Source organism: Syngnathus typhle, linkage group LG2 (genome assembly GCF_033458585.1).
Source record: "Syngnathus typhle isolate RoL2023-S1 ecotype Sweden linkage group LG2, RoL_Styp_1.0, whole genome shotgun sequence".
Taxonomy (NCBI): Eukaryota; Metazoa; Chordata; class Actinopteri; order Syngnathiformes; family Syngnathidae; genus Syngnathus; species Syngnathus typhle.
In genome coordinates this window covers 16,921,818-17,135,294 of record NC_083739.1, presented here as the reverse complement: position 1 = coordinate 17,135,294, position 213,477 = coordinate 16,921,818, and the positions used below count along the sequence as shown (strand labels likewise).

Below are 213,477 nucleotides of genomic sequence, written 5' to 3'. Positions count from 1 at the left end.
TATGGTGGGAGATTATGCAGCACTTAAATTCTGGAGACTTGGATAATGCCTTGAGCACAAACAAGAATGCTTAAGGCTACAAATGGCTGGTCAGTTCCAGTCCAGTACTCTGTAACACCAAAGCAGAAACCAGTGGATGAAATTATGCTGGACTTTGAAGTCTTAAGTGAAAGACTGAAGGAGTGGAGATTTAGGAACTTTGTCTTCGAACATCTGACTGCTGGCGCAAAGCTCTATTATGACCGCTTCTTCACCAGCATGCGTATTTGGGAGAAAAAGAGGAAAAACACCTCAATAAACCATGTGTGTTGCGTTAAATGCAGAAATACAATAATTAACTATATGTAATAAAAGTGAAACCACCGCAATAAACCATTAGAGTCAGTGCGTGTTGCGTTAAATGCAGAAATACAATATTTACTATATGTAATAAAAGTGAAACGTGAGCTAGCGAGATAAACCACTTCTCAGGAAGTTGCATTGTGCTGCCCACGTTTTCCCGATATCCCAATAAGAGAAATATTGACTCAAGATAATTTCCCCTTCCTTGTCTGGACGGATGCGGCAACTAGTGTTGGCTCGTGAGTGAACGATTGGTTCAAAAGAACGAATTTCTTTCAGTGAACGAGAGTGAACGAATCACTTCCAAAAGTGATTCGTTCGTTTTTCAGTTCATATGAGTTCAACCAGTAGGTGTCGGTAATGGGCATTGAAGCTGTTGCCACCTCGCCATAAAACGAAACGAAGAAGAATATGACGTCACTTCCAGTTCACGAACGAGTCGTGAATTGCATTTCCCGGTCACCAACTGAAGGGATGTGAGTGAACGAGTCAGTGAGTGATTTGGATTTCCAGTTCATCGCGAAAACGGATCAGCGAGGGAACGAATCCTGACTTTCCCGTTAATGGGTGAACTGCCTTCCTTCCCGTGCATCAACGGATCAGTCAGTCAACGTGTTGCGTCTCCCTCCTGGCGTGAACGATGTAAACCAGAATGTACATTTACCATTTGCCAAGGAAATAAAGAACCACTCAGTGAAACATCACTTCTTTTATGCGCGTTTTCTCCAAGCCAACGGCTAACTTAATTGCATGAAGTGATGCGCTGTTATGAAACAACGGGGAGATTATGCTTCTCTTTGGGTAATCTTGATTTTAGAACAGTTATAATAGTTTTTAGATAACGTTTATGTATATATACGCCTAAATATTGTTATCCAATATATCTACTGCAATTTCACATTAGGTTGCTGGTTTAAAATGTACGTTTATTATTATTGTTGTTATTATTATTTCAATAAACATTAAAACCTGTCTGGTGTTTTATTCCTTGTTTTTATTTTTTTGGGCATGAAAACAAAAATCTGACATTTCGTTAACTGCTTTATATGACAATATGTATATGTGTTTTACGTTGTGTAATATGCGTTGGTGTCCCCCAAAATAAAGAGCAAGTAGTCAAATACACATTCTTGACACGTACAAAAAATGCATAAAGTTATCAGGTACACTTGAAAATGGTGGTGTACCTAATGGAGTGTCCGTGTGACATCACATATCAAACAGCCAATCAGAAAGTGGGGGTGAGGGCGGGTGTGGCACTTTTCACTTTCAGTTAAGCCAGTGCTTCTCAATTATTTTCTGTTACGCCCCCCCCCTAGCAAGAAGAAAACTATTCGCGCCCCCCCTCCCCACCGTGACTATCCTAACTTGTCTTGTAAGTCGTAAAATGTTGCACTGTCGCAAACGTGACAGAAGTAACAATGAGAGCGCCACTGCCCCCTGCTGTAGTAAACGCGCAATTACACTTTATTCTAGTACTGCCAAAAAAAAAGCCTGTTCCCCAGGGTCACACGCGCCCCCCCAGGAATAGCACCGCGCCCCACTATTTGGGAAGCACTGGCCTAGGTGTCTGATTCACAATTTGGTTTTGTCTGATATCAGAGATTAAATAAAGAAAACCAACTGGCTGATTGATTTGTTTTAATTGAGAGGAAAAAAAAACAGCAAAAGCATTTCACTAGCTGACCAGGAGATGGCGACAGCGTGGCATCTGAAGACCATGGATTGTTTGTTCTGCTATAGCCTAGGTGACTGATTCACAATTTGGTTTTGTCTGATATCAGATATTAAATATAGAAAACCAACTGGCTGATTGATTTGTTTTAATTGAGAGGGAAAAAAAACAGCAAAAGCATTTCACTAGCTGACCAGGAGATGGCGACAGCGTGGCATCTGAAGACCATGGATTGTTTGTTCTGCTATAGCCTAGGTGACTGATTCACAATTTGGTTTTGTCTGATATAGATATTAAATAAAGAAAACCAACTGGCTAATTGATTTGTTTTAATTGAGAGAAAAAAAAACATCAGCAAAAGCATTTCACTAACTGACCAGGAGATGGCGACAGCGCGGCATCTGAAGACCATGGATCGTTCTGCTATGCCGGTTTAAAAAAAAAAAAAACACGTAATTAGCTAGGGGTCAAAGGTCAAAGTTTACGGTTCAAAGTTCACCCAGGGGTCAAAGGTCGGTTCAAAGTTCACGGGGTCATGTGCACATTTTCGATTTTTAACTAGAGTTGAAAGTTCAGGGTTCAAAGGTCACCCAGGGGTCACCACGGGGTCACCACGGGGTCACCGCGGGGTCACCGCGGGTTCAAAGTTCAGGGTTCACTTTTTTTTTTTTTTTTTTTTTTTTTTTAGGTTAACCTTTATTTAACCCAGTGCTTCTCAATTATTTTCTGTTACGCCCCCCCCTAGCAAGAAGAAAACTATTCGCGCCCCCCCTCCCCACCGTGACTATCCTAACTTGTCTTGTAAGTCGTAAAATGTTGCACTGTCGCAAACGTGACAGAAGTAACAATGAGAGCGCCAATGCCCCCTGCTGTAGTAAACGCGCAATTACACTTTATTCTAGTACTGCCAAAAAAAAGCCTGTTCCCCAGGGTCACACGCGCCCCCCCAGGAATAGCACCGCGCCCCCCAAGGGGGGCGCGCCCCACTATTTGAGAAGCACTGAGTTAAGCTTTGGCCATGATTTTTCCCTAATAAACTGGCTCGTTATTAGGTACACTTGAAAATGGCGGTGTACCTAATGGAGTGTCCAAGTGACGTCACAGATCAACCAGCCAATCAGAAAGTGGGGGTGAGGGCGGGTGTGGCACTTTTCACTTTCAGTTAAGCTTTGGCCATGATTTTTCCCTAATAAACTGGCTCGTTATTAGGTACACTTGAAAATGGCGGTGTACCTAATGGAGTGTCCAAGTGACGTCACAGATCAACCAGCCAATCAGAAAGTGGGGGTGAGGGCGGGTGTGGCACTTTTCACTTAAACCAGGGCTGAAGACCTCCAGTCCTCGAGGGGCCGCGTTCCAATATGTTTTCCAAGTTACCTTCGTTAAACACACCTGCGTGAAAAGTTTTAGCTCTTTTCACGTTCTGCAGGAGCTAAAAGTTTTCACGCAGGTGCACTTAACGAGGGCATCACACAGACACTCCATTAGGTACACCGCCATTTTCAAGTGTACCTAATAACAGGCCACTTTATTAGGGAAATATCATTGATCTGTGACGTCACTTGGATTAATTTCACTGAACTGGAATGCACATCACTAGTACAAAACAGTACAGATGACCATATGCTGACAGGTCGAAATAGCCGACTGGTTAGTACCATTGACTCCTGCTCGGAAAGAGCTTGGCTCGATCCCAGGTGTGAGATTGTATTATAGTGTGCTTTTATTGTGCAATTTACCCTTTATTTATTCATTCTTTTTTTTTTTTTTACCTAGCGTAGTGTTCCTATTGAAGTGTCCATGAGGTGTACCTACACATATTGTCATATAAAGCAGTGAACCAAATGTCTGATTTTTATGTTTTAATTGGCAAATATAAAAACAAGGAATAAAACACCAGACAAGTTTTAACATAAATGTTTATTAAAAATAATATTAAAAGTAAATTTCAAACCAGCAATCCAATGTGAAATTGCAGTAAATTGGATATAAATATTTAGGCGTATATATGCATACACGTTATTTAAAAACTACTATAAGTGTTCTAAAATCAAGATTACCCAAAGAGAAGCATAATCTCCCCGTTGTTGCATAACGGCGCATCCCTTCATGCAATAAAATTAGCCGTTAACTTGGAGAAAACGCGCATAAAAGAAATGGTGTTTCACTGAGTGGTTCTTCCTTTCCTTGGCAAATGGTAAATGTACATTCTGGTTTACATCGTTCACGCCAGGAGGGAGACGCAACACGTTCACTGACTAATCCAGTGCTTCTCAATTATTTTCTGTTACGCCCCCCCCCCTAGCAAGAAGAAAACTATTCGCGCCCCCCCTCCCCACTCTGACTATCCTAACTTGTCTTGTAAGTCGTAAAATGTTGCACTGTCGCAAACGTGACAGAAGTAACAATGAGAGCGCCACTGCCCCCTGCTGTAGTAAATTCGCAATTACACTTTATTCTAGTACTGCCCAAAAAAAAGCCTGTTCCCCAGGGTCACACGCGCCCCCCAAGGTATAGCACTGCGCCCCCCAAGGGGGGCGCGCCCCACTATTTGAGAAGCACTGGACTAATCCGTTGATGCACGGGGGGAAGGAAGGCAGTTCACTCGCTGACTCGTTCGCGGACGGGAAAGTCAGGATTCGTTCCCTCACTGATCCGTTTTTGCGATGAACTGAAAATACAAATCACTCACTGACTCGTTCACTCACATCCCTTCAGTTGGTGAACGGGAAATGCAATTCACGACTCGTTCGTGAACGGGAAATTACGTCATTTTCTTCTTCGTACCAGCTTCAATGCCCATAACTGACACCTACTGGTTGAAGTCATATGAACTGAAAAAATAACGAATCCCTTCACTCTGGTTCACTGAAAAAAAGTGTTCTTTTGAACGAATTGTTCCCCCCCCAAAAAAGGATCGGTGTGTGTGTTTGTGGGTGGGGGATTCGTTGAACGATTCGTTTGAACAAATCTTTTGAGTGAACTGATTCAAAAGATTCAGTTCACTTAAAAGAACTGGAATGCACATCACTAGTGGTAACCGGTGAGTCAAAGTTTATTTGGTAGAAAATGTGTCTTGTATTGTGAGTCATAAAGATAATTCGATGACCTAAAACCGATCTTCAGTAAACGGCACACTCCAGCCTTGATAGCTCGGAAACTTGTCCTCTATTTGGATATTTGTTTGGACCAAACAGTTTATAGTTTTGTATGAGTGATTATAATTACTATAAGTGTTTAGGCCACATTTGTCTGTTGACAGTTGGATGTGTGCGCAAAAACAAAAAAAGTCATACTGTGTTGATGATTTGTTTTGTCACGCTTATGAGGGTTAAAAGACACCTTTCTTTATTTCTTCAGACTCTGATTGGATCAGATAAAATCAGAGGATATTGAAAAATATTATAGAAATAATACAGAATACTAAAGAATACTTTTAATTTTAACGCTGCCATCTCTAAGACGTCAGTATGGTTGCTGCTTTCCAGTTCTTGCAGTTGCTGTGTGTTCCTTCCATTCATTTTCTAGCCTTTGTCCTCATTAGGATCCTCCTGGGCAAGTTGGAGCCAGCCAGAAAGATGCTACTAGATGACGTGGAGATTTTACAGTCCAGACTATCACGTGCATCCCATTAAAAAGAAAGCTTATCAGTATGGTCAGGATGAAACATGTCATTCATCCAAGCTTGTGGTGTTCCAGGAAGAGGAACTCAGGATATTTTTTCAACTTGTTCCTGAAAGCAGTTGTGATGCAGCAAAACTAAAACTGCTCTGCTGATATGACACAGCATTATTTGAGATCGGGTTAATAAATAACCCAGCCGTAGTATTAAACAAATATGCTATCGCCATTAGTGGTTACCATAAAGTAAGGTCAGGAATGTTTTTAGGTAAAGGCTTTTAGTAGTGAGTCACTGATGGTGTAGGACAGGGGTCTTCAATCCTGGTCCTCAGAGGAACTTATTGTAGGAACATTAATGGCGATTCGAACTCACACAAAGGTTGACTCAGTCTTGTTACCCATCCCCAGTTTTGTTTTCATACACCTACAGATGGATGTCTGGCATCTTGAAGTGGTGTAAATAACTTCTCCACTAGGTAGCACAACTACACTCCTCTGTTAAGAATGGAAGAGAATACAACAAATGTGTTTCAAATTTGATCAATTGATTTATTTAGTTATTTTATTGGGTTATGGAAAAAAAACCACGCAGTGTGAATAAACTTCCTTCTAAGTAGCACCCAGGGGTGGGGCATGTACGGTTGAATTGATTGTGGGAAACAATTGTTGATTCATGTTAAACCGTCCTCGCTTACTGCCTCAAGGACGGGACACACTTGGAAGCATTTGCATAAAGAGATAAAAGGGGGGAGTTGTCAGGGAGAACAAGGTGGTAACGACGAACAAACACACGCGGGAGGAAGGACGACACACCCGCACGCACGTTCGCACCTCCACAGGCCCGATCTGGGAACCAAACTCAGAAAGACTACACACTGGTGGCACAACAAATATTCTTCTTCAGTTTCCCTCAAGGAAAAGGACACCAGTGGACACTTTACTTCCAGGTAAAATATTTTTGATCACATCTTGATTGGAATTACCTCGTTCCGTTTTTTTCCTAACTTTAATTCTGATTTCTAAATTTATCACAAATGTTTAAATATGCAACTGCGTATGCTGAGAGTTACAATATAGGCCTAACCTCCAAAGTCGAATGCCTCAAAAGTGGTGCAATCTCCAGTTCAACTAAAGGTCTCAGTAAACATTTACCACATACATACTACATACAGTAAGTCAAACCCAAACCAACCTTGGCATTTGTCACATACAAGGGCAGCACATTTTGTGAGACCTCAGCTTAGTGAGCATCAAAAGGACAAACTCCGTGTTGTTGTTTTGAGATGCCACCACAGGGCACTAGTGAAAGCAGAGGAAAAGTGTGATTATAACCATAGAATAAGAACTAGAACATAATTATTTAAAAAGGGCACACATGCATGCGTTTGTAGTGTGGGAGGAAGCCAAAGTATACCTGGATACATCAAGCAAACATTTGAATCCCCGAATCACAAGTTCACTACAAGCATGCTATAGTACGTTGAGTGATCTAAAAAGTAATTGGGCTTAAGATCATCACAACATCTCACGATGTCATCGTCCACCATTTTGGATGCTACAGCGAATGTAAACAAAGGCTCGATGTCTTGCTGCTTATGGGCTGTGTGTTTGTCATATATCTTTGCAACACTTCCAGATTATGCAGCCGGCAAACAAACAATCATACATTTATAAACATGATGTACATTTGCACTGTTCCTGCAATTTTGTGCTTGCCTGCCAGTCATAAATTGTACACATTAATCATATGCACTCATTAAATAGGGGTCGCCACACATCTGCCACAATTTAAAGTGCCTCTAATTAACCCCAAATACTTATAAAAACATAGCATAAACATAATAATAAATTAGAGCAATGAAAGTAATGTTCGCAGTAATAAAAACAGTAGAGCCGACGACCTATTTCAACTTTTTAAGCAGAATGGTTGACTCACATTGCCGTACAAATAACGTTTTTATTTTCGCTCCCTAACATGTCTGTGTTTAAGCGGCCTAAAGTTGCACTTCCACGACCCATTTGTATTGATGTCACAATTTGAAAGATTTTTCTGCCCACTCAACCAGTATGCTCAGCTCCACTGACTGCTTTGTGTTGATTTAATGCACACTGTGCAAACCTAGCTCCCATTTTTTTTTTGTCTTCCTCCGGTAGTCCTTAAATTGAGGTTCTTTAAACAATCGGGCGGATCAGGTTTCAACAGCCCTGAAAACTGGCCGGTTGAGCGCCTTCACCTCACAACGGTAATCCTCACGTTTGGCAGTTGAACTGACAGTTGACTCAGATAACAAATGTAAAAAAAAAAAACCTGATTAAAAATGTGTGTCTGTAGGTCAGTGGCACAAGGAAAACAGACAACAGGATGTGCAGGTGATAAGACAAAACATTACTCAAAGGGATTAAACTCTTGAGAGTTAATATTTGACTGCTGTGTACCCTTCAGCAGTTTGGCCCAAGTAAAAACATAGTCTTTTTTTTTTTTTTTTTGTCTTCATTGCTATTCTTAAAGCAACCATCTCCCCCTTTAGAAAATGCGATGACACATTTGCGACCCGAATTGATTTGCATGCCCACAGCTTGGAGGGCTTTTGATAGTGAACAAGTAGGTCCGTTTTTTTGCATGTGTACAAAAGCTTTGCCAGCCACGCGGACTCCACTGGAACACATCAGTTAAAATACGACAAGCATTTGTGAACGTTCGCACCGGAGTGCAAAAGAAGCCTCGGCTGGCAGGCAACGATAACAGCCAGAAGATATTTTTTGATACCTGTGATTAATTCTACTCGGTTGCCTGACCAAAATAGAGCTATTCCAATTTCTACCCATTAGATCCAATAGAAGCATATGCAAACTGATTTACAAGATAACACAATCTTCAAAGGTGCCATTTATAAACGTTTGAACAAGTGATTGTGCGAGCCTCCATTACCGTGACCAGAAGATTGGATCTTTTCATCCAGCATTAGGAGGAACTCATACACAGCCCCCTCCAAAACTATTTGGGCTTCAAATCAAAGGATGAATATGACATAAAAGTGGAGAATTCCAACTTGTGTCATGTGCTGCCAGGGATACCTTATTGTTTATCCAAGTAAGCTGTGTTAATCGAATGGCATCAAAGGTCAGACTGCGTTGCTATCACAACTGCTTTCACTTCGCTAGCTTGGGACAACACAAGCCAGTGTTGTTTTTTATTTAGTGAGCACTGTACAGTGAGAGTACGGTTTGTAAAAAGACGCCCCAAATCTCATATCTTCTCTTTGTCAAATGCTGCTTGCAATTGTTTGAATTCTAACCAAACTTAATTAGGAAAGCACCAGCCCAAGTTGAAGTTGCAAAGCCAGCTATGACAATTATTTCACCAAATCTTTTTAAAGAGAGGTATTTTGTTCAGAAACACTCGTCAATTAAAAAAAAAACACTTGCACTAACTGCTTGCCCACCTGAACCTTCCATCCTTTTGTGAGAGTCTCAATGGGCTCACAGGTATTTCAGTGATGTTCCATTCATTTATGGGCTTTCTGTGTGTTCACAGTCGTCGTCATTATGATTTGTCTTTCTTAACTAGGTTAGATGTATTTTTCAATGCTACCCAGCGGCTCGCGCAAGAATCAGAAGCCGCCGGTTAAATGTTTGCCTGACACACTTTGATAACTCATCCTTCCCTTTTGCATTTGGTGAAGGAGGCCAACCGTCATGAGATATCTCGAAGGGAAGAAAAAAAGAAAGAGAGGGCAGAGCGGGAATTCCAAGGGTAGATGGAGCGATTGCGAGTGAGAACAAGCGCAGACTTTGTTGCGGGGACGAGTGTCCCGAAAGGAAGAAAGGCTTGCTGGAAGCAACAGAAACATGGCTGTAACTCCAGATGGAGTCTGCTGGGTGGAATACAAAAAAACATAAGGGAAGGGGGGAAAAAATAACACCCCCAGACTAGGGTTCACTAAACGGCATGGATTTGGAAAAAGTGACCTCAGCAAATATTTTATACACAACGGACAGACTAGCACATGTGGATGTGGGTGCGTTGGCCAATTTGTTTCCCTTTCACGTCCCCAACTTTAGCACGGGTGAACCAAACGGTAACCCTAAAGCCAAGTCCTACCCTACCATGATTTATGGCGACTCGTCGCACCCTATTTTCACCGATCCCCCGCGGGCAGCTAACTATGTCACACCCAGTTGCATAACAATGGCCTAAAAGGATTCATCCTGATAAGTCGAACCTCTAATTTTGTTGTCTCAAACCGAGATCCACTCCATTTTAATGACTCACAAACGGAAAGAACACAAGAACACGTTCAACTGGGCACGACCCAGAATGATGTGTAATCAAAAGAATGTGTACTACTCAACTAACAACTGCCACTTTCTTTGTTGCCTTCAGGGTCCCTGAGGCGACAAGAAGAGGAGGAGGAGGAGGAAGTGCAAATCGCAACAGTTTGGAGGGAATTCCTGAAGATGGAACAATCCGTGCAGATTTGGCACATGCAGGCGGAGCACCATGAGGCAGCCAGTGAGCCCCAAAAGAGGATGTCTGTGGCGAACCAGCTGGAGTGCCCTATCTGCTACAGCACCTACGACAACGTCTTCAAGACGCCAAAGTTGTTAGAGTGCACCCACACTTTCTGCCTGGAGTGTCTCTCCCGCCTCATGGCGATCTCGCCGGGTGAGCAAGAAGGCGCCGATCGGGGGACATTGCAGCTCTTTTGCCCTTTCTGCCGCCAAAACACAGATTTGCCTGAGGGGGGACCCCCGTCTCTGCCCAGCAACCATGAAATGCTGCACAATTTGCCGGGCCACCAGCAGCGGGAGGAGCCCGTGTGGCTGGACGGGGAAAAGTTGTGTTACAAAAGCAACAGGCCGGCATCCGATAGCCTCTCGGCCTTGTGCATCTGCATTGATATTGGTGCCGACAAGGGGGGCAGTGCCCCCGCTCAGACCCCGCCTCAGAATTTAGGCCGGCTGGACCGGCTGGCAGACTGGAAGCGGATGATGCTCTTTGTGATGCTCATGGTGTTGCTGATCATTGTGGTGCTGTGGCCACTACAGTGTGTTTTCAGCACCGGAAACATGCGATGTATGAACCGCCCCAACCTCACCGCCAGCACCGCGACGACGCGCCCCAGTTTTGAGGCACTCAGTGTGACTGCACGTCTGTCAAATTAGACACCAACATGGCTGATTGGACTTGATTGTGTACAGTTTGTGGATCACATCAGTGATCTACTGAAGGAAACACTTTGTAAATAATTTCACGTGTGATGTACACAGTACATTCAATTTACAGTCATGCAGCACATACCCACAGAAAGCGGCTGTTGAAAAGACTTTTTCTTTATAAAAAAAAAACAAAAAAAACATGTCTCCTTGTGAAAGAATGAAAATACTTTTTCTGCATATTGTTGCTCTTCAATGAAAGGCAAATTTTTCCAAAATTTTCAAAGAATTAGTTATGTACATATCCTTTATTAATCCCATGAAGGAAATTAATGTAGCAATAATTTTCAGTTGCTCTCTTGTAGAATTTAAAGAGCACAGCATGTACACATTTTATGCAAAGATATTTAATGAAAGGGACAATGTGAATATCTTTTGCCATCTAGTGGTGAACTAATAGAATGAAGTTTGCAATCCATGTGAGAGAATTAGAGATTGCCAATGTCACCATAAAAAATTACGAGACCTACAATATTAAAAGATGTACATTGATGTGGTTTTTTTTGCACATTATCGAAAGCGGGTGTTTTAGTGAATAAACACTGAAAGATCAAAGAAAAATCTACACACTGTCTCTTTAAGAAATTCAAAAAGCTATAAGACATGCTTTTCATTGTAAAGCAACAATTTGAAGATTTTGCATTGTTTCATATTTTGACTTTATTAAATAAGTCTGGTGCACATAAACTTGCTTTTTATTGCATTCTTTCTAAAATGCCAACACGCACACATGCGCGCGCACGCACACCAGAGATTCGAATTCTAATATTTTTCCTTTTAAAAGGTAAAAAGATAAAGTTGTTCACAACCTTACAAGCCTTAAAAGTCAATTGTGGTGATAGTGAGATTAAACTTCCAACGGTCACGGTAGCAGAGTCAACAGAGTGTGACGTGAGCAACCATGTGATGTGAATATGATCATGGAAAAGTTCTCATTGTAAAACAGTCATTAACTAAAACACCCTCCCAAAATGAACCTTGGACTCTTGGACGAAACACAACAAAGGCCTTGTCGGGAAGTAGCCAGAGCGTGTTCCTCTATGAAGCAAAAAGGGATTTTTTGTGCAGCTCGTCATGATGACAGGCGGCTGATAAGATTTTCTAAAACAAGTCATTAGGTAATAAAAGTACAACTTCCTGATAGATCCAGAAAAGACAACAGCGCTACACCAAAACAATATCACACGGCACGTAAAACAGTCACCACGGTAACAGAGGCAATGTGCTCCTAACCAGTACAGGTATGTGGTATGTTAGATTATTTGAAAGTGCTTTTATTCTTTTGCTTTATAATGTTTAAGTTAAAATGGCTTTCATTTAAGACTTTCCCCGTCAAATCTGACCAGTGTCACCATCAAAAAAGCCACAGTCGGGGTAACATTTCCACTAGGTTTATTGTAACAAACCAGATTGTTGCCACTAATGGCAACTTTTTGGATCCGCAGGTAGCGGCCTGTACTGTACAGCATTTCGAAGGCATCTGAGCAGAAGCCAGTTGGAAGAGCGACACGCTCGACTCTCTTCAAGTAAACACACGATGAGAGAACAAGCAGAAAGTAAGCCTCCTTGTACACAAGAATAAGAACATCACATCCACAATCAAAAACATTAAAAAGAAAAACAGACAAATGTCCAAGATTCAGCAGTTTTGTACTTTCAAGTATTGATGTTACAACATATCATATAGAGGCAAAGTGGAAGAAAAATCAAACACGTCAAAAAGATGAATAGTATGACAAAGTTCATAAATACAGAAACAAAAAATTTCCGGAAACATGAGCCGCAGTTTCAAAGGGAAAAGGAGAGAGACTTTGTTCTAACACACAGTGCGAAGCAATGTCATGAAGGTTATAAACATTTAAAAAGAAGTTAAATTTGACAAGGTGAGTGTGAACGCAGCACTCACTAGCAACTGGACCATTTTTTAATGCAAGGCTCGCGGCAACAACAGCGTTATTGGACTGAGCCTCCGGGTCAAGTAGTAGTCCCCCCCCCATCCCCATTTCAGTTGAGCACACAAATTTGGCCTGATTTACTAAAGGTTTGCATGTGCAAAAACACATAGGCAAACTTTATTGTACACACAAAAAGATGTAAAAGCTGATCCACTAAGGAGAAAGTCTGCCAAAGGGGCAAAGGAAAAAAAATGGGGGCTGATTCTTTTTTTTTGCACTTCTACCTGAAGACATCAAATATTGCGAGGCGTTCGTTTAAAAAGCGCAGCGTGATTTGTCGAACCTGAGACGAATTGTGCTGGTTGCTTTTACCATTTACCATACACTGCCTGTAAACGCGCACTGCTTTGCATAACGATAACTGTGGTTAATGTGGCGAGGAGGCATAGGCAAAACAAGAAGACAATCTTTTCTGTTTGTGTAATTAATTTTGATGGGCCAGAAACAAAAATGAAGGAAACAATTTATTGAAGTCATTTGGGAATTTCTGAATGTTTACATTCAACTCCTGGCAGCTACAGCAATCCAATTAAGAGACTGCCGCGGCAAGATTTTTAAACTGTCACGGAAGACAACTGGACGATTGTTTAAGACCATCTAGCCTAGTGCCTAGCGTGGGACTTTGCATTTTTACACAACGCATGCTGATCCAAATTTGCTGAACCTCATTCTCGTTAGCTTGACCCATATCCGAGACGGGTTACATTCCATTAACATGGTTGCAATTGTTTTTGACGCAGATATTTTGCCCCAACGGCCTTCCTTATTGCATCGGTGACGTACGTGCTTTGCACGCTCAGATATCATCAAGCTTGGATTACGGCCGTGGTCTAAATTACTTTTTAGAGACAAATCTATTCTTCAATCTCTGGCAGATAGCCATCTGGCACGTCGTAATCGCCATCCCTTTTGCCTTGTGACCCTCTCCGAAGGCAGATGTTGAGGCGCATCAGACTTGATGATTAACAAGGACAGCAAGTCAAAAGAAATCCGGAGATAGTTACTTTCTCATTCAGGAATTGTCTCTTCCCTTCTTCAAAAATAGGAATTGTACAGTCAAAGGCGGAGTTAACAGTTTTCAAACGGCTAACAAAATGTGAACGTACTATTGCCTTACATCTTTCTTCCTTCACTTTAGCTTCTCTGATCAAAACGGATGACCCGGCTTGATAATTAGTCTACTGTCATGTGATGTATTATTTTCTTTTCCTTTTTGCAAACCCCAATCTCTACTTTGAAGTCAAACTTGACACTCATGTTCTTTTTACCGCAGGTCAGGTATGCATAATCATATTGCGGCTTCTTCATCGCTAATCATTTTCATGTAAAATATTTTTTCCACAATAATATTGTACTTTTAATACTTTATCCTTGTAATATTACACCCCTAGTTACACAAACATACCTTTCTGGAAAGTTGGATTTTTTTCTTATTAAGACATTTTTCTTGTCAAAGTAGAGCATTTGTTTTTTTAATAATGTACTTTTATCAATGCAAATTTTCAGTCTAATTTTTACATAATTATGCCTATTTCATAGAATTATAACTGACTAATCACACATTATTCAACTACTTGCACAATGTCTTTCTCATAATACAAGGACTTATAATGTCACAATAATATTGTTTTGAAATTATTCTTTTTTTTTTTCCCCTTACAGCTTTTTCCTCCTAATTTTACAGTACAGGACTTAAAATACAGGACATTTTCTCAGATCAGGACATCTTTTACATGCTTTTTTCCCCCCGTGTAACATTACACATATTACAATTGACCTTATACTCATAAATTACAACTTTATTCTCCTAAACCAATGATTTTCCAATAATGTTTATGTGTTGACGCAATCTTTTTTGGGGTGGCCCTAACAATCCTTTGAAAATTACAGGGTATTGAATCACATATTGTTATATTTCGCCAGGTACCATTTAAGGCCCGTGCTTAGATCTTAAGTGATGATAAAAACAATTAATTTGTGAACTAGTTCCAAATAAAACTCTGCCAATGAGAAACAACAATGCAAGAGCAGATGTTGATGACTTCTTCATAAAACAAAAATAAAAAAATAAACCAGAGATTAGTGCCCTCTTTCCTGTTTAATGAGATGGCAAAACAAGTAGCACCCTCAGTTACGATGTCTGTGGGGTGGAGCTTGCTTTGATCTTTCCTAAGCACCAATTCAATATATCGGTGGCGGCACAACTCCTGGTTAGAGCAGAGATGTAACAGCTTGATTATAGACAACAAGGCACTTTCATTGATTAAGAGAGGGATAGGCTTTTGGAGGCAGCAGTGGAGCGAGCGAGTGAGCGAGCCGTCGGAAAGAGCTCGAGGGCCGGCAGCGCAAAGTGTGACAAGTCCCCCTTGTTCATGGAGATTTAACTCCAGAAGCCGAGGTCCAGCTTAAGCGGGTTCCCTCATCACAGGCAGGTTGCGCTCTCACGGGGTTTAGGCAGTACAGCGTGCTTCCGCCTCCCCCACTGGGGGGATTTGGAGCCGCCGATGAGACCTCTGCTGACACTGAAGGGAACAGACAAGAGTGGTGTTCAAGGCCGCTGTCTCTCTATATTAAGAAGATGCAAAACCTCTTGATGAGGTGAAGACATACACAGCATCCTAGGATGAAGAGCTTGATGGCTCAAAGTCCATACAAATGATAAGCATACAATGTTGCTTTGTTTTTTTTTGCTTTCAGCATTACCAGTCAGCTACAAATATTCTACTCGATTTGTACGTAGGTCATTGTTGATGAATTAAAATAATTATAACAAAGTCAAAGCTAGCTGTGTAGGCAGCTCTGTGCTGCTTTACTAACTGTAAAATACTGCAGCGTTGCACATTTCAGTCTATTAAAACCCTAAGTTTAAAAAAAACAAGACAGACAAAATAGTAAAATAAGTATTCAAATAATATACTCTTATATATGAAAAAATTACAATTAATTTACCAGTACTAAAATTACAAAACGTTAAATCTACAGTACATATAAAATGATGTGTTTTAAATATTTATATAATTTATTGTTAATGAACTATCTACTTAAGCTCACGTGTGAGTTGAAGCCTATCCCAGCTGACTTTGGCCGAGAGGCGGAGTACTCCCTGGAAGTGCCAAAAATTTACACTATCATGTTTTTGAATTTTGACTTTTAAGGTCTGCATAACAAATGCTCTCAAAATTCTTCCTCTTCTTTAATTAAAGAGCCCGAGCAAGCAGAGCAGGTTTTCATAATGTCAAGATGCGGTCGGACACAATCCAAATTGCAAATGATACTCACAGCGAGGCTCGCAGAAACAAGTGGCAGGCCGCAGCACCGATTTTACCTCCTGGTGTTACTGCTGAAGGACGTCTGCGGACTTTTAAAGTTGATGTTCTCATACACACTTGAAGAATCGTCGTTTGTCATTCTACAATTCCACAGATGGACAAAATATTGCCACTAGTATTTCTATGCCTAATTTAGAGATTTGTTTCAACTGTTTGTATACAATTGCTCTCTTTACATGTACGACTTTCAAGTGACCCACCTTCACCGAAACTTTAAATTTACTGAACACACGAGACAATCCGCAAGTGCGTGCGTTTGACACATAAGTAGGTAAACAACAACATATTGGTACCCGAACAACAAATTCTAGCAGTTTAGTGGCTTTCACAATATCTTAAATATTATTATTTCCAGTAACTGGCACAGGGTGGGCATAGTTTTTTCAGTTGTTGGTAATTTTAGACATTTGTAGAAAAATAAGGTGGCTCATGACAACAAAGAGGGTTAATGAGGCTCTATGATTGACAGCCACATCCACAGCCTCTTAGCAGCTTTTCATTGCTAGCAGTCGCCAAAGACATTCTGAACACGTCAAGAGTCACTTCAACACAAAGGACTGAGTTATACTTACACGGACGACGAGCGTGACGATGCCATGTTAAGTTTGGACCTTGAATTGGCCATCGGCGGATATTTGATGTTGGAATACTCTCGCTCCTTCGTCTTACTCCTCTGCAAAGGGACAACATTATTACCATGCAGCTTGACTTCATCCTCACTAACTAATTTGAATAAGACCGAAAAGTTCCACAATGAAAACAAGAGTTGATCACTTGAGAGACCTTCCGGGATATTTGCCAAGGTTCAGTTCACTAATCTAGCATAACATGTACTGGCCCCTTGTGAATATTTTCAACTTTAGGATTATGTGTTTAGGAGTACCTGCTCTTCCTCCAGTCTCTTCTGGGCGGTGTCTATGTACTGCTGCACGGCCATGTAGATGAACTTGTACTGAGCCTCTGTCTGCACCATGCCGGACCTCTGCTGCCGTACTCTCTGGATGGTCTTCGGGATGTCAATATCACAATCAAGGCCTGAGGAGAATAGCACTTGGGTTCTTTCTTGATGGAAAGATGCGCTCTCACTTTTCCAAATTAGTTCCAGCAAGAGTCACTGACATCTTGTCCGGCTAAAGATCCGATTAGCCATTAAGATTAATGAATGTGATACAAATACAAAAATCAAGCACCTCTGAAATTATGTTCCAGTAGCATTGATTTGTGACAAGTGCATAAAGCAAAACAAATATTTTAGTCCTGAGAAAGGTGATCCCACCTTGGCGGTTGATAATATCAATGAGGATGTCAATGACAATAATGGTGCCAGTCCTGCCGATTCCAGCGCTGTGGGGACAGCAAGAGCGAAAGGTCAAACTATGCATGAGAAAGACAGCTGCATCAACTCAGTCTGAAAAACACATTTGATTGATTTCGGAATCTCAGATAGATTTTGACTTGGAGTTTGTAGACTATGACAATCTTAAACTCAGGCTCATGAGTTCAGACGTGGCTAAGGCCTGCAACTTGCCCATGGATGCTCTAAACTGTGCACCTTGCGGGTACCTGCAGTGGACGACAATGGGCCCAGATTCTGGAATGGTCCTCTGGGTCCGGTTGATCTCCTCAAGAAACCAAAGGACCCCTCCGGGCTCATTGGGAACTCCGTGGTCCGGCCAGCTCAGGTACTGGTAGTGCCAGATGTATCTCAGAGGTTCTCTCTGCGAGGAACAAAGTAACAAAAAATAAAGAAAAGGAAAGCTATCAGCACATTTGATCCTACCCGGTCTTTCAGTATTCATATTAGAATATGAACTTTGCAGGAAGTCCACAATCTGGCTCACAAATTCTAACTAACTTTGACATAGCTTCTATATTAAATTGAACAAGTGATACAATTCAGCAAGAAATGCTAAGTCACATCCTTCCTTTATCCACAAATTTGTAGTTGGAAGTTCCAAAGGACTGTCCCGTCTTTCAAAATGTTGACAAGTGGCTCATTAAAACCAGGCAAGCCCGTCAGCCAGTAACGCGTTGATATGCTTATGTGTTGAAGGCTTTGCTCGCATTATGTTTGCTGGATCCTTGAGAGCAAGCAGAGCAAACTCCCCATCAGCACGAGCACATGCTGAGGATTTTGTGTTAGATAATCTGACCTTAGGTCAGTGTGTCAGCACTGATTGAGGGCAGAGCTTTCCCTACCCGGTCCAGACGGGTCACCTCCAACTTCCTCAGGATGTAATCCTGAGCCTCTCGCTCGTCCATGTTTCTCACCAGCACCTGTCCAAACTTCATTGTGGCGTGAAGGATGGGCCAGTAAGGGACGCATTTGTTCTACGCCGACGGGATAAGAGAGAGGTGTAGAGATACGGGAGTTAGTGGTTGGGTTGCAGGATGTTTGAAGGAATTAGGACACCTAAAGAACTAGATCCACTCAAGCGGCTTTTGCAATCAGCTTAGTTGTCATAGTATCCTTGTTAAATGTCTAACCCTCCACCCCCCCCCCCCACACACACACTACAAGTAGTAGTATGTACAAAATGAACTGATGTGATAATAATGTGGTTAACGTATTATTATAATAATTTTTCTTTTTTTACAATTGAATTGCAGAGAATGCACCAGCTTCTTGTAGCATTTTCTACTGAGTTCTATAACAGCACAGAAAAATAGCAGGTATACCCACCCGTCCTCTCTCTCTTTCCTTTGTGGTCATGACAATGACGTGTGTGTTCTCTTGATGTACCATCTTCCAGAAGTCACAAACTGTATTTTGTAGGCACCCTTGGGTGGCAATGAAGAATTTCTCCTCCTCCACCTGGCGGCCTTCTTCATGCGAGCCCTGCATGAAAGAAAAAGGACCTGTACTCATGCATCATGAACTAGATTGACAAAAAAAGTGTGAAGAGCACAGTACACCTTATACCAATAGGGGGCAGTACATAATCAGCACTATATTGTATCAAGCATGACGTGTTGCAGAAAGCAACAGGTCCGCGACGGACATTACGCCACTTTCTTGCCTCAAGCGGACTCACTCGAATGTAGTTGGCGTTAATGTAGTCTGAACCGGGAACATCTGGATCTACATCTCGAATTACAACTCGTGTCGTGTCAACTGGAAGGAACAAAAGTAAAACATTATTATTAATCCCCAGTGCAGCTCTCTGTGACCTCACTGATGTTCTGTCTGCAAGTTATCGCAGCCACATCAGAGGCCTTGTGTGCTTTGTCTATTTGTGTCACGCTTTCTTTCCACAGGAAGCCGGTGAGGCAGGAAACAGCAGCATGCTCTGCGACTCACAGGGGAGGATATTCTTGTATCTGTTTTTACTCTTGTTTTCTGCTTTCATGCCCTCCTTCCGGGGATACAGCAGTTTGCACTCTTGTTGTTGAAGTACCTGCGGGGATCAGAGTAAGAGAGATTGTCTTTTTTTCCGTCTGATGACGTGGTATGTACAGGATTAAATGTGACTATGTGTCATATCGACAAAATATGTCACCTGTGCCACACACATACAGTAAACAAGATGAAAATGCAAAGTCCACCCTTGCTTCAAAACTGATCCCCCCCCAAAATTGAGCACGGAATGCCTTGCTTCCATTTTGATGGAAAGCGGAATTTTCTGCAATTCCGGTGATCAAAGCAACATTTCTGAATGATTGTGTCATTTTCCCCCATTGTGTTACATGAAACCGGTCCGCCATGCAAAAGTGTCCTAATAGGATAAAGAATGAAGACTCAGGGGGGAATTACAGTCCTTATACTTGTATTACTATAATGTATTCGTGTAACTTTCTGCGCAGTGGCCGGAAGACATTACATGGTGCGCCTGTCTTTCTAACTTCAGTTCAAATTTCTAGAATGGTTAAATTAACGGCTACCTTTATTATGGCTGTGAGGAAAATTAATTAATTTCCTTAATTTTCTTTCCTCACTATTATGTGTCCTTCTATTTTGATTCCATTCTGCCACTGTAAGGACAATTAATTCATTTCCTTAATTTTGATTCCATTCTGCCCCTGGGATTTGATATTTGGTAATAGTGCACATTCATTAGCAAAATTAAAAACCCCATCCAAAATCAAGGAGGGGTATTATATATGGGAAATTGAAAGATTTGTGAGTCGTTATACATTTGCAGGTACTCGTGGTTGCAAAAAAGTTGCAATGTCATTCCAATAGGATGCATCATGTAGAATGTTCCAAATCGACAAGTATGTTCAGCAAAGCGTTCTGGAACAACACCTCTTACAAATTGAAGATCGAGCTGTGGACAGCTGATATTGTTAGCAAGCTAAGAAAACGCTTTGCAAAAAAAAATATGTCTGAATGTGGTAAAAGAAAATCCCAATATATGGGGACAATACTTTGATTTTTGAGAATGGATTCCAGCAAATCTGGGGTTTGTGTGAGTGAATCTTGAGAAGTGACGTTATTTCCTTCGACTAAGTATGACTCATGTAATTAGACGCTCATCTGAAGTCAGATCTAATAAAACTGAACAAAGTACTGAGATGATGAAAAAGTTCCAAGTCAAGCTGTTGTAGCTTTAAAGTGTACAAACTTGATTCCTAGAGTCCGCAGAGAGATTCGCAGAGTTATTATAAAATGTTCATCAGCTCGACTTCTAAGCCAACATACCTCAAACTCCTCCCAAAATCCTTGTTTGGGTTTCTCTGAATTGTCTGCTACCTTGTTGAGCTCTCGTACTCGATTCTCAATGCTGGCTGCGTTTATCCTCGTGGCATTAAAGGGCTGTTAGGACAAAGAGATGTACAGATATTAAACCAGAAAAACAAGTTGTGGTATAGCCCGCATCTTGTCAGCTGAGATGCCCCGTAGCCCAAAACATGTTCAGCAGTAGAAAATGGAGGAATAAAAGCTTATCTATTTGCTGTTTTATTTGGTTATTTATTTATTGTATTGCATTAAACAACTCATCTTTCTGCAGTATGTTTTGCTTTCATCAAAGTGTTGAAGGAATTGAATAAATCCAGGAAAAAGTAACATTAAAAACGCAAATGAGCTTCTGTTAATCGAACCTGCTTGAGGTGCACTACGATGCCGCTCTTCTCCACCATAGGATTCTTTTTGTAGTGATCCACCAGGTCTGCCAGGGTGTCGAACCTCTCGCCACCACCTACGTCGTATTTACCATCCTGCTGGGGAACCCCAATCAGAATTGAAGAATGATTATGACTTCATGATCACCATGATCGCCGTCAAGCTGAAGTACCTGGGACCGGATCATCACATGGGTGACCTTGGTCTTGCGGTCGATGTTCTCGTGCTTCTCCTCGTGGGTGAGGACCGAGAGGACAAAGTCGCCTGGTTTGCTCTGGCTCTCTCGAACCAGGAAGCTGCCGGCCTTGCCTTTTTCGGTGAGCAGTTTCTCAGCGTCTCGGCCAGAAAGGTGGCCGTGGTACCATCTGGAGGACGGAGAAGTCAAACACAAACACAAACGACAACACTCAATACAAAGCAACTTTTATTTATGGTGCAGTAAGACAGCATTTTATTCACATTATCCCTTACTTTAACTTAAAGCCAAGTTTTATTATTGCGCACATCTTTTTCAAGGTGAATTTGCCGAGTGTAGAACAAGAAAGAAAATCGAAACAGCTCAGCCTGGGGCGAGAAGGTGTTTTTGTGGGGAAGACAAATGATCAAGACAAGCGAGAGGATCTGAGATGAGGAAGGCTTAACAATGTTCTTCCTTCCTGCGGGGGAAACTGCTTCATAATGTTGCTGCAGTGTGAAACCAGTCGAGCATGCCGACTCCTACTTGATTATTAAGGCAACGTCCACACGAAAACAGAACCGATCCATTCCTCAAAAAGAAAATGTTAACAATGAATGGAATCATGAAGAATTGTCCAAGACACTGAAAGGCTGTAATGTATAGTAGCTGCAATGAGTAATTCTGATTTGAGTCATCACACAATTATCGGCTGTTGTCACGCGAGGATTGGAGTGACACGTGAAACTGCGAGAACTTCTCTTCATTTTAGGAAACGTGTATGAAACACAGGGCAGCGTTTTGAACTCCATCCACTCTTATAAAAGCGGCCGTATTTAGGCTCTTAAACGCCACCTGCCAAATCTTCATTTTATCAAAAAACATCTTGAGCTTTACAGGATGGGTTTAGTGCGGAACAAACCCCATCTAATTCATTTAGGATGAACAAAAATGGTGAGCCAGCAGGGCTTCAGATCCAATATGAGTGACCTCTGACCTCGCAACTATTTGTTCGTTTGGTCTAATAGACAATAATATCAAGGACAAATCCGTTGACAGTTTTAGAAATATATGTGATCCTGAATTTAATGTACAATATTTCATTTGGGGGGCAAGAAATACTTTATATCCAATTTATCTTCCAACTCTGTGGAAATGAAGAGCTTGTCTAGGGTTAAAGTGCATCACAAGTTTCAATTGGGCAATAAAAGGAAAGTGCGCTAAAAGCTTCACTAATAACACCTCTTGGATGGCTTAACTGCCTCTTCAACTCTAAAAGCAAGCCTGTAAAATCAGTGGAGTGAAAAATTCAACCTAATAGCTATAAAACCTTTCTGCAGACAGAAAGAAACTTCCACGTAGGTTTATGTAAAGTAGCGCCGCCTTCTGCTGACCTTACAGAGTATACAATTTGTGGATTGCTCGATGCAAATAGGATCCTATTTATTGGTGTGGGCATGAAGCGGGCACCTCTCGGACGTGGGGTCTTTGCAGTTGAGCGGATACTTGAGCTCGATGACATGACCGTTCGTCTCGCGTAGCAGGTCCTGTTGTTCGGTGTAGTACTGCACCAGCTCGGCCAGCGTGGCAAACTTCTCGCCCCCGTACAGGTCATAGTAGTCTCCGGAGTTCTGGATCTTGATGTGGGTCACCTCATCGTTGCGCCTAGGTGGGCAGAGGGACAGGTCTTTTATTTCCGAGGTACGCTTATGCCCTGCAGGCGTGTGAAAATGACTCCCGCACGCTGGGAGTAAAATACAGATCACGCCAGCACCCACTCGCACAATACAACAGTAGGAGCTTATCAAGCCACCTGCTGCTTTTCAAGGCTCGAATTGACAAACTCTATTTGAGAAGTGGTTCAATTGTACACTCAGACATTTATAAAGGTGTATACTTTTATGGATGTCTGACTGTACAAAATACTGAGTGTACAAAATACACAGCTGAACCAGAAAGTGTTCAAAACAAGGCTGTCATTATCATTTTTTAGAAGCTATTATTTTGTGTAAACACAACTTCTTTTATTGTGGTTGAGTTGGTTTTGTTTAGTAGGAAACAAGAATAAAACAACAATTAAGCAATATTATTGAGGTGTTCCTTTTGTACTCACCAACCTTTTTGAAATGGATTCAGTTACTGGTGCTGTCATTTATTTTCCCCAAAGTAAAAGCAGATATTATCAAATGTCTTCAACACAAATGGTAAAATGTCAGTTTTTACAAAAGACTGCAGAAATCAGAGATTAATTATATTTGAGAAATCAGATGATGAATCAGATGAAACAACTACCTGATTAAAATAATTGTCGATTGATGTGATTATCGATTTGTTGTTGAAAAATCCATTACTTGACACCACACCACCTGTTTTACTGTAAATGAGGCAGGGTCAACTACGGTAATGTCAAGCTACAGAAAGTAGAAGCCAGAGTTGAAGACTTAACTTGGTTTAGCGTAATTGGCAGGTGAAACAAGGCTGGTTTATAAAAAGAAAACGTAGTTATGTGCTTCACTCTAGTTTGTCCTGATTTTTGAACTGGTATAGTTCTTATGTGAACGTAGTTATGCCAGTGTTTGCTGACCGCAGATGGTCTGACTGCAGAATTTCTTATTTAAAGTGATCACATTGTAAATCACAATTGCATACAGTCTGCATTGTAACACGCAGAAAACAACGCAACTGAATATTTCTGAATATATTCTACACAGACGTATGCCCACGCACAAAACTGTCTTGGTAAGAGGAAGGAAGAACATTCTGGAGGGAGCAATTTAGCAGTCTAAGCCAACCTCCTATTGATTGATTGGTATCAAGATGTGTCTCTCAATACTTCCGTTTTGCATCCCGTGCATGTTTCTTTATCCTTTCGTGCCATGAGCTGTTGCCTTTCTCTCTTTGTGTTTCCCGGTAATTGCTTAATAGCTTTAGTATTGGCTGTTGGCATGGTGCCAGAGATCCATAGTCCTGTTTAAGCCCCATTTCAACGCACAGGCCTTAGACTGCTTTTCTCTCACAGTTAAACACTGTTATCGATGGAAAAAAAAAAACATACGCTGTGACATTTTATTTACTATCTTAATTACTTTTCGATATACGTATATTACAATGCAAATTACAGAATGGGCACAGTGCTATTTCCAATACAATATGCTAAATACTGCATTCCCATGTAAAAATGGGTGTATGGACTCGATGACTCTCAGGAAACGCACCATGAAATAAGGTGAACATCATGGCATCAATAAAGACGCAACCTATCATCAGCCCTAAGCACAAAAGTGGAGAAAAAAGGGAAGTGGAAATCATCACACACACTATGCAAACTCAATTAGAGCGAGCCTGGAATTTTGGTTTACCGTTACCATGACAACAACCTGAGGTTGACTGAAATTTAACTGTTGGCATGTTAATGCTGTGTTTAGAGCCTGAAATGATGCCATGATTAAAATTCAGGAAAAGAATGATCCCACAATTTTCCTTTGGGCAACGTGAATTATACAATTCACAACAAAAATATGCGATCTGAGATGCTTTCGCACCTAGTTTGCTTTCTCTGGCCGCAATCAATATCTGGGTTTTTCAACAATGTGTCTGGTCTCAAGATAAACATTTCAAGTGTATCACAATGTGCCACTGCAAACCACGTGGTTTGCTTTTCTGATTGCTCTCAAGAATGTAAACCGAAAGACGCAAGTCAATGGTCTAATCTTTTGACATTCTACATGTGTTTAGGTCAGTGCTGTGCTTTTCAAATGTCTGATTCACTCATACGTTTACACATTTCCAATTGTGGTGGGAACATCATATTTTTGTCAATAGGCTGTTGTTGCAGAAGAGGACCCGGCGTCGAAGTTGCAAGCAAAACTTGACACGCACATACTGCTGAAGTGGGATGGCTTTTACATTACATGCAAACCACATTACAGTGCATTTGGTTTATCTAGTCTGCTCCAGACTGCCGTTTTCACACGCGTTCAAATGAGTCGTGAACTAGAATTTCATCAAAACTTAATAAAGACTGCTCGTGAGAAAGCACCCTTCGCTGCCATTCGAACATACATAAACTTTCTACTTCACCACAAATTTCTTCAAGCATAAATAATCATTTCAGCATTTTATATGAGCTATATATTTTCAACATCATGAGCTGAACTATCCATAAGTCAGTAATAGAAAAAGAAAAATGTTTAAACACTTTAGCTCTGCCTCGATTTGAGCCAGGGAAAGGCTGATACTGAAATACACATAAAAAAAAAATGTCTGTGGTATAACATTATGAGAAAAAACTTAGCATGTTTGTAGAAATACACGTCCGTATACAATTGTAGAGATAAGAGCAAGAGAGGGAAAACAAGGAGAAGACAAGAAGACAGCGAGGACACCAACCTCCCACAGTGACTATTACCATCTGAACTATCACTCATGCCGGATAATGACTAATTAGCTCATTTAGCTCTCCACTGCTCTGAGAACAAACTGGATGTACGTGCGTGTGTGTTTAGAGACGGTATGCTGTAGTGTGGTACACTGAAATGTGAGTCAAGAAGAGCTTATGTTGATATAGGATTAATAAAATAGTATATAAATTCTCTGGAAATATAAACTGTAAATAGGACATCTCCAAAAGGCCACTTGGGGCTCTACTGCAATGCTAAGCAAATGGCACATAGGTGGACTTCTCTTTCTTCTGGTATTTTCCTCGACTTTGCACGGGCAGGAATGGGCATTGGCGCCATTGTGACCCGTTATGCGATGGGATGTAGCTGCCTCTTGGGCATTGGATCCCCTCATTTGCTTTAAAATGATCTAGGGCCCTTTAAGCGCACGCAGAGCTTGACATTGCGAAAGCAGAAATAGATTCATTGGGGTCCACGCATGAGATTGGGGCGTTAAATGAGTTTATACAGGCAAACCGAAAGATGTTTTGCAGGTGATGCCGTCGGCCTGTGCTAACATTTAGATATGCTTTTAGGCTACGTTTTCTCTCCGAATGCCAAGTGCGCTGAGGAAGTATAAGAGAAAACGCTTTTGCTCGACACAATAAACTAGACTTGTTATGGCACAAAAATGGAGATGCGCCCCATTTTACGCCAAGCAGGAGTAAGGTTTGTAACTTAAAATACTCACAATACTATTTTCAGTGGCTTTGTCTTGGGTAAACTAGTCCCTCAGCCAGAGAGAACTGAGGTTTGTTTGCTCTCACAACTGAACTTTGTACCATTTGAGAACAGTGAGGCAGAATAAAGGCTCGTGATCAATGAGAAAACAGATGAAGAGGAAACAGGGGAAGAACATAAATACCTGACTGAAAGGGTGAAATCCCCTGGATTGCTCTTGCTGGGCCGGGCCAGGAAACTGCCGTGGACACCCCGGGTCAACAGGAGCTGCTCTGCTTCAAATCCGGTGACGTTGGGGTGGAACCACCTGAAAACAACAATCAGAACAGAGCTGCTGTCATGCATGACGTCTGAAGTGTATTTTGCCTGATGAAATAACAAAAGTAAAATTGCAAATGTTGGAAAGGCCAATGCTAATGTCTTTTATGATAGGTTAGCAAATCTGTCATTATCAGGTCCTGTCATCTTTGCTATTAAAACCAGACAACATACTTAGATTGCAAATGTTATCTTCGGGGATGCCTCGTTAATTTCATTGTTTGGTCAGAGTAGACGAGGCTAACAACATTAACAGCTCATTTGTGATGAGAAAAAAGCTGAGTTCAAATTGAGAGGTAAACCTCATTATTTCCACATGTGAGATATGCATACATCTGGGGGGTAAAAAAAAAAAAAAAAAAAAAGAACACTCATAAATTCAAGTGTAGAACTTATTAGTCAGCACACACTAAAAAGAAAATGCCTCTCAATATACAGTATAAAACAAACAAAAAACCCAGCAATTTTAGCAAACCTAATTGACAGAAAATACTTACCGTAATTTTCGGACTATAAATCGCGTTTTTTTTTCATAGTTTGGGTGGGGGGGGCGACTTATACTCAGGAGCGATTTATATACACATATATGTTTTTTTTTCACTTTTTGGGGCATTTTATGGCTGGGGCGACTTATAGTTCGAAAATTACGGTAGTTTGGCATGACAAATCAAGCGTCGAATTTTATTTCAAGGAGCAGCAACCAATATAATTTAAATTAATCTTGAAGCACAGTAACTATGTTAATGTGAGATTATAAAATCATTCAGTCACAGGACTTTTTTTCTTTTACAAGTGACAATAGTTGTGTTATCCTGATAATTTACAGAAAATGTACTCTGCTGAGGAACCACTGAGAGGGCATGCATGTCAGATGGTGAACAGATTATTCATTGTCTTGTTTTTAATCCTTTACAGATATATACAGAGAAACAATAACTGTGGGGGCAAATAAAAAAATGTGGTCTGTCACTAATCTATATTTAATCCTTCCATCCCAGAACTGCTGTCACTGGATAAATCATCACAACAATGGGGATTGCTGGAAGCTGCAACAGTAGGATTCAACTACAAGAAATGTTACTCTGACACAATTGGACATAGCTAGAAATGAAGGTCAAACAGATTGAACATTTTGAGGAACATATGGTTCAACTCCAGACAGCAAACAAAAGTAAAAACCCTGAAAAAAAATCTACTATGAGTCTATCTCATCTGATGTGAATTGTGAACACTGGCTGGGGATTGATCACACTAAACAAGCAATTCACACAGAGGACAGTACAACAAAAAATTAGATGGCAAAACTTTGAGCATTGCTCTGGTTTTAGTTAGTAGTGTTTTAGATGAGAGGTCAAAATGACCTTTGGAAGTGATTCGGTTCCAGGGATGACCTCTCAACACTTGTACGCTTCTGTTAAATTAATCAAAGTAAATGCATTGTCTGTGAAAGAAGGAACATGAGGAAGGTTGGTGGGGATGATTTCTGCCTACCTCACCATTCTCGGTCGAACCCCTTCCTTCTCAGATTTTAATAATCCAGAACAGTTACGCAAGTGAAGGCAGGAGGAAGTCAGGACAATAGAGACAAATAGAGGGTTTGGGGGACGGGGTCAGGGGTGTTCGCTGCTCTGTGTTACGGGTGTTGCTAGAATGAGACGGCGAGAGAAACGTGCTGCTTTGCGCATATGTACGAAAGCGAGGGAGTGCGCAGGGGAGAGCGAGGGGCGGGGGTCTTGTAATCTGGGATTTGGATGAACGTGAGCGAGCTTGATAGCACAACCCGTTGCCACTATCAGCCCCCGCCCCCCTTTCTCCACCTTAGGCAAATGTGACAAGCTTAGGCCGCCTGGTCTGACCGCCTTCCTCCTGAACGGTCGACAGGAAACAAAGCCCAGCCTGTAATCCCCAAACCAAAAGAGCTTTCGCTGGCCGTGACACAGACCAGACCATGCCAGACCGGATCAGGGTGCCAGCTCTCCCAGAACTGCAAGGTCCTGGCTCGGTCTTGTCGGAGGAGCAAACACAACAGCTGTCGCCCGTGCCCGGAGATTACATCTAATCGTGTGTGGGGTAGTTACACGGGATCATGGTCAGCTCTGGCCAAACTAACCCCCGGGCAATCCAGCCAATTCAGCAGTATGCCATTAGGCTATTCATTTTTCAGCCATGGGATGAACGTGCACTTAAACACAGCAAGAGGTATCGGACTATACAAACTCAACATGACTTTGCTGTGACCCTTGGATTAAGTACTTAAATGCATTGTTCAATGTACAGTTGTATTAATACACGCATTTACTTGAGTTGATGTCGGACAACATATTGAAATGTTAGCGAGTGAGAGCAAGAGTGAGACAGAGAGAAAGAATAAGAGAAAGAGAGAGCGAGAGTGAAACGGGGGCCAAAGGGAGAATTCCACAAACAAAATGTGTCCCTTGCCAATGCGTATTGTAGCAAGGCCATTAGTCCGGCTTAACAGTGATCACTGAAACAGGTGAAACTGAACATGGTGGAACTGAAAGAAGAAATTTACGATGATTAGGTTGAATTTGATCTTCCACACCAAACTCATTCAAGAATGTCTTTTGATTGAGTCGGGCACTGACTGCGGCAGTCATGCTGCAACAGAAAAGGCCCTTCCCTAAACTTACCACAAAGAAGGGAGCATAAAATTGTCCAATATGTCTTGCATTAGAGTGCATACTGTTATTTTTGTACAAATCTTGTTGACCGCGTTTGAAATTTTGTCAGACTGTGTTCCGTTGGACCAAGGGTGGTGTTTTTTTTTTTTGTATGACACGCCCCCCAGTGCACCTGACAATTTAATGAGAGTAGCCATGAATTTTGACCAGCTAAAAGCCGGTTTAAGTTGTGGCGCAGGTGGTATCATACAATTTTGGTGGATTTGTTCAGGCAGCTAGCTATGGCTCTGTGGATATGTATGGTGGGTGCTATTGTATTTCATTCATAAATTAAAGTGTGGACGAAACCCTCTGAATCATTGTAGAAATCAATTAATTAAACAACTTACCATTATCATCATCCTAAAAATATTTTTGAACCTACCACCCTGACGACTGCATACGTAACTCTGGGTTAGGTGGGATGGGGTTGGTCACACAGAAGCAGGGGTAGGAGGCACTCTCCAAGTTTAGACTCAACAGCCAACTTTACATTGTCTCTAAGTAGAGATCATCTTGGAGTTTGTTTCAAATGTACTTTGCACTCACCGACCTCATGCATCGTCGGCACACCATGTAGCCTATCTCTGCCCTGCATATAAAGAGAATGAGGGGAGCCGCGTTGCCAGCCACCTCTGATATGCTGCATGCCATCACTTATCAAAGTTGAGGTATTGTTTTTATGGATTTGTAGTATGTTTTTATTTTATTGTTTTGATGTCTGAAATGTTACAAATGCAATATGAAAACAACCAAGTAAATGGTTACATAGTTTCATTATCATAGCACCCATGAGGAACGCAACGTTAACCGGTACTGCAGGTTATGTTTGACCATTGAATGTCCATTATAGTTCCAGTCTCACACTCTCACTCCCTTCTCCTCAGATCATGACTTCAGGACCCGAGTGAGTCAGGGCTTTCCAAGAATAGGATTTCCTTTGACGGCCATCATGCGACCCAGTTCCCTGCAAAAGCCTCGAGCGGCGAACCAGACAAACACAAATGAGTGGATGAGATTCTAAATAAGCTTGCTCGGCCTGATAAGGTGACAACAGAACACAGTTAGAAACCAAAACAAACAACATAATGTGTCATGGGACAGACATGGGCAGCTGGGAGCTTCAGGTTAGGCCTCAAGCTGGTTGAAGGAAAAAAGGGGCCCACTGTGCATCCAGCAGTCGCATAGCCTCTTACGTAATGTCTCAAGTTCAATAAAGCCTCGGTCATCTATTTACGGCGTGCCTGTCTAGGCCCGCCGACGAAAAGGTGGTATACTTAGCGGACCCGGCATGGCATCAAAGGGCTATATTCGTCGCAGACGGGTCTCGGGTGTGGATTTTCGTAACGTTGTCTGTATTTTTAGCCCAGCTGATGAGCTGCTGTATTTACATGCGCTGCTTAACTCACACATTCCCCATGCCATGCCTGGATGCTTCCCACTCTAAATCCACATATGGCATAATTAACTAAATTACTCATTTGAAATGGGAATCTGGCTCCCAATCTTTTAATCCTTTGGAATTACATCATCTATTTCTGTCTATGCAAAAGGGGAAGATTTAGAACTGGTAAAAAACTGTTTCTTTGAATGTGAAAAATGAATGTGTTTATTCTACTTTTCTTTTTTTTATATTGTCAAATAACTCCTCAATTTGAGATTTCAAATGGTGTATTAGAACAGAAAAGTGGGCCTTAGACATTGTTGGGGATAGAACAGTGAAAGACAAAAAAAAAAGAACATTTTGAAGATTTATATTTAAAATACATTAAATAAAAATGTAGAAACTGTTGAATATGAATTGTGTTTGTTACTATCAGCGAACTTCAAGGTTAAAAAATAATGGCTATAGTTGGAAAAGTTTGGATTCATAAACAATTTCAAATACAAAAATTGTGCTGTGGTTTTTGGGGAAAAACATTTTTTGTTGGGGAAGTGACTTCTTTGACAAAAGGATGGTAAAAGATACTTTACAGACTTAATTTAACTCATTTAAAGTGAGTCTGATAAACATCAAATAATGCACATTTTGCACCCGGGAACAAAATATTCTGCACCTAAATATTTTACATCATCACTTTCTCAATGCTTTGTAATAGTGGTATTTTTATGTTTATCTGGCTCACAGAATGAAAAACAATTACAGATTATTTTTTTTTTTTAAATCAAATCACTATATATTCAAATTGAGTAGTTTTCAAATGTAAAGTCAGAAAATTGGATTGTATGTATTTCTTTATGCACCTTTGAGACTCCTGCTTTACTCTACACTGCATGAAATGCATAAAAAAGGAAAGCATGAAACGGAGAGCTGTCCTGGAAATGTTGCCAGCGTTATCTTATTCCCCCACACGGGCTGTTGTTTTCCTGTGGCCCGACACAGAAAACTGACTCACTCTTCTCAAATGTGTCTCAGTGACAGATGCGGTCTGCTCCATTAACAAAGGGGGCTTTGGGGGGCTATATCGGTGCTTTCATAATGAACACAGAGCAGAGACATGACGTCATTTGAGATAGCTGCAGAAGCGTAGGTAACTGTACGAGTAGATCAAAAGAACGATTTAAATGTGGTCCAACAGAGCGAGAAAAACACTTTCATTAGAATTGAGCTACACATCTTGGCTCGTTACTGTGAGATTTGAGATCAGAAAGTGCAAAGAGAGCCTCATAGCAACACTCAATTTCGCTCTTTTTGCGTGCATGTGCGTGCGTCCGTGCATGTGTGTGCTATAATTGGTTGAATTGATTGTGACCCTTAGCTCCGACATTCTGCAATAAAAACAAGGTAGTTGCTGTACCACTATTAAAGTTTAATATCAAGTAGCAGGCTGCCAAATATCATCCTGTGGGGCATAAATAGCCCCAGGGTCATGGGTTTGAGTCCAGTGATCAACATTAATGGTTAAACTATAAATACACCACAAACTATGATCCAAAAACATTTAAATATGACTTCAAATTGCATCTCATAACATTACCCTTAATAAGCAGCTAACAGAAGTTTTGATTTTGAGAAAAATGCGCAAGAAGAATGTGAGTGTGCATGTGATTCTTTGAAACTTTCCGGTAAGTATTATTCTAATTTCCAGAGTGTAAGTGACTACTTTTTCCCCTTGTTTTGAACCCTGCGGCTTTAAATAGGACGTAGTGTACTTATGTATTTTTACTAATGAGCTTCGTGCATATTTCAGGCAATTAAAAGTTTCTGAGATTCCATCTGCATGACCTGTTTCTTTGGAAATATCCCATGCCACATGTAGAATCGCGGCTAATAAAGCAAAGCAGCCAATGTATAGAACCTACTTATTTATTTTTTATGTTGCGGCTTTGGCACCATATTATGCAATCTTTTAATGTTAGTAAAAGAACACAAAAATATGCAGAGAGCCAAAAACAGGTCAATTTTTCATCAAACGAGATGACAATTTGCTTCACAGAAAAAACATGACTAGACAAATTCATGGACAGCAAACGGCAAATATCAGCAGGTGCCCACCGTCCATTATTTTAAAAACATTTACGATACTGAGAGGAGCCCGAAGGTTGCACAACGTGGGATTATACTAAAATCCAGGGTAAAAATACACCTTTGAAATAACTCAGAACATTGTTCAACTCACTTTCATGCATGTTTCATATCGTTTGTCTTTTTGTACTTGTAAAACCAATTAATAATGGTTTTGTGATTGTCGAAGCCTGAAACAGACGATTTTGGTTTTAAATTGGACATATCCAGCGTTCCAGAATGAATTATGGACTGTTTTACTGTCCTTTCCATTTTATTTAACTTTATAGACCTTCAAGAAGATGTAGGAACTTTCAGAAGACTGAAAATCATTAAAGAAACCATTTTCAATGACTACATTCAACTAACAGGTATGTTACACAGACCTGTTTACCACCCGTACAGTGTTTGCTTTTTGTGCAAACTACCAACTCCAGGAGTGCAAAGAAAGCAATTTCTGACGAGCGTGACGCACAGAATTGTCTCCAGAGCAGCCAGCTGCTGGAGTCAACATTTCCCAGGTCACCTTTGCAGCAGGACAGAATGCTGATGATGCACGTGGACAAACACTTAGTTCAGAGATAAAGAGCAATTGCTGAACGCTTGCGTCTACAAATGACCTTGGACACACAAAGTCCGTAAGCATCATATGTTCCTGTTTCATTTAACATGTAAACATGCGCACTGGACTTTCCAATGTATATAGAGAAAACAAATAAATAAAATATGCATGTAAAACTGATCCAATCAACTTTGCAATTTGAAAAGTGCATTGTACTACATTGCTACTTCTGGCAAACCAAGTAATCATATCTATGCACTGTCTTACCTTTATAATGAGAGCAAATACAACAGATGATCCACATTTAACTTCATGCCTATTTGAAAATTCAACTGCTTCAACTGACCTCGGCCACTCCACCAAGTCCAGGGGAGGCGCTCTCTATCTCCCAGTCTCCGTAATTTACCGAGGCTCGACTCCGTGCAAAGTCAAACAGGTGTAAAACAGTTTGGCCGTGACAGGTGACACTTTCAACAAACACGAGATGAACTCCACTTTACCTGCGAGATGTCATCGCAGTCTCTCCGAGCTGTCAGGAGTCCTCAGATGTGCTCTTGTCCCCGTGCAAGATTGACTTTATGGCGGCGGACACTGGCTGTCAGTGAGCTCCAGCTCGGGGCTATTTGGCGAACTCTCAGATCAAACTAAACATACTCCAAGTATGGCGCGTGAGTTCCGGCTCTGACCTTCAAAACAAAGCCCTAGCAGCTTGTGATTTTGGGAGCGGTACTGCAATAAAATTATTGTACGCAACAGAGATGGAAGCTTCAACATCAAACTTTTTATTTTATGCACTGATCGGTTGGCACTTTTAAATTTCGTTGTACATGACAATAAAGATCTATTCTAAACACCACAAATACATTTTGCATCTGTATTATGGCCTTCCATAAATAAAGATCCAAAGAAGTAAATAAATAAATAAATAAATAAATAAATAAATAAATAAATAAATAAATAAATAAATAAATAAATAAATAAATAAATAAATAAATAAATAAATAAATAAATAAATAAATAAATGTGATATGGATAGACATAAATTTATATTTAATCATTTTAATACTTTATTTAATAATATTACATTTAATACATTATTCAATCCCGTGAAGGTGATTACTCGAAAGTAGGAGCCCTAAACTTTATTTAACCCGATGCCTGACCTGTTGACTGTTATAACAGTAAACAGACAATGCAGAGAACAGAGTATGTCACACTGTAATTTTGAATTCACCTCTTGTAGCTTGTTGACTGTTAAATGAATAAAGACTTCATTCTGCGCTATTGTAAAAATGCCATATCATGTCAAGAGCAAACTTGCAGATTGCACCTCTGTTCTGGAGGACGGCGCTTGCATCCACAGGCTGCATTGACATCAGCGGTCTCTCACTACAGCTTAATCTACTGGGGGATGGACAGGCTTATGCAATTGTCTATGGATTTATTTGCCTCCCCATAGTTTGACCCCGTGTGCCGCCGCTATGGCTCACACACAAGCGTTGACAGGACAGAGAGATGGAACATCTCCTCTCCTTGGAATTGTTCCTCAGCTCAGTGCAACGTGCTCCGGGCTGAAAGGATCTGCTCCCACTGAGTATTTATTATGTGGGTCTGGCGAGCAGTTAAAAACGATGCTGGTGCACAATGGGATGACGTTACTGTCTGATCAATACATGATGGAAATAGATGTGGGAAGAGAATAGCACCGGCTGCATATTTGTTTTCTAACACTAAATGTGATGAATGCAAAGTCATCAGCTAGCATCAGGGGATTTCAATCCATACTGCAGGTCTCACGTTGCTTTCAAGAGGCTTTGTTGCACCTGCGTAGGCAAATATAGCATCAGATATTTCTGTGTGTGTGTGTGTGCCAGATGACAATCTAATTCCTGAATCCAGCCACTGAAACAGCTGATAGTTGATAGTGTATCAACTTCCTTATTTTCACTTGACATTTCCACATTCAATTTATTTCCCTTTTATCGATATGCCAATTCTTTAAAGGTTTAGGAGCAGAAGCTCTGAACTGAATCAACACTCTGTGGATAACTGCCTTGATGAGAAGAAAAAAAAAAGTTAGGAAAGATTGACCTAGACGCACACAACATTAAGTACAGTAAAGCCATTTCATGCAAATGACCGTACTTGTATGCCAATGATTAAATACTATTGCGTTCCGGAGGCAGGAGGTAGCATGAACTACACTTCACTATTGAATTATGAATTATTTGTGAAACTTCTCAAATGAAAGCTCACTTTTACATTTTGCTCACATCTTAATTGATTTGTTTTAAATCTTTCATCATCGTGCATTATAAAAATGACAATTTGTTGAAATCAGCATTTTGGCACCATCAAATTCTGAAATACTGTATTATTAAACCAAAATATTTAAAGCCCACCCCTCAAAAAATAAAATAAACAATGACAAGAATGAACTCCATTTTGGTTGACATTTTATTTCATGATGGTAAGAACACAAGACAAAGGTCATAAAGTTAGTAATGTTCAGGTCATGCCACTTTTACTCAATGCACTGCCGTTTTAAGAAGTTTGTGATCAGACAGTCGCTTACACCCACTTTTAGATATAAATAAGGAACAGAAGAGAGGATCTGAACATTCCTCTTGTCGTGTTTTTTTTAACTATCACTATCTGTCATTATTATTCCTATTATATGGGGATGGAGTTTATCAATCGGCTAAAATAAGGACGATGCTTAGAGTCAAGGTGACTGGTGGCTTTAAAGGCAATTCCGAGTTGACATTAAATCATGTGGCATTATTGTCTGGTGTCACATACCAATATACATGTATGTATATTTTTTTAAGGTGTCGCCACCTCAATGGATCCAAACCAAAGAACAGGGTGGCCAAAATAAGATATAGAGAGCGAGTGTTGGAATTGCAATGTGGCTTGATACACCAGAAAAGGGCTTCCTGATTTCACCTGATATTATGCACGACAGTTATATTATAGCTTTAGTGACATCCCTCCCCCATGTACATTTATCAAAGTGTGGAAGAAGAGACATGGCTCCAGTGTATATTACTAAAACAAACAAACAGACCTCCACAGATAACACATTTAGCTAAATTTACACTTAAAACAGGTGGCCTGTACATAAAAAAAAAAAATGGTTGCCAGATTATTTCAGAGGGGGAACATTAAGAAAGTAAACCAACAAGACCGTTTGCTACCCAACCACAAAACAGATTTTGTTATAGAATATATTGCCAAAGATCTCATATCAAAAGAAGATATCAGTCATCACAGCTTATTGTGGTTCAGCAGTTCCTCGTTGCGTCGCTGAATGTTACAAACCCATGCGCTACTACAGTATGTTAGTTAACATTGATTTGTGGCTGTTATGGCTTCAACAAGAGTCGCAGTCTCTCTCAACAGCCGCATCGGATTCTTCCAGCAATGTGGAATATAAAAAAAAGGGAACTCAAGTCTTTTGTTGATTGTTGATTTGTCGGGCAAAATACATGCCAGAATAATCGTCTCTTTTTCCTTGCGTTGCTCTTTTTTCCATCCTCCCGGAGAACAACTTTCCCCCTTTTGCACCATTCAAGATTCTTGTGTAATACCTGGAAAAAGCTTTGGACAATGAACCGATACCTTTGCTATTGTAGAGGGAAGAAAGGTTGTTTTTTTTTCCATGTGTTTCTTTTGCGGGATTAAAGACAAAACAATTGACACTGCATACGTCCATGCATTAATAGTGGTCATCATGAGTGATAATTTGATGAAAAAAAAATACATGCCTCTCTCTGAGGAGAAGCCACCTCTAATATTCACAGTCTCTGGTATTATTTATAAACTCTATAATTATTCATAAGACTTTGTTCCAGATGTTAGATGTGTTAGAGTCTGACAGGCTTCAGTTCCAGTAAATATCGGTATCAGTTTCAAATTAATAAATTTTTGGTGCTGTGAAGAGCGATGGGAGTGGATTTTTTTTTTTTTTTTGTACTTTGTCACCGTAGCAGCTTGACTGATCTCAAAGAGTTCCATTAGAGAAATACAATGAGTTGGGAGGTGGTGAGGGAATGTAGTATTATATAACATGTATATAGTATATATATTATTGTATGTTAAAAGAATTTGGGGGAATAGAAATGACGATATGGTACCACAACAAGGGATTAAGTAACAATCAACACCAGAATTCAAGTCATGAGTAAAGTCAATAAGCAACCTTTTTGGTTACCTTGGCAACAGACTTAACAGCAAAACTATTACACCGAAAATGTTTTAAACGTTGATTTAAAAAAAAGGCAATGGACATGTGAATGTAGGTGCAGATTAAAGGAAATTGTGAAAAAAAAACCAACAAGAAATTTGAAAACATTTTCTCCCCGCACCAAAAATAATTGATGAACAGTATACAAAAATAGAAAACAATTACAGCAGGAGACATGGGTGCTATGGATTGAGTGGAAAAGACGAGGAGGATTTCTTGCGTATTGACTGATTTGCTTTTTCATTTCGCAGTGTTTTTTCCGTGCCTGCTTATTTGGCCGCCGGACAATGTAATATTTGGGGGCTATTCAGGGCGTCTTCCACCAGGTGAAGCTCCACGCCATCCACCAGCACGTCCTTGATGCAGCCCACAAAGCCCGTGCTGTAGGCCTTGGGCAGCCGACGTGCCACCGCCACTTCTTCCAGACCGCCTGAGGACGACAGCAGACAAGATGCTCGAACCATGACAAATCAAACAAATTTCAGAAGCAGATGCAATACACTAAAAGTACAACAATTAGAATATTGTAAAATGAACATCTCACAGTGCCAATCCAAACTGAGCATTATTATCTTGGTAAAGGCAAAATTTTAGATTTTGATATCTAAATTGGAAAGTAACCTTTTTGAGGGCTGTCAATGTGATTTAATCTCAGCATGAACAGACTGGAATGGTTATTGTCTAATATGAACTTCACAGTTTTGGAGTTCAAAAGGATTGATTCAGTCCATTCTGCTTTCTATTTTAGCACCTTTTCCATTTAAATCCAATTTTAAATGGATTTTCATATGCTTTGAAGAGACACGGTGACCTAGATGGCTCGTGTTGGACGGCTCCTATTCTCTTACAATATGTTTGATTTTGAGTTACACTTGTGCTCAGTCAAACTAGTCTTCTTTCTCAACTTATTAGCAACTTTTTCTTAAAATAGTCACAATGTCCTATTGGATCAGGGCTCGTACATTCTCCTCATCAGTGATGTCCCCCCGACTTATCCGCTGGGCTCAGAGTTCACTTTCCTGTCAAAAGCTCTTTACCTCTTCAGTCCCGGACATCTTAATCGGATTGGGCCCCTTAGAAACCGGGGATCGACAGGCCTAATTTCACGCGCATTACCGTCGAATTAATGACGGATGGTGAAAAGGGGATTTGAAAAGAAGGGCCCTCGATGGAAGGATTAGAGGATCATATCTCCTTGCTGCAGGGCTCAGTTGTTGCAATTGACTTGATGTTGTCACCTGAATGCAAGAACACACCTCCATTGGCTCTAGTAAGATGAAAGATTTGGTTCAGCTTGGTACACATGATAATGCCTTTCGACTGTAAAAAGCCCCAAAATACAAAAGTTGACCAGAACCACCACATTTTTTGGTATGCCTTTGTTGCAATAGCATTTAAGTCCTAAATCTTCGCTAAATCCATTTAATGGCTTTTAATGCTATTTTAAAGACGTACAAAAACATTAATTCCGTGCATTTGCACGGGCCCACAGATGAGAAAACCACTGGAACCGGCTCAGCTGGAGCAAAGACTTCTCTTGATGGAGCGAATTTTAGTAGACATCCTCAGGAGCAAATGCTATATTTCTCCATTTCTCTATTCAAGTGTGGCCGCCTACCCAGCCAAAGCGCTCCGTCCGTGTCCAGCTGAGTTGCCGCCAAAGGCGACGATCCTGTCACTGCTGCCTCATTGCCGACTTGTAGCGATCCATCTCGTAGCGCTCTGCGGAGGACAGGGTTGTTGTTTAGAAGCAAGTGTGTCATACTCAATAGCTGTAAAACGTTTTTTAATTTAATCTGAAGCATCATGACTCCACAGCTCCGCTGGCAGCACACTAAGCACCCCCATAAACGCCTTTGCCAAGCAGCGTTCTAAATGGGCCCGCCTAGCAGCAAACAGATGCCGCAGGAGTAGCGTTCATACAAGGTGGCTGGGAGCGCACGCTCAGGGATTGTGACGACGGGGATAATTTGAACCCACTAAAGTGTCATTCCAACTGAGGGGGCATCATTAAAACGGCAAGCAACACAGATTGTGGCACTATAACTACACATGCTGTGATTTACACCGCCGTCAACATTCAAATTATCTCGTGTGCCTCTAAGCGTGCCAGGGATGAGACAGACATGAACTGTTTCTTTGCTTGGTATGGATGTTGAGTGATCAATTATCGCCGCTTTCTTACACAACGGAAGCAATGTAATTATCCCCCGTACTTAAATCGACAGCCACGTTGAAAGCTAATTAATGTCCAGCAGGCTGAAGGTGATAAATGGGTCACGCTCAAATTTCCAGCAGTTAATTTGTTTCTAATGACAGAATCCTTTAATGTGATATTGCCATGCACAACAATCACTGCACGCTGCCTTTCTATAGTAAAGCCCCGGGCTATATGAGCTGCATCTTTGGCTTTGCCAAGGAGGTTATATGCATTTTTTTTGAATGATGAATTGTGAAGAGAATTATCCACAAATTAACATGTTATGTCTAATCCAGATGAATTGAATATTTGAGAATCAAAGATGGAGCCTTAAGGCTGGCAGTTAAAATCAGGTCTTTTATTTTCACTTTTCCACCCTTTTTGTCATTTAATGTGGATTGTGTGTTGTGTAAACCCGTTGTGGATTGTTTTCAGCGCTTTTGGCTGTGACTTTCATCGGAGGAGGCGTAAACGTATATCTATCTGCGCCTGTTGTTTGCGCCTTCACGCCTTGCTTTTTGTTGATTGAAAAATGTCGGCTCTGATTGCAATGGAGCTGCAAGAAGAGTGTTTTCCAGAAGGAGACATCAAGAGGATCCGAGTCGATGTTAAAAAGTACAGCGAAGTGAGAGAGACAACTAAATGAGACAGGAACTGAACCAATCATTCTGTATGTGTTACTCGCCGATGGACTAACTGCCAGCTGTTGGAAAACTACAGCTGCTTGTTTACTTTCATAAAAGCTCGTAGCAAACTTGAGCGACTGTGATCATGACAACAACGGTCAATGGAGACGTCAATCTTGCTCCTCTCTCATCTTCTAACGGCTTCGAACAACATGTGCAACTAGAGCAGGGGTGTCAAGCTCTTTTTTTTCGCGGGCCGCATTGTCGTCATAGTTTCCTTCAAAGGGCCATAATATCTGTGAATGCCTTATATTATATACAGTATAGGCGACACAACAAATTGATGAATTGCTAGTTTTGAAATCAGAGACGAGTAAAAACTGTGAATATTTTAAAAAGATGAATGTAGTAAAAATCGCTAGCAATATCTCTATTTATTTTAAGTGAAGACAATTTGTAGTCGATGTACAATTTGTCTTTGCGGGCCACATAAACTGATGTGACGAGCCGTATCTGGCCCCTGGGCCTTGAGTTTGACACTTAAGAACTACAGGAAACACGACTCTTGGTGGATTAGATTGAAAATGATCCAATATCGGATGTGTGTGCAGGACTTTGTAATGACAAATAATTTCTGATTCAGATTTCAGTTAAAAGCAGTTGATGCTTAACATTGACAATCTAACGTTTTCATTACTTTATCACCCCCGAAAGCACACCATTTTTTATCTCCTGAGATTACTGCAGGGCAGGGGTCACTAACCTTTTTGAAAATGAGAGCTACTTTGGTACTAATTAGTGAGAAGGAAGGACTACCAATTTGATACAAGTTTGCATTGCCCCATTTAATCAAAATGCTCTTAAGAATATTAGTATTTGTTATTAATGTTAAATAATTTCATTTTTACACAGTGATCGTGTTAATGATGTCTTACAATAATTAGAAAATGGATAAATATATGCCACACCACTTTTTTCATGGATCTCTGACAGTATTGTTTGCATTTTTAAACAATCCTTTCTACAACGATGCCTTATCACCGGTGAGCTATTTCTAGAACAGCTCCGCAGGTTACTCATGTGGTCATGAGGGGCACAATGTTGATGACCCCTGCAGTAGGGGATACTACTGTTTTTCTTTTTAATCATTAACACTATATAGGGCTGCATGGAGGAGCACTGGTTAGCACGTGCGCTTCGCAGTTCAGAGGTCACGGGTTCGATTCCACCTTCTGGCCCTCCTTGTGTGGAGTTTGCATGCTCTTCCCGTGCCTGCGTGAGTTTTCTCTGGGTGCTCCGGTTTCCTCCCACATTGGCCACTCCAAATTGCCCGTCGGTGGGAGTGAGAGTTCCGCTGGTTGTTTGTCTCTGTGTGTCCTGCGATTGTCTGGCGACCAGTTAAGGGTGTCCCCCCCCTACTGCCTGAAGTCAGCTCCAGCACACCCGCGACCCTCATGAGGATAAGCGGTTCGGATGAATGAATGAATAAATCTACCATATAATGTTTTGTTACATTATTTACAATCATAAGATTGTAAAGTATTGTACATTTGATCGATCAGTTGGTATGAGGTAGTATGTGCCATAGTAGAGGCCTGTGCTCTTTGTGTGCTCTGATGTTTTCATATATATACATCAGAGTATATATATATACTGTATACGCAAGTGGTACAGTCAAATGAACACTATTTTCCCGCAAAACTTGATTACCCAAAGGGGAAGGCGCAGAGCTCACTGAGAGGGTATAAAAAGCTCCAGGTTTGCCCCGCTCTCATCTAATTTGTGGTAATCTGATTAATTGCAAATGTAATTTTGAACTAAATTCCCAAAGTGTGGCATCAGCTGTCACGCTAGGAGCGTGATCTTCAAGATACATCTGTGTGTGTTGGGATTCGGCTTCATGCAATTTTAATGACATTATTATTTAATTTTCCCATGTGGAGCCTAAGTGCTGCTGCATGTTCTTCCTTCCTCACCATTCATTAATGCATCTGTAGAACTGGTTCTGCAATGCGCATCGCGCTCAAGCATGACCAGGCGTGGAAATAACCTTAATCTGAGACTAATCTGTCAACTCGCAGCGCATCAGAGGATTGATGCAAGGGATCGCAGCGACAGGAATAGAATATGGATGAAGTGTAATCCCATCAAAGTGAGAAAGCCTTTGCTCGCTGCTACAGCACAACTCACCTGCTAGCCTTGATGCGTATCCAGCGGTTGGTGTCGACGCGCACTGAAGAGCGCAACACCACTGGCTTGGAGCCCAGGTCGTACATCATCTGAACACGACCGTCCACGACGGCCAGAGCGATGTAGTCGGAACGCTCCACCCCCTTCCCGCTCCACAACACGAGGCCTTGGGTCGCCTCCGTGCGAATGCTCAGCTCAAATTTGTTCACCAGCAGAGCCTTTTCGCTAGGGGCAGAACAACGGAAGCGTGAATGACATGTTGATATTGTTTCAGTTGCTGAAGAGTTCAAATAGGAGAGCAACCTAGTCCAAACATAGGTTGGTGAGTAGCAAGGTAGCTTGATAGTAAAAGTACGGAATATTATTCATTTCCAGGGAGGACGATTGGTTGAATGTTGCAAAACACAGTGGAACCTCTAAAGTGAAAAGGCACAATTCGGAATTGGACTTGCCAAAGACCTCTGTGAAGCAAGCATCATTGCTTTTTCGTTGGCGTTTTCATACTATCCAATAGGATGTCTTTGGAAGATTCACAAAACTATGAGCACCATCTCAAGTCCTTTATCCACATTGCGTATTGGGGAGCATTCGGAATGCAGACTGTGTTTAAGTGTAGCAGGGGGTTGTTTGTCTACTGAGCGGGAGTGGTTCGCACCCTCTCTTCTTGTGTCTGTCTTCAGTGGCATGTTTGATCTTCAGACTCTTGCCCGCTAACAATCTGGGAGAGTGAAGATAAGATGCTATCCCCGAAGTGGCACTGCACGGAACGGCCAAGGATGCACTTACAATCACCATACTAGCATATTAAAAAAACAAACAAAAAACAAAACAAAAACAGCTTGTGTTCTTGATGTTTTCTCGGTCGGGTGACAACGGACACCCCATCTATTAAAAATCCGACCATTTGCTGGCGTGTGTGTTCGTATGTACAATTTTGTGTGCACACCATCAATCGGTATCCGTGTAATTGTTAGTACATCTGGAACACGGCTATAATCCACCTCCCTCAAAGGGTATTTAAACACAAAGACAAGGTGAGGACAACAAACAACCAGTGGCACATGGATGGAAAAAAACAACACCAAGACCTGGGTAAAAAAGATTAGACGAGACAGATGACATGGCGCAGGAGTCAGCGTGGAAAAAACAGAGGCTCGTGGGAGTGCTTTTCGATGTGCAGAAATAAAGAGGTACACTATGAAGAGAGATGAGGCAATATTTATCAGCTCGTCAAGGAACAACAATAATGTGGTTCACCTCAGCAGAAACAAAATGACTGTTTTATTGTATATTTCTTATATACAAACAAAGTTGACCCCCATGTCTCTATTTTAAAAATATATCCCGGATTTAAAGCTTATTCATGATCTGAATCTGCTGAGGTTACAAGAAAAACCAACAAAAATGGAATGATTTAAAAGTATCGTATTTTTCCCCATAAAGAAAGAGGAAAAAAAAAACTAAAACAAATAAAGCTCAGCGAATCCTCTTCTGGCAAAACCTCAAAGAGCTTACAGGGACCAATAAATCTCCATCCGAGCAGCTTGTCAGTGATAAGTTCAAGGTTATTAAGTGAGCTGAATATATCATGAATAAAACAACGGCGTGCATGCGAGGTTTGGAAATCTCATATACGCCGCTGACTTCCGAGACTGCTACTGTGTCGTTGCCTCTGTTTTTATAAATGGTTGGATTTTATCTACTACTAACACGTGTTCAAATTCTCTGAAAGCACTATGCTCAATGGGTCTCTACTCCAAGTTTGACTCTAGGTGGCAGCAGAGTGTAAAATACAGTCAAGAGCGCACTGGCGGGAGTGTCTCGGAGACTCTGGATCCAGTGCCGCTATCAGAGCCTTGAATTTGGATGAAGTCAAGTGCGTGGAGAGGTTCAGTGCGACTCATCGTTGTAATTTGCCGTGATTAAAACGATGCTGCATCCACGGAGGGAGATTTAGCCCGCTGAGCAAATGGGGAGGGTTTGTCTAAGAAGAAGATGGGAGATGAGAAATGAGAGACCGCAAGTCTTAAAGCTCCGAGAGACTCACCTCTGGTCAGATGGGGTTTCCACAGACTCGGGACTTCAGGCAAAGGGGGGAGGGGAGAAAGTCAACGGCATGCAAGGTAAGCGGAGAGGCCAGAAGGACAAAGGGAAGGAGGGTTGTTGTGATCTAAAGCTGAGAAAAGCTAAAGTGCTCCACTACAATATCCACCATGGCGACTGTCGCTATCCTCCGTTGTAATCATAGGTGTGCCACTCGGAATGGCCATTTTAAAACAACCGATTGCTTGTTGACCCCCCAAATTTTTGTTGACCATGCGGAATTTTACGTCACACAAAAATGGCTCCCACAATTAATCTATCCATTTTTTATGCCGCTTACCCTGTTCAATGGTCTAAATTATTGATGTATTTTATTCTCAGATATGGTTTCTTAACCCAATTCATTTTTTCCAGGAAATCTTTTGTAGTCCCAGTATTTTGCAATGTCCTTTCTGCATCAACTGTTTCACTGAAACTTTATCTCAAACAATCATCCAAGGGTGCCAAAAGAAATACAGTTGGTTGTCAAGTTTGCTGACAGTCAAATTGTCGAGTCCCAACAAAACAGGTTTTAGATTATTACCGTTGTCAGCCATGTGGCACTAGTGCAAGAAAACCACGGCAGATAAAAGCTACTATGGTAAATCAGTGGTCCTCGAAAGCCGCTACCCTCCACGTTTTAGATTTTAGGGACTAGAGTGAGGTTGGCAGCATGCAGGCACTGGATTTAACTTGACTCCAACTCCACTGCATTTGCCTTAAAATTAACTCTTATGTCACAAGAAACAATAGGATCCACTTACAATTTTATTACAGTTGATTTGTGCAACTGAATGCAAAGACAATTAGTTCAGTCTCGCGGGTCTCTTTGTTTTGCTTTGAGCACAGCTTTTTAACACATTTAATTGGTGAAATATAATTACTTCTTGGAAAAGGATTTTACTGTAAGATTGCAAGCTGTTATGTACCACATTACTGCAACCTATAATCACTGCGCCGGTTTTTGTTTTCCCGATTCAGCAATCAAGACAATTCCCCCGAATATCCATCGTGTAGTGCCTCATTCACACAGCGACCATGAACGCAAGCTCTCTAGGGCAGCGCTATTGGATCAAGGTGGCTAATGTGCCACAATGCCCCGGAAACAAGCATCTTTTAATGGACATGTAAAGTGTATTCATGATCAGGATCTCCACCTAGCATAACCTCATTCAGCCAGCAGCCAATTTTCTGAACAGGGAAGTATGCCACAGAGTAGCATCAATTAACTTGAGTGGTGAATAAGACACACTAGTCAAAAAATGGGGTCAAGTGCCATAGCGGCTGGGAGTCATTGCCACATATGATTTGTCATTGAAATAATGGGCCTCGAGCCAAATCGACCTACGCTTTTTAGACACGGGCAAAGCCAGCTCAAAGGATGCTCCGAGTGGTAGTACCATTAACCCGAGGTGAACATTTGACTTTGCGCCCTCGAAAAGGCACTTAATGGCCTCTGTGAGAAATGTATTCATTTCCATGACAAAATCAAATCAAGCTGAATTGATCCGTGCACCTGCGGAGCGCTGCGCCCCAGCTCCGCTTACTTAGACTCCAATTCATTGTGGCTTTTTACCAAATGTGACATCCATTCAACTTTTGACAGTCTGGCTCCGAGGAGCCGCTGTCCCGCCTCCTGTTAAGTGGGATTGATACCTGTGGATACACACTGCAAGAGCTCGCAACTGGAGGTCTTCTCTACAAGGGTGGGGGGGTGGAGGCTTACATCTGTGATTAATATGTTGGTGCCTTTATCCAGGGCCTGTAGGGAATTTAATTATTCCTCATAATAGATTTTGGGGAGAAAAAAAACAGATAAAAAACCTTGGTCTGGAATCTAGTAAGCTTTTTCTACATTGGGGTTACAGTACTTACCAGGCTAATGATCAAATAATAAACTGTACAAGCACAAGAAACTAGGTCAGTATATTCTTGCTGTTTTTCAAGAGGGGGGGGGGTCTCTTCTACTTCATGTTCCACATTCCAGCTAACAGCATTTAGTGCAAAAATGCATGGCAGTTCATCTTGTATATGAACCATGCATAAAATATTGCACGTTTTCGATAAAGCATTTGAATTTCTCTAGGGTACAGGCGCAATGCTTATCATGCACACATTCATGCTTGTCTTTGCATTGGAGGAGGACGAGAGGAACAGAAAGGATCTAATGACACTGCAAAATGTCTTGAAAAGAAAGAAATCGCTCAAACTGAAATATGGAGGTGAACTGAATGGAGTTGGGATGGTTATTGTCTGCATATAAATGACAATATGACCGGAAAGGTTTTGGATTTTTTAGTGTCTTGGGTTTTGTTAATTATTAAAAAAATGGACAGTTTTGTTGCTGTTAGTTTGGCTTGATTTGAAGCTGGGCAATTTCTTAATAGACATTTTGTCTACTTACTCTGGGATCTCATTGGTCAGTTGGCTATGGTGGGAGAGGAAAGACAGTGAGGGACATTTGATGTGAGAACAGACACACAAAGACAGAAGAGGTCAAGACTAATACTGGACGAAGCAAACAACGCACAAAGACAGACAGTGTGTTTTCTCTGTTTAGATATTGTTTCTAATAACCCCTGCGGCAATCTTCACTCTGAAGGCGTAGAAATGTCAAACCGGCGGCCTAGCGAGACATAAGCTTGTGTTTTCTTGGGTAGTTCCCCAAAGCGCTTTTACATTGATGCCATCAGCTTTATCTTCTTGTAAAATGTCAGATAACGCGAGTCTCACAACTGTCATTATGCAAAACAACAACATAGTTTACTCAGGGCAACACTTTGATTGTCTAATGTCTTGGTACTTTGTGAAACAGTGTTAAAAGAAAGCCCATTAGCTCGCTGCTAGTCCCCTTGAAGCGTCTGAGCTGATGATATCATCAAGCTTGTCATCACAGCTTAGTGAGGGAGGGGCGAGACACATAGTTTATTCAGTTAATATGGCAATTAGGATGCATTAGGCTCAAATGGGGACATGCTCTTGTCCTCTTCCTTACCTCCTTGTGACGGCGTTGTGGTATTCGATGAATGTCCGGCCGTCAAAGGCAACGGCCTCCGTGTCAGTCCCGGCAGACTTCTCGTAAATGGCTGTGAAGGAAGGGGCAGGATGGGAGAGCGGGGGATTGTTGAGGAGATGAGCTCACACCGATCAATAAGGAGGAAGATACGGTCATCAGAGCCGACGCGGGAGTGCCGCTACATATTTAATTAACGTGAAAAGGACAGACGACCACGTGCGCAAGGTTAATGGTAGAGGCGGGGGATGTTATTCTAAGATGCATCGAGCCACGGTTCATTTAAAGTTCTCAGGCAGGTATGATATAAAGTACATGGAGTCGCCTGTTGCTGAAGTGCTCGTTGATTCACTTCATAATTTTCCAGAGTGCTACTTTAGTTTAAGGATTAAAGAACTATAATATTGGTTTAACTATGTAATATTGCTAAAATAAAATGTGGCGCACGAGATCCCATCTGTCCATTTTCAATAGGTTAAGTCATTTCTTTTAAGATGTCCAAAAGCATGAGAAAAAAAAAGATGAGCCAAGTTACTTACTGTTCTGACAGTGTCCCCCGGAGTAGCCACTGAGGCACACACACTCATAAGTGTCCAGCTGGGGGTTGCAACGCCCGCCATTGTGGCAGGGTTCCCGGGAACATGCGTGCTCCTGGAACATGGCCAGATTCTGGGAGCGCAGGGCGTTTTCTTCTCGGAGGATGGGCGTGCCCATCAAAATGATCTATTGCAAAAGCACAATCAAGTCAGTGAGTCAAATCAATCCATGCCACGTAAAGGGGAGCGCTACATAACATTTGAATGTATTTATGTACCGGATGGTTTTAGACGATGAGGCATACTTCACAATTGGAGGCGGGGCCACGGAGCAAAAATACATCAACATTATTTCTTACTGTTGCTTTAATCTGCATGTTTTGGGAAAACCGCATATCATCTACACTTTGCTTTAGTAGGAGAAGAGCAAAATCACATACAATCCTGAAGGAGCAAGATGTCGGCATCTCATATTATAACTGGCGCTCATGTAATACAAAGTGTATGTTCCACTCGACATCATACTGAGAACTCAACACCTTTTAGAGATAATTAACTTCTCTCCAGTGGCCACGTAAGACAAACACCACACTTAGCTTATGGTTTTCTCCAAAGTGTCAAGGGAAACTTTGTAGAAGAGAACTAATGACAAGTTTATGCAAACAGTAACATCCTGCCTTTGTTCTGCTGGGCTATTTTTGTCATTTTACTGGAGAGCGAGAGAAGGGAATGATTAAAAAAAGATGCTGTTAGTGGAAAGATCTAAGGCAAACAAAAAGAGACTTGAGCATTCTATTAATAATTGCGTGGCATGCTAATCCAAATGAGCAGTGCCACTTTGATCTTGGAATGTAAAAAAGAACATTAATACGACAGTGGATAAAGTGACAACTTGACGACTAATATAGAATTGCTTGACATTTGTATGGGCCAAAAGAATAAGTCATTATATAGTACAGAGGAAGCTACACATTTGAATATGCTGATCAATTTGTAATTTGTTTGCCTTAACAACCACTTTGTTTTCATTGGATATAATAGAAATTGAATTCAAACCTAATGTAAATAATAAAACCTTTGTTGACTGTGGATGGAATTTTAAGAATATTAAAACATGGAGGGATGTCACATAATATTTTTACAAAGACATAGTGAAAACAAAGAAAAACACTGATGCTAAAAACAATTACTTTGATGGTGAACGTGATTCAATATAATATCGGGAAGGACTGCTTAACTAGCTTTAAGAAGATATGCACTAGTTGCGCTAGTTCTAGCTTAACTGCGGAAGAGTTAATGAATATGCAGAGGAAAACTTTACAGCGCACATTGCGTTCTTGTTTTTATTGATGACCTTTAGTCAAGTTTGCCATGTTTTACTGAAGTCAGCAAATACTTTGTTGCCATAATTGTCACAAAAACTCAAACAAGAAAAACACAATAAAATCCGTTTTATCTAATGTCATGGGAAAGTATGTGACAGCAAGCAAGACAGTAGTTCAAACTATGAATTTTTAATCAACTTTAGAGGCTCCACCGTAAAAACGCCGCAGGCAGAGGAAATGTCACAACAGTCCTTCAGGAAATAAATGCTTGCAAACATTTACCTTTTGGATCGTTCCCTTGAAGCCTTCTGTGAGGGCGGCACTTCGTGCAAGTCGACTATAGTCAGGAGCCCCACCAACAAAGAGAGACTCTTTCAGGTTTAGGTCCACGTGGAGGTTCTGATGAGACAGGATAACAAATTGGTATCAACTGGGGAAACTACAACAAATTCATGAGGGAAAAAAAATGCTCCTAAGATTGCTTTAAAAAGTAATCTGTTTTTGCAGTGCTTTTCCATTCAGGCCACGATGGTTTATGGAGTCATACGTTTTGTGTCCTGTGAGCCTGAAATAAGTTGCATCCTTTTAGTTGATATATATATAAAGTGGGAGATTAATGTAGCACATTTGCACATACGCCATTGTAACAAATAGATTCTGGCATTAAAATGATCCATATTCGTTTTGGAGCCCGCCGAGGCTATAACCGCACTTCCTCGCCCTCAACACACATCAGCGCAGTTGATGTATTACAACGTAATTAATTTCTATGTCTGCTGAGAGGGTGGTCAATTATCTTCTAGATGTGAGGCATTAAAAGCAAGTACAAAAGAGAATTGCTCTGCGGTATGAATTTCTTTTCAAGACATTCCAAATGTGAACAGCACTATGTGGACCGCAGACCTCCACCAAGGCAGAACAATCCTCATATGCATCTACACTGTAAACAATTGTAAACCTTCATAATGCCAAAGTTGGTCATTTCGATGCATCCATCATTCAGTGAATGAAAATTTAAAAAAATATTTTGTTCAACGTTAACACAAATTCCAAACAATCCCACCCAATCCTGTTCCCACTAAAAACGGGTAAGACACCTGTATTATTTTGTAAAATATATTTAACGCAAAACGGCTTGGCACACAAGTAAGGAAAGACATTTTATTTTTATCCTAAGTGGGCCACTAATTGCCAGTGGAAAAACATGGACTTAATTGCTGGAAAAATGATGGAAGAGGACAAATAAACAGGCTTTGTGTAGGTGAGCTGGAGAGGGATTTGGAATGCGCGAGGCAGAGAGGCTTGGCTAAAGCTGAGATTGTGTTACTGCATCCAACGGAGACCTATTGGGGGCTTAGGCCAAGGTGGCTGGACCCAGATGTGAGTGCATTCGCTCTGCTTCACCAATGCTGTCATCTGCTGCAGGACGGCAATGGCGCAGAGCCCCAAATTGTGTTGCTACATGCACAAGTAGAGATACTTTATAAATGGGAATATTACATCATGATTCATCTTTTTATTGTGCGATGTTCAAATTCTTAAAGTGTGACTTGAAAATGTGTTTTGGTGTTATTTTGCTAGTAGGAAATCACTCTGTGTAGTGTTCAGTATGAATGAGTAAACTGCTTCTCATAAATTAAGACCTTTCCATCATCAATGTTTAGTACAATTTGCTGCAGTTAGAAAAGTAAAATCAATGTTTAATTAACCAAACAATATTTATTTTATTATATATATGTGTATAGCGATTCTTACACTTAGAGAATACAATAAAAATATAGGGGTGATTAAAAACATTGTTATTTTCATGTCATATTTTGACATTAATTGAAACTTTTTTTAAACGAGTTTGTAATTTTTGTTATATTGTCAGATTATGATTGTATTTCATGATATTTCATGATATTTTTCTCCACTGATTTGGAAATCCTCCCTTCCTGCATCCACCTATTTGAAAAAGGAATTAAACCCTTCTTGGAGGAGGTACTAAATAAGATGTGCGGAAAATAGAAAATAATTGAGAAGCACTGCACTAAAGTGGGATATCATACGATGAAATAGTGACGCGCTTGTGGATACAGCTGACTTCATCAAGCTTTCTGAAACTCCCTGTGCATCTGGGGTACTGTGGTCTAGAGCAAGTAGGGGAAGGGGGACTTGCTTACAAAACAAGTGAAAGCAGACTACAAAAGAACAACATGGATTTGCTCCTCAGTTCCTCCATGGCGTTTGCGGAGACATTTTTCACTGTCATTTTCATTGTCACAGCCAACAGCTGCGCGGCTTGACTTGGTATCCCCACCTACGCCGGGCTAATGAAGACATTTGCTGCCGCTTAAAAACAATGGCGGGCACAAAGATGGCAGCCTTCGCTTCTTTCTTCCCTTCCACCTTCACACCCCATCCGCCCCCGCAGCAGATGGACTGAGGTGAAAGCCAAAGTGTGTTTTTATAGAGCTCCCTGCCGGAGTGCAGTGAGTACGTACGTACAGGCTTATGAAATTCCACAAAGCTGCCTATCGGTCCACAGATTTTTATTTTTTTTATTATTACACAAAGAGAGGTGGGAGTGAGAAAACACAGTGAATTGCTCAAAATGAAACATGGGCAAAGGTGTGACTTGTCTCATTACCTTGCGTGATTTCTTATATCCAGACAGCACATTATAGAGAAAGAAAACAACAAATAAGGAGGAATAGAGTTATTGGAAGACCGGTAAGGGTGCACAGTGAGGCATGCCGAAACCTGCAGCAACATGCACACATTAAGCGCCTTCATGCACACAGGCCAAACATATGACCAAAGTTTAGTTTGAATTTTTTTTTTAATGAGCAGCCTGCAGCTCACAGTGATGAAGATTGTGATTCCCCAGGAATGTCGCAGAAGTGATCATTTGAAAATGTAAACACTTGAAGAAAACTATCGAAATAAAGCAAAGCGTTTTGATGACTAGCATTAATTGAAAAAAAACGTTAACGTTGATTTACATTATAACGTTAATTGAATCCAATTTTGGTTGGTGACACCTGGTCTATGCTTTTTGTTTCTTGCGTCCACATATGGCTATTTGTCATTGATTATGTTTTGGAGAAACAACAATGAAAAATAAAAGTTAATTTTGATTGTGTTTTTTTTTTTATTATCTAATTTTGTGAGATGATTGCACTTTGATTCAGTTTTTGTCATGCAATGATCTGTCCATACGTGTACTTTGTCTCTTTAAATTGCTGTCTTCACTCTACTGTTCCTCAATTATTGCCGGGTACTAAAAAAAAAAAACAGAACCAAAAATAACCGCCTCCTCCCCCGTGGGAAAGATAACAGGTGGTACGTCAAGGGGGCTGTAATTACCTTTACTACGGCGTGTGATACCACCATGTGTCATAGTTAACAACGACAGATGTGGCATCTGTAAAGCTGAAGCTTACTGTCATGTTGACAAGGTCACGATGTAAACAGCGCACAGCAACAGCTGATAAACATTTCAACAATTACCTGAAAATAGATTGGAAAAAACAATGTCCGCAAATAGGGAGCTAGCACTACAAAACAATATACTGCATATTCTATTACAAATTACTTCTTATTATTCAATTTTCACTTAGCATTCACTTGACAACCTGTTCTGACTTTTTTGGAAAGCATCATTGTTTGAGACAGATTTTTTAAAAATGTACTGTAATAAAATGTAAAATGTAACATGAACTAATGGGAAACAGCACGTTTACACAAATTAACATACTAATTTTGTAGAGGAATGGAGGAAAACAATTACATTTCAATTAACAACTCAATATGTTTCATTACTTTTGGATAACGTTCTGGATAAGAGTGCCTTGTTTTTTTAATTTTAACTATATTTTTTTTATAGTGTGAGTCAATATGACACCATTGGGATTGTCCAACCATCGGAATCATTTTGACATCACCCGTCTGTTCTCCATCCTCCATTATTAAGATGGCAGCATGCTAACTGTCCCAAATGCAAAACTCTACAATATGAATTGTTTTCGCCTGTATTCGCAGCCCAGACTTGTTGGAGGTCTGGAATTTTTGTGACAATCTAGTTTTTATGACCATTATGGCCAAAACAACAAACATTATGGTGGCCCGAGGCTTTTGCACAGTACTGTTTATTTCAAAATAGATCTTTAAATACAGAAGGACTGAAGCCTGAGCTGTGATAATACAGTATGTGAGACGGCAGGCAGTGCAGCATGCACGAGTCATTGTATAACTGCTTGACATGCACATATAAAAACTAAAAAAAAAAACGTATTGAAAGCTCATGCAGGAAGAATTTCATTGGGAAGATGAAAACGGAGCGCTGTGAAAGTGGCCCTCAATAAGCCTCATTTAAGGACGTGCAGCCATGATGTGAGAGTTGAACCAAAAATGTTATTTCTTCAGTCTGCGCCTTTGAAAGTATGTGCTTCATCATGCTGCCAGCCCGAGCTGTCCTTGGCATGATGAACAATCCCAGCATGCAATATATCGTGGATATAAATATATCTAAGTCCATTCCAGCGTGTGCGTACATTTTATTTGAAGAGTGGCGTCACTCGGATCGAAAGCTTTTTAACTAGCTTCACCTCATCTCTTACAGTCCCAACAGACCATTGCCATCCTCCACTGCCTTCTTTGCTTATTTTATTAAAATATTCCGCTTTCATTGGAGGAGTGAGACACAATTACCATATGGATGATGAAAGAAGGTAGCGGCAGGGAAGCAGCCAAGAGGAAAATTTGCTGTGTTGATTGTGAGGAGATGCCGGGAGTTAACAAAATGCGTGTTTCTAATCGCAAATTACACCGCTTAATGTAATTGGACGGCTCATGGCGGCTCATCGGGTGAAGGGCTCACCACCGTTTGAAAGTTTGCACCTGCTCAGTTGCACTAAAGAGTTTAGTGATGCCGCTATATGCCTATTAACAGTCTGACTTCATATACCGTAATTTTCGGACTATAAGTCGCATCGGAGTATAAGTACCAGCCATAAAATGCCCCAAAAAAGTGAATAAAAACATATATATGTATATAAATCGCTCCTGAGTATAAGTCGCCCCCCCACCCAAACTATGAAAAAAAAACGCGAGTTATAGTCCAAAAATTACGGTAAGTAAAGGTGCATTCCTGAAACTATTTTTCTTCGGGGTGTCTAAGCGAAATGAAAAGCTGACAAAAAAGGGGAATTGACAGGATTTCCTGACAGCTTGTCAAGAGTATCCCCCGATATCCGCAGCTATACCTCAAACTTTGATGAATGTCAGACTGGGATTTTTTTGCAAAAAGCCAAAGGGGCTGGTTCTAATCGTGGATTCCGAAAAAAAAAAAATTGGTGCTGAATTACCATAAATATTATGCTGGGTCAATCCACATCTTGCCTTTTTTTGTTGTGGTGTAACTGACTGACTAGCGAACACTAAACAAGCTGAATGCGAGCATTTGGCCACCTGTTGTGGCAGAGTTGAACATCGCTAAAAAAAAATACAAGCACATGAACAATAACAGTTGATGGAGGTTTTTGTAATGATGCAGTCGATGGAATAACAGGAAGTACGCGCACGGCAAAGCATACCAGATAGGCCCAAAAGCTACACATGCTAAAAGCAAGACAACATTTGCAGGATCTGGTTAGCGGGCTGCTTACCGGTGCCTCTCCTCGAACGGCGTCTTTCTTGTTCACCATGATCTCTCCTTTGCGATTGGAGCGCTCCAAATTGACCGTGTACCACATGTTGAGCCTGATTGGTTCTTTACTCCTGGATTACAAACACACATCGGTCTGTTCACACCATCAGGAAACGTACAATAAAGCCAAATAAAGTTAAGTCAATGAAAATATCACATCCGCTCAAGAAGGTCTAGCTGTGGTGTAAGAAAGCCTACGTCTGATTAAAATGTACGTTTAGCACAAAAACAGTAGCAGATGTTGTGACAAAAGTGGAACAAGCCTCATTACGAGCGTCAGTTTATGCCTACCTGATGGTAGCAGGGCCTTTGCCGAGGTCATAGCGGAACTCCAGGATCCCCTCATTGAGGGACAAAGAGATGAAGTCTCCCTTTCCGTCAGATTTTTGCCCGTTGTAGAAGATCAGGCCGTTGGAATCATTGGCCATGAGAACCACTGTCATGCTGACTTTTTGGCTGTACGCAAAGCAGAAAGGTCATACTTGCGTATGGACGACAGTTTGCTTGTTGGGTTTCAAATCAAGACCACACATTGATGAACACAAATATCTGGATGCAGGGGAATAGGAACTCACCGCAGATCATGTCCGTAAAGATGAAGTCCCTTGAGCTCCAGGTATGAGTCTCCATTGAAGAGTGGCATGTATGCCCCTCGCCTCTCAGCAACTGGAAGCACAAAAAGGGTGACCTCTTTAAAGTGGAGGCAATATAATAGAATAAGAATCTAAGCGAACAAGCGATAACCTGAATAATGTTGACTCAGATTTCCATTGCTTTTAATCAAATAACGGCAACTCAACAATGTCGATTGGAAACTTATTTTGACATTTACGTAAGTTAAAACATGCTTAAAGAGTGGTTAGCCAACTCTTTTGTTTTGAAAACAGATTTTTTTTTGTTGTGAAATATTGTTATATTTGATTCCACAAATTGTATTCTTACTACACGCAATTTCCCATCATAACATCCTTGAACAGTAAAACAAGTAAATAAATATAAGAAATGGTAGACATTTTGCAGGAAACATGAAAATCTAGGGTGAGGTAAACATACAGTAACTTCCTTAGCGGAGTTAACAAACCCCCAAAACAAACAAAAGAAGACATAGCAACCTGCCATGGTGTCACAGTCTAACAAACAACCTCTAAGGGTGTGTGGAGTGCCAGAGGACAGAATGCCACCATTGTATTATCTGTCTTTCTTTTTTCTCTTTTTAAAAAATGCATAACACGGTGTCTGCAGGATGTTCTGTTCCTGGCAAGAATTTGAAGTGACTTGACATTAGCTAAGCAATAGAGTGCAACTAGAGGGTATCGTGTTTTTGTTTGTGTTGTGGGGGATGTTTCTTCATGCCTTTCCTGATGCATTCCAAGTGTGGAAAGGAGCCACGCACACCTACTGCCTGATTCGTAATGGTCTGAAATTAGTAACTGTGTTGGGTAAGGCATACCGAGAGAACGCAAATGAGAAAGATCTTGGTGATGCACACCAGTTGGAAATTTACAGACAGCCCTCATATATGGGACTCATCTCTATTAATAGAAAACGGAGCTACTTGGAACACAATTTCTGACAGGACAGAGAAGAGACTTTTAAGTTATTATTATTTTTTGTATGTGAGAAAAATATGGGATGTCATAAAGAACAGAGTGACCATGAATGACAACCAGACCACATACGGATAACGAAGAGCATGTTTCCTTGCTTAAACCATCATCCACCATAATAGTTTGAGGATGGCAGTTTGGACTCTGGAACAAATTACTCTGCTTCCTTCAGAGTGACCTGGCCTGACCTATTTTTGACACGAGATGTTTTATTATTATTATTCCACTATTACCTATGAGAAAACAATTCTAAATTCAAACAATGAGTTAGTCAACAAATCAATTTTAGCTGGGCAACAATAACTCATCTAAAAAGTCATTTCAGTGGTGATCATTATTTCTAGTGATAGTTCCATTTCAGGTATTTATTTCGAGTGTTCATTATTCGTTCTTAAAGACAAATCCAATCAAACAAATCCCAAATTGCAATGGGTGACCATACTCGCAGCAATTGTAATAAATATTTGCACTTAGCGCATCGGCGGAATCAAATTACACAAATTAACTTTTATTTACTTAAAATCCGCCCATCTTTTTAACTGTTGTCAATACACTTTTCAAGGGTTTTGTCCAGCAAGCTGCTGCTTTATCTGCAAGCGCCCGTCAGGGGCTGACTGACATGCCCATTAATCACAACAGTCGGGGAGGGTTGGGGGGGTGGGGTGGGATTATTCATTTCATTGATTCCTGTGTAAAAATAAATAAATAAAAATCACCTTTTGGGTTGGGAGACACTCTCAGTGGGATGGCATTGATTTTGCTTCAAATCCAGCTATTTGATTTGATTCACCTGCTAACAGGGACTCACCCTATTCCTGGTTGGCTTTTGTGGATTCCCAAATGGTTTGGGGGGCCAGGGTTCATGCTTCTGTTTGGATAATAATGTGCACGCTACGATGTTATTTTTTAAAAGGCACCAGTGATTGCAGAGGTAAACAAGCTTTTAGCTTTAGTAACACTGACAATAACCATGACAGAAAGAATGAAATACATGTGAAAATTAGTCTTTGACTTGCATTCTTTTTCCGACACGTGGTGGAGAAATGTTGCTTTTCACTAACAACCATTGCAGAGTCGATACGGCAGTCGGCCCAATGGGGCCAATCATCTGCAGTCGGCCTTCCTCGGTTTCAACTCATGGTAGCGCTGATGCTCACCAACCCTGAGGGCTCAGACCATTTCCCCTTTTGGCTCTCTGTAATTGAGGTTCCTTTTTGATTCAAAAAGGATGGAAATGTCACAGGTTGGGACGACCACGAGGCACAACTGAGGGAGGATGCGGAACAAAAGCTTGCATCTCTTGAGAATTGTTGAGTGCCAAGGCATTTGCCGCCAATCAGTCCAGCGCAATTGGGAAATAGGTTTGCATCGTGGGGTGTGCAGGCAGGACGATGATAACTGTGTCAGTTATGCAAACGAAATCAAAGCATGGAAACGTGTTTGTGAGCCTACGGTGAATTTGAAGCAGCCAACAAAGAACACGGGGGGAAAAGAAAACAGGTTTGGCTTGTGGTTTTTGCTACCTTTTAAAAACTTGCCATTGACAGTCCAATTGAAGAATGCTAAAATCCCGATAAAATGGGGGCCGATCTGTTATTAAAAACCAATTAGCTTTTTGAAAAAATATTCCAGACCATACTGTATTGAACAAAATATATTGCTTAGTGGAAAAAGTGTGATGTGAATGAGTTGAAAGACAATTTGCCTTAAACATTACCTATCTCGCAGTGCCTCCCTTCACGTCCCATAGGACATTCACACTTGTAGCCTCCCTCGGGAAGTGCCTGGCACTGGGAGGACGGATGGCATCTGCTGGGCTCGCACGGGTCATGGACGTCTGCGCACGTTGGACCTGGAGAGGCAAACAAATCTATCATGAGAAGATTGCCATTGGAAGCAAAATATGGGGCGTACCAGTGTAGGGTTTTGGGTAGTCTCTGTAATGGAGGTCATGATCTAAAAGTTTTGGAAATATGCATCCAAGAGTAGAGGTCATCCCTGATTATGGGTCAGTGTCAAATGGCTGTCGGATGATGTTTTTGCCCTCAAATCCATTTGCAGTCACCTTCCGTGTATCAAAGACTATAAAGGGGAGCGCTTTATGATCCCCATCCTCACTGAAACCACAAGGTCCAGCTATTTTTCCTCTATGCTGTTTTTTGTTGAATGTTTCTTCCAGCTCTTCTACAATACAAATGTTTGTTTGAAGCAAAATATCTCGAGGAATTTTCTATGTGAAGTAGTTCCAAGGCCAGACTTCTTACAACAACAGGTTTAAAAAAAAAAAAACTGCATGAGCAAGGACTCATGATGAAGGCTTGTAAACAAACCTTGATGCACTACAATTGGAAAATGAAAACATCACATCTGACCCTACAGTAAGCAGGATAGATGGATTTGTTTGAAAAGCAATTGTAAGAGAAAGAAAACAGACCATTTTTAGAATTCATCAACGGATTCGGACCAGAGAAAGGGCTATAGCACCCTACGTCCATTATTCTGGCCCCTTGATAATTCTTGTATTAAAGTAGACAGTCATTGTTTTTGTGGACATTTATTTCTCAACCCACAGGACATGTCCGTTGCGGGTATAAATCACTGCAAGATTAAGGCACAAAAGTTTAGCCCAACAATTAAGTTGGCAAAAACTTTCTGCTAGCAGCGAAAGACACGCATGATTAGGCTGCACTGCTGTCTGCTGCTAACTGTGTTTGCTCTGAGTTGCTTGTTAGTTGGCCTCAGCTGCAGGGAGGCAAACAACAAGAAGGGATGTTGAAGCAGAGATAGGCCAAAGGCCAATTACGGAGAATTTGGTGGACGTTTTCCCCTTTCTGCCCAGCCTCAACATCTAATCTCCTATGTCTGTGTTGGCACCCCCCCAACACTCCCTTGACTTGATCGTCTTCACAAACAGACCTCCGGGCCAACAGGACTGTAGGCATTTTCAAGCTCATGGGATTTGGCAGCGTGACATGATCATAGCGAAACCTTTAAGTCAAAGAAAATTGTCAACGTGTTCAAGACAAGAACGTAGCAGCAATTCTTCGAAAAAGTTAAGAAATATATTACTACATTCTATTTGTCAACACCGCGACTGACCCTCTTTTAAAGATCCTACAAAATTGTTGATAGAACAGGCTGAGTAAAAAAATCCATTTCATTTCTTCAAATGGAAGGAAAATTATTATTTTACATATTCATTGAAATTGCCTGCCGCTCAACTGAGTTTAACTCACCCCAGTTGATGGATGAAATAAACTCCATGTGCAATTTTTTTCAGTGTCATCAACTCACCCCAGAATCCTTTGCTGCATTGGCAGTGGAACATCTCAGCTTCTTTAACCTGGCAAGTGGCCCCATTCTTGCAGGGATTTGGCAGGCATGGGTTATTGCCACATTCGCCCACACCACTGCCATAGAGATTATCAACGCCATCCTCTTGTAGGTTGAGCACTCGGTTGTTGACATCAAGCAGGCGGATGCAGCCCACAAGACCTGAGGCTACACCCGTCCTCTCCTTTACACTGCGCAAAACAACAAGAGGACGAAAAGTCATCCCACGCAAATATTAAAATTTCATGACCCCTTGGATGCCAATCAACTTGAAAGGGATGATTTGATTTTGATGGTCACTTAAGGTGACATATATGGCTGCTAGTAATCCGAAAAAATGTCACGGTTTAAGTCGTTGATGGTGTAGCGGTGTACTCGCTTGACTGTGGTGCAGCAAGCATGGATTCAAAAAGTGTGGCTGTGAGTGCCAATGGTTGTTCGTCTCTACATATGCCTTTTAAATTTCCTGGGGTCCAGGAAGTCTGTGCCCTTTGCCAAAAGTCAGCTGACATGGGCTTTGAGTCTCTGTAAGCCCCAATGGGATAAGTGTTAGAACAAATTGGACATTTTTGTTCAAAAAATGTTCATATTTGCGTGTTTGATACTAAAAGAGACCTTAACGTGAGTCAAAACTGATGTCACAGTTAATCTAAACAAATGTAACTGCAACTCACCATTTCCCTACTCGGTACAACATCTTTTATTGTTCAGCATATTAAAATGAGCGGGGAAATCTAGAAGCTGTCCGCTGGGATGCATTGTGTTTGTTTACAACTGATACATTTCCAGTTTAAATATTAACATCCTGATATTGCTTGTCTAGCATGATTACTAGCCTGACAGAGAGAGGCTTCTTGTCACAGGCTACTTCATGATGCAAATATCAAAATTGATTTTCTTTTCACAATGTTATCATATATTCCCCAATTATTGCCCACGACTTTCGAATTAAGACATGGTTGAAAACTCCATGTTAGATTAAAATGTCAGAATTCATTAGCGAAATTGACAACACCAGGAAAATTGGATCTGATGAGTGCCGTTTGGAAAACGACGTCACGATGTGCAGTTCAATAGCAAAAACTCCCAAGTGAAAGGTTCCTTTTAATCCCAGTTGCATTGAAGAGATTATTTGTGTCGTTTAAATCGTATTCAGAATGTTGTCAAAGGAATTAATGTAAAGACTTACTCCTGCTTCATTTCTTCAGGCACCCCTCCAATGAACAGATTGGTGTCCAGGTTGAGGCCGTCAGTTCCGCGTGGGCTTTCGCCCTCGACGTGCGGCTCATTGTCCACACTGAGCATGGCGAGACGCCGATTGCGGGTCACCACCAGCTGATGCCAGCGACCCTGAGTGATTTCAATGTTGCTGACCACGATGCCTGTACCCGAACCTGTGTTGAACCTGACAACGACACATGCAGCCTGTTAAATGGTCTGCCAGTTACATTTTTCCAATGATTTACAAGGACATAGTAATTTCAAACATAATTTAAGTTGAAAGGAACAATTTAATATATTCTTCAAAATGATTATGAAGTCATAAATGGTCAGTAGTAATGAGGCAACTACTCATTGATACAGTACATTTTTCACAGCCTCTTTTTGATACAACCTTTCATCTAATGAGGTTTTGTAAAAGGAAAAAAAGGCACACGGCACTAGATCTGTCATGCACACATTAGGTAACTTCATAATTATTTGCCAAAAATAATTTGTTCATCTCCCCACGACTTGGATTCCTAGAGCGGTGAGTGCTGATCTCACTGCTACATTTCTAGAATTGAGCTCCATTTTGATATCACAAGTGACTTAATCTGAGTTTTATTACTTTTTCTATAGATAGATAGATAGATAGATAGATAGATAGATAGATAGATAGATAGATAGATAGATAGATAGATAGATAGATAGATAGATAGATAGATAGATAGATAGATAGATAGATAGATAGATAGATAGATAGATAGATAGATAGATAGATAGATAGATAGATCGATCGATCGATCGATCGATCGATCGATCGATCGATCGATCGATCGATAGATAGATAGATAGATAGATAGATAGATAGATAGATAGATAGATAGATAGATCGATAGATAGATAGATAGAACCTTCTAAACCACTGCAAACTTCACAATATTTACCAAAAAGAAGTTTTGACACAGCTGTTGTATTTAAACATTTGAATGCACAAGTGTACTTTATGCCTTTGTTGAGGGCGATTCCACTGACTTGTGTAGTCGTGCATTTATGAATCATAATGCGACCTCCTGCACATACAGTATGGCATAATGCTTGTTTATCTAACCAAACATGATTATGACCAGCTTTGCTTCCACAGCTTTAACCTGCAAATCCGCCAATAACCTTCTTTGCCAACATTTACATTCCCGCCAATGTTGTTTGCGCCTTGCCTCATCAACACCACTGTCTTGTATTTGTTCTTATTCTTAGTTTGATTGAAAGCCAAAGCCATTGTGACGACCCACGTTCCTTCGCTAGGATTTTTAAGCCTTTTAAATTTCTTAAGCCTTTTTTCCCATTGGAAATAAATTATAACTGTAGTTGTTCATTTAATGTTAAATGAGACACTATGCAGTTTTTGAAAATTTAAGAAAGTCCCCAAGTGCTTTGTCATGTCTGGGACATGCTTGAGTCCCAAAATCATTATGGGCCTATTTTTCGAGCATCCAGTATCCCTAACCCTACTCCCCCCCGACACACACATACACACACTTCCCTCACCACTATAACAACTACAAAAACTAACAAAGTAGTAGAAGTTATGTAGTTTTAGACAGATCTTCAGAAATGATTTAGAAGTAAAATACTTTCAACCTCAAATTACTGTAAAAATTATCATTTTACTCCAGACTGCTCTTGTTTTGCTTCTGAACTTAACTTTTAACTTTAACTTCTGAATGCGAAAATGTGCTAAACTAATTTCCTATAAACTGTGATGTTTTTGAAAAGAACTATAGCTTGATAGTGATATACAATTGCTTGATGGAATGTTTTCACGTGTTTAATGAATTAAACTGAAAGAATATCCAAGTGAGGACCACTTCGACATTCGTGCATTTGAATTCATTCATGACACGAACCCCTCAGAGGAAAACCCTTGGACAGCCCTTGTTCAGGATTTGAAAATGTCAGTCGAACGCAGTAATGAATGAACACTGGGATATTACACAAGCCCTTGATCTCCGCACCGCTGGTTACCTGAGTTCTACTTTTCCATTCACCACAGCCAGCGAGATAAAGTCCTTCTTGTTCTCCTGGCCATTGTAGAGCAGGATGCCCGTCATCTCTGATGCCCTGAAATCCATGGCGATGCGGACTGTGTGGTATGCGCTCATGGTTTGGAAGGCCAAGTAGGAGTGGCCTCCGAATGACGGGATGAAGTACTTGATCACTGCAGGGGAACAAAGTCAATGCTGTCAGCTGCCATGTGATGCACTTCCTTCTGCTGTAACAGGTGCTTAATGTGCATCATCGGGGGAGGGCGACGGTGGGTCTTGATGACAGCTAATCAGTTTATTCTTAGGAAAGATGATTGTTCTGGTTTATCAAAGTGCGGTTGATGACGAGAAAAAGGAGGAGCGGAGTCTTTCATTTGGACACTTACACGCAAGCATGAGACTCTTTTGTTTTTCCGACTCTTGACAATTATGATTATTCTCATTATCCAATTTCTCACTGGGCTCCTTATCTCTCCATCCAGCTGTCCTGACTGTGTACGAAGGCAGCGGGTGAGATCACTAAATAATTGATTGATCAAATGAATGCACGTGTGTTGGACTTCAGTTAAATGTGTAAAATCAAACTTTTCTAAGGGGAAATTCCCCATTAAGGCCATTCAGTTAAATTACTGACACACAAAATGGACATACGCATTGGGAATTGGGGCATGTGGCTATTAAACTGACAGAATGTGAAAACAGAAGAAACGGGGATGACCATCTGTCATGTAATTCATCCGAAAGGCGTTTGAGAGGCCGGTGGTCACGGTCCAGTGCAAGTTCCTCAACACAAAACTGATACAAGCATGAATTTAGGACTTTGTGTACTGCCACAATACGGGAGCAGGACAAATGCTTGCTCGCCAAGCTGAGAGAAAGCAACTCTCCCAAATGTCTTAAGTGTTGGCTATTGAGATTTACCTGTTTTTTAAGTCTTGTGAGAAATCATTAACATGATCAGTTTCTTCACTTTAACAATATTATTGATTATTAATAAGAAGACATTATATATCAACATTTAAACTCTTGAATCTTGAATATCAACATTATTCATGGTAATTTGGGCAAATGTGTTATTTTCAAAAGTGTGTATCAAACAGGTATCATTGCATGAATCAGCAGCCAATAAGTAACTTTCTTTTGCTAGCCTTGGCAGCCCTGTTCCATACCATTGTGGAAAAAAAAGATGGTCTTGATGCAATGCGGGTGGACACGATGGAGAGATGCGACAGGCTGTGATTGCCGTGGGTATCTGACTTCAATAAAACCAAAACGTCACCTTTTTCGCACACAGAGCCTCCTCTCCCGGCGGGGCACTTGCAGCTGAAGTCATTGCCCTCCTCCTCGCAGGTTCCTCCGTGGAGGCAAGGGTGGGAATCGCAGGGTCTCTGGTGCTTGTGTAGTCTTTCGTGGACGTGGGCTACAGTGGTGGTGGGCGGGATTGCCGTCGTAGTGATGATCGGTTGCACCGTGGTGGTGATGGGGATTGGGGTGCTGACGGGTCCGGATGTCGTGGTGGTCCGTCTGCCAGTGCTAGGCCTCCGGGTCGTGCCCGGGGGCCGGCGGGTGATATAGCGGGAGGTTACCATACGTCTGGTGGCGGTGGTGGGAGCATCAGTGGTGACTGATGCAGTGGTGGTAGTAAAGAAGGGCATGGAGGAAAGGCCTGTCAATGCAAATGCGGATGTGTCGTCAACCACAAAGCCAATTGATGACTGTATACGTATTTATGTATCATACATGATGTTCAAATGACACTGGTAATGATACTCTTTAAATGGCTTTTCTTAAAATTTACAATGAGGCTCTTTTTTGGTACTGTAGTGTTGAAGCACCCACATAGCCAACACCGATGACTAAAAGCATTTTAAATGATTTCAACCAGTGTATTAATGACCTACAGTCTCGCAAAGTTATCTGTAAGCTATTTGTAAACTATTTATGAACCAATTTACCCTTTTTAATCACAACCTTATTGTTATGTGGCAGCTCCCCCCCACAAAGGAACATCACCTCATGAATAACTACACTATTCATTATCTCCTACACACTCCTCGGTCAATTACCATAGTTGTTGAAGCGAATATTTTCATCCACTGGCTTCTTCACTGTGATGCTTGTTTCCTTGGAGACCTTCAGCTGTTTAAGCAGGGCTCCCTCGATGTCCTCTACAGTGTATCTTGTATCTATGATAAACAACAGGCACATCCACTTAGGGCAAGACCTCAGAGGAGCACTACAGGATAAACACACAGGACTTGTGGTTCTTTAGCGTGGCAGTGGCGAGACCAGAACAATCCTGCCTGTGACATCAGGAGGGTCTCCGGGGACCACTTGTCCTCCACCTGCATGTCGGATAATTTTTTTTTCATGTTCCAGATGAAATGGTTTCATAATGTTTGACACAGATGTTCTCTTTACTGGCCATAGAGGACAGTCGCTTTAACGATGCCCATTAGTGCGTGTGACGGGGATGAAGGACGCTAAACGCAGTTCATAAAGAAGTAAAATAAATAAAGGATAGTAGACGGCGACAAGGATGGGGTTTTGCAGTATTCAGTCTACAACACTGTGAAAATCAGGACTTTTAACTCTTCTTACATGATAATATTACAAGCATGACAAAAAAATGTAGTATCTGTGAGAATTTTGTGAGGAAAACTTTACTATAGATTATTATGGATTTCATAACAAATTTCACTGCCATAACAGGATGCCAGAAAATTTCATAACAGAGACTAAAAAAGAAGGCAGCAAGGTTTCGGGCTGATGCATTAGTAGCTATACGATAAAAACACTTCCACGATATGCAACTCAGAGCTGGAATGTGAGAGAAGTGAGGGAGGTTTATATTTCTTTGTGGATAATTTCACACTCTTAAACATCCCTCATGCTTATTTTGTCTTTGTCAGCTCAATTGACATCTCACCTGGTTTGAAATTTGCCTCCACAAAGACCAGGATGGAGTTGCTAGGTGCCAGGTTGCGGACACTTACGCTCATGAAGTCTCTCCGTACCTCCGACTTCCTGAACAGGTCATTGAGCTAAATGAAAGAAGGGAGGATTGAGAGCGTGAGATAGGGAAAATGGACATGGGCAAAAGAAAAAGAGGATAATAAATGAGGCTAGCAACATGTGCCAACCAATTACTAAACCAATTTTATTTCTCAACAACTGTACTCTATTTGCTTGGTAGAAAGTGTGTGTGTGTGTGCGCGTGTGTGCGTGTGTGTTTGAAAAATCTGACATTTTAGCTAAACCCATGACAGGGGTAAAGCTTGAAGATAAATGTTGTGCTCCTGATTAGTTTTGCCCCAATATGTGGAAGAAAAATTCAAGAAGCTTCAAAGCCCCAAGTTTATTTAAGGCCACAATACTTCCAGTTCTGAATGCTTCTTCTCAGCCGACAAAAAGAATCTAGGAAAACGTTTAGCTTCGAAAATGTCAGGGTACAAAATAAAAAAGTGAACATTTGAAAGTGCTACTTCATTCTTCCCCTCCCCAATATGCATTGCACTGATTTAACTGAGGCATATTAATGAATGATAAAGTCCATTGATTGATGCTTTCAAAGAAAACTCATGTGCAACATAATGTGTTTTAATCAAGCAAATTGTGTGCATCAAACTGGTAGACCTTCACATAAACCACTAACCAAAAAGTAGCTCAAAGGGTGGTTTGGTTTAAAATTCAGAATTTTTGGAATGCAAACTGAGTGGCACGGTGTCGCACTGGTTAGCATGTCGACTGGGTTCGATTCTGACTGCGTGTCCGCACAGGCAAGGGCTTATTTCATCGACTCCAGGGAGGATAATTGCAAGGGCCGATGATGACAGAGACAACACGCTGGACATATTCAAGTAGCTTGATTGCATGTCTAAGGACATCAGTGGCAAACTGCAACTGGTATTTTGAACACCACTTTTTCAAATAACTTTACTGATCATGTTCACATACTTTTTGCTCCAGTTTTGAAAGCAATCGACATTTCCAGTTTGTTTTAGATTTTCACAATTCAATCTCACAGCCATGTTGCAGTGAGCTGTGCCTTTTTAAAAGGTCCAGAAGGCATTTATCTTGGACTCAGCATGCCAACACTACAATAACTCTCGCGTGAAGCGTATTGAATTAAAACCGTAAGGAGCAAAGCCTCTGTTTGACACTTGTGAGAATCTCTTTGTACCAATCCATTTTAAAGAACCCACAAAAACACTCAATAGAAATGAACAATTAACATGGGTTTGTGATGTTTCTTTTTCAAATCCGACTACAAACAACAGTTACTCGGACCGTTTATTTTTGCAAGTAAATTATTTCTTAAATAAACAATTGCTGTTTATTAAAGTAATTAATTAATTGTAAATTAATTTTCTATCAATGCTGCAGTCACGTCGGGAAAAATTATACCAAAGCAAAATTCTGTCACTTTTTCATACAACATTCTACTTCCTTGTTTGATGTTAGTGACTCTGAAAATAACACCCCACCACTGCCTCATACTTCTGTGAGATTTTCAAAATATTTACCAATACACCTTTGATAAAACATCACATACCAAGCAGGTGCTTTGGGAAAATTGTGATATGAATTCATACTCCACTCAGGCTACCAGCAAACATGTTCTACTCCACTCTCCATCATGCCGGTCCACCTGAATACCATTTAGCAACCTCAGCAGTGTCAACACCTGCAATGAAACCACCCCGAGTGGACCTGAAGGAGCTGGAGGAATTGGATTAGTCCGGCTCTAACTGGACATTTATCAAATGATGCTTTCAAAGATGAGTTTGGCTCTTTCCAACTAAGAAGTTCTATTTAGGAAAACTTTGAAGAGAATTGGTGTAGTCGCGAAATGGAGGGAAAGGGTTCACATGTCAGCATTTTTCAACATCAATTTGGGCCGCAAATGTTCTCGAGATACTTTAAAGCACCAATTTTTTTCCCACCACTTGAATCAGCAGTTAGACAAGCTCCAAACACAACTCGAGATGATGATACTATCAAGTTTTATGCTGGTGAAACCGCTTGCAAATGATTCTCACTTTCAACGGCACTTCAGCACTGTTTTTTTTTTTAAATTTTGACATACTTGATGCCATCCAATATTTGGCATATTTTCAATAGTATTTTGTATCGTACAAAAACAGCTTGGTCTGAATGTGTGACTTGTTATGCTGCCAAGTTTATCATTCAAGCTATACACAGTAAATGCTCAGCACTTACGGCACTCTCGATACTGCGGGCCGTCTCTCCAAAAAGCTCAGATTTTGGATCCTCCATCTCGGGGGTGTAGACTATTTCTTGTCCCTCCACCTGGTCCAAGTGCAGGAAACCACTGAACTTCATGGTGGCTGGATGGAGAGAAGATGAGATGCTGAAACATTTGCATTTGTCTTGAGCGCACTCCCTATTGCCTTCACACACTGTTCATTTTCAGCGAGAGTGCCATTTGTGGGTTAGTGATGGATTGTGTGTTGGTGTGTGTCTGACAAAGGCAAGTTAGTGTGTACTGCTGATTGGGTTTTTCACAAGACTGGAAGTAAAAGTGGGGGAAGGATATTTGGTGGTGAATGGTGTGAATGTGGAAGAGGTGGACAGTGAAATGGAGAGGCAAGAAAGTGGAAATTTAGGCCATTTTCTATTCTTTTACCAGTCAGCGATTCATCCAAAAAGTTGGCTGAGGCATGGAAGGCTAGGTAAAAAGACAACATGTTATAGACATACACAACACATGAGGGGAAAAAGACCACACCATGCTACACACACAAGTTTAAAGTTCTCCACACTTGGACACTAAAGACGATGTCAAAATTGTGAAAAAGTTGTGAAGATAAATGTTTTTTCTCGGTTGAATCCATTCTGTTGCTGATCTGGATGCATGTTTGGTGTGCTTTTGTTTCGTGAACTAGAGCAATTGCCATTCAAAATCATTCTGGTGAGCAATTAAGAAAAAAAAATCAGTCAAATTAGATTTGAATTCCGGTTCAAACGGAAATTGCTATGCTGATTGCATAATTGCAGTCATTTTTCCCTAGCATGTCATTTTTTCTCAACAGCTTACCATATAAACTAAATTTCACTGATTAGCCGTAGTTAAGGCTTGCCATCTTATTACAATTGCACTCATCTACTCATCACAATTGAGAGGTGTGTGCAGCTCCCAATCGATCAGTACGATCAATATCTCCAAAAAGAAAGCTAGTATAGTAGGATTAAGAGGAATAGGGCTGGATTTTCTCCCAACTGATCATACTGTTGCAAGGCTATTTCATTTTGTGCTGTTTTTTTTCTATAGTTTTCAAAGCTTGTAACAATTCCATTTTAGTGTTTACATTTATACAAATTTTAATAGTTTGGGGAAAACAGGGATCACATAGCTAAAAAAAAGAACATGATAGAAAAAAACTGAGATACATTTTGGATTTTGCACCCAGAAATTAGTTAAAAACAGCTGTCAGTGTTCCCTATTGTTGTCAATGATCATGTGTCTACAAAAAGTATCATCCTCAGCAAGGATATGATTCTCGGAATACAACGGTGGAGGGTTCGTCGCACAACATCAATCAGCCCTCTGCACAGTTTTATTCCTCAGTCGAGGGCTTCAAAGTGAGCGCGGATGTGTGAGATTCCGAGCTTCCATGCTGCTCGTAATCAACACAACAAATTGCCCAAATCAATCACGGTTGCCCCTGTCTGAGCTTTAGCTAGGGGAAAATGGGAGGAGCACTTGTATGATTATCGTGAAAGATAGTCTTAATTGTCTGTTAAGAGCAGCGGGACTGTGACTGATGCAATAAAAAAGGACAGGAGATACTGCACCCTTCCTTCTGCAGTACTTTTACAGGTGGTGACTCATTGACTCACATCTTACGGAGTCCATAAAACAGAAGCAAAAGTTTGGCTGGTAAAATGAGCAGGGAGGAAAATGCACTGCGCTTGAGAGAGTTTAAATATGCGAAGAACACAAACATCACAGAGGGTGATGTAGCGGGCTGTTACTATGACGAACAGTGGAGGTAAAAGAGGAGGGACGGAGTCGTTTGAACATCAGTGTCTACTGAACTGTGAAACGTAATGGATCTCCAATGTCCAGCAGCGTATGGAAGAGTTTAAGGGGAGCTAGAACTTAGCGCATCATTAATGCTCACGCCAGCTATTGCTGCCCGTTGTCTCGGATGTCATATTTGGTGTTACTGTCTTGTTCGAAAGTGGTGAGATCAATGATGTTTCCCAAGAGGGAAACCAATAAAAGTATTCCCACGTCAGACCGGCTTTTCGTTAATTAGGTACAGCGATAGTCTTCTTCACAATTTAATGTGATAATAGAGTGGTGCAATTAGGAAAGTGGAGACAAGATAGGCTGGATTCAAACAGCAGTTCTTAGCACCCCTCGATTTAACATCTAGTGTCCCATTTATTCACACTACAATGATTCACTAACTAATTTATTTACTAGCGGCAGACATTAGAAACCATCCAGAATCACGAATCACTTTCATCAGTGAGCTACAAACAGTTTGGTAATTTCGAACAGCAATGAAACATTTCAAAGTGAGTTTACCTTGTGCCATTTTATTTTTACCTTTTGAATTTGAGCTGGCTCACTAGGCTTCTCAATCACAAAATAATCAACCGTAAGATTTAAACACAAACATTAGGAGTAGTATAGGAATTTTGAAAATGACCAACCTTGGTTGTCGCGTTAATATATTTATTAAGAACTGCATTTCTTTGGTCCAGTTTTTTTTTGGTCCAGTCATGGTGTTTGTCAAAGCTTTTTGGGCTTCTGAAAGCTCCCACGCATTACTTTTTCTGTTTAGAATCATGATAGAAACTGAAACCTTCCCCCAAGAGGACGATAAACTAAACTGGTCATCAGTTAATCATAGGTAAATTGGGAACAGGCACTAGAGTGGGATTGATCTCGCGTCAGTTGATGTAAGATCCGGTCTATTGATCTACCCACAGCGTTCCTCTTCATTTAGTGGCAGATTGAGCACTGCAGTGATGTCACTCAATTTGCATAGCTGACAGGGCTGTCAACATTCTCCCTACACCCTTGGGTAACCACCTCATGGTTTACTGTGCGGCGACAAACAAAACTGAACTGTAATTTTGCCTGGAAATGTGATCTAGAAAATGAACAGCCACACATCCTTATGCTGAGCTAAACAATCATGTTGGCATAGGACTTTGAAGCACTGGGAGGAATATATTTCAACAGAGAGTGCCAACACCAAAGCAGGCAAATAGAATCTTGAAAGCATGGTGTGGAACGTGGGGCAGAGAATCCTCCTGGTTTGACTGACTTCGTACTTTGGGATACCACAAAGCGGAGATTTTACTCCCAGTTACAGTCTATTAACAGTGGTGGAACACATAAAAAACACATCTCAACTCAAGGGATGGAGGAGGCACAAGCCATTTATCTCTTTGAAGCAAGTCTATCAGCGAGCACTGATTGGACTGAAAGCCCTTCAGAAGCCGATCTACTCGCTTTCCCTGACCGGGTCCGCTGAGAAATAGTGTTACAAAGCGGGATTGACACTGACCCGGTTCATCTGGAGAGAAAAGTGAGATGTCGCACGCCAGGGAGATACTGAAGAGTGTAACTGACTAATAAGACGTGGTGAAAAGTGTGCCCGATATTAAAACTGGAGAAGAAAATGTGAAGGAAGATCAAGAATGACCACAAATAGATACAACGACAGTTACTTCAAACCATAGCAGTCTTAAAATAAATCCACTTGGGGATCAGTGCTTTAAATGAACATTACAGTCCATAAATATGTTGTCAGACTGAGGCCATGTGACTTTTTCTCTCAAGTGCGGGCAATACACGCATCAAGAGTAGACTAACTCAATAATTACAAATAATTATTTAGCTGTTTAAAATATTAACAATCATGAATACAATGTAGTATGTATACCAGGCCAGTAGTTGCCAATGTCACTTTGTCAGAAACATTTTGTACCTGTGCACCACATTTCCGTGTCCTCCAGGGTCTTGTACAAATATTGAATTTCAAATAAAGTGTACAACTGGATTTAGGATCCGACATATGGAAGTTATGTGACTCAAAAGGTCCCAGCAACAAACTATTGAAAATAAACTTGCAGAAAAAGTGTAACTGAATGATTCTTTTCAGATATAAGGAACGCAATTTTCAAAAATCTACACTGTGAAACCATCTTTAGTTATGGCGAGACAAAAGGCCATTGCAACACAAAAGAAAGGCCAAACAACATTGATTGGAATTTTCAGTTAAAAATGAATCTCTATTCAATGTAATTCATTGTAACATAAGTTTTTATAAAACTGATTTCAAATCTCGACAAGCGAGAGCGACAACATTTTCTTTGGATTTCTTTCCTTGTAAGGAAATGAGACATTCTGGCTTTTGTAGGTCCTACAATCCATTCTCTGAACAGATCCGTTTTATGAAAGGATCATGGATGCAGTCAAGACAAACTTTGGTCATATTTTCCCACGTGAGATTTGTTTACTTCCTATCCATCTGCCTACATTGGAGGGAGGTGATTCATGAAAGCAGAGAAGAAAGCAGCTGTTCATCTGTTTGTTTACTGCAGATGGCAGAATATTAGTAACCTCAAAATAAACACTGGAAATGAACATAACATCTCTTGAATATATTAATTACATAAATGAGAGGAAAAAAAACTTGTGGGCAGATAGGCAGTAGATAAATGATGTCTGCAGTCAATCCGAATCTCATAGATGTAAACAATGTTTTTTTTGTGTGTTAATGCAGTGTGACTGTGAAATTTTAGACACATTATTTTTTGCAGAACAAGTCAAACTTTCTGGAATTGAAAGTTGATTATAATTGTGTTATCTTACTTAATGTTTTAAAGGACAGGGCAAACAAGAAGGCAACTCTGAGAACTTTAGCGTCGAAGAAAAAGAAAAATCTGGTTTCTTCCAAAATTTAATTTAACTTACGTGGACAGTTGGCTCCATCTGGGCTGCTGGCCGGAGTCTCACTGTCAGGGCAGCATCCAAATTCTGTGTTGTCACATGGCGACCTGTGGTCAGCGATGGGTATAGCAGGGTTTTCCAGTGTGGGTCCTGGATGGCGGGGCGCAAATATTAGAAACACCATTGTAAACTCCATCCAAGACAATACAGATCTTGTTAAATGAATACCAACTGTGAAATTTGATAATGAGTCGGATCAATTATTTGTTGTCTAATTGGAATAGGAAAAAGCCCAGGCAGACTGTAAATTAGAGGACTGTTATATTCAGCATACCTGATGTCAGTGGTGTTTCCACACAAAGAGATCTGAGTGATGGCATCAGTAATATTCCTCCTCTCATGAGGAGAAACAATATGCATGTAGTATCCTTCGTGTATAAGCGGCTGTCTTAGAAGATAAAAAAATCACAAAGTGTGTGGTCTCGCTCCCTGACCAACTGTGTAATACACTGCGCAAGCAGTGAACCTCCATCTTCTCTAATGATGGTGTCGGCGGCAGGGGCGTCTCGGCCGAAGCGCCGCGGTTTATGGCCGCACGGCGATCAGAAATAATCATGGAAGCAAACAGCTAACGGCTAAACAAGTCGTAAAGACGTCAAGAGACGGGGGGACATTCTGCTCAAGGACTCGCGGTCAAAGGAAGGATGGAGGAGAAAAATGAGGGGCTTATAGGGCATCTGTTGGAGTGTGCTCTGGAGATTTATGAATGCTGGGCTGAATAGGAGAGGAGGCGTAGGGAGGGGAGAGGGCAATGTGAAGTGGCAAGGAGACTAGACCGCAACTCCATGGGGAGCCATATCAATAACTGTCACATAAACATGCCCTAACACATACACACAGACATTGTGGATTTCAATAAAGTGTCACTAGACATGAATGAAGTATGCACACACCCCGCCACCTGCTTGACTGATAGATTGCGCTGTCCTGTCGGCTGGCTATAAAAACACTGACGACCCATTTAGTCGTGTAGCAATTAAGGAGTTTTGTATTATAAAAAGTTGGCTTCCAGGCTATTTTGATTCCCATTCCTATGAAAGCTCAGGGAGAACATGCAAACAGCACACACTGCTGTGCTGCTGTCCACGTTTAACAGGCTATTTGATACTGTACATTCCCAACAGTGCCACACCGTGTTGTTAAAATTTGCACTTCAATAAACCTAAGGACTAAAATGTAAAGGAAAAAAAAACACACCACACTCAGGCACGGTTGGCTACACTTTCCTTCACACAGAGGCACAAGACAGCAGGTCTCCTCGGTAGACAGGCGACATGGTTCTTGCGTCACCGAGCATTGGTCAGCATCTGACAGGAAAATAAATCTAAGACGCTGCCAGAACCAGGAGGAGGAAGAAGAAGACCACATCGGGGGTCAACCTGTTCCAAGCATCCTATACGTTGGTTGCGAGCTGACAACTGAGGCGGCAGGACGGAGGGAAAAGGAGACAGAATCTGATGGGAAGGCGCCAGTCATCCCCAGGCAGCGGGGCATGTCGGGACAGATTTGGGACAACTCGTCGTGTGACCGCGACCGATTGAAGGCAGCCTGCACGCGCACGCTCACACCTCAAACCGCCCAGTCATATCATCCTCTCAATTCAGGTTCCAAAGAGACCCGGATACGGGCCAACGATTTCATCTGGCCAGCTCAATGTATATTCTTTTGCAAGCTATTTGAGGGCTGGAAGAATGACAGCATGGCTGGTGGGCAGTGACAATGAAGCATGCAGATTGCTTTCTTACTCAAATTGAGATGTGCGATACAGCCACAGGCCACAAAATTGGGTACACCTAGAAAATATTCCCAAAGTCCCGTCCTCTAACTGTGGTTCTGATCAACACTGTCAGACAGGAATTCGTTTAACGATGACTTTGTGACAAAAAAATCATGTTAGGGTTAACAAATTATCCTGATTGTATGATTATGTTGGAATTTAGACTAGAATTATTAACTTTGTTAAAACCTTTCATCTTTGCTTGACTCTGGAAAGTTTCTACATTCAGTTGTTAAAACTTTCCAATTGATGTGGAAACATTCTTGCTTAGTTAGTTATCTAAAATGCTCCACTAGTTTCTGTTTCCACAACCAAGAGCTAAGAAGCAGTTGCTGAGGTGACCACCAAACTTGTCCACTCTCACCCCACCCTGTTTTCTCTCAATAAATATGCCCTTGCAAGAGGTCTACGTAAGTCAAGCACCTCTGTACCACACAGAGCGCTGATGGCATCTCCGCTTGCAAGCGTAAAATGGCCAAACTGTCTCACGTGTGGTTCCTTCAAAGAAGTTAGAGTGAGCAACACTCTAACATTTAAAACTGTGGACTCCCCATAATTCGTTGAGAAAACTGAACTTTTCTTATCAGTGATACCTATCGAAAGGCATTGGGGAAAAATAGGCCATCTGCGGGTTCTGAACCACTGAACAATGATTTGCAAATCATTTTCAAACTATATTGATTTGAATACAGTACACAACAAAGGGAATATATCCAATGCCTATTATTTAAAAGCATATACTTGCTCATTTTAAATTTGATGCCTGTAATATGTTGCGAAAAAACTGGGACAGGGACAAGGTGGATGTTTCCAGCCCCACTCAAATGACTTAGATCAATGAAACAGTGGGACAAAAGGAAAGGAAATTGCTGTTGTCCTGAATATCAGATTAGCCTCTATTGAATTTTAGCAATGCTTTTATGACTTCCACCAAGCCCAAATCTTGTCAAAATCGTTTGTGCTGGCATGCTTTTGTAAAAAAAAGAAGTTATCAGTGAAATAAAAAATATATCATCGATTATAAGATGTAGATATGGAATTTTGTATCAACACAGCAAAACCCGAGACCGATTAAAGCCTCTTTGGCCCTTATAAACATTCAAAATGTTGAGGACGTATCACCAACTCCTTGCTATAATTTGGAGTGCAGCTTCCCATTGTGAGTTTCTAATATTCTGACCTTCTCTTTTTGCTGTCGTGTTTATCGTGCAGATTGAAAGCTGCTGTACAATTATTTACACTACTCATTTTCACCAGGTGAAATTTTAGGAGCTTCAATGTTTCAGTACTTTTGGGGTGACTTGCTGTCCCCTAACAAAAAACTGCACAGATAATTTGCAACTCATGAATACATCTCATACAATGCCCTTCAAAGCTGAACATTACCTTTGATTTTTTTTACATCACTGGATCTTAAATTGTGTAGGTGTGGTCATTGGTCAACGACAATCTTCATACAACATATACTTGACCTGATTGTATTTGATTGGAGTTTTTGATTTGATTGCATTTGGTGACATGAATATGTTATGGTATGACATCAAATATAATAGTCACAAAATGCATAGCTGCAAAAGCATTATGGGTGTGATAATGAAAAAGCAAGGATTTACCAAAAGGCTCCTCCGCCCCACTGGCCTCTGTCGGGACGCCGCTACCCGCTTCCTCTTCCTGATCCTCCTCCTCCTCAGCTTGGTCATCTCCACTCGACTGCCCACTGCCCGAACCCTCGAAAGAATTCTCAGCAGCGGAGGAGGCGGGGCTACCTCCAGAGGTGGTAGCGGTAGGGGCAGGGGTTGACCACGGCGACTGAGGTTGGATGTGGATGGAGTGGTGGTGGTGGTTTATTTGCGCACGGTGGTGGGTGAGGGTGGGTGAGGGCGTGGTGGCAGGGTGCCGCACCGCAGTCTCGACCGTTCTCGGAGGCGGGATGGCCCACACCTTATGATCTAAGGGGGCTGGCGCTGAGATGGTGGTGGCGGCGAGAGGGGTTGGAGTGGGTTGCTCAGCACGCTCGGAGATGGTTTCTGGTGGAGGGAAGGGCAGGAAGCAAGGAATGGATGAATGATTGAGCCAGGATGGAAATGTTTGTGACAATTACCCTCATAGCAAAGCATTTTCTTCCTTACTGATGAATAAAAATGTAAAGCTCCCTTCACAGCGATTGTTAGTATCGTCAAAATGAACACACACGTTAAAAAACTTGGACATTGAAACTTTGGGAAAATCTTGCATTGGATGATAATACAGTCGATGGGACTTTGACCAAGGAATTATACCAACTACGCCACTAAAGTCATTTTTTTGTCGGCTTCATGCTTGTGTGGGACAATTAAAACATTGTAAACATAGGCATAAAAGATTGTTTTGATGCTTCACTGCAAACAGCATACACTTTTAGGACGCGATCATTTTGCCTTCACAGGCATTTAAGACTTGATGGTTGTTGGCCTACACTAAAAAAAAAATGGTGTGTTGAATTTATTCAATTTTATTTTCATCGAACCCGATACATTTCATAAGAGGCTGCTATACTAAATTTGTTTTTATTTGAATCCAGGTGCCTCTATTTCATGCAACCACTTGATGAAATGAAATTGAGTGAATTCAACAGATTTACTTTCAATGTATAAAAAAACAATCTATTTTTCAAATGTAATTCTAAATTTGAAGATTATTTTGCTCTTGTAAGCCATTAAAATACAATTGCTTTAAAAAAAATGTATGATCAAAATCTGCATCTAAACTATTGACATGCTGTTGGCAAACCCTGGCCAAGTCCAAGGAAAAAATTGTTTTTCATAAAAACAATGTTTAATGCTACGCCCTACAAGACCTAAATAAAAACAAACAGGTCTCACGCCTCACAGATGACAGTTTACAAAATCATGTGACAGAATAAAGGTAATGTCTAGCGACGACAAAGCTCAGGAGGGGAAAGAAAATTACATTACCCGCGGTAAAATGGTTATTATTTTCCAAATGTATGTTTTCTATTGTGAAGTTAAATAGTCCTTTTTAATTCAAGTTGACAACTGTCTGCACAATCCACAGGCAATAAATGATGACAGAACTTTTTTTTTTTGGTATAATACAGATGCAGTCGGTAATTTAAGTTTTCCATTCCATGAATACGAGGACTCAAATAGACTTTCACTTGAGAGTAAACTTTTTTTCAGCGTTCCAAATTTTTGTTGCATGTGCTGTGCTGCATTTCATTTCATGAATGCAACACGCAAGTTTGTTTTTAGATGAGACAATGCGTTATGTCCTGTTATGTGTTCTCTCCGTGGTAGACGTCCAATAAAGTAATGAGGAATACGAATGGTGCCAACGGATAACAAAGCTATATGCACTCATCCGCACATTGTTCACACAGCATTGCAATCAATGCATGATTATAGTGTCTCTTTTCTGCCTATTTGCGCACTTACGCTTCATGTTTGTGTAGAGCACGTATGCCGTGCCAGTGCCTTTGAATTTGCTATCCATATTCACGTGCTGCCTTGCAGGAGTAAAGCTTTAATCACCAACAGCCAGTGCCGCCGGTGATGAATGATTGATGGAAATAGGCCATGAGAAAAAAAACGAGCTGCTTTAACTTGGGGCTTCAAAGGCGCCGCTCCGCTCGATGGCGCCAACGCCGTCAACGCCACCACAAACAGATGCACCGCATACAAGCGCTCGCTCGGCAAAGAATCACCCAGAATACGGAGGAGAAAGGAGGATTGCTGCAAAGAGACCATCATTACCCGTGGGAGAAAAAGGACACAACTGTGTGATGAAAAGAACGATAAATAGGACAAAAATTTTCCCCCTGAAGAAAAGTGAGTACCAGTAAATAAGGAGATGCCACTTAAGCCATTAAACTGAGACGAGCAGGCTTTCTTTGCTTCTTCGTTGCCCGTGGGAATAAATGCTTGTGGGTGACATAAACACAATCCTCATTAGGATTCGCCCAACATTATGTGTACACGCCTAATCACACTGCTATAATCACCTCCTTGACTGACAGTTCTTCACTGAGGTGTGAAACGTGATACCACCTGGGACGGCGGAGGACCAGGGAAAGGTGTCAGCTTAGAGCTCAGACTGATTTTCTTTATAGGGACGGATTTGGAGTGGGTCGCAAAGGAAGTGGAGATGGTATCGTCGACAATGTGGCGGCATGCATTGCTGTTCCCCTTGGCTACACCTGTCACTCTGTATGCAGGCTTAGTGTCAGGTGGCGGGATGGCTGTGCAGATAATGACAGAGGCTAAGGTAATGGGAGGGGGGCTACACTGCAGTTACAAAAGTCGTGGAACTCCTGCATGAATTGGAAATGGGACCATATATATTTTCACTTGCAGAAACTTCCGCTCTCTTGGGGAAACTTTCAAGAAGATTTTGGAGCGTGTGCGGGAATTTTTGGCCATTCATCCAGAAATTCTGAGAACTTTCATGTTGGACCCATGGGAGGCTCTACTGGCTGTACTCCGATATCTGCACAGCCCAAAGGTGTATCAGTTGATTTGTACGCATCTAAGTCGTCCAAGCATGTCTTGATAGAGACATGTAAGGACAGAAATGATCTTCTAAAAAAAGCTTTCTATCAAATTAAAAGCATATAATTGTTTGAAATGTATTGGTAAGATTAGGAGTGATCAGAGTGATTAATTTATATTCCTAATCCTGGTCTAATGCGAGGTAGAAGACTAAGGGGGGTGGCTGAGGTGGCCCACAAAACGTCTCGAGCACGAGATGTTACAAACACAAATTAGATATTAAATGTTCATTAAATTGTCTAATAATTCATAGCCAATTATGTTTCTACTTCACATCCGGGTCAAAAAATGCCCAGTATGAACAGATGAACCACGTAGGCCGACTCGCGCGTAGCTACACCAAAGATGCTGTCACGTTGACCGACAGGCAACCACCCGTGAGAAAAAGACGTTAATAATTGTGCTGCCACTCACACACTTTGACCACCTTCTAACAGCAAAAACAAGCTACTCACATTAACGGTGGGTCACCTTTCTGTGTTACGTACAGTGTTTTTGTCTTTACTGTGGCAGTTGTACTACACTTGATGACCAAACACTTTTTCTGTCATAAGGATGACATCTACCAAAGTGTCGGTGAAGTCAAATATTTGGACACGTCTGAATTGAATCGTTTCCTCATATATGTTTATTTACAGGGGTGCAAATAAGCAGGTGTGCGCACAAATTGAATAATGTGTTCTGGTCACGGCACTTTTGCGCACTAGAATTCTGCAGCTTAGTCAGTCAGCTAGACTGCGGTTAGGCCATGCAGCCTCAAGTCATCCGCCACAACTATTGCCTCCGAAGGCTATCTTCAAAATCAAGGCATAGATTTCCATGTACAGTCCTACTTGTATTGCTTTTATTATGAAGTTGATCCTTGCAGCCCGTTGCTTAACATATGAACAAGCGTTGTTGTGGCGACTAGGCTAGCTCCGGGACCATATAGAACATATGTAAATGCCGAAGGACATGCAGCCTAGCTTGTTTTCATTTTATGTTTCCCTTTATCAGATTTAACATTGCAGTTGCATTCATTTTCCTATTTTTTTTCTCTTGGCTTGCCAGTGAACAGTTATGTCACCAGAGAGAGAGAAGAAAATAAATTATCGTCACGATGGTTTGTCTCAAACCATGTACTTATTGTTGAAACATGATTATTAGGATTGTTTGAAGTGCCAGCCATGTTCAGTTGTAAGGAGAATGAAGGGAATAGACAGTGGCCAGAAGAAGAAGGGCGACAGAGTGACAAAGTAAACACGTTAACAAAGGGAGCAGTGGGAGAGAGGATGGCAGAGCAAACAATAGAGGACGGATGAGGGATTGAATAATGAGAAGTAAAACCTCTGAACACAAGCTGGTGAAGGCAGCAGGAGCCTGACTAACACACAGGCTGACAATGCCATATGCTTGCATTATTTGCCAGTTTGCTCCAAACCTGCAGGTGATAACACCATATGGGAGGAGGCCATGTCATTGCCAAGTCACTGGCCACGTCCAACCAGGGGAAGGATGGCTAACATTGAATGTTTTTTCAGATTTCTCAAACATATTGCTTTATACTTTGAATTAAAATGCTGTTTGCCTACCCGGAGAACTTTCAAATTAGCCTTCATTTATATTGCACCACAGTCAAAATGTACACATGAAATTCAAGAACTTAATCATGACGGATTTATAAGGTAAACAGTTTGACCCCAAAACATTTGTAGTATTTCCTAACGGAGAAGTTTTGTGAACTGATTGTGTAGGACTTTGGACCCTCCAATGCAGCTCAAATCCATAAGCCCGTGGTTTGTTGCATTGGTGACAAATGCAACACCGTGAGCAAGAACGTTCACAAATCCGCCGCGTCTGCAAACTCTGCATGTACACAGCAGGGGGTGGGGATTCATGGGCTGGGCTGAAACGCAGCAAGAGGAAGGAGGCAGAGCTAATGCTAATTCACACCCAGCCACACGTGAAATGAGCTCCAGATCGAACCCCTGAAGCCTACAGTAGTGGCAGAGATGCTTCCCGCCACGCAACTGCATCCGAGGGGGAAAGAATTAAAAGATCCTCCGCCAGGGTGCCTGTCTGTTCCTTCCCCGAGGGCTTGATAGAATGAGTCGGAAAGAAAAAAAAGAATCTGCTTGGAGGCGTCTTCTGGCCTTCCTTCCATGCACGGCAACACTCGGCGAGGGATTACACACGAGTCACATCGCAACTGCCAGGCAACAGAAGCATGAAAGAAAAAATGGAATGAATTTTGGCAGCCTCTTTTTACTGGTAACGCATCTCAGAGCGTGACTGGCCTGGTGACCTGTTCCCGGCACATCTTTGCTTTGATCGAAAATTTGACCCTGAAATTTAAAGATCAACTGCATGGCTCTTGAGAATGAGGACAAAAGAGTCTGGCAAGGAGTGACAAATGGTGGATGAATGAGTTATCCTGGTGGCAGGTGTACAAAGGAATCGGTCACCCGGCCTGAAAGATGTGGTGAAGGCACCATTTTGCAGCCAAGCATGCAAGACATCTGGGGGTGGCTCATGTCCAGAGCCATACAGCTGGCCCTCCACATTCCCATACCCTCCCAATGTGGCAAAAGATGGCTGTCACTGTCACAACATTAGCAGACATGAAAGTCACGACCTTGGCTCTCATACCGATTACTTAAATCACAGATCCAATCAGTGTCAATTGGCATCTGGACCAAATTGACCAGGAGCTACGCTTTTCTCAAAACACACATGCACATGGAATTTGAATTGACCCACTCTAAAGATGGGGTCACAATCACGGGAGCGGGTGAGTGAAATAGACAGCCAGTCACTGCTTTTTTTTCATTTTCAGATTTTCATTACCAAAAACCCTTGGCAAATTTTTCTTTAGTGACGCACGTCAGCTTGCTTCCACTTAGCTTATATTCAAAATATTAGAAATGTCTATGAGAAGGATCTTCAATTTCTATACCGCTTTGCTTGCTCAGGGTCACCAACTATCCCAGCTGACTTAGAGTGAAAAGTGAACTACACAAGTCATTCAATTGCAGGGCATTGAGAAGCACGGAGTGCCAACTGACTCCACCCACTGATGCACCAAAGTCAGCTATGTGAAACATTGCACTACCGATAATATCTACCAGATCAAAAACTAATGCAATTATTCTAATTCCAAATTTGAAGGCCATGGAAGATTGGCATGAGGTTGAGGGTGCATATAAGAGGTCCAGGGAGCTTGTCATGTGACTGTGGGCAGGTGAAACATTTGCCCATCTGTATGATGTGGGTGATGCATGGAGGCTTCAAGAGGGCTCACCTGTGCACTGTCCCAAGTGTAGCACTGTGACATCCTTGTCCTGCCTACAGGCAATAGTCCTCAGCTGGCACTGGTCTGCATACGTCACCCCATCAGAACCGCACACCTGCTCCACAGTGACAGAGATGGGCAAGACTTCTTTATTCCCCCTGGTTGGACCACGTTAACAAGCCCTCTCATTTAAACCTGTCCTCTTATTCACCCCAGACCAGCACTTTGAAAGACGCACCTTTGTTTTGTTCCGCTCGTCACAGTCTGGTGAGGGGCACTCGCAATGGGCCTGACCATTCACCTCAGTACAAGATGCTCCAAAACTACAAACTAACTCATCACATGAATTTGGAGCCTCTGGACCTGAAAGGGAAATTAATTGATATCATTAGTGGATATTTTTTGGTTGTAGAAAGCATGCAGTTTCCGAAAACAATAAGAAGAATGTAACCATATGCAACCAAATTTGGAGACCTTAAAATCTCCTGACATTGAGTCCACGTTGTAAAGAGTAATTGCTTTGCCCTTATGTGTAAACTTCAATACATCAGCATAATCAAAGCATAAACATAAAAGATATGTGGAATTGTACAGGAATGAGGAAGAACTCTTTTAAGGTAGTAGTAGTTTAGTATCTACAAAGAGAAGAACTGAATTATTGATTGGCGCGTTATTTATAAACTTATATAACCCGAGTCGTTGATATATTAATATAGTCACAAAGGAATGTATTTACCTGTCAGATACATTAATGAATAATTCAGAGTTTACCCATAGTACACTATTTCATCCAAGCAGCCTCAGTGGATAAAAAAAACAACAACAACGTACCGCACTCTGGAATATTTGGGATCCACTTTTTTCATGTTTATGTTCAATAGCGCTTTTTATATTTAAGAAGCATATGCAGCCTAGGTGTTAACCGCAGCACGAGCTGAAGGAGCCCCGCGTGTACCCACCAGGCCACAAGTGAAAAGGCCTTTGCATCATAGCAGCTTAAAGTACCCCCCGTCCTTGGCTCTTGCTTTCATGCGCCTCCACCTCCCAGTGTCTTGTCTTTTCATCTGACATGGTGAGCAGGGAGGGGAGCCCCACCAGTGCGCCCTGTTGCTAACTTGATTAAGCTTTTGACTTCCAGTCAATAGTTGATAGAGCATCTTAATCAAGGAGATGCGCGCCCCTCCCACAGCAGGAGCTAACCTTTCTATCAACCTACTTAAACCCAGCCTGTTTTCATTATTCATCTGAGGAATCAATAGTCCTTATGCAGAAAAACAAATAAAGCCTCTCTAAGTAGGAGTAATATTTTAGGGGAGAAACATTTGGAAACAAAGCACGGTCAAGGCTTATAAATTAACATAGAATACAATAATACATAATATATTGAATGAATCAATGAATCAATAAATGAATAGAGGATTTTTTTATAAGCTTTTGCTTTGTATGTGAGCTATACAGCGCAAGAACATTTTAATTTCTGAGAATAAATTTACATGGATAAAGTGGCAAAATTATAATAAGAGGAGTTGTACTGGAAACAAGTCAGAATTTTCCCAAAATAATGACATTAACAAACAAGAAGCAACAACAAGGGTGCATTTCCATTTGAATTTGTCGTTTGGCTTCTGTCTTACCTTTGTCACAGCCATTCATGCCCATCTTGCTTCCATCTGGACACATATTACACTTCATGCCCTTCACCCCGGCCTTACAAGAGCACAGACCGGACATCTGCTCGCAGTCGTCACGCACGGACCCGCTGGCGTCGCAGTTGCACGCTGTCCATAGGAAGGAGAGAAGAAAAGACTGATAAAAGGGCTGGATCAATTAGCAGTGAGGAAATTTACTGCCCTGTAACTCAGCCATTCTGAGGGACCACAGAGAAAGACAAGTGTATAACAAAAAGCCAAAGACAATCACCCGAAGGGTGCAACAATGATCCTGTCGTGTTCCAGAAATCAACGGTGTGTGCTTTTCGTTGTCTTTGGGGATCGAATATTGGCGTACATCCATCTGCCATGCTTGCTGTAGGCAAACCTTGTTAAGGGAGCCTGAGGAACATCTCAGCTTGTTGACTAGAAATGATCTGCGGCTAAGGGAGCATCCGAACTTTGTCACCTCAGCCGCAGGAAACTGCTTGACGAGGGACAGCAGCAGACTACTTGAATACAAATGCTGCTTTATTTGATTCACTTTGGTGAGAAAAAGTGGAAGGAGCCTGATTGTGATTAATGGGAATGTGAACATGAACTAAAATACAACATTTATCATAAAGTTAACAAAAAGATGGACACTATTTTGCCATTGTCAAAAGAATTGAGGGATCAAATAATGAATGAATAATGAACACTTTTAAGATCGTGTTTTGCCTAGCTGAAATTTGAATATTTTGAGGAAGCAATCCTGTCGCTGGCAAATGAAGGAGCTCATTCGCTGTGGCGTTCACTGCTCGCATCTAGAGCAAGGTCATGCTAAATGTATTTTAGTTACCATGCCAACCAGCATGGAGTGAGGAGATCGGGATTAAGTCAAGTCAGCCTACCTCGCATGTCACAGGCGGAAAAATGTGGTGTGACAGTGATGTGTATATTAGATAAATCATCCCTATATTCATCAGTAAAATCAGCTACATAGTTTCAAAATAGGCATGTAACAAAAGACATACTTTTGGAATTTCTCATTTGATGGATGGCCCTTAATGGAAGACTCGACAGACCAAATAATTCGTACAAATGATTAAAACAAAAATGTTTCATAATGTGCGTTTTACTTGGCCATTCAAAATGGTAGATGCAAAACAATAACTTAAATGCTTACGTGTGCAGCCGCTCATGTTCTCCGTCACAATACCGCGGAAGTTCCAGAAGCCCGGCTCGCAGCGGTCACACTTCTGTCCCCCGACACCTGGCTTGCAAGAGCACTGACCAGTGACTGGGTCACATGTACCCTTGTAGGAGCCATAACCATTACATTGGCAGGTGCCTGAGGTCAACATAACAACAACAACAAGGGCAAGATTAATTTCTCAACATTATTGTTTATTCCTGCTTCTCCCACAATGAAACTTTAAAAGGAGAGTTTGTGGATTTAGCAAAGCTCAGTGTTCCACAAATAGATGGCGGAGCGTGTGAGCTAAAGCTCAACTAAAGCCATCTTGATCCCTATTTCAAATTGTGTTTTTTAGCCACACTCGACACTCAAGTCAAAAAACTCAGTGCCCTATTTTGCTAATTTAATGGGAAAAATGACATCGAGAATTTTTGCTTTTCAAAGACAAGCAGATTGCAACTCCAGTGTGCCACAACTGTATGTTTAGCTCCAGCTCTGTTTTGAATTTGAGCACATTTGCCATGATGTCTCTATGTGTTCACATGCAGACTAGAAGTACTTTCATTGAATGCAAAAGGGCTCCAGGAATAATTGTTTTATTGTACTGGCTGCTCATAACTTCTCGACATTGGTCCAAATGAGAGCTGATGTTGGTGGCATAAATGTAACGTACCCTCACCATTTACTTCCCACATTTCTACGCGGTATGTTTTTAAATGCAGAGTTGCACTCTCATGGTCTCGATAGGAAAGTGTTAACACAACCAAATTAGAAGTAGCTATCTTTTTGTAAGCAACAAGGGAATGGATTGAAGAACGCAAGTACAGGTAATCGTGCATTTAAAGATTTTTTGAGGATTTTTGTGTGACTTGAACCTTCCTGTGAATACAAGTCAGTTGAGTGCAGACCTTTCTAAGTCCAGAAGTAACAAAAGGTTAACAAATGTTAGCTAAAGTGACAAACGTTCTGGATGAACAGCAAATGAATGGGAGCTTCCATAGCTAATGGAATCAACCCCTAGAGCAAGGAATAGGTCAAGAGTCTTTAGTTTAATTCTGCTGACTCGCATGGAGACATCATTTGATCTGATGACCATGATATTTATTTCATGATGTGAACACAACAAAAGCCAAAGGGTCATAAGATGGCATAGAGGAGGACTCACTCGGACAGCCAGCCAGCCCGACTCCCAAGGCGGCTGTGGAGTTGTCGGCACAGCAGCCGTACACAGACAAAGAGCAGTGCTTGGGCTCGGCGGGCTTCGGCAGCGATGTGGCTGAAATCACAGATGAGGTAGGGAACAAAAGGGAAAAAGAGGATGAGGGATGTCACTGCAAGCTGAAGAAGAAAAATAATTTGCGCCATCACTTGTGGGGAAGCAACGGCACCGTGACACAATCACTATAATAACTTCTTTGAGATCGGCTCAAGTGACAGATATAAAGTGTGTGTGTCTGTAGTGGGGGGTGCTACTCGTAGGTTTTTAAATAAAAAAATTCGATTCGGGATTTCCTCAACAATGGCTTCGAATCAAGGGGAAAAAGATGCTATTACCGTCAGTGAAAACAAACAACGGTGCAGCTGACATTTTCTGCCTACATGGAGGCATGTTCTCTTCATTTGTTCCCGTCAGATGTAACAGGATTGGAAATACTGCCCTTCAGCCATCCCCACATCCTCCAAAAGACAGACGTGCTGCATAATATGCCAGTTTGCCAGACAGCCACCTTCTATGATCAGTTAGTGAAGCACTTCTTCGTCTCACCATGCGGTAGCCTTCAACTGACCAACCAGCAGACGATAATAAAGCGTAAACGTGAGAGGAAAATGGAAAGTGCCCCCACCAGAATCTTTCATTTTTCTACTGTGTTTTCTATTCAATACAGAGTGGCGATTCAATTGTAAAACGTTCTTCTTCTCAATATACAGGTAATGTAATTTCCCGTCATGTGTCTCCTGATCCTGCACAGTGCTGTCAGCACCTCGTTTGACATTTAAGCCTTGTGGGAATGAATGGCAATTTTAGCCTGAGGGGGAGTTCTGCCTCAGTGCTCAGAAGTCTGCTCCTTGCTGGATTATTTTCATCATATCAATACAACATTTAGGAATATTTCTTTGATGTCTGTATGAGATATAGTTGTTCAACTCTGCCTAGCAACAGGTGCCTGTACAGAAGAATCAAAGTAATGATGTTGACGGATGCATTCTATTTTATGCTGGAAGGTAGAAGGTAAAAATTGTATTGCAACAATCTGATAATAAATCTTTTTTTTCCCTTCAGTTCGTATGATTGATAGTAGAGCATTTCTATTAGAAGATGAATTGCCATTTGAGAAGCACATCAGAGAGTAGAGGAGAGTTTTCCTTGTACGCAGTTTACCTAAGTCTTCGGCACCCAACCCATTTGTTCTCAGCCAAAGGGAAAAATATCAATCAAAATATTCATGCCAAGTTTTTGGGAGCAAAAATGAAATGGCTTAGACAGAACACAGAGATCACTTTTTCTTCGCTGCTCATTTGCCGTCAGCGGGGATGAAGATACAGGGGTTATAAATCACACTGGTTACTGGTGTGAATATGAGCCTCGGTCGAATGGTGGAGACTGAGCTGGCTCCTTTTCTAGTGCTTTCCAGCTCCAGGGACGGGCAGTGGTCACGGTTCATTTCACTTGCCACTTTATGCAGCTCATTTCAGCTATCGCTACTGAGCCTATTAGGTCGAGTAGAACTTTTAAGTTCATATGTTCTTACTGCCCTTCAAGGCATTTCATTCTTCACTTGCCATTGTCTGGGCCAACTGAGTTTGCCCCATGACGCGCTGTGTTACTGTAGCTAGCTTGTCATTATCACTGAGACATAACCCCTTGAGTAGAAACATTTGAAATGGAACACGATTGATTTGGGGAGCATTTTTTTTAACTGCAATTCAAGTGTAAAAATAAGCTAACCTGTGGTAATACTGAAATGTAAAAACAATAACGTGCAAAGATGCACTGCAGATGCCTCCCAGGTCTTTTGCTTTACATTTTTATTTTATATGTAAAAAGGGACCATTTATCAAACATAAAATAATACAAATAAAATATTTGAGTTGAAATAAGAGGCAAATGCAGCTCATTCTGTGCATAAAATGGTTCTTTGGAACACACCTAAAAACCAGCTCGGCTTTCAATGCTCTGCTCAGCATGTTTTGACGCTTCTTTGGGAGTTGAGGTCAAACGAAGTTTTTCTCAACCTCGCTAATGCGAAGGCCAGTGAAATTCCCCCACATCTGAGCTTCGTACCATTGGCCAATGGGAGAGTTGAGCCGGCCGCTCAAGTGCCCGTAGAGGGTTCTTTGGAAAAGAGATTGATTATCCATGGATAGAAGAGAAGCGTGACAGTCGGAGCCCAAAGAAGCCAACTTAGGAAGCAGAACAATCTCCTGAGATGGGTGTGAAAACACCGGCAATTTTCCCTCTCTCCCCATCTTACTCTCTTTTATTCCCATGGGGAATCAAACAGGCTGAAATGATCACAAGAAATCCCTTAAGTGGCTTTTTCTCTGCTTCCAGTCACACGCTAAACGGTGCACTCAATTTAACTTTGGGAGAAAGACGACGGCGGCGTATGCGGTTTAGCGGCCAATCTGACTCGTCAAACACATGAATTCAGTTGTACGCTACGAGAGGATGTCTCAAATACCATTGATCTCAAAAACTAAAATGACACTTTCACACTCAGCAACGAAAATACATTTAGAAACACATAATGCCATCTTTTGTTGTTTAGCAGGGTGATTAATCGGCATTAAAATTTGGATTATTTATCTGTTGTACCAATTTATGTTGCATTTCCCCCCCAATAGTATTTGAGCAATATGTATAAAATTCCAGTGAATTATTGTAAATTTGGTTGCCAATGCTGGGCAAGCCCCCAGTTAGACGACATCCCAAATACAACATAGACATGACCTAATTCTGCCCCATCAATGGATGACATGAGAGAGCAAGAGATGTGGGATGTAAATGGCAATGAATGTTGGATATGCATACAGGATGAACAAACCTGTACACAATCCCAGGTGCTGAACTGTCAACTGCTCTTGTTTCTCACATCTGGCCTTCTTCAGCTCACACTCGTTGCTGTAAGTTTTCCCATCTGAACCACAAACCTGCACGTAAAATACAGACACATACATGGTTTATAATGAATCACAATTTTTTTTTTTTATATCTGTGTTCATTGTGGTAGGATGTTACAAAAAAACAAATCAAATGGCATTAATTAGTTTTCATTTGGTAAATATACATAATTTGAGTTTATATTACTAAGCAAATGAGTAATATATTTACATAAAGCTAAACAAATGGAAACGATCATTACCTCGATGTGAGGCACAGTGTGGCATATGAAATCGCACACACATCTGTCTTCTTCGGCATCTTCGTCGTACGAGCCTCCGTACATGCGACAGCGGTCTTGTTCGCAGCTCTCCGCACCAGAGCCGGACCCTCCTGAGCCACAATCTGCAAAACGATTTAGACATAGTGCTAATTTCCAAGGGAACACACAGTTGAGCTACCAAAAAGTTTTTTATGAGTTATCATGGGGCGAAGACCAAATAATGAAGGTAAGGTTCAATACTCGACAACTTGTCTAACTTTTAACACTTAGGTGTTACAGTCATTACAAGTTTTCTCACAGCCTAAATTCAAACCCTGGAGCGGATTAATACTTGTTCTTTAGCGAGGGAATTAATTTGAAACTAATCAAGCCCCCTGTCTCTGATTTCAGAGAGCCAGAGAGTCCACAGAAACAAGCCTGACCTCCAACTGTGCTGGAAACAAAAACAATAGTGGGGAGGCGTGCTTTATGCCTGCCTGCTTTCAGATATAAGAATTTAACTAAGTACAATACTGAGGTATTTGAGGTCTAAATTTCAAATAAATTCTTCCAAGACCCTGAAGAAAGTTGTCCCAGTAGATCCCTGACAGTGACCTTGGAAGAAATTTTATTGGTTCACTTCTATAAGTCAATGAGGTGCTCAGGTTGGCCATATGTTGAACAACGCCCCATAATTCAGACCATGACTGCGACCGGTGGGATCGCAAAACTGCTGTTGCAGCTGCTGTATAAACTTTAGCACACAGCGATAAATCCAAGTCTTAAAAACAGCGACGAAGAGGGAAGAAAGAGAAGTCGTGGGATTGTTTGGGGACTCGTTTCGGAGAAACAACAAACCTCGAGTAAAACTCCCAAGGGAGAATACGTGAAAGCGTGCAAAGGCAGCGAATGAAAGCAGCCATCTTGGACAAGAGATGCACCCAAGGGAGAAAGAGAAAGTTCATTTGAAACAAATTTGTTGTTCAAAAAAAGAAAAGGGGAACATCCAACCAAAAATTCAAAACAGCAAATGGAGTGATCGAGGCATGCAATTGTAGAGTGAAGTTTATTTTGATGAGAAGTCCTTTGGTAAATCGCAGACTACATACTGTTAGACTGCACCAATGATACCAACGTGATTGTCAGGAAACCAGAAGGGGTGGGCCATGGTCAATGAAGAACCCATGGAATACTGAAAATCCACAGAAATCTCTAGAGATGCATTCCAAAATCATGTCAGGTTAAGCTTGGGCAACCTTAACGTACGCTTACTTGCATATAGCAAACCCTCATTTCAGTCCGACCTTGTAATTTGTGACATTCTCAAGCCAAACAACATTCTTCCGGGTACATTCCATAACGAGTCCAAAGAGCAGGAAGAGAATAGAAATAGCAGCTGAGGCATTCCAGGGTTGGCTACTTGCTCCGGCGCCGGTGCGCAAGCTCAGCACTACATAGTAAAAGAGAAATGCAGACCAAGCCAATTGGTATTCTGCTCAGGCCGAGACAAATAAATAGAAGCGATAAGACACAGGAATGGAATATAGAAAAGTGAAAGGCAAACGGGGGAGTCCTAATTAGCTTTTGCTCTCTAATGTGCCCACCATGCAGCTGGAAAACCTTTCAATTAATGCGTGCTCGGCCAAGATGACTACATCAGCTTTCTGCATTGCCCATCCAGTCGAAACCCCTCCGTCTATTTAGCAAACAGACCTCTATTAAGATTCAACGGTGAGGAGAGGGAGAGCAAATAAATAGCATACAAAATAGACAGAGGGGAGAGAAAAAAAAATCTATTTGAGCATTTGACAACGTCAATAATGGAGGAGGACGTTTTTGTCCGAAATGTCTCCAAAGAGTGTCGATGTGATAGGTAAGGAAATAATAGCCAATGTCAGTGCGGAAATCTCAGCTCGACCACATTATTCAGGCCATTCGTGTCAGCTGAGGGCCAAAAGACATTGTCATGTGTCAAAGCCAAGATAAACTCGGACCATGTGCTTTATTTACCACTGCAATGTGGATGCCTCTAATTGTTTGTTGGTGCTCAAATAAATTCAATGCAGATTTACCAGTGAACCGAAGAACTACTAGAGAGGAATATTAAAGGTAGGATATACGTATGTAGTACGTATATACATTTGGCCATGTACTGTGCTCAGAAATTCTAAAAATGTGCAAAACTCCCATTTGGGTATCAATCCCAATCTTTCACATGGGTCGTAATATTGTCAACTAATAAATAATATTTGATATCTTAGTATTATTATTTTGTAATGTGACATTAAGAACATTGTCTTTTAATGTCTTCTGTTGGCATTTTACATGACAATAACCTTTTACCCCACACTAAGGGTAACGTACTGCTCTCACAAGCTACTTTTCCCAAGTGGTAAAAAGACGCTAAAGCCAGGCCAATCCGAGTGTGAAATTAAACAGGTGATAAATTCCACTGTAAGGTGGTGGGACAAGGGGGACAGTCATTTTTCATTACTGCTAAATTAAAGCTGAGCGAAAACAAGGGCCGATTTATGCTTACCGCATTTGGTTCTGTCAAGCAAAACTAAAGAGTTCTTTTCCCCTTTTTTTGCAAGAACATCTTCCTGGACTTATTCTAGATTTGTAGTATAAAAAGTGGGTACATTTGTCTTAGAAGAGTTGTGCTTTTGACAGCAGCAGGGTGAGCAAATACAGCTCTGGGCTTTTATTTTGTGATCGATTGCAAAGGAAATGGACAGTGAGACGGATCCAGTAGTGAAATTATTTAAAGATGTTTTCAACTATGATGGGACTTAGACCTGTACCAAGTATGTGGTGTTTATACTTGCGTAAGTAAGCATGCAAGGGACCCGACTGTCCTCTTAGGGAGCGGCTTCAATCTGACTCAAACACGAGAGTATTGTTGGGTTTGGTTTGGTTTTATTTACGGTCATTTCTATGTTCCTCACCCTGGTCTGTTTTGGAATAAATCCACTCAAGGGCCGTCATAATTCTTGGTGAACAGCAAGAATTATGACCTCTTAGCAAGGTTAGAGAAATTCTACTTGCACCAAAAAATAAATGTCCTAACACATGAAATCCCATGTCATAGTGCTAAGGCGTTCAGCTTGTCTTCATTCATTCATTCATTCATTCATTCATTCATTCATTCATTCATTCATTCATTCATTCGTTCGTTCGTTTGTTTATTCATTCATTCATTCGTTCATTCATTCATTCATTCATTCATTCATTCATTCATTCATTCATTCATTCATTCATACACACAGACACACGCACATTCATTCATTCATTCATTCATTCATTTTAGAAGTATTAAGTATTCATTTTTTCCTCTTAACTGTGTGTTTGTTATCTGTGCCAGTAATTGGTGTTCATCAAATGCTATTTTTCCCTATTTTCCACTGTGAACTGCATGACCGATGATAACTTCCAAGGGTTGTAAATTACTTCGATTCAAAATTGGTTGGACAAGAATCAGACTCAAAACAAATTTAATCTGCATAGTGTTCACCCATCTTAATTAACTGACCTGAGTGACCGACGACGATGTGATTCTGATGACTAACAATCATACCGCACGTCATATACTAGATTTGTTTGAAAGACCAAACAAGAAAAGCAGGCTTTGTGCTTCTCCTTGTAGAAGCTTATCGATCACAGCCAATTCAAGCGCCGTCTGTACCATCTTTCTTCCCAAGGGGCTAGATTTTTTATTTTTTTTATATAAAGAAATGAGTGCAAAATGAAGAGAGACTAGCGTGGGCGACAAGGCAAGCAGCGACGGTGAGCAGACACAAAAAAGAGACAAGATTCTATTGTGTTGGTCTCTGAATGAAAATGAGCTGGTGATGGAAAGTGGCGGACACTCAGGGACAGTATGAACTAGGCGTAGAAGGAAATGGAAAAACTAAACCATCAAGCAGCACGACCAAGTGTTGGGGGCCCTCGGGGTAGCCGAAGGTTTGTCTGCTCGACGCGGGGCCACTAGCAGACAATGTGGATGAAGCGGGAGATGAATGCCAAAGTGTGACGCGGGGGGGGAACACACGCATTTCTTCACGCTCTACATACAAAAAAGGTCACTCTCTCTGTCAATGAAATGATGTTAAATCTACCACAAGGGGCTTTGCCATCGCGAGTCGCCTCTCAGGCCCCCGGCCAATATGGTAGACAATGGCAATGAGGGAACCGAGGGTGTCTGAGAAAAAGCAAAGAAAAGAAACACCCGTGGCAAGCTGTAGAAATGGAAAAGGATTCATCTCATGTCTATTTGCACCATCCTCCACCTGGCCCCTCTTCTCTACCACCCAGCCCACCTGCTGGCAGCAGTAATCTGCTCCCCTTCGCACGTTGTCTAGTTGCTGTGATCACCCACAAGCCACGAGGGGAACGGCGCGCCACCATCTGTATGACAGCCAGAGGACAGCAACCCCGCCCCCCGCCGAGTCGAGCTCCAGAATGTAATATAGCCGCCTGGCTCTTCCAGCGCTGAACCCGATATGATTTGCTCACTGAATTACATCAAATTCATTGAAAATACAACACTGCACGATAACAACTGACCGAGTGAGCGATAGGCCTACGAACTCTGTAAAGAGAAACTGGGTCGTGCTTCTAAAATGACGGTTATCTACCAAAAGACCAAGAGTGAAATTGTGCAGCAAATCAAAGAACAGCAGTTAACAGATAAAGCCACTGAAAATATTAGGTTCAGTTTTAATATTTGTAAGCTAGCAATAAACTGTTACGTATTTGTTTATAATACGGCATTTTTATACACCACATACCACAAAAGTTGGAAAATGGGTCTTCCCATGCTCATTTGATTGCTTTACTCTGTTTTTGCATAAAGAGTAGGCCAAAGAGGCACTGCATCCATTTTTAAAATCAGGTCTGAGGTGGAAAGTAGGTAAGGCAAGAAAGGTGAGCAGGTTTATGTGGTGGAAGGAACATGGAAAGATGCCTGAATACAAAGCAGACTGAGGTAAGGAAGGAAGGTGTTGGCCTCCTATTGAATAACGTTTCAACATTTCTTTATGCAAAGCAGCATGATGCCTGAATCCACACAATAAAAGAAGCAAAGAAAATTATTTCCAAATGTCCAACTGCCCTGCCTTTAATCAACCTGAATTAATTGCCATTCCCCATGATGAGCTTTATTTATGGACACAGTTCTAGCTCATTCTCTCCACTCCAGTTCATCAGCATGCGGCGGGTGGCAAGTGAAGCCATTAGCAAAAAACGGCACAGATGACTGTAGACTGTACGTCAGGTCAGACGATTAAGATGATTACAGAACTTCAACGGCCGGTTGCTTAACATAATTACACTATTTCAAAGTCCATTTCCTACCTTCATCGCAGCTGCCTGCCTTGGCCACCTCGATTCTCTTCTTCCGCACGCACGAGGACAGGCGGAGTTCACACTCGTTTTCGTAGGTGGTGCCATCACTTCCGCACACCGGGGAGAACGCTTCAACCGAGCACGCCGGGCACTCGCACTTACTTTGGACACAGCGGGCGCCCCAGGCACACATAGTGTTGCCACAAGTTTCTGAAAAAAAGTTCACACACACACTCAGAGTTTTCCAGGGTACGCACAAAACCTTTGTAATCATTTTTGATAATAAACCTGAGAATGTATACATAATCAGCTCTGGGCTTAGGACAGCGAGTACAAGAATGAACTACTTACTGCACTCCCCTTGGCTGACCACGTAGAGTTCCATCTGTTTTTTGCAGGCCCGCACATGCAGCTCGCACTCACTGGTGTAGGTGGTGCCATCGCTCCCGCATACGGGTTGGTGGGACTCCACGCACTCGGTTGCACAAATGCACTGTCCACTTTGGGCCTCGCAGATTGCCCCGAAAGAGCAGTTGGCACAGGCCTCGTCTACAAGGAAAATAAGGTCAGATTTAGCCTGTGGCTGATCATTTTTAAGGGCATGTTCTTGATTCAGTAAATAAGCAAAGAACTCTGAACAGAGAAATGCAGATTTTGCACATTGATAGTAACACAGAAGCAGAATCTACCTGAGGCAAGTTGTAGAATAAAACAAGTCAGAAGGAAAATCACAGATATCTCTATTGAGATTCAGATCTGAGGACAAGGATGGGGAACAAAAAAATAAGACAAATCCTTGAAATTCCCAAGAGCTGGTTGAGAATAAGTGAAGACATTTGCAACCAGCTCGGCTCCATATTAAGCTCAAACTGAAGAGGTACATTTTGAATTTTTCAGCAACAAGAGACATTCCATGAATCAGATTGAATAGATTGGTTCCACAGGCGGGGCTTTCGATGATAGCCTGACACAGCTAATCAAATATCATGATGGATAGATAGCTGGCAACTATCGTCACTCGCTCTGGGCAGCTGAAAAGGTCTGAACATGATGAGCAAGGCGTACGTGGGTTCTATGTTAAATTTCACGAATGATAGAGCTGTCAATGTTTTGTCATAACAACAGCATGGCAATGATTAAAGGGTGATATAAACCCTGCATTGATCAGAGGTTAACTGTATTATGTTCAAAAATTGTAGTGTTCAGATTAAGGCTGGCTATCGTTAGGGTTGCTCTCAGGTCAGTGTAGCCATAAATCAGAAAATGATAGTGGTGAGCGTTGTCCGTTATCAGGTGAGTATCCCGATAACAGACTTGCCTTTTTATCAGGCAGGCGCTGTGACCCTTAGCTGCTTCTCCACGAGGGCTGATTCTCAATACAAAATGCATCACAGACGCATCAGATTGAAGGGCAGCCTTGTTTGACAGGAAGAGCAGTTAGTGAATATTTTATTGTAATTGATACTATTTGAGGTTGCTGTTTACGATAATTTAGGAGGATTTGTCCAGAGCACATAAAAGTAAAAGGTAAGCAACAATACAAAAGCAACAGTTGAAACACCCTTTTACTTTAAACATAAAAAAATCAACCCCTACAGACAAGTAACAATTATTACAGATCTGACCCATTTTTTATGCCTGTATATTTGAAAATAATAATTTATTGTTAGTGGTTATGTATGTATGTAGTTGTATTTCTTGTCTGAGCAATTTTGGCTATCTTTATGGGCTCGGCTCTTCCAGTCCCAGGGGCCGTAAAGTAAAGTGCATTCAAGGCACATCATCAACGAACATTTTGATATTTGTGCGTCTATGTCCGCGAGCAGAAATACGAGCAACTTGAGTTTGGATTTGAACATGTAACTGCTGTGTGACGATTTAAATTGGCTTCCTAATACAACAAAGATGCTGGGTTTAATGACACAAAAAGAACCCACGATAGCATCTGTAATTTTCATGCTGCATTTAACACAGGTGGTCTCACAATACTCATTTCCTTTATTACACTCTAGAGTTCATAAGGGTGCCCTTGAAAGTCCCTGCATGGGCCTCGACGGGAAACTTCTGATGTTATTTATCTCACTCAGATTGATTCCTTTCTTCTGTTTTGGTGCCCTTGAATGCAGCACAGATTGAACCCCATTAGAGAAAGTAAGGCAAATATGCTTTTAGACTGTAAATTATATTAATACTGGAATAAAAGACTTCTGCCACAGGTTAAACCATTTGTTTCTTTCCATGTACGTTACTATGTGACAGACAAAAGATAAGATTATTACTGAGTCAGGGCCAAGAAGAATGGTTCTATTCACTCAAAGAAACTGAGCAACACCAATCGCCAAAACTGTTTGTATTCTTCCTTAGTACATCAGCCACACCACTTTGCAAAGTTCAAAAGGTACAGTGCTTTCAAAAAATCTTTAGTCCATCATTACTTGACAGACTGTTCAAGCTAAATATTGGAGTTTGGATTCTTTTTTTCTTACACACTGAAGAAAAAAAAAAGGTTAATTGTGGTTCACACCAGAGGACTGAATTGTGTGGAAGTGCAAAAGCAAGAACAACTACGAAGACAAAACCATCAACGCCTTGCCTCACCCATGCCAATTAGCGCTTTCTTTATAAATCTTTATGGTTTGCTCCTCTTCATTATTTTTCCGTCAACCTATTTCCCCTTTCTTGTGCGACTTATATGTCACCCTCTCCTGCGTCTACCATTTCAAAAAACAGTGGGAGAGAGAAAAATCTGGTGTGGTGCAGGTTATTTTTTTTTCCTTTTGTCACATCCTTCCGACAGCTCAGCTCTATCTGTTTGGCTAAAGCCATACCAACGACCTCGTTCCTCTGGTGAATGTTACATCCAGCTGAGGCGTCTATTAACCAAGCACCACTGAGACAAGGTGGCGAGGTCACGCAACACTAAAAATGCCAGAGGGGACTGGATTTAAGCGGGCGGGTGGGACTGGGGAGTTGAGATCTTAAGAACAATAACGACTGTCACTCATATTGCTATAAGGTTGCACCTGAGTCATACAGATAAACGATATTTTTTTAACAGCCCTCAAGGATGGAAATACAATCATATTGGAGTCTAACGTGCGCACACATAAGCACACAGGAGACCACATAAAAACTTATTGGGAAGGTGGATGGGGATCGCTACTCTGGATTAGTAGCTGATGAATGACATACACGAAATGTATCACCTAAAACAATGGCCAATATTCTAAAATGGCCAGCAGCATCAACTACTTGAATGAATAAATGCTGCATATCAAATGAATGCTTCTTATGATAGCTGTTATAATTTATCATTTCATGTATTGAAAATGGAACACAACAAAGTATTTAGTGATTCATTTTGCTATACGTATATTTGGACCAAATGTAACTGGACCAAAAATGACCTGAAATTAAGTTGGTTATTGTTTCACACAGGTCCCACATTGTTTTTTGCTTGGTGTAAATCTGCTAGCATATTTTTCTCATCTCCTGTATATACAAACTGAAAATTATTCAATCATGACTAAAATGGCAGTTTCTTATTTTTTCATCTAATTCTTTCAACAGGATCAAATCCTCTGTAGAGTGTTAAATTGGTCCACAAATTTAACCTTTGCAAGCCAAGGTAATGCTTCTCATTGAAAGGAACAGAAATGCAATCAACAAGTTCCAGGGACAGAACCTCATTTTAATCACTGTGTGGTAAGAAACCCCCCCCAAAACAAATACAATCCAATATTACAAAGTTAATTCTGAAGAAAGAACTGTATTTGCAATGAAATCGCTGTGCAAAATAATTATGCTTTGGGAACTCTATTGCTATGCGGGATATGGCAGCTATTTCGTTAAATGGTATCCATGGAGAATGTAAACAAAGCTGGGTGAGAGGGAACATTAAAATGCAAGAAAGGTAAAGTGAAAGATTAAATCACAAAACCTCAGTATGCACTGTTTTTTTTCTTGTTTTTCCTTGCCCGCTGGGGGGGGGGGGGGGGTTAAGATCAGGGGATGTCGTTAATATTTGTGAACTGTGGGCATGAGAAGTCCCTGTGATTGGGGGCAGTATAGATAAACTTGACTTGACACTATCACTTGCAAGCAATAATATCATGGCCAAAGGTATAACATGGGTAAATTTCTCTTCGCTTCCTTCTTAAACCTGCTAATTAGCTGTCACTGGGCTGCTCATCACTAGACTCTTTTCCTTCCACTCCAGCTGCATCCGCCAAAGCTTACGTTTTTTTTTTAAATCTTTCTTTGTGTATGTGCAGCTATGTAAAGCATAATTGGGTGCCGAGAAAAGCACTATAAATTAATTATTAATCTTTTATTGCTATAGTACAGATGGGAGATGACAGACTGTGCAACAAGATCACATACATAAGCACGTTACCATGTTTAACTATCATCTCTTTTTTTAAATTAAATTATTGACAAAACTCTGATCAGGTAAACCAAGATGGACAAAAGGTAAATCAAGCTAGCCGTCACGCCACTACACGGGCCAAATTGCGAAATGAAATAATCTAAGGCTATTGCATTGGCATCAATGGATTAGCTGGTGTTTTTTACGGTATGTGTAGAGTATGTGTTGCAAAAAAAGCACAATTGAGCCTTCCGTGGCTCTGCCAAAACAATTCCATGCATCCATCCATTTCCTATACCGCTTGTCCCCATGGGGGTTGTGGGCGGGGTACACCCTGAACTGGTTGCCAGCCAATCGCAGGGCACAAAGAGACGAACAATCATCCGCCCTCACACTTGTGCTCAATCGGCCTACCAAGCATGTTTTTGCGAAAACAATTCATGAACTGAAAATAGTGTGAACAAAGGTAATTTTACACAATTATGTTCAGAAATTGAACTGTTCTGCAACAGGGCTGTTTGTAAACTGATGTACAACTCTGTATTTTATTCCGCTTCTCCCTTTCTGACTCATAAACACTGTTAGGAGAGGAAATAGCCAGTAATAATCAGCAGGGATTACAGGGAACCATTTGTGATTGGGCTGAATGAAGTCATGCAAACATCCCAAAAATAACTCACATGATCATGATCAATTCCAGGCAAACCATTGGCTCGGCATTTGTTACGGTTATACTGCCAAAAAAAACAAAAACAAAAAACCCCAACAACCACCCACTGGGCTGGATTTCTCTCTAGACTGTTGCTAGGTCCAATTTGTTCATTTGAGTACAGCTGCATGGCGTTTACCTGTGGGGTGGCTGGCGCCATTTGTGTCAACACATCAGTGAAAAGTAGTTTCATTTCTTGTTGCCATGATACCAGAAACAGTTTAAATTTATAGTATATTAAATTTATGAGTTATCCTCTTCATGGGCAGGCATAAAGGGAGTAATCCGTGTTAGTCCAAACCAAGCGTTCTCGCAATCACACTGTTTCCAAATTTAAGATGAATGCGATACCACACCTGGAAAGTGAGAATAATTCGCCTGTATTGATCACTCCGGATGGCCCGCTGCAGCCATATTCTTTTAAAAATATGCAGAGCAAAAATCCATCCTCGTAAAATGCTGTGAAGGGGATATTGAGTGAGGGAGGTCTGGGGAAGGCGGCGTGGCGCACCATTACTGCCGTACTTTAGCTGCATGCATGTGTGGTTGTGTGTGAAGTGAGAAGACAAAAAAGAAAATACTCAATCGCCAATGGAGCCGGTGGGATAATTGGGCTGCCAAGATGGCATCGAGAGTATTCACTGAGTGGCTGTAACAAGCTGTAAATCTCTTCTTGGGACCATGTGTCTGCAAAGTGGATCCGTAGATATTTGTTCAACTTGAAACTCCATTGTCCCCTGTGTTCTAATGATTAGCTGATGCGCCGACACATCCGGATAATGCCAAGTGACTCATGTAGCCAATTACACACAAGTATTCTCTGTGTTCTCTTTGATTGGGACTAAAGTGCAACACGACACTTAAAGGTCTGACAAAGAATTAAGTCGACAGAAAAGCCGAAAATCAAGAGTTTGACCTGTGTTAGAGAACAGTGGTTTTTGTATGCCATTGATTCCGTAACCTGCGAAACAATAACATGGTCGGACAGCAGAGGAATAGGAAATCATTTACGCCTCTGCGTCAGTAAGCACGCAGTGGCAATTATATATTCATGGGGATCTCTTTCCATTCTGTTGTTTCAAACTGAGACTCTTATTCTTCTTGTCTATTTATATAGTGTAAGTGGCAATGTATACGTTCTGTCACTAAGCAATTTTGGGGCATGGAGTGTGAATTGAGTGTGAATTGATTCCCATCAGCTTCATAGAAAGTCAGCTGTGAGAACCACTAGACTACAAATAGCCCTTTGTCATTATAAAATGTCTAAATACTGTACCGGTAATGCGTTAGCTAATTTTAATGCACTGAATTGTTATGTACATTTTAGACAAAGTAACACAACTTCTGCCAAAAATAGTACAGTATATCAATCGACCAAGTCTAGTCCGTCTTTGTTCAAAATTATCTGAGCATATTGTTGTTAGTTTAACATGCAACTACTCACCACAAGGTCCTTTATGCTGGATGTGGATGGTTTTCTGTAGAGCACAGCCCATTGCTCGCATCTCACAGGGGCTGCCGTAACTGCTGCCGTCAGAACCGCACACCGGGTCTGACGTTTGAGGGCAGGCTTCCGGGCATTCACACACGGGCTCATCGTTTTTGACCACGCACACTGCGCCGTGATGGCACACCTTATCCAAGCAGGGGCTCGGCGTGTGGAGATCTGAAAGCCAACAACCCAAAGGACAGAACGTTATAATGGAACAGTGATGGGGAGTGATGATTTCAACCAGAGGTTGGAGAATAGTCTTGGGTTAGAATGGGCAAAAGGTGACAATTTGGAGTACAGCTACACTGAGAACTGTTCAAAATGAATGAAAAGGCAGGGAAAAAAAATACAATTATGCAATACCACACTGTTTCTGTGATGCCTTTTCCTCATTTCCTTTCCTATGTGCCTGCTCTGGTGTATCCTGAATCTTTGAGGACTTCTCATACTGGTGGCACGGAGACAAACCAAGACAAAAAAATGCTGCCCCGTGGCACAACAGAGATTAAAAAGCCTACGAACAATGGTTGCGCTCCGGAAAAAACGTCAGGATTAATTGACATTCCCACTGTGCCCCTTCAAAGGCTGCCATTTGCATTTCAGCAAGAGCCAAGGATTCAGCCAAAGCAAGTAAAACATATACTAGAGAACAGAAAGAAATAATGAAAAAAAATAATAAAGAAAAGAAAGGAGAAAGAGGTCTCTGGTTAATAATTTAAAAACGGCAAGCTACTGGGCAGAAGCAGATATGAAATGTGAACATCACAGGAAAGTGTCCGCTCCAGTGTCTCCGCTTACACTCCAGCACAGCTTCATTAAAACCAAGGCTGGATTCTGCTCAGTTTTCGGAAGACGGGCGTAGGCGGGGCAGACACGACCTGAGTTGATCAGGAGAGGAGAAAATTCGAACAGTCGTTTGATCGGAGCCCGTCGCCCTGACTCAATCAATTCTTAAAAACCTTACGAGGCAATGGAACTATTAGATTGAGGTCTGACGGCAGGGCGGTGTGCACTTTTGCATCCAAAGTATGCGAGAGGCGACTTTCATCAGAGCTTTCAGCCATGAAGGATGGCCCTCCCTGCCAAATATGGTGCGTCTCCAGGTCAGAGCAACAAATAAATCTTAATGAAAAATTGCCTGTGAAGCTTCAGGGCGACTGAAGTCTTCATTTGAAGACTATTTATACTTGTTGCTTTTGTTGGAAGCTGTGGAGGTAAGGCTTTCCGTAGTCCAACCTTTGTACGACTATTAAGGACTTCCTTTAGCATGGTTGGGGTCTTATGTCTGATTGATTAGAGCTACCCTGAGCGAAGTGTCAACTTGCATGCTACAACATTAGAACTTTATACAGGTCTGATCAGCTGGATTGGATTAGCAGATATTTTGCATTTTTCTGCAAAATTGGTGAAGTTGTAATGTTATAATTTGCCAATCAGTGAAGTCACCAATCAGATCTGTAAATTGAGACCACGTACAGCGCACACATTCTGTGCTGCCATTGTCGATAATCCAAAGTAAAAAATAATTTAAAAAGTAACCAGAAGTTCAAATCTCCCCTCAATATTAAAATTGCAAATTGTAGCTATTTTATTTACAGTAAATAACCAAGTTGTTTAAATAGATTCCGTCCATCTTTTGATTGGATCGTTGATCGATTATCTATTTTTTACCTTGTTGACCGGCCCCAAAATCTTGATTGTGTAAAGCCTAGCCACATTATATTAATATCTGATAGACACAATGAGCATGCAAGTCCCTGTTTGATGAAAACAATATGAAATAATCGTCAATGACCTGAAACAATCTATTCTCAAAGGAATTCCGCGAAAAATACTTGAATTGTATAGAAAATGTTTTTGGGTTAAACTGGGGTAAAAATGTATACAATTTGCAGATTGGGTATACCCTGTAAGTGAGTAATAAACGGATAACATTAAACATTACTCTTCTGTAGTGCTTCGATTGGACATTATGACGTTATGAAAGATCTTCTATACAGTAGGTGGTCTTCTGCTGCTACATCATGAGAGAACACTAGAGGTGCACATAAAGACCTAAGATGTTTAGCACAAGATGAATTCAGGCTAGCCTTTAGAAAAGCAAAGACTCTTTCGCAACATCCTTTTCAAAGCGTGCCATCTTAAGCTTAATTTCTGCCCGTGCAAAAGTTCACCAGACAAAGTCACAAGCAACTGCAGCCTCCGATAGTTCCTTTGTCTCCCATATAAAAAAGATCAAAGTATTTCCATCCCAAACTGTTTTTATCACACTACCATTTCCTAGGAGCAAAGTTTCCGCTTGATTTATTAATGGGAGAGCGTGTCAGGAACAAAAAAAAACAGACGACTCTCCCTAAGTGTAAAAATTGGTGCTACACAATAAGAAATTGAAGATTTATTTGATTTTATCTCAGATGGAAGAAGAGGCTTTAGAGTGCTCTCAACATAGTCCTGTGGGATGGTAATATTTTCCCTTTCCCAAACCCTTAAATGCAACACATCATGCATGTATCTGTGTTTCTGTTGCAGAATGAACCAAAACGGCAAGTTATTTATTCATGAAAGTGACGGCTGAATGGGAACATCTGCACAGCCATATACTTTGGCAGTTCAGCCAAGGCATTGTTGATGTCGCTCCACAGGCTGAATCATCGGCCCAATGTGACGGTGATGGAAAATGAGGAAGAATTCTGCTGCACAACTTAAGGACTTTACATTCTATATCGCATCAATGTGAATCCGGAAAGGCTAAGGTCCAAAATGGATTACAATGCAACCTCAGAATTTAGATGCTATGGTTATACATTTCAAAGACAGCTCGAGGTGAAACTTACTGCAATGGAGGTAAGGGATAATATATTTAAAGAAAAGACAATAGATGCCATTATCCCAAAGTTAAGATCCGTACGTTCCAGGCAGATGCACTAATTCTAAGCTCATTCTAAGTCGTAGACTTCAGGGTGAGTACAAAATTTGACATTTTTCCATTTTTCTCTCTTTACACTTTTGTTTTAGTTTTACTACAGAGCTGTTAACTTGGAACAGCACTTGGGAAATTCCACTGCAGGCCTAAGTCCTAAATAATTATAAAGCGACAACCCTAAAATCCAAGTTCTAACACATGCAAAGCAGGCAAGTGGGGATAATGCAGTCCCATTAAACTCCTGTAACATGCTGCCAAATTGCTAGGGGAATATTTAGGTAAGTGCTGCTCAATTCATGCATAGGTAATTGAAGTCCAACCTCTGCAGTTTGTGGGATTGACGCATTCCAGGTGACACTTGCGGCGGCCAACTGGCCGAGGGAAAGACCTTACATGCCCATTACTAGCCGGCGTTCCAGCGGGACGCAGCCGATGCAGAACTTGTCTTTTTTTTTTTTTTTTTTAACTTGCCATCCTTTGATCAAAATCCCTTGTCACCCTTTTCCATTAAGATGTTCGTGTATGATATCCGGGAAGGAAAAATCTCTATTAACATAAAGGAGAAGACATACCCTGTGGGCTGTGTCTGTCTACTACTTGTGAATAATTATGAGGGGCAAGGTGGCCTCTCAGCAAAGACCATAGTGCATTTTAAATGTAATACAGAGTACATTTTGACTGTCCATTGGGGCACTTTTGATTTAGCCATGTGAATTCTGCCTAGAATCAGCTGACCAGGAAAACGCAATGCTTCTCTTCTAAAGTAAAATTCTATACTTCCAAGAACGTCTACATTTTACTTTTCAGATGTGAAATCTTATATATTTGCAATTGATGTCATTAATTGCACTGCCAATCAAAGCCAAGAGAGAGCATTCCGAGAGTAATCAAATCAAATTATACCCAATTTGCAAACGTGGAGCTTTGCTTGATTTCATCAGAGCCCAGCGGCATGAAGCAACCTCAAGTCACTTTTGACACCCTGCTGACCCAAATAAGCTCGACATTTTCTGCTTGCGGGTAATCGCCTGAAGCGCACGTTACTTGGACTGGCCGTCTGCCTGCTGTCAATCTGCTTCCCACCGCACTTCCTCAAATTAACTTGATTAGCAGAAACTGCTCTTAGGCTGAAGTAAGCCCTCAAAACTCAGCATGTCAAAGTTGGAGTCAAAACCTCAAGAGGTGACTCAGATACAAATGAACACAAGTTATGATTCACCATAGGTCACCTTCGAGAGGCTGTGGCATACTGGCATAGCATTAGTTGCTAGTATGTCACCTTAAAATGGCAAGCTTGCATGTACAATAACATTTCCTAGAACAATTGGGAATCAATACGATTCTTGAAAAAGAATAGTAATATATGGAATTTGGGTTAGACTGTGGTATCTGTCCGTTTGTGATGTAATCAGTATTTCTAAATATATCGAAATGATTTAACTTTGCTTTGAAAGGTAAATGACAGGTTTGAGTTGGCTAATTCTTGTGCAATTCTGAAAATGATCAAACCTTTTTGATATGACTTTACTTGTCATGACACATGCGCCCAAAGGAATTTAACAAAATAAAGAATTGTCCGAGTGCTCTATGTTTGAATCAAACTATCTGTAAAGACTGGGCCAGTAATAGTAATAGTAAAAAACAAAACATGTATAATAGACAACTATCGAAAAGGAGAAGAAACCCTCCAGATCTTTTGATAATCCTTCAATATGCAATTTGTGAGTAGCTACATACATTTGAACGAAGAAGAACTGAAGACCACATATGTTAGCGTGCTTAAAAAGATCCTCCGAGGTAGAAAAAAGGTTCACATTACCCCCCCAAATTCTAATTAGTTCAAACCCTAATTAGTTTCTAACCCTTTGGAGTAGTTTTATTCTTTTGCACCGTGAATGTATCCACCATGCATTAGTAAGACGGGAGGCAGCAGCAGCGGCAATAAATGGCATGTCTTTGACGCACTGTGACATGCTGCAGATCCAAATATCCTTTTACCAAGCTGCGGGCGGTACAGACAAGAGCCAAAAAAAGCACATTAGGCAGAGTACATTGCGCACAGGTACAATGACACGTGGGGGACTCACTGAGCCATTTTGATTGTTAATGCCCAGCGCGCTCCAGGGACATGGCCCACTTACTGGCTCTTTCCTGCCAAATTCAGGCAAGTCCTCTTCCATATTATTGACACGCTGATGTTGAAACATATTGTTTATGATTGTTCGTAATTAAATAAAAGACGATGTTTTGCATGTGATGAAGAAGAGATACATGGGGAAACCTTGCCGACAGGCGTGAACTCATCCATAAACCTCACGCAGTTCAAGTATTGCAACCCTTTATGGAGCATTTATAAATTATTTGGGGATTTATTGCAAAACATAAGGTGTATTGCAGCATGTAACTTGGAGTGACAGCCCAGTGGAATAATGGTTAGCAAGCCTGACTTACAATCGAGAGGTTTTCAAAATCTTATGGATAAACTTACACAATCTATATTATTTGTATATACTGGTACTTCCTCATTAAACCGCACCATAGAAAGCATTTGAAACACCAAACAAAGTGGCTTCTTGGGATAAACAAACAAACAAACAAACAAACAAACAAACAAACAATAAAATACTACCCATAATTGCCATTTAAAAACATATTACTTTAATTTTATGTATCCCAAATCCTATTCAAACTTTGCAAGAACACTTTGAAATCAAATCTGTTTCAAACTAAATCTGTTAGAAATGTTCTGCCTTTCTGACATGATGTAGTGAGGGGCCGAAGAAAAAATAGGTCCCCAGAATATATCTCGACAAATAATTCCCCATCTAAGAACAGCTGAACAATTGTCACAATCCATCATTGTCTACTTTCTCAAACCAAGCTGTGGGGGAAAAAAACAACAACATTTTACTACCAAATTACTACTAAAATTCATCTCTGTGCATCGCATAGGGAAATGACTAACAAAGCCATCTGTGAGGATTTACAATCTCTGGTCCATAAATTAACCACAATAGATATGTCTCCCCTTCTAATGTGACAAACTGAGATGGAGGTTTTGGGACGCTTTAATCAATTGTGCTTGGCTTGGTGTATTATTGAACTACAGTATGGCCTAAACTCAACATAGAAGGTAATCATTTCTACATGACAAATCATCACAAGCAGTCAAAGCAGATAAAACTAAACGACTTTCAAAAGCTCAAATGAATCGTCCAACAAGCCGTTGTTTGAAGACTAAAGGAGATCGGGTACATTAAAAAAATTACTGGAAGGGATGTGGGCTTCAAGAATAAAAACTGTGAAATAGGAAATTCAGTATAGTTCTCGTCAACAATCAAATCTAAAATCTGAAATGTATCTAAGTGTAATAAAAATTGCCCTTTCAACCAAACTGCAACATCTGTTGCGCAATTCATTGCTGACTCAATCCATCTCAGGTTTCAGTGGTCCTTTATAGGTAGTGGACCAAATAACAATATAATTTAAATATTTGTTATCAGTTGTTGCTTTTGCTGGAATTGCAATAAACTATTTTGGACATTTTCCTGAAATACATGGAGCTAAATGACGACTTGATAAAATGATGGTATATGTACGTATTTTAGTACTGAATCAACCGTCATTTAACATGTGCTGTAAATTGAATAGTGTCTGACTACAACCCTGACTGACATGCATCCATCACCAAGAGCAAATGCAGCAAGTATGCAAGGCAAACAGAACCAAACGCAACTTCTTCCACATGAAACCCAAGCCTGGAGGCACTGATTGTGTTTGCGCACCGGGCTGACATTTTCTGCCGCTGCTGCTGAAGCGTCAAGATGCAAGCATCACGGAGGAAACCTCACACCACGTCATGTTGCCACAGCTTTTTTGCCTTATTGATTGATCGCACGAGCACTGAAGGAGCTCTGGTCATTTCCAATTATGCTAATCTCTATAGTATTTTTAAAGACAGTGACTAACCTAATCTGATGTCAGTAAGACGGGGGAAAAAAAGTGCAAATGTATATTGCATGCAACAGTCTGACGAAGCTCACTGTCTCGGCGGGCTCCTATATTTTTTTCTCTTTTGATGTTTAATTAAAAAAACAAACTCAAGCTTTGACATTTGTGGTGTTCTCCTTTGAACAATATGCAAATGTCAATACAAATGCATTAAAACACACGCGCAAACACAGAGATGAGGCGCATGATGCACTAGGGAGGAGGAGATATTGAGAAGGAAGTCGAATAACAGGACAAAAATGTGGGTGGAGTTGTTGGAAGGCACGACAACAAAACACATTGCCATTGTCATTCCACTTTGGCATTCAGCTCTGCTCTGGCGCCAAATAGAAAGTATCGTGATGTGTTAAGCAGATAATCTGCTAAAGTGTGCATTCGGTCCCATCGTCTCGCTCAGGAAAAAGGTCATGTGACAACTTGGAGTTGGAATGGTTGGCAGAAAAGATGTCAACGTACCTTTTTAAGAAGGAAACCCTCAAATACTGTGCTTCCTTGCCTGAAAACTCATTTTGCCATTTTATTCATGGGTAAACTCGGTTTTATTAAATTCTGTGCTGCACTTGTATCGCCTCGGAGTGAAAAGGGAATCTACTGGTTTGAATTTAAAAGAGCATTCTTCCACCCAAAAAAACATGCGGCAGTAAAATCGGCCGTGATGGCTTTCGTACTCAAAAGACTGCAGCTGCAAGGGTTTTTAATCAATATTTTAGAAAATGGTGAACCGGCCAATTTGGGTAATTTTGAGTTTAGGGGCTGGCGTGCGCTGCAGCATGCAGAACAAAAGGAAAAACTTGGCTGGGTAGCTCTGGGAAAATAATGGAACAAGTAGGCAGACTTCTCCAACCTCATTGATCATATCTGTGCATTAAGAGTGATAAAAGGGAGACAGGAAGAAGAGCAGCGGTACAAGACCCCTCCTGTTCCGTTGGCTCGGAGCAAAGGGGAAGGAAGGCTTCACCCCCCAGCATCCATCTGATGAGGTCGCCCATTGGCTGACCCCACTTTCCACCTGCGGCCAGACAGCCAGGGAGACACAGCCAACATGGACAAAGACAGACAGACAGACGGACTGACTGACGCACTGCAACAAGAAAGAACAGCTTTTCTTTTAGACAACACACAAGACAGTGAGACAAAGATCGAGGCGGATGTGGATGAAGGGATCATGCAAGTGTCGTTGGAGATGGAGGGATGAGCTTCAAAGATGAATGAGTGAAGTGAAGGCACAGGCTTGATTGACCCTCCCCTTTTCGAAAAGCATCATTGAACCATTTAAGACATGTGGTACTAAACTTTACGACAAGAAGAAGAGAAAAGAAAGAGGGAAGCGGGTAAAAGGACACCTTGTCCTCCTCGCTTTGGTCCACTCACCACAGGGTCCCGCATGCTTAACGGGGATGAGAGTCTTGGCCAGGCACTCGGCCTTGCGACGCGCGCACTCGTTGGTGTATGTGCGGCCGTTCTTGCCGCACACGGGCTTGTAGGTCCCGTCGCACTCGATAGGATCACAAGAGCAGCGAGCATTCAGCTGCTCGACCACACACACGGCGTTGAAGCGACACTCCTCCGTACATTCGTCTGCAACATGGAAACGGGAATCCAGGGATGATTGGTTCAAATTTGATCGTGTGCAGAACTTTTATTTGACATAAGCAGTGTTTGTTTGAAAACATAACATTACATCCTAAAAATAAGGTGTTGATTTCTTTAACTTTGAGTCGAAATATACTCAAAAGATGAAAACACTGCCAATTCTGAGACTGACTGTTTTATTGAAAAACAGAAAAGAACAATGGTTAGTCAGTTGAAATAAAAGTGTTCTTTACAATAATTAGTTGTGTGAGCGCCCCCACTAGTCTAAAGACGCCATTCTGATTAATATTGCGTCACCCCGTTTTTATTCATCACAGGGTGTGGCCATTTTGCCACTTCCTGTGGAGTGAAAATTATCTCAGTTGCTCAAGTCTCAGGTCACAACCAATCATGGCTCACCAGAAGCTGAAGTTGAGTCGTGATTAGTTTAAGAACCTATATTTTTATATGCACACCTCTGCAAGCATGACATTGTATCTTTACATTAAAGAAAACAAAAAAGTTATCTAAATCTGCTGAATAACTTTATAGACACTCTGACAATGAGAGTGCCACTGTCATCTATTTTAGTGGTTGTGGAATTACACTTTACTTTCTATTTTGGCAAAAATGGAAGAAAAACATGTTCCCATTTGGTCACGTGCCCCTCCCCAAACACCCCCACTCCACCCCACTATTTCAGAAGGGCCATTTACATCCATTCTCAAGGTTTGAGTGATTGTAGTGTTGTCGTAATTGACGCTCTAATGATGTAATGGAAAGCTTAGCATTAAACTTTACACTCCCACCACAAAAAGTCTTATAGGACTGTCCTCTAAAATTATTTTTTTACAGCCAGGTCTAAACTATTACATTCTTTACTTTTCAACTCACCAAGCAAAAATTCTCTTGGAAAATGAAGAAAAGATTAACTGGTTGTGTATACGGCAAATTTAGCGGCAAAGTGAGAAAATCCAATTTGAGGTCTCTGTTCTTGCAGCAATCTCAAGGCCTCGAAATTATTTCATTACTGATCGGTGGATCATATTTGTACAGCAATCCAATTCCTTTCCCCGCTTTCTTTAAAAGCATGTCATGTCACACTTAATTACATTGCTGCTCAATCTGATTGAGGGGGCCACAAGGATGTGCAACAGCATGTCGAAACGGTCATTTAGATTAGTTACCAACTTGTAATTTGCTAAGGGATATGATTTCATGGATTGGTTTCTTAAATTGGATTGTTCTTTAATTTAAAATTGGCATAACAGAAAAGGCTAGGAGAGAGGCACAAGCGAGCACACACATACACACACGTACGTGGAACTTTTGCTACCAAGTGTGTTTCAGTCAACACTGACAAAAATGTTAATAAGAGAAACAAAATTAATATTTCAGAAAAAAAAATCACAAAAACAACTACACTTTTTGTACCATTTCCTTCTACAGAGTGAATGAAAGAATGAATATTGCGGTTTTTCAGTTTGTAGTCTCAAAGCGTTTCTCATCCTTTGACACTGACAACTCTAAAAAAGAAGACGGATATTCTTGTCTGTCCACGCTGCTGCCCTAAACCTTCGCCGCTATTCCACAACACAGCAGGGAAACTGGTCTTCAGAGGCCTATCAGGCAAACGTTTCAAGCTGGCAACTATTTGTTAACAATGTTTTTTTTTTCCCCTCCTGTCCTACTTATACAGTTTGAAGGCTCTTATCAGGCTGGAGGAGGCTAATGTTTGAATGGGACTGACCCTAAGGCCTCAAAACTATTTATCTCAATAGCACTGAGAGGAGTTAAATTGGGGTGAGGTCTTAATGCCAGCTCATCAAATATTAAGCAGAAATGTCTGTGAATGGTTGTATGCATGACACTGTTTTGAAGGGTAACGGCATCTAGGAGTGGATTGGAGGAACAAAAAGTGTGCAAGGTTAAGTGGACGCTTACCCTGCTCTCTGCATCGCCCCCCGTGGATCTTCCTGAGTTTGATGCCTTTCTGCAAGCCCGTTGCTCTCATGGCACACTCGCTGGGGTAGTCTTCACCGTCGCTGGCGCATAACGGCTCGCTAGGCGGAGGGCACGACCCGGGCAAGCTGTAGACGAGCGGCTGGCGGGTGAGGGCCTCGACCCGGCACAATGTGTTGAGACTATTCTCATTGTCTTTACAAGGGTCTGTGGGGACACACACATGCCTGAATGTTAATTGACTGGTGCAACATGGCAGGAAGAAGATAAAGTATTTTCCACAGAGGCGAGGAGAAATGTTACCCGTACAACCAATGAATACGGCCACCTGATATCATGTTTTGATTACAATTTCTGGGTGGAGATGAGAGGACCGTTTAATGTACCAGGTGAAATAGAGATGACTGTCAGCGTAGAAGAGTGGAGGTTAGCCTAAGAAAGTGGCCAATGGAGGAATACTCTTCCATTATTGCTTCGCTACACATATATTACAAAGTAGATTATCTTTAGCCTAGCGACTGAGAGCACCTCCGAGTGTGCTCTTGATCCTAAAGCAGACAAGGAATGAGATAGAGGCAGTCAGTTGGATTCGCTCCTCGTTGCTGTTCCTTCGGTGCAGGCTATCCTGTTTGGCCTTATCATCCCTGGATCATAATGGGATTGGTTTGTGGATGAGCAAGAGAACGTTGTGACGCATCGCAACAAGACTCTGGGCTTTATCCTGCTCGACACATTTTTAGAATGAGGCAAGACAAAGGATTTATGTTGCGGTGTGGCATTAAAACGCAGCCACGCTTCGCCCAAGACATACCAAGTATTCTGAGCTGTGTAACTCAAGAGATAAAATGTGAATGTCATAACTAAGAGCTTCCTGTTATGGATATGCAGAACCAATCTAAAGACCTGAAATAAGCTTACAGTGTCAATAGTTGGTGATATCTGAAGAAAAACTGCTCAGGATCTTCAGAGTGTGTGTTTAAAGCAAAAATACACAACATAGTTTTGTCATTGAGACATGTAGGTGCACTTAGACAGATGTTATCTCAATTTTAACAGACTGCAGCTTTTAGCTTTTAAAAATGAATTGGGTGATTTTTAGTTTTACTTTTCAAAACTGATTTTTGAATACTCTTGTATGTTTACATATGTGGGTTTAAGTTCCAAGTTTAAGTTCCAAGCAAACACACAGTGCTGCAGTCTTATATGGATGTCTGGGTTTTGAGTGCTGCTATCAAATGATTCCACTTTGAGACCTGACCTTGAAATGAGACAATTCTTTCAAATGGTGCTGTATATACTAAGAATGGAATGAAAAAAAACATAATCTATCTCCAATTCAATAGTCAAGTCATTTCAAAATCTATTATTTTTGAACACTTTTGTTGTCAATTTTAGATGGAGTAAACCACAAATGAAGATTTGTTTTATCCAGACACAGTAGATCCATATTTTCAACCAACAATTAACTTATAAGGTTTTAATTTATTAATTACAATAATCTATCAATACATCATTTACCTTTAAATTAATTATTATTACTTTTGTAGAGCCCAAAATCGTAAAAAGGCTAAATGGTTTCTAAATGATCATTGGCAGCGATACAAATAGCAGCAATGCGAAGGACAGTGGGTCTGTCATCTGAGAGTCTGAGGATTCTTTTCCAGCAGCGCAATGCAGAAGCTTGAGAAGATAAGCAAAGCGGTCTTTGGTGGCATTGCACATGGCGCATTGCACGTGGCACCTCTGCATAACGCAGCGCCTCGGTGCCAGCCAGACCAATACTTGAGAGCAAGACCATTACCTCCCATTAAGTGAGAAGAACAGCTTCCAAGATCCCCTGCTCTCCTCCAGCCGAGCAAGGAGGGTAATTATAAAAAGAATGGCCTGTTTGCGGCAGAAACTAGCAGCCCGGATAAATCGGGGAAGCACCACTCCCCATGGGCCGACTCGGGCTGGATTTATGCGAGCAACCTTCTGTCTGCAGACCCGCATATCCATCTCCCGTTGCCCACCACCAGGCTCTGTCTCTAAGAGAGAGAAACTACTGTGCTCTCCCTCCATCTGGCTCTCCACAACAAAAGAGGGGGAAAAAGAATCGCCTTGGGAGTAAACAACCATTGCTAGATGAAAACAGGTTTGTGTGGGGGTGGGTGGGCGGTGTGGGCGCCCCATGTGAAAATGACAAGTGCTACTTAAGAGGAACAACAGTTTACGCTACAGGAGTGCCGGTGTGAGGCAAAAAAACCAACAAAAATGGACTGAACAATGAGAATTAGCAGGGGTGCATTGTAAGTAAGTGGAGTATGTGAAGGAGAAATAATAGCCAGAGGTAGTAGATAAAGCAGATGAGAGAAACAACAAGCAGTTTCAGCTTACAAGAAAATACTATCATTAGTTTGGAGCGTGTCAGAATAGAAATGTACGTTTTTTCTTTGTGTTTTCTATTTGTTTGTTTGCTGCACAAATAACTTCACACTGCTTTCATAGTTTTATGTTTTGTTCAATTCACAAGCAATTCATATGTTTGGCCTTGCTTGCAGGAATGCTTGTGTTGGCGAAAAAAAAAGCTCATGAATGTGCGTAATTTCCCAAGAATAAGACGACCCTCCAAATATCACCCTTAAAGAGCTTTTTTTTTTCCTCTGTACATATTTTAGTGATCTACTTTTGTATATCTTTACTTTAATATATTTAACTCCATTTTTACAGGTGCTTACAAATGTTGCAATTTTAATTTTGGGAAGCACATCGAGTTACCATATATATGGAATGCGCTATATAAATAAAGGTGTGACTGCCTTGCCGACAGATCGGCTGTGGAGCTGTGAGTCATTAAATTCTATAAAAACCTTAAAACAGTGAGTGTGATGACACTATCTAGTGGGTGTAAAAATTAATTGAACTTATTGACGTCATTTCACTATATTGTTGGCACTGCACATGGAACACCTAAAAAACTTATGTTAGAAAAAAAATTACATTATATAATATTATAACATTAGCTATTAAACATCATATTGGCACATAAGTACACCTTTTTTACAACCTATACGTACTGGTAAACATGAATGAGAAGAATATCCATAATTTTTATGAACCCCTGTACAATAAGGGAGGTAAATTTGGCGTATTAATCATGGGAAAGCTGGCAAAATAAATTTGTGTGATAGGGAAAAAGTGTTGGAAACAATCCAGAGGAGGGTGGCTTGTGTTGCGTATAATGTGAAAAAGTCCAAAATCTTACCGCATGGTCCTTGATGTTGCACCCTGATGTTCTTGTGGTGCTTGCAGGCATACTGATGCAGCTCACACTCGTTGCGGTAGTCCTTCCCATCGCTGCCGCACACCGTCTGCTCTGGTCTGCCCTCGCAGCCCAGCGGGCACATGCATTTAGCCGACAAGCCGTCAGTGGACTGGACACAGGTGCTGCCGTAGCTGCAGGTTACCTCAGTGCAAGGATCTTTGAGAACTGAAAGCAAAGGGATTTTTTTTTTTTTTAAATTGAACGCAGTGTGATTTAAAACTCACTCGCACTGCTGCCAACCAGTTGCACTTAAGGGCACTCGCTGTTACTGTAACAATGGAGTGTTTTGTTGGATACAGTCCATTTTATTTAAGTGGCGGCTAGTGCTCTTTGGAAGGCCCATTGCAGTCATTCGCAATGTCAAGAAGCACTTGACAACCCTCGGAGGCGACGCACTGTCACAGCTTTGTGTTTCATACAGATTTAGGAGCTTTGAATTCCAAACATGTTTTTCCGCCATGCTCCAGTGAGTTTTAATCGCTCCGGCCGAGAAGGGACCATATATACCTTGCCTCAAATGAGTCCGAGAGCAAGAAGAGAAAAATGGAAAAGGTATTTTCCCAGTGGACTTTGTTTTGGGCCTAATTAAACAACGCGTCACTAGTCATCAAGCGACTCACCGGCGCAACTTATAATTCTGCAATTTTTACTTCTAATGGGACACAATGGTCATCACACTGAGCAATCAATTCATATTCATGAATGGGATCTATGGCTGTATGTACTCTCTCTTTAGAATAAGTCTAATGTCGAAAACATCCCCAATTCCAAAACCTTAAAAATTATGTTTAATCCATGCCCAGTAAAAGTTTTCTTGTTGCAACAAATTCATACACAGTATTGTGAATTCACACACACGGACACGCACTTCCTCAAATAGCGGCCTCCACTCTAATAGAGAGCTTGCCCTAATTAATTGGTTTGGTCATCCACTTGAACAAATAGATGGGGGATAAGGTGCCTGTAAATTGCTGTAATTACCATCATGGATTGCGGGACAAATCTTTACCACAACATAGATAACATTTGTAAAGTTGAAGTTTAGGTTGGATTAATAATAACATTTAACTTTGATGCCAAGTCATAGTATATCGGATAATATCTTGTTTATAGGTAGCATACCTCTAATTAGACATATTCATAGTATATCGGATAATATCTTGTTTATAGGTAGCATACCTCTAATTGGACATTCTCTCTGTATACTCTGTTGTTGTGTACATAAATACCCGCCACTTCTACAAGATGAGAAAGGATGAGTAGTATCGTCCCTCCTGCTTCTTTTGGAAAACATGATCTCCTGCCTCTTGCCTTCGGGATGAAATGACACCAGTCTCTTTTTAATAAGAGCCAGAGATGTGAGCGGAGATACTTTATGGATGTGTAAGAAGAAAGAGCTGCTATGAAGACTGCTCTTAATCAAAGCAATCCCCACTTTCTCCCTCCTCATACTCAAGACACATTTCCCTCCCTTTTATTTTTTGCTCCTGTCAAGTCCTTTGGAGGTTTAGAGAGCACTAAGACTTGCTAACGAAGACTTTTTCCCCATTTTCTTTTCTTGAAATATATTCCCGGAGTATTTCAAAAGGAACTCTAGACCTAATTTGAAACCATTCAAAAGCAGCTTTCAAATCAAGCATTAAATAGCAGCTCTCACTTCACAGCTCTCTCGTCAGACTGACGAAAATCATATAGTCATTGTGAGTCATCAGCAGCGGCCGCTTGATGGCAGCCACCGTGACGCTCTAATTGGGTCGGAACAATGAAACACTGATGATCCCCGGGTCCTGAAGAAATGACCTCACTGAGGCTAGCAGAGCAGCTCAAAGGTCATGGTAAGACTCAACAGTAAACAATATTGTACATAAACAACAATGCTAGACAAAAGCAGCAAAACCATTTTAGGGTAGGCACAGAAAACATCTTGGTTTAAGGAAGGTTATGGAAGAAAATATAGAGGGATGACTCATGAGGATAAGGGGAATATGAATGAACGAATGAATGAATGAATGAATGAATGAATGAATGAATGAATGAATGAATGAATGCATGCATGCATGCATGCATGCATGCATGCATGCATGCATGAATGAATGAATGAATGAATGCACGAATGCATGAATGCATGAATGAACTACAGGGACAATTTTAAAGCAGCAAAATTAGATGATGCCTGCTGCCATTTAAAGGAGCCACTATCGCCTGAGAAAATCTCAGTGCGTTTTACATTGCAAAAGTAATGACAAAACTGAAGATAGGGAGACTGACAGAGCGATTGATAAGATAAAGATGCAAAGCAATGGCATTTGTGCACAATTGAAGTGAGACAGCATCTAATTGGGGTGAGGTCTTAGGATGAAAGCCTTTGTGTGCGGTTTAAGAGGTTGGTGGGTCTTAGGACTGAAACGTTTTTAATGCCTTCCTAAGGAGGCAGCTCTTTTTTTGTTAACATTGTAAATAAAATGACAGATCGTATGTTTTCTTAGTATCTCAGTAAATAATGAATTGTGATGATATTAACTTTATCATTTTTTATAGGTTCTTCTTTAATGGAGATCTGTGATCTACTGAATGAATACAAACAGCCTTCATCATCTATTCAATAACGTTTGAACGATTCCTACAATCAATGACAAATGGAATGACGTTGATTTTTTTATTTGATTAACACTTTTTCTAAAGATCATCTGATGGCATGATTGCAATCATTTTCATGGAAATAAGACAGTTTAAATCACTGCAATCAGAGAGCCCGCATTTTCAGTCAGTGGCATCAATAATGATTATGTGCTGAGATAATTGTGTCATCCCAAAGAAAAAAAACACCTGATTGTTATAGTTTCAATATTTCTGTGCTTCCAATTAAACATGATGTTCATCAAGTGTAACAGCAGTATGACCATAAGATCCAACAAATGTCAGTACATTACTTTTATTAGTTTGACCTTTTAAAATATCTTAAAGAGGAAGTCAACTCCAAAAGAAAATTCCTTATAATTAAGGCTGCAACAAACAAATCTATTGGGAATCAATATCCTATCGATGATTCAATCAATTAATCAGGGAATGACCCTCCATCCACCCCTAATTGGTTGGTAACTATGCCGTGTTGTCATTTTCAGTCAAGTGGCAAAATGGCTGGCCCCTGAGATGGATACAATTGTGTGAATTTTGCTGCTTCATTCACATCCACTTCATGAATGATATATTCATCACAAAAGCATGTTTAGACTAGTGGAGCCACATAGAACATAATATTATAAAGAAAATGTTTGAGTTGACTTCCCCCGGAATGTTAACCCCAAAATGATATGGCGTCACGCGTTAAAGTTAAGACCGGGTCTTTTACGGTCTCTATCGTTTGTGGTTAATTTCATCTAACTCATTATATTTACGAAACTAAAATGTCCCTTAAAACATTTACTGCAGACTCATCACAATACCATCCTAATATCGTAATATGATGCTGTTATGATGCTGTGACATTAAATCTTTATAGTAATGTTAAGGTGAAGTGGAAATTGCTTCCAAATCGGAACAAATTGGAGCCGTGTTCTGGAACAGATTGGGCCCTACCTTATAAATTGTATTTGGATGAGATATATCGCTGCTACTTTATGGCAAGTTCCAAAGTACTGTATCCTCAAGTTTTCAAATAGTATTGTGGATGAGGTGAAAACATGCCCTTCAAAGCTCCTCACGGTGATATCTTACGAGACTTAGCTACAGGCTGACTGACAAGTGAGAAGAACCAAGAGCAAGGAGAGGAGGATAATGTCTTTCTCTAAAGTGGGGCAGAAGAGCTTTGGAATAGGGGGGCGATTACTGTGATCCTCTACCCTCTCATCCAAACCCCAGGCAGGTGGGTTGGGGTATTAGGGTGGGCTCAGCTCTGCTCTCTGATCCACTGTTTGCCACTGCAAGTTTATTAATGCTTCATTAGGGACAGGAAGTTGTCAGCAACATGCTGGTGAGAGCTGGCTCCCTGCTGACACGGCATCAACGTCAGCCTGAGTGTGTGTGTGTGTGTGTCCGTGCGTGTGTAGTCTATATGAGGACCGAGTTGCATTTCATGTGTGGGTGCACGTTGGCATTGCGCACAAACGTGTTTTTGTGCATGTGTGCGTATGAGCGGGCTGCTTCCTGTAGTGCAGGCAGTGATGACGATCAGGGAGGAGGGGGTGACTGGAGGGGGGCTGGAGCTAATCAAATGCAATGATGCGATGTGGGAGAACTTGGCAGTGTGAGTTTTAATCAAGAACCCCCAACCTCCCAACAGCAGGAGAAGAAGAGAGGAAGAGTGCCAACAAAGGTGACAGGGACATCAAAGAGAGGAAGTTACTTGAGAAACATGGTTGGAAAGAAATTCACAGACTCTCACATTTTGGGGGGCTGGGAGGCATAAAGAAAAACATTATGTCTGTTTTGCGACATGAAACTGAATTACAATTAATTTATGTTTGTCCATTTTCAGGGAATTGAAATGAAATAATATGATGAATCATCAAAATAAACCAGTTAAGCGTTTAGAATTAATTGTGAAAAAGTACTTTTCCCTTCAGGCTGAACTTTTTCTGTTAACTCTTTGTTCTTGCCAATCATCTAATCAATCAATCAAACGAGTGTCGAGTGCGCTTCATGGACAGTTGCGACTGATTATTATTGTATAGTAGAACATCTAATTTGTGTTTTTCTATAAATGTATTTATGATGTGTTTTATTAATTTCGTCATCAAAACGTATATTCGAAAGTGGCGTGACAATAACAACGACAAAAAAAAAAGGAAACTCATTTAAATGCAAAGGCGTGATTCACATTAAAGCAGTTGAGAATACATCCAATGAAAGCATTCTTTTTTGGAGCCTGAACACAACCAGTTTTCAATTATTAAATTCAATCGATTTTAAATGAACAAAACCAGAACAAACGAAAATAAAAGAATGTCAAAGCTTGGGCTGAAGCAGTGGAAGTAAATGTTGAGGCTGAAGGAGAAAATGCAGCGAAAGGATGTTGAGCAATGCAAGTGGTAATAAGGCTGAAAGGTGCTAAAGTGAGATAAGGGAGAGGGGTCAGAGTGGTGTTGAAGAGTACAAACTCTGAAGAAATAAACAAAATTAACGTGGAAAAAGTAAATACAGATGATGACATGACTCCAAAGGAGAGTATGGGAAGTAGGCTGAAGCGACGAGAAGGCCAAAGGTATAAGATTGCTTCATCCTGCTCAACACAAGGTCCACTAGAGGATAAATCTCTGTGTTTGATGTCCTTCTTCAAACAGTGCCACTGAACCGACAAGCACTTTTTTGACTCACTTTGCTGAATTGCTCTTGAGAATGTGTGTATATATTTATTCTGTGAGTGTGTTCCCACAGGCATACAGTACAGTATCCATACCATACATACAGTATCTGCACACAAATACACGCATGCACACTGTTGGTCTGCCCATGATCCGGTTATGAATACCAATCAAAATTCTACCCCCTCGGGAAATGAGAGCAGTGAAATAGAGTTATATAGCATGATCTCGTGCCCTTTTTGTGTTAGTGTGAGCGTGTATAAATGTGTTAATTAATCCCCCATGAGAAATTTGATGAGTCTGTGTTTGTGTATATCTGTGCATGCTCATGACAGCAGCAGAAAGACATGAGGAGATGCTATCTTTCAAAAGCAAATGAGGAGTGAAGAAAGTGGAGCAGACGTTTGAGCACTAATCTGCATGGCTAATTTCTGCTATCAAGATTTTTCTGTTTTGCTCAGGATGATAGTGACTGACCTTTTAAAGACCTTTCACCAGGCTGGAGATTTTAAAGGATGAGCTTCATCTTGTCTTGTTGACTATGTAACAAGACTTTTTGTTTTCTTTTTGGGGGAACTTCTAACACTACATTGTCTTACTATAAGGAAGGGGAAGCCTTTCGGTCATTGCCATTGACTTACTACCTTACGTGGAAGTAGTGACAGCGACTTTCCGTGGGATTCGCATTCCAGTCCCCACTGTGTTTTATGCATTCATTTTTAATATTTTTTATTTGACATTTCTCTGCATATTAACCATCTTGTTGACTCCAGTAGGAGTTTACACAAATATTTGTTAAATAAATCTGCAGTATATAAAATTCCTTTTTTCTTTTTTAAATGCATTATTATGAAAAATTGCTGCAATTTGCTATACAAACCCAGCAACTGTGCAGAAATACAATATACGCAACAAGATGTTACAAAACAAACTGTGGGAACATTTATCGTCATTATGCAGTTAGTAGAAGAGCACATGCTTGTATTTTTTTTTTTTTTTTTTTATTGGTTGTCTTTGACATTTTCCTAACCTCAATTTCTCTGTATCTGCACCATGCAGTGACAATGACAGCTTTATATTTGTATTCACGCTCTCTGAACAGCACATTGTTACAGTTCTGGATGATTTTGCGGTCTATAAACCATTTTAAGTTGAGCATCTCAAAAAAAGCCGTGCAGGTTTACCGTCTGTTCACATCGACCTGCATACAATGGAACTCCTTCCATCATTTTGTCGAGCAGGTAAAACGTCAATTACGTGAACTTGACTTCATTCCAGTAGAACGCAAGAAAATTTCAAAGTTAGATGCTGTCATTGTTATTTCTATATGCTTTGGTCTAGCGACTTGAACTGAGTACGTCGAAGAACCCCCAACGCGGAAAGTCCATTTTATACAAAAGGCAAGCCAAAGCCAATATTACGTTTTCCAAAATTCGAGGAATGAAAATAATAATGGGCAAAATGAAAGACATCAAACGTGAGAGAAGGAGAATGGATGACTCGGAAGAAAGATGGACGACGTAAGACAAATGAGGGACAAAGAAAAGGGGATAATAGTAAATACGGGACATACTGTACAGGAGAAAGGAAAATAACACAATCGAGTGCATCTTCACCAGCTAGCAGAGGGTGTTACCAAACCAATATCACAAGTCGGGAGAAGGAAATGAAAAAGAAAGAAACTATGTAGGATACAAGCCTCAGAGATACTTTTGTTTGGACGTTTCTTGACCTTTGCGCTCTTTTCCATAGCCAGGTCAGAAAGGGAGTAGAAGGGGATAAATCTGAGCTTTCTACAGCCCAGTCAAAAAAATAAAACACAACTAAAACATAAAAACTAGACAAGCAGTCGAGGTAACAACTGCCTGATTTAAGGGACCTTCACTTTACAAGTTCAAGACAAAAATTTTTGTATTCCATTCTGTCTTTGAGGGATTACAATATAAAGTGTTTTTTTTTTTCATTGTTTGGCCACCAGGTAGTGACGGTTGTGTTGTTCCCAAAATCTTCTATCTGTATGCTCTCTGTAAGCAGCGTTCACGTTTTTGCAACTAATTTTAATGAGTGCCACACCGTAAGAAATTTTTGTCGCCTACGATTTATAATCACACACAATTCCAATGCCATTTTCAGTCAATTCATCTGCAGCCTTATACTCCATATTTCCACAGGGGAAATGGTTCATTGTTACTTTTCTTCCTTTTTTAAAATTTTGTTTCCTACACTATTCTCATTCATTAGCGTTATCAAGCACTCACTTTAGACGTGGCCTCTCCTTTTAATTTTGATCATATCTGAGCCCATTATCTTTTTACTCTATGACCGTCAAGAAATGGAGACCAGATGATTTTGAATCATCCATTAAGAACAAAATAAAGATAATGAAGAAGCCTGCTCGAGCTGGCCAAATCCATTAAGAAGCAGGTGATATTACTTGGAGAAGTGAGGGCAAACGGAAGCCCTCACCTCAACACGATGACTAACACTATCATCAGGACACATTAGTAAATGTTCTAATTGCCTCCTTGGTGGGGATGAGTGAGATGCTCAGTAATAGTGATGATTTGTTCACTTTCCACCTTAAGGGTCGGGGCGCAGTCAGAGCAGCTTTGTTGTTTGTCGTGACAGGTACAAAGCAAGCAAGTTGTTGCATTAAAGCAGCCTTAAAAGCATCTGAGCGAGGTCTTCGTAAGGGGAACAGAAGCTAACTGCAGATTTGTTTTTTTGTAGAACATGATTGGGTAAAACCATTTTGCCTAAAATGTGTAGAATTTGCATATTGTAATTCATTCCGAGACTTTTCTTGTTTTCTTCCTCATTTGATAATATTTTAATATCAGTCATTATTTAACTTGCAGATTATTCTTAATTCAATATAAATAAATAACAACAGAAGATCTTTTAGGAGTTATGACCACACAGATGAAAATGGCACAACAATGTAAAACAACAGCAGTGACCACAGACGTGTGAGGCGACGCGTGTAAACATGTGTTGGTATTGATTTTGCCCCTTCTGTCAGTTAAGTAGTGATCCCTTCAGACCAAGAAAACAAAATCACAAGCAGAAGAGTTGGACAATATTAAATCAAACAAGGTCTTTTGATGATTTGTGATCAAATATTTATTAATCCACTTGGTAACTAACTAGTTGTTGATTAAACCACTAATAGCCTACAGAGATATATTAAAGGCACCCTACAGATGCACTGCTTCTACATGGAAAGATGATGTGAGAGAAAATACGCATCTTCTTTGGTGACTGCACTGCAGGGAAGACTGCTTCGTTGATTTGAATCAGACATGACAGCTTCTCAAGAATCCTGCCAGTTCATTTACCTCCATGAAAACCTGCCAATCACTTTCAAAGCGGAGAATGAGGACATTTGCTGGAGAATCCAACTGACAGGATACTTGGAATACTGTACACCTCAGTCCGCCAGACGGTTCACCTTTTGCATGCGCTGACATGGCCAGAAACGCTATAATCTTCTACAGAATGACCCGCCCAGACCTGTTGATGCTGCTTGAATTTAGAAAGAAAATAGGAAACGCTCGTCTTTACATGACCTCCAAGTGTCACTTATTTTACTCTCTTACACAAATAAACACCTACACTAGGCCTATTGTTGAATTGAAGGGAAATTATACCGGGCGCCAACTGATCAGCAAAGAAAGGAGACCTATTTGAGTCAAGTTCCAGGAGGTCATTTTTCAGTACTCAAATCAATTACCCTTTCAGAAGGCATTTAAATGGAATATGTAAATTCCATGTTGTCTGTGTTCACATCACTGAGACGTGCAAGAAATAGTTATTGTGAACTAGACTAAATAACTAAGTAAACTAGTAAATACACAAATACGTACACGATTTATGACTGCCACAATTTACAAGTTTTTTAAATTACAAACCGCCCTTTGGTCATTTTGTGTGTGTGCGTAACAAGGCAAGTTAACCAAGATTTGATTTATAATTCTCAAACACATGATGGCTCTAGTGAAGTGATAAAAGAAAAAATCGACTCAGTAAATTGTTTAATCTACATTTTTTTAACGGTACAAAAAAAAAAAGAAACACACGCTGGCGGCTAAATTACACTTGATTAATAAATTAATTGATTAATTACAATTGATTAATTTGCATTCATTTGCATTCCCATTGTACTATTATGGTTTTGTACAATACAGTGCTATTTCCCTTTATTAGAAACATAACAATACACGGTTGCACTTTTTGGGGAGCTGAGGCGGATTAAAATAATAGAATAAATTAATAGATTAATGAATATAATTCTAATCCAATTTAATTATGAAAAGTAGGCTTTTTGCTACGTATAAATGGGAAACAAGCGCGATTGACTCCATGATTGCCTTCTACTGTGCTTCTATTTTGTCATACAGAAAAGAATATAAAAACAATTCTGCTCATGTTATTTGTTTCCTTCGGGAAATTAATGTCACCAGACTCGTTTTAAGCCAGTGGAACATTTTGAAAAGTGATTCAATAAAGCCAAACCAAATTGTTCATCTGGCAACACTGACTGCATTTGTAACACAGCCATGCTGTTAATGCAAGCAGTCCACATAAGCGGGGAGGCGCTTTAAACTGGTACAGAGGCCACTAAAATAGTATATTAAAAAAGAAAAAGAGACAAAATTTGCCAGAGACAAATAAAGTCAAATTAACCAATAAAACTTAATAATGCCACAGTTGTTTAATGATCTTGAAAAATGAGCGACTCGTGGTGGATTACCCAATTGACACTGAACACTAAAATATCGACAGACACAGAACCTCATAGTATCTGTCCACAAATAATAAATTCACTGTCAATTTTAAGGTCACCTGCCTCATAACTTGATTGAATGGAAATATGTAATCCAAAGTAGAAGTAAATATTCACATTTTGTCTTAAAAGGCCCCCTTGAGTACTGTGAGGGACTTTAAATTTTTTGATGCTGACTGTTTTCTCCACAGTCCCATTGTGACCTTTCCAAAACAAGCATTTCAATCCCTAAGTGAAATTTAGCGAAACAACCATCATTATGACCATCATTCGGATCGTTGTGCTTCTTTATGTTGTTTTGGCAGTGACCACATGCTGCTGTTGTTGCCTGCAGTAGTTGAGTTGCTTCTCAGCGGACACGCGCAGATTTGCTCCCCGAATCCTTTTTTTCTTGGTGGTTCCTCAATCATCTCCATCTAAAGTGAATGTTTCAGCTCATGCTTGTTTCAGCGTTATTGCTCTCCTTCTTCTCAAGTGGCCCCGCCTCTCTTGCCCACCCGTTTTTACCCTTTTTATTTCCAACGTTTCTTCTGCGCCTGCGGTGAGCACTGAGCAATTTTATTATTGGTTGCGAAAGCCAACCGGCAATGTAATCTGCCTTTCGGAAATGCAATGGAACCACACTGGCTGGACTACATGAGGCTGATAAATTATTGCAATGGTAGTCTTGGTATTTCAAGGTACATGTGGGGTTTAAGCTGTGGTGTGTTAGGAAAGTGTGCAAGAGGAATTCAATTCATTCATGTAAATAAAAAACTATTTCAGAGACCTGTGGTGAGGAGGAAATTACAATGTCGCCAACATCAGTTCTAAAATAAAAACCGTTGCCAACATATTATTTTTACTCGCTGGTGTAATGTGGTATTTCATTTGATCATCTAAAATTCAATGTGGCAAATTGTTTAGCGCTAACATTTTCCCATATACGAGATATCCACAAAATTTAGCTTGTTTCACAGTATGTAGCGCGTTCAAATTGTACAGCGCAAAGGCCAAATTCTTGGATCTCTTTAGATATGCACGTGCACCTAATTTTGTGGCCTCTGAGAGGTTATATGGAAATAAATGAAAGCCGTACATGGCTTGCAATAACAAGAATAGCACTTCTGTTGTCTTTTCATTTAAAATATTGCTGGACCTCCCATGTTGCATAAGTGTTTGCACGAGAAGCAACAAAATGACTTTGTCTATAGTTGACCCGATACTGGTGGTACTTACAGCATGGACCCTTACGTAGCACCTTGATGCGCCTCTGAGTGTGGCACTGGGCTTTCTCCAGCTCACACTCGTTGGTGTAGGTGGACGAATCGGACCCGCATACTGGCGCCACCAAGGATGGACATTCACCTCTCTTGCACACGCACTCTGCGTTGGCCGGGTCGTTTGGGTCTCGCTCGCACACTGCGCCAAAACCGCACAGCTTCCCTCGGCAACCTGAATAGGAGACAGTTAAGTTACATTCAACACACGTTATAGAAAAACGTATCAGTTGAAAATATTTTGCCTGGGTGAGCTTGGTTGTATTGTACACCAGAAGGAGCGCGGTTACTGACAAATCCTTACACCTGAACAAACCAGCGGTGACAAACATGCCCTTGGCGGACATAATAAAGCGATTCACACATGAAACAATGACAGCCGTGAAAACACCAATGCAGCACTTCTGATGTTTTCCTTCCCTTCAGGTCCACAGTGACACACTGTTGCCAGCATAAACCAAACAGGGCAGAATAAAACACATACATGTGCTTATGTTTCCAAGTTGTAAGAACATAAAACACCAAGTTAGAAACTAATTGACCCTTGTCGTGGCAATCCCAGCTGGTGCTTCGCCGCACTCACTTGGAGGGCCACTTGGCAGCCAGCTGGCAATGTGTCCTTAGCGAAAAAAATCAAAAACAAAAATACTCTCAAAGGTACCCTACCCAATTATAACTCAGCGGACAAATTCACACTCACGAGAGTCTTCAAAGCCTTGTGTGCTGATGAGAAACATCACATTAGCATGCACTTGCACACAGATAGCCACTTCTTATCACTGGCTCCCAGGCCGAGACTTTAAGCAGTCCAGCATGTCCGCTTGGATCGGCTGCTGGGTTTTGCTGAAGTAGATGGACAGTTTGATACACATTGTGCCCACATCCACAAGAGAGTGTGTGTGTGTGCAACCAGTCCAACTTCTCCCCTAGCCATCTTCTTGTATCCTAAGAGTGAGAGTCCCGTGTGTATGTGTGTGTGTGTGCGTGCGTGCGTGTGTTGAGTTGTCCACTATTCCCAGTGGGAGAATGCCTGACAGCTACCTGAGCTCTCACAATTTTGTACCTAGGGAAACCATGTCTGTTTGTGTATTCGTGCATGTGTGCACGCGTCCATGTGTGTCAAAGTGTGTACGTGTGATATGTAGGTGTGTGTTTGTGTTTCATTCACACACTCACACAGACCGAGGGTGATAGAAAGACTGGCGAAACAAACAAGTCTGCAGCTGACTTCACTTTTCACCACATATACAGTATGTGCTTGTGTGTCCAAAGTGCTAAAGTGTTAACTCAAACTCTGACAGGTTCAGGTGAGAGAATATAAAGGCAGGGTAAAGGTTTAAAAATAAAAACTGAATGTATGTAACCATAGTGGTGAAGTGCTTGTTGTGGTGCAAAGTGTATCTAATAAAAGACACTGTTCAAGAGTTTCTTTCCAAACGAAAACAGAGAAGTGACTAATGAAGAGCACCATACTGTTTGCGTGTATGCACTGGTGACATGCAATCGGTTGGGGCTTTCAATCAATTCCCTCCTCCCTTCTGGTAAGACAGCCTCTCGTCCAACGCCCCCCATCTTTCTCTTTCTCTTTCTCTTTCTCTGTCTCTGTCTCTGTCTCTGTCTCTGTCTCTGTCTCTGTCTCTGTCTCTGTCTCTGTCTCTGTCTCTGTCTCTGTCTCTGTCTCTCTCTGTCTCTGTCTCTGTCTCTCTCTGTCTCTCTCTGTCTCTCTCTGTCTCTCTCTGTCTCTCTGTCTCTGGCTCTGTCTCTGTCTCTCTCTGTCTCTCTGTCTCTCTCTGTCTCTCTCTCTGTCTCTCTCTGTCTCTCTCTCTCTCTCTCTCTCTCTCTCTCTCTCGCTCTCCCTCTCTCTCTTGTGCTATTTTTTTAGGAAATTGCATCTCTTATCCTCATCTTCCGTGTGTAACTGCTCACAGAGAAGGAAGGAGGGAAAAAAAAGGAATTGGAGGCAATTAATTTCAAAGAGGCTGCTCGTTTATTCAACTTTGCGAGGGGCTAATAATATTGTGCCCTGCTTAGACATCCCCTCCGAAAAAAAAAACGAAGAGCTCATTACTCGTGGCAGCCAGTATTAGGAGTTATTGAAACTTTGACTTTTTAAAACCAGGTTAACCATCAAAATAGTAACCCCGCCATGCCTATTACAACCACGCAACTTTGAACCTAATCACCGTAGAAGAAGAAAAAGAAAAACTCTGCGGTGGATGGACGACGAATCCAAAGAGCCAAACATCAATCCTCATATTACGTGATGAAAGGCTAAGAAAAGAAGGACTGTTTTCCCTTGACAGTCGACACACCACCTGGAGCGGAAAAAAAAGACAGCCGTATCTTTTCTGCAATGTTTTTCTCCGAATCCTGACTGTAGCCTCAAGCTGAGCCGAGTCAAGAAAGACTGACATTGAAGCTGCAGGCGCGGTCAAAGCCAAGGCGCCGTATCAGGTGCATACAATGGACTGAATGTACAAACGGCATACTTATGTGCTTCTCTCCTGGGGCAGACTATGTTCTTGATGATTGTGTTTCCTTCAGATCCATAAACACACACACGATACTTAAGAAGAACACTGCAGCTAAACAACAACTCTCTCCCAAACTTTGTCAACAATAAATAAAAAATGTGTTGCAGCTGGCTGGGACGCACTTTGATTGACAGGTGCATCTTTGGGATTTTGGAAATAATGGGAACAAAATGAATGAGGTGGATTGGTCCAGGAGGAAGAAAAGTATCACTTTACAAAATCCATTCAGCCATGTATTATCTCATATGTATGCCAACTGACTTTAGCTGAGAAGTGGAGTAAATGTGACTCAAAGAGAAAACACGCAATGTCAAGTTTGTTGTTTTTCATTCAAAAAAAATTAACAATATAGTGCTAATAACTTGGACAATCTTCCAGCACTCAACACTGATCTTTCAAATGTGTAAAAAAAAAATGTAAGCAATATGATGTGTGAAGTTGTTTGGTCATCGTTTTACAAAATAAAAGCAAATGTTTGCCAATAGATGAACACTGTGCTTTCAGGAAGGACTAAAGCAATCAGAAAGTAATTACTGTTGAGAGGTTAAAATCAGAGGATGTGTACCTTAGGTATTCGATTAATTTAGACACCTATAATTATTACCATAAAATCATGTGGGGTGTTTGGGGGGTTTGGATGGTCTGAATTACACACGGCAAGCCCTACTTGCCACAAGTAGATAGTGATATTCATATTCATTAATATGAATAATAATGTCTTTGAGGAAAAAAAGGTACAATTCTGTCTGTTATTACCTTTTTGCAATGTATGACTGAGCAGATGATGCAACTAAATTTTTATGTGAACAGGCTTGAGAAGAATGGAGACTTACTCAAACAACATGCATAATTTATAAAAACTCTATCTACAGCATTTTCCACTTCTACAACAAATCTACTTGATTGACGTTTAGAGTCCCCAAAGTCTAAAAAGCCTGTCCATTCAACTAACCAAAATCACAAGATCTTGAATTTCAACTTTAAAGTTCCTTGCAGGATGAATGCAGTCACGACAAGATGGACAAATATAATTCTGAAGGAAGAACAATGGCAGTATATGGCATGAAGACGATGCACTTTTTCTTTCTTGTAGGTGCCGAACGCTATCTTTCAAGTAAGCATGTATAAGATAAGGCGGAAAAAGTAATTGGATACCGCATACTTCCGGACTATAAGCCTCTACTTTTTGCACAAGCTTTGGACTCTGCGGCTAATAGTCCAGTGTGGCTATCGTTTTTTTACGATTATGATAATATTGTATAATTTGCGCATCTTCTCTTACGTATATAACTACACTAATAGTCCAGTGCGACTTGTATATTACCAAATAAAGATTTTCCCCGAATTTTAGCTGGTGAAGTTTATAATCCAAAAACTACCTTTAACCCCGGTTGGTCAAGTGCTAGGTATCGTGTTCCTTCTACCTTGTAATGGTTGCACATGCACAGGCAGGCAAAAACGCACAAATTCAAATCATCAAAATACATGTAAAGTTGACAGTGTGAGCTGTGCTTGCATTTTAAACATGTTTAGTGAGCGTGTGTGTGTCTGCTGTGAAGAATGTTGACTGGACGGTGTTGCTAGGTTTACACTTTGATCACTATTAATTAATAATACAAACTGCTGCCATTTCCAGTGTGACTACAAGCTTTGCAATTCTGTGTCCAAAGGTCTTACAGAGTGAAAATGAGTGTGCACATGCTTGTTTGCTCTTCCATGCACTCACAGAGTGTAAGGTAATCTCCCTTGAGCCCTGCAGCATTACAAGCTTCACTTCCATGCTGCTATTTTTTCTTTCTTTTCTATTGGAGGCTAAGGAAAAAATCCCATTGCAGAGAAAGACATGTTCAGGTTGTACTTGTTAGAGGAAACATCTTTTACAGGTATCTCTTCATCCATGTTGGGGCTCGTCCATTAAATATGATGCTTCGACAGCGCCTTGAGTAACGACAGAATAACTCATGAAAGGGAAAGGGTGGGACTGTTGTGTTTGACACACGACACACAAGTTACTTTAACGTCATAGCTATAGACACTGCTGATGTTCGTCATTTCCCCGCTCAGATGGCTTCACACAATATTGATGTAAAAGCTTGGCCCATAAATATCTTAATGCACATGGGGCATGCCGAGTATTTAAAAGATTCCATATACTTTTATGGACTTCAAACTGAATCAGAAAAGCATTAGAGAAGACCAAAAGGAAACAAGTGAAGATGGTCATGAATATTTAAAAGTCATGAACTGACGCAGGACTAGAGCCAAATATCTAAGAAGCAAATGGGCAGCCAAGGCACAAATGTGTCAAATCACCCGTTGGTGTGAAGTCCCAGATTTGATCAGTGACACAAACATCAGCTAACAACCTGGAATGAAAGTGGTAGGTGCCTCAGAGGGCGACACGGCTCAGTGGCATCAAAGTGACATCGCATCAATGTTGAATAAGTGTAAATTCATTACACTCCAGCACTCCTGAGGGACATCTTCCACTCACTTCCCAATAAATGGAGACACTCTTTTTTACCCCAGATGATGCTAAGTAATACAAGGGGACTCTTTTACCGCTTCTCTGTCTTGGGCCCTTCTATTTATAAGCAGTGCGCCTATTAGTTGCAGTGCTTGAAAACTTGAGGCAGTGAGGGGAAAGGTTGTCATGACAACAGGCGCTGATGCAATTAGAGGGGCTTGCATCATACAGTAAGGGAGTCAGAACTTTCCATCGCGCACACAGGTGGCTCAGATCACAAAACCAGCAGTCAAGTTCAACTCCCTCTGCATCTTCAAGGCGATGCGCACGGTTCATTTGCAACCATAGTCAAATCTCGTCTTGATAAATTGCTTTGGCTCACTTCTTGGGTGTAAAGTTATTTAAAATGTATTTTATTTATTTATTTTATTTAAATTTAATAAGGGTTTTAAGAGCAAATTCAGGAATAGAGGTTCTAAAATTAATTGAAAGCGATACCTTTACCCCTGCATACTTTTTCACTATTCATAACAGGGCTCGGCATTCATAATGGTTCCACTTAAACAATTTCAAACTGCGTACCTGACTACAACACCCTCTCTCACACATGAGCCATCTGTTTCTCACTCAGCTCATGTGCAGGATGAACACATTAGCCAAACAATAGACCTTATATTGAGCACCCATAGGCTGGAGCGGGCCACTGCAGTTTGTTGGGCAATTTAGGAAAATGAGAAGTAATTTTGGAGACGGCGGGGACTGAAGAGAGGACATTAACTTCATTAGCGGAATGAAGACAATACTATATGTTGGAAATATGGCTGACAAAAAGCGTGTCCGTTGTTGGCGTAAACTTTGAAAAACAGATTGTCGCTGATGTTCACTATATATATATACATTGCTGCATCAAAACCAATAGGTCGTTTCTAGAATACATATTCTGCTGGTCAGGATATTGTGTGTCTTTTAAAACAAACCGAGATCTGTCATTCCCCCATGCTGACGTTGTTTTCTATTGTTACTTCTGCTCTGGGATCAGTTATTGCTATTTGTAGACTCCCTTGGCTAATGCTTCTTGGTTTCTTTTAATTATGTCCCACTGGCATGGAGTGCAGCTGAACACGGCAGACAAAGAAGCAAGACACATATGAAAATCTGTGGTGCATAATTATGTGTAAAGCCAAACACATGACACGAAATATTGACATTATAGCTATACCTAGTGTTGAGTGCTTTGGATTCTAAACACGTTATAATCCCTCTTAAGTCAACATACAATCCCACCCCCCACCCCCCCTTGACACACTAGATGAGAATTCGACCGCCTTCCATTGCATCAGTTATACAGTGCAATTGTAACATGCAGTTAGCCAGCTAGGATTTGGAAAGATTCACACATGGAGTTGATCTAACTTCTGTCGAAAGTTTATTCCATATGCATGTGCCCTGCAGCATAAAAACTACTGGTAAATGCCGCTTGAGGCAAAACTTAAGACGACATTGCCTCTAGAGCAGTGGTTCTTAACCTTGTTGGACCCTTGGAAACCAAAACTTGCCCCTCGTCGTGACTCGGAGCCGCAACAATGTTTCGGATTTGTGTAGGGTACATTGTGACAGACAGCAAACGAGCAGGTGATCGAGCAAGCGTCTGATACGAGAGCATTGCGGTCGCATGGAGCGTGTTTGAAGTGAACAGCAGAGAAGAAACCCTACACAAATCCGAAACATTTGTTGCGGCTCCGAGTCACGACGAGGGGCAAGTTTTGGTTTCCAAGGGTGTTTTTATTCCTCTTCAACGTCTCTCCCATACAGAGCCGCCTTTTTCACGTCCGCACGCCTCTTTCCCGTGCGCGCACGGAGCGCGGTGGTGCGTTTACGGGCAGTCGGAGAAATCAACGCCAACAAAAAAAATTACATCCAGCCTAGTTAAGACCATACCAAAGACTATAAAAATGGGACCCATTGCCTCCCTGCGTGTGTGACGATCATTGGGACTTAAAAAAAATAAAATAAAATAAAATAAAAAATCTTTTGTACCCATGTATAATGCGCACCCCAGATTTTAGGACAATAAATTAGTTAAATTTTGCGCACTATACACGGAAAAAAACGGTAACAACAAATGACATACCTGCAAATCAATGTGACTTCTGCTGTTGCATTTGCTAGACCAGTTCAGATATGCGTCATCACAAATTTACACGACATTCAGGTGTGTTCGGACCTCCGCAGTGGAGGCTCTGCAGAACCCCTCAGACCGACTCACCGAACCCCTAGGGTTCAATCGAACCCAGGTTAAGAACCACTGCTCTAAAGCTATTCAAGGTTTTGTAATGGAGCCAGCTTGCCGAATTTCATTTCTATTTCCTGACTTTGTTTTCAAATCAAACGTCAACAGACATCTTGAAATGGATTCTTGCTCAAATAAATGAGAGAAATAATTCATAGCCTAGCAGTGGCACCCTGCAGAAATCAGGAGGAATACAAGTTACATAAGCAAAAGTCCAGCAGCTACATCGATCGCTTCTCTCATTTATTGTTCTTTTAGTCTTGGAAGCAAGCAAGTGATTCAGAAATCAACTGTGAAATATGACAGTTGTTGAGAGCAAAGAACATCTGCCTACTCATCCTTGTTATGGAAGGGGGAAAAAATGTTTGATGGGTATGACAATTTTTATGTCGACAGTGAGCAACAGTGAATGACAACTGCTTAAAGTCATAGCAATCTTGTCCACGAGGACAGTGTGTCTGTCCTTTGCTTAATAAATCCTCGAGTATGACACTGAATTAGATCATCACTATGATTTACATTATATACTGACATATACAATATTACAATACTTGACATGTATGAGTCATCTGTTTAACTGGAATAATAAACATACGGTATTCGTACCCTAACCCGTGCTCGGGAATATGATCTGATGAGAATGGAACAGAATCAGCTGGGAAAAAAAAACTGTATTGTCTGCCTGCTCGACAGTGTCTTTTTTTGTTCAGGTTATCAATAATGTAGCCATGAATGACAGAGCCCGATTCTGTCACCTCCTATCTCCTGCCCCAACTCAGCAGCAGTTACCCACAGAACTGATTTCTACGGGTGTGCAATATGCATGAAGGAAGCAGCCAGCATTGCTGCCGGCACACTGTTGGCTTCAATTATTCAGCCAAGCCCGTATTATGAGGAGAAAGAGTCCCGCTTTGTTCACATCCCTGAGTGTGACATCACTTCACAAAGATCTCTGATGCACTTTCGCGAGAAAATATTTCTCTCTCGCCTTGGGTTTTATATTTGTCTACTCTTTACGATTACGAGCAGGCATTGTGAGAAACGTCTTTTAATGCGCAACAACACTCTGAGACATGCAGCGAAAAGACGCAAAGATAATGATACAGAGGACATACTGACAAGACCAAAATTCCAGAAACAAACCAACTTTGGAACTCTGTAACTTGGAGACTGTGGCTGTATGGTATGAACTACTTTTTAAATATTCAAACAACTTTGAGTCGAGCTTTGGAAGAGTTCCCTCAAGTGACTCTTGTCCAGTTGACGCTTGGCAGAGGGAAGCCATGCCATCAAAACAGAACTGTCCTTGAAAAAAGTAGTTGGACAGAAATGTAGCGTCGCAAGCCGGCTCCCGTATTCGGGCACTCTTTGTATATTATCTATTTATTTATTTATTTATTTATTTATTTATTTATTTCCCTGGAATTTTGGAGGAAGCCCAAATCAATAGCAGATGGCAGCAGGATGCATCTCACAGGCAACCCGGGGAGGGCTTGGATGGCGAGCCAGGAAGCGTCCGTGTTCCTAGATGAGAGAGGCAAGCCTCCTCCATATGGTCCTCACCGACATGCCTCAGCACAACAAAGTGCACACGGACTCATTAACACAGGGTAGCTGGGAGAGGAAATGGGTCTAACTTGTGCCTTAGTGCCACCATATGGGAAAAGAAGACAGGGCTCTCCTTCTGATGGCTTTATTGCGAGGTAAATTTGAGATCCTGCAGGTAATCCACCAGCTGACGCAAGGTAAAACCTCACAGATGTCCAGACACTGTCTTTGGGCAAATAAGGGTGCCACAAGCGATGTGCCAATTGTCATTACTCAATTCGACTTAATTGCTCTTGAAGTTATTATACCTGTACTATAAATAATGTATTTGTTGATAGCCACAATTTTTGGAGCATGTATAAAACAGCCACTATCCTACGCCTGCCGGCTATAAAACTTTTACAATAGAAAAGCACACTCTGACCAAATGAATCAAAGAAAGCTACTTGGGAGTAAGCAGGACTAAATATGGACACATAAAGCTCCTTTGGTTTGTATCGAGCCTCCATCTAGGAGGATGTGACGAAAACGATTGTTAGGACCATCAGCCCGGTCTGGATGACCTGTGGCTGGCCTAGTTGTGGAGGCACCTCCAATGAGAGCCATAATTCACCTACCCTCTGTGCACCTCCTCATTCAATTGCTTTGGGTCTCTGATCAATAGCCACAGCCAGTGTGGCTACAAATCACTTCATTTTGTTCGCCTCCTCCCATTCTCTTTCACCAGCTTCTCTGCAGGGAAAATAAAACGAGCGACCAGGGGATCGCAGAGGTGGAAAATTGACCTCTTCTTTAAAACCAGTTCAACTAAAGATCTCCAAAGAGGCCAATCGGGAGTACTTGAAGTGATTTTCATAGGAGCAAAGCCTCATTGTCACTGTTTGCAAAGTTTTATCTTCGACTCTCTCTGTATTAATAGCCCTGAAAGTTGAATGTAGCATATAATTGCATTCCCCTAAAATCAAAATGCGACATCGCCTGCATATCCATCACATTGAACATATTCTCCCAGGTACCTTGAGGGCCTTCAGCTCACTTCATTTTCACAATCACATACATTTGGAGAGGTTGGGTAACCGTAAGGGAAAGAGAATGGGTGGATTTAAATTTATTGGCAGTAGACGGCACACGCACTGCTGGCTTTAACCGTGTTATTGGAGTGATGTGAGACGCCACAAGCAGCCACTGCCGAATTAATTGAGGATGACACAAAAGTAAAACATGCTTTTGTGCTTTTCTTTAGCATGCTTGTTGTTATTTTCTCTGTGAGAAGAGAAAATGAAAAAATAAAAAACGATACAACTTGGGTTAGCGTTTAGTTTGGCGCTGAATGGGAGAGTGCTTAGCACCATGACTCAGATCATTTGTCTTCATCTCCTCTATTATGAGCACTTAGCTCATCCTGACCCACAGCATTATGCCACCGCTAAGTTAACAGCTGTGTGCGGGCAGCTGCACTTTCACTCGTGCACACACACACACTTACAAGGATTTACAACATGAGCAATCAGATTCAACAAATAGGTAACTAATCACAATGTGAGCCTTGGGTCATCCTTCGCTCGGCACTGTATATTGGTGTAACACATCAGAGTGGATCGCTGGCTTATAACCAGGACAGCTCCACTCACGGGCGACAGCATTAACCATGTAATGAGATTCAACCGAGGAGAAAACTTATGTCAAAACAAAGTTAATAATGCAGCATTTTCACACACTTTCAGAAAGTTATGAAGTCAATTAAATCTTTATATATTGTTTGGACGTCCATGGTGTACAGATGGAGTGTATTGTACTGAATATACACAACCAACCATTAACGATACGGCTTGTCATCATTAGACTGTTGGATAACTGAGGCCAAATCCAAATAAATAAATAAAAATTAAATAAATAAATAAATAAATCTAGCCCTGTTTTTCAGATCCAGATTATGAAATAATGATCATCCCTCCTTTATATTGAAGCTACAACTAATACGTTTCCAACAAATACATAAGACACAAAAACAGTCCTTGTCTGTTTTGTTCCTACCATAAAAAGCACTGGTAACAGTAGAATATTAAACACTACAAGCAGTTATTTTCAACTCATTTCTCTTTGCTTAACCTCCCGCTAAAACTGCTCCTTTCACCAAGCCCTTCTGGAAATAATACAAAAATAAGAGACAAAATGCTCTTTACTCGCGCACAGAAACTCATTTTCAACAGTGCCAATCAAAAAAGATTGTCTTTCACAAGTGCCATTCTGTTACCCTAGGCAACAAGCTCTATTTTCTTTCCTTTTTTTTTTTGCAAGCATAGGCATTAGGCACTGCCATTTGTCTTTGAATGTGCCTCAGTCTGTGGTTGTGCTTGTTAATTATCCACTCCCAATATGTCCCCCATACTAAGGAATGCCTCAACACATGGCTCTTCTTCTGTTTTAAAATAATTCAACAAACATATTCTCCATCAGAGCTTTTTTAGTCTCAGGACATCAGTGGATAAGGTAAACTGATTTTGTCCACTCTTTCTTATCACATTTTGACCAATACTGATGTTATATACAAACTGATATCCATAAATATTTAGGTTTTTGTCTAGCAATTATAATATTCAAACTATCTAGATTATTTATTTATATTTGCTATGTCCTTTTAAAATGTTCTAATCATTCTAAAATCTTGTAGACACACGGTAGTAGATAAAGTTTCGTAGACCTGCTTTCTGTGCAATTCTGCTAACATACTGTGCATGACCTACTTGGCATAAACAAAAGTTGCTTTAAATTTTAACTTCCCGGTCCATTAAAATGTACAAATAAACATAGCAGCGTGAAATAGAGACTGGCTCATTTAGCGGGTGCCTCCGTTTTTGCTTCAGAGCTTATCTATCACACCTTACGTTGAGCAATTTATATGGAAAATACTTTTAACATGCAGCAAAGTAGCACATCGCCTGCAAACGAGACATCCGTTTCAAATACATGTCAGCAATGTTTCATCTATTAGAGGCTTTTTGGCTGACTGATTCTGCAACCTCCCGATGTTTAACATATGGCGCTGCAGATAAATGTTGCTCATTGTCTCTCCGGCACCACGCTCACTCTATAGCTGCATAAAGGCAATTTTGTAGAAAAGGAAGGAAGTCATTTTTCGATTATCACGGACTATATGCACTCACGATCCTTAGCACCAATGACACATCCTTGAGGCTGATTACAACGCTGCATCCTCTCAACACTCCGAGAGGGATCATCTCAGGCTGAATTTGTTCACCTGTAGCTTCAACAGATATAGAGAGAGGCCTCGTGAGACATTTTGTACTCTGCATGAACTTTACCGTGCATGATCTAATTCCAAAGCTCACGTTTTGTTTGGGAATCCTAAAAACGTAACGCCACCCCTACCTCTGCGTGAACCTTTTGTTTCTTTCATACATACACAGCTGCCAGCACGTCTTAAGCTTCACCTTCCGAGTTCAAATGGTGAGCATAGCTGACTTGTTTTGTTTTGAATAGAGCAGCTAAATGGATGTGGCACACAACAAACGGCACTTATGAAAGTGGGCAAGCTGAGAGCTGCAACATCTCGACAGGGACAATGTGCTTGTGGTACTCAGCAAGAATACAAATGCTCTGTTGTTTTGTCGTCCACTTTTCATAAATCAAAGTAAAAGGCACACTATAGGTTTCTTTCAAATCACCATAGTAATGAGTGCTATAGTAATTAGCAATCCATTGATAAATGCTCTTTTAGGTTTACAATGTTTAAGGTATTTTATCTAATGTTTATCAAATATAAGAAAAACCTGAAAACTCTGGGTGGATTTATGTGAAAACAAAACTCGAGAGTTTAGACGGCGATCATACTCATCTCACAAGAAGTCAGCTTACAGCAATGGGTGCTAAGTGAAAGCGTGAGTGGAAAAAAAGAGAAATATGTGCAGGATGTTTTTAGAAATGATCTTGCTCTATCAAATCTGACTGCAGTACCACCATACATAACACACACATATTTGATTTTGTATTGCATTATACTTTAAAGGGTCATGAACTTATTTTCACATAATTAAGCATCTGTGCAGTACATTTGAGGCCTGACCCGTAACACCTTTTTCATTCGCTTTAGGTGAACTTATTTGGACACTTTTATGACTACTAAGAACACATGAAAAGAAATAAGAATGAATACATTTTCTATTTCTTTCTATGTGCAAACTTGTTTTAAAACTGAGGTTATACTGTGTATAACCCAAAAATATATTCTGTATAAAGACCAAGGACATACGCACTTGTTTTGCAAAACAGTTTTGATCTGATTAAAAATAGGTAATTTTATATTATGAGTGGACCTATTTCATCTGGTCATGATGCTGCCTCCAAAAAGCCCTTGGAGGTAAAATAAGAGGGCAGCAATAAGTGGTTTACTAATGCTTGTGTGTTGAGTGTTTGTCATCGTACAGCTCAGCAGAGTGGCCTTGAAACAACGATTGTATCAAATTTGCTTTCTGTTTAATGGAGTGCCAGAATGCATTAAGTAGAATGATTTATGTACTAAATATAGGCCAATTCATACGGTCAAATGTGTGGACTGTGTTTGTATGAATGTCTGTGTCATAAAGAAATGAGCGCTAGTAAAAGCCTACACTACATAAATCAAATAATCCATTATTTCAGCAAAATAGTCATCCATCCACCCAAAGTCATGAATCCATCACATCAGTTCTGTCCATCATATCCATTAAATGAATCTTGTTATTTAATGTTACACATACAATCATCCAGCCATCATGCTTCCATCTATCCAATGATTGTGGGATTTCTGCAGTGATGCCGGCCAGTGGTGGAGATACCCAAGTATGGGGGAACAGAGAGGCAAAGCAGGATGAACCTCAAAAAAGGATTTATGGTCACAAAAAAACAAACAAAGGCGAAAAGGTTCCAAGGACAACTCAAAATACTAAATTACTGAAGTCTAAGAAATCAAAACTCAATGTATGAAGGAAACACAAGAGAACAAAAGCACTCACCACTAAAAGGATTCACGGTAACTGATGGCATCAACAATGAACCTGTAAAAGACTGAAAGTAACCAGGGAACTAATGTTGCATTAGAGGCGGGTGGAAACACGGACATTTATGATTTCTGACGAGAAAAGGTGCACTAGAATGCCCAGTGTGTGTGTGTGTGTGTGTGTGTGTGTGTCTGGGTATAATAGCGGCAGGGCCAGTGGAAAGGGCATCATGAATAGTGCATTAGGACGGGTGGGGTCAGACTCTTCAATGTCCGTAACAGAGATGATCTCCAGCTGGTTAGGGGGCGGGGGTTTGATTAGTCAGACATTGTGTGTCCATGTGTGTGTGTGAGTGTGTGTCTTTTTCTAAGAGCAACTCTTCCATATTCATGTTTCACCTATAACTGGAGTATTGACTGTCACATGAGGCCATTTACATCCTGGAAATTGGACTGGATATTATAGGAGGTGACACTGGAGGTGGGGGTCTGACCTTTGAACCTTTCCTTGTGTGTGAGAGTCAGTATAGAGGTTTTGTTCAATTTGTTTGAGTGTAAATTGAGGCTTCGCTCAATAACAGGAACGCTGACAAAAAATGTTTTAATAACGCCCTCCTGGATCGCAATTCAATCTTCAGTCCACTGATGAATGGACCAATGGATACATATCACACGCTTTTGTCCATCTGCTCTATGTATTTCTCTTGTAATATTATTGTGCCATACACTGAATAGTATTTAATAACAGTCCAGGCAGGTAGGTAAACAGCTTCGACCGATCTGTTCCTTCACAGAAATGAGACCAATCTGAAGCGGGTCAGGGTTGATGCCTTAGTCAGTAATGGGGAAAAAATAATTTCATACAATAATTTCAAAATTACCAAATGCAGCTCAGGCTGTTTCTATTGAGTGAATGCTGTGGAACAAGCAATTGCTTTTTTTATCGACATTTATGAAATGATCATGGATGGCAACCCTGAACCATCGTTGCTCACCTCTAAACATCCACAATCGGAATGTAGCAGAAGCATCAACCTCAGAAACGTGACCTCATCCAGATCCTCACCAAGTTCTCTACAAAGTTTCACAAAAATATTGGTTCATCTGCTTAAAGTCAAATATAGCTTAACTTTTTGTATGCAACGATACTCTCTCATGCATAAACACATCCAAGGAGTTCTATCTTCACTTTTCTTTAACACCTCAGTGTTTTATTATTAATCTTTACACAAATTCTCTCTGCACTCAGAACCCCTCCAGTTTCCATATCTAAACACACACACGCGCGCAATCACACACTCACTCTGGCTTCAATAATTGATACATTTTCCAGCTCTCTCACTAAAAATAGCCTGATCATCTTTGCTTTATTCAGGATGCTTTTCTCTCCAAATTCAGACTGCACAGGCTGAAATAATGCATAACCACATAGAGCAACAACACACCCACCCTCCCCCGCACACAATAATTCTTGCTGTGGTGGTGTAAGAGATACAAGTCCCGAGGACAGGAATACTAATAACAAAATGTTTCCCAAGTACACCGATCTCCTGTTGAGCCCTCAGGCAGGAGCACAAGAATGCAGCAACCCACCCAAACACTCACAAGCAGCCAATCAGAGGCAATTTTGGCTTATGCAACGCACGGGCAATCCTTCATAATCCATCACTATCCTTGAGTCTGTCCATCGAGGTTTCATAATTATTGGCAGAAAGACGGACTTGCATGTACAAAACACCAAGATGTATCCAGAATTTGTATTCAGCCGCTTCAGCTCAGGGGCCATGCTGAGAATCATTTGGGAATATTTTAGAGGACGCGCTTTTGTTTTCTAATTAGTGAAGGTGAGAGGTACTCTGTTCATAGCTGTTTGTTGGTTTGCTTAGTTAGAGAACAAGATCATGCCAAAAATATTAAAAAGGACAATTTATGCAGAATTTTGTGATGGAGTTGAACACATTCCACAAGACCTTTCAATTTGTGTCCAAATGTATGTAAAAGTCCAAATTAAATAATACATTTTAAGGAGCAATGGAATAGCTTCCACTCCTCTAAACTCCATAGTTACGAGTTCCATTCATCTTTAACCAAGGGCATCCTCCATGACCAAATAATAATAACTGCATAGCATTGCCAGTGTCTGTATACGGCTACTCGATTTTATTTCATCATGAGGTTGCACAAGTTTTTTTTCATCTGGGTCTGACATGTTTTTAATGTAGACTATGAAACAGCTGTATTCAACATGATTTCTTCAGTGTGACTTCAACTTGAGGCATGCCTCATGACTCCACCACGTGAAAATAGTAAGTGCATGGCCATAGTGTAATTGTGATTATTATTATTATAACTAAGGAGTAGTAGTGTTGTCTAGAATGGTAGCAACAGCAGTTACGGCAATTTAAAAGTTCATTGAAAAAAAAGCAAAAAGTATCGTACCATCATACAAAAAACATGCTGTGTTGTGTAAAAAAATGAAATGCTCAAAACACAGTGAGGTCAGTTATTAAGAATTTCAACTTGCAGAGGGAATCTATCTAAAGTGCAAGGGACTGCATTGTGCCAATCTGTGAATCCTTCCAAATCATTTTTATCTTCCCCAGTCTGTGCTCTTATCTCCAATGCGACCCATATTCATCCGATCGGATCTCAACTCTTTTCCATGCATTGGCACTTTCCCCAACAAATGTATCCTGCATGAGGTAACGCACAGTGCTTACAGTTCACTATATCTTGGAAAATAAACTCCTCTTCTCTTTTCTTCTGTCTGATGTGCACTTGGATGTAAACGTTCTCTTGAATGCAGAAACGTACTTGAATCTCCTCTCATGGACCTAATAGGCTGCATGTCGTCTTGCCAAGTGTCTCCCCTGACTTCTCTCCTGGCTCATTAAAACTCAACAGGCTAAAGCATTTCCTTAAAGAAAAAAAGAAAACAATGGCATTCTGACAATGGCTCTGACCCTTCCCATTGTGTCTTTTCACCATTTAGTACTAGATGGAGGAAATTTATAAAAAAATCAAGGACCTCTGGTCACGTCCAAAATATTGAGTATTAATCAGTTGTTTGTTTGTTTGAAAGGGGCAAATAATAAATTAAGTGTTTCCCCTTTGAATGACATATATATATGGGGTCAAATTCATTTGAAATTATTTAATTTACTTTCATTGAAATGAATTAATTTACTTTCAGATCACCGAGTGTTTTTAACATTCTCATTTTCTATCGGTCTGTGCAAGAATCGTGCTGATTCGAAATGACTACTGGTGCTTGAGGCAACGAGAGCAAAGGGTAGATCAGTATAAATTCTTCCTATTTGTATAGTGAGCAAGTGAATAAATTCACAGCTGCCATGGTCTTCGACTTGGGACCAGTATTGCTTGTGGGGTTGTAGAAAGATTAACTAAGTAGCATTTGTGGCATGTAGATATTTGCACTTTTGTGTAGAAATATTGTGCATAGTAAGGGATGAACAATTAATCAAATTCAAATCAACATGGGAAGGTAGTAGAATGCAATTTTCAAATCGCGAAGGATGCAGAAAAAAAGTAGCTTTTCTTTTTTATACACGCTTCATAGCTACGTGTATGTATATTTTATGTATTTATTAGGGTAACTGGATAAGTTCCAAATTATTGCATCCTAGGGAATAGTTGCTTTACATTTAGGCATTTATGTCTCAGCAAAGACTTGCAGAAATATGCAAAATGCCATTTTTTCGCATTACGTTTTCAAGCACCCAGCTACCCTAGGTGATTTAACCCAGATGTATTAAATTAATATCAAATCATTGCACTTATAACTTGCAATCAAATCCTCATCCCATCAGCAACCGACCAATAAAAGTGGGAGAGAAAAAAAAGCATGCGATGATTAAAATGAAATGTGGAAAAACTCAAAGTTTAACCGTCAAAATAAGAAACTTGTTATTGCAGTTACGCCAATGTGGTGACAGGAAGCAGCTGTGGCAAAATTGGAGTCTCCTGACACCAGTGGCTAATGTCACAGCTAATAAATCACAAGTGGAAGCGCTCACACTCATATTCTGCGAGTGTGTGCGTGCATGCGTGTATCAGCTGTCCAGGAAGTTGGAGCAACATAGTAATCTGGAAACGCCACCTGGTCAAACGCAGACCTCCGCCTTGGCTGGTCCAGCAATATTAAGACAACAAATGCATCTGATTCTGAACTGGGGTCACCATGGTGACAACAGAGATGCTGTGCTTTCTTATGACTAGCCCGGGCAGCATCAACACCATACCTAAGATGTTATTCCGCTGTCAAGTTTTTACCTACTGTATCTTTAAAGTCTATTTATAGTATTTGTCTGCTTTAAGGTAGTAGTGGCGCGCCACCAAAGATGTGCTCAGTCTTTATAACAAGCTTGGGCCAAATATCCATTTTCAGTAAATGGAGCTGCTTGCTCTTAGAAAGGGCACTAACTCCTAATTATGAAGACAGAGGGAGGAGGCTGAAACTGTAAGAGTTTAGCACTACCACCGCGCATGCCTGTTCACTTACTAGAGTGAGGGAGCTTTTTATTTCGCATGACTTGTGTTTACTCCTGTCACATTATGACCATGAGCAGCTAACTCTTCATGGAGTAAAGCACAGTTTACTGTAAATGAGTCTGTTGGTCTTAGAGCTATTTGTCAGAGAGTGTACATTGCAGCTCCATCAGTGGCAATGCTTTTATTATGTTTGGAGTGACTGCGGCTGCTTTTCCAATAATACTGGAGAAAGATTGCTGACATGGACTTCTGTTCCTTCTTCATTTGTTGGAACATTGGCAACCACTTTGTGCAAAATGTGCACTACAGTATTACAAATATCTCTGCACATTCATCGTCATCTAACCAATTCCGTTTCAAAAAACAAACCGCATGATACGTATGTGTGACACTCATGGAAAAGTGGCATGCGTCCATTTGAGTATAAAGGGAACATCATTTCTGAGCACAGGTTTGTAACACACATTAAGGCTCCATGAGTTACGTGCATGTTGCGTAAACAAGCTATGAAAGGCGTTTTAGGCAAGGACAGGCTGGTAAACAACATAATGTGTCTGAATCATCCACTCTGCTTCTGGCTGGCTGTCACGTGGCAGTAAACAATATGTCTTATTGCGTAGATAACAAATACATTGTTTGTTGCTGTACACTCAAAAATAAAATAAAATAAAAAAGAAATCTGGTCGAAACATTACCACAATAGCAATTTAGCACCCTACTTTCTTGGACTTCCTCTTGCTTTTTACTGTCATAAATATTATTTGAGAGGGCAACAAGCAGCATATAGCAGCGTATGTGTGTGTGTGTGTGTGTGTGTGTGTGTGTGTGTGTGTGTGTGTGTGTTTGTGTTGTGGACGGGTTGAAAAGAAATGGTGTCACTTGCACTTGTATTATAATGGTGTGAGGCAGAACACAAATTACTTGTCATGTCCGCCTCCTTGAAGGTAATGCAGTGGATCACACAAAAGGTATGAAAATGCTCACTGTGTTGCAAGCACATCATTCATTCATTCATTCATTCATTCATTCATTCATTCATTCATTCATTCATTCATTCATTCATTCATTCATTCATTCATTCATTCATTCATTCATGTGTTTATGAGCTGAATAAAACAAAACTCGTATTCTCGTATACAAGAAGCCAAATAAATGAGCATGGCAAATAATCATCAAGTACACTAGCAAATAACAATATCAGAGTAAGTTTATATACTGCTCAAAAAAGTTGTGGGAAGGTGAAAACTTATTAAAAACCATCCCATCTCGCATTTATAATAAAAATAATACATTTTATTTACGAGAGGCCTTTCAAGGCACTCAAGGTCGCCGTACAGATATAAAATAGCATAAGAAATAACCGGAAATGTTTCGCTTCCCTAATGGTAAAGTTACATTTATAAAAGGTCCTAATAATTTAAATAACAGATAGTAACAAGATTAGGAAATCTGAAATATATTACCGTAACGATCTAAATGATAGTTTGCATAATTCAGAGTACAGTAGACTCTGACAAGTATTACAAACCAAGTGATATCCATAAACATGCTAACAATAAGCTCATGCAAACAACAAAGCTATAATGGGCCACAAATCTTTGTTAATAACGCTGTGTCTTCATTGCAACCTAAGCTTGCAAGGCCCAAACATACTACAAGGCATTGTGTGTACGTGTGTGTGTGTGTGTGAGTGAGTGAGTGTGTGTGCATGGGTGCATGTGTGTGTGTGTTTTCCCCACCACTACTCTAATCACTTAAATAATTTCACACGGCCTCATTATGGAAGACAACGAATGTGATGGAGGGCTCAGTTAACAACAGGAAATCAGAGTACGATATTGTTCAGCAACACGTTGACATGGCAAGACATTTCGTTCAATCTAATTATCATATCTAAGCCTGATCAACATATTAACGATGACATTTCTCACTATGATTATCTTTCAGTGCGTGCCAGTGTGCGCGTGGGTGTGCTTTTTTTCTTTTTACCACCTCTGTCAACACCGCCCAACAATTTCATTAGCGCCAACACTACCTGAACACTTCTGATTTTGATATAATAAACTAATTATGATTATTAAGGAAGATCGTAAGACAAGGAGTCGACATCTCCACATGAATGAAGGAAACCATCTCCAGCATATTAGCACATGCTAATTTCCCGCAATATATGTCAAGGTGAAAAGGGTACTATCACCACCATTGAGAGAGGTAGAAATAATGATCCCACTCGTATTACTTGAATGTTATTCCATCTTTTTTTGCCGTCTTTAGCATGATTGGTATAGTGACTTGGAGCATCTGGAAAAATTTGCAGTTTAAATGTGATTGGTTCATTTTACTAAGAGAGTAAGCACAGATTATCTCACTTGTTTTTATTTTTAATGAAAAAAAAATTAATGACATTTTGATTTAATTTTGATGTTTTTAATAGTTTCATTTTTTAAATATTTATCACTTTATCACACAAGGTACGCTGATCTGTACAATGTCCAGAATCCTAAAATGAGCCACATGATTACTTACTAGAATAAATTCTATGCCATGATAGCCTACTAGGTCGTGTAAAAATGTTACGTATATTGGGCAAGCCGGTGAGTTTTTCATTTCTTACTGCACTTGCAGCAGTATTTTGGCAGTGGATCTTTGTGAAACTAAGGAGAAGGGAGGAAGAATGCATTCAAAACATTTGTGTTCCTGTGGTGATATGAGATTAATTCATTTGCAACTGACCACTCTTTCTCCTCTGGTAGGTAAACCTCAAACATGACGCACGTGACGGGGTCATGAAATGAAACAGAGCACCCCGACCAAGAGCTTTGTGTACTTTCGAAGGGCATTCAACTTTGTGTTGCTGGCGTCAAGGCCTCCACCGGGGTTCGGACGTGCAAACACGTCTGTGTACTTGGATTTCTGGGCAGGCAACTTGAACAGCATGGATTTGCCAACTTAATGTGAGACCTTCTCAGCCAGTAAACCCACCCCGCCTCTGAGATGCAGAAGATATTTTGTCTCTGTTGCGAGAAATCTATGATGTGAAAAGATTTAATTAAGATAGGCTGAGTCAAAATTATTTCCGCTCCTCTGTGAATCAGGTGTATTGCGAAGAACATAGGAGAGACTCGAGCAGATTAAATTGCATATTTATGTAGTATGTGTGTGTTCAAATGTACCACCCCCCCCCTCCCATCGTTGGTTTCTAATGATGTAAAGTGTTTTGGTTCCTGTATTATCCCTGAGCTGACAAAAGCTTATATTCATTTGGAGAAGGTGCTGTGTCCAAAGTGTAAGCAAGCATGAATCCACTTTTTTTGCAGGTGTCCCACTGCCTTTGATCAAATGTAATATCAGTCCTGCAAGGTGTACTTTGTCTGTCAGTGAGGAGTAACCTCTGGAGAACTAGAGAAGACAACAATATTGGCTGCTGTCAGGAGAGCTGTGTGCAAAAGATTGCAGCCATTTTGTCAGAACAAAATATTTGTCATCTGAGAAATCAAAGAGTGATTGACTGAAATTGCTTGTAAATTGTAATCTGAACATGATCGTAATTGATGGATGGATGGATGGATGGATGGATGGATGGATGGTTGGGTGGATGGGCGGATAGGCGGCTAGGCGGATAGGCGGATGAATTGCTTTTTTTAATCTCTATTTTTTTATGACCAGCAATGTGTCTAACTAAAATAAAATTGGGGAAAAAACTTTGAGCGAAACCCCATGCAAAAGGCGAATCCAGGTTCGACATGAAAACATGCAACTTGGAAGGAAAACACGCTAAAGCAGTGGTTCTTAACCTGGGTTCGATTGAACCCTAGGGGTTCGGTGAGTCGGTCTGAGGGGTTCTGCAGAGCCTCCACTGCGGAGGTCCGAACACACCTGAATGTCGTGTAAATTTGTGATGACGCATATCTGAACTGGTCTCGCAAAGGCAACAGCAGAAGTCACATTGATTTGCAGGTATGTCATTTGCTGTGAGTTCATGTGAGTTCGTGTTGGTTTCGTTCATTCAACAAGGTGATGTCCATGAACGGCTCAGTTTGTGCACCAGTCAAAAACATTTATGTCTTGAATTTGAAAAGAAAATATTTTGTTTTTCACTCAAGAGGGGTTCGGTGAATGCACATATGAAACTGGTGGGGTTCGGTACCTCCAACAAGGTTAAGAACCACTGCGCTAAAGGAATGAGAACAAATCTTTGCAGAAGACAACATAAACAATGGAGCTCTTCTCCTCAGAACCACTTGCACCAAAATTAAGAAGTTAGCTCATTTGTTGTCCTCCATAAAGAATTTCCCAAAGTACACTTGTAAGACCCCTAACTGCCTATTAGCAGAGCTTTCTAGCCTTTGCCAAACATCCAACAACTGTCTTATCATTAAAACACAACCGGCAGTAAAGAACGTGGCTGAGCTGAGCTAATTAAATGCTGTTTTGTGACTTTTATCATTGTTGGGACTGGTGATTATAAGTCATTCATCTGGCAGGGAGGGGGACTACACATTCATCTGTGGGATGAGTTTGGGTAATTTGTCCCCCAAGACCCAGGATTCTCTCGCTTTAATTTGCAAGAGAATTCCTTTACAATCTGTGAGCCGAAAAGTACGTCTCATCAACAGCACTTCTGAGGCAAACTGGGCTGTTAAAAAATGCACGCTCCTCTGTATCCTTGTCTGTGATTTCATGTAATTAAGAACCAAGGGGTGGAGTGTCCTTGACGCCGAGGACAGATTCTGTGGGAGCCCTGGTTGTGCTCTTTGGGCCAGATTTGACTAATGGCATAGTTATATTCGCTCTTGGATGCTGGGGAGCATCTTCTAAATCACCCCTCCACAACTACTAAACCTCCAAATAGTGTCCAGTTCTTCTATTGAGGTAGACTGTAATTGTCTCACTAATCTCCCCGGCGTTAAATGACCCGCAGAAACAGCGTCCCACCGGACGGGCTTAATCCACTGATTGGAGACTGGCCTTTTTGTTTTCCTTGGGACATTAAAAAAACATAGGAGGCTGATGGAAAGCCTACATAACTATTGGAAAGGTAATTAAGAGCGAGCAGCAGTTTTTAAATGCTTGACTTGTGCAGAAACAAACTGTGCCCCAAGACACGGAAAATACATGACGAGTCTTGGGCTCAGTCCATCAGCAGGATTTTATTTCTGTTGTGCGAGTAAAATTAGATCAGTACGTGGCAGACTTCCCAACAGGCAATTACATTCTGTCACGATATTTGCTTTTCAAACGTGTGTTACAGTTTGCCATTTGTCAAGTTCATTCAGTTTATATCATTAAAATGTAAATACATGACATGCTCTAAATTGTAGTGCTTGCACTAAGGTCTCAGATGCTTATTGGGTGGCCAACTTCCCAATAAGCAGATGGAGGCCGAAGGGAAAGTCAAGAAATGATCAATTAATCCCCTTTCAACAATCTCTCCAGACAGTGACCAGCCTATTAGCGCTAAAAGGACAACTACTCGCTGATGGACGACTAAAATCACTCAAATAAATTGGCCTATGTGAGGCAGAATGGAGCACTTGCACCAACAAGGTTTAAGTTCAAGACTTGATTAAATCATAGTTTGACTTTAATCCTGTTGCACTACAACTTTAAACTCCAGTTCAAACCGTGACTGAGTATTCATTTTAAAGTGACGCCTTGTGCATTTCAACTTTAACGATGGCAGCATTTTTGTTTAGATGTATAGAGCAAAACTTCTCGAAGAAAATGCCAGACAGGCTCAATACTCCTGAATTTTATGATGGAGCTAAACCGCAAGACTGGATTAACATACATGGCAGAGACAGGTTTTGAATGGTTTTTCCAGCAAGCTTTAATTGAGCAACATCATGTTTATTTTTCACTTTGGTCCAAATGTTCTAACTTCCAGTTGGCACTTACTGCCAAACAAAATCTTTCTTTTACACCATGTTTTTGTTTGCTTGTCTTCTATTTGCTCAATTGATTTGGTCAACAAGTTGTTGTCAAAGAAGAGCAAGTTTAAACTTCTCTGCTGAGCCATTATAACGTAGTTGATCAAGGTATCAAGTAACTTTAGGTTAACGTTTTTTGCTAGCGAAGGCCACATCTCACTGAGTGACAAAGTTCTGTATGTGTCTGCATGTGGCAAACACCGCCCTACCGTCAGGGCTCTCCAAATTTGACGTGTCTGGAAAACATCTTTGCAACCACGAATGAACTCTGACAAAAAAAAAAAAACAATCACTACGTGAGCACACAATATCCTCAACTATCCCTATAAATTAGTTTGAATTAATCTAAACCATGTTTTCTTCTTTTTACTGGAAATACTGAGCTCTACTTGATTTTAAACCTAGCTTTCTTTTACTAACCTCTAATTCGAGCTAATTTTAAAATTAAATTAAACCTAGTTGATGCAACCTAGCCTTAGTGTATCAAAGTAGGATTCAGCTGCCTCAACTGTCTGGATGGAATCATTCTACTCGTTGGCCCTTTAGGCAGCCAGCTTTGGTGCCTACCAACAAACAGGATGATCCATTACCTTAAGAGCTCGCAAAAGCCCAGCCCAAGGCTTTGAAAAACTCCATAGCTAAAATCTATCAAGCACTATCGCACTGTGCAACAGCTGATAAATATTCATGCTGAGCTTCGAAATAGAAATGTGTTAAGAAACTACAAGAAACATTTAATGAAACATGTGGATAATCCGGTCCTGAAAGTCCAATTTGCAAAGCAGAGCCAATCAGTTGAAGCAATCACCATGCCACTCATTGTCAGAAAACGTGACGTGATGGGATTCAAGATTAATCTGCAAATTAAAATTCACAAATGAATATTTATCTGAGGTATATTCAGAGACATCAAGGAAAATGTCCATAGGTCATTTCCATTTTCTCCACACATTTACATGTCCTGTGAATATATTTTACATCCATCTCCATGAAATGGCAACGTCAAGAAAAAGACAAGCACTGAAGACATTGAAGGTTCACATCAGGTAATGAACTATAGTCAATGTAGTGATGTCATCAATTTTCTGTGCATAGTCCCACTCTAGTTAACTGCAGTATCCCTAAAACAAAAGCAGTCAATAATAAAAGCACAGAAGACTTACCATCAGGAGGCTGAGCCGGTGTAAAGTGAGGAGGCTTGTCTGAAAGACATAAGAGCAAAATAAAAATAAGTTTGTGAAACCCTGCAGCAAATAAAGACACATTTTGTCAACAAATGTCATGTATAGTACTGACTTGACAGTTATCCAATATAACAGAGGCAATATGTTTTCATACCATATGCAATAGGGAACACATCATCATAACTTTGTCGCTTCAATCAAAACTCAAACTGTTTATCGGAATCGCCTAATTACAGAATTAGGAGAGAGGAGAGCAAATTTTGTGTCACACGTGAACTATCATACCCTTAAAAACCCACGTACAACTGCGACCCATGTTGTATCTATTACAAAAAGTTCACAAATAAGGAGCCCATCTGAAATACTTTTGATTCACACTTGTACTGTGCAACCAATAAATTGAGATGTCCCCCAACTTGTACATTTCGGACTTCAAGAAGAAGAATATCTGGAATCAATATGCCTCTACAGCAAGAAAATATTTCAGAGTACAGACTTAACACAAGATCACCATAACTTCAAGGATTTTTAACAACTAGCAAAGGTTTTATGTTGATGAGAGTTTGATGCAAAAAAAACAAAAAAAACATGAATACTAAATCCATTATTTTCTGTAAATTTGTGGAGGAATGTGAATCAATCTTTGGTCACCAGAATGAATTATGTTCAACCTTGGAGGCACAATGGTTCAAAGGCAAAAATCCTGATGCCAACACGGCACGGCCCTTCCTCAATGATGCATGGATCTCGGAGCAGCAGCTAGCTGGAGTGCAGAACTTCATCACACTCAAATGTCAGTCTCACTAAACAGAGCCCCCTGATGGTCCGAGCTGCTGTTGCAGCGCATTTCACACCTTGAAACCACTCTGCATGACTCTACACTGCGCGGGATAGTGAGAGCGATAAAGCACATCAATTAAAGCACCAATTTTTATGCCAGAATACGCAAGTCTTTCCCGAGATTTCCAAGAATCCCAACACGCAACCGACTTTTAAATCGAGACTGACAGAGAATTGCTTGTCAACAGCTGGGGGCTTGAGGGGAAGAAAGAGAGCGGGAACGAGAGGAGAGTGGAAAGACGAGGCCGGGGCTTCAAGTGAATAATGAAGTGTCTGCTGAAGCCGTGTCCCAGTCATTCATGACGGGAGCCTATTTTCATCGGGAAGACGCTTTCTATCGACAACGCTGTGAAATAATTTAAAGGGCATATGTCACGGGTCTGGTTAAATGTCATGGGACACACCTCTTTATTAAGTAAATACAAAGAACATCCCTTGAAGAGACGCACTCCGTATTCATTTCATCATTCTTTTCTCCCAGGGTTTTAAGTGTTTGTCAGTTGGACGGATACTCCTGAAATCACATGACCGTAGAAAATACAAGACACACAAATACTAAGAATGAAAGGTGACATACGGGAAGAAGCGAGCGATGGCGAGGAGAAACAATTCTTTCCATTTTCATGCGCATGATAAGGTCTTTTGAAAATCCTATTAGTACCCCCCCCCCCCCCCCCCTCCCATCTCAGTTTCTTGACACAGTGGCTGCCGGTGTGAATGTCACCACATGAACATCATTCAGCCAATATCTTTAGAGAATCAATAAGTGTCTCTGTGTGACATTTAGCTGTGTGTCGGAAGATGTATTTCTGTGTATGTCACTTTCCCCTTTTATCTATATGTAGTCAAACACCTTCACAGTGTTTGTGTGCGTGCGTACGTGCGTGCGTGAGTGTCTGCGCGTACATGCGTGTGTGTGTATGTATGGGAACATACAACAAGAAGGAGTACAACAATCGTTATTCTTGGATCACATGTTCATCCATCTCTCCATTCCACTTTTTCACATCATTTGAAAAGTGCCGTTTGGCCGACATTGTGTGTCATTCTGTCTGCCTTGAAATGAGGTTAGAAATGATCCTCCTTATCCCATTTTACTTGCCCACCCCCACAAAAACGCAACATGAGAAGCAAAAGCAAGTAAGGATTAAACAGCATAGAAGCAAACTTAAGAGTGACACAGCCAACTGCTTTTTTGACTGTGGACTTTTTCCAAACACGGAGAAATTGTACGAAAACATTATGTGATCATTGCAAATTGGACACGCCCCTTTTCTGCAACAAGAATTACAAAACCGAACTGTTCTGTAAGTACGTTTTTTTATCCTGCTTTTAAGATGCAACAGGTCCGGTGCATCTAGCCCGCTGACATGGACAAAATCACAACAATTAGGTGAATGCGGGATTCAGAAGTTATAAACCTACAGTTGTTGAGAAAGAGGAGCACGGCAAAGCCCAGCGTCGACGTGGCCAGCAGGATCAGGCAGATGTTGCAGGGGATCATAAAGTAGCGCACCACCAGAGACACTTTGTGCTGGTACCTCCGCTCCCGCTCCGGTGGCGTTGGAGAAGGATAATGGCACCCGGCCATGGTCCACTCCATCGACCCCCTTCCGTCCAGGGCGGCCGAGGAGATAACGGGGCGAGGAGGGCGTCGAGAGGCGCCCAAAGACCCGTTGGAGAAAATGATGGCGGTTGGGTAAACGACACCCAATGAAGAAAAAACAAAACAAAAAAAGCAACTGTAATGGTCCGGATTTTCAGCTGCGTTTCCAGATGTAGACTGTGATGGGAACACGCCGATTGTTTCCTGCTGAGAAGGGTTGCTGCAAACTTTCAGCCGTATCCAAGCAATGCATTTTTAAATACAATAACATCCACGTGGTGGGGAGAAGGCTGGACAGAGGGGGACTTGCTAGAGTCGGCCCACCACCTGTCCATACTAGCCTCTTACTACCTACATCCTGTCGTGGGCCCCTTGGGGAAACTCCAAATGGTCTTTTCAGAATGGAATATATGAGTGGCGGCAAGGTGTTAATACTTACTGTGAATCTAAAAGTATAAGTAGGTGGTGATAATATGTGTACGAGTGTTCCACTGCTATGCTTCCGACTTATCGGGGAAAAACTGCAGTTTAAAAAAGTAATGTATCCATGAGAAACTTCAATTCCAACAGGAATCCTCTTCTGTCCTTAAAGTGACCCTGATTGCTGATTCGTCGGGTGATGAGGGGATTCCCTCTTCCTAAAAGCCCTCTTCCCCCAAGTCAAATGTCCTTAGAAACCATGCCAAGGTCTGGTGCTCGCCAGCAAGGTGTCAAGCATCTTATTCCAAGCTCTCCACGGAACCTCAGTGCTCGCTGTTCTGATGAACAACAATTTGCTCCTCTAACTCCACACAGCTGTTTCTTTGTATTCCGCGGACAAGCTGGTCACAGTGGAGAGATATACAAGTGTGCCACATGAGAACCTGACACCGGCACTGGAGTATGTCTGCTGCGGCAGATTAGCAGCTGGATGCCTTAAAAAAATGAGCACATGCTCTTGGGTTTGTTATTCTACCTCTCGTACACCTCACGCCTTATGAAGTGTTAGAAAGGCAGAAAAGTTGAGGATTGCAATCCACGCAAGCTGTCAGAGTGGTTCCGTGAGGATGAGCAATACGAGGTTAACGCTTTGAAGAAAACAACTCAAAGAGGGTGAAAAATGAAGCGCAGCCAGAGGTGGAGATTTGTGGTGCTCTCTTGGAGCATATTACCACCAGAATTGAAAATCCCAATAGCAAAAATGAGAAGAAAGATCTCTCACTGCACCCTGATCCGATTTATCGTTATGTTCCGTTACGGGGTCCGTGCAGGAAACAACTTCTTCACTCTCTGCCAGCTTTCACCAGTTTATTGTCAGCTTTCCTTTACGCTTCCCTGAGCATCCATTCCTTTGGATTGCCTTGGTCCGTGCTCGGTGTCTTGGCCACGTGGGTTTATGTGTCCTTGACGTGGACCCTCGCAGCGGTCAGCAACCAAAGCGACAAAGCAGTCTCCGTGTATTCAAAGCACGCTTAATCCCCCGGCAGCAGGTAGTGGTCCCAGTGTCAACACCCTCAGCCGGCTGGGGCAGCCACGAGTGAGCCGCTCAGCCAAGTCAGCGCACAGATGTGGCAATAGAGAGAGCAGAGTGCCAGTGAGAGATTGGGGGTGGGAAGTAAACGATAGGGCAGGATGAGCGTTGCCCAAAAGCAAAAAGAAGCTCCTTACACTTTGGAATATTCTTTTTTTCCCCCAAGAAAAATAACAGCAGTGTGTTGTTTGTTTTCCAAGCACGCTCCTCTTGAGCGCACCAGCCCTGAGCTGGTAAAATGAATGAGTGCGAAGAGAGAGAGAGTGAGACAGAGCGAGAGAGAGGGAGAGAAAGCGAGAGAGAGAGAGAGATGGGGGGCGTTGGACGAGAGGCTGTCTTAACAAAAGGGAGAAGGGAGGAGGGGTTGGGAATCGAACGAGCAAGAATAAAGGCTTTGCAGAATTGTGCTGTCGTCCTCCAGGAGGGGAGGGTGACAACAGTGTAGCGGCTAAACAAAAGCTTCGAGGTCTTGGGAGATGTCAGCCAACCCCATTTGTTTTGGGTGTAATCAAAAGAATCTCTTGAACAAAAGTGTTTTTACAAACCATTAGAGAGGGGGTCTCCAACAGATTTTGATTAGCTCACTGACGGGTTAAAGCATCTGAGCATGAAGTCTCTTTTTTATATAAACATTCAACCCAGCAACCTTTTTCAATGACAGAATAGCACTGAAATCTTTGCATATGTTATAATGTCACTGCTAACCAAATTTATCAGACCATTTGCCATGATAAAGAATATTAAGATACTATCACGGAATTTCTAATTTGAGAGTATAGCATCAATATCAGGACAATATCATCCTTGTTTCAAAGAATCAAGTACTCATGGAGGCTACTGATACCAACCACCGATGCCTAATGCAAAACAATGGCATTCCATGAGTCCCATTCACTCCTAACAGGCTCTATACAGCTGTTATTTAACACACCAACAAATAGAAAGCATCAGGAAAAAAAAGAAAGGAATTTTTCAAGATACAAAACATATTAGTGGTATTGGTCTGAAAAGGTTTGATCAAACACCAATGCATAGTCCCGTATGCACATCAAATGAAAGAAAATAAGTCTGAGAAATTCCATGTATGTGAAAATAAGCAAGAGAAAAATATACTGCATTATTGCAGGGAATAATTAACATGAGTTGAATAATGCATTGGGAATTTGTGTAGAAAAATAAAGCACGAAACTCACTACATTACTTTCCATATGAGTAACCGCCACAAAAATATCGGTTGACATTTGAAATATTATATTTTAAATGCCATGTTGTTTTTATCATTGCAGAAGTTTGCGTGCGTCATCTTCCCGTTCCTGACACTATGTTTGACTTTGAGTTGAAACTAAATCAACAGCGCCTCTGCTGTTTGCAGCCGAGTACTGCACTCCATTTTGCCTCGTTGCAAATCGACAGCCAACATTCACGCCCGCCCAGACACCAACGTTACTAAATCCTCACACTCTCCCATTTGCGTCTCAAGCAAAACACAAGAATGTGGAGGCATTTGCATCTGTATCGTTAAATGTTTAAAAAGATATTTTTAAAAAGCCATTCCTCACTGCTCGCCTAATGCGATAATGAGGTCATGCTACGTTTCGGCTTGGAATAAACTCAACGACAGCAGGCGGCAGATGCGAGGCGGGATCCAGCATCAATTATTTATGTTTCTTCACTCTCTCATGTTCTGTCTTTTACAGCTACAACTCTGCCTCCATCTTCATCTCTGCCATTCGCAGCCGTGCCACGGAGCCCATACGTCCCTGGCTGTCTTCATCATCATCATCATCCTCACCCACACAGGGGTGTGTCCTTGTACCTAAACAACCCAAACAATCCATCTGCATATCAAAACCGGAGCAATGGTGTTGCCTGAAAAAGAAAAAGGTCAAGATCGTGGTCTGTTGATTGTCTTTGTCACTTTTACAACTGTTTGCGTGCGTGAAAAAGGTCGAGCAACCGCATCCGGTCAGTGAAATGCCGCATCCTTCCAGCAGAGGGTGACATGGATCTGGCGGGAGCTCTCGTCCACATCAAAGCCGAGCCGCTTTGATCCATTTTTAATGCCAACAGTACCGTACAAGGTTAACATCTCTTTCATGAAGCTTTTGAAATTACAAATATGATTAAAGGAGCTGCTCTGCCCTGTTTAATGATGAAGATGAATAGGATGATGAGAGGGTCTTGGACAAAAAAAAATCTGCTTCTTATAGAGAGACGTTTGTCGAGTTCAATAAGTGATTGGCAGTGATGGGTCAATAATGTGCATGGGTTTTCTCTGTGTGTGTGTCTCCAGGCTGCTGCTTTAAGATGCACACAACAGCTGGCCGTGCTACATGAAGATTTCTTCACGGAAATGCTGCAAGGTTTATCAGCAATAGAAGCAAATCTGGCCTTTAAAATGCACTTTAAACAACATAACGAGAGATGAGAGACGCCTTACGTCATTTTGATGCACAGTGGCTTCACAGAAGTTTAACGCCCCCGGTGCGAGTCATACATACATACGAGAGTTTCATCATCTTTTTTTTCCAGAGAATCAAAGTACAAACTCTGCCCGTGGATGCTTTTGACTTTTGCCATGACTCTAAGGGAAACTCGCCTTGATTTTTGAGGGCAACGCGAGGCGGAAATCCAAAAGAAGTGAATGTCATTCAATAAAATTATGTTCACGCACATTTAAATCTTAAAAGCACCAACGGTAGATGTTTAAACTTCTTCCATTTTATGAAAAGTTCTAAGGCAGTGTTCCTCACAGTCAAACACAATTTTGCCGGCTTTGCAAAGCTGTGCCCTGAAAACGAAAACCCAAAGTAGAAAACTAAGTCCATGAGGTTGACTAAGCACACGAGGGATGTATTTCTTAAGAAGCAGCATTTATTTTCTGCATTAGACCTGGTCAAAGCTCTTCCGAAAGTATGTAGTCAAACTTGTTTTGATGGATCTGCAGGCTTCATTGAGTCAGATTACATTTCTTTAGAGGTCCCCTTTTTGTTCTTAAGCTTGGGTATATTAGTCACAAAATGTGTGAGAGAAATGTCATAAACACAAAATAACACATCATCTATCATCTTTCAATTGGGGTTTGTGAATCCTTTGCTATGTATAAAGGCCACAAATGATGCTTTTGGGGTCATTAGTTTGACACGTGTTGAATCCCTCATGTGCAACGGGGCGTGCAGTTGAGTTTGCAGAGGAACAGCTCCCTGCAGGTGGGCAAATTGAGGTATTAATTCCAATTATCATTATTCTGCTTTGCAACGGCACATCCTCGGACGAATTACACTTTGTTTTAGCCTATTAAAATTCCCCTGGCAGATTATTTGTATTCTTTATTTCTTATGAGCAAAGTGTCGGTTACCAGGTTTCACTGGCAAGAAGTGTAATTATTCATCACAACATGTAAATTGCATGCACTATCCTCTACGGAGAATGTGGCGGACAATTACTATTCAATTTGGTTCAAACTAATAGTTAAGGCAGGACTTTGTCGAAATAATGGCCACACCTGCTTACAACAGAACTTTAGTCAAATAGTAGAACTCTGACAGTAGTAGAAAGACATTTGTTTAGTAAGCGTGGGTGGATGATAGATGTGGCCAGGGTTCGAGTATTTGTCAGGAAATAGAAAAGTAATTTCAAAAAGAGAAATAATATCTTTCGTAACAAATCAAGCTAATGTCAGAAAAGAACATAATTGGGAAGAGCTTAATTGCATATCAAATAAATGAATTAGAGAAACTGAATAACAAGGGTTTGAGAGAAAATGTGGGTGAAAGAACTCCCGAGGTTTGTCTGCAGCATGTCATAATAGTGGAGGATGATACTTGTGACTGACACGTGACCTCACGAAGCCTCCAGGTCTAATTGGGAAACTGAAAAGACTGGAAGGTCACCACTGGAAAAGGTAGCTAATGGATGATGCAGATTCTCACAAATCAGACGACCGAGATCTGGCACAGTCTTAGAATGCAGTGAGAAGCATGCCGACCAGTTATTAGAAAAGAGAAGCTGGCTTTCCAAAAATAAAGCAACCTCTATGGTATCATAGCAGAGTGAAGTGGTTGGATGTCTTTCTGAAGAAAAATAGATATCAGATGTTAAGTGCAATGTAGAATGTTCTATTCACAAGGAATTTGGGTCTTTTGAGGGTAGGAACGACTTCAATAGTAGGCAGCGTCTAGAACGCAATCCACAAGTGAAGGTGAACAAACCTGGTGACACTCAGACGAAGCACAAAACTGACAATTAGTAGACTGAAAGAGATGACTATAATGTCGTTTATTGACGGGAGAAAATAATAAGCAGATTTGATGTCTATATTCCAATTGATCACAATTACCACGTACCTCTTGTCAGCCAACACATGAAAACTGGTTGCACATAAAAAATATTTCCAAAACCTCAATTTTGACCTTAACCCAAATATCGACGGCATGTCAACGTAGTCATTGCAGTCTGACACCAACAGTGCACAGTCAAAGGTCCTCCTCCCCAACAACAATTAGTGACGAGTCAACTGAGCTTTCAACATCAATGTGGTTTGTTGGAAACGGTAAAGCTGACTTGTCGACTAGCATACTGCGTGTTACCTCTCCTGTTTGGCAGGGAAATATAGTTTCAATGCCAAAGCCACTCTGGCCAAAGAAGTGTGCTGCTATTCACAGAGGACGATGAGTACCGAAGCACAAAATGAACAATTCTTTCATGCACAGCTCCTGTTTTATTTTAATGAGCGTCACGCCTGGCAAAATATTCAGTTTTCCATTCCAATTCAATCAAAAGGCCTTATGTGCATTTTTTTTTTAAACGACATTTCCCTTGTTTTGCAGCTTCTTCATTGCGTACGTGCCTGGATCTTTGTCTAAACAGTGCAGAGCAGCATGCAAATGTAACACAAACACGCGGATCATCTTTGTCCTATTGAAAGTGACACGGAGAAGCGATTTTGTAGCAGTGGCCGTTCATTTGCATGTACAGAACACAGCTCGCTGCAGTTTTTTTCTCTGTCTCTGTCACTGGCTGCCTGTCGAATTGGTTTTTCCCTGATAGAGGGAGAGGGGCTATATTAATTGGCCGGCTACGTTTAGATTCAGCCTACGAAAGATATGGCCATAAATTTTACATGCATATGCTCACGTTGTTCTTTCAAAAGTAGTCACTCGCTGTAGTTTCCGCTATCTCTTTCTCCCTCATAGTTCTGGTTCTTTTTCAAAGTGGTGCAGTCTGACAGCATGCTGGAATTGTGCCAAAATAGGCTCATCACAATTATTGCAGCAGTAATCACACAGATGGGCAAATGAATGGCCTGTTTAGCGGCATTTATTAAAAGTTAACAAGCACTTTGGGAAGGTTTGTTAAAGCAAAAAAGACACTGTACAAAAGTAAATTCCATTGACCATTAGGAACTTGGTATGAAAATGCAAATAGATTTGAATAAACCATTTGTTTTTCTTCCATGTACAAATACATGCACACAATCAACGTCTTGCAGAAAATCAGTATTCTGCCAACAAAACAACTTATTTTGACATCATATAAAAATTAGTCATGGTTCACCAACAAAAAGACGTTTATTTTTTCCATGGTAGAGCTTATCCGCAGTTCATTGGGGGAGGCTTGGAATTATTCAAAAGCATTTGCAAAATTTGATTATAATTGCAGCGGAACCTCTGTTTTTGTTTTTCGTTTTGAATGTGAAGGCATGGAACTCTGCCAATAAAGAGTGACGTTGTTCATAAATGATACATCACAGCAAGTCAACAAATTTGATTTGTCGGTTCATATTGTTTGTGGTTCAATAAAACGTATGCACTGCTTGAAAATGTTCATAAGAACGCCAGAGGTCACTTTTGTTATTGTTGTTGTTGCAATGAGTTGGTAGGTGTACAAGGTATACACCTATAACTACTGTAATCTGGTTGTCCAGTTTCATTCCTCAAGATTAGTTGCATTGCTCAGCGTGCAGCTGTCTTGAAAGACTACAAGTACAAAGTATGACAAACTTAAAGACATGAACAAATGTTGTTCAAGATCCCAACATGACACTCCGACAAGCATAATCAGAACACATGCAGCACATGCAATTCTCTTCTCCCTCCCTCCCTCCCTCCCTCCCTCCCTCCCTCCCTCCCTCCCTCCCTCCCTCCCTCCCTCCCTCCCTCCCTCCCTCCCTCCCTCCCTCCCTCCCTCCCTACCTCCCTCCCTCCCTCCCCTTCCCACCAATGGTCAGCATGTACAGTATATTTCTACTAAGCTCAGAAATCAGCAGAACTACCGTTGCAATTGCAGTGGCCTGCAAATTTAAGAAAGCCATTGATGGGGAAAGAAGCCCCCATGCAGACAAAACACCCTCAGTCAACCTCAGCTTCTTCTGAACCTCCCACAACAAAACCCTCAAGAACTCGGAATTCACCAGAGAACAGAGAAACGTAAAAAACATGACCCCTTTTGATATTCCAAAGGTGCTACGAGGTACAAATTAAAAGGACTAAAGAGAAATGTTCTGGAAAAATACCAACAATGAGTATTGGCAGCTTTCAGGTTTTTAAAGTCAGTGAAAAGACGTGCAGAAACTCAAATATTCCTTTAATGTGGTTTTTGAATATCTAAATGACCCCTGGGTTACCTCTTTCTAACTGCCCAATCTCTTGCGACATTCGCGAGGAAGGGAATCTTGTTTTTTGTTGTAAAGGCACTACTTGTATGCGCATAAGGAGCAACACAAAAGTGTTGAATAAATAAAGGGGTGAAGCATACGTATGCCCCTCTCTGACACTAGCTTCACATGGATGATGACAAGAAGAAACAATTGCTATACAGTCTCCTCTCTTCATCCAGAGCACGACCGGCAAGACTCAACAAGAGCGAGAGCCTATACATCAACTCGTCTGTCATCCACAAGTGGCAAGGTGGAGTCAGAGCGAGGGGAGGGGGACTGGAGGGAGTCACCAGGCTTGATATCTTTTATTTTTTTACGAGCTAATGCATCACAGCAATGTGCTTGGTGTGTTGCCAGGGCCACAAGCCACCTCATCCATTATTCATCTGGCTAACAAACTCCTAAACGAGGTAAACCAAGAGGAACAACCACAGCGAAAAGTACGGCCAGTAAGCGAGACCAGTGACTGCGCACAGACATTTTGACTAATTGCACGGCTGAACACGTGTGACACTCAATAGATTGTAAGCGTCCAAGGACAGACAATCCTGAACATGTCCAGTTGCCTTTCTAGATTTCGAAAACCGGCCGCACGGGTGCAGTAGGTTCAGGTGCTGAATCCTATGAATGGCTTGTACCCAAAGCAGGTGAATAGAAACTGTAGGCCCGGAGGAGAAAAAAACTTAAAAACTAGTAAAAGAAAAGTCATTCTGTATTGCTGTATAATTGCCTGAAGATAATTTGGAGGTTTTGGATAATCCCCTTCACTATTAAACAAACTACAATGTCTTTCCTCATAACTCAAGAAAGACTGAAAAAAGATAATTTTACGCCTTCAAAGACAGCTGTGTATGTCTGAATTTTAAAACTGAAGGAAAAGTGAAGAAATAAGTAGAGGGAGGGGGGGGGGGGGCTGAAGGATTGTGGGGTTCCTGGATCTGTAAATTTATTCAACTCTGCACCAAAATGAAATGGTTTCTCTCTTGGCCCATGCCCTTGTCCTCATCAAAGTTTCATGGAATTCAGATAAGTCGTATTTTTTTGCATAATCCTGCAAAGTAATAAACCTTCGATAAAAAACATAACCTCCCTGGCAGACGGACCAACTTCCAGATTCTGCTAATGAAAAAAACACAAAACCGGGCCAGTTTCCCTTAAGTCAGCCTTTATTACGAGTATGCTTTTTACGCAAGTCTATTACCGTCATCTTGCATGCAGCCAGCACACATGACCCGTCACTTTGACCCCCTTCATCCTGTCCAAAATGCAAAATGAATCACTTTAACATCATCGCCAACCACATGTTATGGAGAGCAAGAACGATATTTCAGGCCAAAAGCATGCATCCATGATCTTTACAAGACAGCGGGGGGATGAATTATAGCTCGGTTGCCACAGCAACACCTCATATGGAGAAAACACCACACTGCCGCTTGAGAAATGGTGATTTGGGAGATTTCATTTTGAACACCATCCTGAAGATGGGAAGGCAAAAGGCGTAAGGGGGAAAAAAAAAGGAGTCGGTGAGAGGAGAGAGAAAAGGAGAAAAGTGCGAGCGACGGTCTGCTTGCAGCAATTTGCAGGAGTACGTTCCACAATTTGGCTCAATGTGTTTTTCTACAAGGCGAGCTGGAACACCTCTTGTGGCATTCATTTCATTTCCATTTCAGCACCTGCAAGCCATTCCTCCGCAAGCGGAATGATAAGGATGCCGTGCTGCAACACGAGAAACCCTGCATGCAAAACATGTCAGACTTTTCTTCATGTACCCCAATTATCCAGCTGGTCGTCCTCAGGTTTCCACTCAAACAACGCCCCCCAGGCTCCCCACCATTCACCCGTCACCTCTTGATCCAAACCAGATCTTTTCCATGTGACCCTTACAAGGCCCCCACAGTGCGCAGAGGTTCCCTGGGGACCTGAGGCACGATCCGTATGTCTTGACTTGCCACGGCAACAAACAAATAGCTCGCCTGATTGGTCCATCATGGGCAGTCATTCCGGACAGCAGACAGCCACTGCCGGGATTTGTTTTTGTTGCAATAGCGCAGGCAGAGGTGGAAGAGGAAACGCGTTTTAGCTTTAAATCACACTTCCATTCACTTAGAATGCTTTATGGCCTAAATTTACATGACAATGTAAGTGAGTTCTAATACAAAAAGAGAAGGTGCTTCTCATGACAAAGACCGACAACGGTTGTATGTTGGGCAAAATACCGTTCAAACTTGGGCAGATTTACAATCTGTGATTTACAATCTGAATATTTTTGGTTGCTTCTGCCTCAGTAGATTTTGACAAGAATCAATTTACTTGTATATAACCTTCTTTCCATAAACCTTCCTGTGATCTAACTATTTTTCCATTTATTTTGTCATTTGTTTGCATGCAAGAAACAACAGATTTCAATTGAGAGCGTTTCAGCACCACGGATAGCGCCTTTATTTGACCATCCATTTTCAATAGTATCTGTTATCATTGGCTCAGCTGAGCTGGAGCGTATCATAGCTGACTTTGGGCAGTAGGCTGGGTACATCCTGGACTAGTCGCCAACCAATCGCAGGGCACAGATAGACAAATAACACACTTTTAATCTTCAATGAAACTGACATAAGGGTTTGGAGAGGAAAGACTATGAAAACTTTCTGTGTAAAATAAAAAAAGCCCGCATCCCAGATGTGAACCCTGGACTTTAGAATTGTGAGGCCGATGACCTAACCCCGAAAGAAATGGATAAAGCCTGAACGGAAGCTGCTTAGACGCGTATAAGGTTTCTGCAATTAGCTTTAGATATGCTTGCAAGCTGTGTTAAGTTAAAAAAGATAAATAGAAGCCTGAAGCCAGCTAACGATGAATCACAAAGCCTATAATCACATTGCTGCATAATATTCTTACAAAATATTTGACTTAAGGCAGCAAAAATAAACACAGATAAATTTAGTAACGAATATTTCGTGTGACTCCAAAAGAAGCAGCTTTTCAGCCATACTATTATCAATCACTGCAGTACAAATCTACATTATTCTTATCATATTTAAAAGTATTTATTTTGTAGCATTTTGTTAATATGGACACATTTATGATTTTTGATTATTGGTGTCGTTTTTTGTAATGTTACTTTGTAAGTGTTAGGGAGGTATTATTATTTTTCTTTTACTGCAAAATGTGCCCAAATGTTGCATTCAAGATGTCCGTCCATGTTTGTTTTGTAGCGTAATCCTTTATTTGGGAGCAGCAAAGACTATCTAATTTGTATAATAATCAAATTTAATATAGTGCTTAAAAACACTCTTCCACGTTTCAATATGCACACCAAGTTCTAGTTCACTGCTGCCATGACCTCTATCTGAATCAAGCCACTTGGGAGCAAACAAAATCGTAATTATGTCACTTCAACCAAGTCGTGTAAATCCAGCCTATGAAATCCAAAGCCCTAGGTCTGACCTTGGCTTACGGCGCACAATGAAACCATTTAAGCCCAAATCGCCGGCCGGGAAAGCATCTTCCTCAGCAAAGTTTATCTTTCCTCGCTCCAATATTGGTCCCCAAGTCAATAATGTTGACTCATCGACCGTCTCTTTGCTTGCCGTCAATAAAGCACAACATAGCGTTTAAGCTACCGCTCTTCCTCTAAAGAACATGCAAAATGGATGACCTCCAAGTCCTGAACAAGAAGTTGACATCAATCCATTTGCAGGTGTGGACCTTCAAATAAAGGCGTTCCCCAATGGTGGTTGTGTTTTCTTTTCTCGCTCCAAAAGTTACAAGGTGCAGGTCATGAAAACCATGCATAATGATATCGCGATCGACAATTGTTGCTTGGAGCAATGGATTGACGTTACATCATATGTTGTGAGAAATTACACCTTGGAAAAACAATACGGGACAGATTGTGTTTGACAACGACGGTTCCACACTATAATCATTACATGTCCTTGCTCACCAGCTGTGGCAAATCGCAATATTCAGCGGCCTCGCAGTAAAGCATCAAATTGACAAGGATGCTTTTGACATAACAATCTAGTTTGTAAACGCAACTCAATAATGTTACAGCATCAAATGATTGTTATAACTAGCAAGTCAAGTGTGTCACTAAACAGTTTACTAACAATAGTAAGTTTGTCATTTGTCAAAAAGGAAAAAATCTAAACGCATTTGATACAGCATACCTTTGCAAATCGCATCTAAATAAAATTACATGTGCCCATGCTTGTACAGTGTGGAGTGAGAGGAAAACGGAAAACACAAAGAGAAGAGATGCTTGTGAGTGAAAGGAAGCTGTCAGCATTTGTAGGTCAGTGTAAATGTTTAATGCTTTATGCAAATGGGATGATGCTACGAGGACACAAACACTTTGGAAGCCTATTTTTCATTCAATATATATTCCCCGAGGTCCCTCCTCACCAATCAAGCACCTAAAAGGGCCAATTAGGCTAATGGACCTCTGCGACACAGAACCCCTCATACTTGCATTATTCTTTTTTTGTCAGTGCAAAATGTCTCATTCTTCTTAACCAGACCTTCACAGTTTCTTCAGTCAAGTCTGCTGACGTCACAAGCGTGTCCAAATAATCTAATTTGAAACAGTCAGATGTTCACATTTGGCTCCTGCTCTCGGCACTGAATTTTTTCTCCCCCGGTGTACGCAAAATGACTTAAGCAGGGTTCTGAAAAGGCCTTGTTAGGCGCACTCCATTAGGGAAGCCAGGGATGGATTAGTGTAATGTGACAAGGAGGAAAACACTGGAGGTAAACTCACAAGGCGCAATGAATAAATCCCATAATGGCCGTCTTATCTTATCAATTAGGGAACAATAATGTGTGTTTTTTTTCCTTCTTGTTTATGCTTTTAATGAGAAACTGCCAAGCTTTGCCAGCAGGTGCAATCATATCGTAAATTAATTTCATTTCTTTTGCCTGTTTGAGACAAGTAGACGACCCTGAAAAGAAGACCGTCATACTCGTTCCGAGTGACTGCCGATGATGCCGATGATATGTTGCGTGGTTTTGCAACCGCCTGTGTCACAAACAAGACTCCTTTTCACTGTGCGAAAGCCGGCGTGTGAAAATCCAAACTCCTCACTGCCAATGATGCTAAGAGGATGCTCTGCGGAACACGGCTGATATGAAAGGAATTGGACAGTACGTCAGAAAGGTCTTTGCTCACAATTACCTGGTATTGTGCAAATTGAATTGCTGGCCTTATTTTTATTCTTACATGACAGAATGAAAAAAGGGTTTCAATTCTGAACAAAGCACAAATTAACTCTCATAGTGTTTCTCCTTTAGAGGTTCCGGTCTAGCCTAAGCACGAACAGAATCACATGCTGGAATGTGTTAGCGTTTGTCGAAGCAAGTCCCCAACCCACAATCAGAGCAACAATGTTAAGAACTGGTTCTCTGCACTGGGTGTGGCCTGAATTCAAACAAAGCCAACCCCCTCCAGTGGGTCAACGCCTTGTGCATGGACTGTACGCACGAGCGAATTGGGGCCAGCAGAGAAGATCCAGGGCAAGTCTGCTTCGTGGATGGGGAGCCAGAGGAGGGAGTGCCATAAACGCCGCCAGATAGATGGGGGGAGGTGGGCTTGTAGATGTGGAGTATGTGGATTATCGTTCAATTAAGTGCAAATCTCTGGGCAGGAATAGGAGCAGTCATCAATGAATGTTTATCAGCTTCTTTTAAGGTTCTTATCAGTATCAGCATACACGGATTTTTAAATGTTACCCTTTAAACGATGATACATGCATCTTCAAAGCTCGAAGATGATATGCTATCTAGATATGGATGTTATTTTTGCTTTATTCTTAACTGTCTGCACCCTATACTTTTTTTTCAACCCCCCCACCACTGGCACCACTGCTTTTAAATCTCTTTTTTTCTACGAGGGGGGTTAGGCTGTTAATGGAGAGCTCACCCCGAGCCTGTCCCCTGAGCTTGTCCGTCCGAATCACAAAATGAGGATGACAGTTGGGGGGATTTGGTGAAGGAGTAAATGGGGGAGGGATGGTGCATATTCTGGGTCAGACATTGGCCTCCTAATCTGGGCCCTGGTCAACATGCGCACGCACAGCAGACGGGACACCCCAATTCTTATTTACCTTACCTTGCACAAGTCATTCTATTTATCACTACAGTCGATGCAATCATGGGTAAATGACATCATGTTGCTTTAGCCTAGATACTGTAACCCCTCCACATGGCTGACTGGGTTACAATGGGAGACAACGCCCTTGTCTATACAATAACCCCAGAGGTGCACCAGAGCGATGAAGATTCCACACTACGCGGCTCAAATGACTTATTAAATATGAATGTGCATGAACCACATCGCTCGCTCTCTTTGTATTGTGCCTCACCAATCGCTATCTTTTAATGATCCTGTGTGTGTATGTGAGATGTGCTAATAATGCCTTCAGTCAACTCCTTTAGAGCCTTCTTCTTGTGTTAGAAATTGATTGAGAATGAGCAATGGGACTTTCTGATATGCAACCACACAGGGCGGCATTGCCCCCACCCCCCCAAAATGTGACATGGAATAGATTTCTACTTTGTAAATCCAGGACCAGTTAATCACAGCCATTTATTTGGGAATTTGAAAAACCGGTGCGAGAGTTGCATGGTGACTCAGCTTCTCTCAATAATTGTGTGTGTGTGTGTGTGTGTGTGCGTGTGTGTTTGAAACTCAGGGCTGGCGCGACAGCAAAGACAAACTTTCATCCTTCAATTGACAATAGCTTCTCATGTACGGCAATAGGCATGAAGGGAAAGAAAGGAAAAGAAGGGAAAAAGGGAGATAAGGGAAAGAAGGGAAAGAAAAGAAAGAAGGAAAAGAAAAAAAGTTCTTTATTTTGTTCTCCTACTTCATTTTTATTGTATCTCTATGTATTTATTTGTCCACTGTGTGTGTGTCTGTGTGTGTGTGTCTGTGTGTGTACAAGGGGGTTGGTCGAGTTCAGAGTAGGCAGCAGGGTACTTTAAGCTTCGTGACGGAGCAATAGACTCCTCTAGTGGTTCAGTTTATGATTGCAAATGGACGTCCCAACAGTCAACTTTTTTTTTTTTTTCATACGCATTAGAAATGTTGTCATTATCTGAAGTAACAATCGACTTTGGAGGGTGAATCAAGCTTCAGTTTTTTGTGGTTACTCAAATTGCACCCTCTCAAAACAGAATATGAGTTGGCCAAGAATACAATAAGGTAATAAGGCTGTGAAATACTGTCGGAATGTCAATTTATTCATTTTAACTTCAAATGTATGTAATTATGCAACAAAAGAAAACACCAGGTATTCACATAAATGAATGTGAGTGTGACAAGTCCATCTCCGAGATTCTGTGGCAACTAGTCCAAAGTCAGCGAGATAAGCTTTGGCTCCCCGCAACAACTCAACAGCCATATTTAAAATGGATGAGGATAATTGACATTTTGAAATTCCCCCTGTTTTTAGAAGGAGGCAGGATTTGCTCACTAAATTTATAACCATACATAGCTGTAGCCAAGAGATGGCAGCAGTTGCAAAGAGAAGAAAACGTTGCTGAAACGTGTCAGGACTGTTGGGGAAAGGACTCCAACTTTCCCATTACACAAAGAGCTTTTAATCCTTTGAGAGACCTTCAATTTGATGCCTGAGTTTGCACAATTTACACAGCAAGACATAAAATGAAAGTAGATCATTTGAAGCGATGTGCTAGATTAAAGTGCTGAGCACTTCCAGGCTTTACGGTGCGGTAAAAAGAGAAACGCTGAAACATTACTGTACACACAAAGCACTTTTTTCAAATCAAATATTTCAAATGAGGTATCACGCTGAGTGGTTTCGGACATGCGGCGGGTCAAGGCTAGTCAGAGGCATGAGCAGACATTGCAGGAATATTTCAGCAAGTTTGATGAGACTTTGCAGATAAGAATGTCCGTGGAGGTTGGAATGAACACCTCATTGTTCTGCATGGTTCGATCTGGAAAGTTCTAGATCTCAAACCATAATGCCTTTCAATAGAAACACTAAACTAGCAGAGGCGTCTGGTCTCGACACAGCTCATCTGCTAGAAGACACTTTGAAATAAACACTGCGGCTCGGACAAGAGGAGCAGGAAATAAACAGTCCTACGTGCAATTGTCCATGGAAATAAACACTCATCGTCTTTTCCAAAGAAAGTCCTTAAACATACCAGCTTGCAAGAACTAACATGTTTATATTTCAAGGCCATGACACCACAAACAAGACAAAGATGAAATTGTTCATAACTGACAAAGATTTCTTGCAAAGGACTTGAAATAACAACCAAAGAAAAACAATGACTAAGCATGTGATTTTGAAGGAATTGTGACATTGAAGCCCTCGGGTGGGGTCAAACAATTTGGAAGTCATCCAACATCTTTAGGAAAATATGCGTACCACCATCGAATCACCATCGTGCATGACATCACTCGAGACCTTCACATACAGAGACACGCTCATCGTGTAGGTTTAACTTCACAACTATTTTAAGTTTATTTTTAGTTTCCGTTATTTTGGTGTGACATGCCGACAGAGGGGTACGAGTGAGAGCGGTGAGCAAATATTGTGAAGAATAGAAGAGTCCTTGAAAACTTTACTATGTGTGTCACTTTATTAGCCTCTTATCTGAACAGAGGCAGAAACCCAAGGTCAGGATGGCCCTGACTACTGGGGACGACTTTCCAGATACATGCGCAAGTGTCTCGTCCAAGGCTGGACATGCTGAGCAGGCTTTAATCTTAGCTCAAGCATAGAAGGAGGATGGGATGCCAAAAAGAAGAGATTTGAGTAAATATAAAGCATTGCAAAACTACATCATTGAAGGGCTGCTGAAAAGAAAAAGGACCACTGCAGGAGACAAAGGGAACAAGAAAATCTATTTTAGGCTGAGGAATTCACCAAAGATGTGCTTGCGCCTGTGTAACTTTTGAAACGGTCCCATCTACCTGTGCCTCCGTATATGGAGGGAAAATGTCTACTATGCTGGTAATACCGTCTTTCAAACTAAGCACCTGCAAGCTCAATGTGCTATTCACTGGCTTTATAAAGGAAATACATTCTTTGAGATAAAGTCATCCAGTGGTATCAAGTGAAGCACTACAGTTCGTAAATGGAAATAATGACAAAGGAGAAAGGCTGCATGTCAAAACCAGAGCAAAAGGTGTTCGGTAAGTACAGAAGAGCCAAGAATGGCCATCCCAAAGGTAATGCTGCCACCAAAGTCCACAAATGAGGCTAATTACAGTTTTAGCTGGGTGTGGAGACTTTTGGAAATGCATTGAGTTTGCATGTGACTCATAAGTAAGCGTGAAGATGGCAACAAAAAGCAGGTTGCTATCAGGCAGCTCCGTCGTCTGTTAATCTTAGATGCGATTGTTTGCCTTGCAGTTAATAAGGTCCCCAAGGAGGCCAATTCTTGGGCTTTTGCAATAACTAGAACCTTAACTACGCAGCCAGACATGATCTTTGACCTTGACCCCGCTCTTATCCTTGCCAGAAAGTCACGCGAGTGTTTAAAGCCTCACTTGAGGGGCGATACCACACACAAAGGCGTGTGCAGAAGGACGCAAAGAAGTTTGGCATTTTTAGGTTAGATGTGTCACTATAAAGCAACATAAAATGTAAAAAAAGGGAGAAATTCCAGTGAGCAACAACAGTGGTGCAAATGTCACATTTTTATATTGAATCTCTTTGACCACAAGCAACACTGGCTGAAACTGATAAGACGGTGAGGAACTAGCTTGGTAGAAGTTCTTACCTGCAACGAGATACTTGTGGGCTTCCGTAGGCAAAGAGAAAAGGAGAAACGGGAGTTATTGGAAGTTCTTCAAAAAACTACGACTGAGGGTGTACAGGATGAGAATGAGACAGGATGTCAATGTCGAATGAGGCCACGTCGAATGATTGTGTCACTTGCTTTAAACAATGAGGTCGAAATCGGTTTAACTTTTCCAAAGTGTTGGTGGTTTGGTTTTGATAGCTGCTGGCATATTGCACCTGGAGCTAAACTGTTCCATATGTTTCCACTCAAGTGTGCGACCACCTTCAACACTGGAAACACGAATGGAAGGCCATCAAGCACTGCTTTATTTCCTTCAAACTTGCTGGAAAAAGAATTGAGAAAGTATTTGATAACTGATCAAATATCTGTTCACAGAACACCATTCTGTGTTTCTCATTTGTCATCAACAGCAATAAACCAACAATAAAATACACTTGTCCTTATAAGGTCAAATTCAACTGAGGCTGTGCACTTGACCCAGCCACCGCCTTCCCAAACAAGAGTAGTTTTGCTGGAAGTTGTCCCAGGGTGGATATTAGCGCAATGTCCTCTGCTTCTCTGTTCACCCTCTTTACTTTCTCTCATTTTGCTTTCTCTGCTCTCTTCTTGATCCTCATTATTCCAAACCGTGGTCTCTGGGGGAGCAAACAGTCTATTATCCAAAGATGGAGCTTAAAACAACTTAAATCTCTGGAGGAGTGGCTATTTAGTCAAGTTGAAAGGGCCAAAGAGAAGCAGGGAGTGTGTGTCTGGCCTGGCGTTCCCATATCACTTAGGCCAGTGCTTCTCAAATAGTGGGGCGCGCCCCCCTTGGGGGGCGCGGTGCTATTCCTGGGGGGGCGCGTGTGACCCTGGGGAACAGGCTTTTTTTTTGGCAGTACTAGAATAAAGTGTAATTGCGCGTTTACTACAGCAGGGGGCAGTGGCGCTCTCATTGTTACTTCTGTCACGTTTGCGACAGTGCAACATTTTACGATTTACAAGACAAGTTAGGATAGTCACGGTGGGGAGGGGGGGGCGCGAATAGTTTTCTTCTTGCTAGGGGGGGGCGTAACAGAAAATAATTGAGAAGCACTGACTTAGGCTAATGTGATTAAGGGGGAGCGAGGAGTAATGCTGGAAGTGGGGGGTGGTCCATTTAGCTCAGAGTGTGTTGCTTCCAACTGATTCATGTCAGGGAGAGTTGTGGCTATAGATCGAGAGGTGGCTGAGCTCAGGACTTCCTTTAGCGCAATCAAACAAAATAAATAAGCTCTGGGAAACAGTGAAGCTCATCAAATAACGGTCGTGCCGCCCTTCAACAATGTTAGCATTTTCAGTGAGCTCATTTTATATATGAATCTGATGGCAAGACTGCATTAGGATACTGAAGGTAATATGGACAAAAGCTGGATTTGAAAACAAAAATCCATCCTTTAGCTTTATTGGTTGGGCAAAAGGCCAAGAAGATGGGATAAATAAACAATGATGGAACACTAACACAAACTACCCCAACTGCTGATTTGTTTCCATTTAGAAAACATTGCACCCATAATGAAAACTGGAACGAGGAATAATCTGTTCCAAGGTCAAACATCTGACAATTTAAAAACTTTATAAACTGGACAGGCAAACTTTTGAGTTGAGCATTCAGTATTCTTAGCTTTCAAAAATGATGAGTTAACCAGTGTCTTGACTGCCATAGCAAATCGCAATGTGCAAAACATGTTGAAAGAAGGGAACTAACATAAACAGAAACTTGACCGCTAAATTAAAACTTTTCCTTTCCATATTCACCTGAAATGTTTTCTATTGAGGCTCACTCTTCAAAAGAAAAACCACACACATGTTCAAACTGAAATTTGAAAGAGCTTCCAGTCTTAACCCTTGTCCTATTTTGTTAATTTCACAACAAATTGAGAGGATCAAGAGTGAGCAGTTTTCTCTCATTCATTGGGATTCCAGTCAAAATGTCTTTGTTAAAAGTTGTGTGCCGCAAAGGGAGGTGGTCTTTGTTTCCAAGTTCTGATTCAGGTTTACCACATGGAGTGAGCCCACTGAATACTGTCCCCCCCCCCCTCAAAGAGACAGCCCCACTCCCACTCTGTGAACATTCAAGGCAGGAAGAGAAATTTGTCATCCGTCCCACTCTTTCTCATTACATTGTACACTTCCAGAACCTCCCTCACCTCACACTAGTCAAGGGGGAATGAGTTCTTGGCAGGATAGGATTTTTTTTTTTTTTTTTTTATATAAGAATCATCCTGCCAACAACTGCAAATTTTAACAAGCTTGCAAGCTACCAAATCTCATCAGTCCTTTGTCATTGTCAACTGATGAGGATTGATAATGGTGGATATCAATCCAAAATATTAAGGCAGATTTAAAATTGGCAAAGAGCTTCAGAGATGAGTGAGTCTGTGGGGGGCCGAGCACAAACATGACCAATAACTGGGAAAACGGGGGTAAGTCTAAAGGGACACTACCGCATTTTCTCACAGGCAGGACACAGTTGTAAAAAGTGCTATCAGTTTCCAGCTGTGAGGCATAGACAAGCCTTTCACTATATCTCGAGAATAAATAGAAGCTAAGAAATAGGCCGTGGGGCAAGAGTAGGAGGAAGGGAGGGATGGGATTCTTGTGGTCCTTGTTTACTGCATGCAGCGCATCATTCAAGAGACACCACTTGCCGTGGTGACCTTCACCAAAACATGACTTCCCGGTTGGGGATGAAAAATAAAATATGCTGGTCGCTTTATCTCGGATGGGGAATGGGGTGTTAACCGTGCTGGTACAATTTGGTTCCATTCATTTGTTATTTATTTTTTTAATCAATTTAAGTTTACCAAAAACTACTTCATGTCAGAACACCCTGGCCTAGAGTGCGGGCCAGCGATATTGTGATTTCGTATCAATAAATGTTTTTAGACAACTTATCTAAAGCATTGATGCATGCCACAGAAGTTTATGAGTTCTCACAAATCTGCCCGGATGGATTCAGCTTCTGGTTAGGGAGTGAGAGTTTGCCCTGATTTGACAAGAGGGTGAGAAACCTTCCTCCCACACGCACAGCTTGATGATGAGCAGGCAACTCCTCCGACAATCTACTTTCACTGTGTCGACGAGTTGAGAAGTGGGAGCTGCCGTGATTGGCCCAATGCAGCTGGTGGGACTGATAGTGTGAGAATCCTGCTTGCTTCCTCCTTTTCCTCCCAATGTTTTCCTCTCAAACTTTTAACCAAGTAATAAGGGATGTCTTTGAGCTCATAATAACGGAATCAAATATTCGACTTTCTATCAGCTGTTAATTATGAACACGTTCAGCAAAGGGTGTGCCAAGACAAACAAATGAAAATGCTTTATTCCGAAAAAAAGGGCGCAAATGGCTGTTGTGGAAAGGGGACTTGTTCTTTTCATTACAGGTGGACAAACCCAGCCGATCAATTCAGACATGTTTGCTGCTTCCAAATATTCCATATTGCAATAAAGGCCTGGCAGGGACTCCAAAAGAGCAAGTTTTCCGCATTAACCTTGTCAAGCGTTCCATGAAGCCAAAGAAGCATCGGAGGGCTTCACCAGAATTTATCATCTAATGCTGTAGTCCAGCGCTAAATGCCAACTTGGCATGAGCTTCCTTTTCACAGGGTTTTGCTGCATAATTAAAGCAAGCAGATGTCATCAGTATGCTCAAAGTCAAACAGGCCCGTAGACTTTCGAAAAGCGCCATGAGGCGACCAGTGACATCACTGTGATCTCCACTGTCCTATTATTTCTTGCTGTATTATGTTGGTCTTTTTTTTCCTAACACATACAAAACACTTATTGTGTATTTAACGGCTCCTAAAGCGGTAAGAGGAAATCGCTTTAAAATTACGTAATGAACAAGCTCATCAATTTGGTGAAGAAGAGAGACGGAGACGGATGATGTGGACCATCATCATCTATTAAGGTTTAATGAGGAAAAGCACATTTGGGGAGGGCTGAAACTCTGAGCTCAAATGTCAGGCAAACACTTTGCTAGCATCATGAGGTGCGAGGCAGTTAATGATAATGTCTTTGCTTGATGACACATGCTGGCCTTTTAAAGATGAGGAATATTCTTAGTTTAGACATGCCTGCACACTAGAAGATCCATGCACTTTTAAGCGAGAGTAATAAAAGAACGTCAAGTGGTGAGGCAGTCAAGATGCATCAGGATAAAGGTCAGGCAAAGAAGGAGGAACACAAAATGAAACCAACGTTGCTCTAAAGTAACACAACGGCTCATATAAAGCTGTTGCGCACAACTTTGAGTCAAAGTAAAAGCTCGAAAAAGGATCCTTCATATTTGCTCAAAAGACACAACACTGATGCCATTAATATCCATAAATGTCAAACATTTCCCAAAAGTCGAGAAAGAGAGTGACGTTTGTGCAAAGCGGTGGTGTTTTGTTGTATTTTCTGTTTGGCTCGTTGAAGGCCAAGATAAAGGGCCTTGTGTAAAGGTTGCCATCCATCTTCGTCCGCCTGGCATGTGCTTTATGTTTTCCTGCCCTCGACGTGTCTTTTTGTCTACTTCTTGTGTGTAACGCTGTGTGCGTGCGTGTGCGAGTGTGCCTGTGTGTAACATTGAGGTTAATGAAGTGTATGCAATGCTTCCTCTTGGAATGAACAAAGCTTCATGAAGCAGACAACTGACTACACTTCCACTCCGATGAGGTAACACATACCTGAACACACACATGGCATACTTGAGGAAGGCATTCGTGTGCTCACATGACAGACCCTCAAACAATGTCTTGTTTTGAGAACAGACAATGGATGATTTCCCACCAAAGAAATCCATAAAGTGAATGCCATGTAAAGTGGAATAATTTGTTCCAAGATCAAGATCTCACTGTAATAAAATATTTTTGAACTGTTAAATGCTCACCAAATGATTCCTGAGCGCGGCACGGCTGCTGCTCACTGCTCCCCTCTCCCCCAGGGGATGGATCAAAATCACATGGGGATGGGTTAAATGCAGAGGACAAATTTCACCACACCCAGATGTGTGTGTGACGATTATTGGGACTTTAACTTAACTTAACTTTAAGTAATATTTTACCATTGGTAATAGTTGTTCAAATGTATGGAGAATCTAACCACAGTATCGGTCCAAGTGCTCACGTGCTCCGTCGAAAGACATCAAATGCCACCATCTGGTGTCCATGGTTGTTTTTTGTAACATTCCCAAAAATCATCCGAATTTGAACCAAGTCCAATCCAAAGCCTTACTATACTGAATAATGTCGTGTCCCTTCTCCATTCAATGGTGTCACTCGTGCCACTCTTTCCTATCTCTCACTGAGTCCTTGCCTCTCAACCTCCCACATAATTCAGGTCACCGGAAAAGCAATCGCCTTAAGTGTTCTAGCGGTCAAGAGCTGATGACAACACATGCAGCTTGAGTCATCTGGCTAAGGTAAAGACACTATGAAGTCTATGACGCATACTAATGCTACACATTACATAATTTAGCAATTTCACAGACGCTATATAGTAGTCGGATAATATTTTCCAACAGTGTTGACCTTTTTCAACGAGTTCCTTACAGAAGAGTCAATGTGAAGCTTGGGGGTGTGGTGTGACAGTAAATCTGAAGAAAGGAACCTCTTGGGCTCCTCCCAAAGAGGGGAGTAAAATTCCATCTATCAGCGATTAAATTCTGAAATACAAATGTGCATTTCTGCACACGACCAGCATTACCACCGCTATCCTCTCTGTGCACGTAAAAGGTGCTGCGATAAAGAAATTCATACTACCCAATACCGACAAAGATATTCTTGCCTTTCAGCTGACTCATTTGCTTTATTGTGGGTTACAATATCTCATTCATCCCTCTAGTCATCTGTCACATTCCCAAACAGTAGTTGTCTTTACCCAAAGCAGGACCTCCATTATGGACAAGCCCCAGCAAAGCCCAGGTGAACAACTTTGAAGACCCAACAGGCCGGCGGTGTCATGCCTGAATAATAACACCACTGCGAGAGGATGTGACACCATCATCAAGTGCTCGGCATAGGATTGTCCACAACTAAAACTTTATTGAAACTAATCAGTTGTTTCTGCCTCCTGTCACCAACCGCCATATATTTTCGACAACATTCCAAACAGCACTGCTAGAGAAAAACATGGATTGTAACCACAGGTGTAGTTTGACGGAGTGCCCATTTGTAGACAGACCACGGAGCCGTTAAACATTGTTTAGGTTCCCGCAACACGGGCCAGGCCTCACACTAGTAAAATACCTTTGTTTTGTTTCTTATTTCTTTGAGAGAACATCTGTAACCAAGCCATTCGGCTTCACATATAGGGCACGTTATTCTAATCTTAAGGTGAGATATTTGATGAGGGCGTAATTAGCCAACCAGCAATCCTGACTGATGTAAGGTGACAACTGTGATAACTGGCGCAATGACATCACTGCTGCAAAACACCTCAACATCCTTAAAAACAGCTATTAAAGCCAACACTGGAGCCTAGCATGGCAGCTCCCGGGGCTAACTTTTCTAATCCCCTACTTAAATTCAGTCAGAGGTCCAAGTCAGCTTACTGTAGCGTGGCTATGGGAGCTCGTCAGCATATACAGATAATTGGACCAAAACTGGAATGAAGGAGGATGGGTCTGGCACACAGGCCGCTGCACCCGCTTGCCCCAGTATTTTTGGGCTTCCCTCCATATCTACGTCACTAACTCCCATCCCACCAACAACCCCCTCTTCGCACCCGCTGGCATGTGTGCAGCCAACAATGGCCACTTATGTTCCCACAGGGCAAGTAAAAGATGGTGCGAGGGCCCCACTCCAACGACATAGACACATATAAAAACTAAATGAGTAAAACAGACTTGATGCACACGCAAACACGCATGTACACTTTAAACACACACGCATACACAAATAACAAACGCTCTTTGACAGGCAAACCCTTTTTTATAGCCTCAAATCATTGTTCACTGGCGGTGACCTTGTGATGCAGGATGGTGAAGCAGCAAAAATGAGCAGGATGGTTGAAATCTCAGAAATGTGAAACCAGGTGCAAATGGGAAACGTGGAATTCAGAGTGGAAATAGCAGTGAGTGTTTCAGACATCTGGTTTTGCGAGATGAGGATTTCAGGTGGAAAATTTACAAGCTGCAATGACGTACATCAGGAAAAGATGTTACATATGACAGACAAGGAAACATGAGTACAGATGTTTGATACCACTTATTTTCAGACAGATACGCAACTCCTGAGTAAAAGAACAAAAAAGTTGGCAAGGGGTGAGCATAACTCTGTAAAATACAACATTCTCTTTCTTAGTCGATGAAGGCAACTAAATGTGTGCATGAAATGCTACCAGGCAGAAAGTCGTGAAATGTAGAATTATTGGTTGCAACACACTAAGAATGCAAGGTAAGCGTTAATATGAACCTCATAAACATGCACATACCGTATTTTCCGCACTATAAGGCGCACCTTCAATGAATGGCCCATTTTAAAACTTTGTCCATATATAAGGCGCACCAGATTATAAGGCGCACTTTCAATGAATGGCCCATTTTAAAACTTTGTCCATATATAAGATATATACATTTGGCCTGCGGGCCGGACTTTGGACATGCCTGCTGTAGTGGGTCAATATTGGTCCATATATAAGGCGCACCTGATTATAAGGCGCACTGTCGGCTTTTGAGAAATTTGGAGGTTTTTAGGTGCGCCTTATAGTGCGGAAAATACGGTACCGTACTTTGATAAATTGCCTCTTCAGTGGAATATGAGCGGATGAACAAGGTGTCAATTCACATAAAAAGGTTCTGTCACCCTCGCATGGCGTTTACTCCTTGATAACAATGACAAAATTGTGCCTTAAGTATCAGTGACTGGTATCGGCAGCCTTTGCGAGTACTTCATGGAGAGAAATAAGGGCGGCATAGGCCCGATACTGAAACCTGGTATCAGTACTTGGATTTGTTGCCTTTGTTTTACTGAATGGATGAATGGATTAATCAATCATTTTTCCATATCTTCATTGATCCACCTCTATTATTCCGTCAGTTATTCCTTGTTATTATTTTGCCTTTCCCACAATGGGCTTTGTCTGTTTGTTGCGTTGGCACACGCTTGAGAGAAATCGAGCATCTGTGTTGTGAATGAAGCCACTTTCCAGCTTGATTTTATCAAGCGACTATTGAATTTAGGGCCGGTTTGAACAGATGGAGCGAAAGACAGAGACAGAGATGGACACAGAGCAAGAGCACCCGCAAGAATGTCAGTGCAGGCCGACACAGGATCAAAATGCTTGACATGATTCAACTTGTCTTTTCATGGGCTGCATCATTCCTTCCTGATGTCTCCACTCTGCTTAGCCGTGCCTCCCTCTCCCCCTCTCACTGTGCATCATTTTCTTCTCTCGCTCTGAACCGAGAAAAGGAGGTCTGGGAAAAGTCTCGTTTGGGAGGTTCGCTCATGCTGAGAAGGTGCAAAAAGTTTTGTGTGTGCGCGTATGTGTAGATTTTTGCCCTTGAATAGGCAGGAAGGGACTGGCGCTATTGTCACATGGAGGAGCTTAAGTTCCACACACATACAGCCAAGTGCAGGGTGTCCCGGGTGCTTGCCACCGTGTGAGATCATCATGCCTCGGCATTACACTGGCATGCATTTGACACACATGCATGCATATAAACACACAAAACTCATGCTGGTTTCCAGATTTGTACCTTCTTACAAAAATCTAAATTTGAACAAACAATTGTGGGCTTGTAAGTTCATTTTGGCCGATCAGAGTGATAATAAAGGTTGGACATTTTGATTGTCCCATAGAGATATAGTATATGATGCTGCTTTTAACTGCTGCCAAATTGCATAGGAGGAAATTGACATGTATTACACATTATTGCAGATTAAGAACCCTTAGAAAACCAGACCATACATTTGATGTAGATACCTTGATTAATAAACAAATACAAGATGAACGCTCCATTTTTAGGGCATGGACTGCAAATGGGAATAACTCAAATTCCTTCCTCAGATGGTATGGACCTAATCTTATTATCTGGAAGGATATGATTACTGCATTCCAGCCTCCTCCGCCCTCTCAGCCCCCTCCCTAGCTTTTTCTCTCACCAAGGTTTTGGCCCTTGAAATAAGAGTGCACATCTCAAGTTGTATCAAAATGCCATCAGGCATGACAGCCTGTCACTGACCTCACAGTTCATGCATATTTCTGCTTGTCTTTTTGTGGTTTCTTTTCCAAAAGGAGGATCCTCAAAAAGAGGGGTTCAGAGGAAAATGAAGAACATAAACCCAAGTTATGCTAAAATGTTACTTCAAACATTGCTGATATCGAAGGACTGGTTGAGTTAAAAAAAGATTTCCAGCTTCCTCCTCCAAGGAAACGCAAGGATGGAAGAGATGGAGGCACCGCATAAAGTGACAAGAGGACCTCCCACTTTAAAGAGGCGCAGCAATGAGGCGTGACCGCTCCTCTGACAGGTGTTTTGTCTCGCTCAGTGCAATGTGCTGCGGCCACTTCCACTCAAATGCCACACAGGAAAATTGCGCCTTAATCTATGCGGCAAACACACGAGCGAAAAATGAGTGTCAATCAATGAGCCAGCCAGACAATGGCCTGGTAAAAAGGTCACTGAATCAAATGACGGCGCTTCAAAGCCTTGAAGTGCCGCATTTGAGCATTTGTATTTCTTGTGGTTCAGGTGTGTTCATTCTCAAGACCATGCTGGAATTTAATCAACAGAAATCTGCTGTAAGGCACAAAAAGAAAGTATTGAAATCCTCTTACAATGTACAAAGCCCCTACTGTGTTTTGGTGTTGCTGTGTAAGGTACTTCCTCATTAACTCGCAGCCACTCTACCGCCTGAAAGATCTGAAAATACTTCAACATGAGAAACTTTGTAGAGTTGCATCATGATCTATCGTTTTGTTGACTTTGCTTTGTTAGATTTTGCTTGTCATGTTTTGCTTGTGTGATGTTTTTTATCGTCTTGAACCCTTTCTCGAACCAATGTCCTCAAGTGGTACGATGCCTCGCGAAGCTTCATCTCACCATCACGACTCATTAGCTTTTTCTTTCCACCCCATCATCCCAGTCCCTTGAGTTGACCAATCAGCAACCTCCAGCCACTTGCGTCAGGTCAAACAAAGTGTGCATCGTTGTCTCATCGATTAGCTCGTCTTCTGTTGCCAGCGTTCTTTTTGTCTTTATCAGTTAATTCTGTCAAGATTCACAGTTTGCATGAAGGTGTTGGGAAAAAAATGGCGAGCCCAAGTGACGAGGTACATCTGGACAAGACGTATTTTCTGAAGGGAGCTGATGGAAACCAAAACCTAGCAAACAAGACGACGTAACGAAATGGGCACAAGCAAAACATGAAAAAAATGAAACAAAATCAGATCCACAAAAACAAATTGTGCCATCTGTATCAGAAATTACAACTACGTCCACCCAATACAACCCTTCTGGAGTCAGTTTAATAACATCTAAGTTTTAAAAAAAAAAAAGTCAAATATACACAGCACTTGGATGCTCAAACGAAGCATTGTTGTTTGTTTTTGTCACAAGCTAGTCTGCTGGTTACAGCTGCAGAGCATCTTGGCTGGGATTGGACTAGCAGAAAGGGAAGGAAGGGCAAGCGAGGCGATCACATAAAAGGACATCTCTGTCATCCGGATGCTTTAATGACAGACTGGAAAAGGCTTGTTTTGACTGAAGAGCTCTTTTAATATGCATAACAAAAGACATCCTTCAGAGACCTTCCCTGGCAACGGCGCTCCAGCCCTAAACCGAGTCTTGTTGCGGTCTGCCGCTACGTTTCATCGTGTCATCATCTGCCGCGGTTGAAAGCGTCATCAAAGTGGATGCGCCTTTAGCCCGACTAAAGCCATCTGCTCTTAGTGAAGCCCATTCAGAGGGCTGGAAATCGGTGTGCTTCACGCACAATGAGTTCCCAACAAAAGGGGTGCACAGTTCAACAGCTATGCCCACTGAAATTGGCAAATCAACCAACATCGCCCACTCACTGCACGCTTTAAAGCATCACTCATTGTTGTTTTTGAGCCTCTTTTCCGCAGAAATGCTGTCCGGTAGCCATCACGGAACACTGATGCCTTTTACACAAAATCACACGCGGCAACACGCCATCTCGCAATTAGATAATCAGACGTGTGACAGAATATTAGTAGGCAACTCAGTGCCTCAATTCCATTCAGTGATGTTTCTAACAGCGACCCATAAAATGGTGGGGAAAATATTGGCTTTGGCTGGTCGTGTTGATGGGGCTTTAGTTGATTGAAGTACAATGACAAGCCATTCCTATTGCAAACGGATGTGTTAAATGGATTTCATCATGACGGCACAGGTTTCTGAGTCAATGTAGAAGTACAACTACACTGCATTTGAAGGCAAACAGCATTTAATTCTGATTTTCCAAAATGGCCACCCAACCAATTCTTCGTCTCAATAGGCAAGGTGTGAAGGAAGAATCTTGTGCAGCACGTACTTAAAAGTCATCATCTTTCTCCAGAGGAGTGCCCCAATTTTACTGCAGATGGTTGGAGATTAGCCAAAAATCAATCTAGACTCCCTCAAATAAGAGCGGGACAGTTGGAATATTTTCCCTTGGTCTGGATGTGTTTAGGTCATAGGGTACAATATTTTGGTACAATATTATTATACATAATTTATAAAGATGTATGGCTCACATTCACTGTGTGTATTGGATGTGTTCGTTAGGCTGCAGTATTTTTGGCAGATATCAGATTTTTTTGGTTCAGGGGATTAGGAACCTGAGGAATTTCTTGTGTATTGTTTCGCTTCACGCTTTCGTGACCCAAATCTAATTTGGGCTATATGAGCGTAAAAAAAATGTAATTGTGCCAGTTGAATCTTGTAGTGGAAATCCAGCCTCAGGGAGCCCATTTAAGGGAGTGTTTTACTGTATCATGACTGATTCCACAATTACCAGTATAATACTAAAGATACAATACTGTACAATAAATCAACTCATTTTCGACACAAAAATCCATGTCCCTAATTGAAATTTGGAAAATGCATTTCAAGCTTCGTTTCCGGCTCATTTGCAAAAGTTGAGCCTGGACCGTAACAGAACTCCTGGACAGATAGTGCAGATAATATGGAACATCATGTAGTCTCAATTCAACACATGTTCTAGTGAAGTGGTCTTTGTGCATAATGTGGAAATGAACGGGTGGGGGTGTGGGGGGGTTAGCCGATATGTTTTGGGGTCGTTATGATGGAGAGAATAAAGACAAGGGAGTGGTCTTACCTGGAGGGGTGTTGGCAGGACAAAAGGGAGACAGCACATGAAAGAAAGAGAAGAAAATATTAGGCCAAACATTTGCCAAGACTCCAGGCAACAACCAATTTAAGAACTAAAGTACAAGGCTACAATGTCTAGACTACATTTGAGTTCCTGGACTTTGCATCAAACAATAGCCCAGATGAGAATGTTGTCCTGCAGTAGTAAGACAGGAAATTGTATTCCACTGAATCAAATCTTATCCTGGAACAAGAGATAAAAATACAGCCACAATGTTCAAGTGAAAGCCATCTGAATAGATTTTGCCATTACATCATTGTTTGGATTGACTTTTCTGTTGCTAAAATCCGACATTGAAATGACTCTATACAAATACAGGATAAGACTAAGTTTCAAAAGACCGCAATGTACGAAGGTACTTCAAAGATGACAGGAGGGAGAAGAAAAATAATGAGTGTGGATTCCAGGAGAAGCTCTTAGTTTATCACTTGGGATGGTGCCTTGATGGAGAGATACTGCGTGGTGGGAAACAGGTATAGACAAAACAGGAGCACTATCGACCCCTATCCATCTTGTCAGGGTCATAAGACCTGTAGTTGGTCAACCTAGCAATACCCAAATTTATTTTCTGACCCAGAAGAAGGTTGAGAAGAACTGTGAGATAATTTGGACACAACCTTATTTCTAAGGGTTTTTTTTTGTTTTTTTTACAAAGGAAGGAAAACAGTGGAGTCTCTGTTAGCAAGTTCTCTGTGATGGAAGTGGCTAGAGCAACAGAAGTGGAGTTGCAAAGTTTCCGTATGAAATGATATTTTTCAACCAAGAGTCTCCCTTTGCTTGAAGACACACTTTAATATGGCTGTTAGAATAACACAAATAAACAACTGGGTGTAAACTAACTATAAAGCAACATCATTTTGGGATCAAACACAAAAGGTGACACTAAGTCATCAGACCTTTTTAGTGTCTTCAAGGAGGAGATTACAGAAATATTTTTTGGGGAATATGGGGACACAATGTTTTATAACTTTTGCATCTGTGATGCAGATTTTTTTGTGCAAATGAACAACAGACAAAAAAACAGAACCTTACGTTTGCTGGCAGCAAAGGTAATCAAGTTCACGAGCAATCTTCATTACCCTGAAAGCACTCAGCTTTATTGAGGTTTGGAGACGGCGGGGGAGGTTGCAAGTGCACAAAAAGGATTTATTGATTGCACTTAAAGCAATAAGCATGAAGGCTCCACGGCAACCATTTCATTACAGTCCTGCATCGGGGAACAGTGACACTGACTTTTAGAGGAGAATCACTCAGTAAGGACGAGAGAAAACGCTGACGCATGAACATATGGAAGCGAAGCCAGCCGTGGCCCGTTAGTGGGTCACTTAGAACTCAGTCATTTACACCGTACTAGAATTTAATTAGTGATGGGTGCAATAGAGTTTCTGATTAGCTGTCTTTATGTGTATTGATCATGGAATTGAATCAATCAATCATTCATAAACAAGCTGTCAGGAAGCAATGGAAGGCTTCACAAGCAAGAGGGGTGAGCAATTCAGCGAGTTACGATGTCCTTTTCTACTGCAAACTTAAGGGGGAAGTCAAAACATTTTTTTCTGAACAATATGTTTAATGTGGCCCCTTAAGTCTAAACGTGGCATTCTGGTGAATATTGCATTTGTGGAATATGAGTTAAGCAGCAGAATTCATCAGTTTTTATCCTTGGCCATTTTGACACTTGTCGACTAAAAATGACATCACATTTGCCAGGTATCGTCACCACCAATCATGGCTCAGCCTCAGAAAACTGGTCCTGGAAAAAGATACCCATTCAACAAATCAAAAATCATCACAGCGAATTCGAACTGACCGGGTAATGAAAATTCCGCATTTGACATGTTTACCATTAATCAATTCAAGAAAACACATTTAATCCTTTTACCAATCCTGAGTAGATTTAACACCGAACCGTCAATTAAATTCCCAAGGCATGAGGATGTGTATTTTTAGAATAAACACGAGAAGTGCAGTCATCACAGAGAAAACATCTTTCTCCAGAAAAGGCTTTGATATGAATGATTATACACAAGCTTGATTGGTTTATGTTCTTTTTTTTTTTTCTCAAAATGTTGATTCTACTGGTGTTGATGTCAGGGTTGCGTATGCCTTAGTCTTTGCAATTAAATAATCTCTCTTATTTACGGACAGCTGGATCATCGCCGTGCATAAACAGAGTGGGACGAATAGAAATAAACAAATCTGGAGGAGAGAAGGTCACGAAGAACAGTCAATGACAGTCAACCTTGTGTTCCAGCTGTTGCACCAATGAAATAAAGCGCTAGCCAGACAACCCCCAGCTGAAACTTCTGTCAACTCATCATTCAACTTTCCCATCTCCATTCGGCCATCCTGCTGCCCCCCACCACCCCCAGCCCTCGCTGACCCTTTCCAGATCGGGTCAGGGCAATAAACAGTGGGAGCTGCTCTCTGGAGACGTGTTGTCAATTCAGCCCCTGACACCTGTACAAAGACTGAGGAAACCAAGTCAGCAAGCTTGACACAGACAAAGTAAATCTTTTTTCCTGAGGATTTCTGCGGGTTTCATGTTTTACAGTGATTTCATGTTTCTGGGTCTGGAAGTCTCCTGTTGGCTTGCTGGGTTTGAAAGATTAGGACTATTTCCAAAAAGGCCATTTTTATGATGCCGTTACTCAAAGAGGTTTAAGTTTGTGGTGACAAGACAGGATGTTCATGGGGAAATTAGCTACGGAGTTCAAGAGTTCGAGAGGTTGAAACAGACGCTCAAAACAGCAACAGCAACTTTTTACAGGCACTTTATCAACTCCTGATTGAATTCCAGCCACTTTTCCCCCCCTGGGAAGTTGTTACTGGATGGTCCGTGGTGGCCAACTAGTTCTGACTTATAAGCGGTCGCGCTCCACTTCAGTTCAGTGCTTGTTTGCCAAGTTAATAAGCACATTTGCACATCTCCCGCTGTGGTTGCACAAACATCAAAGCTCATAGTGAGTGTATGACAAATACAAGGAAAATCTCTGAACCATTACTGCCAGCCGAAAAAACTCAAAGTTTGTAAAAACAGACTGTGGGAGACCTGGCAACTGTGATGTCATTTGAAGTCGACAGCAAGCGACAAAATGGCCGTCTTAGATGGATAAAAACACGTGGATTTTGACTGTATCATTTATATTCCATAAACAAAACATAATTCAGAATACTATGTTTCGACTAATTAGGCTGCACAGAACAAATAGTTACAAAGAAAATGTTGAGCTTGAATTGCCCTGTGAACCATCATGTGAATCATTTCATGATCACAAACTGAAGACAATCACTTTATTAAAAAAAAACTATTTCTGAAAACATTTTAAAAGTTGGATAGCAACAGAAAAATCTTACAATATCACAAGGTAATGAGTAACTTGAATTAGAATATTGTCTTACAATATTTACTGAAGTCAGCCCCAAATTTGTAGGTTGGACAAAAGCAAAAAAATTCTGAGACTTGTTGCTGTGATTTTTTACTTAAATCCTTCAAAAGTAAAGATACTTTTCACATAGTATATATGTATATCGTTTCCAACAATGGAGCTGAATAGCATTTTATGAGGATTCATCAAAAAGCCATTTTTGCTGTGACCAAAGGCGCATTTTTAACTTGTGTGGTTTCACTGCCTAGGCCTTGTTGCATGCCGCCACCCCCGCCCCCATTCATCAGCCCTGATTAGGCTGCCAGCCGAGTATTGACCTCCCCTTGACACGTTCAAGACATATATGCCAAGTGAAGTGACGGTGGGCTGCTTTCCCTGAGATAAATGGACACGCCATACACACACCATGTTTTGTTTCCCTTTCACCGTAATGGTGTTTGAATAGCCTGACAGATATGAACGAAGACGCTCATGTTTGAGCAGGCCTGACTTAAAATTCACATTTTTTAGATTTAGTACACTAAATGAAAACTGACACAAAAAGACAAGGGGTGGGGGGTGGGGGTGTATGTCTCGGATTGCCACGTACTTGTAGCGTCACACACACTACCTGACACTACTAATCCTCCCCACCCTATCCACCACTTCAAGGCTTTGACCTTTGGCGGTGAGAACTTGCATGGCTCTGTGATCTTTCTTCATACTTCTGTTTCTGACCTTCCTCTTTTTGGCACATACTTTCCCCTCTTTCCCTCCAGCCCTGTTACTTTGTGAAAGGCTTTTCCCTAAAGATTAAAGGTCTGATTTCGGGGACGGATCTGGAGCAAGTTGGTTGGTAATTGAACGTTGGGAAAGCATGTCAAAACGCAAGACCAACTGTTAAAGCTCATTTATTTATTTAATCATAAAATATTCATTTGGCAAAGACGCCCTCAATTTCTGCAGTATAGGATTCTGAAGCCACATGAAAAGCCCAAATTGGGTTAAGTCGGAGGTACAGACATAGTTTAGATTTAAACACATACAAACAGTAACGTGCATTATTCAGACTTCAACTCTTTCCCCTCACTAAAGTGAGAGCTTGCACAAAATCCAACGATATGTGAGGGTTTAGAAAACAAAGACTTTTTCGATCAATGTCTGGGGTCGGATTGGGGGCTTCTCTCAGCCTCATTCTTTGGCTCTCAACTCCACAAAATCAGAGTTATTTTAAGACCCACCCGATTGAATAACCTTTATTTGGATGCTACTGGCAGTAGGCTTACTTTTAAGTGAATTTCTGTTTCATTTATGATAAAGTTGTAGGCCAATGTTATTCCCTGTACACTTTCATTTATTATTATTTTATTATTAATAAAAATAGATTTAAAATTGTTATTAAAATGATTATTAGTTTTGTTGTTCGCAAAGCTCTTGCCTATTTTGACAGTCCCTATGAAAGCTGGTGTATACTGATTGACTGCATGTACCTTGTGAAGTGAAAACAAGTGTTATTCTTTGGCAGAACATTTTCTTTATGAGTCAGATTGCCAGTGTTTTTGTCAAGTTAGTTTGCACTGACAAAGTATTTCGATTCGAGCGAAGCATGCCCACCATCTTTTGTGGAATCCAGTCAATACCAGTTGAGTATTTAACCTTGCCTGCTTCACTTGATAGATTGTTTTTACTGTCAGGAAAACACTTTGAAAACCATATACGTATGTGTGGTGATGGTTTCCTATTGGGCACCCTTGACACACTAAACCAGTCCAAAGTGGTATTTTAGCAATTGCACTACGTCCTTCCTCAGTTCTGTCTTGGGCAACGTTTGGCCTCATGAGAGACATGTTTGACCCCAGAGCAAAGCACCGTGAAGGAGAAGTCTGTAATCTCATATTTAATTATGGGAAACAAGCTCAGACTGCAAACCGTTTATACAGAAACAAAAGCACGCGCCAGGAAACGGGAGCGGACTCACGCGCACATCCTAGGCATTGCTGTTAATTCGAAAAATCTCACAAAGGAAAGCAAATACGTCTTGCTGCAAATATGTCTTGGGTGTCTGGTGACATGAAGCTTCATATGTACTGTACAACAATGAATGAATGCATAGCTAAGTGTCATCATATTAAAAAAGCACATGCCTGCCTGGGTGAATCCCTGTGGGGGAAAAGGGTTAAGCACGGAACAGTGGAATGAGAAAGAATCTCATTGTTGGACCTCGAAACACCGTGACACAGGTATTCTGCTCAATAAGGCCCAGCATTGTACTGTACAGAGAAAGCAAAAACATTACAAGAGGGAGGAGGGGAGGCTCGAGGGGCTACAAATGCTTGAATAACGGCCTTGGCATGGATTGTAACCATCCTTTGGAAAACATCTAAGGAAATAAAAGGCCATTTCTCTTTTCCGACAATATCTTTCTTTTAAATCAAGCGCAACGTGAATGACTTCCAGAGAATTTGTTTCATGTTGTCGATGTGTATTTTTGGAATGCCCTTAAGGAATGCAGCATAAAAAAACGTGACTACAATTTGCGTACGACTGACCGACCGACCAAACGACCGAACAAACGAACAATCGAACGAATGACCAGATTCAAGAAATGCTGACAGAGGCTGGACGACGAGTGAATGAATTAATACCAGATTCAGAAAAAAAAAACGTTGAAAGAGCCTGGATAAACTCACCTCCTTTGTCTTAACTATGACTTCTTGAACAGAACAGAGTTAAGACTAAAATTAATTCATCGGTAACGGTAGAGCTGCCATTTTGGTAGCTCAAGCAACATGAGATCTATGTTACACAATGTGATTTGTGGTTAAGATACAATATAAAACTCTTGAGGCCAGGATTGCATTCACAAAACAAAATGTCTGGAAGTGCAAGAGTGAGGCTATTTGAATTATTGAAATATTGGTGTACTGTATTTCCAAGTCTGAGAGAAATCAAACAAAATGGGCATAATCTTTGCACATTCTAAATCCAAAGGCACAAAGGAACTCGTTAAAAGCCCATCTAAAGAATCAGTTACTCGCAGCTGCCACAATTCCATTCGAGGATTCCAATCTCGTCCATCAGTCCTCGTAGCAAGTGAAATCATTGATTCATCCAAGCGGCCCAGTGGCGTTCGAAGGCATTCATTCGCTTTTCTCTGGCTCCTCAGCAAGCGGTGGCTGTGATCTAATTACCAGTGGTGAAATTAAGTTGTCTCCCCCGAGTCGAGCTGAAGGGACCATTCTTCTTGCGAATAGAAAAGCAGGCTGATTTTCGCATCAAGTCATCTTACCGGAAAGAAGCTAATGCAAGAGTGTATTAGTAAAGACCGTGGTCCATTGATTAAAGCTCACTTTCAAGCAACCCATAGATTTTAGATCAGTCCATTATGTAATGTTTTTTTTCCAAGGCTTTCTTCTGATTGGTAATGGAGCAAAAGCTATGTATTGTACCAGCGTTAAATACTGGTCAACACAACAATGTACATTTTGTAACTACAACAAATGAAATTATTTTTTAATGTGCAGGATTGTATTGTTTACATTGTGTTGTTAAATTAAATGACTTGTTACACGCACCGCCTTGGTGCATCATCCCAAAGCGTAAAATGGCAAATGGCAAACACTTGGTAAAACTCGCTCTAGGTAGCCCAAATGAGGCAATAGCGTTAAGAAGAAAACTGGTTGTCAGCATCATTTTGTTTTGCAGACAAAGAAAAACAAAGAAGCTTTATAGAAAGACCGTCTATCTACGCACGTGTACCTTCCAATCACATTTCTACCTGAGAACGCAACCAATTTTCACACGATACTATTGACATTAATCTTAGACTGGTTAGCCTCCAGCTTTGCAAATACCACGGGTTCAAACATATGTCAATGAGACGAAAACAAAGCTTCCCATAGGCAAACGTCACACTGACACCACTGCCGCTGTGGTTGCATTCCTCCGGCTTGTCTCTCAACAAGCAAGGGAGCTCACCTAAGGAAAACGGCTTGACCCGCTTCAGCCAACATGCATACTCACCAAGTGCTTTGTCCGGGCATTTTCTTTATGACTGAGACAGGACCACACACACATTGACTACTGCTGGTATTGTTTTCCATGGTTGCTAAGGTGTCTTTGAGGTAAGGGAGACAAGGGATTGGCCACAGTTGTTTCAGGCTAATGAATAGTCTTCAATGGTTGCATGTTTACGAGGAACACAGTCGTTTCTCTTGCTCTGAGAAGCCCATGCTTTCTCAAATTCTGCTTTCCCATAATCCAACTGCTACTAGGTTCAGATACAGTATCGGTGGTGATTATGCAGAGCCACAAGCCGACGTTATATAAGTGACATACTCGGAGAGTCCTTCTTATTAGGTATTCCGATGAAAAGGATTACTTTTGCTCTCACTCAAGCCAAGCATGTAAAATGTTTCTAATCCATTTGTCAGACACATTGTTGGTCTTGATTATCAAATGTATTAATCTGTCATTTTATTTGTTTCATGGTGCAAATCAATCTCCCTTCCACTGCTGTGGTGACAACCTCCTTTATAATAATTAAACACTTCCAGATAATGATTGAACACGATAAGACAAGAGAGTGCATAAAGCAGACCTCGGAATGATCGCTTTCATTTGCACGGTGAAACAATCCTTCCCCAGGGCTCAAATTACTGTTTGGGTCAAATTATCAGCACCATGTCTGCTGGTGTCATGTTAATGAGGCTTCCGGAATGAGCAAGCAGGAGAGGAGTAACACTATTGGAGAGTATCACCCAGTTGCCGATATACATTGACCACAAATTTCACACAAACGGCAAGACTAGTGGAAGTACTCTCTGGAATTGTTTTACTTAAAAGATACATATGTTAAGTTTGAAATTGTGTTTTTGTAAATATTGCTGCAGTTCATCTTTGACAGTGTACCAACAAGAACAGAGTCATGATGATAGGGACAAGAGTGAGCAGTCAAGCTGTTTCCAGCAGAGCTCATAATAAGCGTCGTCAACTTGATGCAACGAGATGAACCATAAAGATATGTGCTTCATGTTGTACTTTGGACACTGTTGTGACTCATCAGCCTTTTGACCCCCCCGAGCTGATGGTAGATTTGTGATTATCCGTGCCGTCAAACAGACGATGCGAGCGGGAGATACGAGACGCAGAGTCACACTTGGTAAGAAAAAAAAGAACTTCAACATCAAACTCATCCATAACAATGTTGTAATGCAAAGCAACAATAAAAATCTATTTGCCAGAATTTTCCTAAACTGGCATTTGGTGGTTGTCAAATCGACAACATGTTTTGTTAATATTTTGTTAACCAGAGCAGTGAAAAACAGGATGTACCAAATAAAACAGCACCACAAATTACAGACTCAATGTCACATCCAGAAAACGAAGAGAAATGATCTGAGCCAGTGATCATTCATGACGGCAGATATATTTCGCATTTAAGTCTCTTTAATTACCAAGCTGCTGTGGAAACCCAGAAACACAAGAACCAAAGCAAGCAGCCGAAAGAAAGAGAAAGCAAAAACAAAGCCTGTACACTTGAACTTTGGTCAGACCTGTGGAACTATTTTCTCATATCACAGTAGTCTCACCTAAGACACAATTGAGTTAAAAATTATTTGAACAAATAATTTGAAAAAAGAAAAGAAAAAGTCGTCTGCAACTAAGTATGTTTCTATGATTTTTCTCCACGTGTTTCATCGCGTATGACACTGGTGTCAAACTCAAGGCCCGGGGGCCAGATCCGGCCCGCCACTTCATTTTATGTGGCCCGCGAAAACAAATTGTGCATCAAATTTGTGTTAGAATTGCAAATTGTCTTCACTTTTAATATCTATTTTTTTTATATTTGACCAGTTTCGTACGTAAATGATTTATTTGTCAGTTTGTTTTATAGCTTTTACTGTATATAATATGAGGTGCTCATACATTTATTTGGGTCATAATGGCCCTCCCAAAGAAGCTATGACTACAATGCGGCCCGTGAAAAAAACGAGTTTGACACCCCTGGCGTATGAGAAATGTCAACAGTTTGAAGTCCACTTCAAGTAGCTACCTGTCCTGGTCGCGGTTTTGAGAGGTATAAACTACCTCAAGAGCAGTTTCACGAGCTGGAAAATACAATGCTACAATGCTTCCTCTAACTGGCACGTTGGGGCTTTTATTGAATGGGACCATATGACGTGACTGCTGCATGACTGCATGAAGAGCTACTAGGACTCTTAAAGTAATAAAGAGGTGTCATAACACTCAGACAACATTAAAATTTTATGATCACTAAAACCTGGCTGACATTGTTGAAATGGATTTTGATGAGTTTGAGCTAGCCAAGATTTATTTGTATTCCAGTTCTGTATTTCAGGATTTCTTTTTAGATTATTTGAGTAATTATAATACGTTTCACTTTGTTGTGGAAATATAATGCACATATTCCAAGATCCAAACATTAATCCATCCACACTCCATCCATAGCAATTAAAGTAAAAAGAGAAAGAAATGAACATGATTGACGAAAAATGAAAGCAATCAAGACACAACCTAAGGGCCATTGAGACTTTTGAGGTTTTCTGTTGCAGGCTCCACCGCTAAGCAGTTTGTGTTTGCAGCTGCAAGGACGGCTGGACAGCTGGCCACTCGACTGTCTGGGCTTCCCTCCAAGCTAGTGTGGTGGAGGATGCGTTGGCTTTGGGCTTTAATCCTTTCTGGGATGTGCAATTGCACATTTCCATGCTCTCTGAGTGTTGAGATTGCTTTATGAGCCTGAAGAAAAGCTTGGAGGCAAAGTCGACCGACTACAAACTATCTGGGGAGGGATCCAGTTGCGTCATCAACTTTCTCTAGGATGCAGTGCTAGCAATGATTAATCCCAATATCTAATTTAGAAATTCATAGCAGATGTAAAAGGTCAAATAAGGCATGAGAACCTTAGTATGTTAGTCAAAAACAATTTTCCTGTTGAATGGCCATGAAAACACAATCAGAGTGCCAATGTTTGAAAAAAAAGTTGCAACTCTTTTGCGACTGTTATCGAGGGAAGGTGGTGGAAAAACTGTTGATTCAGCTTTCGTCCAACCTTTCCTCAGAACTCTGCTGAGTGCATTAGTCACACTCATGTAAATCATTAGCAGGACGTTTTGATGAACAGGACAGGGTAGTGCAAAGAATATGGCTGCCCTTCACATGGCTCTGACCTCAGCTCAATTCAACACCTCACATTGGGATGAACAGGAATTTGGTTGCAAGTCTCTCCTTGATTTATGCTCAAGCTCCTTAAAAGGACAAGCTCTGCAGCAACTTTGGGGAAAGTTGCGGAAAGCTATTGAACTTGATAACGTGTCATTCTCTTTTATACAATGTACAAAAGTTATGTGCTAAAAAATATTGCATGAACTCTGTCTGACTTGGCAACACATTTATACTTCTAGACATTGCTCTAATCATGCTGTTGCCCTCTCTATCATCTGTAGCCAAAAACATGACTTCCAATTCACTTCTCTCTAAGGGCCTTCATTATTAACCCTCCCAACCTGGATGTGACTTACCAGCTGAATAACGTGAACAAAATGATAAAATGTTTCCTTCCATATTCACAAATATTTTGTCAACTTTTCATCATCCTTTGTTCTGACTTCCTACTGAAAGAAACAAGGTACCTGAGTTGGCACTTTGAGATCGATTGAGAGGGTGCGTGACTTAAATGAGTTTGGAGGTAGTACGCCGCATTTCGCCTTAAGACTGCTGAGATTGGCTCCAGCGCAGGAATAAATGAATTTTATTGTTGGAAATCAAAGTGTAGACATCCTTAAGGGCAAACATTTAAGCAAGAAAAGTTTTGATGAATGGGGCCGAGTAGAGTATGCTGTGTACTCAGAAAAGGAATGTGCTACTTTTCACTGACTACAGAATTTGGACTCATGGGTCAGCTATCAGAACTGGCTGACACCATCAAATATGTTTAGAATCAAATACTCCCACGATTAATCGGATGCAATTGTCAACAAAAGTTAAGCAATGTCACACAGGAAAGATTGAAAGTCTTTTTTTCCCAAAGTAAAAGATGTTTGATAACATTTTATTTCAATCAGGGAATTATTACTTTTGAATAAAGGGAACCAAATTGAAAAAAAAAATTGTCAATCCAATTAATCGATTTAGCAGATTGAGCAATTATTAAAATCCGTTGATGCCCAGGTCAGTTTGTGCTCATTCCCATTTCCGACAAATGGCATTATTTCCCTTTGTGAAAGCTACACAATGTATTGATTCTATCCAAGTGATGGGGACAATGCAGAGTTGAAAGTTACACCGGAGCAAAACCGGTGGTGCGCTGGCACGTGACGACAAAAGAACAAAAGCCATCAATGGAAAAAGGAATTTGAGAAATGTTGAAAAGTCAACAGAGGTGCACACGCACAACTAAATTGTATCCTCAGGTTTCAACGCTAACCTGCCGTTACTTATTGCAAGATCGTGCAGAGGATGCAACACGCTGAGGTTGAGACAGGGTGAGAAAGTATTTGAGGATAGCGCTCATAAAGTACGTAAGCACAAAGGTCATCTTGGCCTTAGGGTAATGGAGTTGAAATGGTTACGAGCAATGTAATGAGTATGTACTGCCTATCATACTCGGGTATCTGTCGATAGTATATATAGCTACATGTTGTGCAATGAGGGAGTACACAATGTGTCGAAGCACCTTGAGCTTATACAATTCGCAATTGACCAACAATTGGGGGGGGGGGGGGGGGGGTTTAAAGAACGAGAAGAGAAAAATGTCTTCTAAATGTTGCTTAAGATGAATCACATTCAAAGTAGCAAAACTCCACCTGAGCAAATTAGAGTTGTTTTGTATGTTCCACAATCTAAAAGTTCTCCTAATACAATTGTATCAGTCGCAAACCAAGACAGTGACACAATCTAATTTTATTTGCTATTAAGCGTTCTCCCCAAAGGCCCATCGTGCTCAGGTGATGGATTTTCCGAGCTCCCCCACTCCCCACACACTCGCTTCTATTTTGCTGCAATTCTATGCTATGTGCTTAGTGTTCGCTTTGGCTGTTTCCCAGCTCTTGCTACTTTGCACCAGTTCCCATTCCCCTCTCGCTTGCCCCCGCTCTCTCAGTCTCAGCACAATCAAGTGCTCCCATCAGGCATGGGCATTTCATTAGCTAAGTGCCAATTCCTTAGCAACCGGGCAGGTACAGCACTTGACCATTGGCTGGATGTTGAATTCGAATAAAGGCCTGAGTCTATGCCTGGTGCTTATATAGCCAAGGTCTAAACAAATTCAGAAAAAAGAACAAGCAAGTTAACATCATGAGCTATTTAAATGACTCAGATGAAACTCCATTAATAGTGAGTCGGAGATGACACGGTGTAGGTAGGATCATGTTGTGATTTACTAATGTAAAATAAATAAATAAATAAAAACAATAAAAATAAATTACTCATTAGTTTTCCGCATTGTTCTGGAACAGCAAGTGAATTTTGGATCACAACCTGAGATACAAGATCTCTAAAGGGCACTGTTTTTTTCCAAGTGGAATTTCTTTATGTCCCTTCCCCCAGGGCGGTGAACAGGAGGGAAGCAACCTCCGTCAGGTAAAATGAGCCACAATGTCCCCTGAATGGTGCAGCTAACTTTACACGATCAGGTCATAATGGAGACAAAAGTGAAAGCCAAACAGCCAGACCACCTCCTTTCATCAGTCAGATGAAATTGCTCGTCATAATTCCCCTCATACTTACTTCTTCTGTGAGTAACAGAAGAGAAACTTCCCAAAAGCCAAGTAGATAACAGCGGAATGGAAAAAATTAACTGAGATGTTTGCATTTGGCTAGCGTTCAGGTGAAGCAGTCCGGATGGCTGAGGATGCATTAAAACCCACTAACAGTCCTTTTGGGAGAGGCTGACAGCTTTTGCATCGAGTATACTAACAATGTTTGCAGATGGTTAAAAGGCCAACAGGGAACATTGATGATAACCTTGTGCTGTGTGCTGTCGGCACTCTGCAAACGCACAAAAAGCACTCACCGAGCGGAGATTATTCGTATCTCACTTGACTGTCTTCAAATACTGACTAAAGTCTTTCTTTGAGATCAAGGTCAAATGATGGCTTTGAAAAAATGTAATGTTTGAGTGTAGACAACAGTGTCCAATTTATCCACTGAGAAAGAAATGTTGGACGCCAGTGCTAAATTGCGCTAACTGTGAGATGTTATAGTTCGCGGTTTCTCCTTTTCAAACGGAGACAACCCAAAGATAACCTGGGCCTCTGTTTGCTGATTGGGCTGTTTTTGACTCTACAGTGGAACTCAATTGGACAAACCTTTTTAAACAAATGGGTGTTGACATGAAACTTTTTGAAAACAAATAAGGAACAGCTCGGCTCTGTATCCGTGTGGACAGGACCGTAAAATGTACTATATGGGGGCTGGCTGGCAGATTACAAATGTGCTACTGTCAGCTCATACTGACATATTTAATAAAATTGGGAAATCCTGAGGATAAGTGGTAGACCTACAGACACTATATGGATGGATGATTTATTTATTTTTTGCAAACACAAGGTCGAAATAATGAATGAAAAAAAATCACCACTTTTAGCCGAGCTGACAAAGCCTCCTTCCAACTGAACTAGAGTGACAGAAAAAGTTTCAGTTTCCAACGGAAAAATAAGACCTTGTCATTGCTGTGGTCAAGCACATTCCATCACCATCAGAATTGTTCTCCTGTACAGCTAGTTTGTTTTGAGGGGCAAAAGAGCTTGTCACCTACAGTGTCACATTACGCTGCGCAAGGCAACAAAAGGGAAGCCGAATAAAAAAGAAGCAACTCAAGCTTCGCAAGTGACTTCTGAAAGGCCCGCTTGACTGACAGCAATAATTTCACCTCATTTAGAATGAAATCCCCGTAAGTAATCTGCCAACACGGGAGCCTGACTCTGCAAGCCAGAGTCATCCGGATAAAGTATGTGCGGGTGACTGTGACATCCCAGAGGACAGTCATGCCCTTCTGGGTCTGAAGTTAAACCCACCTGACTAACCCTGTTGGATAGATGGACGGAAGGATTGCCAGATGGATGGAATATAAGTGGTGCAGGACAGTATGGAAAATTCAAAACAATATAACAATTTATGTGACGATAATGTCTGTGCAGTGAAAACCAACAAGGGCACGTCTGCTCATCCCTGACAATCTTGTGGTCAGGATACAGCTCTCTCAACACTGTGGTCCGGGTTTGATTCCATGTCAGGGAACCGATTGAAAGGTTCAGCAGGAACTTTGTGAGTCCATTATCTTTAAGGGCTGTTAATTGAACTATTTAATGGATGGAAGACTGATCGAGTAGATGGCCATGGAGCCTTTTTCTGCCAGGTGCAGAAGACGCTCTGATAAAACTAAAATGGTTGCCCGTTCTTATCCTACCACAGTCTTAACTGGATTCAACAAGTAAGTGTGCCAAGGGTGCCACAGATGAGGAAAGCCAAGCAAGAAAGAGGTCACAGCAATACAATGGCAGAGCAAAAGTCATCCATCGAATTGCGTGCCCAAAAAGCTTAATCTATCTGTGCGACACCCACCTCCCCCCTTTTCAGCTTTGATGAGTTGACCGCAACAATACGGCAATTCTTTAGAGCTGTCACCATCTCTCTGCTTAATCCCCTCTCAATAGTTCCTCATTCCTTGAACTTGACGGTATGCACTGGCTGCCGTTAGATATTCCTTAATCTGAGTCATGCCACTTTTCGAGTTTTGAGCCTGGATGGAAGACAGGTGGCTGGGTAGGAGATGCTTTCAAAAAAAACAAGACTCCAACAACAAAGCCCAGCACACTCTGTCACCGCCACCCCCACAGAAAGTGGCCTCCAAGCTTTTGTCTATGCTGATCTGAAAAGGGAGAAGCCGAGCGCGGGTAATAATTTACAATCCAACTGCGAGTGCTTGTGCATGCCTCGCCCATGTCGCAAAAATATACAAAGATGAAGCATTAAGTCGCAGGTGCACTGTAGCCTCTGGTTAAGGTTGATATAAAATTTGACCCTGTTTTACATATTTTGTGAAAAATGGGACGCCTTCCAAAACTTGGTTTTCAGGCTGGATGTTGTCCGCTTATTTCCTGCTCTTAAAGGCACAGATTGAAAATTCTCTTTTTGTCTGTAATTCTGTCATTTTTAGAAATGTTTAATTTCATTAAGCATGATAATCCCGCTCGTAGTGATGCTGATGATTAATTAGAAAAAGTCAAACTTGTCTATAGAGGTTGCTGACATTTTTATGGAATGTAATAAAGGCTTGTGTGCCCTGAAGGTACGACGTTTAAGGCGCAGTCTTAAATCTCATTACAAAAAAATGAAAAGCACAGTATAGTGCAGGGATTTCGCTCTGATGCGGTGGTCTTAGACCACAATTAAATTATGTTCTAAATAATGGAAATAAAAAATAAATCATGGAAAAGCCAACCTTTAATTCAAGTGCATTTATTCAGTGGGAAAAAAAATCCCACATGCCATTATTCAGCTTTATTAGCACCCGGATGTTATTACTTTGTACGACCTCCTTTTGGCAACAATACAGCATCTAATCTTCCATCATTTTTTACAACATGGAAGAATACCGAAAGATGGATTGTTGACCATATCTCTAGATCATTCAGGAAATGTTTTGTGGATTCACAGATCAAACATCGGTTGTTGATTCTCCATTTACATAGCTTCTTGTTAGAGAACAGTAAGATGTGCAAAAATTACTGAAAGTTAGAGATGCGCGTTCAAAAGCTTTGAGAAGGTGAAATTAAGTGCAAAAGCGAGAGCCCAATATGCGTACATCCTCAAAAGTCACGATTGTTAAGTATTGCTCGTTTTATGTCCTGATTCTGAGTTCCGCCCATCATCAGTCCGCCCCGTTTTACTTGAAAGAAAATAAATTGACCATGTAACAGCTTTAAACAGAATGCATTTCCCCTGTCCCTTCTTGCAAATCATACACCATTAAAACTGACACCAACTACAGATTTTGAAAAAGCACAAGTGGCCCCTGACAGGCTGTTGACATTTGCAATTTGCCAAAGCAAGATGAGAACATTTTAGTTTAGAGTGCTTCCCCCTAATCTGTGATGCATGAGGAGGAACCATTCTGTCAAACAAGATCAATGCCTTCGCCGCAAAGCCTAAGTGTGACATTACGGGTATTGGCATGGGCAGGTCTTCATGTCACATGCAAAGAAATATATTGTTGTTGTCTTAATGTAAAGAAACGCATCCCGTTCATCAGTAGAAAAGCTCCGCCTTTGTGATCACTGATGAAGTTCAGTCACATTTAGTTTAGTCTATTGCCTCCATCTTTTGTATCTCTTCTTTTAAGATGTCGCTTTAGCAAAAGACCAATGAAAGAGGAGGGCTTGGTTAGTACAAGCCAACAAGGAGGGGAAAAAGAAACCACGCGATGAGAAAAACTGCCTCTTCACTCTAGCTATTGTCTTCATGCAAATTGGAGCTGATCAAGATTCTGCAAGTGTCACGAGCGCTAACCTCAATCTTCACCAACTTCACAGCCAAAGGGCGTGCCACCTTCCTCATAAAACACAGAATACATGGAAAGAAAATTCACGTATACATCACCTCAAGCATGAACAAATATATAGAATTGATTTTGCTCTCACCATTGAAATCATGAGAACACAACTTCCTCTGACAACTCACTTTTCATGTGCGCACAGTGGAACGGTGGAGATTCAACCGGATGCCAAGCGAGATGTCACTATATCTCACAAGATCAGCGTACCGCACTTTAGTATGAGTCAAAGAATTAAAGAAAAAATAATAATAAAGCATGTTTGGGCTTTTCTTGGCTCTCAGCAATATTTATTCCACCATGCGAATTGTAAATGTCGCTATAATATTTCAAGTACATTACACAAGTCCAGTAATTGTGTGTGTGCGTGTGTGTACACACAGACATGGTCAAGTTGGTGAGACATCCTTTCCCACTTATCTCTGTTTGACTCAGAAAGCCATCATGTCCTTGCCATTGTTGGCTAAAAAAACAGAACGGAACGGGGCCGGACAAGTTCCTGCCATGAGCCTCTCTGAGAGTTTCTATTTGTCCGAAAACACAAAGATATAGTTCATTTGAAATCGCTACAGCTGATCATAATGTAATGTTTACTTGTTACATATCCCTGTGGAATTTCAATTTAGTTACCAGCAACTTGCTAGTTCTGCTCAAAAGCAAAGACACTAAAAGTGTCACTCCAGTCTCCATTTATTATTCCCGCTGACAGCAAAGTGTTGCGTCGCATTTGCTAAAGAACGTGAGAGGGTGACTGAAGATAATGATTGAAAGTTAGGCAAAGTGATGAGAAGAAAACACGACGACTTATTGACGGAGGAACGGATGAGTGGGCGGAAAGGAAGTCACACAGACTGTGTGAGGTGTCGTCCAAAGAGCTCAAAACAAGCCGGCCATCCCGTGTTTGTTGATAAAAGTGGGACTCCCAACTGTTAGGTCTGCTGTGCATCCTGTACATGGAGAAATGTACTTGTGATGCCATCGAGCAAATGCATTTGACCGGATTCTTCCAATTTTGCAGGGCTATAGTTATTATTATTTATTTTATTTTTTTAAATATGTATTTTAAAGATTTATTTGATAGTGGCAGTTCTCTAGACACAAATTCCATTAAGGTTTCTGCAATATGGTGGGTCTCCCGGCAAATCTCTTTTCCCGGTGGTTTTGGTGCGATGACAGTAAAGTGCCGCACTTGCCGCCGCAGCCGCTGCCCTGCTTTAGTAATGCAACCCAGGAAAAGGAATTTGGTTGCCCAGAGGGAGTCCAAATCTCATGCAGACTCCTGCTCTGATTTCTTTATGTCTCAGACACAAGAGGGACTTTTCCGGGTCACTGTACATCCAAATGACTGCCCAGAATGGCTTTGGGCATTTCAACTCGTCTGTTCTTCAACTTGAAAAGAATTCAAAAGGGACATTGACAACTAACTTTGCACCTTACAAGTCAGCAGTTTTGAAAACATCACCCGAATTAAATGAGGGATCTCGCTCCTAGTGGGCTCTTTTAGTAATCTGTTAAAAGTCCCATGCTCCACTTATTTTATTTATTTTATAATAACCAGGTTTGCAAGAGAATAGTGGTTGAAAATGCTCAGAATGGCATGTCAGGCAACCGGATTCCACGATATCTGATAAATACTGTAAGATAGGGATGTCGCAAATATTTTTAGTCTTGATCATTACATCGATTATTTCATCGAATGATCAAATAATTGGACAAAAATATTTTATATTTTTTAAAATGTATTAGAATTTATTTTTAAACTGGATATTTTTTTCCCTTAAATTGATTACGATTCAATTGTATTAGAATTTATTTTTAAACTGGATATTTTTTTCTCTTAAATTGATTACGATTCAATTAATGGTTGGGCCGATTACCTGACAGAAAATGGGGAGAAATGTTCATCACTTTTTCTAAAGTAAGATGCAGATTTTATTTTTGACACTCTTTTCATCATAAGTCTGCTTTCTTTTCTCTTCACCAACACATTTGCAGGTTACATGAAAATTATTTGCTGGCTCAAACTGTAAAGAGGGAAATAACCAATGATTCTTGAGAAAACATCAACTGCTGAAATTGTATATATTTTTTTTTTCATTTTTATTCCACTCAATAGCGCACCAGCAATAGATGGATCACAATCTAGATGGATCTCAAATGGATGCAAATTTGTAACACTATGACACCCTTAGTAACCTTCTCTCAAGTCATTTATGTACAGTACTACCTACAGCAATTTTGTACATGTGTGTATGAAAAGCTGTCATAACTTTATCCTTATTCCACAATGAATGACATAGTCAAACTCAACTAACTAAAAGATAAACATTTAAATAGGCCTTTTATAATAGGAAAGTCGTAAGAAAGTCTAGTTTTTTAAATCAAGAGTCAGCAACTCAATTCGCAGAGAAATAAATGGCATTATTAAAAGAAATCTATTGGATAATATCATAGCTAAAACACAATACTTGTTATTATTCCGGCCATACAGAGAAAAGGCAGACAGGTAGTTTAAGCAGGTGAGGCATTCCAGACACCTCAGTGGCTCCACCTTGCACAAACAGTGGGAAAGGTCCAAGACTCATTCACAGAAGGAGCAGCAGAGGGGAAGGAAGGGGATGGGGGGCGGGCTTGAGCCACACAGTTCTCTATCCCGCCCTACCCGTGAAGAATTCCACAGACCTGTCTGCTTGCACGTCATTAACCACGACCACCTGCTGGTAAATCAGTACCCCCGTCATCCTCTCGCTAAGCCAGGCTAACACAATCGCTATGGAGCCCGATCGGAGAGTGTGGATGACTGAGCAGGAAAATGCCCCCGTACAACATACACAGTGTGGAGAATGCATGATACAAATACCTTCTTGATGAAGACAAAAGAAGAGGGGAGGAGGACACTTTTGTTTCTTCAAAAAGTGCTCATGTCTCCTCACCACTAGTACTTTTGGTGTAAAAAAAAATTCCCCAAAACAATGACAAATATAAAAAAAAAACATTCCATTATTGCAACTTCCCTTACAATTGCATGAGATTTAAGACAATTTCCTATTCTTCTAAATTCTCAGTCATAAAACAGCCACAATAGGGCATCCGAAACCAGCCAACGTCTCTAGTCCAGATACTGGAAAATAAGGAACTCGGTACTCACCCATCTCTACTAATTTGTTTAATAAAGAAACCTCATTTCACGACAAGTATACCATAAACACTTCAGGGGAGGACTCAATGAATGCCTGTCAACAAGCAGTTGTTCACATGATACATGTTTTAGTTGAATTTGATTAAGTAGGGTAGAATTTGAAACAGTAAACCCTCATTGGATTTGTGTTTTCACCGCTGGGTGTGTTGGTGGAATGGTAATAGGTTTTCAGGAAGCACTTTGATTCTGTACAGTATAGAATCAAATGATCTGTGTTTCCATTGTAACACATGCCAATATATCCTCCTATACCATCCTACTTTTCAGTACTCTTTTGTTTGAAGTTTTTTGGTCTTTGGAGGATGGGACTGGATGTGTATTTCTTCTTACTTCTCCTGAATTCTCAAATTCCCAGTGTCAAGTATCTCACACAAAGCCCTTTTCTTGAGAGCATGTCTCCCAGTCGAGCTCCCTGCCAGGCATTCCGGAGTCTATCCAACATGACAAGAATGAGGAGAGAGCATGGGAGCGCACAATGAGTTTGGTGGCAGGTACAGTCTTGTCCCATTGCTTACATACAAATCTCTGAAGGTGGTTGGTTGCTCACAATCTGATCGAACTGAACTCTTTTTGATTAAAATGATAGCACTAAAATAATCCTAAAAGGCTATTCTTTTCCATGAAGGCATGTCGTTATCTTGACCAGTTTATATTGATTTAATAATGGGCCAAACCTGCTACTCTTGAAACTTTGAATAGCATGTGTGAAAACAAGAAACATGTATTTAGCTTCAAAAAATTAAAGTTGTTTTCTCCTTGAACATGCTTTTTTTTTTCTACAGACTGATTTGCGGACCGAATCCATGAAGGATCTGCTAGCAAAAATTCTGGTGCGGTTTAGGTGTGGCTGAAAATTGTTGAACCTAGAGCTGTATTTTAAATGACTGAACTACAGGTAGTAAATATTCATTTGGAGGACAGAAAGTGAACTTTAAGTGAAAAGGACCTTTACTTTCAATCATTGACTTATTGGAGCGCTCTGAGCATTCATTCAAGTTGAACAGTGCCATGAGGAAGTGTGGTTGTGAAATAGACCATCTTTAAATACCTGTACGAAAACACACAGGGAAAACAGTAGCCAGTCAGTCGGAGCCAAAAAGTTGCAAGATGGACAAACTCAACTTGAGGCAAAGCCACTTTTAATAGAACTAAACATATGTCAAATCCTTTCACCTATCCCACCCTGACTTCCACCCCCAGTGCTCAAAGTTGCTCTATTACTAGTTAGATCTTAACTTTAAACATCTGCAAAAAGTAAAAGTTAAACAGCAGCAAGCTCACTTCCCATGGGGCATGGGGGCACAGGTGGCGAGCGTCTTCATGAACTCTAAAGATGTGCTATTCATGGCTACGCTGAGAAAGAGCGTAACATCAAAACAAATCATGACATTGAGTTAATGTTTAATGCACAGGTGTCAAACTCAAGGCCCGGGGGCCAGATACGGCCCGTCACATCATTGTATGTGGCCCGCAAAGACAAATTGTGCATCAAATTCGTGTGTCATTACTGGAATTGCAAATTGTCTTCACTTTTAATAATACCTTTTTAAAAAAATATTTGACCAGTTTTTACTCGTCTGATTTGAAAACAAGTTATTTGTCAGTTTGTTTTGTAGCTTTTACTGTCTTTAATATGAGGTGCTCATACATTTATTTGGGTTGACAGTCATGATGGGCCTCCGAAAGAAGCTCTGACTACAATGTGGCCCGTGAAAAAATGAGTTTGACACCCCTGGTTTAATGCATCAAACTGAAAATGCTGCGAAGTAGTCGTAAAATGTGAGAACACGCTGATTAGAGTGTTACAAGGCTATAAGTGTTTCAGCCCTGACTTCAAATAGCAAAGCAATTGAGTGTAAAGGTCAGGACTCACTCTTTGACCACTAAAGTCTGATCCTTCAGGTGTTCGTCAGGTACGCCTACTTCCATGCGAGGCCAAAGCGTCACCATAGCAAGCTCCTAAAATGACTTGGGTGTCTTTGAGTCATACAGTTCTGGGGAACTGAGTCTGGAACCCTTCGGCTACATTATTTAAAATACTTGTAGTTTAAGAGATCTCATATTGCTTTCAGTGTATTTACCGTAATTTTCGGACTATAAGTCGCACCGGAGTATAAGTCGCACCAGCCATAAAATGCCCAAAAAAGTGAAAAAAAAAAACATATATATGTATATAAGTCGCTCCTGAGTATAAGTCGCCCCCCCCCCCACCCAAAATATGAAAAAAACCGCGACTTATACTCCGAAAACTACGGTACAAGAGAAAAAAAAGACTTGAGACAGATAAAGCTCAAGTGACAGGAAACTTGGCATTTCATCAAATTTCATTGGAATTTGTGCCTACCTTCCACACAGTGTTCCACATCCTCCAGGTTGCGCAGCGTAATCCTCATCAGACTTGAGTTGAGCATCAGTTCGTTCTTGTATTCAGCCCCCATGGACTCCGGGGCAGGGTTAAGAAAGAATATGCGAGTGTCTCCCGTGGCAACCTGGTTGTCGCAGATGCCGGAGTTGCCAAAGCCACCAATCATCACCTTGTTGCCACCATCCAAGAGAATTTCACGGTCTATGCTGGTCTTTCCTTTCAAGTAACGCCACACTCTGACCTATTGGTCAAAGGATGACAGGAAAACACACCTCAGAACAAAACGATGGACTATTAATTTGTATTATGAAAATCTGATTTACTGTAGTTAATTTTGAAGGATCTGAAATGTGCAGTTTGGAGAAGGTGCGCTTCAAACCTGGGACCACTGGAGCAGTTTGCTCATGAGAAGTGTACCATAATACATGTTAGCAGGTGCACAACTCCCATTGAGTGTTACAGAAAGGATTTGATTTATCAAAATGTTGTACAACTAATTAGAAACTTCTGTTTTTTTATATATATAGCGATATAATAGTTTAGCACAAAAGAAGGAGATATGACACATTTTCAAGATTAGAGTGAATTTCCAAGATATTCTTAGTTATTACTTTTCTTTGTACCGTAATTTTTGGACCATAAGTCGCGTTCTTTTCATAGTGTGGGTGGGGCCGACTTATACTCAGGAGCGACTTATAGTCCAAAAATTACGGTACACTTTTGGGGGGAATATTTTGGGGTTTTCCTTCTACAATGGAACGGTGCCAATACTTTTTCCAAGTGCGTATGGGTTTAGATGTTGTTCAACAATACATCCACCAGAGATCAACACAAATCAAACAGTTCTCATAGGGACGAGTGGAATATCAGGCATCTATAAATAAAAAAAATGTCATAGCATCATCAAAATTGAGAACGAAACACACAAAATGCAAAAACTTTACTCTGTTTTTGGGAACAAAATATTTCCTGAGTGCGATAACATAAGAAATCAGTATTTCAGCAACCACTACAGTCGAAGATTGCTTGACATTATAGGAAGTGGCACAAGGTCTGATGTATGCATTGTCACGGGAGGACCATTTTCATTTTGGAGGAATAGTCTCAGTTTAGCAATTGGTCGCGGTTTCAGTCTCCAATGCAAGAACTGTGCGTGCCTCTAATCTACTCAACTCGTTCACTCAGAGACGGAAAGCGAGTTGACCGAACATGGTTGTTTATTTTGACAGATTGTAGAGTGGTCTACCACAAGTCGACTGCGGTGCAGAAGTTTCACAATAAGTGGTCATGAAATGGGGAGCGAGGATGACTTCTTTCAGAGCAAAGTAACAGAAACAGTGGATAATTTTTTTCCAATGCTATTTTAAGAGCTATACTCGAAATCTGCTGCCAAAATTACACACATACGTAGAAGTGCTTTTGGCCTTATTCGGAACCTACCCAGCTGACTTTGGGTGAAAGGTGGAGGACACCCCTGAACTGGTTGCCAGCCAATAACAGGGCACAGACATGTATAGACAAACACCCATTCACACCTACGTTCAAACCTAAGAGCAATTTAGAGTTAATAAACTACAAACTAATTAGTGCAGAATAAAGTCGAAGAAACACGGGGAGAACATGCATACAAGATTCAGGAGATTCTAACCCGAACTTCAGGCCACTGTGCTAACCACTTGGACCACTGTGCTTAATTATCTGCTCCAAATAATCAGTTGCTGGACCCTAGCATCTGAAATGACCTTGACAAATTAGCAGGCACACTAACCTCCCCCTACGCTGAGTGATGTTATTTGTCCAAGGTTTCCCATGTTTTTTTATTTTGCACAGGCTTGGACCTTTTATCTTGCTTAAATATTCATTAACAGATTATTTTAAATGTTTAGAACTTATGTGTAAATTTGGCTGACCTTTCAGCTGGGGACAATTTGGCCCAATTTTGAGGGTAGTTTTGAATAAAACAACACAATTTAATAGAAACGTGCAAACCCGTTTTTTATTTTATAGAAAAAAATGGTTGGGTCAAAATGATCCAATGAGTGCGTCCGATTTTTTTTACTCAAATTGTGTCTGTGTGCGTGCGTGCGCGCCGTTGGGGGGGGGGGGGGGGGGGGGGTAGTGGGGTATTGACCCAGCAGTTTTTAAGTGTGCTGTGTTTTTTGTTTTTGTTGCACACTACACAGACAACCAGATTTCAGGTATTCATCAGCTAATTGAGATACCCAAATATTAGATGTTAATTAATCAATTACTTATAATTATTGTATCCCGCTGCAGCATGTTATAGTCTTTTTTGAGGTCATCTGTTACTCACAGGAAAGAAAACCACCTCCTAACCAATTGTGTCAATTTGCACTCCAATAACCTGCTCTAGTTTGTTGAATTCTGCATGCAGCAGGTGTACTGGCTTCCTTGTTGCAAAAATCACAAACCGATCGCATGTGGGGGAAAAAAACTCACCTTGCAAGAGTAGGTGTTGTGTACCGGGTCCATGTTTATGATCTCGTCCACTGTGCCCGTCAAAACTACGTTGGCCTCTTCTTCGCGATCCTCCAAGTCTTTTTCCGGGCAACTGGCTGCACAGGATCGCAACAGGACCATCAGCAGACCGGCGAGGAGCAGCGTTGCCGGGCCGACTCCGAGTCTCCGCTGTGAACTCATGACCGCCGCACGAATTTGCATAAGTTAACTTTTCTTACAAAAATGTCAAGTGGTTGTCTAATGTTACCACCAGGATGGTGCGACAACTCCAAATGGTTGTCAAAGGGTTTGGACTTTGGACCGCAACTTGTCTACCGGCTTCCCGTGTCTCTTCCACTCCGCAGCCCAGTTTCGCGCATCTGCAGCCGGGATTGAGAATCTCCTTTCCACCGCCGCCGGCTGGAAGAGAGAGTAAGGAAGGAGGAAGGGTCTTTTGCGCGCTCGCGCTCTCTCTCTGCAGGAATGTTACAGCACTTTTCTCTCCCCCTCTCTCAAACACACGGATTTGCATGCAATCTAAATAGCTGATCCCACAAGTGTGTCTGTGTGTGTGCTCTGGGGGGTTTGCAAGGATGGCCAAGCAAAGTGGCTGATCAAGGGCGCCCCCTGCAGTCGCACAGACGATCTAAAAATATTTAGAAGCGAAAGACGCAAAAGCTGTGGATGAGCTTCGTAGTTTCTCGTAAGTAAAACTATTGCAAAACTATTTAAAAAAATGTAAAAAGTTGACTTCAAGCAAAGGAAATAAATTTGATATTTCTTTCAAATGAAATATTTTCAAGAGAGTTGATAGAATGCTGTGACTTGGCATATACATTGAATGGTCAGCAATTTTTCTAAAGTATAAGGTTCTTTCAACCTTGAGGATCAACATAATGTAAAAAGAGTGTTTTAAAATATCAAATAAAACCTATGTGTGATCGGTGCTGTATTTGCAGTCTCTTCTGTCTACCATAAACACTTTTTTATGTTTACGATTTGCATCTATTAAAATAAAATCATGCACATTTACATACCAATCTTCATTTGTTTATTTATTCATCCATCTATTGTGGGTATTTTAAATCCAGGTGCAACTTTACCGCTACCACACCATATATCTAACTCAGAATGAGAAATTAATCTTATAAAGCTGCACAATCGCGTTTTCATTTTCCAATGACAATTAAGAAGTAGTTATTTTTTTAAGTCCAAAACCATTTTCTAAATGCAGATACTTCACAATTACAAGAAGCTTTTGAGGGTTGCAATAAAGTTTTACCTACACTACAATTTATGGTTGAAGAGCCTTGAGAAACCAAATTCTAATGCTGCACAGGCCTAGGCTAAATACACACTGTGTCATATGTCATTTAGGATCCACGCTTATGTCATAAACCTTGTATAAATGTATAAATGATACCACATGGTTATATTCTCAGGGTTCCGTTTGAGAACAGACAGTGCGTCAATTGCTCGTCTTTAAAAGCTGTAATTTTAACTAGGCGTCTATTCCTGGGGAAAATGACAGGCTTGCTCCTGCACAGTTGCCGGAGAAGATATTTGTAGAAAATTTGTTCCTGAACCTCATTTTGAACAATTGAGTTTGTACAAAAAGACAACTTTCTTGGATAAAAGGGGGTGGGGATTGCACCAGGTGAAATATTACAACAGTGACTTGCAGAGGAAACTCACTTGCTCATGACAGTCTGGCATTGCTAATTGTTTATTCAACCATGAACTGTGACAATGAATATTAAATGAAAGAACAAAATCAAAAACACCATCAACATGTGTGGCCTGGAGCTGATCCATGCGTCCAATGTTGGTCCTCACTTCAGATTAGTTAGAGCCACAACTAAAATACATTTGTTTTAGTTCCTTAAATCACAATCTTCTCATAGCTGTTTGCATTTGTGCAAAATCCGCCATTTCACCAATAGTGACACTAGATTACCCAAGTGGTGTTGTCATATCAGATTTGGCAAAGCTGCAAACATCATGGCTGGCATCCCATCGTTGTTACGGCAATTATTTGTGTACGGGGTCAACATGTATACAAGACAAAGAGTGCTGTAATCCGAGTCATGAAGCTGTACGCAAATCTAGAGGGAATCGTTGTGATGAGAAGCAGCTGCAGTACTGCATCCTCGATGCTCACTGCATCACGGGATATCGGGGAATCACGGTACAGCGCCACGCCAAAAGACTTTGTAAGTGATATAGCACACTGTTTAAAACATAAATAACAGAGCACACCTGCTGGTGTTGTGATCCTGCGCTTGTCATGCTTGCTCTGATTTTGGTTTTGCATGGGAAGATGTAACTGAGAAGTCCCTGTAGGTGTTTCCACGAGAATAAAAACATTCTTGGTGAGCATATTTGTGACATCAGTGGTTTGACCTTAGTGCAAACAATACGCCATAACATTAAATCAAGCAGAGAAATGTGTATTCGTGCAAATCATGGCATAGACAGAACAAATCCATAACACATTGTATGAGTGAAATAGTATGAACGTTTTTGACCTTTGGATAGTTACAATAGGTGGTCCATATGTTAATTTACTTAGTTTTTCTTTCCAAACAGAAAGGCAGACGTCAAACCAACTTGATGCAGAGGCTCATTGTTTTTTTTAAAAGAACACCAGCTCTGGTCAGTTAAATCGGTTGACAGAATCCCTGAAAAAACACAGATAATCTGGGATCTCATAACAAGGAACTGCAGACAGGAACTGGTAGTTGTGAGAGTCCCAGACTTGATGGTGAGATGCACTTTGAGTTTGCCACATTTGTAGCACTGCTTTCCAAACACAAACAGTTGCAGTAG

At 41.1% G+C, this 213,477-nt stretch overlaps 3 protein-coding genes and 1 long non-coding RNA gene across 7 annotated transcripts; 2 read left to right on the top strand and 2 right to left on the bottom strand.

Annotated features, from left to right (window-relative positions):
* The first annotated feature begins 6,311 nt into the window (after positions 1–6,311).
* LOC133169174 (RING finger protein 223) lies at positions 6,312–11,542 on the top strand. The gene is made up of 2 exons (XM_061301133.1): positions 6,312–6,585; positions 10,023–11,542. Exon 2 carries the CDS (start codon positions 10,097–10,099, stop codon positions 10,802–10,804), a length of 708 nt encoding a protein of 235 aa, XP_061157117.1. The 5' UTR covers positions 6,312–6,585; positions 10,023–10,096; the 3' UTR covers positions 10,805–11,542.
* Positions 11,543–12,230: 688 nt separating this feature from the next.
* On the bottom strand, positions 12,231–34,223 carry ptpn11b (protein tyrosine phosphatase non-receptor type 11b). Of its 3 annotated transcripts, XR_009718377.1 has the most exons (17): positions 34,066–34,223; positions 26,684–26,806; positions 22,850–23,044; positions 21,377–21,569; positions 21,183–21,302; positions 20,782–20,895; positions 19,441–19,537; positions 19,175–19,254; positions 18,823–18,978; positions 18,339–18,470; positions 17,703–17,857; positions 17,416–17,483; positions 17,023–17,174; positions 16,712–16,812; positions 16,090–16,219; positions 15,862–15,913; positions 12,231–15,332 (listed from the first exon to the last, which is right to left on the bottom strand). XR_009718377.1 is itself a non-coding variant. In XM_061301109.1 (16 exons), the coding sequence occupies exons 1-15, from the start codon at positions 34,077–34,079 to the stop codon at positions 16,132–16,134; spliced, it is 1,788 nt and encodes a 595-aa protein (XP_061157093.1). In that variant the 5' UTR covers positions 34,080–34,223; the 3' UTR covers positions 12,231–15,332; positions 16,090–16,131. The 3 variants fall into 3 exon arrangements, 2 of the variants coding, with proteins under 2 accessions (XP_061157093.1, XP_061157103.1); XM_061301109.1 differs by lacking the exon at positions 15,862–15,913; XM_061301119.1 differs by lacking the exon at positions 15,862–15,913 and having other exon boundaries at positions 21,183–21,299.
* Positions 19,129–21,042, top strand: LOC133169178 (uncharacterized). Its single transcript, XR_009718382.1, has 2 exons — positions 19,129–19,269; positions 19,398–21,042. It is a non-coding gene; the product is annotated as an uncharacterized LOC133169178 (long non-coding RNA).
* Positions 34,224–36,004: 1,781 nt separating the features above from the next.
* On the bottom strand, positions 36,005–211,194 carry agrn (agrin). 2 transcript variants are annotated; one of them, XM_061264995.1, is made up of 36 exons: positions 210,649–211,194; positions 208,168–208,429; positions 152,928–152,966; positions 127,447–127,662; positions 116,083–116,307; positions 112,821–113,045; positions 110,676–110,882; positions 102,323–102,544; positions 96,152–96,349; positions 95,810–96,010; positions 90,455–90,597; positions 90,137–90,242; positions 87,256–87,366; positions 86,079–86,243; positions 84,896–85,039; positions 83,500–83,624; positions 83,271–83,376; positions 77,057–77,470; positions 73,631–73,756; positions 68,890–69,017; positions 66,596–66,710; positions 65,733–65,852; positions 64,946–65,332; positions 63,647–63,839; positions 61,608–61,823; positions 60,380–60,609; positions 58,803–58,937; positions 56,054–56,144; positions 55,770–55,934; positions 55,438–55,549; positions 50,069–50,185; positions 48,465–48,648; positions 47,908–47,998; positions 42,831–43,055; positions 39,433–39,536; positions 36,005–38,244 (listed from the first exon to the last, which is right to left on the bottom strand). In XM_061264995.1, the coding sequence occupies exons 1-36, from the start codon at positions 210,868–210,870 to the stop codon at positions 38,084–38,086; spliced, it is 6,231 nt and encodes a 2,076-aa protein (XP_061120979.1). In that variant the 5' UTR covers positions 210,871–211,194; the 3' UTR covers positions 36,005–38,083. The 2 variants fall into 2 exon arrangements, with proteins under 2 accessions (XP_061120979.1, XP_061120990.1); XM_061265006.1 differs by lacking the exons at positions 208,168–208,429; positions 210,649–211,194 and adding an exon at positions 155,214–157,034.
* Positions 211,195–213,477: the final 2,283 nt, after the last annotated feature.

Excerpts from the sequence above, each read along its gene's own strand:
- LOC133169174 (XM_061301133.1), top strand. The coding sequence starts at position 10,097 with ATGGAACAATCCGTGCAGATTTGGCACATGCAGGCGGAGCACCATGAG.
- ptpn11b (XM_061301109.1), bottom strand. Across the intron at positions 19,255-19,440 it reads ATACAAGAATATCCTCCCCT|TTGACACGACACGAGTTGTA; the intron begins GTGAGTCGCAGA and ends TGTTCCTTCCAG. Across the intron at positions 18,471-18,822 it reads AGGAAAGAGAGAGAGGACGG|AACAAATGCGTCCCTTACTG; the intron begins GTGGGTATACCT and ends CCGTCGGCGTAG.
- agrn (XM_061264995.1), bottom strand. The coding sequence starts at position 210,870 with ATGCAAATTCGTGCGGCGGTCATGAGTTCACAGCGGAGACTCGGAGTC. Across the intron at positions 152,967-208,167 it reads TGTGGAACACTGTGTGGAAG|ACAAGCCTCCTCACTTTACA; the intron begins GTAGGCACAAAT and ends TATGTCTTTCAG. Across the intron at positions 102,545-110,675 it reads TAAGCATGCGGGACCCTGTG|ATCTCCACACGCCGAGCCCC; the intron begins GTGAGTGGACCA and ends GTTGGCTTTCAG.